The following is a 288,358-nucleotide window of genomic DNA, read 5'->3' on the forward strand; positions in this document are numbered from 1 at the left end:
GTACATTATATTTTATATGCTATGTTTTCCATTCTTACTCTCCCCACTCTCTATTCACCAGCCTGTGCCTTCTTTGTTATACTTCCTCCAATCCACTCTATTCATTGAGATCCTGATTTTTTTCAGTAATTTTCCTTTTGATTTAACCTTTCAATATTATTCTTGGGAAGAACGGTTTGTTTGTTGTCAGGTCAATATAAAACCCGGACTATAGACATCTGATAAGAAATTTTTTTTAAATAGGCTTTGTTTGCATGTCGCTAAGAGCAACAGCAAACACATCAAAGCAAATAGTTAATAATAATCAGCACCCTGGTTTTCCCGAATTACAAATTCATTGATCTGATAATCATAAGATTTAATACCAAACAAACCTGATATATTTTAGGTAGAGGAGGTTTCAAGTTAATAATCAACCCTGGAAAAAACCATTTCTAAAGAACAATTACATCAACTGAGCCCAAACAAACCTAGCATACTCTAGGTAGATGAGGTCTCAAGTTAATAGGAGCAATCCATATACAGCAAGTATCTGTACGATTAAAGTGTTCAGACAGCTTAATGATAGTGAGGAAACGTCTTGGCATAAAATTTGTTGAAAAGGGTAAACTAAATATAAAAATGTAATATTTAAAAAATACTGTACAGAGGTACTGTATAAATTGTTACACATATCACTAATTAATATCTTTAAAAAATTACCCTGTGATTAACTGCTTTAACAGAAGCTGGTTAATGACATAAAATAATGGATTGGACAAGGTTTGACAGCAGCATCATCAGCTGTGGACAAAGAATGTTGGCATGAAGTGACGACAACCGCACCCGCGCCACTGGACTAAGAGAGATATGTTACTATTACTATTTTGGATATACTTGCATGGTTAAAATGTAAGAGGGATTTTAATTTATGGTGTTAACTCTAACAAAACATTATCATTAAAACAAACATTAGTTTAAATATCTAATATAACACATTAAGGAAATTTACACACAACACAATCATTAGACAGACATGTACAAATAATTTTTTAAAGAAAAAACTGGGAAATTTGGAAAATATTAACCTCAATGCCGGTGGTTTTAAAATTGTGGATGTCGACTGTAGTATCATTACCATTTAACAAAACGGTATCACTGTGATAGCGCTAGTTGCAATCCGTCATGCGTGATTAATTAATGAATGACGTAATAAAAATGATTGAAAGCAGCATTGCCCATGATTGTTCATGTGGGCACTTGATAACATGCCGTCCGCCATGAGAGTTATTGAATAAATAGTTGAGTTGTGTTTTAGAAAATAAACTTGTTAGTGTAGTCTTTTGTCAAGTTACCCACGTACATTTGTACAAACTTAGTGAAAAAACTATTTCATTGTCTTGTTTACCCTGTGTACAGTAGTTACTTCTTCATACATAAGGGTGCTTAGAACATATATTTCATTCACCTTAGATAATAGTAGGCTTAATGAAGACAATGTTATAGAGAAATTACAAATATTAAAGGTCATGAATACAAAAATACAAGTTAGCTTGGGTACAGTACAAATTTTGGGGGAAAAAGTATAAGAACATTTTTTTTTGGTTTTTCTGCATTGTCTGTTTTTTATACCATATAGAATGTCAGAAAAAAAATCCCTGTCCCAGGCAAAATTGTTTACGGCACTTTTAAATGTTGGCCTATATAACACACACAAATGCCTATTAACACACACAAATACCTATATATAGGGGATAGGAAAAACCAATTCACGGTTTTTTTTACTTGGAGTTGTGTTATGATTAAAATTAGCTGAGGCTTACTTTAATAACACTTCTCATAGTAGTTGATAAATCGAGTCGATAACAATGACATTATCATGCCACAATCTAATATGGCGTCCAATTTAACGGGAAACCAACAGTTTTGAAAAATTCCATTTAACGTTAAAACGTACGAATACTACTGTATCTTAAAATTAAATGTATACACAAATCCAAACACGATTGTATTTTATTATACCTCCCAACATTAGAAAAATAGGTCGCAGATAATGCTGACTCAAATTCGCACTTCAGATGGAAAGGAACATTCACGGTAGAAGGTGTTGTTTTTGGTACCCATGTCACAATAGCAGATTCCGATCAGAGTGTTTAGAGTATGCATCAGTGTATGAGACATCCCTTTCGATAAGGAAATACCAATTATTCCTTACACAACACCAGAGATTCCCAGTTCAACCCAATACGTGAAACATTATTATCATCACGGTTCCACCTGCAGAATTATTTAAAATTACTCTGGAACTCCGCAAAAATGATTTTGACAACAGCTTCCCCAATATACAGATGGACAAACTGGTCTGGAATTATGCATTATGTATAAAAATGAGTAATAAAATTAGTTTTAATGTGTTACAATCATTGGCCTGAATCTGGAATTAGTCTACATTGTTGTATAAGACCAAGTTGCAAAACTAAACTATCGAATATATCTGTAACATTTCTTTGATCAACTGCTCTTCATTAAAGCTGTTAAAATCAACAACTTGCAATTTTATTTGGTGGGTTCCAAACCAATTAGTGCAATAGGAATCATAATTAAAGAAGCTTAACATTGTAAATTGTACAATGCTGCAAAAAAGAGATCTGAACAAATTAAAATCTTGCAAAATCTACGTCCTAGAGTTCGGTTAAGCAAAAAGACACTTCACATTGATCAGCGATTCCTTCTCAATCAGTGTTCAGAAATCTTTGTACAAATTGACAGGCAATATACATAATGGCATATAATAGGGCCAACTATCAGATAGTGGGACTCATCTATTCCTAATATGATTCATATGAATCCTATTGCACTCAAAAGTTTAAGAGTTTGTTTGTAGAGATTTTAACAACAGATTTTAATGAAGAGCAGTTGAACAAAGAAATAACTTAGTTAGTAACTTGGTTTTGTACCTATGACAATGAGTAAATGGGGGTTAAATCACTATAGGATTCAGGTAAAAGTTTGGACAATCTCTGGTGTTATGCAAGGAATAATTATCAAAAGTGATGTCTCTTTTAATATAATGATCCTTTCCAAAAGTTTAACACCCTGGTCGGTAATTTGCCGTCTATTTTTAGGTGGATAGCAAGAAACAACACCCATGAAATGTTCCGGTTCCGTCTGAGAAATGAATATAGGTGAATCTGCATTATCCATAGGCTGATCCAGAGAGAGATAAAAAAATTACGACATAGGCCTATGTTAAATTCAGCACTTCATTTTACAATTTTTAAGCCCTCACAAATCCTTCTCCGCTCCAACCCAAACCCGCTAATCAAAATCTTGGATCCGCCACCCTAATGTTGGGAAGACTGGGGGAGGGGGACAATTACTGTAAGTAAGTAGATGTACATTTATGTGGATTCGTGTTTTGTTTTAAGATAGTATGTCTATGGTACATTGTATGGACAAAAAATGTTTTTTTTTCCCGCCAAATTGGATTCTGGCATGATGATGTCATCGTATATCGACTCGATCCATCAACTACTATGAGAAGTAGTTATTAAAGTAAGCCTCTACTAATTTTAATCATTAAAAGAAAACAAGTAACAAAAACCGTTAAATGGTTTTTGCTATCCCCTATATATAGGTATTTGTGTGTGTTATAGGCCAAAAATTATCTGCGACCTATTTTTCTAATGTTGGGAGGTATAATAAAATACAATCGCCTTTGGATTTGTGTATACATTTAATTTTAAGATACAGTAGTATTCGTACATTTTAACGTTAAATGGAATTTTCAAAACTGTTGTTTTCCCGCCATATTGGATTCTGGCATGATAATGTCATTGTTATCGACTATATTTATCAACTACTATGAGAAGTGTTATTAAAGTAAGCCTCAGCTAATTTTAATCATCATAACAAAACTCCAAGTCAAAAAAACCGTGAATTGGTTTTCCCTATCCCCTATATATAGGTATTTGTGTGTGTTAATAGGCATTTGTGTGTGTTATATAGGCCAAAATTTAAAAGTTCCGTAAACAATTTTGCTTAAGACCCTGGAATGGGGATTTTTTTTGACATTCTATATGGTATACTCTATCCGCAAATGTGTATATTAACTGTTCTGCACCCAGGCTAAGTGTGTTAAAAAGATCTTATAAAAATATGAATAAACACCGAACATACAGTAGACAAAAATATTTAAAAAAATATATCGTGAACATATAAAAATATAAAAAATATATATATAGCAGTATATACAAAATTTAAAAATGCAGCGTTACATATAGGTTATGACAACTTACATTTCCAATCTATCTTTTAACATTTGTGTTATATAAATGGCAAGAATTTAGAACAAATGACTTTCGAAGACCATCATGATCTCTTCTTAGTGGACGTAGCCCGACACCGATCTGTTTAAAACATAGTACTTATTTAGTAGGTGTGTGTGGTCATTCATAATTTTTACTACTTTATGTAATACTCTTTACAGAAGAAGTAGTATACATACCTGAAAACTTATTTCTACAAACAGCAGCACTACAGTGTGAACAACTAACTGGTCAAACGAAAAGGTGTCTTCATAAATAATTACTGTGAAAAGTAAATCAAAGAGCTGAATTAGGCTGGACAGATAGAAAAAATAAAATTAAAATTGTTCAATATAAATATATAATAACACGACATGTTTCGGGCATAACCCATCGTCAAGTTAAGAGAACTGTAACAAAGGATAATACATATCAGTCACAATTTTGTGAAAAGGTGTTATCTTTATGTGTGTACTGCACATGCGTGAGGTCAGCTTTTTAACAAACCAATAAAAACGGGCTTGACTATATTTACAAAATGGTTTTATCAAGATTGGTGCGATAGCATTGTACTTTACACTTTGTGTGGGTGTACACAAAGTAGGTAGGTAAAGAAATAATATAATAGGTCTGTTTTACCGTACAAAGAAAATGACTGAAACTGAACATAAATTTGGGTCTCAATTGTACAAACTTTCAAGTTTCAAAGTTTATGACATCATTTTTAAACTTGTCAACAACAAAAGAGTGGTTGATCAGTACGAATCAAATACATGCGGTAGGCCTAAGTTTTCAATTTTAGTTAGCAAAATATATGGTGATACTTTCCCCATCCTTATCTGGGTTGCAGGGACTTGATGATATGCTGTGAGGAATATGCGTCTAATCATGATATCATATACAATTCAAAAAAATCTGTATGCATGTTATTTCAGCCAAAACGACGCAATTGTGATCCTGAAGTATTTTTATGTAATAATCAACTTGAATTTGTTACCTCAGTGAAGTACCTTGGACACACACATACCTTTAAAATGTCATAATTGTCAAAATTCATTATCTTTACATATATTCACATACACAAGTAACATAATCAAAGTTTTTGGCCTATATATTTTCTCTTTTAAAAAAAAAAACAGTTTTCTAGCATTAGACTATATTTATTTGTCTATTTTGAAACTGCTTTCTAGCATTTCTTACACATTTCTTTTCCCCATGTTTTTATTTATTTATTTATTTCAGTTGAGTTTTAGTATTTTAAATCTTCAGTTGGATATTGTGATTGTAAATTTGGATTTATTTATACAGAAAAATGTTATATATTGTTAATGTTTTATATTGTAGCATTTTACTGACTAAATATGGAAACAAAAGTTTATGTTATGATAAAAATAATATAATATAATATTGACAAATTCAAAAGATATATTTGTTAGAATTGTGTATTCTGAATCTAAATTAGCTGTTTATAGCTATACAGTAGTTGATGGTAAACAGTGTGACTGTCTGTTTATGATGGGATGTATTATTTTTGGTTCATTGTGTAATACAATGATGTAACAGATACTGTAATCAACTAATTACATGCCCTAAAATTGATGAAAGAGCACAAACATTTTGTGGTAGCAATCTTTTACCGTCAATAAATGTGGTCAAAGGTCACTCAACAAAGAGTTCAGTAAAGTACTTTTAGAATTCTTATGTAATCAATCAGGCCGTCAAACAGCAAAATTGGTATTCTTCATTGAATGTATACTCTCTAGTTGAGTTGTTATTTAATAATTGTGAATTTACCAAAAGGCACAAAAAAAGTTGGCTATTCAGTCTCCCACTATTTAGATTACAATAGGAGCATAACAATGTTTAATTACATTACAGTGTATTGACCGAATATGTTTAATATAGTGGCTATTCATTTTTAATTGGTAAGGAAATAATATAAAGTAAATTTCATACTTGAAAATTACTTAAATTGTTGCATCTACACCAAACTTGTTATGGGTCTGTTTTACCGTACAAAGAAAATGACTTATTAAACTGAACTTAAATTTGGATCTCAATGGTACAAACTTTTAAGTTTCTTTAGGCAATTCTATTTTATCGATTCTTTTATCTCCATCATCAAAATATATACAGTATCTATTTTGATGAATACATTTAGTCTTACTTTTCCTGTTCTATTTGTTGAGGTTTTGAACGAATGAATCAACTAAAATAACTGGAATCAATGGGTTAATTAAATTATTTTTACATTTTTAGAACATTAACTTGCTTTGAAAAATAACTTACCTTTTGGTTGGGTACATTTAATGCTAGATTTTCTTCTTCATTTTTTGTAGGACACTTTCTTGAAAGGAAAAGTTGACCACCCCTGTGATAATATACGTAAGAAGAAAAATAATTATTGATAATAAGAATTCTGTAATTGGTTCCCAACATATTTGCAATTATTTGATGTTTTATTATGTCAACACTGCATTTTCCCTCTTTATCTCTCTGGTTATTTTAATAAATACTGTATTATATTTATTTTATTTCCAATTTGTTGTTCCACTCAACTTTTGAGTATTCACATGGTGAAATAACACGCCTATTTCATTGTCTTCTTTACCCTGTGTAGTTACTACTTTCTGATATCATACACAAGGGTGCTTACAACCTATATTTCATTTATTTCTTTTTTCACAATATTTCTTTCATAAGTCGCTATTGATAGTGGTTTTAGCTTACCTTTGGCCATATCATTGTTAGGTGAGTTTTTCTTATCATTTACTATCTGGTTACTAGTTCCTATACAATATTTGTACAGTAATAAAGTACTTGAGTACAGTCACGCTATTCACCATCAACTACGGTCAACAACCATCAACAATCATTAACAATTATCAACTATTCTCTAAAATAATCATTACTATCATTTGTCAACTGCTATCCTGCCAACATTTCCACAACTAATTTAGATTTTAGATTGAGTATGTACAAACACGATAACACTACCTTTAAAATGTCAGGGAGCTAAGTTAATTGATCAGATATTTTCCCTCTTTGCCTAAATATCTATTGTCGGCATGCTTTAGGCCTACTATAATCTTAGAAAAAAAATTCAAACAAACTAATTTGTATGAAAAAGAAAAACAGGCAAAGTAAGCCCAGTATACTCTGCTTTGTTTTCATCGAGATTATAATTCGTTCGATAGACGGAGCAAAGTTTATGACGTCATTTTTAAACTTGTCAACAACAACAAAAGTGGTCGATCAGTACGAATCAAATACATGCGGTAGGCCTAAGTTTTCAATTTTAGTTGCAAAATTTAAAAACATCATATTTTTTGTGAATTATATAGTATGTGTAGACTGAATTCACTTCGATTCTTCTAGATTCATTAACAAAATATATATATACATTCTCGTATGCTTCTTGTAAGGCTTTATTTAGTTGTTTTTAGTTCATCCTTTGAACTTTGCTAACCTAAAACCTAACATGGCTAATGCAGAAACCTATCAAACATGCCCACCAAGTCCTTGTGTACCGGGTCTGTGAGCTATATCTCAAAATAATTGTCAAACTCTGTTAATTACCATCCCCTTCGTTTACCGTTCTGCTAAAGATTCCCTATTATAACTAATAACCTACAACCAGAAATATTAAATTAAGGTGGCTATTTGCACTGTGGTCAGTACTACTATTCTAGGTACTATAGCAGGTAGCAGGGCGATACCTTTCTTTCTATTTCCACAATATTTCTTTCATAAGTCGCTATTGATAGTGTTTTTATGATTTAAATAATAACTTGAATATGTCGGCTGTATTATCTCTGATGTTAAAATAAACAATCTCAGTTATGCTGAATATGATACTTTCCCCATCCTTATCTGGGTTGCAGGGGCTTGTTGATATGCTGTGAGGAATATGCGTCTAATCATGATATCATATACAATTCAAAAAAATCTGTATGCATGTTATTTTGTCCAAAACGACGCAATGGTGATCAAGTACCTTGGTCACACACATACCTTTAAAATGTCATAATTGTCAAAATTCATTATCTTTACATACATTCACATACACAAGTAACATAATCAAAGTTTTTGGCCTATATATTTTCTCTTTCTTTTAAAAAACAGTTTTCTAGCATTAGACTATATTTATTTTGAAACCGCTTTCTAGCATTTCTTTTCCCAAGTTTTTATTTATTTCATTTTTTTTTTCAGTTGAGTTTTAGCATTTTCAATCTTCAGTTGGATATTGTGATTGTAAATTTGGATTTATTTATACAGCAAAATGTTATATATTGTTAATGTTTTATATTGTAGAATTTTACTGACTAAATATGGAAACAAAAGTTTATGTTATGATAAAAATTAATATTGACAAATTCAAAAGATATATTTGTTATAATTGTGTATTCTGAATCTAAATTAGTTGTTGATAAACAGTGTGACTGTCTGTTTATGATGGGATGTATTATTTTTGGTTCATTGTGTAATACAATGATGTAATGATACTGTAATCAACTAATTACATGCCCTAACATTGATGAAAGAGCACAAACATATTTTGTGGTAGCAATCTTTTACTGTCAATAAATGTGGTCAAAGGTCACTCAACAAAGAGTTCAGTGAAGTACTTTTAGAATTCTTATGTAATCAATCAGGTCGTCAAACAGCAAAATTGGTATTCTTCATTCAATTTATACTCTCTAGTTGAGTTGTCATTTAATAATTGTGAATTTACCAAAAGGCACAAAAAAAGTTAGCTTGATTTTGTGAGTTCCTATATTGAGAAATTTCTATTCAAATTTTGTCACATATACACACTTGTAAAAGTAATTATTAATTGATGTAAAACAATTTGAAATAGTATCAATATGGGGGATTATGGGGATTGTTCTTACTTAAGAGGTAATTTTTTATTTAAAAAGTGAAAAGTTTATTCCGTAAAGTAATAGTAGTATTAGTCTATAGGGAATATAGGCGCACACTGACAATGAAATATAAAATGGTTCAGGACCCCAACAAACTACACATAATACCACTAGCCACTAGTAGCATATTTAGAATCAATTTCTTTTTCATTTAGAAACATTTATTAAACAACCAAACAGTTATTATCAACAGTAGAATAGGCACTGTGTTCATTCATGCATGGAATTCCCCCAAAATGTAGTGCCACAGGGGATTTTATTTTCCGTTCCGGAGTTCCTCCATCGGTTTGTTTCGGACACGATCGAATCTTCGGTAAAGCTGCTCATCAATGCGTGACAATGTATCCACAATCACAATTTATATTTTTTTTATTCCTACACACATCCATAGTCAATTGACCTGTGACGTCACAGCAATTTACGGCGATGGCTTTACGGCGAGCGTGTGCGGCAATATCTTTAATCTCGCGATTGTTCTGAAATCATATGTACATCCCTAATACGTTGTAAAAATATGGTCCTCATCAAGTTGTCCTTTAAAAAGTAGGGTAAAAACAAACACGTTTTTTTCATGTGCGACAAATTTTTTAAAACAAAAAACTCCTCAATCTAAGGTTTAGATACTAATATTTATGAATCAAGTAAAAACGAATTGGGGAAATTCTTTTGCGCTCCGTGCCAGAGCCACAAAGTTCTAAGAAATTCAAAGATCTTATTTATCCATGGCAAGATCAATAAGATGTACCTATTGTTCTCTATCTAGAGCTTTAAGCCAACCTTTTGCAACGAGAAACAAACTTTAAAGGTAAACTGAAAGGTCCTGAATATTTTTGAATTACATTTTATTATAAACACAAACTAAAAATAAATTGCTGGTCAAATTTAAAAAACTAACCCATATAAGAAATTAAGCGATTACTATCTGAGCTCAACATTATAACTTGCTTAGCTTCATCAAGCCTGTTATGTTTTCCAGTAGGTTAATTTTTTGAGTAAATTGAACATTTTCGCATATACGCATGTGCAGTTTCATTTTTATAAACAAAGTTTTCCATTATTGCATGTGCTGAGTATATGTGGAAATGTTCGATTTGCGTGAACAAATTCACCTAGTTGAAAACAGGCTTTATTTATTTATTAAACTTTGTAGCTCTAAGTAGCTCTAACAGCTGTACAGCTGACTTGAAGAGGCCCTCTAACCTTTCCCATATATTAAATTGTTATTTCAATTCAATTCAAAATTAACATTTATTTCCAAAATGGTGGCGTCAACAATAAAGCAAAAGCTTGTGTCAGGGACGCCAAAACAAAACAAAACAAAAGCAAACAAAACATATATATACAACACAGAAATGAAAATAACAATAAGACATTTTGTATGTTTTCAAATTATGCTACAATTCTCATCGAAACAGTTTTATTGCGCTTTATGGTTATATCTGTTGTGGTATCAAGTTCGAGAGAAGTACAAATTTCTTGCAACATTGGCAAAGAGAGTCTGGAGAGTTGTTCTTGACCTTTTAATTCACAAATTACTTTCAAATGTTACCCTTCCAGCTGTATATTTCCTGCCTTCCTTCAACTTTCACTTCACATACAGTATGTACTCTCCTGCATCTTCAGATCTAATGTTTCAGATCTTAAGATACACCTTATCCTTAATAATATATGCACATTGATAGGGATTGACTGAGAATGATTTTAAACTTTCATGTGAGGTTACCGATGTCAGGAACCTATTTGCTTCTCCTCCAGTATGCATATACCACTTGATATCATATATTATAGCTGAATCATCAAAATATGTTATATTTAAAAGCAATTCAACAAATTGTCGTCCCACATTAGTAGTAACATCAGCAAGCTCCATTTTGAGAGCAGCTATAAAAACAAGAACGGAAGACAAAATTTGTTTTATTACTTTCCTTTGGCATTGCTTACATGAGAATAATTTATCAGGCCTACAACAGCGTGTGTAGAGAAGTAAACAAGGTGTTTCTGCTATGTAATAAGGAAGGAGAGTGTCAGGCTGTCCAATGCCTAAGTAGTATTATATTATCCAGACTTCTGTAGAGTTTCTGAGAGAGATATGGTGGAATCTATAGGCCATTGCTCAGTTATGATGGTTTGGATGACTGCTTAATACAGTAGGCTCCTGGCACTCATATCTATTTCTCCTTTGTAGCTTTATAAAAATATTATCTGTAATTCATAATCCCAAGTCCTGTTTGGGCTTAACTCTACAGCAATTGGATTCCCTAACTATTGTAAATGTTATGTGTATCTAAAACATGGAAAATGATTGAAATTCTTCCAAGCACAAAACCTTGCTGTCAAATTTTGCAATCTTTCATATGAAGGATTCACAAAGGAATTGAATATAAAGTACAAAATTACCTTTCCTAACTGTTAGCTGTGTAGTATCTTCCAGCTTCTTTTCCCAAACAACTGGCTTCACTTCACATTGATACTTGCCAACATCACCAAGTACAACATTCTTTATCTTCAAAGATAACATAAAGAAAGTTGATTTATTTTAAAATGTTAAATGCATGTGCGCATGTAACTTTTTTTGAAACACACATGTTTACTCCACAGAAAGTTTACCCTTTATATGAATTCAGTTTTCACCAAGTGTCAATAAAATATGACTTTTGGTCAATTTAGTTTACTATCAGGTGCCTAAAACCTTGAAATAATTTCCTATTTGGATCATAATATTACAGAAGAGAAATGTTTCTTTATTTGTTGATCCAGACTGTAAAAAAGACCAACAGTCTACTTGAGAAAGCAAACTGAATGTTTGCCAAACGTTGTTGTAAGTACCATTTTAAGTACTTTGGATCTATTGTACAGTAACAACAAATAAGAAAAATAAAAGAAAAATTTCTCTTCTTATCAGCTGCCTATCTATAGATAGCTACATCATGTTTATTAGTAAACTTTTTCATGTTTGTTACTAAGGTCCTGTGTCTTTCTGCAAAAAAATAACCAGTTATTAACCATGTGAATAAATTTAACTCTAATTTCTTGGCAGTAGAAACAGAACAAATGTGTAATACCTGGTTAAATGGCAGCCTGAAAATAACGGTTAAAAACACTCAATTAATTTGTTGTTAGAACGCCATTGAACCGGTTAAACCCAAATGGAAAGTTCATGTCAAAAAAACATTTAAATGAAATATAAACATTTAATACATATAATTTTACAATGTATTTTAATATTACATAGCCTATGTAAATACGTGAACGTGATTGGTTGAAACTGCATCACATGACAACCACTGCGAGGATCGTAAATCGTATATATCCTCGAGAACGATGATATTGACTGAGTAATTTTCGCGTAATTATCGTGTCCCTGTCATTAATCATATAAATTCTCGAGTTCGATGATATTGACTGTGTAATTTTCGTGTGGCAACACTCACGTTAAACAAAAGTCATCTACTGGATCTTGAACCTGCGATGGAATGCGGTGGAATTGTCACCTCCATCAAGAGACAACGCTTCACGCACTGCGCCACGGAACTTGCTTGAAGAAAATCAACTAAAATATTTAAACTATGCATACATAGCGCCCTCATTTGTTATTAGTCCTCCCTAGATGTGATGAAAGATCATTTGTGATTGGTTAATACTCACAGTAGTAACCGGTACGCGCGCGACGCACGATACTCGCAACTGAACATCCGGTGATTCGGCTCGAAGGAAGAAGACGAATTGTTATTTATTCGGCCTATGATAATATTATTATTATTAATGTAGGCTTATTGATGGAAATTCTTCTGTTATTATTTAAACGACCTAGGCTAGTGAATATTTTATTGCCAAGGAATCATTAATTAGTAATTATCTGTATATTATTCTTCACAAGGTAAGGTGTCTAGGCAGCTTGTTTACATACAATACAACAAGGAGGCTTAGATAGCCTAGCCTAGCTTCACCCGACCCAGCAGACTTGTTCTTGGCTATGTAATATAACAGATATCGCCTTTTATATCGGTAAAATATAAGATTTAACATCCCCTCGGGATGATATTATGTTCTCGGGGAATTATATATATCCCTCAGCTGCCGCTTCGGGATATATATATTCCCTCGAACATAATATCATTCCCTCGGGGATGTCAAATCTTATATTTCACCTCTAAGCAGGCAATATCTGTATAATGTTGATTATTTATCTGATCACATGGCCTACAACATAATGATATGCTTATGAATAGAAATAATCTACAATAGGTAAATTGATAGAAAGTAAATTATTAAGTGTGATTTCATTCCAAATATGGAAATGTGTACAAATTCACAATATTTTAGCATACTTATATTGTAGATAGATCATCAAATTCCTATATGTGTCCATTTTGTTACAAAATTACTATTTATTTGTTACGATTTGAATAAAAGGCAGTTAGTGTAGAGTATAAGCTATAGAATATGCTATATGGTGAGTAGTTGTATATTAAAACAATACTTAACTAACTATAAATTGGTCAACTTCTTATTTCAGAAAACTAGATACAAAACTCATATTTAATAAACATACAACTTAAAAACCTAAAATTTATGACTGACCGACATATATCTATACATTGTATAGCCACCAACCCACTCTCATAATCAAAATGTTAGGTAGATATGGTACCTACCTCCGTTTTACGAGGCCAAGCTGCAAGCATTACAATGGATTCGTAATCAACGCCTCGCAATCTTCTTTCACTTGCTCAAATGACGGCCGATCTTTGCGTTGCGTCATCCAACAATTTTGCATTATGTTATACGCGTCGTTTGATATGTTATACGCTTCAGAATGATCACGGCGTGGCTGCGACTGCTTTAGTCTACCGCCACCCTCAAGAAAATCAACAATGATTTTGATCGACACGTATTTTCCTTGATCATCGATATACCTGGATGGAAAATCAAACAAAAACCAAATTTAGGCTTAGTTTTTTACTCAAAAAAATTTAAAAGGAAACAAAATTATTTATTTACTTACGTTGGGGCATTTCCATATGTAAACATCTCCCACATCAACACACCAAAGCTCCAAACGTCACCCTCACGACTAAACTTCCGATGTCTGATGCATTCTGGTGCATACCTGAAAAAACAATAATACTCTTACATCACACCAAAGATTTCTCGAAAGAATTCAACGATTTACAAGAAGTGCTGCTTAAGTATTCAGCTAAAAGAAGGAAAATTCTATATTTTTATAAAAAGTACATTATTTACAATGAGGAAGGATTCATGCTCATGATGTACAATAATGGTTCACCAAAAAGCCTCCCATGTCAGGGGGATTACCACCTATCTGATAAGACAGTGATTAATTTAATATTGGTAATCCTTGGTCATTTGCCTAAAGACTTATAAAAAATAAAAAGATAAATAAAAAATGTTTATATGTGCTCGTCAACGGTCAGCAAGGGAGCAATCTTGCATAAGACGTGGCATAATAAATACACACAAGTAGTGAAATGTATTATTAACAATGACACAAACTTACCATTTATAAGGCGTGTCTTCACTGCCTCTAACAACATAATAGTCACTATCTGACCCAAAACTCTTGGCTAGGCCAAAATCAGTGATTTTGACATGGTGTTCACTAGCCACTAGAATGTTGCTAGCAACTAGATCTCGATGCACAATACATGTGTCCTTGTGGTTGCCAAGGTAATGCATAGCCTAGAAAAATGAGTGATTATACAAATAATTATTTCATTTTGGCACATTGCCAAGGACTGTCAAAGGTTGATTTAACGTTTGTCCTTCGTCTATCATCCTCAAACGAAAGCTTGTTACATAGTGTATAAGTCCAGTATTAAACATTGGTTTGTTTAATTTGAATTTAATTGATAATTTGAAGTCCGGCCTTGATCTATCGATTCAAAAGTTACTTACTGCACAAATCTGAGTACAAAATAAATACAACACGTCATCAGACAGAATGGACTTTTTATCTTTTAGATAATGTTTCAATGCACCAAGTGGAAAAAATTCTAAAACTAATCTGAGACATCTTCCTGCAAAATAAAGGAAAAAGATAATTAAATAAACAAATTGTCTAAATTACCTTTTTTCCTACAGCGAGCAACTTACCAAAACTGTCATGGACCTGCCAAATGGCAGATGACAAGGTAGACAAGGTAGGTATTTAAAATAACAATAGATATCCAGATTCGAAAAGGGACAAAAAATGCATTAAAGTAAACAGTTTACCTTTTGAAACACCTAAAACTTTGACAATATTGTCGTGTTTTAAACAAGACATCAACTGAATTTCACGCTTGAACGCATCGAAGTACTTGTCATAATTCTTCTCTTTCAACATTTTAACAGCCACAATTTTCTGAGGTTCAGTCGTGAAACCAGAATCCACTTTCCAAATTGCTTTGTTAACTTTCCCATAAAAGCCCTTAAAAAATAGGAAATTAGATTAAACTATTTATTGCAATGACTGCCTCATACATTTATACATTAAAAAAAAAATCATACATTATTACAGTACAAAAATGTAATTACTGCAGTAATAATTTTGACATTACGTGTCAATAACATAACATATAGTTTAAAGGTTTACAAGGCAATTAAATATTTAAAATACTTTTAAAGTCAGGTTTGCAGTATACAAGCATCACAACTGAACTATCAACTATACTTTATACTTTTTACAGAACGCTCCAAATCATAGAGGGTTGTTTCTTTTACAAGTTAATAGAGTTTTTTTACAAAAGCAGACTATAAATGAAGCATACCACTCCAAGTAATTGTTTAATGTGGAGATTGCTGTCTGGTATGTAAGGCAAGTGAAACTCTTCATCTAAGGTAGGCATTGATTCCTCATCTATTTCATAGTCATCCTGCGAAAGCAAATACACAATACAATACAACTTTTGGAATAAAAAAAACAAACTTAAAAAGAGTAAATTTATCCTATAACATGGGTGTGAAAACATAGGCAAAATTTTCAACAGATTTGTGTATTTTACAAGAGCTATAAAAATACATATACAGTGAACACATCACTTAGGATACACCTATTTAGAGGACACTTTTGGGGTCCCAAAGGTGCCTTGTGAATAGAACAAGACCGTTAGGCACCAGTCATACAAATTAAGCACTGAATTTAACAAGCAAATATAGAATAATGTTCCTTATTCAAATATTCACAGGAAAAGTTGCGTTAAAGAGATTTGCATTCTGAGATGGCGGCAAAACTGGAAGGTCTGTTTAAAAAATAATGATACACAATATTAACTAGATTTAATTCGTCACTATGACAAATTATAGGTTATATGCATTTGATTGAAATAAAGATAATTGATTTGTAAAAGATATATTGATTGATTGATTTTCTCAGAATCTTTAATTATTTATAATATATGCTAAGATCTTGCTAATGCAAATACAATAGCCGGTATCGCAATCCGATCAAAGATCCCTCTGCGTATAATGTCATAAACCATATTTGTTACATAATAATAAAGACATAAGTTTCTTTTTATCTAGATTTCATTATAAATCATGTGTATAATCTATACACTAAGAAATAAAATTGAACAAACAATACAAATAATAAAAAAAAAAATTTATTTCGTCTCGTTACCCAAGGTGAGGCTCGATCTCGGTACCTTGAATGCCATAATCACGAGCACAGACCACCGAGCCATACACAACTTACTAAAACATGTAGAAAGATTCCTCCGTGTATTTACTATTCAGTAGCCACTTTGGTGCAGATAGATTATTACATACCGCAATGAATTATAATTTATTACTATGATGACATCTTTAAAAATTTAAAAAAATGATGCACTGTCAAACTATATACTTTTAACTTTAATATATGAACTTCTTAAGAAAGAAAGTTAATGTTAAGTTTGTTATTTCGGCCTAAGAAAATGTCAAAATTTGTTTGATTGTCGAAATAATTTTTTTTTAATTCAATATGCAATTAATGATGACTTAATCAACTTTTGTTCTCTTAATTTGATAATAAATCATACATATGATACATACACTTCAAGAAAATGAAATAAAAAATAGGTGTTCCCCAGCATTCTGACGATATATATTAATTTTAAAATTTAGCATATTTTCACTATTTTGTTAACTTATACGTGCGTAGCCTGTCACTTTTGACGTGCTCGTATAACGCAATTTCGAGTTGAAAAGTGAATCAAATATGATGATATTATTAAAGAAAGGTTGTAAAACAGAAATCGGGAAAAAATAGTGCGCATTAACGTTTAACGCGCAGTGCGCGTGCAAAATTCTGCGCACTCGTGGCAATTTTTTAAACGCTTAAAATTGCCTGAAACGTACTCTAATTTCATCGAAAATAAATTTTGACAATTTTAAAACTTTTAAGCGCGCGTACGCATGCGTTATATGCGCTACGCACGTAATTATATTGCCATATGATGAAATATGACCTGAAATTTATGAGTACCAAATTTTGTTTAAAAGTGATTCGTGCTTGTGAAGATATGATTACAAACGTGATTTCATTAAATCGCGCATAGACCGCGTAATTTATGATTGCGCACCGTGAAAACATGACCACATCGATTCCTGGCCATAAGGAATATACTCTGAAAAATTGACTTAGCTAGATGAAACTGATATCAAGATAATTCACGGACAAAATAGTGCTAAGGAAAGAATAAATAAATAAATAAATAAAGATCCTGACAGAATCAAGAGGTTATATGCATATCATGCATATAACCTAATTATGCATTTAGTAACATTCTAGGTACCATTATATAGTAATAGCAGAAGATTATGGGCCCGGTCAGGCTTAGTTATTTTAATTCGGTAAGTTGGTTCCTATCTACTAAATAATAATTGTGCCCATGAAACCAATGACCCAATTAAATAGCTAAGTTTACGTTTACTTCCAAATGATTTGAAATTTCTAAATATGCATAATATTTAATTACAAGGTACAAACATCTTAATCTTAAAAATTATTATTATTATCCAATAAATATTATCTATACAAAAAAAAATATTTTCAGTGTTGTAGTTTTTGTACAATACACTAGGCCTAGAGAATTAACACATATTCCAAAACCAAATTATAATAAAGTATTGTATTTACCAACTTCTGTTAACCTTTTTTCCACATTGACAGCATTATTGTCACCACCAGGAAATGGTCTTTCATCTGGCATCTATAAACATAAAATAAATTATTAGAGTTGTTATTTCATTTAAAAAAAGGGACAAAAAAAAGCGCAGATTGCTGAAATTGTAAATATTTCAGTTCCCCAAGATGACATTTTGATACATTTAGAATTAAAATTGTATCTCTGCATAAATGTCAGCTTCTGGTAATGGTCTGTCACCTAGTATTAAAGTACAACTTTACTCAGAACCATATTTTGACAACATATTTAAGGGATGTAATATGATTTCAGAACAATTGCGAGATTTACGATATCGCCACGTATATCATCATACTTAAGTGGGCTTAGCGAAATCTCCCACATGAGTTTTCACTTTTGTTAACATACAATACAAGATATAGTTACCCATCATTTCATTTGCTATTTTGACCCGCATTAGGCTTAAATTTGCCAAAATGTTTAGTCTAATTAGCATAATTGTCACCTTCTGGTGAGCGCAATGAGCAATGACTTTTGAAATGGTGCTATATACATCAACGATTGATAGTTTGATTGATATTGGTGTTGATGAAATGCGCTTTGGCCATTCATTGTGTGCTGATGATAAAACATAAAATAAGGAGCAATATCAACCATGTTTCATGTCCAGTCTCGACAGCCAACACACTAACCGACCGTGCCTATAGAAAACTTGAAACAAATTAACTTAATCCATTTGTACCTTAAACCCACAAAAACAGTTTTACTACTTTCTTTCAAAAACCCCAGGCACATTTGAGTAAAACATTATTGAGATTGGATTTAAGAACACACCTCTATAAAATCTTTGACTTCAACCTCCATTGTAATAGACAAGTCCTGCATGGTTTGCAGTATATCTAAAATACTTGGCCTTTTCATTCTGTCTGTCTCCCAACAACTATGCATCATATCCTTTAACTTAGAGGGCATTTCATCATTTAGTGGGTAATTACCATCCACCTTCTCAGTTTTATGTGGTTCACGTAAGGTCCTCATTTCCCATATCACAACACCATAAGAATATATGTCTGAACGCTTTGATACCATTATCCTTGACCCACGGCCTTTAAAAAATGCCTCAAAGTTTTCAGGAGCCATCCATGGAAGAGAACCAGTATATGTAGTAGTAACTGTCTCATCAGTTATGCAGGAAATTCCAAAGTCACAAACTTTCAAATTATATTTATCAGTAATTAAAAAATTTAACGATTTGATATCACGATGAATTATATCAAGTTCATGAAGATACTGTATTGCAAGAGCGCCTTGCCGTGTCCAGGTGAAAAATGTTTCATTCTCAAGAAGTTGCTCCTGTTCTCGTTTCTGGCTTAAATAATGATGTAATGATCCATTAGCTGCATATTCCATTATCATACAATCCATATGATCTTTCTTACTAACCCCTAGAATCTCTGTTATGAATTTTCTACCAATATGTTTTTGTTCTTCGTCAGCTTTAATTTTTCTTAATACAACAATTTCAATTTCTCGAAAATGGTTGAGACGTTTAATCGCAACAGGAAAATCTTTTTTAGTTTTCCAAACCCCTTTCAACACACTGCACGTTCCACCATGTCCAATAAGTTCTCCAAATTCAATATCATTACATGGTATTTCTAAAATCTCAGGATATGGTTTGATCACTGTTTTATTACTTGCCATTATTGTTGCTCAAAGTGGAGATCTGGAAAGACAAATAAATATGTACATTATTATTTATACGCTATGTTTTTTACTCTTACTATCTCCACTCTCTATTCACCAGCCTGTGCCTTCTTTGTTATACTTCCTCCAATCCACTCTACTCAGGTAGCTATATTCTTACTTATTTCCAAGTATTCTCAGTAGCACAGAAGAAGGATTAGTGCTATCTAAAAAGCTTCCGGCTGTTTTAATTTATCATTTTGATTTAGCTTTTTTCTAGGTAGAGGAGGTCTCAAGTTAATAGCTAAAACCATTCCTAAAGAAAAATTACATCAACTGAGCCCTAACAAACCTAGAATACTCTAGGTAGAAATCAATTTATTATTATTCATTTATTTATAAAGCACCTTTCCAAAGAAAGATCAAAGTTCTGTACATAAAATTAACAGTATTAGCAACAAACAAAATATAAATGTGCTACTGTACTTAGAAAACAAGTAAGTTTGGAGGTGTTTCTTAAAAACACTAGAACTAGAGCCTGGCCATCACCAAAGGGATGCTATTCAAAAGTTTAGGATAGAAAACGCACAGTCACCAAGCATTATGGTATAGATAATTACAAAGTTAAACCGTTTTGTTGTAAACATTTGTAAATTGATTTTCCAAATCTATTTGTGTTACCATCATTGTACCACCAGTTATAGTACAGTATAAGTATTCATATCGCCCATCATTAAAGTTCAGCTGTGTCAAGAAAAAACAAAATTATTAGTAATAGGACTTACTGTTTTGAAAATAGTCAAGTAGATCCTGATCAGATTGTACATCACTTTGTTGTGGCCTGTAACATATATAAGTCAAAATCGTTAATTAGCATAAATTAAAAATGGCTGCTATTTACTATACCATTTTGAAACCCTGTATCTTCTTAACGGTTGGTTTTAGACCACCTAAGTGCATTACGAGTAGATATAAATAAGATATTAAACTTTCCAATTATCATATTATTAAAATAGGAATTTACACAAGCCTAGGTAGGCCAGATCATAGAGGAATTATTTCCTTACGACAGCAGCCAGATGAAAAATAGCCAACCAAAGAAAAAGAAAGAGGTAGACAAGATATTATTATTATGTTTCAATCGTTACAATATAAACCTGAGCAGCACTGACGAGATCTAATAAGATCGAAACAGTACTGTCTGCAGATTGGATATATATTAAATATATTATATATTTAATTGAATAATTTAATTTTAACTTCTATATGAATTTTATATAATCATTGTAAATTTATTGGCCTATATTATGTCATTTGAATATTTAATATTTTATGTGTTGTACTGTATGTATGTTTTATCGAGGGCCCTAAATGATCATGTCTATTAGGAACTGGATATGCTACCCTCAGTAAAGATGGTAATAAATAAATAAATAAATAATTAAACCACATATTATCCTACAACTATTAGTAGTAGTATTACCAGGGAGTATTACCGAGTAGTAAAAAAAAATCAAAACAATACAAATATCAATTAATATAATAATTTATTCATTTGTTACACATTTGCCAGCTTATACATATACTGTAATACAGTATAAACTACAACTGATTAAATGATTTATTTCAATATATTTGAATATATTTATATTATTATTGCATTATTTTTTTTCCTATTAGGTTAAGTCAGAAACTATACAGGGCCTGAATCCACACATGAATATTCATGATATGACGGAAACCCTGGAAATAGTTTTCACTCGGTAATTGAATATGATCTCTCATCGTGATGCTAGGGTAACTGCTGCAAAAACACTCACCAACCATGTAGCCGCACCTATGTATGTATTGTATAGTATTAAAAATTCTGTGTAGTAAATGAAATTGATAAAGAATTTGACACTAAAATGACATACATGTTTCATGTTAGTCTTAACATTGTACTTTCAGACATAACATGAATTATTCCCTATATAGGCCTAGGCCTATACATGAGAAAATCTTTGGAACTGCTATGCAAAAACAAAATAAATAAAAACGTTATAATACATATCTTGCTTATGTTTTTGAAATATTAATTTTGTTGACATCCAACAATTATGTACGTATCAAACGATTTAATAAAAACTCACACATAACTTTAGAATCAATTGTTATTATACAGGTACACATAGCTAGGCCTACATATTAACGGATTCTGCCAAAAAAAAAGAGCAAGCCGGCTAGGAAATATACCATATATATTACCACCATATATTTGTAAGATCGGACCATATTTGGCGGCCAAAAACAGTCCTACTGCCCGGACCGATTTTATCCAGGCCAGACCAATTTTGGCCCGGACTGATTTTGGTGTGACAGGCCTACTACGGCACTCGTACGTATTTATTGTCGTCTTTGACTCGACGGACTCGCACAAAAAAAGTGTCGATAGATGAAGTCATTTCAATCATGTCGTTGGTTGATTATCGCACATTATTTTCACAAAATCGAATCCGTTTCTATACGAGTGGATTTCCGCACAAGCGCCTGTCCGCTCTGCGCAGGCATCATGAATATTCATGATATATATGCATGTCCTCTATAGTTTCAGCCTTAACCTAATAGGAAAACAATTAATGCTGCCCGGCCGTGTGCGCCTCTCCAACACAAAGCATTGCACAAAGCGTTGAGTGTGTTTTGCTGAATAAGGGCCTGGCCTAGCCTAGACAGGCGTACGTAATAAATAAGCTATTTATTTACTGTTTAATTTTTAGGCTAGACTATATTTTATTCAAATAATTAAGATATAGGTAGCCTGACGATAAATTTAAGTTACTAGCCTAGCTAGGCCTAGTCTCTAGCCATAGGCCTAGGTAGGCTAGGCCTAGGGGCCCTATTATTATGCGAAAATGTCCCTTTCGGCGCTTCCCCTCACAAGAAGTGAGGTTTCCATAGAAACCAGTTAACATAAGCTTGACGTTATAATGCTGCTTTTCAATTAGTGCAAAATAGTAAATTCAAGTGACTAATAATAGGTTAAAACTATGGAACGCCGGGAGTGCCACTTTCGGCGACCTTTTAATGCGGCGACTGCTATTTCTTTCGGCGACCTAAGCATTTCGGCGACTTTGGTACTTTAATAGCGGCGACTTTTCCATGCGGCGACTCGGCGACTTTACCATTCAGCTGCAACTTTTTATGCGGCGACTCGGCGACTTTACCATTCACCTGCAACTTTTTATGCGGCGACTCGGCGACTTTACCATTCACCTGCAACTTTTTTATGCGACGACCCGGCGACTTTACCATTCAGCTGCAACTTTTTCATGCGGTGACTCGGCGACTTTAACATTAATTTTTATGTGGCGACTTTGTTTCGGTTGAATAACTTTGTCGGCGACTTCTTTATTTGGCGACTTAAGGATTAGGCAGCTTTGTTGTATGCCGACTAATTGCGCAACGATAACAGCTTAACCTTGGAAGGTCACGAGACATTTTGCAACGTCTGGAATGAAAAGGCTAACCAACTTATCAGGATCAAATTACCTCTCTTATCTGTTGTTGCATGTAGCGCATGCCAGAGTGTTGATTCATTTAGTATTTTATTATTATTCATGTGTACATCTTTATGAAAGCACCTTCAAAATGAAAACTAATTTAGGACATCTTCATGTCAATTTTGAAAGAGAAAATGTAAGGATTTTTGTTTGTTTTTTATTTAGTAGAATAAGCTGGCCTCTATAGCCACCTATATCTCTACTAGGCTAGACCATGGAGTAAAGAATTCTTTACTCCATGGCTAGACCTAGCTAGATAGGGAGGCCCTATAATATTAATAGGCCTAAGCCTAGTAGGCCCCTATAACTTGTAAGGTGTAGGCCCGGCTAGACTCACATTGTCACAATAATTGAGAAATTTAGTAGTAGTTAATAGTAGTTTTATCCAAATAAATACATCATTAATATCATTACTGGTGCCATGATTCATGAAGGAAAGTTCCTCCATGTCCATGGTGGTAAAAACTATGTATTGTAGGCCTACAAAACAGAAAAGGTCCAGCTTTCTAGGTCTGATAACTGATTAATTAATGGGTAAAACAGACCAATGTAATAATAAATTTGTTTGCCTATTTAATATGAAACCTACACTCAATAAACAATCTTTTTTCATCAAATCAAAGCAAAAATGTTTATTTAAATCATTTGGAGAAGCTAATTTTTTAATTAGCCCTCATTAGTTTGCTTATTGCATGGTGCATGCAAGTATTTGCCATTGATCAATTTATAAAAGAGGTACTTTATTCTCTTGTCATTGTCCTTTGTCTGCCATTTTTAAAAAACTTTATTACATTTCTATGTTTATATATTTTATAATTATGTTTTTGATAGAAAATAAATATATATTTTGATTTGATATTTCAAATATTGTTTGAATTTGGGTAAGATAAACATTTTTTTTTAAATAAAAATTATTTAGATTGATACTGCAAACATTGGTTCACTAACCAACTCTGAACTTGACATGCTGGGTGTAGTGTCGATAGGAGATAAGCACAGACTTCGTAACAAATTCAGATTAAATGGTATGTTTTTACTGTTTCAATTAATTGCTAGCATACAGTACAGATAATAAATACTGCAACATTGGGACGCGTAGACTACGTTTCGTACGCGTGGCAACTTCGTAGGTTTCGCGTGGCGTAATCTACGCAAGCTAACATGCTACGCGTAGTCTACGCGTAGCCTACGAAGCGAGAGCTAGGAGGGGAAATCCCAATGTTCAGATTATTGTGTACTGTGCTGCATGCACCACACACGGAATTAGTTAACGAATTTGAATACTAGTTTTCATCAAATTTAAAATGCGAGTTAATTACTGTGAAGTAATAATAAATGTATTAATATTAGTATTAATTACTGTGTGTTGTGTTAAAATGGGACATTTATTTTTATGAAAGAAGAACAAGTGTACATCTATCACCGACCGGCCAACGTACGGACGGCGGTCGTCGTCTGTTTAAATTGTGTGAAATGGCCTCCGACTAGGCCTAGCTAGCTAGCTAAAAAGGAGGGTTACCGGCGTACCTACCGACAGTTTAATTTTAAAATATGTGGTACGCCTATAGTACTTATAGGCCTACTTAGTAGTAGTACTGTATGATAATCCATACTGTGTACATCGTCAAATACGATGTACATGGCGTGAAAATGTGAAATAATGTGGTATAGCCTAGGTGACAGAAGGATATTTCCTCGATACGACAGTTTTCGCCGTGAAGCTGCTGTTTACCCACGTGTGTGTATCGCGCAGTACTACTCTACTGTCTGAACTATGTTTGTTTACTAGGCTATATAATGAACAATGTTTCGTTTTAAAATTGCGTTTAAATGAAATATTACGCTTATTTAGTACTATGGGATAATATGGATTGTTTAAATACTGTAAATGTCAAAATAATAGAATACAAATACGATATTATTTTTGTTCCAACGGAAATCGAGACGGATCACTCCATTCGTAATTCATTCGCCCAGTGTGTTTATATATCCACGTGTATTTTGGCTTTATTTCTGTTATATATTTGAAGTAAATGAACAAAATTAAATACCACATACAATATAATTTTTTTAACATTATTATATACTAGATCTGATAGGCAAGAGTCTTTGACCATAGGAGGACCTTTAACATCAGCATCAACGTCAGCATCTTTCAGGTATATTTGTCTTATTTTTCAAGGCATAAATCAACTTTTTTATTTTTGGTGAAAAAATTATCAACTATATAGGGCATTGTCTCTAATGCTTACAACAAATATATTTTTTCAGCTCAATTTCTTATAAATACTGTAGTTACTGTAATTTTAACAGTTCTTTCCTATTTTTGTGTGTAAGCAAAGACTTTACTGGATAATCTGTATGGTTCTTATTTGTGTTATATTATTTTTTTCAGCCAGTATTGCTCTATTTTAGAGGAGTCAATTTATCTGTCTTCTGACTCTGCAGAAGATGATTATGATGATGAAGACATTTCAGTAGCAATCATGCGCAGCTTGATGGATGAGAAGTAATTTTTATTTTTATTTTCTGTATGTGTTTTTGTAAGTTTCCAGCAGTGTTAAATCACCGAATGGGTACAGTATTATGCTTTTTCACGATCATGATCATTCTACATTTACTATTTTCTACTCTAACTTTTGCACTGTTTAACAATATAAACATGTCCAATTATTATTATTATTGAAATTGTAAATTAAAAAAAATATTTTAATACATCTGCAGTTCCACTCTGCAGTTCCACTAAAGATTTTTTCTGTTTTCCAGACCTACTACATTGACTACTGCAGAGTTGTTTAACTCGTTGAATACAGCAAAATCAGACAGCACAACAATTAGTATTTTCAACATCTGCAGGACTAGAATTTGGGATGGAGCAGTAAGAGGCCTGAAACGGAAAACATTTGATCCAGCCAACCGGATTTCCGTCAAATTCACAGATTCAATTGGGCAGACAGAAGGTGCAATTGATGTTAATGGCCCTCGAAGAGAGTTTTTTTCATTAGTTCTTGACCACATTAAAAACAGCAATCTTTTTGAAGGACCACCTACCCAAAGAGTATTGGCAATGAATGGCACAGGTAAGATACTAGTATTGTTTTGTGTTGTAAAAAAAATAGCAAATTCAAACTGAAAAAAGCTTGCATACACAAAACCCTGCCCCTTAACACTAATGTGAATTCTCTGTAAATAAATACTGGCATGATGGGAAAGATTGTAAGTGTAAAGTAATGGCTGTATCATTGATTATAGTAAAGTAGGACTAATTACTGTTTTACTAGTACAACCATCCAATATGTTTTATGTATGAGACAGGTCCTTGCTGTGTGTTTAATGGTAAACGGTAAAGCTTCGTATCCATCTTTACACATATTATACCAGACTTCCGACCACCATGTAATTAACATTACATAAAAAACATACCTGGGGCAAAATAATAGTAAGTTGATATATATATTTGTTTTTTTCCAGCTATGGCCAATGACAATTACTTTTATGCTGGACAATTGATTGCTATGTCTCTTGTACATGGCGGTCCATCACCAACGTTTTTTTCCAACACTCTGTACGAGGCCATAGCCTATGGATACAACCGTTCAACTGCTGGACTTGATGATGTTGGCGACTTAGAAATACAGTCAAAATTGATGAAGGTAAACATTTATTATTGTAAAACATTACTTGCATAAACTATCATAAAATTAAATTGTTTGTTTATTTTATTTGTTTACTACACACATTGTATGCAAATAATATATAGTAAGAACACTACAAAGTTTTGGATGAGAGTTTGGTGTATTGGTTATGTATCCAGCCTCTCACAGTTGAGATCGCTGGTTAAGTTTTTTTTTCGTTTTTTTTTGTGGACCTTGATCTTTGACCCTGACCTTTCAAAATGTAACCACAATTATATAGAAGATACAAATCTTTCTTTATTCTGGATATTCATTCAATATTTGTACATTGTTCTTCCTTGAAGTCCAGTTAACACTTACAAATTACAAATATAAACAATAAAAATGGAAAATTATGAAAACGTTTTTAAAGACTACAATATCACAAGAAGCAAGAGAAAAATACAGTTAGATCAAATTTTTAAACGATTGCAAAGTTAATGAATTTATAGAGCTGCAAATATCTGGTGAAAGATTATTCCAGAGTTTGACTGAGTTTGTTGAGAATCGGATAAAAACTGTGGTCTCTAGGCTGTTCACAGACACACACCAACATACAGGGGTGAAAATATAACCATCTTGGCGGAGGTCAAATATAGCTATTAACCATCTTTGTGTAATCAAAGAATGCTCTCTTTTCTGTTATTATTCAACATTCTTATTTATAGAATTTATTTAATATCCAATATGCCACTGAGCATTTTAGATTTTCCAAAGTTCAAATGTACTTAATGTTCAATTCCAGTTTGATTCATGCTTAATGTTTTTATTTCTGTCTAGATTCAGTCATCCACTTCTGTTGAGTCACTACAATCAGCTGTGGATGAGGCTGAAGATTTTTTGAGTTTAGCGGGTGTGTTAACACACATAGACTCGCTAGATAAAAAAAAACAAAATTGTGTCCAATGCTGTAAGATTCTATGTCCTTGACAGGACACGATCAGCCTTTGAAAGGTTTGTAAATTTGTAAGAAATTGGTATATGTTAGATGTTATTGAGAATCGTTATGCAAAGGTCAAAACAATCTGTAGACAAAATGGAACAATTTATGTGATCATGAAATAGACCATGCATTTCAATTTCAACATCATCAAAATGAAGGTTAACGATATATATAATTTCAATTCAAATGGGCAAAAATTAAAATAACTGTAAAATCTGAAATATTGTGTCTACTTGAAAGGTCAAGCTCAGCATCCCGTTATTAGATTTCCTTGGCCTGACTTTCCTTAATTCATTCATTTTAAAATTATACGCAAATTCTTATTTATCCTTTTTTTGTAGAATGCTTTCCGGGCTTGAGACACTTTGTGTCCTGCAAATTGTCAGAGAAAATCCTGTAGCATGCAGGAAATGCTTCCTACATATTGAAGTTCCTGCAATAACAGCAGAAACGCTGAGAGACGTCTTTTTTGTTGCTTATAGCGAGAGAGGAAGCAACAAAAGAGCAAAGGAAGAGGTAACTGCCGCTTTCTGGTATGATTACCTGCTTGACATTGAAGGTACAGTGTGAACAATTTTTAAATTGAGCGTATGTATGTAATGCAATTAGTGTATTAATTGAACTACAGTATTATGTTATTGTCTATTGTATCTTTTATTTAAAAATACTTTGGTTGCATGGGCTTTTCTTAACATAATGAAAATTGTCCAACTACACCTGTTTCATTTTTTTTTTCAGAGGGAACAGTCCAATCTACTCTAGCTGATGTATTGGCTTTTTCCAGCGGAACCACCAGCATCCCAATAACGACCTTTTCAGAATTGCCCACAATAAACTTTTCGCACAGCGATGAAAAATTCCCAACAGCAAACACATGCAGTGTGGTGCTTAGACTTCCAACTAGCCACTCCGACTACATCAAATTTAAAGAAGCTATGGATTTTGGTATCCTAAATTCGCAGTCTTTCGGCACAGCATAGTATTTGTATAATTAGATGTAGCTGTAGTTTCTTTATAGTGTACGCCAAAAATTAAAGTGTGGAGCTCTATTACATCACCTACATCCCCTCTAAAAAATTTGTGCAAATCTTTGTTTTACTATTTCACATTTGTTTAAATAGTTCTTAGTTGCAATACATAGGTACCTTTCATTTTAAATTTCTATACCTAATGTTTGTTGTTGTTGTTCAAAATTTGAAATTGGTACAAGCTCCTTGTTTCAATTTGTTTGTATTTTTTTTCATTTTTAGACAAATGTAGATCTACAGTAGTATCTTTTATGTTGCTAAGTAGAGTGTAGCTTCCCCCATATGGATTTATTGCTGTCTTTTCCAAATCAAAATACTGTGTAACATATTGCATCAATATTTAATACTTTTTTACCATACATTTTTCCATTTATTACAAAGTTGTTGTTGTATTATATGTACAGTTTATAAATTAGTCTAGTCTCTGTACAACTATGCATCATATTTTCTTTGCAATAAAAACTTTTTACTAATATTTGTTGAAACTTATTTACAAACTTTCTAGTTAAGGTAATTACATAATACGTTATTCAATCAACAATACTTTCATTCCTGAATTTTGTATCTTTTAAGAGAAGCATAAACAGGGATAGCAAAATAGAAAGGAAGTTGAGGGGCACTGGCTATTGATGAGTTATTTCTAAAATATTTTTATTCACTAACTTTATTCACAAATTTTGTATGTCAGGGATACTGTACTACAGTATTTAAAAAAAACGATTTATTCATCAATAACATTATTACTGATGTACTGTAAGACATCACAATACACGTCTACACCATGCTGAGAGCTAGGTCTTAATGGGCTGATTTCTTCTTGTAGCTGATGATACACTTCATCCATCAGTAGATTTCGTGGCTCTTCAACTACTACATGCCCTCTTGCTCTTTCATCTAATTCCAGATCCGCTGCAACATGCTACCAAACAAAGAAATAATAAAAATCCATTATTTACCAAAATTTATTTATTTGGACCTTTTATTAATTTAGAAGAATTTCGAGGTTAATAATAAAGGGCAAAATGAGCTTTAGGATGTTTCGCCTCCAATTACATTTTCATCCAAAATAAAAATAAAATGTTGTCAATTACCTCTTGCAAAACATCATCAAAGCCAGTGTACTGTTCAACCTGCCCATCAACCCACAATTGCAAAGGAGTCTTTCTATTTTCCGTTCTTATTTTATGGTTGATCCAACCATTAAACCAATCTTGAAGTGATCTATTAATTCTCGGAGTGAATACATATTGTAATGCAAACAATTGGATCTCATCTAATGTATCCAAATCCCCAGAGTTTTCCAAGTGGGAAAATAACTGATAAAAATACTGTTAACATCCTTGGAAAACGTCTCCCCAAAGTCTTTCTATTCTCTGGTTGTGGGTGCTCTTCCCAACTATTAGACCTGGTTCACCTGTAAAATGCACATTGCCAAGTTGTTGTAATATATTCAATTTTACTACAATATACAGTGTTAACAAAAAATACCATAAACAATCAAGCATTCAAAATGTATAATTGCAAAAAAAAAAACCAAAACCGGAACTATAATGCTTCATTCCTATATTTACCTCTTTTTTGTGTTATGTACTGCCAAACTTTAACATTTTCTCCTCCAGCATCTGATCGGACACGTAATGGAAGCCCGTACATTTCAACTGCTTCTTGGAATGCTGTAAGCACAGTTGATGATCGATTGTTTGTAGAACATTTTAGGTATACTGGAAGACGACTATAACCATCAACGCCACCATGAACAACAAATCCCCATCTTAAAAAAAAAAACCAAATTTGAAAATTCATAATACCCCTTTTACACAATTTTATTGGATTTTAGATTTAATATAAAAGAAAATGCAAATAATAAATTCTGAATAAATTTCAATAGGGCTACCGTTTTACAAAATTACAATTAATTTATTTAAGCCTCTTTTGGTCAATAATGTGGCATGTAATTACTATTTTTCTTTTGAATTATTCTGTTATATTATGTTTCAAATTATATCAAATTAAATAAAACTCTTTTGGTTTGAATTGAAACGCCTTTCTTAGTCTATCTAATCATCTTGTTTAAACCAAACAAACCTTATTAATTTGTGGTTGCCATCAATATGCCAAAGGTGCTTAGGTCCTTCTACAGAGTAGACACGTCTGTGTAAACGTCTCCTCCTCCTAAAATCTGCCCCTCCACCATCAATCTGTCTTAATGATTTTCTCAGATCTTTTCTTGGTACAGTTATGTGTCTATGTTTTAAATAACCTTTCATCATGACTTCTCCAGTATTTGGGTGACTCATTAATATAGAATGAACATTATCATCTAGTGTAGCTTCATCAATGTCACTATACATTCGAGAAGAAATGCCCAAACTTTGTAATCTTCTAAACACAGTTCGGCGGCTTACAGACAAATGAATTGCAATTGAGTTGACATTGTACCCAGAGTCAAGTAACCTTTTAATAATTTGATTGTCTGAATCACTATCCTGTTGCAGATTTTCCTCCATTTCCATTACTCTTTGACATTCTTCTTTTAACTCTGAACATTGTTCTTCATCTTCAATTCCAAGTTGATGGAATTCCGCATCAGACAGTTCAGTAACTATTTCGATAGTAATCTACATAAATTCAGTAAATTGATTATTACCTAAATTAAAGTTGTCATGAAAAACTAGAAATGTATTAATATTAGCAATACTACAGGGCATTTAATAATTATTTTTCTATTTATAATGTTGTTTGTGGGTCATACTAATCTACACCAGTAGGACTTTTATGGTATAAAAAAACACATCAACTACATGTTTTTAACATGGTCAAAGGTAAATTTAATTTATATTTATTTATTACTATTGCTCTTAACCCCCGAAGCAAATCAGCCTCTACAAATTCCCATTTTCCTCACAATAAACATAACAATTAACATTATTATTATTATTACTTGTATAGTGCACATTACTGCCATGTATTTAAGTACACAACACAAACAGTTTAATTTAAAGAGATCAGATCCTAGGCCTAGTACACTATATAGTAGAGAGGGCCTAACTAAGGCTAGAGTACTAGGCCTCGCCTAGTAGGATGAGGGGCCTACTAGCCTAGGTTTACAGCCGAAACGGCCGCCAACTGAAACGGCCGCCAATTGAAACGCAATTAAATGTATGAAACGCCGCGTGTGCCGTTTGTCATACAAAACGACGTGTGGTTTAATACAATTGTTTTACTTTTTTTCAGATTGAAATGACTTTAGACGTATGTGACTTAATAAATATTAACAGATAGGCCTAGACGTTTTTTAATTATTTATGTATTATTATGTTTATCGTATAATAATGAATATTGTGTAAACATAATTGAGTTTTTTATATATTTTTTAAATGTAGGCCTATACAGTAAAAGTGTAAGGAAAAGAATTGGAATTGGACAAAATAAATGATAAATAATTACTATTATTATATTAAAATCTAAATTCTTCCTAGTACTAATACTGTAGTAAACCTATATAGTTAAGTTCAATAAATGTTTAAATATCCTTATTATTAAATTTTATTCTTTTTTTAAGAATTAGTTTTTTAAGATACATTACTTTTTTGTATTTACCGGTAACACTATTTCAAACAATTGTAGCGGTTTCGTTGCGGAAAATCATCATGTTCGCAATTAAATCATATAACATATAATTAATAACAATTACGTTAGATAAGAAGACAACTTAGGGCGTTGACATCACAAACTCAACACAATCGATTCAACGCAACAATAGCGACTTTATTTACAAACAATACACACACAGACACTAGCAAATGCTAAACAATACGCAACACGATTTTATTCAAAATACAAACGATGACATTTTATTCAGATTATTGTTATTTTAAATTGTTTACAATTAATGGTGGTCAAGGCTTTAATATTAAAAACAGATCATTATTTTTATTTCACATTACATTAAATATTATATTACAATTAGTAACCTTTATTAACAACTGATTTATTTATGTATTATGAATCAAAACGAACTTTATAATTAATTTATTTCATATATGTACAATAAAATAGATTTCAATAATCATTAATAATAATAATAAAATAATCAGATTGCTTAAATAAGTTAGTTTGCATACAGTAGATAGTAATTATAGAGAATTGATTTACACTTTATTTTTCAAAATATCTTAAATCAAATATGTTTGTACATTAGCAAAGTTAATTAAATATTACACTATTTGTATTAGTGAAGTCTTGATTTGTATTCTAAGGATTACGTGCGTTTCGGCTGATGACACGGCTTGATGCTAACAGCAACGATCTTGCAGTTCGTGCACCTCTTACGTACTCGTCCCAGTATCCGTTCAATCGTTGTGTTGCAATGACGGCATGTCGCGACTGTCTTCGGATCTCATCCTCTCTAAAAATGAGCTCTGCATTGATGGCGACCATCTCACTCTCCTCGTGAAGAAGCTTACACAGCAAGTAGAAGTGAAGGTTCGCTGTAAAAGAGAACAAAACAATGTTAAATAACAAACTATACTAAAAACAAATGATGTTCAAAGAACAGAAAAAAAACTAACTTACCTCGCTTAGCTCTGTGATTGAGGCGTTGGTGGTAACCTTCCAAATCGTTGTTGGTGCGAATTTGCTGTCGGAATATCACCCAATCCATTGGACTGTAGATGTCACCATTAATCCAGTAGTCGTCCATGTAAGTCAGAAGTTCCTGGAGTTGAGGCGATTGCCCGGCGTTGCGTCGCATCCGTCTGAAGACAGCCTCCACATGTTCCACTGGTAGCGTCGGGAGAGCCATAAGTTGTCTGATGAAAAGTCGTGTTGCTGCTTGTTGGCGGTACGCTCTCTGCAGACCGACATCCTGCACCTTCCGAAAGATTGCCTGTAAGAGAGAAAAATTAAATTGTTAGTTAAGAAAATTAAACGAAAAACGCCGAACAACGCATTTGTTGTACAAATAAAATCAATAAATAAAAGACATCACATACCTGTGTGTAATGAAAAAGACATCCAGCAATTTCAACATTTGGTAGTACTTGGCGAATAGACTGCCATATGGATGCCTCATAGTCTGCCACCACTTTCACCACGTTGTTTTCCGGCAACATCCGCATAACAGAGCGCAACACGGCCGTGTAGTCCACACTCCTCTTGCCTGACATCACAGCAAATAGTAGCGGTACTTGCTTCAACGATGTCCCCGTCCTGATAAAGCTGTGAATACTGAAGAGCTGGTAAAATGGATCTCTTATCAGCTTAAACGTACCGTCCAAGTACCTGTAAAGATAGTTTTAAAAATGTTATAAAACAAGTATGTACATTGTAATTTAAACAAAATGAAAGTGTACAGGGAAAAATTCTTACCACACTCTTGCTCTTCCCAGTATGAGGCCTAACAAAAAAAGCTCATTTACAATATATTAGGAAATTAAGTGTCGCCTGTGTAAATGGTGACTCCAAACGTTTTTTTAGTTATGTTAAGACAAGGCGTAAGACTGGACAAGTCAAAAACTTTGTTTTTAATGGTATACCCTTGGTTTCCGATATCGATGCGGTAAATGCATTTTCCACATTCTTTGCGTCAAACTTTAACGAACCTAATCGTAATTTCAATGTTAACCATGAGATCTGTAATTGTGTTCACCCAGATATTGTTCCCCTTAATAACATTAATATTACTGAAAAAACTATTTTCGAGGCTCTATTGTCATTGAAACCCAACAAATCCCCTGGACCAGACGGGATTACACCTAAAATGTTATCCATGTCAGCTCCAATTATTGCCCCAGTGTTGTGCAAAATGTTTAACAAGTTCTTAACGGATGGCTTTGTACCAAAAGATTGGAAACTCGCGAATGTCACTCCTATTTTTAAGTCAGGTAATCGTAACGATGTTAATAATTATCGACCCATATCGCTATGTTCTATTATAGGTAAGGTTTTTGAACGTATTATAGCAGATAACATTCTTTTTCATCTTCAATTTTTTGGATTTATAAGTCCCACGCAACACGGGTTTTATCCAGGTAGATCGTGTGTTACACAGGCCTCAGCGTTATATCATGATTGGTCACAAACAATGGATGTTAGACAACCTCCTGTAATTGATGCAATATTCCTTGATTGGGAGAAGGCCTTTGACCGTGTTCCCCATGATTTAGTAATCAAGAAACTGCACAACATGGGAGTATGTGGACCTCTCCTAAAGTGTCTTCACTCCTTTCTCAGTGACAGATTCCAACGTGTTGTTCTTAATAAGGAGCATTCTGATTGGGATAGAGTGGGCTCGGGTGTTCCTCAGGGATCAGTGTTAGGCCCGCTTCTATTTAATCTCTTTGTTTATGACCTACCTCTAAATACCTCTTCTGTTATGAAGCAGTATGCAGATGACACAGTAATTTATAAACCTGTATTCAGTCGTCATGATGCACTTACCTTACAACAGGATCTTTGTAAAATTTCCAAATGGTGTGAGGATAATAAAATGAAATTAAATGCAAAGAAGTGTAAAGTCATGCACATAACTAGGAAACGTAATTATATCCCTCATTTTATTTATACAATCGAATCCAATCCCCTTGAAGCTGTTAATTCACATAAATATCTTGGTATTAACTTCTCACGTGATTTAACATGGTCTGCTCACGTTAATGATGTATCGATGAAATCAATGAGAATGCTTGGGTTTATCAAACGGTTTGTAGGTTTCAATGACACCGAAATTTTACTACGACTTTTTAATGCACTATGTCGACCTGTTATTGAATATGGTGCTCCTGTGTGGGATCCACATCAAAAACAACATAATATAGCTATTAACAAGTCATTAAGACGGGTTACTAAATTGTGTGTTGAAGGCGATTTCACTGACAGGCTTAAGATACTAAATTTACCAGATATGGTTCAAAGAATGAAATTTCATAGTATAATTTTTGTAGTTAAGTGTTTGCATAATTTAATTGATTTTGATATATTTGAATACCTTACAATTAATTCTCGGTATCCAGAGTCGCTCACCTTTAAACACATGTATGCTAGAACTAATGCATTTAAATACTCCCTGTTTGTTAATTTTCCTCGAATATGGGAATGTATCCCGCATGAAGTTCGTAACAAAGTCCTGTTTAACTTTGGGGGGTTTAGAAGGGATTTGAAAAAATGTATTACTGATATCGAATTCATCTAGACTATCACTGTGTTTTTATGTCTTTTGCGTTTTTCGTACTATTAGTTGGGAAAGCCACTCGACAGTGCAGTTCTTTTGAACTGATCCACTTTTGGTTACCCGCAGGTGCTGATAGTACTTTGTTCTGTTTTGTTGAATGATGCCGTGCCTTGTTTATGATTTGTGTATGTTACCTGGAAATTGAATAAAATAAAATAAAATAAAATAAAAAAATGTCCATCATAGCATCAGTTGCAAATAAAACATGCCGTCCACCATCAATGACCACATCGTCTCGAAGAAAGCCTGGTGCTATGTTGGTTTTGGAGTTCGAATTGCAAGTTGGACGGATGCCTTGGTCTGGACAACTTTCGTCGTAGGTTGGCTTGTCTTGCGAGGCTGGAAGGTTTAGGCAGAGTAGGATGAAGAGCAATTTGACCAACACCGATGTCATCACGCATTATGGTGTCCACGATTTCAGCTGCTGAGTCGAAAGGTCGTTCCAGAGCTGTAGCTTTTATCTTACGACGGATCACGGCCACCTTACCACGTCCTGTAGAGTAAAGATGAAAGGGAAAAAGAAATACACACATTATTAATCAGTAATTCACGATCATTTTGAGTTAAAGCGCATGATTTGCAAACATGTTTTTTTAGTTTTATATTGATCGAAACGTCGAGAAACTCAACAGTTTTCGAGAAACTCAACAGTTTTCGGAACAGATATACGTGGTGTACTTTATCAAAAATTTGATTTTGCCATGCATAATATATTGCTGAATAAAAAAAAAATGTGGATGTGAGATGATAAAAACTATAAATGCACGTACCTGGCATCATCCCGCATATGTGCTCGTGGAGTCCTCTAGTATATACCCCATCTCTTTCTAAAACCGTTGCTTTACAGGTTAAGGCAGGAGTCCTACGGTAGCACCGCCAAGTTGTGTTCGCCCGCCTCCGATCAACCTTCTTTGTATATTGGTATCCTAGGCTATCTATCAAAGTTGCCTGTTAAATAAAAATGTCATATGATAATAAATCAAACGCAAAGAAAAGTTAGGCAAATCATGTTTCAACAGTTGGAACTTGCTTCAGAAGATCAACAAATAAAGTTTAAAATATTAATTTATAATTGGACCTGCCTCACTTCTTCCGGAGATTGCTTTATATTATTACATAAGAATAACATGTATAAGCACTGAAACAAATACTATCTAATACGGTATAATTATTTAAAATAACAATAAGAATGTAAATTAAATCAATTCCTTTTATATCCTAGACGGATCTACTTTTTTTTCCGAAATAAAAGATGAATGAATGAATAACAAAAATAAATTCTGAACTATGAAAAGAGCTATATAAAATACACCCTTACCTTTCCTTTCGCCGATGTGCCTTCCTCCACTACGTACTGGATTTCGTCACCCTCGTCGTCATTTCCTGCCACAGGATTCGGCTGTGGATAAGGATTCTCCATCTCGACTTCCTGATGTACTTCTGGCTCAACAAACTGTCCCAGGTCGGCGGCAAACACATCGATTTCATCTGGCATCGGTTGATCATTTTCAGAACATTGTCGGCAACTCCATTCAATATAACCATTCTCCACTCCTCTTAAATACTCTGCTCGCGTCACTCCACTATCACACTCGCGATGTTGCCATCTATCACACTCCTCACATAGCAGTCCTTCTTGATTCTCGATAACAGGTTGTTGGCATTCAATACAAGCGTTCATGTTGATAATTTGATAAAAAGTAATGTTCAATTGGAAAAAACTCCATTTTAAAGGAAAACGCAAGCACCAAAAAGTGCGTGGCATTTCTGTGCAAATAATAGATTATTGTCTTTATGTAATGTTAGATGACGCCGATACGCGGAGCTCCACAGATAATGTGACTAGGCGCGGTTAATGCGCTAACATCTAACATAAATTCAAAACAATTAGCCCCGCGAAGGTGTTGTTGATACACATAATAGTAAAACAATAGGACACAACTTCATTTAAAGTGCTTTATTTGCACGTTAGAATGTTTGAATATTATTCCACAATTTCATATGTTATTGAATTTAATATAGACCTAATAAGTAACAATATAAATAGCTTTACTACATAACATATATTAATATTATTACAGTACGTTTGTATTTGTTTTGCCTATTTCAACTTCAATAATTGATACAGTATTTGTTTGAATACGTTAAATAAATTTATATTGCGCTTAGAATGGTGAATTATTATAATAAACATTATTTTTATAAAAACTTAACTAAAAAATACGTTTATTCTTTGATTTTATTCTTAAACATATTGGTTGGTTTCATTTATTTTTTTTCTCCATCATGGTTTCATAGGCTTTACTGTACGTTTATAATACTGCATTGGCTTGTTGTAGCTGCGGCGGTATTGGCGTCCCATAGAAAATGTTGGCGGCCGTTTCAGTCGGCGGCCGTTTCGGTGTTGTTGATACACATAATAGTAAAACAATAGGACACAACTTCATTTAAAGTGCTTTATTTGCACGTTAGAATGTTTGAATATTATTCCACAATTTCATATGTTATTGAATTTAATATAGACCTAATAAGTAACAATATAAATAGCTTTACTACATAACATATATTAATATTATTACAGTACGTTTGTATTTGTTTTGCCTATTTCAACTTCAATAATTGATACAGTATTTGTTTGAATACGTTAAATAAATTTATATTGCGCTTAGAATGGTGAATTATTATAATAAACATTATTTTTATAAAAACTTAACTAAAAAATACGTTTATTCTTTGATTTTATTCTTAAACATATTGGTTGGTTTCATTTATTTTTTTTCTCCATCATGGTTTCATAGGCTTTACTGTACGTTTATAATACTGCATTGGCTTGTTGTAGCTGCGGCGGTATTGGCGTCCCATAGAAAATGTTGGCGGCCGTTTCAGTCGGCGGCCGTTTCGGTCACACACCCTAGTTAGTAGGCCTACTACCGGGATCGGAGTACAGTACTACTATTCTAGGCCTAGTTTGCTTTCAGGGTTTGTTTATATATATATTTAAGTCATATTTATTAAGTATTTGAGAAAACTCATTAAAAAAAACAAGGTAGAAAAGACCCAACAATATCTTTCAAAACACGATCGTTGCTGGTGGCCGAATGACGTACTTTCTGTACGCACCACGTTGTAGAGTTCATCCATTGAGTACACACAGTAATTGCTAGGCCAAATAATAACATAAAGGTTTTACCATTCCCCGTCGGGGAGGAAAACATTTATATAGTATTACAACGCCAGTATTGACATGCATGTATTTAGCGCGGTAACTAATGTACACCCCTGTTACGGACTGGACCATTAATCGCTCCACGAAACCACGTTGGAGCGATTCTCCTCCGCACACAGCCAGAGCGAGAGAGAAGCGAGGTCGAATAAATACAAGTTTTTACCATTTCCCGTCCAGGGGAAATCAGTTCTCTTATAATTACAGCCCCGATACCGTGCGCATATGTTTACGTTGATATTATTTAATTGCACACCTCATTTTGGACTGTACCATTTTCGGAACCTTGTTTTGTTTTCATTATAAACATGGGCTGATGTCAGACAAATATCTGCGCCAGTAAGGCAAAAGGCACACCACAATAAAGACGACCGGATACGTAAGACTCAAGTAGAATAAGATCTTTATTCGTCAAAACCAAATATCACAACAATAACATAACAACCAGCGGCCATGATATATATACCTAGATAGGGGGCGCTAGACTGGCGTAATCATTTTTTTTTTCTCTTCTCATAAAACACAAAAGTCAAAAACAAAACAAAGCAAGCAAAAGCACTCAAAATCTAAATTGAATGGTCGAAACTTAACTATATAATACGAATGAAACATTATAAATCAAGAACGTAGTCAGCGAGATGTCTAGGAAATCTGCGTGAACGTGTGGATGTGCGATGAGACAACTGTGCTGGAACTTCCATTGGTGATTCTTCCGGGGTCTGTATGGATGATGACTTGTCGTTCACCTCATCAGGAGAGGCAGAAAGAGTTGACGGTACCTCGGGTGGAGGAAATAGAGACGGATCAACTGTGAAATCAGGTTCTTCATCAGAGGTGTCGCAGTGGCGTTGTGAGGTTGGTGTGGGAGAATGATGAACGTCAGTCGGTACAGTAAAACACTCTGATTTCTTTACACGATAAGTAGCGCTTCTCAATTGTGAGTGCGTAAACTTTCGGACGTTGCACCACTTTCCATCTACAGAAACAACGAGATAGCGATCTCGTGCACAGGTCTTGCGACGATCTGTCCACAGGTAGACTAAATCACCAACCGTAATAGAAACGTCAGGTGCTGCACACGCGACGGATGCCTTAGACTTTTCGCTGTGCGCGTGATTAGAGGCTCTGAGGTGCTGTTGGCTGATAATCAACTTGCGGTCAGAAATAGGGATTTGGTCATGAGTGAACTGATCTCGCTGTGTCCACATTTCGCGAGACGACAATCCTCGTGTTCGGATACGGGAGTTAAGACGAGATGTGGCGACAGCAAGCACCGTCGGTGAGATGGGACCACCACCAGGCTCTTGCCGAAGTAACTCTTCTGACAATTCGCGTACAGCTTTCTCTCCAACCGGGTTTTTGTTGATGTTCTTAACTCTGCCAATTTCGATCGAAATCCTATGTTTCAGTAAGACGGGATCGTGGACGAGTGCCATGAAGCCCGGGGCAGGGTCTGTGCGGATGGTTGCTGAGGGGCCCTCCACGGGGCACATGCCAATGCATAAGCGAATCAAGGTATCGCGGCGGAGAGTATCGTGCTTCTCATCGCTGATTAAACACGAAAGGGTGTAAGACGTCACCGTCTCTCTGACAACAAGAATAAGTTGACGCTCGCGTTTTAGGACATCGGCGGCAAAGGTGACTCCGAGCTTCGACGGAGGATCATCAGTGGACTGCTCAATTGCAGTGGTGGGTACAGTACGGATCGAGCCACAGTGATGACACGATTCTGACACCTGTTCGATGGTTTTGTCCAAGTCAAGCGCAAAGAAGTGGCGGCGAACGGATAACTTAAGTTGGTGACTAGTTGGGTGATCTAGCCGGACGTGAAGTGATGTCAGCAGTCCGTTTAATACGGGGCGAGGGACAATAATACATTCATGCTTAAGTGAGAGTGGTTCAGTGCGGTTGACTACAAGGAGACCATCTCTTCCAATGGAACAACAGTTAAGGTACCGTTTAATGTCCCTGACATTGGTTAACTTTTTAGATGGGCGCGTTCCTTGAATAAGATGAGCTTTTACACGCCGAAGGTCAAGACACTCGGATTGGATGGCTAGCCGAGCTGGCCGACTGGTGAACGGGAGTTTGGCGTCTCCAGTAATGAAATCACGTATCGATGAACGTAGTACCGTTGACTCTATCGCGCCGTTGACAAATGAGCAAACCTGACAGTTGTCAACTGAGCATGGTGGAGCATTGCGACTAGCAAAGTCGGATGGGACGTTGGCTGAGCCTGCCAGGTGCCGAATAGAAATCTGGTACCTGCTAGCGGTGGACAGGAAGGTGGACACACGGGGACTGACTGAGAATTCTCCCCTGCATAGCTTTTCAAGCGCTTGGACGCATGGCTTACTGTCAGTTAGGACACATGTGTTATGTCGAGACTGGATAATAAAAGGACTAAAATGTTTAACGGCTGCCGCGATAGCCAAAGCTTCGATCTCGCAGGGTAGCCATGTGACCTGACGCGCACGGAGTTTGGCACTAAAAAAGCCGGCTAACTGTGGTTTGGATTCACGAGTAACGTATAAGGTTGCGCCTAGACCATGACTTTTAACAGCACCATCCGTAACGATCCACAGTTGGTCATCGGGATGAGGTAAAACTATGACCTTGTTTGAGTCAAGTGCGTTCTGTGCTACTTTAAATGCTTCATGTAAGGCATCGTACCAATGTATTGTTTCTTTGGACTGTAAGCCGGCTATGGCTTCTTCCAGTAAAGCGATGAGAGATGCGCACTGAGGTAAAACGCGTGCTAACACCTTATATGCCCCGATAAAGGAGCGTAAACCTTTTACCGTCGGTGGTGGAGTGCATGCCTTTAACGTTGAAATACGATGAGTATTTGCGCGAATAGAACCTAGGGACCAGGTCCACCCAAGAATGGTTGTAGTTTGTGGACAAATCACCGTTTTGCTAGCAGACAATCGCAGACCACACTTGTAAATGCATTGGAGTAGACGCCGCCAATTGTAAATTAACTCCTCTAAACTGTCCCCTCCACAATAAAGGTCATCCGCAAGCTTTGCTACTACTCCCTCCTTAATCAAATCCCCCAGTACCCGACAAGTCAGCTCTTCGAGGGCGGTCTCTGAACCAGGCATACCCATGGCACACCGGGCATAAACTCTCACACCTCGAAATGGTGTGGCAACGCCGCAGTACTTCATAGAAGCGCGAGACAAAGGAATCTGGTAAAAGGCCTTTGTGAGGTCAGTAGTGATTATGTGCTTCCATTTTGCGATGTTACGTAGAACGGAGTTGACATCCGGCATAAGGGAGGGTTGGGGTTTTGCATATCGTCCGACCTCGGCGAATGCTGTAACCAGACGGTAACCACCACTCTCTTTTTTGACAAGGAAAGATGGGTTAAGATATTCGACTTGGACACCGACGTCCTCGGGGCGAACAAATACTCCCACTTCCTCAAGCTCATCAAATTTGTCCTGTAGCTCAACCAGTTTATCTCTGGAGTACTGAGGAACTCGACCTTTCCTCTGAGGAGGCTGTACAGGTCCCATGTTAACAACAGCCTGGAATGGGCCAACAGAGCCGTTGTAGGCTTTAATCATAGGATCGAAAACAACATCGTATTCAGTAAGAATGGATTGGAATTGGGATTTCACATTCTGTGGGAGGATATGGTCTGGATCTAGCTTGACATAATCAGAAAACGCGACAGAGGAAGGAGGCTTACAGGGCTTAGATGGCGACTTTTGGGGAATAGCATTTTCGGCCGACAATGGCACAAAGGTGGGTCGGACTTGGCAAAAATGTTCGTGTCGTTTGATGACCTGAGGTGTGTCGGTGGAGTTTGGGATACGTACCCTTCCCGCAACACTAGAGACCAAGTCAAACTTTGGCCAGGTTCGAGGAAACGTACCCTTACTATGTGGTTCGAGAGCAAACACGTCATCTTGTTGGATGAAGTCAGACGGAATGGCTACCTCGATAAATTCTCCCGGCCATATAGTGGTCTCCTTTTCAGGAGCACGAAGCACACAAGCACGTCGAACCGTGTTATGGTGAAGGCCCTGTACCTGGGAACCATAGATGTACGTGGTACCGTCACCCAATTTGATTTCCCGCTTCGCAGGTCGGAGGGCGATATCATTTAGCTCCATAAAAGGAGTTCCGGCAAGAATGTCGACGTCAAGTTTTTCGACAACGAGACCCTCAAATTTGAATTCCCTGTCGTCCCTTGTGAGAATAATTGTGGTTTCGCCTACGACCGAAAGTGGGGAAGATCCGTCAGCCTGATGGGCAGACTGAGAGCTACTTTTAATGGTGGCGCCAAGGGCAGTGGCAGCAGTAAAGGCAATCATGTTTCCTGTAGCCCCACTGTCTAGTGTGATTCTGGCTGTGTGGTGTTGGTGAAATGTGTCAAGGTATGGGGACTGGCGAACTTGGACTCGTAAAGCTGTCGACGGTGCACTATTATCACCAGGTTCATCCGAGGTGTTATCATCATCGATGATGCCAACGATTTGTCGGGCTTAAGGCCATGTATTTCCTGTCTGACTCGGGCAAATGAGGGCATTCACTGAGGAAATGCTTGTCGTCCGATCGGCCGCTCTGTTTACAGATAGGACAGGACTTGTGTTGGGAAAACTGTGGTCGGGAGAATGACTGCCGAGCATTGGAATTTCGGCGTGAATCAGTAGAGCGGGGTGTGAAAGCTGAAGGAGAGCGAAATGTGGATGACCGAAAAACACGCGCATCATCCGCAGTTCGTAACTCTTCTAAGAGAGAGTCTAAAGCTTGAGAAATCTCCGGTTTCACTGACGCTAGAGTTCGAGTGCGGAGCTCAGTGCCATACCTTTGCTTAACCAACTTAGGAAGGCCTTTGTGGATGAGAGAGAGCCAAGTAAGAACTACCAAATTTTCCAACGAGGGTGAAAGTTCTTCGTCCTCCTGTATTTGGGCGTCATGGTGGGAAATGCCCCCGTCTTGACGTAGTAAATTATCATGGACGAAAGCAACTAAGCGCTGATAGAGATCTTCCGGCCTTTCATTATCTTGTAAAAGTATATCAGCAAAATCAATAAAATGGGCGCCGGTTGACTGGAATCCATAATGCAGTCGGATAGTTTGCCAAATTTGTGAAAGTGAGGAGGAGCTTTTAACAATGGTATTCCGGGAAATTATAGGGCAAAAATTAGCGATCTGACCGAGCATGAGTTCAAGGATAGTGAGTTTTTGTTGGGCGGTATGACGACGTGCAACAGGTACCTCCTCATTGTCGTCAGTTAAGCCGCGAAGGGGGGATGCCCTGGTTTTGGGACGCCAAACAGAACCATCTAGGAGAAATGGGGCAAAATTTGCATCAAGTGAGAGTGTGTAGATAAGGTTTTGCTTCCAGTTTTCGAATGTATTTATAGTTTCGTTCTTGGTTAAGCACCATTGCTTGGGTGCTCTAGTACCGGCCATGGTAAGAAATATATACAGAAGTCTAGGTGTTGTCAGTTGCACGTGTGAAGCAACAGCCGATCGGCGCCTGTGAAAGCGTAGAGTATGTGATGATATGCTAGCTCGATTTGTTGGGCTAGGCCTACTAGATTAGGTAGGCTACTCACCAGTACTAGTCGAATAATGGTGGGTGGGCTCGTAATCGTATAGCTGCCACCACGCCAGTAAGGCAAAAGGCACACCACAATAAAGACGACCGGACACGTAAGACTCAAGAAGAATAAGATCTTTATTCGTCAAAACCAAATATCACAACAATAACATAACAACCAGCGGCCATGATATATATACCTAGATAGGGGGCGCTAGACTGGCGCTGCTTTAAACGTCAATTTAGCAACTTATTAAGTCGTTTCATAAGCAGAGAATGTATAAAGCAAGTATACAATGCAGACATGTTAGATAGAAATATACTAAAAGACATGTAATAAACGTGTTAGAAGAACGTAATAATTGTACTTTCTACACCGAGCGGCGGAAAACCCATTCACAGTCACAGTTATTTGAGCGAATACTGTACTTGGCCTAAAACACTAGCGCTGTATTTTAATTTAAATATTTGGCTTACGGTTACGAAAATACAAGGAAACATCATTTTATAATTTTACTATTAATATTATTAGGCTATTTATTGACCTATTAAAGATCGCTAAATATGTTTTTTTTTGTGGGGGCTTAGGTACAGTAGCTCTCTATTCTAGCCTCCCTGTTGTACACTTCTCACTGTACGCCTCACATTATATAAAATAATACGACGTGAACTCTAAACAAAACCCCGATGAAAAACAATTTACATGAATTCTATAAACTTTCTTATTTATTGTTTGCCTAAACAATAGAGAAAAAATAAACTTTGTTACATACAGTAACAGGCGGGTTCAGATTACCTAAATATGATGGTAGAGGCCTAAACAATAGAAACAAAACAAACTGATACCCACGTGTGTGTTGTCGCGGGCGTCGTACCGGGAGTTCCATATTTTACCAGTAAAAAGCTACAAAGTGATGACGTCATGGTCCACACGGCAAATACAGGCACGCGGCAATTACACATATTTTACACGCGCGACAAACGCGGGTTATGGTACATGATTTGTAGTCAGTACTGTAGTGTGTATTCATCTGTTGCAGGAAAAACTGCAAAAATTCATTTTAATATGTTCTTAAAACAAGAAATTAATCAATTTATTTTTTGTAAACTTGAATCCAATGAATGGAAGAAAATTGCCGATAGTTTTACAGATTGTGGCAGATTTGAAGTTCAATATGATAATAAAAAGCAGACTGGTTTTCTGGAAATATCTAAAGTTGAAACTTCTGATGCTGGTGAATACCGTTGCCAATATATGCCTAAAGAAAATGAGAATTTTATTTATTCAGCAAAAAGCCAACTACAAGTTTGTAAAACGTGTAAGTATACTACAAATTGTAGTTTTGCCATATTTACATTATAAAGGACTGTTCAAATAAAATATTAAGATGCTGGAATGAAAACTATAAGTTAGGGAAAAATAAATTTGATTTTCTTTTTTTTTTTTTTTTATTTTTATCGTGTTTTGTTAGTACTTTACAAATCATTAGTGCGCACAAATCACAGATATTTTTGATACACTTTACAACACAGAATTTGACCTAAAATGTATTCATACTTTTAGATATGACACATCCGGAAACAGGATTCTTGTGTGTGCAATGTAAGTACATATTTTGACTCTTTTATTGTCTCTATGAAAAATAGATGTGATAATTAACTGTTTAAGAGCATACTTTCTACTTTCTATTAAGCTATTATCTCCTAAAAAAATTATTAAAAATTTCTCGAAATAATATTAGATAGGACGCATCGTAACATATACATTAAAGCTTGTCTACGACAATTGAATAATTGTACCAACGGCGTCGCCGTAGGCCTACTCAAGCTATAAGCATTTCAGTCGATCAATTTATACCGTTAACGGTATTATCATTGTAAACGGTTTATTTGACGGTTACTTTTATATTTTACGGAACTCACGTTTATTCAATGATTTAAATATGACGATTTTTTTAAATGATAAATAAGTCTGTCTGATATTGTTTGAGTAATAACATAATGAAAATTGTAGGAAATTTGGATACGCTCGATTGAATGTGATGAACTGTGAAGAAAGTGATAATCCAATTTTTAAATTTCAGATTGCCATAATGCCGTCATAACAGACTGGTCAAAATTTTACTTTAAATCATATCTAAAGTTCATTAGCTTTTATTATAAGTTTTAAAAAGTATAGGGGTCATCAACCATCCTTAAGAGCTATAATCGGTTTAAAAGTGGCATATTTTATACAAATTTGCATTAAATTACAAATTTTCAAGTGCACGATTTTTAGAGTTTGACGTGGACGTGAGATATATAATATTTTTTTTTCGTAATAAATTAAACAAGCACAAGCAAGTTATGGTATCTAGCCTATTGATTTTTATTTTTATAATGTAGGTGAGGTGTTTTCTACAGCTGATGGTAGTGAACCAGGTAACACATACAGGTAAATTGTGTTATTACTATTTTAACAATTCAGTAATATACTAATGATGTGAAAAATCAAAGGAAACTAATAAGTACTAGTATGTAACACCTAAAAAACTCTAGGTCTAGCTGCATTTATTAATGTATTTTTCACAATAAATGTCCTAATCCTTTGAAAGTGCACATGATGGGTTAAATAGTAGGTCTCGGCCACGGCAAATGTGAATTTAAAATAATTAATATGAATTTCAAAACATGGCAGCATTTTTAATATGTCACAGCACAGCAAATTTAAAAAGCCACATGGCTGCCACAGGTTTTCAATTTGTCTTGCCTTTTCAATTTGTCATCTTTGCCAACTCCAATGCATAATGTGAGTTTTGTCATGGTATTACACGATTATAATATAGTTTGGAGTACTGTATTAATTCAATATTAACTTGTAAGTGTTTACCATAACATGTGTTTACCTTAACATTATACCAGTAGGTTTTATAGGTTTTCATATTCGTCGAAACTATTGAAAACATTTTTATAGTTTCTATTTATCTCATTTTTGTATATTTTTTCAATAAGTATAAAAATGTTCCTTTGTTGTTTTTTAAGATATCCTGCTGTAGTCTTTATAAATTCCCATTTTCTTGTCTTTTGTGAGAAAAACGACTCAGATATAATAATGAGGAGAGGAAAGATGAACAGTAACGGTTTGATTGAATGGGAAAATCCAAAAGTGATTTTACAAGAAAATGGTACAAGGTATTAATTTATATAATGAGAACATTATTGATGCATGAGTAATAACAATTCTCATTTCAAATTGTACTTGTTAAAGTGTTCCTGATGTGTCTACCATTGTTGGTGCCAAAAATGTTTTTGAAACTTGTTCTTCACATGATTAAAACATGTCAATAATTTGTTCTTTATTTATTTTTTTACAGATTTCAGAACCTGGTGCCAATTGTGACAGATGTGAAAATGGGAAAGGTGATTCTCATGTGTGTTAGACAAAATAACAAGACAAAAGAGAGGAAGATAATAAAGATGAGAACAGATGATAATGGAGAGAATTGGAAAGGACCAAGTGATGTACAACTTGATTTGAAAGACATTCCAGTAGATAGTTTAAGTAAGTAGATTTTGATTTGTATTTGTAATGAGAGTATGGGTGGCGCATTTGGTTAAAACATTTGTACTCCAATCTTTATTTCTTTTTTAAAAATAGCACTGATGAATATTTTGTGACTATATACTTAAAAATGCTGGATTTGTGTAAATTTACATTTTTCAAGGAGGCATTTTTTGGTTGATTACATTTTATAGATGTCACTAGCGAGAAGAAGTATTATATAGGATATCTTTTTTCAGGGTTATTTTATTTATTATTAGGCTATCGCTCTCTATAGAGTGATAGCCTATTGTAATTGTCAAAAATTTCATTTTTTCTGCTCATTTTTTGTGTCTCGCAGATCTCTAAAACGGCGAAAGCTGTTCAGCTGTAACTCGGCCAGTAGGTGCACGTATATATGTAGTTGTGCACCTGACTTTGGCTTAATGAAAATATGGCCGCGTAGCGTAACTACGATTTTCTGAAATTCTTAAATTGACTATAACTTAAAAACTAACAGCCTTTTTTAAATGAAACTTGGACACACGTAAGCTTCATGTCAAGGGTCATCTTTCTGTATCATCAGCAAAATTTTGAAGATTATGTTTTTTTCGCGTACGCGCGCTTTGAAAGTTAAAAATGCTCTCTACACGTTTCAAGACATTTTAAGCATTTCTACGGTGGCCTATAAGTGTCACAGCAACTTTCAAAAAATATCACGGCAATTTTTTCAAAAAAATCCACGGCAATTTGAAAAAAGCCACGGCAATTTGAAAAAAGCCACGGCAAATTAAAAATAAAACATCGCGGCAAATTAAAAATAAAACATCGCGGCAATTTAACAAAAATACCACGGCAACTTAAAAATGAAACACCACGGCAAATTAGTATTGAAACACCACGGCAAATTAATAATGAAACACCACGGCAAATTACAGAATGCCACGGTGGAAGTGAAACCTTTGGAATCTTCGATTTTTTCTGAGGTAAGTCATTATTTGTGCATTGATGTAAATATTATTATTATTATTATTACTTGTATAGCGCACATGTATACAACATTAATTATAATCAGCGTCGCTTCACATCAATTAGTATCGTAAATATTATATTATATTAATATATTTAACTGCAGCAGTTTACGTCTTTATTGCACTCTTCTTGAACTTTCTAGGCCGGGCTAGACCATAGGCCTTATTACAAGGTAGGCCTAGGCCCTATAACATTCTACAATGTTTTAATATATTTACAGTATAAATCTGTTTTTTATATAACAAGTTTTTTTACAGTAGACCTAGCTACTACTGTAGGCCTAAGGCCTATGCCTTAGGCTAGTAGTAGGCATAGCTAGACCTAGTGCAATAAACACGTAAATGCTGCATTTAATTAAATTAATAATAATATAATAATTATTTATTTACTTCAATGCACAAATAATTACTTTACCTCAGAAAAAATCGAAGATTCCAAAGGTTTCACTTCCGCCGTGGCATTCTGTAATTTGCCGTGGTGTTTCATTACTAATTTGCCGTGGTGTTTCAATACTAATTTGCCGTGGTGTTTCATTTTTAAGTTGCCGTGGTATTTTTGTTAAATTGCCGCGATGTTTTATTTTTAATTTGCCGTGATGTTTTATTTTTAATTTGCCGTGGCTTTTTTCAAATTGCCGTGGCTTTTTTCAAATTGCCGTGGCTTTTTTCAAATTGCCGTGGCTTTTTTCAAATTGCCGTGACTTTTTTTTAATGTTGCCGTGATATTTTTTTTAAGTTGCAGTGACACTACCGTACATTTCACATTTTTCAAACAAATTTGCGTTGTGCACGTAGCCCATATGCAGCCTAGAAAGCCCGTTTTTGCGCTTGATTATTGTTCTATATATTTTTGTGATACATTTCTTTCATATTTGATGAATTATGAATGTAAAATAATGACACGCGTGCACGTCAAACTTTAAAAATCATGCTCTTGAAAATTGGTAATTTTATGCAAATTTGTGTAAAATTATGCCTATTTTGAATCTATTATAGTTCCTCAGGATCAACAGTGACCCCCGATATTTTTAACTTAATATGTAAGTAGATATGTTGTAGATATGAATCCATGCAGAATTTTTACCTCTCGGTGGTTGTAGACGTCATCGTATGGCCACAGGAATGTAAAATATAGGAATTTTTTCTCTTTCGGCACAGGTCGACACATTCAATAGAGCGCATACCACGTAAACGTTTTTCAATATTCTATTACTAAAACAATTCCTCTTTAGACTTATGAACTTTTTTTTTAATTTAAAAAGGTCATCATTTTCAAACAATTGAATAAACGTGAGTTGTGTAAAATAAAAAACAACCGTCAACTAAACCGTTTACAATGCTAATACCGTCAACTGTTGACGCTTATTGAACAATTTTGATCCAGCTGTTCGTTCGTTATAATCGTTTTAGTGTAGCCTACTGTAGACTGAGCATGATAAATAACATGTGCGTGTTACGATGCATTGGGCGATAGCCTAACTCGTCACCATGATGAGTTCAAATTTAGTTATTTTATTATTATTTTCGCTTTAAAAAAATAAATACAAATAACTTGTTTTCCAGGCCTTTGTGATGGTGTATGCTTAAGTTCTGGGAAATTGGTTGTTGCAGGAGTTTGGAATCTGGAAAGTAATGACAGTAAGAAATTACATACAGTAATAAACAATCTATAATAGAGGTGATAAAATAAGGAACCTTTAAACCTTAAACAATTAGTTTAATTTAAGGCATTTTTCTAAATAAAAACACTTGCATTGCCAAACCTATTTTTGTTCTTGCATCATCAATGCGCGAGATTATGAAAAAGGGATGCAATAACAATCATATTCTCCCATTTTATGATGATAATTATGTGATGTAGAATTTAATAAAATCATCTTAAAACAAGTTCCTTGATATACATAATTTACAACACATGTACGAAAGTGTTATTTGTAGATACAGTACTGAGAATCAAATATTATACTGTACTTTATTTGTATTTTTCAAATTTCAAATTATTGATTGTTTATTTTGCAGATAATTTAATTGTAATGACAAGTACTGATGATGGTGATATATGGAAAACTGTGCCTGTCTCTAAACCAGGAGGTGTTACATTAGGAACACACATACAAGTAAGTTTAAAGAACACAAAAGTTAATTTTAGATTGGTTTCTTTGATACACATTATCTATATATTTGTTAACAAGCATTTGCAGCCTTTGTGCTGCTGTTTGTATGTTTTTATACAACTTACCGAATTAAATAAATAAATCACTATCACACACAAATATGTTTTTCTGCATTATACCAATTAGTCCTATAATGTGATTTGTTAATTAGATTGCTGAAAATGCAAATAATCAAGTTTGTATTCTCTGTTCATTGGAAGACTGCAAGAAGTCTGTTAAAGTTTACAGCAATGATGGATGTGAAACTTTAAAGATTCAGGATGCATTGTTAGAAATAAACGTAGGATGTCAGGTACAGTACCACAATTTCACCTACTTTGTTTTACACATACTACGGTTTTATGTAGAGAACTAAAGTATATTAGCGTCATTCATTGTTTTCTATTTTATTAGTTTGACCTACACGTCATGTCGAAAAAAGCCTATTTCCCGAAATTTAATAAATATATTAATAAAACAACAATAATAAACACACAATTACGTAGTCTTAGTGTGATTTGTTAGTTTCGCAAAATAAGACAATTGGATTTTTAAAAAAAAGCTTAATACTATATCATAAAGTATGAAAAGAAGATACTGTAAATAAAATAAAGAAAGGCTATATTATTAAAATAGGCCTATAATTCCGTCTGTGTCATGTACGTAAGCTGTCACGTCCAAAATATAAGCTGGGAAGGGTTGGCGTCGCTACGTTGTATGAACAACTCAAAGTTTTTTACTTGATCTAATCAATTATTGTATAAAAGCTAAAAATTTTATAACAAATAATGAACAATGATGTACCGCTACATATTTAAAAAAAATTATTCTATTGATTAATATTGCTTCTTCATTCATCATTTCACAGTTACTTATATTAACTGGGTGGTTTAGGCTCAATTTTTCCTTTATGGACGGTAATAATATTTAATTTAATCATAATTAATTAATTATGTATTATTATCTAGGGTGGTATTGTACGCTTACCAACAAAGACAAATGTTTTGTTACATACAAATGGACGTACCTTGAAATCGGCATGCACTATATTGTTCAATAAAGACACTGGTCGGAAACAAGATTCTATCATTATACTGAGATTAGGTTCATGAGTTAATAAACTCATGTGGAAAAAACTTGCATATCAAAAACAGTTTTGTCTGGCTAATCGGCTAGACTTCTTCAGCATGAGGTGATGTTATTAACTGTTCCGTCATTATAGATTTTTTTGTAACCTCAGTCAGAGGGTGTTTAATAATTAACTGTTGTGTATTATAATTATACTTTAAGTAGTTTGTAGAATAAGGAGAGGATACTTTTTTTCGAATGAAAATATCTTCTATTATATTTGTTAAAACATCAAATTGCAGTAAATTGATTCAATTACCTCGTTAGTCTAATAAAAAATAATTTATATCACATTGTAATTCAATTCAAAATTATTTAATCATCCCACACGGGGCAATTCAAATAAAAAGGTCTGGATTAAAATGATCTTACAAAATATACAAAATATCACAATACACAGTACAAAACAAGTTTAATCAGCAAACGATTCGGTCAGACCTCCTAAGATAATGCAAACCTTCTCGATTTAATCAAACTTTTAAACCCCGGTTACGAGGCGGGTTTGTGAAAATGATTGGGTTTGTCCGTCTGATTATATTGAAATTGCTATTTCGCCGACATTCATTTTGTAGCGCACGTGGTTTTGCGAGTTTTAACGGATTGCGTTTATACCAGGACGAGGTCACTGCTTCCTTACTAACCAGATATTTCCGTAATCACTGCAGTGTATATCAGGAAAATCTTCCTTTGAATTATAGGTCTTCGTTACGAGATTCGACTTTAGACTTGCATAACTATTTATCCGTACTGTACATTGGGTTCTGCGTTACGGGCTTTCTGTGTGTGCACACTGTGCATTGCGTAGCGAGCTACCACAATGACGCACGCGGCATCGACAGTTTGCGAGCAAATATTTTTCTACGAGGCCCTTAATTGTTTATAGTCCACGAATGACAACGTAGTCAGAGACTACGACATGCTATCGTTCATAAGAAACGAAAGCAATCTTTTTCAACCAACGGTTGCCGTCCGTGGCCAATCATTAAGGACTTTACGTAATTTATGAAACACGACACGACGGGAAGCCACATGACGGTGCTCATGAATAATAATGTATGCACGAGCTTTAACAAAGTGGGCGGAGCTTAGAGTGAAATTCCGTCGTCTTTAACTTTTTGATAACGATAAAGTTGCCAATTTCCCGTTTACGGAGAACGACTAGAAATAATGTGTAAATATACAGTTCAAATTAACTTAAACGTGGAATTTTCTAACTCTAAATAATATTTGAACGAGGCCCTAACTAGGCCTATGCTGTATCACCAGAACCAAGCGATTCAGTAGAGCCCCGCGCCACGAAACAGGGGAGGGAGGAAGATCGTCGTCTCAGGGTTCGTTACTAATAAAACGGTTATGTTGGCTGTATACGAATTTACGCTCTAGCGAATACAGGTAATTCGTCTTCTCCCCTAACCGTCATGTTTTGTATGTCCCTATTATCATGGCTAGTCTGGCTTTTAGTTCAGTTCCGAACCTTTATGAGTAAACACCATGGTTATAACTTAATTGGCTCGTCTAATTAGGAGAGCCATTCATGTTTGATAACTATGGAAATTGCAAGAAGAGGTATATATGGATGGAAACAATTACCATCAATCAGTTTCGTATGTGAACGTCAAAGAAAGGCGGTACATATTTTATCGTCCGTTAAGTCGTACAACACCGTTGGCGACTTAGGTTAACGTAACTCTCAACCGTACATACATTTTATAGACATAACAGTGGAAATCGGTTATATCCGGGTAAACGTAATTTGGGTGTTGTGCGTTCTTAGCTATCCGCTGCGTAACGCACACCGTCCTGGTACGGATAAGGCGACGACGACAATTTCACGAGTGACAAAAGTATTCAGCCTACGACAGGCTATTTTTTTATAATATAAAAGGCTACGATCATATACGAAGCAGTGGAAGGATATCCTTTTACTTTATCGTGGACAATTATGTTTATTAAGCAGTAGGTCTACATTTAATGTATGGTCTATACGACGGCCACCAACTTAACTTTAATGGGCAACACACATCACTCACTACAACCATGGACCTATAAAGTATAGGTCCATGCTACCACAACACCCACTTGAGTTATACCAAATAATTATACTGGGAGAGAGTGATGTTCCATTCATCGCCAATCAATACGTTTGTATAAACGTATATTAAATAATATTAATTCTAGAAGTAGCGCACAATTCATATTACCGAATTTTGCCCTTGCGTAAATTTATATAGATTATTGTAGTAGCAATTCACAACATTGTCAGTAGTCATTTCGAAAAGTAAAAGAAGCCCATCTTAAAAAAAACCCACCCAAGAGTACTACAAAAGGCCATGGGCTTCTTTTCGAAGCTTATTAATTTGTCTGATGTTAAAAAAATCTTTAAGATTATATTTTTGTTCTGTACATCAGTAGGCCATGGAATTTGTTCTGAAATAAAAGTTATTATTAATTGATAAGCTGAATCAACTTGCCTACAGAAGGAAAATCCTCAAAACAATGATGTATTAAATACCCGATATGCCCTGCTTTATAATTAATTAGAGCATTTCATACTATATTTTACGTTACACTAAATGTTTACTAGGACTACTGAATGTTAAACAAATAAAATTGATAATAAATCATTCATTCTTAAATTATTAAATAGAATATCAATTTAAAAACACAATTTAATGAAGAAAGAACAATAATTAAAAATGTATATTCTGAATAAAATGGAGAAGCATAACTCACTTGTTTTGTGTGTAAAAATGATAATAAATACTATTAATTTATACATAAATTATAAAGGTAAACAAAACCTTATTTTGATCTATGTACACTTTTCTTTCTGTTACGACCATCAATACAGCCACCAGAGTTTCACATTATTTTTCTGTATATAAACTGTTCCCTACTATCACGTCTGCCGTCGCCTCTGTCACCAAATGAAGCTACTAGTCCTTGATACTGATGATTTTTGCATTCGATTTAAATTTCTTCCTTTTCCTATAAACATGATAACATTAAGATTAGTTAAAATAAGTGTTTCTGATTGTCTTTGGCCAGTTTAATAGTGATGTAAAGCAAGAATTTTATATGTTTACTTCTACTTTTGCAATGTATACTACTTTATTAGACGTAGGCTTGAAATATCCCTCATCATCTCTGTCGACATCAGAGCTTGCTGAAACTTGGAGTCCTTGACTTGATAGTGATGTTGTTGACGTTCGATTTCTCTTGCTTCTCGCTGTTAACAAATAAAATAATATATAGGTAAGTAAACGTGTATTGTTTATTTGGATAGCTTGTTATTCTATTATAGTTTTAGGTTGTTACTCTATGCTGAAATTTGAATTGGTTAGCCTAACTTAGCATTTTTATTCAAATTGCTTTTGATTGCAATTCAATATAAAACCTGTGCCTTGTTTAGCCGAAATTGAATATAGAACGCTAACAAAATGTTTACTTGTATTCTCGTTCTAGATCTTGCTTTATTTAACATCCTGGTATCACCAGACTTCACTTGTATTTCATTTCCATTCCCTTATTTTTCTAGGCGATGTGTTTACTGAACAAGTTAAAACACACAGGTAGAATGATTTTCTTTTTTTTGTCTTGTGTGAGTTCTTCTCACGTTTATTTAAATTCTCATTGATGAATATATTATATACATATAAGTACATTTGTGACAATTAAAAGTAAGTGTTTAGAGTAGTTAAAATACCGGTATATTTACATAATAAGATGCCAGAATTCATTATATTAACCATATATTTTCTCATTTAAAATTTTAGATACGATGTTAATTAAGTAGAAATGAAAAATGGCGGTAAAATACATGATTAAAATTGTCTTGTTAAACTATCTTATTTGTGATCTTATTTGTGTTCGAGTTTGTGTTCGAGTAGAGAGGCTATAAACTCAGGGGAGGAAAATGTAGTATCCTCCCTTTTCACCAAGATAAGATGGATGGTATGAAAAAAAGAGGAATGCAATAGGTTGAAAGTTAGTTATTTAGAATGATAGCATGAAATGGTATATTTAATGGAAACCGTAAGGTTAGAGTCCATACACGGTGCAAGTCCAAGATGCAATTTTGGCTCTGTGTGTATGTGAGACGCTTCATACCCGATGTCATCTTAGTACAACTACTACTTACAATTTGTATTTACGGTATAACATATTATAGTAGTATAGAAGTATATATATTGAACAAATACACATACCTATAGATTAAATTGACACGTATACGATATAAAATAATGCAAATATAGAAAGATATATATGTAAAACAAATACCAATACCTACAGATTATATTGACATGCTACATGTATTTGAACTATTGTCATCTTAAAAAGGTATACTGTATGTGATGCTTATAAACAGATTTTACGTTGATATGCAGGATTTGTGTCCATTATGATAAGGTAAGAAAGAAAAAGGAATCGATAAAATAATTAAATTATTAACATCAAGTCTTTAGATAGTTTTAATAATTTATCTTTTAGGTTATTCGTCCATTTCTTCTGAGCCTTATGTAAATTATTCATAAATTCATTTGTTAATAAATGCTTTAATTCATAGTAAAATAATCTCCAAATTATTTTTGATTCCTGATTTTGTTTCTTTTCTTTTCTTATTACTAAACACGATTTATAGATGCAAAAAGTAAATATTGAAATAAGTTCATTTACAGTTTTCGTTTCCGATCCTTTAACAATATTACGCCAGGTTATATCAATCTTTTGTACAAAACAGTTTGAGATCAAAAACTTAAATACAATCCATATGGGTTTAATCTTATTACATGAAAATAACAAATGTTTTTCATTTTCAATTTCACTATTACATCTTTCACATATGTCATTCATTGAAAGTTTCCAAATTTTTAACTTACTTTTACACGCAAGAATACGATGTAGTAGTTTGAAATTGAATTGCGCGACTTTTGTGATATGTGTCATAGAAAACACCTTGTTATACCATACGGTATCCCATGCAAAAGTGTAATTTTGAAATTCTATTTCCCATTTTTCTTGTGCTATAGGAGTTGATATTATATTTTCCACAAATAAATTATAAAATAGTTTTGCATTAAGTTGTTTTGTATGAAGCCAAAAGCAATCGGTGTTTGTTTGATTATTTACATTATTCACCATTCAAAATAATTTCCTTCCATGATTGTGGTATAGCATTCATTAGCCCTATATATTCAATTAATCCATTTTGTTTCTGTGATAGTAATGGTAACACTTCATTCATTGGTAATAATATATTCTCCTTAATTATGTCATTCATTGTTCTAAAGCCTGCATCAAGCCAAACTTTGAAATAGATTGACTTTCTATTTAACTGTATACATTTATTTTCCCACAATTGTTGGTTTTTAACGTCTTCAATGTTTTGTGGGTCAGACCAGTTAAAGTTGTTAATATTAACTATAGCAATTATCATTTCTCTATAGAAAACAGGCAATAATTTTAGATCAGGATGCTCTTCATTGTTAATTTGAGTGATATTAACAGTATACTTAATAGGGTGCATAAAATAACTCGGTATACATTTCCATTTTCCTGGATCTGGGCTAAGGAGTCGCTTAACCCAATTTAACTTCAATGCTTTGACTTTTGCATTCAAATTAATCATATTTAAACCACCTTTATCTGTTTTTCTATTGAGTGTGGTAAAATGATTTTCATTAAAAAAACACAAATCATTTTAAATGAAAAGGAAACAAGGTAATTAGTATTGTGTTGACCAACAAACATTGGCAAACATTGTTTGCTGGTTATTATGTTTCTTACATTTAAGCAATCAATTATTAAGTTTCATTTGCTATGTTATTACCAATGACATTAATATCAAAGAACATTTTGTAAATTGTATTTAGAAACAACTACGGTACAAAAGATGTCTCCAAAAAGTGGACAAGTTGATTCTAAAAATGTAAAACATGTTTTTAAAGTAATTCTACACATTTACTATACAGTTTTCAGAATCTAGTACCAATTGTGACAGATAAGGAAAATGGAAAAGTGATTCTAATGTGTGTTAGACAAAATAACAACAAAAAAGAAATGAAGATAATAAGGATGAAATCTGATGATAATGGAGTCAACTGGACAGAACCAGAAGATGTACAATTTGATTTGAAAGGCTTACCCATAGATTTTATAAGTTAGTATAAGTTTATTTATTTGTATTGAAGTTGATATTAAATATCTGAGTTGTACATCATGGTTTTGAATTATGAATTAGTCATCTTAAGAACCATGGTGTGTGCCTCTATCTTAGTTTTTTCTGTTATTTATATTTTTCTAATGTCAGTACAAGTATTATTATTAAGATTATAAACCCATTTACTGATACCATACACAAAAAGCAACAATTAAAACAACCAGTTTTACACAAATGTTTTATGTAATTACCAAAATACTGATTTGTTATAGGGGTTTTATTTGTTTAAAGTTTTTTAATAAACATTTGTATAAAGAAAATTTTTACTTTTATCTATCTTGTTACTTATTGAAAAATGTTAATATATATTTGTTTTACTTTATGTAGTAAACAGTATAAATGTACTACAGTAATTAATGTGCAATTATATGAAATATGTATAAATTGTTTTTCAGGCCTTGGTCATGGGAAAATTGGCTGTTGAAGGAGTATGTAAGCTGAGGATATTGAGAGAATTATAGAAATTAATTTAATTAAGAAATCTTTTTAAAATTAAGGAGGTGCTCAAACATTTATTATGTACATAAAGGTGGTTGTTGTTGAACTGTATAATTCAACAACAACCACCTTGGGAGGACACACACAAGTAAGAAACTTGGAAATGCCCAGGGTTTCATTTCTAATTACAACATTTTAGTGCCACTGTGTCAAAAACCAGTATATGATTTGCTTATTAGGTTGTTGAATATGCAAATGATGATGTTTACATCAGCTGTTCATTGGAGGGACTGTAAACAACGTTTCCATGTATACGGTGATGAAGGATTTTTAAAAAGCGTTTGATGTCAAGACTGAGGATGCACACCAGGTGTACTCAACAATTTTTTTTTATTTGTGTCCCTTTTATAGTTTCATTATATCAATCAACGAGGCAGAGCTGAAATATAAAAAAAAATATTTTATATTCAACGAATGCAAATTATTCATAAATTCATATTGAATCATTGCTGAAGTATATGCCAGGATGCTAGGCCATTAAAAATGGCAGGGCTCCAATGCAGCGTTCTGGAACCATTGCAACATGTAACTTGATAACAAACTGCTTATGTAATTTTTGTACACATTATAAGTTTAGATTTTATTTTCTATTCTAATATGAGATGTGGTTGTAATAATAAATCCTGATCAATTGTTTTTGTTATAATTGTGAAACTGCTACCCCCCATATTCATTAATAATCAATTCATCAACAAGCAAGAATTTGGTGAGCGATAGCACACAATAAACTCATTTTGCGATAAGATTTTCTTTTAGAGGTAATTTGATTTCCACGATGAAAATTCTGTTCTATTCTACACAAGTTACCTGCATTTATTAGCGTGTGGCCGGTATATAGTATCACACGTTTGCCTTGTGTGTAATAAAATCGGTTTTTTGGCTGAAATTTTTATTATAGAGGATATGCGAAACAAGCATACCCCATAGTTACTTTAACATTATTTAATGATAATATCATTTTATGTTATTTTGGATTATATTATTATCTAGGGTGGTATTGTACGCTTACCAACAAAGACAAATAAGTTCTACCAAATAGCAATGGCAAGTCATGGAAATGAAACAAATAAGGATCTTACACTTTACCTAAGTGAAGATGGTTGTAAAACCTGGTCTCAGTTTTACACGCTAGGTGCAGTGAATGCAGAAGAATCTGACCTAGCTTACTACAGTGTAAAAAAAAGGGAAAGAAGAAGCAAAAGGAATAGTGTGTGTTTACAGTTATGGTTCAGAAACAAAGGGGTATAATATTGGAATGCAGTTGATGTTTGGTAAATAATTAATTATGCCGGAAAAAAGAAATTCAGAAAAAGTTCAATGCCTTTCCAAACCATGGCCACATTTTATTATTTGACTCTTTTATGTTTTGCTATATTTTGTCTTTGAATAATTCAGAATTTCCATAAACTTTAAAAAAAAAATGTTGTTTTTCTGTGGGTTCATTTATTCAACAAATTCACAGCAAATTGGATTATTAGCATTACAAAAATTGCACATAGAATATAATACTTACTGCAAATAGTCTGGAAAGAATTATTTAATTAACTTAAATATAATATTTTTACCGTAGTATTACAGTGGTGGTTAGGAAGCAAGTGTACTAATTAAATTACTTAGAAGTTTAGAATATATATTTCAAATTCCAAATTGTGAGAAAAAAGTCATACAAACATTTTAGACTTTAGATTTTATTAGAATTGCTAATAAAGAGTTAGCTGTCATTCGCGAATCACTATATTATTATGGGGTTTGTCTTTGAATAATTCAGAATTATTATGTGGTTGGGATATAAAGTAACTACATTATTTTATATCCTTTTTTGTTATTAGATTTTACAATTTCCATATCTTTAGTAGGGGCCAACTTTTAACATTAATATCATATGTATTATGTATGTAATGTATTAAGTAGTATAAGTACTATATTATTATAGTTTTTGAACATTCCTTTTCTTTTAATTCTCCTGTGCTCTGTAGTCTTGTTTGCCGTGTTGTAAATATTGATGTTCATGTCCCATTTATAAATCTTCTCCACTGTTTTCATACTTTAATCATTTCCATGATAATAACAATAATAGTAATAATAACAATAGTTCATTCTTAACCCGGTCATTTTTGTGTGCCATACTATTTTGAACAAGATGTGCATAAACCGAACGTCATACGTTTTGCATAGTTCTTCAAAATAATTAATTTACTTATACAAAACATGAACTTCTATGTCACTGCAACAGTGATGAATGAATAATTTGTGATGAAGTCACAGAGACTACGTGAACATGAACCAAATAAAAAAAAACGCCGCGAAGAAACAGCAGTCAAAATAAGCTCCGCGCTGAAAGAAAATGTAATTATCATTTACAGAATTAAACACGGAGTAAAACAAGTGTTTTTTAATTGATTAAAATACCTGTATTGTGCTTCTTTTCATAGTGCATTACACCTACATTTTTATTCTATTATGGCGTATAATTACCGAATGGTAGAAAGAAGCAGCGGCGACGGTAATAGCGTGTGTTTACACCTACATTTGTATTCTATTATGGCGTATCACCAAATGGTAGAAAGAAGCAGCAGCACCGACGACGGGAATAGCGTGTGTTTACACCTACATTTGTATTCTATTATGGCGTATATCACCAAATGGTAGAAAGAAGCAGCAGCAGCGACGGAAATAGCGTGTCTTTACACCTACATTTGTATTCTATTATGGCGTATATCACCAAATGGTAGAAAGAAGCAGCAGCAGCGACGGAAATAGCGTGTGTTTACACCTACATTTGTATTCTATTATGGCGTATCACCAAATGGTAGAAAGAAGCAGCAGCACCGACGACGGGAATAGCGTGTGTTTACACCTACATTTGTATTCTATTATGGCGTATATCACCAAATGGTAGAAAGAAGCAGCAGCAGCAGCGACGGTAATAGCGTGTGTTTACACCTACATTTGTATTCTATTATGGCGTATCACCAAATGGTAGAAAGAAGCAGCAGCAGCAGCGACGGTAATAGCGTGTGTTTACACCTACATTTGTATTCTATTATGGCGTATCACCAAATGGTAGAAAGAAGCAGCAGTGGCGACGGTAATAGCGTGTGTTTACTGCTATTGCTCTGGAAAATTATGCAAAGAGGACAACACAGAAAAATTCTGAAAAAAGGGAACGTGATACGATGGGTCTTGTTTCCACAACATTGCATGTTGATTACATATGCATGTTTCAGCAGTGAGAGGGTTTAATGATTATGATGGTACTGTGTGTGGACGTGACTCTTTACCCTTCAGATATTTTAGAAAATGGTAGAGTTTGGTTCAATTGCTTATAATAGGAGGCCTATACTTAATGCCTATAATAACATTTCAATCCTAGTTCAAAGTTAAAAATCTGTTATTGCATTCAATTGTGATTGAATGTTACAAGTTAATAAAAATATTAAAACATTAAGATAAACATTTACACTAAAACAGTTTTAATTAATGTATAATAATATATAAAAGCTATAATACATGCAAACATTATAGTAAAATTTGTCGAAAATTCAAATACTAATGTAAGTGGAATATAAAATGTCTCCTTATTCTACAACTGTTTTGATCAATCATCACCTGATTTCATCAACAGCTATTAGTATAGGCTAGATGATAATAATAAGCAAGACTCTAAATACACATATAATTATAACGCCAATAAACCAACTTTTTGATAAATTACGTTTGCTCTCAATCAACACGCTCCTCCTTTACCCTCTTGAACATAATATAATGTATTTGTTTCGATTTCGTAAAAAGAAGTCATTTTATTCTCGCTTTTTAAACTAACTTCTGAGACAGGTAGTTAATAAGTTCGATTATATGCTCCTTGTTTTCCAGTTAAAATTATTATTTCTGCTACTCGGAAAAGTGTATTGTTTAATTATTCAAATAGTGTAGTAAGAAAGGTACTGGCCACAAATGTATTGTTGATTGTTGTTAATATCAGGCAACACTGTGATTTTACTCTGCAGCAGCTGTGTCAGTTATTTCTAGCCTTCTGATTATAAACATGTTGCTAATTTATGTTTTATATTTTATACGGCAATAATATGACTTATTACATGTCTTAAAATGCCTCTCTGTAAAATAATTGTATACAGAAATGGTATCTCACTGGGTAGTTTAAACAATCCCCTTACTGACGTGCTTATTTAAATACTAATCGTATAGCACAAAAAATAATCCTCAAAAATTGTGAAACACAAAGGAACTGTAGATTGATTATTAGAATATAATTAATATATTTTGTTGCTGTACATTTAAACTATGCGAGAAAAACAGTACAATTGAGAATAAACTATAATGAGCGTGTACATTTCTACCTATTTTACAATGCTCTAATTGTATTAGTAGGCCTAGTCCCCTAGATGACTATACATTGTTTTTTAGAATATAATTTTGTTGCTGTACATGGCCTTTAAACTACTACGCGAGAAAAAAGTACAATTGAGAATAAACTATGAGCGTGTACACAAATTTAAGTATAAACATTTCTACCTATTTTACAATGCTCTAGTTATATTAGTAGGAGGCCTACTCCCCTATAAATGATAATAACGAGAATAAACAAAACTTATTTTATACATAAATTACGCTTAAGCAGCTTTCGATTGTTATTGTACTGTATATGTTTGTTTTGTTATGACTCTCATATACTCACAGAAAACCATTTTGTATAAGACTTTCGCTTATATGTTTCCTCGTTTACCATCTACTTTATCTTTTATATTTATTTCCTTCCTTCAGAATTAAACAACATTTTATTTAGTTATAGAACTGTTGAGAATAATGTGGTTCTTGAGTCTTTCCTTTTTGTGACGTACTAGTAACACTATCACGTGACATATGTCCTTCGTACTGGGGATTTTGACATTCTATTTCAATCTTTCCTCCTCTTTTCTGAAAACAATAACATGGATTATTATTTTGATTAATTGATTTTAAAAAATTAAAACTAATAATTAATCATCTTTAATGGACCTTGGCAGTAGATAGAACATCAATTTCATTGACTTCTTCAAACCCAAAAAACTTTTACAATTACAATTAATTGATTATTAAATCAGTTAGTGCCACACTCCAATTATTGTAGTATAGTGATCATAAAAATGTTAACCTCTAGTTTGCGCACTTCTTTCTGTGACGCATTAACGTGTTTATCTTTTTTTCTGTGTTTATTAGAAACTCCCTGCAGTCCTTGGTATTGAGGATTTTTTATTTCTATTTCATAAAAAAATAAATAAGTTAACATTGGTTGAAATGAAATACATAATACCCCAATTTATTAATTTTTTAATACATACTACTTTATTAGACGTAGGCTTGGTATATCCATCGTCGTCCACGCAAGAGCTTGCTGACTCTTTCAGACCTTGGTACTGAGGATTTTTGCATTCGATTTCTATCACTTCTTAGTCGTTAGTTATAAGGGTATTGTTAAACGTCTTATGTGGCGATGCCCAGTGACATTATGGTTCGTTTAAAATGTTATAATTGTATTTTTGAAATACATACTATTTTAGACGTAGGCTTGACATATCCTTCGTCATCTATGTCAACATCAGGGACTGCTAAAACTTGCAGTCCTTGGTACTGATGATGTTGACTTTTGAATTCTCTTTCTCTCTGTTAAACAATAGATGGTCATGATCGTTAGGTCCAAACATAAATAATTTGTATATTTTGCTTTCAAAAGTGTATCACCTGTCTTAGAAATACGAAAATAACTAAACTAAATTTTAACTTGACTTGGTTAAAGTTAGGAACTCACTATTGACCTTAACTACGATTTTGATTTCAACTCACTTAACTACACATCAATTTGTAGCCAGGGAATGGTAACCATTTTTGTTGATCACCCATGTTTCTACTAGTGACTTTTCGATACATACTACCTTATTAGACGTGGGTCTGACATATCCCTCGTCATCTAAGTCGACATCATTGTTTGCCGAATTAACTTGCAGATCTTGGTAGTGATGACGTTCAGGCTCGCTTAATCCTCTCTGATAAATAAATGGTTTGTGTTAGTATTATTGATGTTTAGTTGTGGTATTTGATATATAATTATGAGAAAAAAAATTAAACTAGCACAATTGACTTTAAGATACGATAGTTTACATAGAAAGTTTACCTGTATTCTTGTCCTGGATCTTGCTTTATTTGACGTCCTGTTAGCACTAGCCTCCACTGTAGGACCTTTGTTGAGCTCTTTGTAATCTCCAGAATTTGAAGAAAATTGCAATGCTTGATTTTGTTGAGGAATTTTAGATTTTAAAAGGATGTCTTCTTTTATTCGTTTTAGCTATAAAAATATCGGTAAACGCAGATACTATCTAATTAAAGTTTATCTGTGCTTTCAATTATTATAAGTTTCAAGAAAGTTAATATTTCATAAAAATTTAAAAGTACTTACATAGATATATCGGGTTATTATAAACGTAGGAACAGAGCAAAGAATTGCAGTTATTGCTATAGTTATCAATATACTAATTGCATACGAACAACCACCTATAAATGTCAATGTAAAATTTTGAAATAATGTTATCTAACAAAACAATGTTATACTACAGAAACAATTACAAACGAAGTCACACAATTTCATACATGCAACGTGCATCAACGTGCACAATATTCATCTAAAGTAATTTAATATTAAATTAAAACATTATTCTTCAACGAAGCAAGTGGGAGTTAGAGTTTGTCATATTGTTATTACTTTCGTCGTGGTCGTCGGCGTGTTGTCATTAACAAAGAAATTACACTCGATAGGGTGTGTTGTAATTAAAATTACCTGCTGTGTTTTTTTCATTTTCTGCATAAAATGTAAAACTTGTTTGACATATTTTATTAGTTCCTAAAGATGATGAATTTTGTATTATCAGTACTGCTGGCGGTTTCGGATAGTCCTCTGCTGTACATGTTACAAGATCATCTTCAGGTTTAAATGTTACAATGATATCTAAACAAAACGAGTAATATAACCTTGAGTACTGTTAATATTCTTTATTCTTTATTTAGGGTCCCAAAAATATATTATTGAATTATTGTATATTTTATGAACTTTATATACCATATATATACAACTGTCTTCCTTCACTTGTTTTAGCATCATCTCCTTTAAACTGATCACTTTCTGCTTTACATGTATATCTGCCACCATCTTCTTCAGTAGCTGATTTAATCTTAAGAACTGACTCTGTACTGTTATTTGCAATATCATATCTAGAAGGGTTGTTGGTGTTGACTGTATGTCCATCTTTATACCAAGTAATGTAAGGAATAGGATCACCATCATGTTTAATACAGGTAAAGGTCACTGATTGACATTCATTGATGACATTTGCTGACGCAGAAAGAAGTGGTTGATCCAAGTCTGAGAAAAATTTAATAAAGTATCCATGTTACAAACTTGTTCTAAATGTTTGTAACAATATACTTACTTATTTGTTTCTAGTTTTACATATCTTCGATCTTACTCTTTACATACAATATATACCGTAATTTTAGAAATAAATACATGTATCTATATGATAATTTGGGTTTGTTATTGTAAAACTCGTTAGTGGGTGAATGGATGACGCCCTATAAATATCACAATGTGTATTAGATGTAGTTCCATGTAAACCTTTTGATTTCGTTTTTAAAGCGGTTTTAATTTTTCTATAAAATACATTTTACAAAATACAAATTAATGAATGAGCTCACGCTATTCCACCTGGTATAGTACATTCTTCCGGCAAGAGAGACACGTTCGACAATCATTCAACGTTCAGTCCGTAAGTACCACCATTGTTCAATGCTTATTTCTGATATCACAATTAACCCTACCCCTCCCCACCTCCTGTTTTATGTGTAACACTTTAAATAAGATTCATGCACGGTTTTATTAGGTTATAGAATTGTAATGTAGGCCTACTATAGGTAGTAGAAACTCTCGTTACAAGTTACATCGGCACGCCTTCTCCCCCTAATTGAATTTTGTGCCAATTTCTGATATACAACAAATCCGCAACGCTTGTTTAATGTTACAAACGATAGACCTAGATTCGCGTAGGCCTACTGTATTAATATTAGGCTTTTGGGTAACAAATGTCAGCACCCAAATCCAAGTATTCGAGTCATGTGAAAGTTACTGGTACTGGTAGCGAATTGTGTACATATTTCTTTAAGGTACACTTTTTATAACAACATTCATGTACTGCATACAGTATTCTTACTTTTACAACAGAAGCCATGGCCTAGGCTCAATCAGACACGATTGTCATTGCATCCAAATCCACTTTCAATTTGGGTAATTATACTGGCACTTCACCATATTCAACTTTGTGCATATTTTAAAAATATATATAACCCGCCTCATTTGTGTGTAACAATTTATTAACATTCATGTACAATAAAAGTATAAATATATAAATTATGTACTAAATTGTGTATTTTTTTCTATCATTAATCAGACAGAAATGACAAACGAAAATCAAGCTAGAATTGATAAGGCAATAAAGGATTTCGGAAATGTGTCGAGATACAACAACATGTACTAAACAAAATCTCATATAACCAAGAAAAAATGTTCCCTTTTTAAAACTCTTTATACTCTCTCCAATCCAATGATTCCTCTTAACTGATTGAAACATTGTAGGCCTAGATTCAGTACTGAATTACTTATAATAAATAATAAGTATATGTAGTTGGCATATTTGATTTGTGTTAATAAAAAACCATCATTATGTTTTTCATTGTACAATAATAATAAAAATACTGTATATATAATATATATATTTTTTTAATGTATATATTTATATGTAAAGAATTGATTATATTCTACTAAATTTATAATATAATAAGGATTGAGGGAGATACTCGTTGTGCATTATTCATATAAAGGAAGTTATGTGTTAACTTACAATATACAGTTAGTATAGATGGATTTGATCTTTTAATTTCACCATCTATTGTTTGTATCTCGCACTGAAATGTTCGTTGAGAATCATCTCTGATTGGTAGTGACATCACTAAGTCTGCTTTCCCAGGTTTTATGTTTAATTTAAAACGCCCATTTACTAGCTTCTTATCATTCACAAGGTTATATGTAGATCCATCTTCATCTAATGCATCCCATTGCATTGCAGCAGGTGTAGGAGTAACTCTTGAATGATTACAACTTAATACCACTTTAGTATCACCTTCTTTGGCTTCCTGGTTAGATGTCAGTTGACCATGTGATTCTAACAAAATAAATTGTGTTTATTATTGTTTTGGTCCGTTTATGCGAACTACAAACATACCACGATGGTATCATTTTAAGTTGAAATTCATTCTCATTCATTCGTTCGTTCTTGTCGTCTCACATTATAAGTGGTCAACGTAATGAAGATAACGTTTTCTGGCATATGCACAACTTTACCTACCAGTTTGTCATGGTTAAAATTAATTAATTACAATTAATAAATAGGCATATCAATACATTAATTAATTAATTACAATTAATAAATAGGCATATCAATACATTTAGCGTTTTATACTATAATTAATTTACCGTCAAATGAATGTATAACAATTAGCAGCGTCAACCATAATGTCATCTGAAAAAAATGACGATCTGAAAATCTGAAACGATGTCTACCCTCTTTTACCGCTGCCGTCATCTTTTTCTTATGCCGACAACATCACTGTGAAATTCAAATTGTCTTTATTAATCCTTTGGAAAATTCATTTATTATATATATTTCGACAACTAGGCGTAAGTTGAGTGGCCCAACCGAATTTGAACCACTCCTTCCAACCTTTTACTTAACACCCTCCTCATCTATTCTGTTTCCCAACTGAGCTCTTAAAAGCCCCCGCTAAACGTTATTTTTTCAAATTGGCTGCTTTGCCTACCAAACTTCCACCAATGCCGTTCCTGATAATATCAGTTGTATATTGTCAGAACTCAGCACGGAGGTGGTCTACGAAATACGCGATTTTCTACTAAAGGTAATTAGGACAATTAAATTATTTTGTTCCTCGACCTTTCTTTCAATTTTTAAACAATGTTATAGTTAGAAAGCGCCTACGTTATACTTTAACAAAATTCCCAATTACATAATATGTTATGTTGATATGTATAAACTCTTTTAAATTAAACTTCAACTCAAACGATTTATTGCTAGTAGATAGGCCTAAATAAGTTTTTTTTTACCATTTTAACGATTTTATTTTATTTTTTATTTGAACAATATTTAATTTATACACTTAACTTGTTCTGAATATTTCATATTTTATGTGTTTGTATTTATATGTTTTATGGAGGGTCCTTAATGATCAATTCCTTTACTAGAACTGGATAGGCTACCCTCATTAAAGATGGTAATAGATAAGTAAATTCAAATAATGAAAGGACGTGTGTGTAATAGTAATAATAAAAGAAATAGGCTAAACGAGACGAATGATGGCTTACATACCCTTTATAAAATAAGAATAAAAAACAACTTACATTCTTGGTCTAGGCGCAACCTATGTCTATAGCTATCATCAATTGCTTTATTATTCAACAGAGACTAACTTGATGTCGATCAGCTTTTCGGTGAAAACAAGTGGAAATTACTGAAATTTATAGAGGGCAGCAACCAAAAGTATGATCATTATTTGAGAGGTATATTCAAAGATAGTGTATTAGTCCATGGGATTTAGCTAAAAAATGACCATTTTCTCACACAAATTGCAAGAAAAGGTTTTTTTGATGAAATGTGTTCTTTAGACCCTACTGAACACATTTATCAACGTTAGGACATTTTTCGACAACGGGAAGTAGCCTAATTTGCATAATTAAAAATGGCCGCCATTTTTAATAACGTACTCTGTATCTTGGAAACCGCTAGTCACAGATACTTAATTATGGTGTCAAAATCGTTAAAATATATGTTTTTATATTCACTTTATTGAAAAAGTTTGTCCAAAAATGAATGGAAATGCTATTTCTAACATTATTGACCTTTGACCTTGAATTCTCATATCTCAGCAACCACTAATCGGAGATATACAAATTAGGGCTTAAATTGTTCAGAAACTACACATTTATATCCAGTCTAATGGCATGTTTTTGCAAAAAATGGCGGATTCTAACATTATTGACCTTTGACCTTGATTTATCATATCTCAGCAACCACTAATCGGAGATATACAACTTAGGGCTTAAATTGTTCAGAAACTACACATTTATATCCAGTCTAATGGCATGTTTTTGCAAAAAATGGCCGATTCTAACATTATTGACCTTTGAACTTTACACTACATAAAATCGCATAACTTTGAAAATATTGTACATATGAAATTATTTTTAGTGTCAAATTGTTCAGAACATACATGTTTCTATAGAGTCCAATGACACATTATGTCCAATAATGGCCTATTGTATGGTTATTAACATTTGAACTATATTTGAAAAGGATTTAAACCCGGAATCTTCTTCATGTGGACATCCATTAGAACATGCGATTTGGCACAAAATGTAAGAGTTGCAACGTTGACTTATTATGTTTAGTTTAAAGTAGGCCATTGGTACATTAAATTTATAAACTATTGCATTCATCCATAAACTGCCTACAAGTTTACACGTTTGTTTATTTTATTTCTTATCGTCTTCGCAGCTGAAGCTGAATTACAAGATATTTATATTAAAAGCATTAAAATTGATGGTTAAAAATGCTAAAAATTAAACCACATAGAAACATGGTACATACACAATACATTCACGTAAAAAAAGTACAAAAACAAATTATAAAAGGTTAAAAACTATACACCACTAGTAGTCATACTGTATATGGTTATTGAAATAATAAATAAATTCCATAAGAAACTGAGGTTTTTACTGTATACGGCGAAAATATTGCAAGTGGTGGTCAGCCTAATTATGAGTCTCGATAGCCAATTTAAACTAAACTAAATATGTTGCATTAATATCGATCTTTTAGAATTCCAGTTGTCAACAATGCGTCTAGTAGTAGAAAAGGCCTTCTTAATAAGACTATGTTTCAACCTAAAAGAATGCCCTCAAGAGTAAATATAAACTAGGGAGTTGTTATTAGACAACTCCCTGTATAAACTAAATAATCTTTAGAAATTTGTTTGTTGAATATGCCATTTAATGCCAATTTAATTTGATCGAAAAATAAATTACTAATTTGAAAAAAACTTTAATAAACCTGCAAAATGACATGGCCTATTTAAAGTATGTACAATATATCATTAAAAAAACGACATCTTTGTTGGCTCTGTTAATAGTGTGAACACCAACTTTCTCCTGAGTAAGATGTAAGACCTAATTTAAAATTTATTAATAATCCAAACCTATAATGTATGTATACATAGTCTAATATTTTTTTTTAAAGTGAATATTTTCAGTAACTAAATTAAATCAACTGGTTACATGCACTTTAAATTACCACCATATTCTAAACAACAAGTACGGTAGTGCCAAATCACATGTTCCAATGAATGCCTACATGAAGAAGATTCCGGGTTTAAATCCTTTTCAAATATAGTTCAAATGTTAATACCATACAATAGGCCATTATTGGACAAAATGTGTCATTGGACTCTATAGAAACATGTATGTTCTGAACAATTTGACACTAAAAATCATTTCATATGTACAATATTTTCAAAGTTATGCGATTTTATGTAGTGTAAAGTTCAAAGGTCAATAATGTTAGAATCGGCTATTTTTTGCAAAAACATGCCATTAGACTAAATATAAATGTGTTGTTTCTGAACATTTTGAGCCATATTTTGTGTCTCTCCTATTAGTGGTTGCTAAGATATGATAACTCAAGGTCAAAGGTCAATAATGTTAGAAATCCGCCATTTTTTGCAAAAACATGCCATTAGACTGGATATAAATGTGTAGTTTTTGAACAATTTAAGCCCTAATTTGTATATCTCCGATTAGTGGTTGCTGAGATATGAGAATTCAAGGTCAAAGGTCAATAATGTTAGAAATAGCATTTCCATTCATTTTTGGACAAACTTTTTCATTAAAGTGAATATAAATACATATATTATTCTAACGATTTTAACACCATAATTAAGTATCTGTGACTAGCGGTTTCCAAGATACATAGTACGTTATTAAAAATGGCCGCCATTTTTAATTATGCAAATTAGGCTACTTCCCGTTGTCGAAAAATGTCCTAACGTTGATAAATGTCTTCAGTAGGGTCTAAAGAACACATTTCATCAAAAAAACATTTTCTTGCAATTTGTGTGAGTTAAAAGTCTAAATCCCATGGACTATATTCAAAGCGTCATTTCGATGACACCGCCGCCACACCCCTTAGTTACGCTTCCCCCTCCCTGCACACAGCATTGTTTGTATGATTCAACAATGTCAGAAAGAATGTGAAAAAGGCATCTGCTAGCTAGGATATTATGGCAGTAATTGGTAGTAGTAGGAGGCAGCCTTGGTCTAGGTATAAAGTGAGTGGATTATTGAACATCATCATCATTTTATCTTTTTAGGGTGCTAGTAGGCCACTGCACTTTCGCAATCTCTCGAGCTTACCCATTTAAAAACAGGATCTCCTAAAAACATTCTGCGCGACGGCGGTGATGATGAGAGGCGACCATGCAGAACCTCTGTTTGATAGTAGGCCTAGTCTAGAATAGGCCTTCTACTAGTACTAGGGCTAGGCTTAGCTACGTACTAGCTAGGCTAATAGAGGGTGTGTGACCGAAACGGCCGCCGACTGCAACGGCCGCCAACATTTTCTATGGGACGCCAATACCGCCTGGCCTATACTGACTGTATGACCGGTTGGGCCGCTGACAGGTTGAGCCGCCGCTAGTTTCTATGAAACGCCCAACGCGTCTTTTACTATATGTTATGATTCAGATACAAACGTGCAAAAAAGTAACGTATAACATTTGGCGCCTAACATTTTATTGTTTTTCAAGGTTTTAACAGTTAATCTAATACAATCTAAATGTATAATTACATACTGTAGGCCTACTTCATTTTGTTGTTTTTATCAAAGTAAAGTATACAGGTTTATTGTTTTTACCAGTTAATCTAATACAATAAAATATATAAAATTATATAATTAATGTACAATTTCGTTTTTTTATCATAGCAAAGTATAGTATACAATTTACAAAAAGGTTCAAATAGTTAATCTACAATCAAATACATAACTACTTAACCTACAATTGTGTTGTTTTTATCATAGAATAATATAAATTTATTATAAATACTGTAATGATATATTATTTTTCACAATTTCTTATTTTCTAGCTACAGTACTTTAATCATACATACAAGTTTACACAGATACACAAGTTCAAGACCTGAAGATTTTTTGTGGTATCGGTGGTACTTTAACATGTTCCAACATTTCAATTTACAAAAGAATTGCTTTACCTGATTAGGGAACCCTAACCCTATATTGTATTTTATATATAAACATTATTTCAATTTTATTTCCACAATATAATAAAATACATAGATAAATGCAATGAAGTGATTATGTGGGGGAGAGTCATATAACAACTTTAAGTTTGACCCACCCCGAAATATAACATTGAATACGAAAAAGAAAAAAAATATACATAAACTAATAATAAATAAAAGAAAACAAAACTACAATTTCTATTTAAACCATATTATCCGATCTTAACTGGTCTTATAGCATTTATATATTTAACGTTCATCATATCTTAAAAGTAAATAGTTCTTGTATACTAATTTAAATCTAAACATATTATTATGTACTTATTAGGTGTTTTCAACAATATTACGATTTTAATAAAAAATAATTAGCACCAATTAGCCTAAGAAACCTAACTAAACATAACCAAATATATTTATTTTTTACCGTATAAAATGTTAATACGTAATATTTATTGTTTTCCGAGAACAATTTATAAAATATATGAATGAAAATAAATATATATAGGCCCTATATAAATTATCTATTATCTTATTTACAGAATTAAAATTAAATTTAATATTTATAAATATAATGAAACAATCACGATTTTTAATCTCGTTATTTAATTTTGGTTACACAGTATTATTTTTTTTTAAATATCTCTGTACTATACTGTATATACCGTAGTACAGTGATTTTTTTAAATTTATGTGACAAACATTAGTATTTCAATGACAAAAGTTTAAGAATATTTAATTTTAACAATTAGACAGACCTACTTTACATACAGTACTTTCACAATGTGTCGAACATCACTATTAAACTTGTTAGGTCGTAAATTATAATATAAAACAACGAGCACCGCCGATAGCGTGCAATTGGCGTTTCATAGAAAATAACGTTATTCTGGCGGCAGCTCAACTTGGTGGCGGCTCAACTTGGCCTAATCCGTCTGTAGGCCTTGGCCCTAAGGCCCACCCTAGAGTGTAATATACTGTAGGCCTGCACTACGGTACTACAAAATTACTACAAGGGCTGGCCTATAGAAACGTGTAAACTGACTGATTTTTGCAGATTAATAATTCAATAAAACTGTTCTATTTCAGTGTTTTGTAGCTGTGTATTATTTTGTAATCTATTTTGGTATGGTAAATGGTAAGTTGATTGATCATGATTGTTATTTAAAATTTTTTTTTTTTTTAAATTTTTTTTTATGTAGAAAAAAATGTGTATTATCTATTTATCGTCACCGTCCTATACTGTACTAGTGTAAATAGGCATTTACAAAGAATTTTGTTTCAAAATTGCTTGAAACAAATAGTTTATAGTCAACTCTATTATACACAGTAGTTAAAAAACATCCGTTAGGCAAAAACAGCTTGATGTCCGACAACCATTTTTAATGGATATAATATCTAAATTACAGACTTCTAAGGCATTTTTTCTTCAGGTTACAGTACGCCATTTATTAGTATATTTTTGTATTAAAAATAAGTGCAATTTCCATGAACCTAGCATGGTGGGTCTGAGGTAAACACCCCATCACACCTCCAAATATTTATGATACTTTCCAAAACTGCGTGATTCGTGAACAGATTTCTACTAGAATGTAATTTACAATAAAAAAAAACAAATACCGGTAGCTAAATTAAGTAAAAACTCATTTTTCACAAGCATTTTTTCATTTATTTTCAAAAAGTAAAAATGACTTTGCATGCATAATAAGTTAAAACAGGCCAACAAAACCCAACTACAGTAATAATTAATAGTGGGTGTGCAAAATGAGCGCAGTTTGAATGAGCATTTTTTTTACTCTAAATCATAATTCTTTGCTGTTCCTAACTGTATTTTCACTCTAATTATTATTTAACATACCATGTACAGTAGGCAAGCCCATCAACCATCTAGAAGTGTATTGTTAAATAAACTCATGATTTGGTATTTTCAGAAGCTCATGGTCAGTTGGTGACAACTTCTGACCAGATAGCCAAGGAAGGTGATGCTGAAGTAGTGATAACTTGTGATTATTCACAATTTACTTCTACTGCACCACTTGCAGTACAATGGGATGAACTAGATGAAAATGGAACAAGCACTAACATTGTAAATTATCTGAAGATAGAAAATGGCCGTTTTAAATTAAACAAAACACATGAGAAAGCCGAATTGCTGATCTCACAGCCAATGCGATCTGATTCTAAACGAATATTTAAGTGCGAAGTACAAGAAAAATATTGGAATATTGAACCATCAAATCCAGCAACTCTAACTGTATATTGTGAGTTTAACAGGTTAAATTTATATACTCGTACATTAATGACACCTATGCTTGTTTATTAATTGGTTGATTTTTTGTCTTTTTATTTTAATGTTAATTTTAGTTCCATTCTAATAGAAAAATTATCTTCAATACTTCTATCCAACATAAGCATAGAGAGCATACTCTTCATTGCTTTGTTCCATTGCCAAAATCTAAAATCTTTTGCATACATTAATTATGAGGAAATACCTCGAATAAATTTTCTTTATACATTTCATTCAGCACATACATACTGAATGTGAGTATTTAGCTGGTGTTAGAATCAAACTAAATCACTGTTAAAGTCACTGTAACAAAATAATGTATTATTTTAACTTGGTTGAAAGTTAAATAGCCTGTGAAAAACACTATATTCAGTCGGCCAAAAACAGTACATGGCATTTTGTTACTGTATGATATCTTGCAAGGGTGAATATGTTTTTTGCACGTTAATTTATGTACAATGTTTTTCTCAGACTTAGGGCGCGTTTATACAACACACTATTACACGCATATTCAACACGCCTACGAGAAGTGTGTTGTATAACACCGAAGAGATTCCGTGTAATGAGATTTTAATTGCAAAAAAGGCTACTTGGCTGAATCCTAAAATGTTGTGGATTCCCGGTTGCTGTTGGAAGTGTCCTCAGGGTATTGTTTTGACCTCTCGTTAAATATAAGTATGTGCTGTGAAAATGTTGACCAAATCTAGTAGATAATTGTGCTTTTTTTGCATATTTTAACTGATTTAGCACTTAACATTAACGCTAATTAATGTTGGCATAATTTGGAAAAATGTAGCATAGTTTTATCCTAATTCTAAAACATTATTTTTTTTATTTCAAAAGCAGATTTAAAAAATCAATAACTGAATAAACTAAATTTTAAACGAAATCATCCATTTTATTAAAATCCTTAATAAACTAATATTAATTCATAATGCATGCGAGTATATATACATTACAACTTAGGATTATGGTATAAATAACACGGTATTACGATTTAATGTATAACTGCAAGGTTTTTGTGGGGTTGATCTTGGCCCGTGCAACACGCTAAAAATTAAAGAAGTGTTCAACAAGCACTGTCTATGAAGGTCAATCAGTGACCTTTACCTGTAGTAAATCTGCATAAAAGAATAAATATATACATACAATGATTTAACAACATTTATGATTTTTACTCTGGAAAATCTATTCTTAAAATACAATTTATATTTTCTTCCTTTTAATAATCAGACTTGGATCAACCACTTCTTGATGCCTCAGCAAGTACTGTCTATGAAGGTCAATCAGTGACCTTTACCTGTAGTATACCTGATGGTGATCCTATTCCTCACATTACTTGGTATATAGATGGACAGACAGTCAACACCAACAACCCTTCTAGATATGAGATTACCAATAACCGTACAGGGTCAATTCTTAAGATTAAATCAGTTACTGGAGAGGATGATTCAGGGAGATATACATGTAAAGCAGAAAGTGATCAGTTTAAAGGAGATGCTAAGACAAGTGTTGGAAAACAGTTGAATATAATTGTATATTGTATGTACAAAGTTAACTTTGGAGAATAAATCAATAATTTATCAATATTAAATCAATATTATTTTCATATGAATGATACACACATGCATTATGTGGTCAATATTACTACAAAAAATGGTTTTATGAAACATTGTTATCATATCTTTGTCTGCTATAAAACAATGATTCAATTAATGTAAAATTGTTTTAATTTATGCCTTTTTTAGATATTAATGTTACATATGAATATAAAAGTGGTTTAGCAACATGTACAGCAGAGGGCCATCCTAAGCCATCATCAGTATTGATATTACAAGATGGAGAAGTGGTTAAGGAAGGAAACAACACAGCAACCATAGAAATTAATGATGAGATATGTCAAACAAATCTTATATGTTATACAGAGAATGAAAAGCTAAATAAAACAATGACACTACAGAACTGTACAGAAGGTATACCAAATGTTTTACAGATAGTTTTAGATATTTACTTTAATGTTCCTCAATTTAAAAACTAAGACAATTTTAAGATCAAGGTCTCTGACCCATACCATCTTTTAAATTCGTCTGCAAATAAGCTTCCGTCTAGAGGTTCAAATGTAGATCTAAGTAATATTTTCCACTGATAAAATCTCATAACATTTGAGCTTGACATAATGTGTAATTCTATTGATTCAAATATTTGTGTTAAATCATCAAATGTTAATAAGGGTAGACCCTTGCAATCTAACATGGTTGACAACAGTTTAGTTGGTAATATGGTAGCGTCAATAGTATTAGATACTTTTAGTAGTTTAAGTAAGGAATGTTAGCAATATTATTACCAAGCTTCCTAACAAGACCAGTCCCTTAGATCCCATCCCTACATGGATATGAAAGAGTTGTGCTGACGTTTTATTGCTTGCCATTTCCAAAATTTCTTTGTCGGGCTGTAATTACACCTTTGATTAAGAAATCAAAATTAAACCCAGATGTTTTAAAGAATTATCGTCCAGTCTCTGAGGCTGTGTTCGGACGTAAAATCAGTTAAATGTGTAACATTACATGTGTAGTCAGTGATCGTTCGGACGATGAACAATTTACATGCGTAAACTAACCCAGCAGGGTCATATTTCATGCATCTCTTTACACTATTAAGGTCAAATTGCTCCTTATCTTGCCGTTAATCAGCTTGTGGTTTAAGGTGTAAGTGAAAAATCCACCTCATGAAACAGCAAGTTTATCTCAAAATTTACACAACACGCGACCATTGCACATGTAAATTTGTTCCGTCCAAACGGGCTCCAACCTTCCTACCTTAGGTAAGATTATAGAGTATCCAGCCATTTCCTGCTTTAAGAGACGCATTAAAGATAATAACCTTAATGAAACATATCACAGGCCCGTAGCCAGGGGGGGGGGGGGTTTATGGTTCGGGCGAATCCCCCCTTTACAGCGAACCCCCCTTAACCAACTGCGAACCCCCATCCCCGACTGCGAACCCCCATCCCCGACATGCCCAATACCTCACCCTCATCTCCAAAAATCCTCCAAATACGTGCCCCACAGTACAAAAAGTTGTTTGTAAATTGAAAAATTCGTAAACTTGTTCGTGAACCTTCTTCTCTGTATGAGCGTCAACTAGTGATACGTGTCTGTAAATTTCGAAAAGCTGCAAATGAATTGCCGATTTTAACCTGAAAAATAAATGTTTGGTCCCTGCATGTAACATGATATTGACGCGTCTCATAGCGAGCTGGCGCACGAACGATTCGTACAAAGGACACCGCCAGACAACTGCGTACCTATAATTGTTTAGATCACTGGCAGTCAGGCAGCATGCATAAAGTATATAGCCTTCCGACGTACATCAGTATTTATGTGTGACTATGAAGTATAATGTATCATAGAGGATTATAGTGAATATTAATATTTTACACTATAATATCTATGGTATCAAGTACTGACGTAGTTCACATTATGGCATCCGATTATTTTTTTCTAGACCACCAGCCGATACGTACTAAAATGTATCACTATCACCTATTTACATATTTATATTCCTCAACAAATTGCTGTAAATAAATATTATAGATAGAGCTAGCAAATAGTATTTGCCTTCACCCAGTGTGCTTTTTTCGGGGCTGCTCCTAGATATACGTTCGCATTGAACTTGAACGCAAAACAAAATACGGAGTAAATGATCAAACAATCGGCGGTTCCGCACAGAGCACGCGCATCTAACATACGGCAACAAATAGTTAACGTCATTTAAATTATCGACGTGTTTGAGGAGGAGGAAAAAAGTATGATCTTTTTGCTCATTGGTTATATAGCATGCTGCACGAAAGTGTCTTTTCCGGCCATCTAGGGGTGTCATTTAACAAAATTCGCTTCGCATCAGGCTGGGTGAGGGGGGGGGGGTTGACCCAAATATTTAGTGTCCGAACCCCCCCTTGACAGATCCTGGCTACGGCCCTGTATCAGTCGGCATATAATCGTTTCATAGTACGGAAACTGCTCTATTACGCATTAAAAGTGACATGTTAATGGAGCTTTATAAAGGGAGATCTATTTATTAGTTTTGCTAGATTTATCCTCTGCATTTGACACGATAGATCACAACATCAGTTGTGTGCAGAGGGAATTTGGCATTACTGGTTCTCTGCTTTAGATTGAGTAACTAGCTGAAATAACATCAGGACCGTTATAAAATAGTTTGTTTACTTGGTGAATACTCTACAAACCATGATTTGCAGTACGGTGTTCCTCATGAGTCCATTGTTGGACCTTTAATTTTCACTGTGTATGCTTAACCTATCGCTGCACTGGTTGCCTGTCTAGCAGAGAATTGAGTAAGATATTAGTGCATGTGTGTACAATTCTCTCCATGACCTGGACCCTGACTGTGTAATTTGATCTCAAAATACCACTTTGGTATAGGATATTACTGTCTTACCATTCCTAAAACTATGGTGGTCTTTTGGTGATAAGTCATTTTCTGTTCTGGGTCTCGATTGTGGAATTTCCTACCTGATTGGGTTCGTGAGGCTTCTATTATGTGCAATATTTTAGGAAACAACTTAAAAACACATCTTTTTCCAAAACTTTTGTAATTTTGTATATTTTTATAGTATTTTCAATGCCAGTTGTAATATTTTTGATTATATTTAAAATGATTGTATATAAGATTTATATTTTTGTACAGCGCTTTGGTCTCTGGGAAAAGCGCTATATAAACAAGAAAGCCACTCCGAGAGTGCATATACCTCCGCCTACCTCCTACATAAGATTTCTCAGGGCGGTAATATATATTTGTGTGTCTAATGCTGTGTGTGATTTAGGCTAATTTCACTACAAGCATTTTTATGCGAATTTGGTGTAATGGTTATGTATCCAGCCTTTCAACTAACAATAGTATCAATTGACTAACAATAGAACAGCAACGGCAAAAACAAACGGGTGAATTTTTAAAAAAAAATAAATTAAATCAAATCAAGTTTTAAAATTACAAATCACAAATTATAACTCTTACCTACAAAAAGGAAGTTTTTAAAAGTAGTTCTCGAGAAAATGTAATTTAAGTCCTATCTTTTAACACTAGCAGGTGTGAAAATTATACTAAAAAGTGGTCCAGAATTGGGACTGTGGTCCCAAAATTTAATGGAATGGTCATTGACCACATATCTCTCTGTATTTTCATTTGGTAAAGATCTTGAAGTTGTAATTACTTTTTGAGTAAATAATAAAATCAACCAAAAACACATTGGCTGACAATCAATTTGACTATTTTTTGCTTTAAATTACACTTTTTGAAGGTAAATAAATTTGTTTTGATTCAATTTTTGGTCAAAGTTATTATGTGAAAAGCCATATTAAAAAAAAAATTGTTTTAAGAATTATTTTTTTAGGAGGAGAATAATGGCTGTTGAATGTGTTTCACAGGCCTGGTTTGTCAGCCAAATTTGCAATGCTAATGGGTTTTTTTTATGATTACTGGTGCAACCAACTGGCATTAAAATACATAAGTTATAATATTCTATCAAATGTATTCTTGTTCAGGACTAGTAGTATCTAGGAATTTTCTTTCCCAACAATTTTTTGTGAACTTTCGTACTATATTATAACACTTTCAATTTCTAGTAGTATAGATGTGCTTTGTCACATGCTCCACTACTGTATTACTATTAGACATTTCCAATTTGAGAAAATTTAGGAGAATAACCTATAATATTAAACCTCACTAACAATAGTGAAGTACATTACTTACTGTAAAAGACATTACATTACATGATTCAATCATTTGTATTTGATGTTATGGGGTTTTACTTTTCTTTACTTTTTCATGGAATTTTCTTTTTTTTTCTTCCCCACCCCCTTTTTTTGTTTGTAGTTTTTTGCATTAAAACCATATTTCCTTGTTAAAAAACCTGTATTTCCTGACTTCCTTATTCAATTTCTTATGAGGTGAATTTACAACGGAACCTTTCACATTGTTTACAGTACATCATAGTAGGCCTAGTGTATTATTACCTCCGCCAAGGAGGTTATGTTTTCACCCTTGTGTGTTTGTGTGTGTGTCTGTGAACAGTCTGGAGGCCACAGTTTTTATCCGATTCTTACTAAATTTGGCCACAATTATCTATGCCTCAAAAGCTCGGACGAGTTCGAATTTGAGGGGAAAAGGTCATAGGTCAAGGTCACAACTAACAAAAAACTATTTTACTGCCTAGAGACCACAGTTTTTATCCAATTCTCACCAAACTTAGCCACAATGATCAATGACTCATCATATAATTGTGGTTAAATTTTGAAGGGTCAGGGTCAAAGATCAAGGTCCACAAAAAACAAAAACAAAAAAGAAATAAAAAAAATAATAATAATAAAAAAACCTCAGTGGGACTTGAACCAGCAATCTCAACTGTGAGAGGCTGGATACATAACCATTACACCAAACTCTCATCCACAACTTTGTAGTGTGCAGTTAGCCTATTTACACTTAGAACTAATAAATAAAAAATATATATATATATAGTTCCGGGGACATTTTATGAATGGGAATTTTACAGTAGGCGGAGGTTTATACTCTCTAGTTTACAGATATTAGGCACACACTAGTAAAATACTTTTAACCAGTGTTTCAAATCATATAGTATGTATCATATAGTACGGCAGTATGTAAATTTTTCCTTTTTTAAAATTCAAGCAATAGTTTACTTCCAAAGAAAGTTTCTTATACAATTTTAATGAATATGGTAATTGAAATGCATATCATAATTTATTAGGTATTTCAGAAGGTTTAGGATCATTCTACATCATCCTGATTGTTTTGGTTTGTGTTGCCTTGTTGCTATGGTTACTGCTTCTTGTTTGTAAGTAAATACTGTAGTAATTATTATTTTAATAAATTTACATCCATTTGTATTTAATTTTCTTTTTTAAGTACAAATTTATTTAATATATATTTATAATAATTTTCATAATATTACTTTATTATAATGTTGTTAATAAGTTTTTATGATCAAAAAATAAGAATAGGTGTAGAATTATACAAATTGTACTTTTTATTTTAGATTTTATTCTTTACAAGAATATTGAGTGGAGCAATACAGATATTGATACAGTGACAGTTGAAGGTGGTAAACCAGTTGAGATGAGTTGGAAATACCGTCCAAGTATTGCAAGGTTCAAGACAGTTGAAATAAGGAAAGACAACAAGGTGCTTGGTTCAAATCAAAAGCAATTCAGTAGTTGGAAAACAGTCTGTCAGTTTGCCTGTTATTGCTGTCTTTACTTTTGTGGATTCTTTTGTATTGAATACTGTAAGAAATCATGTAAGTTATTACATATTTTTTGTTTATCCTAAAGTATATTAATATTTTTCATACCATTTTATTTGGTTTTTTTTTCAAATCATCAGTTGAATAATTTAATTATTTTTTATTGTATTTTTTTGGACAATAAAATGATATGTAAATATTGATTTCTATATTCAATTTTCAATTTATTTATTCATTTTCTTTTTTACTAAAATGTTTTAGGTACTGACTGTATTTGTCCGTTTCAATATATTGTATTAATGCATTAACTCTTTGTTTTATTTCATAGTTGAATACAACAATAAAGATAAAAAGAAACACAGGTGAGTTTAGGTTTTTTAACCATTGTAACATGATGATAAGAAGTTGGGTAGCCGAGTGGTTAGGACACTTGACTGTCATACAGAGAGACCTGGGTTCAATTCCCGAAAACTCCCAGTCTACTCAGCGGTAAATGAGTACCTGGTTGAAAATACTAGAGAGGATAAGGCGGCGTGGAAAGAAACTGGCCACCCTACCACATAATGCAGAGGCTTAGTAAAATGAGCTCCTAACAGCTCATTCCTGTACGTTCAGAACTGAATACTGAACTTACCTAACATGATTACATACATTATTTTTACTTTTTAAAATTTTAATCAAAGTATGAAAAACTAGTCTCACAATAAATTTTATTTCAATTTATAATAAAAAAGCTGTTTATTATGAGTGACAATAGAGGAGTGAAGAGTATCAGATGATTGTGAATGAAAGAGAATGTCCTGATGGTACAGATGGAGGTCCTTCTTGTTGTAGTTTAATATTATTATCTTGTATTATCTTAACCCTACAGCAATGGTGATAGAAGTGGTGAAGAGAGTCGCATGAACGGCAGTGAAAGAGAAGAACCTGATGGTGCAGATGTTCCTCTTGTTGTAATCAAATCCAGTTCACCAAACCAGTCTGCAGAAACTGAAGACACTGCTGCACTTCCTAAATCTGGAGAAACATCAAAGGTTGGTACTATGAGAATAGTATCAACTAACTTGAAAAGACCATATATGAATAATCATCTATTGTATATCATATTGGTATATCTGTCGTATATAAATATCTACTGCCAAACCTTACTCTTAAAATGCTATGTCAATAATTAATTCTACCATTATTTTGTGGCATTAAATTATGTCTAGTTATTTTGTATGTTGATATACAGTATATTGAATTTTTTTCACTTTCCTACAAATTCTAAAATAGATAAATAAATATAGCATATGCTTACAACGTTATGCCTAGCTATCTTGCTATTTATTTAAATTTTCTGAATTTTCTATCAATCTCAAAATCATCTTATTTTACAACTGTCAAGGCAAGAAATTACCTACCACATGAAACAACCAACAATTAATAATGTTAGAAAAGAATTGAATTATTCTACGTATTTTACTGTCAATGTGTCATATTGAAAAAAAAAAATTAAATAATTGTGTCAAACATTACAGTATTTTAAAACATTCCTAAATGTAAAATCTGTTTCCTTTTTTTTATTCAAAGACAAATCCTGTTGATGAAGATAGTGAACTTTTAGCAGAACATCATGAAACATCTGGTGGGTATAAACTTTGCTATTTATTTATTTTCTTGATTACTTGTTTTAGCTTCAGGTGGAACATGAATAGTTTATTTTTTACTTATTATTCATTCCAAAAAGTCCTGTTTCAAAAGAGTTGAATGTACTCTTACTTCAATCAATCAATCAATCAACTTAATTATTTTTTTTTGGCTTAAGGGAGTAGTTAATAGGGGGCCAAACTCAATCAAGCAAACTATTCTGTCTCAGAAATTAAATCATTGTATTGTTGAAATTGCTAATGAAGTACAGGTTTATTTATTTTTTTATTTTTTAGAAGTATTAATATTACAATATCTATGTTTGTTCTATCTTTATTTAAGGAGGACCCTTCAACATCGGTCATACAGTAAGAATCTTTGTTTAAAAACTTTAAAAGCGCAGTAGCATGCACAAAAAAATGTTTGAATATTGTTATAGCTAAGTTATGCAATCACAATTTCTATGACAATAATTGTGTAGAGATATGCATCAATTCTGAAGCATTTATAGAAAATATAATCTGTGTCTATCTAGATTCCAGTATTAAAATTAAGTTTTTTTTAAACATGTGAATATAATAATCCAAGCAATGTTGATTCAAGTGGTTATGGGCTGAGTGTAAGGCCGGTGTGCCGCAAAATAAAATATGTTCTTCATTGGTAAGAATTAGTCTTCTTGGACTGGATGTCCTGTTTACAAACCTGGTTTGTGAGAACCCAGTGCATCCCAGTAGTGGTTACCCCATTGTACTTGGCCATCTACCCCTGTTTCACTTGTACACAATTTAGCCCAGTTACGCTGCAAGCTGGTATTTAGCACTTAGAGGTTTCATGACATCAGGCGCTTTATTAGTCCAGGATATTATTAAAATTTATTAAAAAGTCTCCCCAACCAAGATTTGAACCCGGACTACTGGGGCTTTTATGGTATTGTTCAAACCCCATTGGATAGCGACTCTTTCACTCTTGGTGTGGTACAGCCGAACAGCACTAGTCCTTAAATTGTACTCACCAGAGATCAAATTGATATTCCCTCATCTTTCAGTATTTTAAAGCAGGAACAATTTTTCCATTTTTGTTCTATATAATTTTTGAGATCATGCTAATGTGTTTTCTCTTAATTTTCAGCTTTTTACTTTTAAACCTATTTATGTTGTGCAAGCTGGCTATAGTGATTCATACAGATGAACTAATATTGAATTTGTATTATTATATAGTCTGTTTTAATCATTTGTTTGTGATCAACACTTTCATGAAAACATTTACAGTAGTACTCTTTATGGTTCTATATTTTCTAAAGGTTGTTGATTGATTGATTGAACAAAAATGTAACGTTGGTATAGAAGAAGTATAAACATAAATTAATATATTTTTATTTATAAATTAAGATTACGTATGTATTAGGTATAGTTAAAACAAAGACAATGACCGCTCAAACTCCCAACTGTACAGTATAGTTTTGTTTTTTGCTATATACCATCATCACAGCTGTATTCTTTAAGTGTTGTATTATTTTTTATTTCATGTTCTAGCTAAAGACTTGAATGAAAGGTAATGTTTTCGGTATTTGATATTTATTTATTGGGATTCTTTTATGATAAAGATACACTTCCAGGAAAGCTTTTTTTTGTTCATATTTACCCATTTTTATTCAAAATTACACAAAATTAACCTTTCACTAACATATTCAACTTCATTCATTATATGAAGTACTTCATGCTATGACCAATGATTTACCACAGCCATTTCTATTTCTTTCACTGATTTAAAACCTATCTGCTAGTTACAGTATGTACAACACATCTACATTCATGCAAAGCTAGTGAAATGCTTATAGTTTTTTTGCTATATGAGAATTGCCAAAACCTTACCTTTTATAATTTACAAGCCATGAACAATGGAGGATTTCAGATTCTTCAGATCAGCAAAAAACAAAATAACATAATGTGAATAGGATTCCTTATGCTTAATTCATGCATGCTTTTTTACAAAACATTTGATGAGCGAATGTTGAAGAACAGCCAGTGAGCAATCTATTTTTTTTCTTCTTTGGCAAACAATTGTGTTTAGCTTTTTTGTTGTTTTTGTTTTTTGTGGCAATTTATCTTTATCGGTTTTATGGTTTGCCAGGCTAATTTGGTAGTTTACCTTTTTCCTTTCATTATCTGCTGTCCCTACTGTACTATAATAATTTACATACTTTGCATACATCATTTTGGTTGCTTTATTTACCATAGATTATATACTGTCCTTCATTGCCTGCCTGTGTTCACCTGTTTTGTTCGTACCTTGGTTGCAGTCTTCTACAAAATACACTTAAATACATAGATATGTAGTATATATTCTTGCCATTCACTTCTCGCTGCATCTGGCCATTTATATTATTTATAATATGACTATATTGACCATATTCAGTATCATGTATCATATACATAACCTTACCAGATTATTTCTTCAATAATTTGCCATTATTTGTATCTGTAATATTTGATTAAAAACTCATTACCATAAATTACATTGAATATTATTTTATACATTATATTACATTTTTTTTTTATAACTTCAATTGGGTATTTTTAGCTTTGTGCATCTTTATTTTTTGAGTATTTTAAACACAAGCTTGCTTTTATCGTTTATGAATGGGGAGAATGTTTCTTGTACCACATATTATACTAAATAGATAATGTTTAAAATATTAACTGTGTGTTTTGTAGAAAATAAATACTTAAATTTTATGTTTCACTTTATTCAATTTAACTTTTGTATGATTTCATCCATTAATTAAAGGAAACAATTTACATAGAGGAAAGTTGTTGAACGTGTATGTCAAAAGATCAGCTTATAGATTTTATTGTAATTTGCATAATAAAAATGCAATTTTGTTATATGAATTTACCACAACTTTTGATTATTAATTGATTAGTTGATTGATTGATAGTAGTCAAATTAGAATTTGTTTTGAAAAAAAAAGAGTTATATAGATCACATCACTACTTTCACTGTAAGTCCATATCTGGAATGCTACACAATTTTTTTTTTCATAAAATGTTAATATGGTACTAATATATTTATTATAAATTATTTATAATTATTACAAATATAAATAAATTACATTGTAGAGGGAAAGACCAATGAACTCTGATCATTTCAGCACCATTTGTAAATCCTATATTCTTTCTTAATTTTTTATAATATATGTATATTTTTTTGTTTTACAGATCTAAAACTTCTTACTCAAGTAAGTAACATGTTTTTTTTTGTGCAATTTTGTTTAACTATGTACAATAATTTATTTATCTTCTTCCTAGGACATTTATTTACATAACACATTTGCCCAAGGTATATTATTATTAAATACAAAACATTAGATGCAAAATGAATTATTTGTTTTTTAGAAAAAAAACTGTTAAAGTAATATTTCTGGAAGCCATTAAATTAATGAATTTAGTTTTAGAAGGAAAATTATAAAATGTCAGTGGTAAATGTAGTGATGCATTAGACAATGCCCATGGACAATGCACATTTTTATTTATTTTTACTTTCACAATTAAAAGTTGTAAAATAAAGAAATTAAATTTTAGATGATTTCATTTAATGTTATTTTGTGTGTTTTTAAGTGTCTACTAGTGGTAGAGGAAGAATTAGCCTAACGGTTTCAAATCCTGTGAGATATGATTCAGGAGAGTACAACTGCAGCATAGAGGACAATAGACAGCAGTATCCAGGTGTAAACAATTTATTTTTTTATTGTAAGTTTTATTTTCTATTTAAATTAAATCATTTATTAAGATGCTTAATTTTCAAATTTAAAATACTGTATCACTTCGGTAACTGTATATGTTGCTGAGTAGAATGTTTACACATATTTTAGGAAACAGAATAGGCCTACCTCATTTATTTCTTTATCGATAGAATTTGTTATATAATTTTAAATGATTGCATTCATTTGATTGATATTTGTACTATATTTAAATTTTTATATGAAGGGATTGAGATGATAGATCCCAAGTACTCGGCAGAACAAGGTATCAGTAATTTTGAAATGAAGTGCAGATATGAACCAGCAGATATGCCATTAACAGGTTACAAGTGGAAGAAGATTAAGGAAGATGGCACAACAGAGATTGAGGATTGTTCTAAAGATTCTAGATTTGAAGTAACAAGTGACCAATATAACATTCTGTCTTTGAAGATAAAGAAAGTAATACTTGGTAATGCTGGCAAGTATCAATGTGAAGTGAAGCCAATTGATGGAGACAAAATACTGAAAGATACTACACAGCTAACAGTTAAAAGATGTAATTTTTTTTACAATTTACCTTAGCCTCTGCCCAATTGTTGTGTGATTTAGTTTTTCTTCTTAAAATGTGAAGAACAACACATTTTTAAATAATCAATCACTGTGTAGAAGACTTTGCATGTGGGTGTCTCAGTCCACCTCCACACAAGGCAGTAAAACTGATCATTTTGTTAATCAATAGACAATTTTTTAGAATATTTATTTTGATTAATCAACTTTATGATAAGCAATTGCTTTACAGAATTATTATCTCTGTCTCTTTTCATAGATGCCATCAAAATTGATATTCCTGATGTTATTACTAATGAAAGTGTGAATGTTAAATTGTTCTTAAATCTAACATATGTTGATGATACTGCTAAAATATCCAATGTCAAGTGGTATAAGCAGGGTAAAGGTGAAACAAAGATGCTGCTGACATCATTACAACCACCATATTCAACACCAGGCTGTCAAAGCGCATATGAGGACAAGAGTAAGGTGTACCTTAAGATCAACAATGTTGAATCGAAAGATGCAGGAAAATACGCATGCGAAGTGCAAGTTGAAGGAAGACAGAAAATATACAGTTGTTTTGGGAGGTTAGAAGTTAAAGGTAATTTACTAGAATATTATGCCTATAGACTCCCGTAAAATGAATCAATTAGGCTGCTATAGAATGATAAAACTTACACTTCAATAATAACCAATAACCATTTGATATGGTGGGTCTAAAATCAACTTGGTTGGGCAGGTTTGTCCACCATGTGCCCTTTTTTTATGGCCAACGGGTGTCCCAAAGATTACACAATATGGCCAGTGAGCATTTGTGTCATTTTGTTTGTGGATGTCGTTAATGAATTATCTATTAATTTTTTATGGGGATGAAAGGTTTTTTTTTTATAGGAAAATTACCTGTTTATTTTTTTGTTTGAAACACATCCTTTGTTGACCATCTTTTATATGTTGAGATATTGTACACTATAATTTTCAGGTTTTTTTCTTATTACAGTTTTAACAATGGAAACGAGTGAATTGCACTGTGTCGTAGGAGGAACTGCTACAATTCCTTTTTATGTGTCACCAATACATAAACAAAATAAAGAATTTATCTTTTATAAATTTGAACTTGATAAATGGAAGAAAATTGCTGATAATAGACATACAATTATTAGCAGATTTAAAGTTAAATATAGTGAGGAAACGCTGACAGGTTTCCTTGAAATTTCTAAAGTTAAATCTTCTGATGCTGGTGACTACCGTTGCCAATGTGTGATAGAAGGAAAGGATGTTTACTCTACAACAAGCAGGTTGAAAGTTATCAAAGGCTGTAAGTATACAATATTAGGCCTAAAAATATATTTGTTAAAAGAGGAAAGGGAGTGTAAATTAAGTTACAGCCCCTCATGAAATGTCATAAAATAACAATAACAAATAATTCATCAGTTCAGTCTGTCGTTCTATGCACTCATGGGTAAGAGTGATGCAGCAATTGCAACCAACGTGTTTGGCGTTTCAGAATCTCAATGTCAGACGCATTACTGAAAATTTCTAATTATGCAATACTTTATAGACCTAATATTATTCTGGCCCTTGATTTTCTATTCTTCCTATGTGTGTGTGTTTTAATAGAAGTGGTTCCAAGGGAGTTATAATAAAGAATTAACATCGCTTGGCTTCATCTTGTCTTTAAATATTATTTCCAAAGTAACGCAAAGTATGAAATCTTTATTTCTGTACTAAAGAAACCAGAATGAGTATCCCTATATTTCCAAAATTCATAATCAGAAATTCAAAATATTATATACTATATCTTTATTGTTAGTTTGGTTAATTTATAGAACTAGCAGTGCTAAGTTTGTTGAAATGCTGTATTTTAAATAATTAAATACAACCGTGATACTGCGTGCAAGATGTACGGTACAAACAAAAATTATTGCCTGATAAACTTTTTTTTTGTCTGACAATAATATTAATCAATATATTTTAATCGCCAATAAGAAATACACATTCAAATATTACTTTTATATCAAGATATTTGTTTGTTTTATTTTTTTTTCTGATGAAATGGTACTGTTGTATATTATTATTGTGATAGTAATTTCATCCAAAATATACTATTTTTACTTTTACTAGATATGAAACTCAATGATTGTCTTGTGATAAACGGGGAAAAGGCAGTTTTAACTTGCAAGTATGGACTTGAGAATCAAGTGAAATATGTCAATTGGTATAAGAAGACAGGGGATGAATCTCAACAGAAGAAGATAGAGAAAGTACCAGAAAGATGTAAAGTAACTCATAATAGCCTTAATCAAACAAGCCTAGAGTTCCCGGAAGTGACATTGGCTGATGATGGGGAGTACATATGTGAACTTACAACTGCTACAGAAATAACCAAAAGCAAACTTTCAGAAATACATAGATCATCTGCACACTTGCATGTACAGTGTAAGTAAATTGTGTATTAAGCTGGTTATTTATCAATCAAATTGTGTAAAGGTAGTACAGTAGTTTGAAGAAATATCGTTTTACCTAATAATAGTGTAATAAGATAAGATAAGATAAGATAAGATAACTTTTATTGATCCTCAAAAAGGAAATTCATTGCTCGTCATAATAACAAAGAAAACACTATAAAAACAATAGCATAAAACCATTCATATAAAAACATCTAAAAAATTACAATATAAAATTATCTTCTTGACTTCCTGTTGTACTGGATGATACCGGAGGGAATAAAGGATTTAGCAAATCGATTTGTTTTCACACTGAGGAGCCTCAATCTACCACTTGGATTAAGTTGGTCTATGATCACTTTGTGGAGAGGATGAGAGGCATCCGACTCAATGCGTTCGAAATCTTTCTGGAGGTGTTCTAGGTGCACATCGGTAAAGGAAGGCAGTTCCAGACCAATCATTTTACCAGCCCGACGGATGAAAGTTTCAAGGCGTCCTTTATTCCCTCCGGTAACATTACCAGCCCAACAGGAGAGGCAATACGTCCAAACACTACATATAACGGATCTATAGAACGAAAGTAACATCAAATCACAGGAGTTAAATTTATATAAAGTTCTCATACAATACATTCTGGGACTTAATTTTTTGCTGATGAAGTCTATATGGTCTCCCCAACTCAGTTTATCATTGAAAACAATTCCTAGATACTTGTACTGGTCAACAATTTCAATTTCTTTACCTTTGATAGTGATTGGTTGAAAATTAAATTTATGTTTAGTCCTAAAATCAATGATCATCTCCTTTGTTTTTGATGCATTTATTTGGAGATAATTATCGTCACAAAATTTAACAAATCTTTGTATTTCGCTACGATAATTTTCATCATTGTTTGAAACTATGAGACCAATAGTACTAGTGTCATCAGCGAATTTAACAACGGGGCAAAGCTCATCATTTAAAGATCTGTAATCCGCCGTATACAAGGAATATAATTTAGGTGCGTTGACAGTACCCTGAGGAACACCGGTGTCAGAGGTTACGATTTCTGACTTAACACCATTAATATTAACAAATTGTTTTCTATCACAAATGAAATTTAAAACTAAACGAACAATCGGACGGGGAAACTCCATATTCAACATTTTGTCTGCTAAGATATGGGGTTGTATGGTATTAAACGCAGATTGAAAATCAAAATACATAATACGTGCCGAGTGGCCTTTCTTTACATTAACTAGATGTGAATACAATTTATGTAATTTAAAATAAATCGCATCACTGGTACTACGGAGTGATCGGTAAGCAAATTGCAACGGGTCTAACACTTTTTCAGCATAAGGTTGCATAATTTTTAAAATAATACGTTCCAATATTTTCATCGCGACAGACGTGAGTGCAACGGGTCTCAAATCATTCATGCTGTTAATCTTAGGTTTCTTAGGTACCGGTATTATGCATGAAAGTTTCCAAATATCCGGGAACGCATGATAAGAAAGACACATATTGAAAATAAATGTAAATATGCCATCAAGGTGAGGAGAGCAGACCTTAAGTACTCGTGGTAGGATTCTATCCGGCCCAGCAGCCTTCGATGAATTGAGTTTCATGAATTCGTTATGTACATCAGAAATGCTTATACTAAATTTGGGATCATCTTCAGTCACCCGACACAAGCTAAATAGAGCCTCTCTTTCTTTTTTAAAATCATGAACATTAAAACGGTTATAAAATTCATTTAACTCATTAACATATTGCACAGTAACATTCGGAATCGAGGTGGGTGTATTACCACCGTTTGTGTAACCACTCATAAGTTTCATACCCTGCCAAACTTGTTTCATATTATTAGACCTGAAGTTATGTTCAACTTTTTTCCTATAAATGTTCTTCTGTTTCATTATTTCAGATTTAATCTCTCTAGTCAATATTTTCATACGATTAGAGTCGCCCATCTTAAAGGCTTTACGTTTCTCACACAACAGTAATTTAACGCCTTTCGTGATCCATGGCTTGTTGTTAGGGTAGATTTTCACTTTTTTAACTGGAACGCATTTATCAATACAAAAGTTTATGTACGAGCTCACTGCATAAGTAATACTATTCAAATCTTCATCCTCCGTAAAAATATCCCAATCGGTAGATTCAAATTCCGCTATCAGGGCTTCCTCGGCTTCAGGAGACCATTTACGTACATTAATAATTTTTGGTTGGCATGTCTTATTTAACGGGCGATATTTAGGACTGATTGGCTTTTCTCTATGCTTTGGTAATATACAGTACTGTATATTCAATTTTCTTAAATACCCAAACAATGGTAGGCCTACAGGCACTATTTTGTTTGGATATTCCATAATATATATTGTCATATGATTTCAAACGGTTAATAAATTCATTAATATATGTTTATATTGTAAACTGATTTCATCAAAATACCTTTAGATATGAAAATGAGTGATTGCCTTGCAACACATGGTGATAAAGCTGTGTTAACTTGCAAGTATGGAAGTGAGAAACCAGTAAAAGCTGTCAATTGGTACAAGAAGACTGGTGATCAAGACATAATGATATTTACTTCTGATAAGTCTCAAGAGAAAAAGATAAAAAATGTGCCAGAAAGATGTAAAGCAAATTTTAAGGAAACTGAAACAAGCTTAGAGTTTGAGAAAGTGTCATTGACCAATGCTGGAGAGTACATGTGTAAAGTGAAGGAAGAACTTCCATCACATACAGCATCAGCACACTTGCATGTACAGTGTAAGTTGCTTTCTACATATTTCTTGTCTACATGAAAATTGATATTATAATACAATTGATTGACTTGAGGAATATAGTTAAAAATACCCATTTTGGTCTAAAGGCAATATGATACCTGTCAGATGAATTACTGTAATTGTGGGGTATTGTTTGATAAATTAAATGTTGTTTCCAACTTTGATGTACTGTACTGTATAATCCACAATTAATTGTAAAGACTTGAAAAAAGTTATCAACCTCCAGATCACTAACCCGGAACTCATACCTTTCGCTCACATAGCTTACACATAATATAATCATTGTTTATGAGTTATAACAATAATTTTCTTTATTCAAGTAGGGAGTTGTAATTACAATTTAATAATGATTTTTGAGATGTTTTCAAGAGGGGGTCGAACATGATTTAATTCCATGTTTCAAGGAAATACATACATTATTTTATTAGATTAAATTGTTATTCAATTAATGTTGAAGGCTAGGCTGATGCAACATTTGGTACTCCCTTTTGACTGGTGGAGCAGGAAAATTCAGAACTGGGTTAGTATTGGAATTCATAACAAATTATGACACCTAGCTTGTCATTAATTTCCATTCCCTTATTTTTATAGGCGATGTGTTTACTGAACAAGTTAAAACACACAGGTAAATTGATTTCCATTCAAAAAAATTATTTTCTAGTCTATTTTATTTTTGAAAGTCAACATCTAGGTTTGAATTTGACTTTAAAATAACTTCTTAATTTAAGAGAATTATCTTGAAATTGTACTAAAATTTATACATCTCTACATTTTTCTCCTTTTAGACACCCTGCAGTAGTCTTTATAAATTCTCATTTTATCATCTTTTGTGAGGAAAATAACTCAGATGTGATAATGAGAAGAGGAAAATTGAAAGGCAAGAGTTTGATTGAATGGGAAGAAACACAAATCATTTTAAATGAAAAGGAAACAAGGTAATTAGTATTGTGTTGACCGACATTGGCAAACATTGTTTGCTGGTCATTATATTTCATACATTTAAGAAATCAATTATTAAGTTTCATTTGCTATGTTATTACCAATGACATTAATATCTAAGAACATTTGTAAATTTTATTTAGAAACAACTACGGTACAAAAGATGTCTCCAAAAAGTGGACAATATTGATTCTAAAAATGTGAAACATTTTTTTTAATAATTCTACAAATTTACTATACAGTTTTCAGAATCTAGTACCAATTGTGACAGATAAGAAAAATGGAAAAATGATTCTAATGTGTGTTAGACAAAATAACAACACAAAAGAGAGGAAGATAATAAGGATGAAATCTGATGATAATGGAGAGAATTGGAAAGAACCAGAAGATGTACAATTGGATTTGAAAGGCTTACCCATAGATTTTATAAGTTAGTATAAATTTGTATTGAAGTTGATATTAAATATCTGAGCTGTACATCGTGGTTTTGAATATTAGTAATATTCAAAACCATGATTTGTGCCTCTATGTAGGTAAATTTTTTATACTTTTCTAATTTCAGTACTATTATTATTTAGATTATAAACCCATTTACTGATACCATACACAAGAAGCAACAATTGAAACAACCAGTTTTTCACAAATGTTTTATGTACTTACCAAAATACTGATTTGTTATAGGGGTTTTGTGTATGTTTTTTAAATAACATTGTATAAAGAAAATGTTTAATTTTATCTATCTTGTTGCTTGTTGAACAATTTTAATATATATTTTTTTTACTTTATGTAGTAAACAGTATAAATGTTTGCAATTATATGAAATATGTATAAATTGTTTTTCAGGCCTTGGTCATGGTGTATGCTTACATTCAGGAAAATTGGTTGTTGCAGGAGTATGGATGCTAAAGGATAATGAAAGCATAGAAAGTAATTTAATTAAATAATCTTATAAATTAAGGAGGTCCCCAAATATTTATTATGTACATTGGTGATCGTTGTTGAACTGTATAATTCCTTAAATGATTATATTTGTTTTAGATATGTCAAAGATCTTTAAACTCCTCCAGTCTGCTCGCTTGAATTGTGTCATCTGTGAACCATGCATTAATTCTTAATTTGAATTCAATAATAACTCATCACAATGACCCAAGAACAGCAGTTGATCTAAACATTTGTTTCTGTTTATAAAGTCCAGTACTATATCAACCTGCATGGAGAGATAATAGTTAACACAAATGTTGCTGAGGTTTTCATGTTTATGGTTTGCCTTTTTTTTATTGGAAATTGTTGTTTATTTTTCAGAAAAACTGTGTGTGATGACAAGTACTGATGATGGTGACACCTGGGATATTGTAACAGCTGTTAAACCACAAGATGCTACTTTAGGAGAACACACACAAGTAAGAAACTTGGAAATGCCTAGGGTTTCATTTCTAATGATCATGCCATTTTGTCATATACAGTAATATGTGTGGTGTTCCACAGGGATCCATCCTTGGTCCGCTTTTATTTCTGTTATTTATTAATGATTTAAATTATATTAGTGATTGTGCTGAAATTGTTATGTTTGCAGATGATACAAGTTTATTTATTAATCATAAGGACATCTACCAAGCTATTATTTTAATGAATCAAGAACTTACTAAAATTGCAAACTGGTTAAAATCAAATAAGCTTTCGTTAAATATTAAAAAAACCAAATTTATTATTTTTCGTTCAGTTAATAAACTAATCCCCCCCAACATTCCTAAATTATATTACGGCATCAGCGAAATTGAAAGAACTAAAGCAACAACATTTCTTGGCATTTTTATTGACGAATACTTATCTTTTATTTCTCATATTAATACAATTTCATTAAAACTATCAAGAGTGGTCGGTGTCCTCAATAAACTCAAACATGCCTTGCCTTCCTCCGTTTTACTATTAATTTATAAATCACTCTTTTTGCCACATTTAATTTATGGTATAACCGTTTGGGGTTTTACTTCAAAAATTAATTTAAACCGTATTTATATTTTGCAAAAAAGAGCTTTAAGATCAGTTTATAATGTTCATTACCTCCACCATTCTGCTCCTCTTTTTGTCTTATCTAATACACTTAATATTTACGACTTACTTACAAAAAATGTTGCTTTATTTATGTTTAAATTCAAACATAATCAACTGCCCAGAATTTTTGATACTTATTTTCAAACTTTTAGTTCAGTTCATAATTATAATACCAGAAATAAATTTGATTATGCTTATGATTGTTTTAATACGGAGGTTGGCAAGCATGATATAACTTTTCAAGGACCAAAAATTTGGAATTCTTTACCAGATGAAATTAAAATTATTAATTTTATATCTTCATTTAAGTTCAAACTACATGAATACCTTGTTTCTACTATTATTATTTAAGTTGATCATATATCTGTCTTAAGTCAAATAATAACTGCATTTGTTAAGTTAAATGTCTTTTTATGTTCATTATCATATATTATATTTATTTCTTACCTTACCTTACTTTTAATTATGTTGCCAGGACCCCACATTTTAAAGCTTAAGCTTCCTGTGGGGTACCCCTTTTTCTCATTTATTATCTATTATTTTTAGAAAATGTTAACTGTTTTTTTGTGTTTTTATTTGAGAAATAAAAATTATTGATTGATTGATTGATATGATTTGTTTATTAGGTTGTTGAATATGCAAATGATGATGTTTACATCAGTTGTTCATTGGAGGAATGTAAACAGCGTTTCCATGTATACAGTGAAGAAGGATTTAAAGCGTTTGATGTCAAGACTGAGGATGCACAATTAGAGGCAAATCCAGAGTGCCAGGTATACTCTACAATCTTGTTCTATTCTACCTAAGTTATTGCGTTCTACTGCATTTATTAGCGTGTGGACGACAGGTATATAGTATCACACGGTTTGCCTTGTGTGTAATTTAACATCGTTTTTATGCTGAAGTGGGAAATTAGTATTATAGAGGATACGCGAAACAAACATACCCCATAGTTATTTGAACATTATTTAAAGGATTTTTAAATTGCAATACTTGCAATTATTTGCTTTAACATTTATATGATGATAATATAATGTTATGTTATTTTGAATTATATTATTATCTAGGGTGGTATTGTACGCTTAACAACAAAGACTAATAAGTTCTACCAAGTAGCAGTGACAAGTCATGGAAACGAGACAAACAAGGAGCTTACACTTTACTTAAGTAAAGATGGTTGTAAAACCTGGTGTCAGTTTAACACACTAGGTGCAGTGAATGCAGAAGAATCTGACCTAGCTTACTACAGTGTAAAAGAAGGAGAAGAACAAGCAAAAGGAATAGTGTGTGTTTACAGTTATGGTTCAGAAACAAAGGGGTATAATATTGGAATGCAGTTGATTCCTAACAAAGAAATTATGTTAATGTAATTATGAATTAAGCTAATTTACATTGCTACACTCGGTTGATGGTTTAATAATTCTGATGTTTTATATATAATAATATGTTGCGCTTGTTATTTTTACTTTCACTTTTTCTATGTTTTTGCTTATACAATTTTAAAACACCAACTCAGTTGGAAATTGGCTGAATCATTTGGCAGAATACATAAGAATCGCAACATAAATTTTAAAAGATAAATTTACAGTTACATTACCTTTACAAAACCTTTATACACAATAAATTTGAATAAACATAATAATACCTTGATTTGGACAGTAAAATAAAATATTTTAAAGTAAAAGATTAAACAAAAAATTATTGTGTATGCAAAATACCAATTGTACGTGGTTCAGTGCAACAGAATAGCATATAAGATGATAGAAAATGTTTCACATTAAACACACCAATTAATATCTTGGATAGTATTAGATATTTATAGAATATCCCACATTACTATACGTCTTTTGCATTTTAGCCCAAATTTAACAAGAGCCAAATTGGTTTCTTTTATAGTTTTATAGCGCTGAATCTTCTAAGTATCGTTTTATTAAATCTATTAGTAAATAAGGTAGGATATACTAATAGACCATACAATCTGTATAATAAAGTTGCTTAGGTGATTGAATCAGGAATACTAATTAAATACTCGGACGTTTATAAAATAATATAGTTGTTAAAAGTCATAAAAAATATATGGGTGCATACTATGACATTTCTGATAGTACTGTTATTTTAGACTTTAGATCTACTACTTTTAAAACATTGCAACAAATTTAATTCTAAATAATACTAGTTTTGAAGTTTTACTGTTATTTTAGAAAAATTAGATATAATATTTTTAAAAGATTTTACCAAAAACTGGATAGAAAAAAAGTACTTAAATGAAAAAATGTAATTTAACACAAAAAATACTTAAATGACTGCCGGACAGTGGTATTTTTGTGTGTTTTTATATAAAGTGAAATAATTATTTTTTTAGAGTTTCCTCTGCTTGTCATACGCATTAACTGTATGTATTTAAAACAATCTTTCAAGTTCTTTATTATTGCAGTAATATAGACATTGTTTTATTTGAAATCAGCAATGTATAAAACATTTAAATCAATATACTATTGTAAAATTAGCAAACTATGATGTTATCGTTGTTTATAGTATTTAATAATATGTATAAAATTAAATGTGTTTCCTGCCTGCAAGTGGTGGATGGTAAATCATGTCCACAGTGGTTACAAACTGCAGGTAAATATAATATGTAAGGCCTATATACAGTAGTAGGATATATGGTGGATAATTTTTTCTATAGCATGATAAAAATAAAACTCTGAAGTCGAATAAAAATACTACAAACGTAAAATTCAAGTTTATTACCTATATTATAGTCATCTGATAACATTATTTACCACACTGTTTATTTTTCATAGTTTTTTAAAAATGGCTCTCAATACAACTTTTTTGTGTACAAAAGAATAGAGATTTACTGTGTAATTTGAACTATCCCCCACTGATAAGAAAGTGCTTATTTTCAAAACGCTCGTGTAACACAAATAAAATCCCAAACATTATGAAACATAGGGGAAACTATAGATCAATATTTATTGGAATGTATGATCAATAGAAATGTTTTGCCCGCACCTGACCTTTACCATATCGTATCAAAGCAGGGAGTTGTAACTCCCTGATCAAAGTATCTTCGATAATGGTACACACTATTAACGAAACTTAACTATTGCTATTGTATTGTTTGCATAATATTATTGTTTTCGTGTGACTCTCGTAAACAGTAAAAACTTTCTATTAGTTTACAGGTTTCTACAATTTTCTCTACCGATTTGCAAACATCTTTATTTGGAAATAAGAAATATTTCCTCTACGATTATTACATGATATATGTAATGTAATTGGCAGATCTAAAAACATTTCTCTGCATGTAAATCATCTATAGGCCTACCTAATTACTATGGCCAATTGATGTTTTCAACTGCTTTCGTTTTACTAGACCTATTTGATTTATCTTGTTGTCTTGCATAATGGATAACTTCACTAAGCATTGTACTACAATTAAACTTTTTGGACACCTCGTAATATAGACATTCTTCAAAGGGCACGTTAGTTCTTCCTATCTAATCAGTGCATTTGGTATCGCCGTGACCTCTCGTAAGCGGACATCTGCCAAAGCCTTTTAACTGCCATTTCCCTTTACTGTACAATTACATTTTTTGTTTGATTTACCTCACGTTGGCGGAAACATGGAAATATGTTCAACTGCTCGATGCATATCTGTTGACCATGACTATATGCCTATCTGTTTACAATAATGCGATTCTGCAACTTTTCCTTTATTGGACGTACTACTAACACCATAATGAGGCTCTTCGTAAAAGCCTACACTATTTGACGAAATCAGTCCTTGGTACTGGTGGTTTTGGGGTTCCATTTTAATTTCTTCTCTTGTTTCCTGACGAAACAATAATAATATGTATCATTGTTTATGAGCAAACTTTCTTTTTTCGATCACTTGATGAAATATTAAATTTAGGTATTCATACCTTAATTAGCCACTAGACTTCGGTTACCGGGCCTAAATAATTACCTCTCTATTGTGCATAGCTTTATTGTTATTACCAAAAACATCAATATTATTAGTCAAGTAAGTACAGTGCTGAAACCTCAACACATTGAATACGGAATGAATTAGAAATGATTCTCATTATCATGTCTTATCATCGCTTCACTAAACAGCTATATTCCTTTGGTACTGAACATTTTGGCATTCAATTTATAAGGCTGTATTAAAAGGAGTTAAAGCTAAAATTGGGCGTTGATGAATGTCTTTTGGTAACATGGACTTTCAATTATTTTGTTTAAAATATTTACCTCTACTTTTGCAATGCATTTTAATGTATTAAACGTAGGCTTGACATATCCGTCGTCACCATCAGAGCTTCCTGAAACTTGCAGATCTTGGTACTGATGATCTTGACGTTCGATTTTGTTTACTTCTCTCTGTACAATAATTTATGATTGACAGTTTTTATTATTATAATTTGATTTATCCGGTACTCTCTAGTAAATACCGAAACCATTTTAAACAAGCTAACGAAACCGTTCAATATAGGCCTACACATCTACTATAGCAACTGTTTATGTTATTCCATGTTGCAACTATGGCGAATTAGGTTAAACTTTTCCATGCTACAATTATTTGAATTAGTTTACAATTGTATAACAGAATATTTATTATTTTGAGTTGTATTATTAATCCGTGGCCATATAATGTTGTTGAGAAAGTGTACCTGTATTTTTGGCCTGTATCTTGCTTCATTTGAAGCCAGATAACCCTCTTTGTAATCTCCAGCTTTTGAAGGAAATTGCAATCCTTGATGGGGAATGTGAAATGTAAAATTGTTTTCTTTTATTCTTCTTACCTTAAAAAACAATAACGGAAAACATATCATATATGAAACGTTTATTTGTACTTCGAATATTTCATAATTATATCCAATAAAGTCATATACGAATTAAAAGTACTTACATATATATAACGGGCTATTATAAACGTCAAGACGGAGCCGAGAATAAGTGATAATGTTATCACTGTACCTTTAGGATATGACGGACCTATAGAAATATCAGTGTAAATAATATTGAGATAGGCCTATACATCTTTTTTTAGAAAAATCTACAAAGAAAATGTTTGCTTGACTGCTGGATAAATGGGTGCACTGTCGTGTTGTATTCATTTGTGTAAACCCGCATTGCTATTGTTATTGCAAGTGGGAGATCATGTGCTTTTCAACATTAATTTGTATTCCTTTTTTTCACCTCAGTTTTAGGTCTCTGTATAATATACAGGGTTTTAATATATAGCGATTGCATAATATTGAAATTAATAATGTTGCCTTATGAGAAACATAAGTCATCAAAATATATTATTATAATTATTGGGCGTAACATTTTTATACAGCATGTTCGATAGGTTATCTAAGCTATCTACAAAGGTTTAACAATAACAGAATGTTTTCATGGTCAGAAAATAACAATTATTATTAAAATAGGGTATACTGAAAAAAGACTAGGAGCTGGCCTACCTGCGTTACAGTTCTGCAGCGGGACTGTATTGTTGCACTTTTCATTCTCAGCATAACACGTAAGACTTGACTGGCATATCTTGTTGTTAGTCTCTAAAGTAACTGAATTGTAACCTTCTTCAATCACTTCTTCATCTTGCAATATCAATACTGATGATAGTTTGGGATAACCCTCTGCAGTACAGGTTGCAAAACCATGTTTAGGTTTGAATGTTACAATGATGTCTATATAAGAAAGTGCAATAGAAGCTACATTATTTACAGTAATTTTGGAAGACTTTATGCATTTTGGGATTGAAAACAAGTTCAGTATGTTTTTGTATTTATTACAAGACTGCTTATTTAAACCACAAAACACCAATCAATATATATCAATATTTTCCTCGACGATTTTGAAAGAAATTCATTGAATCCTCATCAAATGGAAACACATGTTTAAAAATGAAATTACTAAAAGTTGCAAAATTTTAAATACGATATATATTCAGTTGTCTTCCTTCACTTGTTTTAGCATCCTCTCCTTTAAACTGATCACTTTCTGCTTTACATGTATATCTCCCACCATCTTCTTCAGTAGCTGATTTAATCTTAAGAACTGACTCTGTACTGTTATTTGCAATCTTATATCTAGAAGGGTTGATATCTATTTTGCGCCCATCTTTATACCATGTTATGTAAGGAATAGGGTCTCCGCCAGGTTTGCTGCATGTAAATGTTACCGTTTCACCTTTGAATGTAGTGCTTGCTGAAGCTCCGAGAAGAGGTTGATCCAAGTCTGGGAAAACATAAGAGAATAAAATATCAAAATAGTGCAGTATATCAAAGCTAATAGACAATGACTTGGGGGCACCTCTATACTAAAGGAGAGAAATACACAAAATAGAAAATAATTACTGTATAGGCCTATTAATGTCAGATCATGTGTACTATATTATATTATTTTTTATATATTATTTTAATGTTAATAGCGTACTTTCCATAATTTTTACAAATTCGTATTTCATTATTGAAATCGACAACAAACTTTAAATGTAAATATATAAAAATAATAACTCTACCATGGTTGTACACAAGCAGTACTTGAATGGTCCCTTTAGAATCCCATTAAACAATGTTTTACATAGACAGGGAAATATTGTTAATTTCTAAATGAACGTGTAGGTGGTAGCTACAACAAGTCTATTGTAAATTCACTCAATTGAGTCACGGTGATATTGGATAATGGTCATTCATAACTTTTGTTTATGAAGTACTGTATACTCTAACGAAACGTTTTAGATTGTCAGGACAATCGCCAAAACAAACAATGGATAGAATTCATCGCGGGAATGGACTGTGAAGAACAGGCCAAGCAAGATAAAAAACAGATGGAAGGATGATGAGCATTTTCTGGAATGTTCTGGATGAGAGCTACTGCACAGGACAGGGAGGAGTTCCAATGCTGGAAATGTATTGAAATGATGATGTCAAAAGTCTAGGTTACTTACAATAAACAGTAAGAGTAGATGGATCTGATAATTTAACAGCTCCATTTGCCTGTTGTATCTGACATTGATAACATCTTTGAGAATCATTTCTCAATGGCTTTACCATTACCAGGTCAGCTCTCCCATGCGTTATCTTCAACCTGAAACGGCCGTTTTCTTTCTTTTTATAATTCACAAAACCAATTTCAATAACCACTCCATCTTCATTTAGTTCATTCCATTGTACTGCATTAGGTGTTGTAGAAGTAAATTGTGAATAATCACAAGTTATCACCACTTCAGCATCACCTTCTTTAGCTATCTGGTGAGATGATGAAGTTTCTGTAAATTAAACGTGCTTGGGTTTAACTCTTTTTTTTAAAATAATAACTTTATACTTGAAAGGCAAACGTGAAACCTTTACTTATTATCACCCGATGCCAATCCGCAGCAGTTTTCAGATACAAAACGTAATGACGTCATGAATCTGCATCCTAAAAACCACTAAAAACATTATAGGACTCGACGCTTGGCAGCACATTGATAAATATGTGCCTTGATACAATACATCCATACATTTTAGTACATTAATAAAATTAAACAAAAGTAGGCCCTATACACTGTAGGCAAAAGCTGACAGAATGTATTTACTCAGATAATGAATTTTAAATAAAGTTGCGCTTACCGACAAGACAATGTACAACAAATAGTAGGCCTAGTACCAAGTGTAAAGCCATTAATCTGAAAGACTTAAAGGGTATTAAGTCAATTATTATCTTTATCTAGCTACTGTGATACTTTCTGTAGTCATTATGGAATAAATACTTTCATAGCAACAATAACATTAGTTGTACGGTGTTTGTTTCGTTTTCGATTGAATTTGGTATCAAATAATAATAATTGTCGTTTTGGTATAGTGTGATATTAGGCCTATCTAAAAGAAATTGAAATGAGAAAATCACATTTGATCATTTTTATTTTTATACTGAGAATTAATTAATACAGCTAAACCATGAATTTATCAATGGGTGAATGAATAATATTAGAGATACAGTACACTAGATTACTATTTATTTTGGCATTTGTGGCGCAGCATATACGTCCCTGGGCATTGTGACGTAATGTTAAAGAGGCCCCTAGGAGGAGTTGAGCTGCTCTCTTCGCACATGGATTAAAGAATAGAAGGATATGCATCGACGGTGACATCAAACGATTTTACAACGCGCTTTCCTATACTAAAGCACTGCTGCCAATCAAACAAACACGCTCATTGAACTCCGTGTCTCTAACCGCGGCCCTCTCTAAAACGCTGCGAATCAACTGTTACATTTTTTTAGACCAAAACGTAACCATGTAGAAATCGTATGCGCAGTCTGAATGTTCTATTGACATGTCTACGTCGATGATTAATTGACAACAAAAATATATTGCTGAATAATTCTGTTTTAGTTTAATCACAATCGGACTATGAAAAGTTCACTTTCTTACGACTGGTAATTTTAAGTAGTTGGTAATATTAATAAAATATGCAATTTTTATATTTGAATTATCATTATTTGCCTGCCATCTTCTGTCATTAAAAATTGCGTTAATCTATAGAATATTAAATTATGCACTTGACCATGTATGTTGTTAGCGTGGCCGGTTTTCACCCATACAACAATCGTGTTTTTAATATATGGCTAAGCAGTGGTTTCTTCATAAATCTCCTTAATTATCGATGTGATTATATTTAAATTGTAGTGCCTGGTGATTGGCTAGTGGTTATGTCATCCACATCACATCCAATCACCGGGTCTAATTGAATGAAAACAGCGATCCCTGATCCGGGATTGGCTGGCTATGTATAGTTGCGATTCGTTACCTAGCGGTCGTTTTGAAAAGTACACGCAGGGCAAACTAATCACGAACAAACGAAGTACCTATTATTATTCACACAAGAAGTAAGACAACGGTGAGTATATAGATCATGATTACACGTATGGAACGCCTCCTCTGCCTTCAGTTCACAATGGTCATGCAGTACACACCAATCGTCATGCAGTACACTATGGAACGCCTCCTCTGCCTTCAGTTCACATTTATCATGCAGTACACACCAATCGTCATGCAGTACACACCAATCGTCATGCAGTACACACCAATGGTCATGCAGTACACACCAATCGTCATGCAGTACACACCAATCGTCATGCAGTACACACCAAACATCATGCAGTACACACCAATCGTCATGCAGTACACACCAATCGTCATGCAGTACACACCAATCGTCATGCAGTACACACCAATGGTCATGCAGTACACACCAATTGTCATGCAGTACACACCAATCGTCGTTCACATTTATCATGCAGTACACACCAATCGTCATGCAGTACACACCAATCGTCATGCAGTACACACCAATCATCATGCAGTACACACCAATTGTCATGCAGTACACACCAATCGTCATGCAGTACACACCAATCGTCATGCAGTCAAATATTGCGTAATTTATACCGCCACCTATCGACAAAATCGAATATCACGTGAGGTTTATTAGACGGCTGTAAAACTAAGACTATTTAAACTTCTTTTATGGAATTCAATAATTGCAATGGCCTCCTAGCCGCGCCTGTGTCTCGCATAATAAATTATTGTATATATAAAAAACAGAGCATTCACAGAGATGTGTAGCGGTTAAAATAAGTACAGTATGTCAAACATAAAAGAAATCTTAGAGTCGATGGCCTAGTTTTACAGCCGTCTAATAAAGGTCACGTGATATTCGATTTTGTCGATAGGTGGCGGTATAAATTAGGCAATATTTCACTGCATGACGATTGGTGTGTACTGCATGACAATTGATGTGTACTGCATGACCATTGGTGTGTACTGCATGATGTTTGGTGTGTACTGCATGACGATTGGTGTGTACTGCATGATGTTTGGTGTGTACTGCATGACGATTGATGTGTACTGCATGACCATTGGTGTGTACTGCATGACGATTGGTGTGTACTGCATGACGATTGGTGTGTACTGCATGACCATTGGTGTGTACTGCATGATAAATGTGAACGACGATTGGTGTGTACTGCATGACCATTGGTGTGTACTGCATGACCATTGGTGTGTACTGCATGATCATTGGTGTGTACTGCATGACGACTGGTGTGTACTGCATGACCATTGTGAACTGAAGGCAGAGGAGGCGTTCCATAAAGGCCTACCTAGGCAGTATCATATGGAACGCCTCCTCTGCCTTCAGTTCACAATGGTCATGCAGTACACACCAATCGTCATGCAGTACACACCAATGGTCATGCAGTACACACCAATGGTCATGCAGTACACACCAATCGTCGTTCACATTTATCATGCAGTACACACCAATGGTCATGCAGTACACACCAATGGTCATGCAGTACACACCAATAATCATGCAGTACACACCAAACATCATGCAGTACACACCAATCGTCATGCAGTACACACCAAACATCATGCAGTACACACCAATGGTCATGCAGTACACACCAATTGTCATGCAGTACACACCAATCGTCATGCAGTACACACCAATCGTCATGCAGTGAAATATTGCGTAATTTATACCGCCACCTATCGACAAAATCGAATATCACGTGACGTTTATTAGACGGCTGTAAAACTAGGCCATCGTCTCTAAGATTTCTTTTATGTTTGACATACTGTACTTATTTTAACCGCTACACATCTCTGTGAATGCTCTGTTTTTTATATATACAATAATTTATTATGCGAGACACAGGCGCGGCTAGGAGGTCATTGCAATTATTGAATTCCATAAAAGAAGTTTAAATAGTCTTAGTTTTACAGCCGTCTAATAAACCTCACGTGATATTCGATTTTGTCGATAGGTGGCGGTATAAATTACGCAATATTTGACTGCATGACGATTGGTGTGTACTGCATGACGATTGGTGTGTACTGCATGACAATTGGTGTGTACTGCATAATGTTTGGTGTGTACTGCATGACGATTGGTGTGTACTGCATGACGATTGGTGTGTACTGCATGATAAATGTGAACGACGATTGGTGTGTACTGCATGACAATTGGTGTGTACTGCATGACCATTGGTGTGTACTGCATGACGATTGGTGTGTACTGCATGACGATTGGTGTGTACTGCATGATGTTTGGTGTGTACTGCATGACGATTGGTGTGTACTGCATGACGATTGGTGTGTACTGCATGACCATTGGTGTGTACTGCATGACGATTGGTGTGTACTGCATGACGATTGGTGTGTACTGCATAATAAATGTGAACTGAAGGCAGAGGAGGCGTTCCATAGTATCAATGTCGGCAAATCATATGGTTTACTAGTAAGCCTAGAAGGCATAGGCCTAGTATCCTTGCTGATTTTGTAATTTTACATGTATGTAGGCTGAGACAATAAATAAATAGTTATTGTCTCAGATGTAGGGCTACTACAGGTCATAAAATGCTACTTTAATGTCATAAAAACATTAGCGTAGATCAATCGCGGCAGAAACATATACTAATTACAATTATAGCATCTACAATTCTAAGCCAATAACAATATAGTATTGTTTTTATTTGGTATATTGATGAAGTAGGCCTACACTAGGGTCTTCACAATAACATACAATGTAATTTAACAACTGTTTTCAATAAACATTATACTCAGTGGCGTGAGGCACAGGCCTGAAGCCACTTGTTTGTTTAGGAAACCTAAGTGGCCCTCCAAGTTTCAAAGATCGAGGCCTCGGACGTTTTTAGCATTTTCCACATATTTTATGCCTGTTCCTCTGGGCCCCAAGCTTCGGTTTAGCCAGTGAGCGCACATAGCCGTTACGCCGCGCCACTGATTATACTGTTCAAATATGTATGAATACATACAGTGCAACAAAGAACGCGCGAAAGAAGCGTAGTCAACAAGGTTAAATGTCGTTGCACATGTGCAGTAAACAATATATTAGGCACGCGACCGTTTCGTTGTTACCATGCAGTTAATTAAACTGTAACATTTTGGGCGGTCCGCGGTCTGTCGGCGAGAGTCAAGGAACCCTTGATCTCACGTCGATGCATATCCTTCTATTCTTTAATCCATGCTTCGCACCACCGCCAGAGTCGAGGCAAAGATTGTTTACTTGTTTACTTGTTTACTTGTTTACTTGTTTCCGGAGCTCAGCAATGCTGGTCCGGAGTCGAGGCTAGGCTATGCCTATAAGCCCCTCTTGATAATTACATCAACTCTTGAATATGGCGCAAATTTAAGAGGGTGGTTGGACCATGCCCGTTCAAGACCGGACTTAAATTGATTGGTTGATCTTGAAGCTACTACATCCTCCGATAACGAATTCCATAATATAATAGCTTTTCGACCAAATGAGTCCCTCATCCAATTTGTGCGTGAGAACTTAAATTTTAATTTAAAAGAATGACCACGTGTTCTAACATCTTCATCACGCTCAAAAAAAGAATCAGCAGAAATACTATCCACTCCATGTAAAATTTTCAAAATCTGTATCAAATGAGCTCTTTGCCTTCTGTATGCGAGAGTAGGTAGGTTGAGAATTTTCAGCCTTTCTGAATAAGGTAAATGACGAATGGAAAAAATAAGCTTGGTGGCACGTTCTTGGACTTTTTCCAATAGGTCTTCCTCCTTACAATGTAGCGAGTTAAAAACAACGTTGCAGTATTCCAAGGTCGGACGAATAATAGCTTTATATAAACGAAGAAACCCATCCATATTTAAAAACTTGAAAGCTCGATATACCATGCCCAACTTCCGATTTGCTCTCATTGCTACATCTGCCACATGTACATTAAAAACAAGTTTAGAGTCAATAGTAACACCGAGGTCTTTTTCATGATCAACTTCATTCAATAAGAAACCACGCATGGCATACAGATGTTTGTTGTTTTTCTTCCCAAAGTGCATTACTTTGCACTTACCCTCGTTAAAAGGTAATTGCCATTTGTCAGACCAGTCACATGCTTTCTCTAAATCTTCTTGTAGAACTTGAGCATCATTCACAGTGTTAACTACTCTATACAATTTAGTATCATCTGCAAACATGCGTACAGAGGAGGAAATAACAGAAGGTAAATCATTTATAAACATAATGAAAAGAACAGGTCCAACGACGCTTCCACTACGAACATCAGCCCAATCTGAAACACATCCATTGACACTAACCCGTTGTTGTCTATCGTTAAGAAATACTTGAAACCAGTTTAGAAGTTTACCTCTAATACCCAATGCACTCATTTTCAGAAGGAGTCTATGATGAGGCACACTATCGAAAGCCTTCTTGTAGTCAAGGTAGATACAATCAAAACAATCCTGATTATCAAAATAAGAAAACCAGTTTTCAAGAACATCAAGTAATTGTAAAGCACAGGAACGACCTTGCCGGAAACCAAATTGCTCATAACAAATAAGTGAGTGATGTTCAAGAAAGTCCAATAATTCCTTCCTGATAATTCTCTCCATAATTTTACCAACTACCGAAGTTAAACTCACAGGTCTATAGTTGCTTGGGTCAGACTTCACTCCTTTTTTAAAAATCGGTACCACTGTAGCCCGTTTCCAACTATTAGGGACGGCTCCTTCTTGAAACAATTTCGTAAAAATAATATGGAGGGGATAGCAAATGATATCCTTTAGTTCGACTAAGATGCGTGGGTGAATACCATCAGGTCCAGCTGTTTTAGTAATATTCAACGTTGATAAAATATTTAAGATTTCGTCACAAGGAAAGTCAACTTGAGATAAAAAATCCTCTGAAATGTCATCAATAGCCGGTACATTCGAAAAATTTTCATCGACAAATACACTACTAAAAAACGTGTTTAGCAACTCAGCCTTATCCTTGTCATCAGACACATGCCTTCCATTACTATCAGTTAAGTTGGGTATACCAGACTTTATATTGATCTGAGAACTGAGATACCTCCAAAAAGACTTTTCATTAGATTTGATCTCAATTGCTATTTTATTTTCGAAGTCAGATTTACTACATCGAATCAGATCTACTGTTTGATTTCTTACTTGGACAAACTTCGACCATTTTGCTGACACACATACTTTTTGTTTTCTCTTGGCCTTTACATACTGTTTCCAACATTTATTCTTTTTGGCAATCTGCTTTTCAATTTTTTTGTTCATCCAAAGAGGTTTTCTTCCGTGGCAAACCTTCCTCATCGGGATACACTCATCAATATTCTTCGCAAGAATATGCTCGAATTCGTCCCACGATTGAATACCTGATTTGTCATTGAAAACCACATCCCAATCTACCAAACCAATTTTCTCGCGCAGCAAATCATAGTTACCATGCCTGTAACTTCGAATATTTGGTTCAATTCTGTCATCTCTTACAAGATCCAATGAAAATTGTAACACCATATGGTCGCTTTTACCCAGTGGTGGAGACTGCATAATGCCATTTATAGTATTCTCTTTGTCTGTAAAAACCAGATCCAAAACATTGGGTGTTTCGCCTTCTCTGTATCTAGAGGTTCCATAACGTGTTGAATTAAAAATAGATCGTTGATGGTGTCAAAGAAACTTCTGCTGGAATCTCCATCTTCCGAAGACACACAATTTAATTCCCAGTTAATACTTTTATAGTTAAAATCGCCGACAACGATTAAATCAGAAAAAGATGATTTATATACTTCACGGAACAATGAGTTCAGCTTGATATTATTATCCATACTACAAGTCGGGCTACGGTAAACGCCGCGCCGCGCGCCACAAATGCCAAAAATAAATAGTAATCTAGTGTACTGTATCTCTAATATTATTCATTCACCATTCTTTGGTGGTCGAGGTGGTGTGTACGTACTTTAGTCCTTTTATCTTCAAATTAGTTTAGTGACAATATAATGATTGGAATAAATGGGAGTAAGCATAAAGTAAGCATTATTTTAATTTTATATATTATTGAAATAAAAAATCGCCAAAATAATATTATTCTCGCACAATTAAGCTAGGCCTAGGCGCGGCCTAGATAGTTAGTGATAGGGAGGCTAGTGAAGTAGGTGCAAGAAGTGTACTGTAGAGTAGTAGAGAGGGAGGAGGCCGGCTACTAACTTTACTAGCTAGGCCTACTACTGCTAGGCATAGGCCTAGGTTGTTGGGTAAGCCTACTAGAAGCCTACACTAGACTAGTAGTAGTAGGCCTAGCTGATCGTTTATAGTAGTACTTTAGTAGTAGGAGAAAGCCTGAGGAGGCAGAAAAGTCTAAAGTTCAGATTCACAGTGAATTAACAACGTATAATGTTAACTATATAGTCTATAGATAGGTTAGATAGGGTAGATATTAACTGACGGATAATAATTCAAAAGTATCATTCGTCGTGAGGTGGTTTCCCGAATGATCGTAAAATCAAAACGGTACTGCATGACCAACTAGCGTTCTTGTCACCAACTAGTCATCCATTCATAGAAGTACTGATGTAGTAGCCTATCTGTACGGTGACCATAGAATGTGACCCGAGACATGACTTATGTACTCCTATCGATCACCAAGATGTCTATAAAATTCAAATATGCTTAGGTCAATAGTTCAAAGGTCAGAAGGTTTCTAAAGGAATTGAGTATTTTTCTTTCATTAGAGTGAATAGAAAGTTGGGCATTCTGAATAATTTGGGACAATTTTGAACTCTCTACGGCCAGTCGTTGATGAGATATTGAGATAATCCAAATTTATGGTCAAAGGTCAAAACAGGCATTTCCGGTCATTTTTTTAAAAACTTCTCCATTACAGTGAATATAAATATTGGTCTTCTGAGTATTTTGACACCAAAATTGTTTACTTATGTTATGCGCGATTTGAACGATTTGCGCAATTTGAAATTGCGCAAAAAAATCCTTGCGCAATTTGAAATTGCGCAAAGAATTCTTGCGCAATTTAAAATTGCGCAAGGATTTTTTTGCGCAATTTCAAATTGCGCAATCAACTTGCGAAATTTCAAATTGCGCAAGAAAATCTTTGCGCAACTTTAAATTGCGCTGCACAATTTGTAAATTGCGCAAGATAGTTCTTGCGCAATATGACACCTTTGCGCAATTTGAAAACGAACTGTAAATTTTCAAATTGCGCAACAAAATTCTACCAGACAATCGGTATTATAATAATTTATTGGAAACTAAATAACTCAAAATAAAACATAATAAATGCGAAGATAACATGTGTATAATAAATACATAACATTTATTATTACAATTAAATAATATTATCACTGTAACTTGAAATAAATCAAAATAAATGTAAAAATTAAGTTTTTAATATTAGTTTAAGCTAGGCCATGTAACCTAGTCGGTATCAGTAGTCCAGACCCTAGCTAGGCTAGAGTAGTATAGCCGGCCGCCCGCGCCGCGCCCGCCTGGTGGAACACCACCGCTTCGTTTTCCTTCGTCGGTTCTTCGACGGTATGCTAACTTATAACAATATTTGCACTAATAAAATAAGGAAATGCGATATTTATCTTTAATTTTGAATCATTCTTAGAAATTACTATATAAATATGGGTGTGCATGATTTCACAATCTGTCGAAAAACCTTGCGCAGTTTGCAGATTACTTGCGCAATTTAATACGTTGCTTGCGCAATTTGAAACACATGTTTCAATTCAAATTGCGCAAGGATTTTTTTTGCGCAATTTCAAATTGCGCAAATTGTTCAAATCGCGCATAACACTTACACCTACTGGTTGTCAAAATATGGTAAATAATGTTAAGATGGCTGCCATTTTGAAAAATGGCCCAATCAGGTTGAAGCACAACGGGGAAACCATACTTTTAGTATGTTGTTCCAGACAACATTGGGGACCTATCCTGAAAAATTGAGCTTTAGCATATTTATTTCTACCTTTGGCCCTTTTTTTGTCTAATACTCCTGGACTACTAAGTATCGTAGTTTTAAATTATAAATTTTAGGCGATCTTGTCAAAGGTCAAGCGCCTATAGCCTGCCACGTTTCGATATTCAATATTGAACTTGACCTGACGTGGTTCCATGGTATCTTTATATGAAAATGGTAGAGTGGATATAAACAAATTTAGTTTAAAAGACTCTTATGTTCGATACTAGTACGTGTGCGTAATTACGCACACGTACTAATAGAATGAAATGCTTGCGTACGATGTGCGTGATGTAGAGTTGTGTGAATTATTTATAAACGTGAGGTATAAGATAACAAAGACGTATGCTAACTCAGTGTTAACTAGGTGCCGTGCCCGTGATGCAATAAAATTACTATGGATAACCAAATTATAATTATTAAAAACTTAACATTTTGCATAAGATAAAGTCATATGATTCATGGTTTTGTAGTGGAATTGCATGAAAATTACTGATAAAATGACAACAACTCAGCTTCACCATCGCGTTGCACATTTAGTCAGGTGGCTTAGCAATTTTAACGTTACCGGCCGGACAAAAGTACCAAAATTGGTATGGAGTTTCCTTTTGACCTATCTATTGATTTTATCCGTGGAACCCACTTGATCGGGTCCGATTTTCCAAGATGGCTGCCAAAATCCAAGATGGCCGCCAGAAAAAAGGAAATGCCATATATCTGGCTGTAAAACTCGTAAATCAACAAATGGGGTGTCAATTTAAGGGTTTCTGGGGTCAATGAAACAGATGCTGGTTATGCCATATTGCTCAGACCACCTATTTCCAAGATGGCGGCCAAATTTCAAAATGGCCGCCTAAAAAAGGAAATGTTGTGTATGTCACTCTAAAAATCGGAAATGAACAAATGAGGTATTAATTCAGGGGTTTCTGGGGTCACCGAAACAGATGCTGGTCAAGCCATTTTGCTCAGGTCACCCATTTCCAAAATGGCGGCCAAATTTCCAAATGGCTTCCAAAAAAACCCCAAAAACTTAGAAATTAACAAAAACAATGTATGAAAAAGGTTTACTTGGCTCGACTTGTTAATGGTTATTGGACTTATATAATAGCTACATTACAGTTTACAGTTAATTACAGTTGATTTACCCTATTTGTATGAACATGTGCACCGGCAAAGAGCATTTGCAGACTGTACAGGCCCTTTTGCAGCCACATTTCACAAAGTCTCTGCAAGCTTTAGATGCCACTGGAATGGTAGACCAGACAGGTTCCCATGAGTTCCCAACTTTCACTCATGCATAGTCGGTTGGACACGGATTTGTTTGTTGAGATAACATGCATGTTGTCCAGATGCCAGCTTGGTATACGGCCCTCCTAGTGTGCTGGAGTTATAGTGCATTCTGAGTAGGTGGTATCTTGTCAACAGCTTGCCGTTTCTGGCTGAACCAGTTCCATCCGAGCACTGTTAACATTCATGGCGTTACTTGTTTTGTCATAAACTACGACAACTAGTCTCTCAGAATGTAAGTGAAGATGCTCAAACGGATGTGCGGCAAGATGAAGAAAGGAGGCATCCGTAACTTCGTCATAAGCATTCCATGCCTGCCAAAACGATTTCTTCCCATTACCTCTAAACGCTGAGGTAGTATCACATCCTGACAGGGAGTGGAACATTGGCAGGGAACGTGATTTACGTTCACCGAGATGTGCACAAATGGCGTTGATACTGTAATGAGTGTAGTTCTTTCCAGTTCCAAATGCTATCCAGAGATCAAGATCAGCATTTATCTGAGAGAGGTCATGAAACACACCGATAAGAACAACGACAACATCTGTATCCACAGTTTGCACCTGGATGGATTTTGCTCCATTTTCCAACGCGTGTTTCACGTGAACCACAATCCTAGTGTCTGATTCCTCTTGACTACAGCTGGACATTTTGAACTGCGTTCTAACACATGTAACATGCTCTCCAGCTGTGATATATACCGAACACTCAGGAGGGATGCTGCAATCCGCAACTTTTGATGAAAGGAATTCAAAAAAGTTCTTTCTTGTTGATTGGATCACGGAGGAAGTCATTCCAGTTGCCCGGCAGCTTGGTATCACCTGATACTTGTCTACGCACACCTTTGCCTCGTTTCTCTCTGGTTCCCTCCTTAAGGCTATCTGGTCGGTATTCGTCCCACACAACATCCACTCGCTTTGTGTCACGTAGCTGACGTTTCAGATGGGGTATAAACACGTTGTCAGCATATTCTTGGAATGTTGAGACATTTATTACAGGTAATGCATGTACTGTCACCGCACCATCCAGAACTTTGCAGTCATATAATACAGGTGCCTCTGTGTGGTTTGATTCGATACATTGTAACAGATGACATTTGGTACCAGACAGATTAAGCTTTCCAAACTCAGACAGGGATGGAGGATACGACTGTACTTCGTGTGCAAAGAATTCACTGATGTCACCATCTCTATTTTGTAAGGAAATGTATAACTGGCCGAAGAGTGCCACATTGTTCTCAAGCACCTTTACTTTCTTGCAATCCTTTGATTTGACTTTGAGCTTTGTTGAGAGCAAGGGTGGTGAATTCTTTGAGATTGTATCATGTATGGTAACGACTACGATTCACGAGCACGGTCTTCACATACTCTTGATACTTCTTTGTGCCTGTATCTTCTAGTGTACGGATTGTATCCACTACTGCCTCATTCGTGCAGTTACGACTATCAAGAGTTACTAACTCAGGGAAGTCATCTAGGAAGGGATTTCCCATCTTGCGTATTGTGTTAGATAGACTATCAACCTGTCGCTGGAAGGTTTTCTGTGCTGCAAGTCCCTGTTCATGGTGTTCAAAGTTAGCTGGGTTTTCCGGATCATTGTCATGAATATATTCATTCTCATACTGTCTCAGAAGTCTGGCAATCTCGGGTCCAGCAGTCATCCAGCGTCTGAAGGCAACTGTTCTCTGTAAGTCCTACTACACCACCGGATGCTTTCACCACTTTATTCTCTTGCTCATGCACTTGGTCTATTGGAATCGCAGAGTATCTGTGTAACGACTTTGCGATTGTCCAGTGATTCCGAATTTCAAACTCATATTTGATCTCTTGTGGCAATGCCTTCATGTCTCTAATGTGTACAGGCAGCCACCGAGAATAGTTCACATGATCTAACGCAACGAACAATGGCACGAGTGCCTCCAATACAGAAATAGGAAGCAATAGGAAGTCTCTCCCGATGGGCTCTAACAAATATGAGAATCAGAATCTCATGGTGTGCGATCATGTTCCAGAACTTGAACGTGGGGGATTTCTTAGACAATTGTTCAAACTCTCATCAACATTAGATCTCTGGTTAAATGCTTCATTCAGTAGCCGCTGAAGAACAAGAACAGTGACTTGATGGGCATGTCGAGTTCTGGTAATGTGTGATACTTTCAGCAATGAATCAGCTGTTCCAGATGAAGCAACGTCAGATTCAGTGAGAGCCGTTGTCCAAACTGACTCATCTAATAAATCGCCAACAGTGTTCCATAGCTCCTTCTCAATGTGCAGTCCGCCCATCATAACTACGTAGACTTTCTCACCATAGAGATCTGGCCATTTCCATTTTTAAATTTGACCGTCATCTTGGAAATGAGTAACCTGAGCAAAATGGCTTGACCAGTATCTGTTTCAGTAACCTCAGATACCTCTGAATTGACACCTTATTTGTTCATTTATGATTTTTACAGCCTTATATAATATTTCCTTTTTTTGGCAGCCATTTTGAAATTTGGCCGCCATCTTGGAATTGGGTGACCTGAGCAAAATGGCTTGACCAGCATCTATTACAGTGACCTCAGAAACCCCTGAATTGACACCTCATTTGTTAATTTCTGATTTTTACAGTCTGATATATGACATTTGATTTTTTTGGCGGCCATTTTAAAATTTGACCGCCATCTTGGAAATTGGTGGTCTGAGGAACATGACATGACCAGCTTCTGTATCAGTGACCCCCAGAAACCCTGACATTGACACCCCATTTGTTGATTTATGAGTCTTACAGCCAGATATATGGCATTTCCTTTTTTCTGGCTGCCATCTTAGATTTTGGCCGCCATCTTGGAAAATTGGACCCGATCAAGTGGGTTCCACGGAAAAAATCAATAGATAGGTCGAAAGGAAACTCCATGCCAAATTTGGTACTTTTGTCCGGCCGGTAACGTTAATCCTGAAAATTGTTGCTAAGCCACCTGACTAATTGCACTACATACTGTATGGATAAATTGTGCAAATGTTAAAATACGATCCATAAATTGCAGTCCACCTATCTCATAAATTATGTGCCCTGACGACTGAGAATTAGACTCTTCCTGAGTAGGCAGCCTATTTATTAAATTAATAATGTTAAGGGCGGGCCAGGAGAAGTACAAGTTTAAATGCTTTTTTTTTTAATTAGCAAATTATGGTGCAGGATTTTAGTAAAAATAACACCAGGTAGTGGTAGGCCTATTTTAATAGTTATAATGGTACAAACACCCAACAACATATACTTAAGTGCGTGGCAACAAGCAAGCAATGCCTAGGTTAGGTAAGCGTTGGCCTGGGTAAGCGTAGTTAAGGGTTGGGTAGCAAGTCACCCCATACAAAGTCGCCGATTTTGCGATGGACCGACTTGTATAATAGACCAACTTTGCAATTTAAATACCATCTGTCTAGCACATGTTATGTTTTCTTAGTGTACCATAATTATCTAGGCCTCTAAATTTACTAGGAATGGGATTCATCCCATTTCTGTTCTTTTTCAGTACTTTGTATGGTGTGTAAATCTACTAGTACGAATCATATTTTTGAAAATTTTGAAAAATGGTAAGTTGCTTTTGGTCTTTTTTAAACGTACACACCTGTGGTTCAATTGTTTTCAAATCTTTATTACTGAAAGGAATAAATAATAAAATAAAATATTCCAATTTACTGAGGAATACAATTTGAAAGGCTATTTCAGAAAAAAATACGTAAATTAGTGCAAATCACATCAATTTTACACTAAAAGTGTTACGTAACAATTGTGTTGCTTAATTTGTATAGGAGTACATGGTGAATTAGTGACATCATTTGACCAGACAGCCAAGGAAGGTGATGCTGAAGTGGTGATAACTTGTGATTATTCACAATTTACTTCTGCACCTGATGCAATACTTTGGGATGAACTAAATGAAGATGGAGTAAGCATTGATCCTGGTTTTGTTAATTATAAGAGGATTGAAAATAGACGTTTTACATTAAATATAACACAGTTTGGGAGAGCTGATTTGGTGATGTCATGGCCAATGAAAAATGATTCTCAACGGATATTTCGGTGCCAGATACAAAAAACAAATGGAGATACTGAAATATCAAATCCATCTATTCTTACTGTTTATTGTGAGTAACAGATTAAATTTTAACTTTGTCATTAATGATTATTTAACTACTAAAACATAGATTCTGTCAGAGAGCTAGTAAGATGATCATAGGACACACGGATCTCCAATCCACAACCTCTGGATCACTAGCCAAGGCTTCTAGAGGTATATTATAGGTTCTAGCCCATTCTAGACTATAATGACCAACAGGTAGATATGCTACAAACAACTACAGTAATTCATGCACTGTATATTTTTTATTTTTCTCAGACTTAGATCAACCACTTCTTGAGGCCTCAGCAAGTACTGTCTACGAAGGTCAATCTGTGACCTTTACCTGTAGTAAACCTGGAGATCCTATTCCTCACATTACTTGGTATAGAGATGGACAGACAGTCAACACCAACAATCCTAGATATGAAATTGCAAATAACAGTACAGAGTCCGTTCTTAAGATTAAATCAGCTACTAAAGGAGATGATGGGAGATATACATGTAAATCAGAAAGTGATCAGTTTATAGGAGAGGATGCTAAAACAAGTGTAAAACAGTTGATTGTATTTTGTAAGTATAATTACTTCAATTTGCATTGCTATTAACAGTTAGGGTTTTTAGTTTAGCATTATCGCCTTATTTTTTTAATATTCATTTTTGATACTAGAAACGCATACCCTTCTAAGTACCCATCCTCAATTGTTCTTTCTGTTTCTGCAACAACATTTATTTCACCTACTACATGTTAGACTAATTTTGGATTTGTCAAGATTGCTTAAAAATCTGCATGAACACTACAGGTATTTTAGAAATGTAACCATTCAGTATTATTATGGGATGGTGTGTGGAAACCTCGTTGAAAAAAGAAGAAAATGTCCTGTGCTTACAAAATATCAGCTTTTCATTTATTTTATGTTAAAATATTATCAAATCAAGTTAAGATAAGTGTTATTGTGTTTGATTTGTTTGGGTCCAGGTCAAAGTACTCCCTTTTGTTTGTTGGTTGGTGTGGCAACTTCTGTTTAATTGATGGCTATGTTTACATGACATGTCTGTAAACACTACCAAACATTGTGGTAGCTAGAAAAATGTGTATGCCTCACTATTATTAGCAAACAGACAAGATTGTGTTTATCTGGGTTTAGATTTTAAGAACTGAAAACTCAGATAAAGAATATATTTAAAATTGTTCCTCTTTGTAACCATCCTCTTCCCCATCCCTCAACTCTAATGTTATATACAAAACACAAATTGGGTTTGTTTAAATGAGTCTAAATCAAAAACTTGGACTCATTTTGAGACAAGTTTCTCTTTTGGAAGTAATTCTCAGGGTGCTAATTTTAGTTGACTGCATAAATCATCATGTCTATTTATTCACATCTGTAAACAACAATGTATTATAGTCCTGCGGTACGTAAATTTAAAAAAAAAAACAGTTTTTTACGCTGAAATTACTGTGTATTCGAAAACCATATGTGGGCACGACCTAGATGGTACGCGTCTACTACAATTAATGAGTAAAATGTTTATAATTAATTTAAGAAGCAATTCAAGTTAAGTCAACCTAATGTTCTACAAACAAATTCTATTACGACAATAATGCTAAATTAATTTACATCTTCTTTAGATATTGCTGTTACATTTACATCAAAAGATAGTTTAGCAACATGTACAGCAGAGGGCCATCCCAAGCCATCATCAGTATTGATATTACAAAATGGAGAAGTGGTTAAGGAAGGAGAAAATACAGCAACTATAGAAATTAATGATGAGATGTGTCAATCAAATCTTACATGTTATGCAGAAAATGGAAAGCTTAATGGCACAACAACATTAGAGAAGTGTAATACAGGTAATACTGTACTAATTTTATTCACTGGTAGAAGAATGTAACACTCATGTACAGGATATTAGATTTCCAATTTAGCTGGAAAAGAATGACAATAAAAATCTTTCTTGCTAGTTTCTTTATCATTCCTATAAATCCCCAATTTCATTAATTGTGTAAATAAATGTTAATTTGTTTTATTTTATATTATCCATAATCAAGTACTGTATTACTTACATTTTAGACATGGTTGTATGTTTCAGTTAAATTTTATTTTTTAATGTAAGTCAGTTGTTGTCAATTCTTACTTTTTAGTAATAATGATGATAATAGAAATAATAACTTATTTTTTAGCTTTAGCGTCATTGTACATTGTTCTGATTGTTGTTGGTTTGTTGTTGACATGGTTACTGCTTCTTGTCTGTAAGTAAAATATCTTGGTCCAAAATTAAAATTACGTTTCTTAAATTCTCCAATTTACTTTTGTTTTATATGTATGAATAGGATGTTACAATGATTGTACAAATTAATTAATATTTTTAATGTATGGATTTTTTCATGTATGATTTTCTAATATATTTTTAATGTCTGCTTTTTTAGATTTTATTCTTTACAAGAATATTGAGTGGAGCAATACAGATATTGATACAGTGACAGTTGAAGGTGGTAAACCAGTTGAAATGGGTTTTAAATACCGTCCAAGTATTGCAAGGTTCAAGAGTTTTGAAATAAAGAAAGACAACAAAGTGCTTGGTTCAAATCAAAAGCAATTCAGTAGTTGTAAAACAGTCTGTCAGTTTGTCTGTTATTGCTGTTTTTACTTTTGTGGATTTTTTTGCATTGAATACTGCATCAAATCATGTAAGTAATATTTTTTCAGTCTAATGAAGTTACCATATAATTATTTTTGTATGTTGATTCTGTTTTCTTTATTATTTATACAAAGTTAAATTGCACTTTTTTATTTTATAGAAGACAAAAATTGCAAAAAAACAACAACAGCAAAGAGATAATAATAATACATTAGATGAATGTTTTTTTTTATTTAATAGATCATTATAACAAAATGAAACATGGACCAAGGTGAGTTTTATTTTGTAAAATTTGGTTAATATTAATAAAATAAGTATTTTTTTAAGGTATAGTAATTGATGACTGAAAGTTTACAAACTAGTTTACAGTAATATTATAATTTTTTTATCTTGAACACTACAGGTGTGTTGAAGAGAATCAGATGATGGTCAGAGAAAGAGAATGGCCCGATAGTTCAGATGATCGTTTTGTTATAATCAAATCAAATAAGGATGCAGAAACTGAAGACTGGCGAAAGGTTGTTTTTTGAGCATTTTTGTTCTCAATTCTCAAAATATATTTTTTAATTTTACTCATTACTAGTAAGAATTCAACGAAATCCAACATGCTTTAAATGTTGTTGGTAATGGATAAATGAAAATTAACTACAGTATATAATATGTGTGTCTTGCTTTATTTCAAAGATAAGTCCTGAGGATGAAGATATTAAACTTTTATCAGAACATCAAGGAACATCAGGTTAGAGCAATTTTAATATACTAAAAATAGAACAAAATACAAATTTTTGAATACCGTATAAGCCTAATATTTTAATGTTATGTTTGTTCAGATTGTTCTTCTGAAAGAATAAACAATTATCAGTTATGCAATCGGTTGTGTGTTGGTGGTTACATTGGATTATCCTCTAATTGTGAGGTTTAATTTCTTGCTTTCAAAGGTGTCCTACTGATATTTTTATTTATATCTTGAAGTCTAAATTTGTACTGTTTATGTGTTGTATTTTGTATGTTTATTGTTTTAGCAAAAGACTCAAATGAAAGGTAAAACATTTTAATATTTTATAATCAAGCTTTCAATTAATATGCAGTTCACTTCTTTCTTAAAATATTGACAACTATGCTTACGATTCTCTGTTGTGAACATTATCTACAAAGTACAAAAATATGTTAGAACCATGTACGATAAAAATTGGGAGTTGGATAGCCGAGTGGTTAGGAGAATTGACTGTCATACAGATAGACCCGGGTTCAATTCCCGACAACTCCCAGTCCACTCAGCTGTAAATGCTAGGGAGAAAAAAGGCGACGTGGAAAGAAACTGGCCACTCTACCACATAATGCCAAGGCTTAGTACAATGAGTTCCTAACAGCTCATTCCCCTACGTTCAGAGAACACGGGACTCACCTCACGATGAAAATTGAATTTCATTTCTAATTTGGGTCAGTGTTTAAATTACTTTAACTCGCAAAATCAGTTTCAGTGGCCCCAATGTAGTTTCGTACCCAACCCTTCAAATTACTCAAAATTGTTTCAATTATATAATCATCAAACCGTCTCACGGTCTACAACATCCTGCAAGCATACAATTGTAAAAAATTGATATTTAAAAAAAATTTATAACCCTTTTTAGTCAATAATTGAGCACCTTCATAAATCCATCGACAGCTTAGCTACGTGAAAATCATTGCTACGCTACAATATGGCGGCCGGATAACATGTACAGTGGCGTGGGCTCGTTCACCTAGTTGTATTGTGTGGAATAGTGTAAAATTTATTTTATCAAAAAAAATTAAACCGCTTTAAAATCTAAATCAAAAATATTCATTTACTACTACATGTAATACACTTAACAGTGATATTTATTAGGGCGTTTTACAACAACAACCCATTTTTCCCTTACTTAAATTACTCTATAGATAGAAATTAAGTTAAAATTTCATCTCACAGTATTGTTAGATACACTTGTGAAAAACGTAATATAACAATTCTTTGTGTGTCGGCTCATTGATCAGATATTTTGCCCCACTAAGAAAAGACACCATTTTACTAGATACTCTGTACATTATGGATACTTAATTCAAAATGAATTCTTAGTTGGGACTCAAAACCACAACCTGCAATTAGTTTGCCCTCCAGATCACTAGCTTGGCATACATCTAAACCATCAACAGTCAAATGTTGTAAGATCGAAACTGGCTCTACCAAACGCTGGGCCACATTCAAGCTTACAACATTTTACTGTTGATACTCGCGTCTTGCCTATGTTGGTTCTTGTTATCTTTTACAAAAAAATGTTATTATTTAATTGTGTGATGTTATTTTTTTTTCCTGTTCTTTTTAATTGCTATCTCTTACCATATAGGTATCTTCATGCTCTTACCATATATATTATATTGTTTTTAGAATCTCATATATTATACGATTATATTATTACATATTGATCATTACAGATGTATTTGAATTTATTCATCAACATCAGTGTGAGTTATTTCAGTGGTGAGACTATAGTACAATTACAAATATTTTGTTTTTTATGTAGTTTTAAACAGACAGACTTAATTGATATACTGTATGTAAGATATCATTTCAAAACTACTGTAGAAATCCACTCCAGGAGTGCATACCTCCACCTACTGTAAAATTCACCTACATAAGATTTCTCTGGGGAAAAAATATATATATATATTTGTGTGTCTTAATGCTGTGTGCGATTTAGGCTAATTTCACTACAAGAATGTGTATGCGAATTTGGTGTAAAGTTCAGTTGAGTATTAACAATAGAAGAGGAACGGCAAAGACAAACAGATGAATTTGAAAAGAAATAAAATTTAAAACTGCTCGTATCAAAAAAGCTGTAAATTAAATCAAATTATGTTTTAACATTACAAATCACAAATTATACTTGGTGCCTCTTGTACAAAAATGACGGTTTTTGGACAAGTAGTTCTTGAGAAAAGGCAAATTCAGTTTACTTATTACTTTAAGACTGCTCGCCAGCTTTTGAAAATTCTGTCCTATCTTTTAACACTAGCAGATCTGAAAATAATACAAAAAAGTGGTCCAGAATTGGGACTGTGGTCTTTGACTTAAATATTTTGCAATAACTTCTTGAGTAATCCTGCTAACAAACAAACAGACAAATGTGATCGATTACATATTCCTCCTTAGTGGAGGTAAATAACATTTATCTTTTTTATCTTTTAAATTAAATGTATAATCATAGAAAACACTTTTTTTTTAGCACTGTTTTTTAAATCCCAGATATTTCCCTGATACACTGTATTTATATAAAGTTTACTATTTTTATTTTTATTTTAGATCTAAAACTTCATACTCAAGTAAGTAATAACAGAAATATTTTCAATTTTGAATTACAGTTAATTAAGCATAATTCACACAACATACATGTTTTTTTTTTTTAATTGTGCGTTTAAGTGTCTACAAATGGTAGAGGAAGAGTCCTCCTAACAATTACAAATACTGTGAGATCTGATTCAGGGGAGTTCAACTGCAGTATAAAAGGCAGTAGACAACAGCATCCAGGTGTCAACAATATATTTGTTTGTTGTGAGTGTAATTTTTTCCTTACAGTATTGGAACATATTATTATATTATCACATTTTGTTTCTCTTTATACATTTTATAGTTCATTTTATTACTAAAATGTTTAATTTTTGTAATTCTATGTATAATCCCAAAAGTAAAAGTCTAATATAATTGTAAGAAGCAAATTCCATAAATTGCATAATATTTGTATATATCATTTTATTATTTAGGGATTGAGATGACAAAACCAAAGTACTCAACAGAACATGGTACCAGTAATTTTGAAATGAAGTGCAGATATGGACCATCAGATATGCCATTAACAGGTTACAAGTGGAAGAAGATTAAGGAAGATGGCACAACAGAGATTGTGGATTGTTCTAAAGATTCTAGATTTGAAGTAACAAGTTACCAAAAAGACAATATTCTGTCTTTGAAGATAAAGAATGTTGTACTTGGTGATGCTGGGATGTATCAATGTGAAGTGAAGCCAGTTGATGGAGAAAACATGCTGAAAGATACTAAACAGCTAACAGTGAAGATAGGTAATTGTTATATTACTATAAATTATGGCTTTAACATGATAATTATATTTTTAGAGTTGATGATTCACAAGATACAATAGCATCTGAATTTAATGGTTATTAATTTTGAACGAGCTTGATTGTACAACAAAAATATTTCACCAACAAAATAGAACATTATTGTTCTTTGAATAATCAACATGTTGTTTGTAAGCACCCTGTGGTACACATTTATAATTTAACATTTATTTGCATGGTAAAGAGAACCTGTTTTTTTAATGATGGTATAACAATTTATTTATAATTTAAGTCCAGTTGAATTAGCCTAGTAAAATATGGGAGATTATTATTTATTATTTTTTTTATTGACTTTACACATTTGTTCTGCTTGTTGGTGGACTATTTTCTCTGTGCAATAACCATTGCCATCTGTCATCTTTTTGCTAAGTGCATGATATTTATGTCACGTCTCCTCTTGCTGGAAAAGTTGGCTAGATGCACATGTGTATTCTCGTCTCATCATTCCAAACAAGCCACATTTTGAAGACTCTGAAAAAATATTTGTATAATATTTTTGGAACTTAAATCTATTTTTTCGATTTTTTTTCCATTCATCCTTTTTTTTTTTTTGCAATTTACATTAAAGTAAATAGAAAAGGTTTGTAATTATAGCTATCCCCCAGATGACTTTTTTTATGTTTTTCATAATAACCATAAAGCATACAGTAAGAAATTAAAAAAATACTTGAATATAGGTGAAAGTAATGTTTATTATGATCTGAATAAAATAAAAATGTAAGATGATGTTTTTTTTAGATCCTATCATAATGAATATTCCAGATGTTACTACCAATGAGGGTGTGAATTATGTTAAATTGTTCCTAAATCTCATGTCGTTTGATAATCCTATTAAAATATCCAATATCAAATGGTATAAGCATGAAGATGGAGCAAAGAAGCGGCTGACATCATTGCAGTCACCTGATCCAACATCACGCTATCATGTTGGAGATGTGGATGAAAGCACATGGTGTCTTGTAATTTCAAATGTTAAATCTGAAGATGAAGGAGAATACACATGTGAAGTAGAAATTGAAGGAAAACAGAAAATGTACAGTGTTTCTGGAAGTTTAATAGTTCAAAGTATTATGTTTAAAAGCATGATAATAATTCTTAGACCTATCAACTCTTTATCTTAAGATATTAGTGGAAGTCTGCCATTATGTTGTATATTGATATTATTTATTTTATTTATTTCTCCATGAAGTAAATTCTTGAATGATAGCAATCAAAAACTGCACAGAAGATTGAAATATTTGTTAGAGATAGAGTATACAATGTTTGATTATATTAGTGTAGATGTGTGTATGTTTAAATGATAGCATATAGTAGATAAGAATTAGGTGAAGGTGGTAGGTGGATGTAATGATCTTGTATATCAATTAGACTATCATGCAATAAATTGGTTAATCAATATTATATATATATTAATAAAAAATGATATTTGTTAGTATAAATTTCATAATATAAAATATTGATATAAGAATACTAAGTATCATAAGTTTAAATTTTAAAATTTTAGCCAATCTTGTCAAAGGTCGAGCGCCGCGTTTCGATATTTAATATTGAACTTGACCGGACGTGCTTTGACAATATCTTTATATGAAAATGGTAGAGTAGATAGAACATAATAAATAATTTAATATTTACCGTAAAGTGGGGTTCAACTGAATCGGTTAAAGTATGTTTGATAAAAGTGCGTATAGAATGGAAATGCTTGCGTTTCGATGTGCGTGTGTAACAAAGCGTGTAATACTATGTATATCGTATAATAGATTAAGAAGAAAATATGATAAGTATGATGGTCAAATATGAAAAAGTAGTTTAAGATGTAGAAATAGGACATTTGCTATATATAACGTTGTGAGGTAAATTCCCATATAATCGCAATCAAAAACGATATTAGGTTTGGTTTTTTCTTTTGTTTGGTTTTTTAAATGTGTCGTTTTTCCAAAAGGATTATTAGATTATTATACAATCGATTTTACATTTTTTCACATTATTAGGCGTATAGTAAATAAAAAAATCCAGGTGAAAATTAATTACAGTACGTTATTTAATTATTACATTTTTTCCGTTACAGTTCCAATCTTGAAAATGGAAGATAGTGTGAACTGTGTTGCAAGAGGAGATGCTATGATTCCTTTTTATGTGTCACAACCAGACCAATTTCAAAACTTTGTGTTTTATAAATATGAATCTGATGAATGGAAGAAACTTGCTGATAGTTTTACAATGTTTGGAAGATATCAAGTTAAATTTAGAAAGGAAGATCAGTCAGGTTATCTTGAAATTTCTAAAGTTAAAACTTCTGATGATGGTGAGTACCTTTGCCAATGTGTGACAGAGGAAAAGGATAGTGTAACTTACTCAGCAAGAAGCAAACTAAATGTTATTGAAGGCTGTAAGTCACTTCATGTTTTAATTCAATTCAACATTTATTTTGACCAAAACTATTGTTAATTTCTTTTCTACTGGATGGGATGAAGATTTAAACATCAAATGATGTCAAAATTTAGCCTCTATCTTGTAGATTGGAGATTGAGGTTTGTGTACGATTACGATTTTAAAATGTCATGTTTATTCATAGCCAAATTTGTGAATGTAAGAAAGAGGTGTTGAAATTTACATACATACTGTAACTTAGTAGAACATATGCATCACTTTTGTGAATTTTCTCAGATCTGTACCTTAAGTTGGCTTTGCTGTTCCACAGAACCTATTCTGATTTTTTGTTTTAGCATGACAAATTGAAGTGTTAGTAATCTTTCAATGTTTACACATGCTCATAAAACTTCTGGAATAACTGCTTTTCAACCACATGCTGCACTAACAATTGACATTGTAAACTGTAGTTCAATTTTATTGTTATGATGGTATAGGTGGGTTATTACTTGAATTTCTCCAAGGCTCAATTTTTACACCTTTCAAGAAATGTACTAAGGTATGCAAGTGACATACTTATATGTGTATTGTGAACTGTAATTTCATCAAATTTATTCATATTTCAGATATGAAACTGAATGATTGTCATGTGATACACAAAGATAAAGCTGTTTTAACTTGCAAGTATGAAATTAAGAATGTAGTGAAAGCTGTCCATTGGTATAAGAAGACTGCTGATGGAATGCCAATAGAAAAAATGCCAGAAAGATGTAAAGCAACTTGTAAGCCTAATGAAGCAAGCTTAGAGTTTGAAAAAGTGGAATTTACTGATGCAGGAGAGTACATGTGTGAACTAAAAACAAAGAGAGATAACCTCAAAGGAAAACTTAAAGAAACAATGGAATTTTTTTTATTTTCAGGATATAAATCACAAGCACACTTGAGTGTACAATGTAAGTAAATGTACATCTATTAGGAAAAACAGTATTGACAAAAGTTAAATGGGTTCAGCTTGTAACTAAAAACTATCAAATTTTGTAAATTGTGTAAACATGTGGTACAGAGTATAATTAAACAGTTTACACTGAAATAGTCATACAGTCTAGGTTATCATTCTTTGAACACCCGATTAAAGTTAATTATTTTGTGTATTTTGCATCTTTAACAAAATTCCAATTTTTTATCACATACATAATAGGGTATCAATTTTTCAAATTTTGTTATAGTTGATGTGTTTACTCAAACTAGTGATAATGAAAAATGCAGCTACAGGTATTCTTTTGTTTTTATTACCAGAATGTTTTTCAAAATCTATATACAGTATAGCCAATTCTTTGTAATGTATAATTTCATTTCATTATTTGAGTATATACATAACAAATAAAACTGAAATTGGGGAGACCAGGGTCAACCTAAGTGAACTTAATCACTGTAGCTGAGCCGGTTTACCCAACCCCAAAGTCAGTTTACACATAAAAGACAAAGACAAAATACAGTTACAGCGAATCAAAATGAATGTGAACTTTTTTAATGAAGGCTGATGGGCTTTCTAGGACTGCAGCATCTGTCAACGGTCTGGGAACCTGGTCCTGGTCCATCATTGTGATGGGTATTTATTAAAATACAGTCATGATTGCTGCAGTCCAGAACCTTAAAACAAAATATAATAAGAAATTTATGTCTTCTAACGGACAAAGATGAAACCAGTTTAACCAGTTATATGCACATTCTGTAGTACAGTGCAATGTATCACATGTGATGTCTGTTATAAGCCATTGAGAAACACATTCACCACATGTGATACTTGTGAAACTAACATATAGAATTTGTTTATGATACTGGCCATATGAAGAGACACAGTACAGATTATCTGGTATGGTGTAAATCCTTTTGTGTAGGAATGGTTTTATTTATGTGGTTTTGTTGTGCCTGTTTTTGCCATACAACTATTTTTTTTAAATAGATGCAAGGTTTGTCTTAGAAATAAATAATTTGAGATATAGTATATATTTAAAGCTATTTCAAGCATTAAATCTTTTTATACTGTAAGTTGTGTTAGAATGTGCAATTATTGTGTATAGATACTTTATAACTTTTTAAGTTTCACTCTGTGTAATCAAATCATATATTTTTATTTCATAGACATCCTGCAGTGATCTTCATAAATTCTCATTTTATCATATTTTGTGAGAAAAACAACTCAGATGTGATAATGAGAAGAGGAAAATTGAATGGAAAGAGTATGATTGAATGGGAAGAACCAAGAATGATTTTGCAAGAAAAGGATACAAGGTATGAATTAAAGATATAGCAATAGTAATCTAATCTGACCTCGATTATTAATCTGCAATGACGTCCACTAGTTTTACTATCAAAAAAATAAGAAAATGGGTAAACTAGAATTAAATTGTCACTTTCACGAGTTTAGATTAATCTCGCAAATGCAATGTGCACATACGTTGAAATATGAACACAAAAAGTAAATGTTTACAATGATGAATGTGTGTCTATTTTGTATCCTAGAGTATACATTATAAAATAGTATTTTATGTCTAAAGGGTTTAGTCGATTTTTAAGTTTGTTAATGTAAAAAATTCAGATTAAAAATTCAATTCAATACAATGTTTTAAAAAATGTATTTGTTTTCAAAGTGGAAAACATTTACAAATCTCACATAATAATAATAATTATTTTAAAACAATAATCATTATAATAATTACCATGACGGTTTTTGCACGTTTCTGTTTGCTTCTGTACAGCTATCATAATATAGTACCAATTGTAACAAATAATGGAAAGGTGATTCTAATGTGTGTTAAGCAAAACAACAAAACCAGTGAAAGGAAGATAATAAGGATGAAAACTTATGACAATGGAGACAATTGGATTGGACCATTTGACATACAACTTGATTTGACAGACTTTCAAATGGATAGTCTAAGTAAGTTAGTATAATCTGAATCTGACTGACTATTCATATTCCAATGTTACCTTCTGCGATTAACGTAACAATCAAACCATTACACAGGTATTTTTATTGAGTTGTAAATTTTTCTTTATCAGAGGGGGGAAATGGCAAAATCACTGTGGTCATGTTACAAAGATATCGAAATGATATAGACTATCTTAACCAAATAAAACTCTTAGAAAGTAGGAATCCTTTTAATTTGCCATTCTTCCCCTGACTGTTATCAAACTGAGTGTTGATTATTTTTTGTGCAACTTACAAAAATCAAAATTAATAATCTTATCTCTAAAATGCTATTTTAATATTCTTGCCCCTTTTTTTTTATTATAATAAAAAAAATAAATAAATTGTATTATTATTATTTGTAATTTTTAGTTTATAATATATTGTACTGCTGTAAATTTGTAACAATACAGTACCTTTTAAATACTAAAACATTACAATGTGTGCTTCCCAGGCATTGGTGATGGAAAATGCTTAAAAACAAAAAAATTGGTTGTTGCAGGAGTTTGCAAAATGGACAGTAATGCAAGTAAGAAAGTACCTTATAAACTTTCCTGTAATTAAGGTGCTCAAACAAAAGTACCGTAGTTACTTGCATTGAACTAATATTTGCATCACTTTGAACTTAATATGATAACTGTTTGTCATTGTACTTTTTGTCTGTTATCTTGTAATTATTTTTTTATTAGTCGCAATAATTATTTAAATGATCAATGGTGTTATTTTGCAGAAAAACTAATTGTAATTATAAGTGACAATGAAGACATTTGGAATATTTTACCCCCTGTTACACCACCAGATGCTACTTTAGGAGAGCATACACAAGTAAGATTTACTAGTGTTTACTTTTTAAGTACCTATTTTTATTTATAGTTTCTATGCTGTAAATGTCACTTTGTCATTATGGTAATTGTTTTAGATTATTGAATATGCAAATGACCAAGTTTACATCAGCTGTTCATTGGAGGGCTGTCATCAAGTTTACGTTTCCTGCAGCAATGATAGATGTGAAACATTTGATGGCTGGGTTCAGGACGCATTTTTAGAGACAAGCCCAGAATGCCAGGTACCCTAAAACATGCCTGTTTTTAGGATTGTTTCATTCATTCATTACCATTTAAAGGGTAGATAATATTTATATAATTTATTGTCATTTGCATTTTGTTCCATCTAGGGTGGTATTGTACGCTTACCAACAAAGTCAGGTAACTTCTACCAAATAGCAATGGCAAGTCATGGAAATGAAACAAACAAGGATCTTACACTTCACTTAAGCAAAGATGGTTGTAAAACTTGGTGTCAGTTTTACACACTAGGTGCAGTGAATGCAGAAGAATCTGACCTAGCTTACTACAGTGTAAAAGAAGGGAAAGAAGAAGCAGAGGGAATAGTGTGTGTTTACTGTTATAATTCCGAAACAGAGGGTTATAATATTGGAATGCAGTTGATTTCTACCAAAGAAATTAACTCAAATTATAAGTGGCATTACTACATATAGCAACATCAATGACAAATTTACTTTTTGTTATAGAATTGTTTAGTTATATTGTAGGAATAGGAACCTACTAAAATGTAGTTATAGTTTCTTTTATCATAGCTATGCTGTTGATTGGATTCAATCGCAGTCAGCGGATTTTGTGATTTCTATGTTGATATAAAGAGCTGTTAGTAATTGTCTTGTTGGTTTTTTTTTTTCATTTGCTTTAATACTACATTATCTATTGCATTGCTCAGTATTCATTATTTATATAAATGTCTTGACAGGTTATGTACAATAAAAAAAAATCAATAGATTTGTTACAGTTGGGAATTACATTGCCACAATAATACATGTCCTTCTATGATCTGGTGTATTATGCTGCCACTATACAGAATGTCATTCATTAGTACTGTAAAATAATTAAAATAATGTCTGTATACGTGAAATCAAAAGTAAATCTGAAATTCTTTGTATGTTTGAAACAATATTATATTTGCAGTACTTCTTATGTAATATTTTATAAATGTAAACACAGGTCTGTTCAGTAAACTCTACCTGGTTTGGGTCTGATGAACAATTTAAAATTGAATTGAATAACTAAAGAATTGATGTTTAGAAATGTCGCATGTTAAACGTTATAAATTGTCCAGTCTGTTTGAACATTCAAACTATTTACAACCGCAAGGCTTTCGTCGAACACTTTGCATCAGAAATCCATGTCTCTAGTAGTCGTTAAGTGAATTGTGTACTACTAGATGGCACGCTCGCTTCGCTCGCGTACCATCTAGGTCGTGCCCACAGATGGTTCTCGAATACACAGTATTTCCAGCGAGAAAAAAATGGAGATTTCAAATGTACGTACCGCAGGACTATAATACATTGTCGTTTACAGAAACGAGTAAATATACACAATGATTTATGTAGTCAACCAAAATTAGCACCCTGAGAATTACTTCCGAGAGAGAAACAAAATGAGTCAAATTTTTTTATTTGGACTCATTTAAACAAACCCAATTTGTGTTTTGTATGTAACATTAAGGGTTGAGGGATGGGGGAAGAAGATAGGTACAAAGAGGAAACATTTTAAAATATATTCTTATCCACTCAGTAACGAAATATTGTTTTTAATGTGTTATAGGCCTATAAATAATATACCCCTAAATACAGTAAAACATTAAAACATTCACTGTCATAGTCGATTGAAATAGTAAAGTACATGTAACGATACACCACTACGACGTTTATATATTTTTAAATTATTAATTAATACAAACGTTGAGAAGCAACTGTCAGTAATAACGTTTATTTATTTGTATATTATATGTTTATAATCTAACAGTAGGGCCTACCCACACTCACAGTAATAAAGTTTATTTGTATATATTTTTATATTACATCTAACAGTACCAACACTCACAGTAAGAAATTTGCGATTCAAATTGCGATCAAAAGTGGTTAATACCTTAACAGTATTGTACAGCATTGCAATACTATTTATGTTTATTCTCCAAGGGGGCCCATAAATCTAAATCTATACCTCTATGGTTAAACCAAATAATTTGGAATGTTCCATTCATCACAAATCAATACATTTGTAAAAACGTATATTACATGTATCAAAATAGCATTTTTTAAAGAAAATCGGCCTGTCTTCAACATCATGATGCTGTACTCGAACTGTTCAACCGGTTTTCAGCTATTAAAAACAATTATCGTAGGAGGAGATAGGAAAATGCGAAGCGTCCTCGTATTATTGTGTGCGGGTATTTTTCAAATTGACATCCATTAGACAGTGTATACCACGATCGGAAAACACCCCTATTTGGGGCAAATCTTTGAACCTAAATTCGTTTTAATCGTCAATAACTAATTATCGAACTCAATTTAATTAGTAAACAGGGTTACATCAGGTGGTTAAAATTAGTACCGAAAGTAAGAACCAACTTTATATACCATCGCGTAAAAATTCTAGAAATAACGCACGATTTACCGATTTTTGCCCTTACGTAAATTTATATATAGATTATACTATACTGTATTTGTTTTCATTTTGCATTAATAAATTATACTACACAGTCATTGTCTTGTTATTGTATTAGTTTATTTATCTGAAAGAATGTTTTACGTTGGTTTGTATGCCACAGTACTGTACACTAATGTAAAAAATGCTGCAGTTTAAAGTAATGCATTGCTTATAAAATTGAACAAGAAATATGAATAATTAACGACGAAATTGGATGTTCATTGAAGTTTTTTTTCCCATTTTTATATCAATATTTTTTTAATTGCGGATTGTTTTGTCAGATTTTTTCCGGGGCTCATTTTTGGTTAGCCTTTGACATTTTGTTTACACATATGATTCAGAAACAAAGAGTATAATAATGGAAAGCTATTGATTTCTAAAAAAAATTGATATACTAATAAAATTCCTGAAAAATACGGTACTTTTTATTACATTTAAACAACTCACCCTTTTTTGCCATTTGTTGCCTGTACAACAACACATACTTTTTCATACAGTTTATATTAAGAAAACAAGTATAGTTTTGTTTGCATAGTCGATCGTTTTCGGTGTGACTTTTCGTCGTTTGTTTCGTTTATTTGACCAGTATCAACATAATGCAATACCGTACAATATAACATAAAAAGGCCGGACACGAGCAGCTTTTCAAATTAGCCAGATGGGCCTATAAGTAGGTTAATCAATCAGTAACATTTTATTAAATTGCAATAATAGTTTCATGTGTCTACACATTTTATTAACAAAGTAAAATTAAGCATGTAAGATGCGAGAGAAAGTTTAAAGTTACTATCTACTCTACTTTCTATTATTTTACACTTTTCTAATCTTCCTCAACTTGTTTTATGTTGCAGCAGTAACGTAATTGCTATCAAAGCACCGTATTTGTCACAGAATGTTAAACCGCGCTGAAACCTTGGTAACTTGCAAGCAGCGTTCATCACTGTTTTACAGTATTTCAAATGTTATTGGTTGTTATATGTATTAACAACGAACTTTTAAATGAGTCGTCTGTACGACACAGAGTAGACCTCGTATCTTGTATCATCATTAAGGTACGATAAACAAAACAATGATTGTTTTCATTTGCATAAGATGTTTTCAGTGTGACTTTCTATACTGTTTGCAGTATACTTTCTATTTCTACTTTCTATTGTTTTACATTTACATAAGTTGTTTTAAACTTTATCAATTAACAGATCTTAATTTGAAAATTTGTTCTCATTAATTAACTACTTGTAAAAATAATGCAGTAATTATCGATAATAATCAGTCTGTTCGAAATAAACATAGGCCTAACAGATAAGATGGTATCGCTCACCTCTTCCAAATTACAAATTACAAATTATTTCTATGTGTACCAACCATACTTAATCATGGTTATCTTATCTTATCTTAGGCCCTAATTTTACTATTCATTACTTTATAACTTAAACACTAATTCGGGATGAACGTTTAGTCGTATAACTGTTCACAATAATGTGGTTCTGCAACCTTTTCTTTCTGTGACGTAATACAATCACGAGGCTCTTCATAAATGACCTCTTGACTTGAAGAAATAGGACTTTCAGGAGTTTGACATTCGATTTCAATCTCTTTTCTTTCCTAAAAAAACAAACAATAGCAATAATAATTGATTGTTTCTATTGAATATATTTTAACAAAATATTATTGTTAATGATGTGTTAAAATGTTATCAATGTATGTGCCATGTCGTAGAAAAGATGGTTTATTAGTCATTAACAAATTCATGGTACTTAAAAACAAGTTTCGATTGCTTATGATATAAATAAATATACTGGGTATATTTATTAATGTCAACACAATCTTTCCTACACTGAACGTTATTTTTTGTTAAGCTTAATTCCCTCTTGCATGCAACGTGTTGTTTTTTCCCGCTGTTCACTCCGTCAAATCGAAAAAAACTTCGGTGTAAGAGTACAACCATAGAGGAATTTATACAATAGAATATTGGAAAATTATGATTTCAGTCTCCCATTGATTCTGTTTTGTTGGAATACTTCAACAGCGTCAAACCACAGAGTTGTCAGAATTAATTGTAAATCTGTTCAGTATTAATTAATGTATTTAGGTTTTTTTACCTGTGTTCTTGTTCTGAATTGCCCTCTGTTGATTTTGCTGTAAACGTCAACATTGGATTGAGTTTTCACTTGGCCTTGACGATTTTGATATTTTGAATGGACTTCTCTTAATCGTCTTTGCTAAAGAAACAATTTCAATAAAAAGTATTAGTTTGTTCGTTGGGTGCTTAAAGGAATGTTTATTCATCACCTTGACTTAAAACTGTAAACAAAAAGTACTTACATCAATACAACGTGTAAGAACAGAACCAAGAATGAATGCAATGATGATAGCCACAGTTAGTAGGCCTACCGTACCCATTTGAAACGAATCATCTAAAACTGTAGAAAAGAATTAACCGTTAGTTAAGTTTGGTTGTGAAATTATTGCAAATATTTATTTTCAATACTGGTCTAAAGTGGTGAATGATTAACAAGTTGAAATGTAATCATTCAGACACTAACACATATTGGTAAATACAGTATGGTGACATACCTTTCAAATTTTCTGTAGGCCCATCTGTAGACATATCTGCTTTGGGCCTACAGTTCTCAAGTGATGTGGAGGCATTAAATTTTTCATTCTCTGCATAACATGTAAGATTTGATGAACATATCTCATCATTGATTTCTATAGTTGCTGTATTTTCTCCTTTCTTAACCACTTCTCCATCTTGTAATATCAATACTGATGATGGCTTGGGATGGCCCTCTGCTGTACAGGTTGCAAAACAATCTTCATGATTGAATGTTGCGATCATATCTAATGAGGGAAGATAAAGCTTAAAGCTTAAGAAAATGAATATTCATTTGGAATCGATATAGGCCTAACAGCAAGAAAATTAAGCTTGTTATTACAGATTCAGTTCATCACACCTTTATTTAGTTATGAATATATCTGGGCCCTTACAGAAGAGGACCCACCACAGGACTCTAAATGAAAGAAAAAGAAACGAAAGAAAGAAAACTTTTAATAAACAAAGCAAATTCAAAAAGTTATTTTTAATTATGGGACCCTTTCTAAAGTACAGTACAATATATGGTAAATGATGAACAAGAAAACTATTAATAAACAAAGCAAATTCTAAAAGTAAATGAAACATTCAGTAGGGTGGGGAGTAGGGGCAGAAAAAATAATAAGGATATTCAAAATTTAAGTATTCAGAATATAGATATAGAAAGTTTATTTTTACAAGAAAACAAAACAAAGGAAAACCAAATAGTGATATTTTTTCTAATTCAACTTATCGAAACTTCAGATTACTACAGTATATTACATAAAAACTATATTTTTGATCGGCTCATATCTTTAATAGTAGGCTATCATTAGATACAAACAAATGTACCACAACATTGTCTACGTACAAAATATTTCAAACTGTTTTCCGGCACTAATTTTAGCATCAAGTCCCTTAAAAGGATCACTTTCTGCTTTACATGTGTATATACCACTGTCTTCCATAGTGGCTGCTTCAATCTTAAGGGCATTGCCGTTGGTATTTATCTTCTGTCCATCTTTATACCAAGTAATGTAAGGAATAGGATCACCATCAGGTTTACTACAAGTAAATGTGACTGTTTCACCTTCATAGACAGTGCTTGCTGAGGCATTAAGACGTGGTTGATCCATGTCTGAGAAAAACAATACAAAAAAACAACGAAAATAATGGTATACAAATAAAACAATTTACAAATTAAAGAATGAAAGACATTTATAGAGTAGACATAGTATTAATGAGGCATTAAGACGTGGCTGATCCAAGTCTGAGAAAAAGTATAAAACAAATTAGACAGCAGACAAATAAAGATGTAGTCAACACAAATTACAACAAAAAGAAGTGTATATAGTATTATGCCTATTATTGATACTCAAGAAAATGTAGGCCTAACTCTAATTCCGGAGTTATACTATTGGCGTGACGTGGGAACATTTACAATTATAGGCCTACTATTTAGTAAACAAATATTAAGGATGTCGGTTTATGATGTGTTTATTTTTCAGGCTACATCATGATTATCTGTTATACTCACAATATACAGTTAGCATAGATGGACTTAATAATTTAACCAATCCATCTGCGGTTTGTATCTGGCATCTAAATATTCTCTGAGAATCGTTTCTTAAAGGATGTAAGATCACCAGGCTAGCTTCACCAGGAGCAGTGTGTAATCGGAAACGTCCATTTTCCATCTTTTTATCATTCACAATTCCTGGGTTGATGACTACTTCATCTTCATTTAGTTCATCCCATTGTAGTGAAGTAGGAGTAGAAGTAAATTGTGAATAATCACAAGTTATCACCACTTCTGCATCGCCTTCTTTAGCTGTCTGGTTAAAGGTCGTTTGACCATGTGCTTTAAAATATCAAGCATATCCTATTGTTTATATTTAACCAATGATAATTCAAAATTTAACTGTCTCAACCTAAAAATATATATATTCTACGAAGTCATGCAAACAAGTAAAAGAATAAAACTGCTCTCAATCAGCATCAGCTGTTTTTAGTTTTACGCGTTCGTAATCTGGTTATTGAAAAATAGTTCAATATTAACTGACTGACTAAAAAGTGTATGGTCGTTTAGTTGTTGATTATCATATTTAATTATATTTTAATTATCTTACCGACTAAGGATTGTATATATACAATAAATAAAATTCGCTTCAAACCCATCTGAAAAAAAAAATAGAGAAAAAAACTTTTTATTAATATTGGTTTACAGCATGGAGGAAATCTATGTTATTTCGTCCATGAATATATAAAGTTTATATTATCTATAATGAAATCCTCATCGTAAATAATCGTTAACAACTAACAAACTAGAACAGAAGGATAGTATATTTCAAAAGAATAAAAGCTATTTACATTCACGCTGGTTTCGTTTCACGGAACCGGAGACGGTGCCGTTCAATTCTGTATACATTTTCCATTGTTTTAATAACAATACGGCGCCGTGTTCCTTTCCCTGAAACGGAACAAGTGTGAATTTAGCTTTTTCATTGCCCAGCATAAAGTTATATATCTCTTACAAGATTCTTCTTCGATATCTGTAATCAGTCTATTATGAGTTTTGTTTTTGTCGCTGTCGGCCAGTTTCATTTAGTTATCTTTATTATCATAATAGTCATCTTCACAATCAATGAAAAAATTATATAATATTTGTTCAATCTTTCCTTCGTCTTCTTTTATATTTATAAGTAGTTATGGTTAAGCTACTTACCTTTGTCTTCTCTGTCAAGAATTTAACACTGTCAATTATTTGTATTCATTATTATTTTAATAAAATTGTACTTTTTTGTTTCATTTTCGATCGCATTCAAGGACGTAATCAACCATGACATTGATATTTAAACTGATGATTGGTTGATTTTTGATATAATACGCCTTTATTTATAGATTAATCAATTACATGTTCTGTTAATAATACCACCGGTATTACATGCCGCTGGTCACTACAGCGATCTTGTGTCAACTCATGTATTCAATTTAGGCTTACATTTGTCATCACTCTCGGCTTATTCTTTATTAAACTCAATTAATTATATTATTGCTATAGTAGGTTATAGATATAGATTACGTCGGCATAAACTGCAGGCCTAATTCCCGTTAAATGTTATAATACAAAATATCATCTTCTAGAAAATAGTGTACATCTTCATAGCGAACACCGTTAAAGATGTATTGTCTCCTTTTTTTTGTTGACTATGCCATTTTAATTTTAATGTTCCATAATACTTATTCACTTTGACCAAAAATTTGATCGGAAAAAAAAATTATTTACCTGCAGAGCTTGTTATTTAAAGCAAGAAAGTAGTGAATTTGGCTACCAGACAATAATAGGTTTTGAGTTGAATTTAACCGCGTTATGTCGTCTTTATATAATATAAGTGAAAACATTATTTGTTTCGTTTTTTTCATGCGGGTGACTAATTTATCAAAACTACAAAATGGCCTATTCAAAATTTGATTTTATTAATCTTAATTTGTCATGTTTTTTGGGGGACTATACATCTTATTATTACGGTGTATCCATTATTAATGATAAGAACAATCTACACTGTATATGCTAACAAATATATAAAAAACAAGAGTCACGTAATTACCCTTTTTGGCACTTCAGGCGTTCCATAACATTTTATTTTTGCAGTTCAGAGATGTTTAAAAAAAGTGGGCGTATCCGATTTCCCACATGAAGCTCCAGTTTATTTTAGCAGAAGGAATTGAACATGTTTGGAAGAGGAGGTAACTATAGCCCCATTCTACTTAATTTTAAGGAGATTAGATTTTGCCTTTACAACCAGCAGCTAACGAAATGGGGGCCAGTAGTGCTTTTTTGGCCTAGTTTTTAGTGGGTTTTATTTAGTTAGAGAGTTAGGCTACTGTAGCTAAGGCTAAGCGTCTACCACCCACGCTAATTTTGTCGGGGGAAAACCCAGAAACAGTGATTTTCATTTGTGTGGGGTTTATTATTGATTTGTCCAAAATTATTTTGTTTTGCAAATTGTGTTTAGCCAGACAGGGATTTCCCATAATTTTATTCTCAACTTGAAAAAATTAAATATCGGGAGGTTTAAAAAACTATAGAGGGCGCTAAAATAATATAGCAAACCATAGAGGGTGCTATGGAAAACCTAAAAATATTTGTCGTATTCGAGTGAACCGTTGAGTAGTTTTTCCATTGAGTACTTATTTAACGGAGATTTTGAGCGTTGAGATTGTTCTTAACGAAAAAGCTTTCGTTGTCAACGTTTTCTATTCCAATGACTTTCTGTTGAGCACAAATTTACAATTCGAATACTAAAAGTACTCAACGAATCTTTACGTTAACAACGAAAGTTCCCAATCGAATACGACAATTGTCATGTGCAATTGTTAATGTGTGTATTTCAGGCTTCTAGAAGGCGGAAAATAGGGTGCCAGCTCATTATTTCAATTCATATATATAAACTCATGAATGGATTAGGCTATATAAATATCTTATATCGAATGATAGTGATTAGTATCTTTTATATTCTTTTATCAATATCTAAAGTAATATAAATCATTGCTACATACATATCGGGAGAATTTTTTGGTTTATCCAAAATTTGAGAAAGACTACGAATTGCATTTTAACAGGAGACTTGAAATATATCGTGAGACTCCCATCATCCCTATTGGGAAAGTTGAGAGGTCATGCTAGTACTGTATAAATTATGTATATTTTTATATGATTGATACCGAATATATATTTATATCTTTAATTTCTGTAGTAATTAAGAATGTTTCATAGTACAAAACACTCTCATGTGCAATGTACACATTGTTTTTTTTTTTGGTAAAAAATATGCTACAATTATATACTGTAAAATGAAAAACAACTAGCAACTACACTGATTGCTTTTGAAATGTAAATCAAATTTCATTGCATTTTCACATGACTGAACACCAGTAGGCCTAACTAACTGTTCAAACAACAATCGTAGGAAGGCCTCTGTAGTTTGGAAGCTTAATAGTCAATTTACACAGACATGGGGTAATAGTAGGGAGTTGTTAATCGCTGGTAACAGTAAGCTGAAAACCATGTAGGTTGTCTCACGTAGAATCTTACTGAATCTATCCTGAAAACCGCCTGTTTGCTCTGTGTTGTGTGTAAGTGGTCATAAGTAATGACATAGATTCTATATTTGTATTACCGTTACCGCTCTTCTGTGTAAATTGGCCTGTAGTACTACAGTAGTGTGTTTACTATTGTGGAATTTAGTTTCGCTTTTCATTGACATTTTCATTCCAAAGAATAGAACAATACAGAGCAAAACTGGGAAAATGGAATGGGATACAATTAAAGCTTTGTTTGTCAATCAGAAAACCGTTTTTGTCAGTACAGTAAATGGGCCATTTCTAATCTCAAAGACAAAATATATTTTTAAGATCAGTTTTTCTTGCCAGCAGAAACATACTGTGAACCCTAACGAATAAATAACAGTTATAAAATCACAAGAATTTTGCCAATGTCAGAATACCCAGGGTACATAAATATGTATCTCTTGACATGATTAAATCAATTTTTTATATTATTTTAATACAGAGATGCATTTACTAGTAGGTGTAGTCATATTCCTGGTTTTTACTAATGGTAAGTACCTTGTATTTCATTTCAATACAGTTTTATACTTCATGCTTATTATGCGATTGAAAGTATCATTTTCTGTGATAGTTTCTAAGCAATATTCAAAATCCTGAAGGATGAAAGCCACACAAAAAGACAAATAAAAAAGCATAAATATATTTTCTTTACTTTAGACCTAATAATATATTCTTTCATTTCTAGAGGCCCATTGCCAGTTGGTGACAACATCTGACCAGGAAGCCAATGAAGGTGATGCTGAAGTGGGGATAACTTGTGATTATTCACAATTTACTTCAACTGCACCTTATGCAATACAATGGGATGAACTAAATGATGGTGGAGTAATTATCAACCCAGGAATTGTGAATACTAATAAGGTGCAAAGTGAACGTTTCAGGTTAGAAACTTCTCCTGGTAAAGCTAATCTGGTGATGTCACAACCGCTGAGAAAAGATTCTCAAAGAATATTTCAATGTCAGATAAAAACACTAAGTGGAGATATTCAGTTATCAAATCCATCTATTCTAACTGTATATTGTGAGTAAAGTAGATTTAATATTCTGTTGTTATACCACTATTTCTGATGTAATACAATATTGCACCTCTGTAGAAGTTAACCTTTTTAGTAGATAGAGTCCTGGAGCATCAGTTTGGTAGTAGGGGTGTGAGAGACTGAGGTGAACACATTTTAGACAATAGACCTTTAGCTGCACCTAGAAATTTCATTTAAACTTGGAATTTATTGACTTTATTTATTATTATTTTTCTGTTCTATCAATGTTTTATCTGAAAAATATAGAACACTAACAATGAAAGTGCTAAAAGTATAATGAATAAAAATATCCAATCTGCAGACAGTACTATTTTGATCTTAGATCTTGTCAGTGCAGCTCAGGTTTCACAATTATTATATAGCTTAAGCTAGTTATGTTGGACATGGTACACTGATTATGAACACAAAGAGTGCAGAAACTCAAGGAGCGAGCGTGCAATGAAAAATTCTATTAAATAATAAATTATTCTAACAAAAATGCATGGTGTGGATTTGAAGAGTGCTAGTCTAGAAAACAACATGCTTTTGTATAAAGCAGAATATAGAGAAGTGTAATATCTTATCTGCATAAAGAATAAATATAAATAAAAAAAATTATTTAACAACATTAATGATCTTTACTCTAGAAAATGTATTCTTAAAAAATACATTTATATTTTCTTTCTTTTGATAATCAGACTTAAATCAACCACTTCTTGATGCCTCAGCAAGTACTGTCTATGAAGGTCAATCAGTGACCTTTACCTGTAGTAAACCTGATGGTGATCCTATTCCTGACATTATTTGGTATAGAGATGGACAGACAGTCAACACCGACAACCCTTCTAGATATGAGATTGCAAATAGCAGTACAGAGTTAGTTCTTAAAATTAGATCAGCTACTGATGAAGATGGTGGGAGATATACATGTAAAGCAGAAAGTGATCAGTTTAAAGGAGATGATGCTAAGACAAGTGTTGAAAAACGGTTGATTGTAATTGGATATTGTATGTACACATTACTTTTAACATTACTATTAATAATTGTCTTGTTAAAAGTATGATTTATGTGATTTAAATTTGATTTTAGTTTTAGTTTAAATCTAGAGATAGACAGCATTAACATGAGCTAAATTTGTCTTTTTAGATATTTCCATTAATTTTACATCTGATGGTAGTTTTGCAACCTGTTCAGCAGATGGCTATCCCAGACCATTATCAGTATTGATATTACAAGATGGAGAAGTGGTTAAGAAAAGAGAAAATACAGCAACTATAGAAATTAATGATGAGATATGTCAATCAAGTCTTACCTGTGATGCAGAAAATGGAAAACTTAATCAAACAGCAGCATTAGAGAACTGTGGTCCAGGTCATACAGTATTCAGTAAATACAATTATTACAAAGCTATACATACAAGTTTTAAAACAATATTTTAAGAAATTTAAAAATGTTGTTATAAAATAGGTCTTCCTGGTTGATAGTATATACCATTCACCAGAAAGAATAATACATTGCTTGAATGTTAGACCTACAGATAAAATTAATTTACATTGACATCTGAGCTGATCTTGTACCCCTTTTTCAGATATCACTGTTGAGTTTACATCTGAAGATGGTTTTGCAACATGTACAGCGGAGGGCCATCCCAAGCCATCATCAGTATTGATATTAAAAGATGGAGAAGTGGTTGAGAAAGGAGAAAATACAGCAACTATAAAAATAGATGACGAGATATGTCAATCAAGTCTTACATGTTATGCAGAGAATGGAAACCTTAATGACACAGCCACACTGGAGAACTGTAGGCCCAAAGCAGGCAGGCCTACAGATGGGCCTACAGGCAATTTGAAAGGTATGTCACCATACTGTATTTACCAAGTTAGGTTAGTGACTGAGCAATACATGTTGGTGGTATTTAGTTTAATGTAAAATGCAACCAACCATTGTTAAAAGATGATTTAATCATCGTAGTGATGTCTCAAAAGAGAAAGAAAGTTAAGAGAAAAAACAAAATGATTAAACAAATGTGTCAATATGAGTTAACAAATTAGAAAATAGTATAAAACAATGTTAATGTGTAGAAGAAAATGAATGTTAAAAGAAAATTTTTTTTGATTTTATTTATTACGTGCAATGTATTTCAATATTTTAAAAGATGATAAAATAAAAGTGGGATATACCAAGTAGATCACCAAAATACATTGCTCTTTAAACACTCCTTTTTGTTAAAACACAATTTGAAACAATGCAACTGTCAGACATTAATAACATGATGATTAACATCGCATATTTGTATTGCTTTATTTCATGTTCATCAAGACAACAACTACTAAAGTAACTACCATATCACAACATATTCTGCCTTTTCCATCTTCCCCATGAAACATCCAACCTTCCTCATTAGCAGTTAACACAATATCGCAAAACAGAACACCAATAAGACTGGAAATTGGCACAGCCATTCTTCTTAACCAGAAATAGAAAACATTTTTATAAAATTGTGGTCAGTTGAAGAATTCACTAATTGCATTTTTAAAAATCACAGTAAATACTGCTGCAGGATATTTAACTGTAATGTATATTCATTTAAAACATTGATAGAGGTTTTTCAACGATAAGATGTATTTCCATTGAAATAACTTTGTTTTGATAATTGTTTATAATTGATAATAAATTTGTTGTTAACAGTTATTTCAGAAGATTCAGGATCATCATATGCCATAATTCTGATTATTTTGTTTGTTGGTTTATTGACATGGTTTCTTCTTCTTGTTTGTAAGTATCATGTACTGTATTACTTAATGTCACTTTGGAATATCATAAGCCCTTTTTATTTCAGTGAATTTTAATAACAGTATTCACAAATTTGAAACCCTCAACTATGTTAGGGTTACATGGAGTACTATTAGAATGTTTTTATTTAGAATTTTTTATTTAGAATTTTTTATTTTTGGGATTTTGATTATTAATTGTAGTTTGATGAGTAATGAAACGAAATAAATACTGCATGGACATAGATTACATAATATTTCATAATGATATTGATACAAAGATTGCTTTTACAGTATATTGGTAGACCAATAGGATTTATTTTAATTTAAAAAAATTTATTTTGTTTTAGATTTTATTTTTTACAAGAACATTGAGTGGAGCAATCAAGATAATGATATAGTGAGAGTTGAAGGTGGTAATCCAGTTGTGATGAGTTTTAAATACCGTCCAAGTATTGCAAGGTTCAAGACTTTTGAAATAAAGAAAGACAACAAGGTGCTTGGTTCAAATCAAAAGCAATTCATTAGTTGTAAAACAGTCTGTCAGTTTGTCTGTTATTGCTGTCTTTACTTTTTTGGATTTTTTTGTATTGAATACTGCATAAATAAAGGTAAGTTACATATTTTAATTTTGTTAGTAGGTCATTGTTTCTCAAGTCATCATTTCTGACAGTTCTAAAAGTTAGTAGTCTGATGTTGTTATTATTGATATATAAAAGTTTTTAAATACAGCACTTTTTTAGTTTATTCTGCTGGGAGAATGATACATTGTTTGTATATCATTTCTGTTCATTATACCTGTACATTAGATGAATATTTTCTTATTTTTATTTAATAGTTAAATACAACAATAAAGATAAAAAGAAACATGGAAGGAGGTGAGTTGAGTTTGTAACATTGGTGGGATTTATTTTGATTATTATATTTTAGCTAATTACAAATTTTATTGAAAGGTTATGGTTAATAAAAGAGAATGTCCTGGTGATGCATAGGTCTTCTTTGTAGTTTAATATTATTATCTTGTATTGTGTTCCTTATAGCAGTGGCAATAGAGGTGGTGAAGAGTATCAGATGATGGTCAATGAAAGACAAGGTCCTGATGGTGCAGAGTTACCTGCTGTTGTAATACAATTACCTAACAAGGATACAACAACTGACGAAACTGCTGTACAACAACCAACAGCAGCCACTGAATCTGAACAAAGTTCAGAGGTATTGTGAAAATACTAAATCCTTCATTCCTTGAATTGAAAGTACAAAGATACAAAAAGAAAAAAGACATGTTTGTTTAATAAAGTATTGTGTGTTTTGTGGTGTTTCAAAAAGGAAATTTTGACTCCTCCAATTTGATTCCTCTTTGGTACTTAAATTCTGTTTTTTACAATAAAATGTTATCCTTTTTTTTCTAATTAGAGTAAAACCTATTCTTTGGGACACCTCTATTCAAGGGCCACCCCAATTAAGGGGATACTTATCTGTGAAATGAATGAGACGCAATTTATTATATTGTAGCACTATGGCCAACCTTATTGTGAGCCAAATGTGACCCTTATGGGTTTTACTATATTAACAAAATATAATTGTTTTTTTCAAAGACAAATCCTGATGACGAAGATACTGAACTTTTAGCACAACATCAAGCAACATCTGATGTTAATACTGAAATTTCTGAAGAGGAAGGTAAACTTTTTTATTATTTTCTAGAATACTTTTTTAGTATTTGGTAGGGGAAATGTTAACATTTGTTGTCACTATAATGTATTCTCAAAGCTGAGGTTTCCATTTTGAAAAAGTAAATTCGATATTACCTGATACTTTTATTGTCAATATGAACAGATTGACTTTAGAATTCTTTTTCAGATGTAATAAAAACATGATGACATTAAAATGTTAAACACATGAGCAAATCAAAAGATATATAATCCTATTTGCACTATATATTGTGTACCGGTATATTGAATTATGGGTAGCATTTTAACAAACCTGACCACCTCCAACCTACAATACAAAATATATTAATTAGCTGTAGATGGCAAGATTTATTGAATATGAGTTCATGATGTGGGATGCGAAATGTTTCTGATATTAAAATTCAATTCTTTCTCTCTGCTCTATTTTTACAAGTCTGAAATCAAAATCATTATAATTATATTTTTTTAATCAATTTTGTTTACGTTTTGCTTGATAAATCTCAAACTCAATACTACTGATCAGTAAAGTACTTTTTATGTTTTTTGTTTAAAAGGATGACATTTCGGCAACAATCATACAGTAAGAATTTATTAACATAAAAGCTTTAGAATGAGGCCTCCTCATTTTTTAAAATAATTTCTCACTTCCAATTCTAATCCTATAAATCCTAACAATGCATAGGATATTATTTGATAATGTTTCTTGGGTTTTTAAATTCATTGGCTTTTAACAATCATCAAAAAATTAACACGTGAAAGATAATTACAGGCTCTTTTTAATTTATAGACAAACCCTTTTTGCAAATAGAATATTCTCTAGGTTTGCTCAAACAAACATAGAGCAGAGGGTATGCATGTAGCAGCATCTCAAAACAAGATTTTGTTTATTTGTTTTTAAAAAGTGGTATTCCAATTCAGTGGTTCTTTGTTATATACAGTTTATTTCTGGCTAAATATTTTAATGAAATGTTAGTTTCTAGGTTTATATATATATATTCAGGTTGAAATTTTCAGACCGTTTGGATAGCTGAGTGCTCAATACTGTACCAAGGTAGAGCATAAAACAAATTACTCAATTAAATGGAAAATTATAAAGAAATGCAAACCTTACTCAAATATTAACAAAAGATGTAATTTATGTATATATGAAAAGTATGTTATTATATGTCAACCAGAGCTATGCTCACTGAACCGTAAGAACGAGTTAGTCTCTACTTGTAGACATAGGAAAAAATTCTTACTAAATTGCAGATCCAAACAGTTTATCTAAAACAATAGGCTATTGTATACGACTTCCTGATGACTCACTTTTATTAAGCACTATGAGACAACTGTGTCACTTATGTTTTATATTTCACCTGAAGAGTGCGGCCAGCTACATGCTGGTCGTACGAAACAAATTTGTAGTGATTAAAACAATGAAGTAACCAAGTTTTCTGCTGTTATTTTATTTATATATATATATTTATATATATATATATATATATATATATATTACCTCTTACATTCTATAACATTTGCAACCATTAATTAAGTACTCTAACACTGCCTTTGATTTTTAAGATCTACCTTATTTTTTCCTTTGTTTCTTTGTACTTTTTCATGTAAAAGTTGGGGATACTCATTTCCATTGTATTACAATATTGTCTACTGTGTAACCTTTACTTATGAAAAAGTAGAATTAAAAATTACCGAACCTGACTAAAGCTGAAACCACAAGAAAAAAAGGCTAGAGGACATCTACATGCAATTTATATTAAGATTTTATTTATGTACAGTATTTGTTGCTACTACTCAATTGGATTTTATTTTTAAAAAGCATGTTTCTTAAATATTTTTGCCCTTCAACAGATTATGTATACTTTTTCTAAGACTAAGTTGTATTGTTGTTGTTTTTATTTTGTTTTAGCAAAAGACTCAAATGAAAGGTAACGGTTTGTGGTACTATAGCAATAAAAGCTTATTTAATGTTTTGCTTTAATTGCTTAGATTATTTATGTTGACAATTTAAAACACCAGAATATTATCTATCATCTTATTTACCTAATCATTTTCTACTTTTATTCTTCTGTTTGTTAGTTACTGTGTAGTACAGCTGTATCTGCCAATATTTGTTTGTTAACTGAAATCTAAATAAAATACACTATGTACATCAAGCACCTTTAAACCACAAGCTTCTATTTTGTGTGCTACATCTACAAACACCAACAATGTATTTTGGTTTATAAACATAACTGATTTTGATTTGAATTCTGATTCTTAACTTTTTTTTCCCTGCTCTAAAGTTACAATCTTCGTCGCATACTTTGTGATCTTCAATATGCTTAATTTAGTGAATCTTCACTATGTGTTTGTTGGAATATTTGCTGCGCTTATTTGTAAATCTTTGGTGAACTTACTTTTCGTAGTATATTGCTTTTTTTATACCACTGTATTTTATACTCCCACTTTGTGTGGTATAAGATGAATAAATTCCCTTACAATAACCTTTAAATTTTACATTCAATGGTTTAGTATTACCATGTGTTATTGTTTGTTTTAAATTCTAATTCTTTCTTCATTCTTTCTTTTTTTTTAGATCTGATAAGTACTCAAGTAAGTAACAACCATGATATTTTCTTTTAATATGACATTTACAAAGTGACATTACATTTATTTAAAGCTGATTCCTTCATAAAAATATGAAGTTTGTTTTAAGTAGAATAGAAACTTTCGTGTATATCAACATACCAGTATTTTATTCATTGATCTATATACTCCATGGAAATTCACAAAAGCCCATTTTTTTATTGAATGGTGGATATCAAATTAATATTTTACTTTCAACTTGAAGGTAAATCATCTGCAATTAATATATATTTACTTTTCAGTGTTTACAAATGGAAGAGGAAAAATCAGCCTAACGGTTTCAAATCTCGTGATATCTGATTCAGGAGAGTACAACTGCAACATAGAGGGCAATAGACAGCAAGATCAAGGTGTCAAAAATGTAACTGTTTATTGTGAGTTTTATAAATGATTCATTTTATTATTTTATTTTTTTTTAATCACTTCACTCTACCATGTCAGATAAGATTACAATTAAATAATGTATTAAATAATTGTTTAAGTTAAATCAGTTCCATCTTACTTGAATCTTCGGGCTCTTGATTAAGGCAAATGCCTTTTAAACGCCCTCCATTTCTTCTGTATTTATCTAGAATTGGTAGCAAAATTTATCTCCCATTGCTCTGTCTTTGTTTAGTTGATCCTTGAATGCATTTATGTTTTCTGCTTGTACTGTAGTGTGGTATAGATTGTTCCATGTGTTGACGATTCTACATGAAAAGGAGTGGCTTCTGATTTTCAGTCGGGCTCTTGGCTTTCTTAATTTGAATTGATGGCCCCTTGTTCTACTGTCCTCTCTAAAGTCAAAAAAGGTTTCGGCTTCAATATCATCCAAGCCCTTGATAATTTTAAACACTTGTATAATGTCCGCTCTCCTTCTTCTGTAATTCAGTGTAGGTAATCCAAGCTCTTTTAATCTCTGATCGTAAGATTTATCTCTTAACTTTTTGACAATTTTAGTGGCCCTACGCTGCACTCTTTCAAGCTTATCCAAATCACCTTTTAGGAGAGGGTACCATATACAGCTTGCGTATTCCAGATGAGGTCGAATTATACTTTTATAAAGGGGCAGGAACATATCCTTATCCATGTAAGCAAAAGATCGCCTTACCAATCCAATGAGTCTATTTGCTTTATTTACAGCTTCATTCGTATGTAGTGAAAATTTTAAAGACTGATCAAAAGTAACTCCAAGGTCCTTTTCAGTATTGGCATTTGGCAGATCCTCGTCACCTTCCTCTGTTGGCATAGTGAATTGCATTTGTGGATTTGAATTTCCATAATGTATTACTTTACATTTATTAATGTTAAATTTCAGCTGCCATCTTTTAGACCAATCGGATAATGCCTTGAGATCATTTTGAACAGTATCATTTCTGTTTTCATACACAACATTAAACATCTTAGTGTCATCTGCAAACATCCATACTTTAGATTTAACTGCATCAGGTAGGTCGTTTATGAAAATGATAAATAATAAAGGGCCTAACACGCTGCCTTGAGGGACTCCGCTTTTAACCGTAGACCATTCAGAAAATGCTGCGGCCACTCTAACTCTTTGTCTCCTCGCTGTCAAAAATTGATGTATCCATCTCAGTAGGTTTCCTTTTATTCCGTACGCTTCCAATTTTGTTATTAATCTCTGGTGGGGGATAGAATCGAATGCCTTACTAAAATCCAAATATACAGCATCAAAGTTTTCTCCCGCATCCAGCAATTTCGTCCATTCTTCCATCACCTCCAGCAATTGTGTGACGCAAGATCTACCTTTCCGAAACCCATGCTGTGCTTTTATAATAAGGTTTCTATCATTTAGAAACTGTATAATTTTGTCTCTCACAATTGATTCCAAAAGTTTGCATACGACAGATGTCAAACTTACTGGCCTGTAGTTTCCAACCTCCGTCTTGTCCCCTTTCTTAAAAATTGGTACTACATTTGCACATTTCCAGCACTCCGGTAACTTTCCAGTCGATAGTGATTTGTTGTATATTGACGTCAATGGAGTTGCAACAATTTCTTTAAGTTCCTTCAGTACTCTTGGATGCACGTCATCTGGTCCAGCTGATTTATTTGAGTTCATCTGCTGAAGGCATGTAAGCACTTCCTCCTTTGTCACTTCAATTGACTCCAAATGGTCATCCACGTCAACTCTTGGTGTAACTTCTGGCAATGACTCGAGGTCTTCATTCGTGAATACACTTGTGAAAAATGCGTTGAAAATTTCCGCTTTATGCTGATTGTCATCAGCCATATTACCCTTTCCATCCTTCACCAATCCAATAGATTGAGTTGTTTTGGTTTTCTCTCTTACATATTTCCAGAAACTTTTAGGATTTGTTTTTACTTCATTGCAAATTTTCCGCTCCAGTGCAATCTTTGCTGCCCTTTTTTCACCTGTTACTATATTTCTTGCCTTTTTGTAACTGTCATAATCCTTCTGTTGTCGAGACCTTGTAAACTTTTTCCATGCATTTTGTTTCATTTTAATTTTCCTCTGAACGTCACCAGTCATCCAGATAGGTTTATTTTCTTTTTTTATGTTTGACTTGGGAATACAGATCTGAACAGCATTTCTTATTGATTTATTTAAAGCTTCACAGGCCTCTTCAACATTTGTATTTTCAAATTGGTAGTCCACCTCAGTAATCAGTTCTTTCATTTTAATATAGTCACCCTTGTTGAAATTTAGCTTGTATTCCATTTTCTCTTGTATTTTAGTTACACAGTCATATGAAAACAAGATTGTTACGTGGTCGCTTTTTCCTAATGGTGGACCTATCTCAATTTCACTTATTTTGGTTTCATCCATGGTGATTACTAAGTCGAGTATGTTAGGTGTTTGACCATCTCGAAATCGTGTTGGTTGCTGTATACACTGGCATAGAAAATTATCTCTAAGGCATTCTATAAACCGATTACTTTTATGTGTTTCATTTTTATTTGTACTCCAAGAAATCCAATCAATTTCAGGAAAATTGAAATCTCCTAACATGATGAAATCAGAAATACCATTTAGTTCACTTGCTTTGTTGATAGCAGATAGTAACGCTTGATTTTTTTCGTCAATACTGTTAGGACTTCTGTAAATACATCCGCATAATAGTTGTTGCCTTTTATTTATTTCAATTTTGATCCATAGTGCTTCCACAAAATTTAAATTCAGTAATTCGTTACAGATACTGGCATTCAGCTCTTCCTTCGCAAAAATAACCACACCTCTACCACTTCTGCCAGAATCAAATTTTGTGTATCCCTTGATGCTTAACTCAACTTCCAATATGTCTGTACAAGTTTTGTTATTTACTTCAGTTATTGCAACCACATCAGGTTTCCTTTGATTTATAATATCACGTAACTCACCTATTTTATTTCTCAGGGCATCTGCGTTTGTGTAAAGAAATTTCAACGACTTCTCATGAAAATCAACAATATCATCGTTTCTTAAACTAGATTTCTTCTGCTTTAATCCTTCTATAAAAGTTTTAAATTTTTTCTTGTCCTCTGAACATTTTTTTTTTCTTATAAATTTTTGTTTCACTTTTCTTTCTAAGTTAAAATAATTTTCTTCAAAACAAAAAGATTCTATATTTGAAAATTCTTTATGATGATGAACTAGGGCCTCGAAAACGATCAAACGCCGGTTCGCTATCCCGCTTCATAATTTTACCTCTTCTTATAACAAGATCAATCTCGCCGTTATCTTTCCTTGATCTTAGTTCCTGTCTTAACTCATAGTTCATTTGCCTCTCTTTTTTTGATCTATCAGGATTAATATATATGTTCTTTAGAAATGCGTGATCCGTGCTTCTAAGTTTTTTTGCATTTACCATCACTTCCCTTTTACTTTTCAGGCTATCCAGAGAAACTCTTGCCATTCTACACCCGTCTTCCGTGTATTTCCCAAGCCTGATCACTTCTGTTATTTTAACTCCCTCTATCTCTAGACACTCATTGAATAATTTCTCAATAGCAACCCTGTCTTCCTTCAGTCTCTGCTGAGAACTTTGGTTATCAGATTCAGGTAGATTTTCGATCACAATATTTAATTTACGAGATTCTCTATCTCTATATTCTTCAATGCCTTCCTGAACACTCTCTTTAATTTTCCCATCCATTAGATCGTAGCTCTCTTTTAATTCTATCAAATTATTTCTTGTGTCGACCTGGATTTTTTCAATGACTTCAATGTTTTTATTGTTTAGTGATGCTCTAAGCGCCTGATCTTTTTGCGTTTTTTCCACAATATTTAATCTCGCATTCATATTTTCCATGTGTTACGTTCATAATTTTTATCTATCTAGTGGATAAGTAGTGGCCACCATTCCTTCATCTATGTAAAATGAATTATAACAATGTAACTTAGCTCTGTTTACACTATCAAACTAGTTTGAAAAAAAAGTGTGATGTTCCAAAATATGGTAGTGATGCTCAAATACGGTAGTGATATGACATCATCATGTCCATATATGGGCACATCACATTGTTTTGTAAAGTTTGATAGTGTAGACAAAGCTTAAGAGCAAATTTCATCAGCTTATATATTTTTTTAAAGGGATTGAGAGGAAAAATCATGAGTACTCAACAGAAGAAGGTATCAATAATTTTGAAATGAAGTGCAGATATGGACCAGCAGATATGCCATTAACAGGTTACAAGTGGAAGAAGATTAGGGAAGATGGCACAACAGAGATTGAGGATTGTTCTAAAGATTCTAGATTTGAAGTAACAAGTTACCAAAATAGCATTCTGTCTTTGAAGATAAAGAATGTTGTACTTGGTGATGCTGGGATGTATCAATGTGAAGTGAAGCCAGTTGATGGAGAACAAATACTGAAAGATACTACACATCTGACAGTGAAGGAAGGTAATTTTATAGAATTAAATGAGAACCTGTTTATTTTTTTTGTATGGTTTAGAAAATGTGTGTGATAGTAAAGTATATGGTACAGTTGAGAAAATGTTGATGTTTATAATGCCTGATAAAGTGAAGAGATTGCCTACTGTAGTATTTCCAGAAGTTTTTTCTTTAAAGGCCTATACATGGAATGTTTGTTTATCCTGTGTAATAATATACATATTGATAATCTATTATTTACTAGCAAAATATAATGTAAATTTTGTATTAAGCTGATGAATATATTTTTGTTTAAAAACATTTTTTCCTGGAAATGTCTTTTATAGATGTTATCAAAATGGAGATTTCTGATGTTACTATCTATGAGGGTATCAATAGTGCTACATTGTTGTTAAACATAAAATATGTTGATGATTCTGTTAACATATCAAAAATCACATGGTATAACCTTGTTGAAGGTGAAGAAATTATGTTGCTGACATCAGCTGATTCACGCTATGAATGTGAATATTTGGATTCAAAGAACAGTGTATGTTTTAATATCAACAATGTTGAACCTGAAGATGAAGGAGAGTACATATGTGAAGTAGAAGTTAAAGGAAGACAGAAAATATACAGATGTTCTGGAAGGCTAACGGTTAAAGGTAATGTATATGCTGCCAAATTAAAATACCTGGAATACCGGAGGTTGCAAATTCTTGAAATTTAATTGTGAATCCAAATCAAACATACTGTAAATTTGAAGATGTAAACAAAATTTTTCCACACACTTGCTTATAGCAATACTCATCAACAAATGCATTTCTTAGGTAGTTTTTTTGTTTGAATTCAAATATTTGGTTCAACAGAAATTTATAATTCCCAGCAATGTTTTAACTGTATATATGAACTGTTTTATAAGTTGTTTTGTGACTGTGTAATTTGGTAGTAGTCACTCTCATACTGTAGGCCTACATTTAAAAGTAACACATCCAAATGCCAACTTTAAGTCAATGGCTACCAGATGTCTCTGTGAGACGGTTATCTGAACCAGTACCAGTATTCTGTCATTAATATCTACTGTTTTGAAACTGTGTTCATATTATGGTATCATTACATGAGTTGATTCTTTTTTTATATATAGAAACATTAGGGGCCTATACTCCCAAAAAAAGTAAGCAACTCTTACAAGTTTCAGTTACTGTATAATAACAAAAATGTTTGTTTTTAATTAAATTTTGTTTGGACCATTTGTATTTGTAGGTCCTATAAAAATGGATATTCCTGATGTTATAACCAATAAAGGTGTGGAATGTGATAAGTTGTTGTTGAAACTTACATATTTTGATAAGTCTGCTGAAATATCTAATATCACATGGTATAAGCAGGTTGAAGGTGAAGCAAAAGAGCTGACATCATGGCAGTCACCTAATCCAACGTCTGCACAGTCACCTGATCCAAGATCCGCACAGTTACCTGATCCAAGTTCCATACAATCACCTGATCCAACATCAGTACAGTCACCTGATCCAACATCATCACAGTCACCTTATTTAACATCACACTATGAAATGGGATTTGTGGGTCAGAGCAATGTATATCTCAACATCAGGAATGTTGAATTTGAAGATGCAGGAAAGTACACATGTGAAGTGAAAATTGCAGGAAGACGGAAAACATACAGTTGTTCTGGAACTTTAACAGTTCAAGGTATATCTAAAAACATTTCTTGGCTGAAATTAAATACTACACTACTAATACAACCTTGGAAGTAATATGTTTAGAAATGGCAAATATGGTGTTTTCTACAAAAGATTAACAATAATAGTGAAAACTAATTGTATATTCCTACTTTCAGATATGACACTAAATGACTGTCTTGTGACAGTTGAAGATAAAGCTGTTTTAACTTGCAGGTATCAAATTAAGAATCCAGTAAAAGCTATCAATTGGTATAAGAAGACTTTTGGTGAATACAAGATGATATATACTTCTGATGCATTCAATCAAAAGATAGCAAATGTACCAGAAAGATATAAATCAACTTTTAAGGATAATGAAACAAGCTTAGAGTTTGAGCAAGTGTCGGTAACTGATGCTGGAGAGTACATGTGTAAACTTGAGACTGAGCACTGTACACCCATGACCAAATTAGCAAACTTATCTGTACAATGTAAGTAGATTTTGAAATATTTAATTTTCCATAAAAACTGATATATTAATGTTGACTGTATTGAGGGGCATTATAGGCTATTTTATACCTATAGACTGGCTATTATAATCAATCAAATAGTATGTAAACCATGTGATTTAAATGTATTTATAGTACTTGTTAATAATAAATTTCTCTTGTGCCATTTGGCCATTTATTCACAATATTATACAATCAGTTCAATACATAAAATTAAGAAGATAGATATTTTTCAAAATGTTTGCTCCATTTACGTTTAATTGCTTCTTTTTGTAATATAATTGAAATGTTATTAATAATGTTGATTTCAAATATACCCAATTAAAATGACAAATCAGTTTGAAATTTAATGGCTTGACTTGTTATTTTAAAGTAAGTAAGTCAAGTTTGCTGACACCTATACATTAATATGTTTTGTTTTGTAGTTGATGTGTTTACTGGAGTTGATGAACTAGGTAACACATACAGGTAATTGCCTTAATATTTATTACCATCATGATTCGAAAAATCAAGACATTTAAAACTGCATGATTGGTTTGTTGATATCCATTCAATTGTTAGGTTTTTTTTTGTTATACTTCACAAGACTTTTTATTTCCCATTTTCAATCTTTTTTTTCCCTTGTTTTATAGACACCCTGCGGTAGTCTTTTTGAATTCCCATTTACTTGTCTTTTGTGTGAAAAACAACTCGGATGTAATAATGAGAAGAGGAAAGATGAACAAGAAGAGTTTGATTGAATGGGAAGAATCAAGAGTTATTTTACGTGAAAAAGATACTAGGTATTAGATAATGAAAATATTAATCTAATTTTGTATTGCATAAAAAGATTATTAAAGTTTATTTTAAAAATTCACATTAAAAATTGATTCTAACTCTTGAGTACAATGCTTTAATGAAATGTATCTGCTTAAAAAAAGGGGATACAATTACAAATCTCAGTATTATTTTAAAGCACTAATTAATTATAAAATTACCATGACTATTTTTGCACTGTTGCATTGTTTAATATTTACTGTACAGCTATCATAATCTAGTACCAATTGTAACAAATAATGGAAAGGTGATTCTAATGTGTGGTAAAAAAGATAATAACAACACAAAAGAGAGGAAGATGATAAGGCTGAAATCTGATGATAATGGAGAGAATTGGATTGAAGCATGTAATGTAGAAAACTCTCCAGGCGATATTCTAAGTAAGTTATTTTTAAATATTAAAGCTGAGATTAATGCACTTTTCAGGGTTGGATCCATGATTTATTTTGTTTTATATATGGTTTTATGTGTCTTTTATCGGTTTTTATGTGAAATCTTTTGCCAACAACTTTTTATTTTTCAGGCCTAGGTCATGGTGTATGTTTAGATTCAGGGAAATTAGTTATTGCAGGAGTTGAAAATCTGGACAATAACGAGAGTAAGAAAAGTAACACAATTAATAAACTTTTGTAAAATTATGGATGTGCTTAATATTAATATTCAAACAATAATAAAAAAATGATTTATCTTTTGTAAGTTCAACATACTGTAATTTAACATAACATCACTAATTGTATTGTGTATCATTAAAAATAAATATAACAGTGACATTGTTTTTTTTTGTGGAATTTGAAGAATTGTGTTTGTGTTGTTTTTGCAGGAAAACTATTTGTAATGACCAGTACTGATGATGGTGACACTTGGAGTATTGTATATGCTGAAGAGAACACTGGTATGCATCTCATAAGTCTATATTTAAAGAAACATTGATTTTTCTTCCTTTCTAAACACCTTACAGATTTTATCTGACAAATGTTATTTTTAGAAAATTGTAAGAAAAGTATGAATTGTGCAAATAATTCAGCAAATCTTTTGTTTGTGTAGAAAATCTTTGGAGTACTGATAACCTTAACAGTTGGGAACTTCTAAATACTGTTAAACCACATGATGCTACCTTAGGAGAACACATACAAGTAAGATTAAAGAAGCTTTTCATAAAGAGACACTCTAGTAGTTTAATAGTATCTCTATGGTTTAGTTTGAGAATGGATTATTTTTGTCAAACACGAACTTTAGTTTACTGCTTTAAGTGCCATTTTGGCATAATATCTCATTTGTTCATTAGGTTGTTGAATATGCAAATGACCAAGTTTACATCAGCTGTTCTTTGGAGAACAGTAATCAACGTTTGACTGCATACAGCAATGATGGATGTGAAACATTTGAAATTGATAATGAATTATTGGAGGCAAATCCAGAATGTCAGGTAATCTACATGCAAGTCTTGTATATCTAATGTATTGTCAACTGTCTAGTCTCATCTATTGTGGTACTGAGTGTTGTCGTTGCTATGGTGTGAGAACGTATAATTGTTGTGTCCAATCAAATGACAAAGATCTACGTAACTGTAAAAAACTGCTTTGTCTCATATTAATATAATTAAAATGTTATTTAAATTGTATTATATCAAGGGTGGTATTGTACGTTTACCAACCAAGACAGATGAGTATTACCAAATAGCAATGGCAAGTCATGGAAATGAAACAAAGAAGGATCTTACACTTTACTTAAGTGAAGATGGTTGTAAAACCTGGTGTCAGTTTAACACACTAGGTGCAGTGAATGCAAGAGAATCTGACCTAGCTTACTACAGTGTAAAAGAAGGGAAAAAAGAAGCAGAAGGAATAGTGTGTGTTTACAGTTATGGTTCAGATACAGAGGGGTATAAGATTGGAATGCAGTTAAATTCTAACAAAGAAATTATGTAAAAAAAAAGAAAATGTCTTTATGCAGTAAATATCATCTACACTATTTATTGTCTTTTTTTTAGATTTAACAATGTTGTCTTATTTATACAGATAATAATGGATTTGATTGTTTTTGTAGGAAATCTGTATTAATGCTGTATAACAATATAATAGGTTTTAGTGTGAAATGGTAATTTGTTTTATGAGTATAAGTCGTTGTTATCTTTTATGTATTTCCACCTAGCTTAATGGCATAACCAAACGTTGCTACCTACTTTAAAATAGTATTAAAGATTGACATTTTTTTAAATAGTTAGATTTCAGAATATATAGTATGTAATTTGCATGGTAATGCCAGCAACAGCGGTAAAATTAAAATTAAATTAGGCCTGTTTAACTTTATTAATAACACGTTCAAGCTAATTTCTATCATTATTGTTATCATCTAGCATTTGTAATTGTGAATACAGTACTAAAATGTAAATACTCAATAATTAAGTTTTTAATATTACAATAACAAGAACAATGACGTGATTATTACATGATTGTGTATCTTTTCAATAGAGTATCGTACGATAAAATTTAACACATTTTCGGTGTAAACGTCTGCAATAATAAAGTATTTTCCTTTTTAAAACGTTAATTAAGCATTATAGAATGTGGTTATCGGTGATTTTTTGTTGTTGAAAATACTGCAATCGCCAAATGAAATGGTTAGTATACTGCTGTTGACCTAAAAATACCGTGAAGTTGTCCTTACTGATGTGTGGTGGTCGTAATACTCAATCCACCAATTTAATCTATTAACTGTACATATTTTTGTGAACTTTTGCATTGATTGATTGATATGATACCACAATCGTGTGCTATCGTTTACAATATAAAGCTCTATAGGTACCGATATTACTGACTTTAATACTACCATGTAGGCGCTAATGGCTGATCTAATCTAAACTTCCTCTCCAGTTGGCGCGCAATTTCAACTGCCCCTAACATCCCGTGAAATATAATATCTAATGTACAGAGTAGGCTGTTTCTACCGCAAAACTATTAAAAAGGTTTTTGTTTAATATTTTTTTTTTTAAACGAGCAATCAGCACCGCTTACTTTGAGTAACAAGCAAATGTTAAAATGTAAAAATACCATGGGAAAGTATTTCATTTTTAAATTCTCTAGAACTCATGCTACTTAATTTACTTTAAACTTGGTGATCATGAATATAGTTAGTCATAAAACTGTTTACAGTAATAAGGTTCTTCAACCTTTCCTTTTTGTGACGTACTACTAATTACAGCATCATTAGGTTCTGCATAAACTTCCAAATAACTTGCAGAAATAAGACCTTCGTACTCGGGATTTCGGCGTTCCATTTTAATTTCTCCTCTTTCCTAAAGAAGCAAAACAAATATTGGTATTAACCTCATTGAGTGTGAGCGAATATTTATTACTGTATTTAAGTTAGATTAAAAATCAATTATTGTTTGTCTTGGATGACGGTCCCATAAATGGTGTCACAGTGTGTAAATTTTAAATAGTTTTACCTCTACTTTGTCAATGCATTCTGTTTTCGACATAGGCTTGACATATCCCTCGTCATCTAGGCATTCTGTTTTCGACATAGGCTTGACATATCCCTCGTCATCTAGGCATTCTGTTTTCGACATAGGCTTGACATATCCCTCGTCATCTAGGCATTCTGTTTTCGACGTAGGCTTGACATATCCCTCGTCATCTAGGCATTCCGTTTTCGACATAGGCTTGACATATCCCTCGTCATCTAGGCATTCTGTTTTCGACATAGGCTTGACATATCCCTCGTCATCTAGGCATTCCGTTTTCGACATAGGCTTGACATATCCCTCGTCATCTAGGCATTCTGTTTTTGACATAGGCTTGACATATCCCTCGTCATCTAGGCATTCTGTTTCCGACATAGGCTTGACATATCCTTCGTCATCTAAGCATTCTCTTTTCGACATAGGCTTGACATATCCCTCGCCATCTATGTTTACATCTAAGCTTGTCGAAATTTGCAAACATTGATTCTTAGGATTTTTATGTTCCATTTCTGTTACTTCTCTCTGTAAAACAGCCAATATATAATTTAGGTTGTGAGTTTTCATCATACAATTTTGATGTTAAATCTTGTCACTTATTGACACATTTTCGGTATGCTCTTCTGGAAATAGATTGTAGCTAAACTAAATTTAAACATGACTGATCATTTTTAAAGTCAGACATAGTTAATGAATCAGAACTTAAATATAAAACTATTATCTTTAACTTGTTATGTCACAGTTTTGTATCTACAGAAATGTTTGTTTTATTACCGACTGGTAACCAATTGTTACTTTAGTAGGTGACGTAGGCTTGACATATCCCTCGTTATCTGTGTCGACATCAGAGGTTGCTGACACTTGGTTCTTAAGATTTTGATACTCCAATTGTATTACTTCTCTCTGTAAAACATACAATAGATTATTTTGGGAAGTTTTCGTGATAAGTTCAAAAAACATTTATTTATTCAACAATGGCATTATACAGTATAATATAATTATAGGTGTGTACATAAATGAAAACATAGTAATAAGCCATCATTTGGGGTCTTCTCTAGAAGAAAACAAGTGTCTTGTCTCGAGAAAGACCCCAGAAACAATACACATACATTTAATGTATCACTTATCTATCTGTTTAAAAATCTTGAGGTACCGGTACGCTCTGCTGGAAATATAACTAAAAGGTAGGATTTGAGTATTAAACTATGAATTGGTAAGACACAGTCTCTAAACTACAGAAGTGTTTTCTACTACCAAAACTTATAAACAATTGTTACTTTATTAGAAGTTGGCTTGACATATCCTTCGTCATCATAGCTAGTCGAAATTTGCAGACTACTAATTACAGCATCATTAGGTTCGTCATAAACTTCCAAATAACTTGCAGAAATAAGACCTTCGTACTCGGGACTTCGGCGTTCCATTTTAATTTCTCCTCTTTCCTAAAAGAGCAATACAAATATATTTATTATCATCATTGAGTGTGAGAAAATAATTTGTAAATTTTTCTGTTGAGTGAAAGTCTGTGGCTTTTTAGAAAATGTAATATATAATATTTCGTACGCCGGTGGCAAATAGCTGAGAGTGGAATGTACCCCAGATGTTCTTTTCGCTAAACCACAGGTACTAACAGTAAAAAAATTTAAAGAGCCATTAAAATTACACCTCTTTTCTGAGGCATATGAAATTAATGAATAAAAGAAATCGGATTCTCAATCAGCTACAGTATGTGGTTGCTAGGAGCACTTGTAGTGGATATGTGCGCTATATAAATTATTATTGTTATCGTTATTATTACAGTCGATCGAATCAACTTCGCCATACTTTTTCTATGTCTGATTTTTATGGTATAAAGTAGCAATTACAATGTAAAGTAAGAGGTACTTTAATTGTCAAATATGTACCGCACTGATACTTCCAACACGCTTGGTGGTCCTCGCGCTTCGTTGCTATGTTTTTGTCTGTCATCACTAGTCCTTTGTACTTAAAATGTTGCAATTCTATTTCTATTACTTCTCGACTTCCGATGGTGAACTGGTGTCGCAATGTAAAATGTATATTTTAAATTACCTCAACTTTTGCGATACATTCTGCTTCAGACATAGGCTTGGCATATCCCTCGTCATCTATATTTACATCAGAGTTTGTCGAAATTTGCAGACATTGGTTCTGGGGAATTGGAAGTGCCATTCGTGTTACTTCTCTCTGTAAAACATGCAATAAATCATTAATTATGTTTTGTATATTTTGTGTTGAATTTTGACAGCCAACTGGTAACTTGTCAATGAATAATAATTATGTTAAACTCCATTCTGTATCATTTTGAATCAGTTCGCATTTGTCGTAATGGGAAAATAACTGCTTTTGAGTGTCAAGTCCGACCATAAAGTTGAAATTTAGTTGAGTTTTAGTATTAAACAATATTTACCTGTATTCTTGTTCTAGGCCTTGCTTTATTTGTCGTCCTGGTATCACCGGCGTCCACGGTATGCTCTTTGTTTATCTCTTTGTAATCTCCAACATTTGAAGGAAATTTCAATGTTTGATATTGAGGATTTTGATAATCAAAATGGATTTCTTTTATTTGTCTTACCTTAAAGAAACAATACTGATAACAGTAGATATAATATCTATTAAAATTACATTTTAGGCCTACCTTTCTTTTTTAGTTAACCACTTTCGTTTTATATTGTATTAATATATTAATAAGTTTTAGTAAAAGTCAATATTTTATATTGATTTAAAAGTACTTACAAAAATATAACGGGTTATTAGAAACGTCGGGACGGAGCAAATAATTGAAGTTAGAGCTACAGTTATGACCACAGTTATCAAAGCATAACCTAAAAATGCAATGTAAATGTTGAACAGAACATAGGCCTAGTACTTAGTATAATTAATTATGGTTATAATATATTGGAAATCTCACTTTAGTAACAGAGGCACACTTTGTTGATAAAGGTGCGTTCAAATGATAAGTTAAATGAATGAAAATAAATGCAAACATGTGTATAATACAGCAGGCATACAAAAATAAAATTAATAACTTAAAATGAATAAAATGAATCAAAAAATGAAACTGTAATAACCTAATCCAAAATGTATACAAAAAAACCAATAAAGAACATTGAATGCAGATAATTTGAAATATTTTTTCTTTTTAGTCAACTTTACCTGTATTGCAGTTCTCTAGTGATGTTGTTTCATTAAATATTTCGTTCTGTACATAACATGTACAATTTGATTGATATATCTCATCATTGATTTCTATAGTTTCTGAATAGTTTTCTTTCTTAGTCACTTCTCCATTTTGCAATATCAATAGGCCTACTGATGATGTTTTTGGGTATCCCTCTACTGTAAATGTTGCAAGTCCATCTTCAGTTTTTAATGTTACAATGATATCTAAACAAAACAGAAGCTAAAAACGTAACTATTAAACTACTATTAAAACACTGCTTGGTTTAAACTAAAACACTCACTAACTGGTTTAATACTCTTTAACAATGTTGAATCAATGTAGGTATAACACATAATGTAGGCCTAGCATAATAATCAATTACGCAACAGCAGTTGAACATATTTTGAACTTTCTGTCATTTTTTCTAAAAAAAATAATTATTAACTGAAAAACTTTTAAAACATGTTTACATTTTTTCTACCTTAACTTGTTCTACTGTTAAGTTTTTTGTTTTACATTTTGTTACGTCGATTAAGCTTTTTTTTAGCGGTTGATTGTTACGTTTACATACAATAATATGCTCAACTGTATTTATTTTCAATACTGGTCTAAAGTGGTGAATGATTAACAAGTTGAAATGTAATCATTCAGACACTAACACATATTACTTGGTAAATACAGTATGGTGACATACCTTTCAAATTTTCTGTAGGCCCATCTGTAGGCATATCTGCTTTGGGCCTACAGTTCTCAAGTGATGTAGAGGCATTCAGTTTTTCATTCTCTGCATAACATGTAAGATTTGATGAACATATCTCATCATTAATTTCTATAGTTGCTGTATTTTCTCCTTTCTTAACCACTTCTCCATCTTGTAATATCAATACTGATGATGGCTTGGGATGGCCCTCTGCTGTACAGGTTGCAAAACAATCTTCATGATTGAATGTTGCGATCATATCTAATGAGGGAAGATAAAGCTTAAAGCTTAAGAAAATGAATATTCTTTTGGAATCGATATAGGCCTAACAGCAAGAAAATTAAGCTTGTTATTACAGATTCAGTTCATCACACCTTTATTTAGTTATGAATATATCTGGGCCCTTACAGAAAAGGACCCACCACAGGACTCTAAATGAAAGAAAAAGAAACGAAAGAAAGAAAACTTTTAATAAACAAAGCAAATTCAAAAAGTTATTTTTAATTATGGGACCCTTTCTAGAAGTACAGTACAATATATGGTAAATGATGAACAAGAAAACTATTTATAAACAAAGCAAATTCTAAAGGTAAATGAAACATTCAGTAGGTGGGGGAGTAGGGGCAGAAAAAATAATAAGGATATTCAAAATTTAAGTATTCAGAATATATATAGAAAGTTTATTTTTACAAGAAAACAAAACAAAGGAAAACAAAACAGTGATATTTTTTCTAATTCAACTTATCAAAATTACTACCGTATATTACATAAAAACTATATTTTTGATCGGCTCATATCATTAATAGTAGGCTATCATTAGATACAAACAAATGTACCACAACATATATTTTCTACGTACAAAATATTTCCAAATGTTTTCCGGCACTAATTTTAGCATCAAGTCCCTTAAAAGGATCACTTTCTGCTTTACATGTGTATATACCACTGTCTTCCATAGTGGCTGCTTCAATCTTAAGGGCATTGCCGTTGGTATTCATCTTCTGTCCATCTTTATACCAAGTAATGTAAGGAATAGGATCACCATCAGGTTTACTACAAGTAAATGTGACTGTTTCACCTTCATAAGCAGTGCTTGCTGAGGCATTAAGACGTGGTTGATCCAAGTCTGAGAAAAACAACGAAAATAATGGTATAAAAATTTACAAATGTAAGAATGAAAGACATTTATAGAGTAGACCTAGTATTAATGAGGCATTAAGACGTGGCTGATCCAAGTCTGAGAAAAAGTATAAAACAAATTAGACAGCAGACAAATAAAGATGTAGTCAACACAAATTACAACAAAAAGAAGTGTATATAGTACTATGCCTATTGATACTCAAGAAAATGTAACTCTAATTCCGGAGTTATACTATTGGCGTGACGTGGGAACATTTACAATTATAGGCCTACTATTTAGTAAAAAAATTATTAAGGATGTCGGTTTATGATAGCTTTTTTTTCAGGCTACATCATGATTATCTGGTATACTCACAATTTACAGTTAGCATAGATGGACTTAATAATGTAATCATTCCAGTTGCTGTTTGTATCTGGCATCTAAATATTCTTTGAGAATCATATCTCAAGGGCTGTAAGATCACCAGACTAGCTTCACCAGGAGCAGTGTGTAACAACCGGAAACGTCCATTTTCCATCTTTTTATCATTCACAATTCCTGGGTAGATCGTTACTTCATCTTCATTTAGTTCATCCCATTGTAGTGAAGTAGGAGTAGAAGTAAATTGTGAATAATCACAAGTTATCACCACTTCAGCATCTCCTTCTTTGGCTGTCTGGTTAAAGGTCGTTTGACCATGTGCTTTAAAATATCAAGCATATCCTATTGTTTATATTTAACCAATGATAATTCAAAATTTAACTGTCTCAACCTAAAAATATATATATTCTACGAAGTCATGCAAACAAGTAAAAGAATAAAACTGCTCTCAATCAGCATCAGCTGTTTTTAGTTTTACGCGTTCGTAATCTGGTTATTGAAAAATAGTTTAATATTAACTGACTGACTAAAAAGTGTATGGTCGTTTAGTTGTTGATTATCATATTTAATTATATTTTAATTATCTTACCGACTAAAGATTGTATATATACAATAAATAAAATTCGCTTCAAACCCATCTGAAAAAAAAAAATAGAGAAAAAAACTTTTTATTAATATTGGTTTACAGCATGGAGGAAATCTATGTTATTTCGTCCATGAATATATAAAGTTTATATTATCTATAATGAAATCCTCATCGTAAATAATCGTTAACAACTAACAAACTAGAACAGAAGGATAGTATATTTCAAAAGAATAAAAGCTATTATACATTCACGCTTGTTTCGTTTCACGGAACCGGAGACGGTGCCGTTCAATTCTGTATATGATTTTCCATTGTTTTAATAACAATACGGCGCCGTGTTCCTTTCCCTGAAACGGAACAAGTGTGAATTTAGCTTTTTCAATGCCCAGCATAAATACAAGTTATATATCTCTTACAAGATTCTTCTTCGATATCTCAGTAAGTTTTTTTTTATCGTCGCTGTCGGCTCGTTTCGTTTAGTTATCTTTATTATCATAATAGTCATCTTCACAATCAATGAAAACATTACTAATTTGTTCAATCTCTCATTCATCTTCTTTTTTTAATTTATAATTAGTTATGGTTAAGCTACTTACCTTTGTCTTCTCTGTCAAGAAATTAACACTGTGTCGATTATTAGTATTCGTTATTATTTTAATAAAATTGTACTTTTTTGTTTCATTTTCGATCGCATTCAAGGACGTAATCCACCATGACATTGATATTTAAACTGATGATTGGTTGATTTTTGATATAATGCAGTGCCATTATTTACAGATAATCAATTATATGTTCTGTTAATAATAGGGAAGAGTTAAATTGTTAACTCTTCCCTGCTACAACGATCTTGTGTCAACTCATGTATTCAAATTCAATTTAGGCTTAAATATGTTGTATTCTTATAGGCACCCATCACTCTCGGCTTATTCTTTATTGTTGCTACTATAGTAGGTTATAGAGGATTACGTCGGCATAAATAAACTATAGGCCTAATTCCCGTTAAATTTTATATACAAATATCATCTTCCAGAAAATAGTGTACATCTTCATAGCGAATACCGTTAAAGATGTATTGTCTCCCTTTTTTGTTGACTATGCCATTTTAATTTTAATGTTCCATAATACTTATTCACTTTGACCAAAAATTTGATCGGAAAAAACAATTATTTACCTGCAGAACCTGTTACCTGCTACAAGAAAGTAGTGACATTGGCTGCCAGACAATAATGGGTTTTGGGTTTAATTTAACCGCGTTATGTCGTCTTTATAAGTGAAAACATTATTTGTTTTAGTGTTTTTCATGCGGGTGACTTTATTAAACTAAAAAATGGCCTATTCAAAATCTGATTTTATTAATCTTAATTTTAAATGTTTTTTGGTGACTATACATCTTATTATTACGGTGTATCCATTATTAATGATAAGAACAATCTACACTGTATATGCTAACAAATATGAAAAACAAGATTCACGTAATTACCCTTTTTGGCACTTCAGGCGTTCCATAACATTTTATTTTTGCAGTTCAGGGATGTTTAAAAAAAGTGGGCGTATCCGATTTCCCACAAGTCGCGTACAAATTAAAAGAATTGAACATGCTCAGAAGAGGAGAGGTAACTATAGCCCCATTCTACTTAATTTTAAGGAGATTAGATTTAGCCTTTACAACCAGCAACTAACGAAATGGGGGCCAGTAGTGCTTAGGCCTAGTTAGTGGGTTTTATTTAGTTAGAGAGTTAGGCTACCTAAAGCGTCTACCACCCACGCTAATTTTGTCGGGGGAAAACCCAGAAACAGTGATTTTCATTTGTGTGGGGTTTATTATTGATTTGTCCAAAATTATTTTGTTTTGCAAATTGTGTTTAGCCAGACAGGGATTTCCCATAATTTTATTCTCAACTTGAAAAAATGAAATATCGGGAGGTTTAAAAAACTATAGAGGGCGCTAAAATAATATATCAAACCATAGAGGGTGCTATATGCACAACCTAAAAATATTTGTCGTATTCAAGTGGACCGTTCAGTAGTTTTTCCTTTGAGTACTTATTTAACGGAGTATTTTGAGCGTTGAGATTGTTCTTAACGAAAAAGCTTTCGTTGTCAACGTTTTCTATTCGAATGACTTTCTGTTGAGCACAAATTTACAATTCGAATACTAAAAGTACTCAACGAATCTTTACGTTACAACGAAAGTTCCCGATCGAATACGACAATTGTTAATGTGTGTATTTCAGGCGTCCAGAAGGCGGAAAATAGGGTGCCAGCTCATTATTTCAATTCAGAATCATATATATAAACTCATGAATGGATTAGGCTATATATCTTATATCGCGTGATAGTGATTAGTATCTTTTATATTCTCTTATCAATATCTAAAGTAATATAAATCATTGCTACATACATATCAGGAGAATTTTTTGGTTTATCCAAAATTTGAGAAAGACTAGAAATTGCATTTTAGCAGGAGACTTGAAGTATCGTGAGACTCCCATCATCCCTATTGGGAAAGTTGACAGGTCATGCTAGTACTGTATATATTTATGTATATTTTTATATGATTGATACCGAATATATATTTATATTTCCGTATATCTTTAATTTCTGTAGTAATTAAGAATGTTTCATAGTACAAAACACTCATGTGCAATGTACACATTGTTTTTTTTTTTGGTAAAAAATATGCTACAATTATATACTGTAAAATGAAAAACAACTAGCAACCACTGATTGCTTTTGAAATGTAAATCAAATTTCATTGCATTTTCACATGACTGAACACCAGTAGGCCTAACTAACTGTTCAAACAACAATCGTAGGTACTGTAATGGAAGCTTTATAGTCAATTTACACAGACATGGGGTAACAGTAAGTCGAAAACCATGTAGGTTGTCTCACATAGAATCTTGCATCTATCCTGAAAACCGCCTGTCTGCTCTGTGTTGTATGTAAATTGTCATAAGGAATAACATAGATTCTATATTTGTATTACCGTTACCGCTCGTCTGTGTAAATTGGCCTGTAGTACTACAGTAGTGTGTTTACTATTGTGGAATTTAGTTTCGCTTTTCATTGACATTTTCATTCCAAAGAATAGAACAATACAGAGCAAAATTGGGAAAATGGAATGGGATACAATTACTGTAAAGCTTTGTTTGTCAATCGGAAAACCGTTTTTGTCAGTAAATGCCATTTCTAATCTCAAAGACAAAATATATTTTTAAGATCAGTTTTTCTTGCCAGCAGAAACATACTGTGAACCCTAACGAATAAATAAAAGTTATAAACAAATTATATATCTTATGCATTTACTAGTAGGTGTAGTCATATTCCTGGTTTTTACTAATGGTAAGTACTTTGTATTTCATGTCAATACAGTTTTATACTTCATGCTTATTATGTGATTGAAAGTATCATTTTCTGTGATAGTTGGTGTATCCAGGGAGATTTATTTTACATCTCCCTGGTGTATCTAAGAAATATTCAAAATCATCACTAACATGAAGGATGAAAATAAGTAAGCCACATAAAAAGACAAATAAAAAAGCATAAAAATATTTTTTTTAACTTTAGACCTAATATATTCTTTCATTTCTAGAGGCCAATTGCCAGTTGGTGACATCATCTGACCAGGAAGCAAATGAAGGCAATGCTAAAGTATTGATAACTTGTGATTATTCACAATTTACTTCAACTACACCTTATGCAATACAATGGGATGAACTAAATGCTGGTGACGTAAATATTAACCCAGGAATTGTAAATACTAATAGGGTACAAAATGGACGTTTCAGGTTAGACACTGCTGCTGGTAAAGCTAGTCTGGTGATGTCACAACCGCTGAGAAACGATTCTCAAAGACCATTTCAATGTCAGATAAAAACACTAAGTGGAGATATTCAGTTATCAAATCCATCTATTGTAAACTGTATATTGTGAGTAAAGTAGATTTAATATTCTGTTATAATACCACTATTGCTGATGTAATACAATATTGCACCTCAGTAGAAGTTAACCTTTTACTAGATAGAGTCCTGGGGCATCAATTTGGTAGTAGGGGTGTGAGAGACTGAGGTGAACACATTTTAGACAATGGACCTTTAGCTGCACCTAGAAATTTCATTTAAACTTGGAATTTACTGACTTTATTTATTATTATTTTTCTGTTCTATCAATTTTTTATCTGAAAAATATAGTACACTAATAATGAAAGTGCTAAAAGTATAAAGAATAAAAATATCCAATCTGCAGACAGTAGTATTTCGATCTTAGATCTTGTCAGTGCAGCTCAGGTTTCACAATTATTATATAGCTTAAGCTAGTTATGTTGGACATGGTACAATGATTATGAACACAAAGAGTGCACAAACTCAACGAGCGTGAAATGAAAAATTCTATTAAATAATTAATTATTCTAACAAAAATGCATGGTTTCGATTGGAAGAGTGCTAGTCTACAAAACAACATGCTTTTTTATATAGCAGAATGTAGAGAAGCGTAATATCTTATCTGCATAACGAACAAATATATAAACAAAATTATTTAACAACACTGATGATCTTTAATCTTTAAATGTATTCTTAAAATACAATTTATATTTTCTTTCTATTGATAATCAGACTTAAATCAACCACTTCTTGATGCCTCAGCAAGTACTGTCTACGAAGGTCAATCATTGACCTTTACCTGTAGTAAACCTGATGGTGATCCTATTCCTGACATTATTTGGTATAGAGATGGACAGACAGTCAACACCGACAACCCTTCTAGATATGAGATTGCAAATAGCAGTACAGAGTCAGTTCTTAAGATTAAATCAGCTACTGAAGAAGATGGTGGGGGATATACATGTAAAGCAGAAAGTGATCAGTTTAAAGGAGATGATGCTAAAACAAGTGAAGGAAAACAGTTGACTGTAATTGGATATTGTATGTACACATTACTTTTAACATTACTAATAATAATTGTCTTGGTAAAAGTACGATTTATGTGATTTAGTTCAGATCTATAGACAGCATTAACATGAGCTAAATTTGTCTTTTTAGATATTGCTGTTACTTTTAAACCTGAAGCTGGTTTAGCAACATGTACAGCAGAGGGCCATCCCAAGCCATCATCAGTATTGATATTACAAGATGGAGAAGAGGTTAAGAAAGGAGAAAATACATCAAGTATAGAAATAGAAGATGATGAGATATGTCAATTAAATCTTACATGTTATGCAGAGAATGGAAAGCTTAATAAAACAGCAGCATTAGAGAACTGTAGTTCAGGTAATCATACAGTATTCAGTAAATACAATTATTACAACAAGTTTAAAAACAATACAACTTATTTAAAAAAATTTTGTTAGAAAAATAATCTTCCAGGTTTATAAATATACCATTCACCAGAAAGAATAATACATTGCTTGAATGTTAGACCTACAGATAAAATTAATTTACATTGACATCTGAGCTGATCTTGTACCCCTTTTCAGATATCACGGTTAAGTTTACATCTGAAGATGGTTTAGCGACATGTACAGCAGAGGGCCATCCCAAACCATCATCTGTATTGATATTAATAGATGAAGAAGTGGTTGAGAAAGGAGAAAATACAGCAACTATAAAAATAGATGACGAGATATGTCAATCAAGTCTTACATGTTATGCAGAGAATGGAAACCTTAATGACACAGCCGCACTAGAGAACTGTAGGCCCAAAGCAGGTAGACCTACAGATGGGCCTACAGGCAATTTGAAAGGTATGTCACCATACTGTATTTACCAAGTTAGGTTAGTGACTGAGTGATACATGTTGGTGGGATTTAGTTTAATGTAAAATGCAACCAACCATTGTTAAAAGATGATTTATAATCGTGGTGATGTCTCAAAAGAGAAAGAAAGTTAAGAGAAAAAAACAAAATGATTAAAGACCCCTTCCCTGCAATTTTGGACGTTTTTTGGAAAATAATACATATATATCACTTTAAAAACATGTCATTCCTTGTCTTAAATGTACGTTTTATGGTAAATTATGATAAAAAGTGAGAAACAATGCACTACCTAAGTAGCTCGCGGCGATCGACCTCTCGTGGATGGTCTTAGGCCTAGCCTAGCTAGGCTTTATTTTGTAGGCCTAGCTGGTAAACATCGGTAACGTACGAACATCGTACACTAGCTATATACCTAGCCTGACGTTGTATAGTTGCTGCATTAATTGTCTTTCTATTTTTGCCAGACTCCGTTGATACAAAATTGGGGAAAACCCGGTATTTTCACTGAAAAGTTAGGAGTCTTCCATTTGTTTTGGCCTCACGATCGATCGAAAAGTGGGCGAATTACAGGTGAAAAACAAAAATATCAATCCGCGCGCAATGCATTTTGGGATTTATAGCGGGCCGCTATAATTATTAGAATCGACTTATTTTTCACATTTTTAACCGTTTGAAGACGAAAAAAGTTATCGCAATAAGACCATATAGTATTATTTTTACATTAAATATAGTTTGTGATCTTAAATTCGATCTAAAAAACGTAGGGAAGGGGGCTTTAAGAAAATGTGTCAATATGAGTTAACAAATTAGAAAATAGTATAAAAAAACAATGTTAATGTGTAGAAGAAAAAAAAATGGGTTGAAAAATAATGTTAGTTCTATTGTATAGCACTATAAAATATTTTATAGATATTTATATTTATTGATTTTATTTTTTACGTGCAATGTATTTTAATATTTTAAAAGAACATGAAAAAAAAGTGGGACAAACCCACATAAGACAAAAAAATCTAGCAAGTAGATCACCTACTGTATCACCAAAATACATTGCTCTTTGGGTCATTCTTCAGTAAGTGTCTAAAATCGTGTCCCGATACTTTGGTGGGATAGAGACTGAAAATTCATCATTAAAATATAAAAATTCTTGACTTAAATCATAATCAACATTATTGTAAATATAATTAATTACATAAAATAAAGATAATTACATTGATATTGTTAATTTTTATAAAAATGTTTCAGGCAACCCCCTAAAATCCTATGTCCCGATCGTACATCTTCAATTTTATGATCGCCGTATATATTTGATAACAGGACCTTTGTTATCGAAAATATTGTAAAAAGTTAGTTAATCATGATTTCATGCGATTATATTCTTCGAAATACATCTCTACATACATTAAATCTCAAACTTTAAAGTTTTTGTTTGGAAAAAGCTTGTCCCGCAGTTTTGTGTCATTTCCGTCTACAGTTTAATGAACGGCGGTGAAAAAAATTGACTGTGCGTTGTAAACATACGAAGATATTGAAATTAAACTAGCCACACATCATTTTCAATAAAAGAGGAAAAAAGCTAAAAAAACGAGGTTTTAGAAAAATTACAGCTGCGTACCTTTATTGAATGTCATATCCGAACGGTATAGAACTCATTAAATAATTATAATTTCTGGTTTTTTTCAACTGGAAGTACAAGTTATTCACGGTATCTAGAAGTATGCAATCCGTCTCCGCTGTCAGACATGCCTACGATGTGATCCTAGGCTGTCCAATGCTAAATACATCATCTCCGTCACGGTCAGCTCCGTCACATTTCCCAATGTTTCGTTGTGACGGAGATGACGGCCCGTGACGGATATGACTTTTTGTTATTGCCAGGGCCTTTTTTTGTTGTACATTTTGTTTTGTATATCTTTATTATGTTATTACATTGTATATCTATGTGACTCTGGTCAATAAACATAATCAAATCATATCTTAAAGTCATCTCCGTCACATGATTTTTTAGGTTCGTCATATCCTTCACGGTTTCATCTCCGTCACATGGATATTTTATCCTTTTAAATCCTAAAATATTTAAATAATGAACGCAATATATATTGAAATATAAACAATATTCTTCTACTATGTCAATGGATAGTAATATTAGTTCAACAGAATTTTGTAAAACATCAGTGACAGTCATACTATTTTCTGAAAATTATTATTTTTTGGAATAGTAAATGGTTTTGAACGTATAACATCATACTTATAAATGTTAAAACAATCATTTTTTGATTAATAGAGACAAAAATAATATATAGTATCAAAGAATTAATAATGGAAATAATTTTATAATTCCTGAACCGTTATTTTTTCTATCTTTGTATATCCCATAAATGTGACGGAAATGACAGTAACATAGAACCATGTATTTATAAATACGAATAAAACATGAAATATATAATAAAGATTGCGCCAAACATACGCTTGCCATGTAATACATGTTCATTTATCTGAATAAACTTTTAAAATTTAAAAAATGCAAATTTTAAAATTGATTTTTTATAAACCTGAAATTAGACACTTACTGAAGAATGACCCCTTTACACACTCCTTTTTTGTTGACACAATTGGAATCAATGCAACTGTCAGACATTAATAACATGATTTACATCTCAAAGTATTGCTTTATTTCACGTTCATCCAGACAAAAACTTTTAATTACCGTCCATCACAACAGGCTTCTGCCATTTCCATCTTTCGTATGGAACGCACAACCTTCCTACAGTTAACACAACATCGCAAAACAGAGCACCAATAAGACTGGAAATTGGTACAGCCATTCTTCTTAACCAGAAATAGAAAACATTTCTATAAAATTGTGGTCTGTTGAAGAATCCACTAATTGCATTTTTAAAAATCACAGTAAATGCTGCTGCAGGATATTTAACTGTAATGTGTATTCATTAAAACATTGATAGAGGTTTTTAAATAATAAACAATAAGATGTATTTCCATTGAAATGACTTTGTTTTGATAATCGTTTATGATTGAAAATAAATTTGTTGTTAACAGTTATTTCAGAAGATTCAGGATCATCATACGCCATCATTCTGATTATTGTGGTTATTTTTGGTTTGTTGGCGTGGTTTCTTCTTCTTGTTTGTAAGTATCATGTACTGTATTACTTAATGCCTCTTTTGGCATAAGCCCTTTTTATTTCAGTGAATTTTAATAACAGTATTCACAAATTAGAAACCCTCAACTATTTTAGGGTTATTTACATTGAGTACTTCTAATATTTTATACAAATTATTATAAATGATATACTATATTTATTAGAATGTTTTTATTTAGAATTTTTAATTTTTGGGATTTTGATTATTAATTGTAGTTTAATGAGTAATGAAACGAAATAAATACTGCATGGACATAGATTGCATAATATTTCATAATTATATTGATACAAAGATTGCTTTTACAGTATATTGGTAGACCAATAGAATTTATTTTAATTTTTAAAAATTTATTTTGTTTTAGATTTTATTTTTTACAAGAACATTGAGTGGAGCAATCAAGATAATGATATAGTAACAGTAGAAGGTGGTGAATCAATTATGATGAGTTTTAAATACCGTCCAAGTATTGCAAGGATCAAGACACTTGAAATAAAGAAAGAACACAAGGTGCTTGGTTCAAATCAACAGCAATTCACTAGTTGTAAAACAGTCTGTCAGTTTCTCTGTTATTGCTGTGCTTACTTTTGTGGATTTTTTTGTATTGAATACTGCATAAATAAAGGTAAGTTACATATTTTAATTTTGTTAGTAGGTCATTGTTTCTCAAGTCATCATTTCTGACAGTTCTAAAAGTTAGGAGTCTGATGATGTTGTTGTTATTGATATATAAAAGTTTTTAAATACAGCACTTTTTTACTTTATTCTGCTGGGAGAATGATACATTGTTTGTATATCATTGTTAATGGCTTACTGTCGATTTCTGTTCATTATACCTGTACATTAGATGAATATTTTCTTATTTTTATTTAATAGTTAAATACAACAATAAAGATAAAAAGAAACATGGAAGGAGGTGAGTTGAGTTTTTAACATTGGTGGGATTTATTTTGATTATTATATTTTAGCTAATTACAAATTTTATTGAAAGGTTATGGTTAATAAAAGAGAATGTCCTGGTGATGCATAGGTCTTCTTTGTAGTTTAATATTATTATCTTGTATTGTGTTCCTTATAGCAGTGGCAATAGAGGTGGTGAAGAGTATCAGATGATGGTCAATGATGGTGCAGAGGTACCTGCTGTTGTAATACAATCACCTAACAAGGATACAACAATTGACGAAACTGCTGTACAACAACCAACAGCAGCCTCTGTTGAATCTGAACAAAATTCAGAGGTATTGTGAAAATACTAAATCCTTCATTCCTTGAATTGAAAGTACAAAGATACAAAAATAAAAAAGAAAAAAGACATGTTTGTTAAAGTATTGTGTGTTTTGTGGTGTTTCGAAAAGGAAATTTTGATTGACAATTTGATTCATCTTTGGTACTTAAATTCTGTTTTTTACAATAAAATGTTATCCTTTTTTTCTAATTAGAGTAAAACCTATTCTTTGGGACACCTCTATTCAAGGGCCACCCCAATTAAGGGGATACTTATCTGTGAAATGAATGAGACGCAATTTATTATATTGTAGCACTATGGCCAACCTTATTGTGAGCCAAATGTGACCCTTATGGGTTTTACTATATTAAAGACCCCTTCCCTGCAATTTTGGACGTTTTTTGGAAAATAATACATATATATCACTTTAAAAACATTAAACCATGTCATTCCTTGTCTTAAATGTACGTTTTATGGTAAATTATGATAAAAAGTGAGAAACAATGCACTACCTAAGTAGCTCGCGGCGATCGACCTCTCGTGGACGGTCTTAGGCCTAGCCTAGCTAGGCTTAGTTTTGTAGGCCTAGCTGGTAAACATCGGTAACGTACGAACATCGTACGCGAGCTATATACCTAGCCTGACGTTGTATAGTTGCTGCATTAATTGTCTTTCTAATTTTGCCAGACTCCGTTGATACAAATTGGGGAAAACCCGGTATTTTTGCTGAAAAGTTAAGAGTCTTCCATTTGTTTTGGCCTCTCGATCGATCGAAAAGTGGGCGAATTACAGGTGAAAAACAAAAATATCAATCCGCGCGCAATGCATTTTGGGATTTATAGCGGGCCGCTATAATTATTAGAATCGACTTATTTTTCACATTTTTAGCCGTTTAAAGACGAAAAAAGTTATCGCAATAGGACCATATAGTATTATTTTTACATTAAATATAGTTTGTGATCTTAAATTAGATCTAAAAAACGTAGGGAATGGGGCTTTAACAAAATATAATTGTTTTTTTCAAAGACAAATCCTGATGATGAAGATACTGAACTTTTAGCACAACATCAAGCAACATCTGGTGGAAATTCTGAAATTTCTGAAGAGAAAGGTAAACTTTTTTATTATTTTCTAGAATACTTTTTTAGTATTTGGTAGGGGAAATGTTACACATTTGTTGTTACTATAATGTATTCTCAAAGCTGAGGTTTCCATTTTGATAAAGTAAATTCGATATTACCTGATACTTTTATTGTCAATATGAACAGATTGACTTTAGAATTCTTTTTCAGATGTAATAAAAACATGATGACATATTAAAATGTTAAACACATAAGCAAATCAAAAGATATATAATCCTATTTGCACTATATATTGTGTATATTGAATTATGGGTAGAATTTTAACAAACTTGACCACCTTCAACCGACAATACAAAATAGATTAATTAGCTGTAGATGGCAAGATTTATTGAATATGAGTTCATGATGTGGGATGGTAAATGTTTCTGATATTAAAATTCAATTCTTTCTCTCTGCTCTATTTTTAAAAGTCTGAAATCAAAATCCTATATCTGTAATTATATTTTATTAATCAATTAATCAATTTTGTTTACGTTTTGCTTGATAAATCTCCAACTCAATACTACTGATCAGTAAAGTATTTGTTATGTTCTTTGTTTAGAAGGATGACATTTCGGCAACAATCATACAGTAAGAATTTATTAACATAAAAGCTTTAGAATGAGGCCTCAATTTTGAAAATCATTTCTCACTACTTCCAATTCTAATCCTATAAATCCTAACGATGCATAGGATATTATTTGATAATGTTTCTTGGGTTTTTAAATTCATTGGCTTTTAACAATCATCAAAAAATTAACACGTGAAAGATAAGTACAGGCTCTTTTTAATTTATAGACAAACCCTTTTTGCAAATAGAATATTCTCTAGGTTTGCTCAATTGAATAAACAAACAAACATAGAGCAGAGGGTATGCATGTAGCAGCATCTCTCAACAAGATTTTGTTTGTTATTTGTTTTTAAAAACTGGTATTCCAATTCAGTGGTTCTTTGTTATATACAGTTTATTTCTGGCTAAATATTTTAATGAAATGTTAGTTTCTAGGTTTATATATATATATATATATATATATATATATATAATTTGCCTTTGGATATATATCCATATCCAAAGGCAAATTACTGAAAAAAATGACAATGCTGTGGGTATCAGTGGCTGGATCTCAATGGAGATACAAAAATAAAAAGCGAAAAGCTAAATCAAAACGATAAAGTAAACAGCCAGAAAAGTTAGCAGAGCTTTCGGGCAACACTAGCCCTTCATCAGTGCAAGTGAAGGAATTTGGATAAGGTCATAGTATAAAGCTGGCAAGTGCTGCCTGGGTGGACAGGAATAAAAGAAATATAACAAAGGGAGCCAGGGTGGAGTCTGAATAAGAGTAGAAAACAAAGAAGGTAGCTTGGTAGAGATATAAACAATTTTGGAATGAGACTAAAAAACAGCTAAAATGGTGGTTAATATTGAAACTTAAATTTTGGTAGTCAATGGAATAATTTTACCGATCTGGGAGTATGTTATATATATATATATATTACCTCTTACATTCTATAACATTTGCAACCATTAATTAAGTACTCTAACACTGCCTTTGATTTTTAAGATCTACCTTATTTTTTTCCTTTGTTTCTTTGTACTTTTTCATGTAAAAGTTGGGGATACTCATTTCCATTGTATTACAATATTGTCTACTGTGTAACCTTTACTTATGAAAAAGTAGAAATAAAGATTACCGAACCTGACTAAAGCTGAAACCACAAGAAAAAAAGGCTAGAGGACATCTACATGCAATTTATATTAAGATTTTATTTATGTACAGTATTTGTTGCTACTACTCAATTGGATTTTATTTTTAAAAAGCATGTTTCTTAAATATTTTTGCCCTTCAACAGATTCTTTATAATTTTTCTAAGACTAAGTTGTATTGTTGTTGTTTTTATGTTGTTTTAGCAAAAGACTCAAATGAAAGGTAACGGTTTGTGGTACTATAGCAATAAAAGCTTATTTAATTTTTTGCTTTAATTGCTTAGATTATTTATGTTGACAATTTAAAACATCAGATTATTATCTATCATCTTATTTACCTAATCATTTTCTACTTTTATTGTTCTGTTTGTTAGTTACTGTGTAGTACAGCTGTATCTGCCAATATTTGTTGTTAACTGAAATCTAAATAAAATACACTATGTACATCAAGCACCTTTAAACCACAAGCTTCTATTTTGTGTGCTACATCTACAAACACCAACAATGTATTTTGGTTTATAAACATAACTGATTTTGATCTGAATTCGGATTCTTAACTTTTTTTTTCCCTGTTCTAAAGTTACAATCTTCGTCGCATACTTTGTGATCTTCAATATGCTTAATTTAGTGAATATCACTACCTGTATGTGTTTGTTGGAATCTTTGCTGCGCTTATTTGTAAATCTTTGGTGAACTTACTTTTCGTGGTATATTGCTTTTTTTATACCACTGTATTTTATACTCCCACTTTGTGTGGGATAAGATGAATAAATTCCCTTACAATAACCTTTAAATTTTACATTCAATGGTTTAGTAAATTACCTTGTGTTATTGTTTGTTTTAAATTCTAATTCTTTCTTCATTCTTTCTTTTTTTTTAGATCTGATAAGTACTCAAGTAAGTAACAACCATGATATTTTCTTTTAATATGACATTTACAAAGTGACATTACATTTATTTAAAGCTGATTCCTTCATAAAAAGATGAAGTTTGTTTTAAGTAGAATAGGAACTTTCGTGTATATCAACATACCAGTATTTTATTCATTGATCTATATACTCCATGGAAATTCACAAAAGCCCATTTTATTATTGAATGGTGGATATCAAATTAATATCTTACTTTCAACTTGAAGGTAAATCATCTGCAATTAATATATATTTACTTTTCAGTGTTTACAAATGGAAGAGGAAAAATCAGCCTAACGGTTTCAAATCTTGTGATATCTGATTCAGGAGAGTACAACTGCAACATAGAGGGCAATAGACAGCAAGGTCAAAGTGTCAACAATGTAACTGTTTATTGTGAGTTTTATAAATGATTTATTTTATTATTTTTTTAATCACCATGTCAGATAAGATTACAATTAAATAATGTATTAAATAATTGTTTAAATCAGTTCCATGTGTTAAGTTCATAATTTTTATCTATCTAGTGGATAAGTAGTGGCCACCATTCCTTCATCTATGTAAAATGAATTATAACATCATGTCCATATATGGGCACATCACATTATTTTGTAAAGTTTGATAGTGTAGACAAAAATTAAGAGCAAATTTCATCAGCTTATATATTTTTTGAAGGGATTGAGAGGAAAAATCACAAGTACTCATCAGAAGAAGGTATCAATAATTTTGAAATGAAGTGCAGATATGGACCAGCAGATATGCCATTAACAGGTTACAAGTGGAAGAAGATTAGGGAAGATGGCACAACAGAGATTGAGGATTGTTCTAAAGATTCTAGATTTGAAGTAACAAGTTACCAAAATAGCATTCTGTCTTTGAAGATAAAGAATGTTATACTTGGTGATGCTGGGATGTATCAATGTGAAGTGAAGCCAGTTGATGGAGAACAAATACTGAAAGATACTACACATCTGACAGTGAAGGAAGGTAATTTTATAGAATTAAATGAGAACCTGTTTATTTTTTTTGTATGGTTTAGAAAATGTGTGTGATAGTAAAGTATATGGTACAGTTGAGAAAATGTTGATGTTTATAATGCCTGATAAAGTGAAGAGATTGCCTACTGTAGTATTTCCAGAAGTTTTTTCTTTAAAAGGCCTATAACATGGAATGTTTGTTTATCCTGTGTAATAATATACATATTGATAATCTATTATTTACTAGCAAAGTATAATGTAAATTTTGTATTAAGCTGATGAATATATTTTTGTTTAAAAACATTTTTTCCTGGAAATGTCTTTTATAGATGTTATCAAAATGGAGATTTCTGATGTTACTATCTATGAGGGTTTCAAGAGTGCTACATTGTTGTTAAACATAAAATATGTTGATGATTCTGCTAACATATCAAAAATCACATGGTATAAGCTTGTTGAAGGTGAAGAAATTATGTTGCTGACATCAGCTGATTCACGCTATGAATGTGAATATTTGGATTCAAAGAACAGTGTATGTTTTAATATCAACAATGTTGAACCTGAAGATGAAGGAGAGTACATATGTGAAGTAGAAGTTAAAGGAAGACAGAAAATATACAGATGTTCTGGAAGGCTAACGGTTAAAGGTAATGTATATGCTGCCAAATTAAAATACCTGGAATACCCGAGGTTGCAAATTCTTGAAATTTAATTGTGAATCCAAATCAAACATACTGTAAATTTGAAGATGTAAACAACATTTTCCCACACACTTGCTTATAGCAATACTCATCAACAAAAGCATTTCTTAGGTAGTTTTTTTGTTGTTTGAATTCCAATATTTGGTTCATTCTGTCATTAATATCTACTGTTTTGAAACTGTGTTCATATTATGGTATCATTACATGAGTTGATTCTTTTTTTATATATAGAAACATTAGGGGCCTACTCCCAAAAAAAGTAAGCAACTCTTACAAGTTGCAGTTACTGTATAATGGTGACAAAAATGTTTGTTTTTAATTAAATTTTGTTTGAACCATTTGTATTTGTAGGTCCTATAAAAATGGATATTCCTGATGTTATAACCAATAAAGGTGTGGAATGTGATAAGTTGTTGTTGAAACTTACATATTTTGATAAGTCTGCTGAAATATCTAATATCACATGGTATAAGCAGGTTGAAGGTGAAGCAAAAGAGCTGACATCATGGCAGTCACCTAATCCAACATCCGTACAGTCACCTGATCCAACATCCATACAGTCACCTGATCCAACATCTGTACAGTCACCTGATCCAACATCCGTACAGTCACCTGATCCAACATCCGTACAGTCAGCTGATCCAACATCCGTACAGTCACCTGATCCAACATCCGTACAGTCACCTGATCCAACATCATCACAGTCACCTGAGCCAACATCACGCTATGAAATGGGATTTGTGGGTCAGAGCAATGTATATCTCAACATCAGCAATGTTGAATTTGAAGATGCAGGAGAGTACATATGTGAAGTGAAAATTGCAGGAAGACAGAAAACATACAGTTGTTCTGGAACTTTAACAGTTCAAGGTAATATATCTAAAAACATTTCTTTGCTGGAATTAAATACTACACTACTAATACAACCTTGGAAGTAATATGTTTAGAAATGGCAAATGTGGTGATTTCTACAAGATTAACAATAATAGTGAAAAATAATTGTATATTCCTACTTTCAGATATGACACTAAATGACTGTCTTGTGACAGTTGAAGATAAAGCTGTTTTAACTTGCAGGTATCAAATTAAGAATCCAGTAAAAGCTATCAATTGGTATAAGAAGACTTTTGGTGAATACAAGATGATATTTACTTCTGATACATTCAATCAGAAGATAGCAAATGTACCAGAAAGATATAAAGCAACTTTTAAGGATAATGAAACAAGCTTAGAGTTTGAGCAAGTGTCGGTAACTGATGCTGGAGAGTACATGTGTAAACTTGAGATTGAGCGCTGTACACCAATGACCAAATTAGCAAACTTGTCTGTACAATGTAAGTAGATTTTAAAATATTTAATTTTCCATAAAAACTGATATTAATGTTGACTGTATTGATTGTATTATTTTATACCTATAGACTGGCTATTATAATCAATCAAATAGTATGTAAACCATGTGATTTAAATGTATTTATAGTACTTGTTAATAATAAATTTCTCTTGTGCCATTTGGCCATTTATTCACAATATTATACAATCAGTTCAATACATAAAATTAAGAGGATACATATTTTTCAAAATGTTTGCTCCATTTACGTTTAGTTGCTTCTTTTTGTAATATAATTGAATTATTATTAATAACGTTTATTTCAAATATACCCAATTAAAAGGATAAATCAGTTTGAAATTTAATGGTTTGACTTGTTATTTTAAAGTAAGTAAGTAAGTAAAGTTTGGTGACACCTATACATTAATATGTTTTGTTTTTGTAGTTGATGTGTTTACTGGAGTTGATGAACTAGGTAACACATACAGGTAATTGCCTTAATATCTATTACCACCATGGTTCTAAAAATCAAAACATTTAAAACTGCATGACTGGTTTGTTGATATTCATTCATAATTGTAAATTGTTTTTTTTCTCGTTATACTTTACAAGACTTTTTTTATTTCCCATTTTCAATCTTTTTTTTTTTCTTGGTTTATACTTTATAGACACCCTGCGGTAGTCTTTCTGAATTCCAATTTACTTGTCTTTTGTGTGAAAAACAACTCGGATGTAATAATTAGAAGAGGAAAGATGAACAAGAAGAGTTTGATTGAATGGGAAGAATCAAGAGTTATTTTACATAAAAAAGATACTAGGTATTAGATAATGAAAATATTAATCTAATTTTGTATTGCATAAAAAGATTATTAAAGTTTATTTTAAAAATTCACATTAAAAATTGATTCTAACTCTTGAGTACAATGCTTTAATGAAATGTATCTGCTTAAAAAAAGGGGATACAATTACAAATCTCAGTATTATTTTAAAGCACTAATTAATTATAAAATTACCATGACCATTACCTATCTTTGCACTGCTGCATTGTTTAATATTTACTGTACAGCTATCATAATCTAGTACCAATTGTAACAAATAATGGAAAGGTGATTCTAATGTGTGGTAAAAAAGATAATAACAACACAAAAGAGAGGAAGATGATAAGGCTGAAATCTGATGATAATGGAGAGAATTGGATTGAAGCATGTAATGTAGAAAACTCTCCAGGCGATATTCTAAGTAAGTTATTTTCAAATATTAAAGCTGAGATTAATGCACTTTTCAGGGTTGGATCCATGATTTATTTTGTTTTATATATGGTTTTATGTGTCTTTTATCGGTTTTTATGTGAAATCTTTTGCCAACAACTTTTTATTTTTCAGGCCTAGGTCATGGTGTATGTTTAGATTCAGGGAAATTAGTTATTGCAGGAGTTGAAAATCTGGACAATAACGAGAGTAAGAAAAGTAACACAATTAATAAACTTTTGTAAAATTATGGATGTGCTTAATATTAATATTCAAACAATAATAAAAAAATGATTTATCTTTTGTAAGTTCAACATACTGTAATTTAACATAACATCACTAATTGTATTGTGTATCATTAAAAATAAATATAACAGTGACATTGTTTTTTTTGTGGAATTTGAAGAATTGTGTTTGTGTTGTTTTTGCAGGAAAACTATTTGTAATGACCAGTACTGATGATGGTGACACTTGGAGTATTGTATATGCTGAAGAGAACACTGGTATGCATCTCATAAGTCTATATTTAAAGAAACATTGATTTTTCTTCCTTTCTAAACACCTTACAGATTTTATCTGACAAATGTTATTTTTAGAAAATTGTAAGAAAAGTATGAATTCTGCAAATAATTCAGCAAATCTTTTGTTTGTGTAGAAAATCTTTGGAGTACTGATAACCTTAACAGTTGGGAACTTCTAAATACTGTTAAACCACAAGATGCTACCTTAGGAGAACACATACAAGTAAGATTAAAGAAGCTTTTCATTAAGAGACACTCTAGTAGTTTAATAGTATCTCTATGGTTTAGTTTGAGAATGGATTATTTTTGTCAAACACGAACTTTAGTTTACTGCTTTAAGTGCCATTTTGGCATAATATCTCATTTGTTCATTAGGTTGTTGAATATGCAAATGACCAAGTTTACATCAGCTGTTCTTTGGAGAACAGTAATCAACGTTTGACTGCATACAGCAATGATGGATGTGAAACATTTGAAATTGATAATGAATTATTGGAGGCAAATCCAGAATGTCAGGTAATCTACATGCAAGTCTTGTATATCTAATGTATTGTCAACTGTCTAGTCTCATCTATTGTGGTACTGAGTGTTGTCGTTGCTATGGTGTGAGAACTTATAATTGTTGTGTCCAATCAAATGACAAAGATCTACGTAACTGTAAAAAACTGCTTTGTCTCATATTAATATAATTAAAATGTTATATAAATTGTATTATTACCTAGGGTGGTATTGTACGTTTACCAATCAAGACAGATGAGTTCTACCAAATAGCAATGGCAAGTCATGGAAATGAAACAGATAAGGATCTTACACTTTACTTAAGTGAAGATGGTTGTAAAACCTGGTCTCAGTTTAATACACTAGGTGCAGCGAATGCAGAAGAATCTGACCTAGCTTATTACAGTGTAAAAGAAGGGAAAGAAGAAGCAAAAGGAATAGTGTGTGTTTACAGTTATGGTTCAGAAACAAAGGGTTATAAGATTGGAATTCAGTTAAATTCTAACAAAGAAATTATGTAAAAAAGAGAAAAATTTTTTATGCATTAAATATCATCTACACTATTTATTGTCTTTTTTTTAGATTTAACAATGTTGTCTTATTTATACAGATAATTGTTTGTTTTGTAGGTAGGAAATCTGTATTAATGCTTTATAACAATATAATAGGTTGTAGTATGAAATGGTAATTTGTTTTATTAGTATAAGTCGTTATTATCTTTTATGTATTTCTACCTAGCTTAATGGCATAACCAAACGTTGCTACCTACTTTAAAATAGTATTAAAGATTGACATTTTTTTAAATAGTTAGATTTCAGAATATATAGTATGTAATTTGCATGGTAATGCCAGCAACAGCGGTAAAATTAAAATTAAATTAGGCCTGTTTAACTTTATTAATAACACGTTCAAGCTAATTTCTATCATTATTGTAATCATCTAGCATTTGTAATTGTGAATACAGTACTAAAAATAATGTAAATACTCAATAATTAAGTTTTTAATATTACAATAACAAGAACAACGACGTGATTATTACATGATTGTGTATCTTTTCAATAGAGTATCGTACGATAAAATTTAACACATTTTCGGTGTAAACGTCTGCAATAATAAAGTATTTTCCTTTTTAAAACGTTAATTTAGTGTTATAGAATGTGGTTATCGGTGAATTTTTGTTGTTGAAAATACTACAATCGCCAAATGAAATGGTTAGTATACTGCTGTTGACCTACAAATACCGTAAAGTTGTCCTTACTGATGTGTGGTGGTCGTAATACTCAATCCACCCATTTAATCTATTAACTGTACATATTTTTGTGAACTTTTGCATTGATTGATTGATATGATACCACAATCGTGTGCTATCGTTCACAATAAAGTTCTATCAGTATCGAAATTACTGACTTTAATACTACCATGTAGGCGCTTATGGCTGATCTAATCTAAACTTCCTCTCCAGTTGGCGCGCAATTTCAACTGCCCCTAACATCCCGTGAAATATAATATGTAATGTACATAGTAGGCTGTTTCTAGCGCAAAACTATTAAAAAGGTTTTTGTTTAATAATTAGTTTTTTTTAAACGAGCAATCAGCACCGCTTACTTTGAGTAACAAGCACATGTTAAAATGTAAAAATACCATGGCAAAGTATTTCATTTTTAAATTCTCTAAAACTCATGCTACTTAATTTACTTTAATCTTGGTGATCATGAATATTGTTAGTCATAAAACTGTTTACAGTAATAAGGTTCTTCAACCTTTCCTTTTTGTGACGTACTACTAATTACAGCATCATTAGGTTCTGCATAAACTTCCAAATAACTTGCAGAAATAAGACCTTCGTACTCGGGACTTCGGCGTTCCATTTTAATTTCTCCTCTTTCCTAAAGGAGCAATACAAATATCGGTATTAACCTCATTGAGTGTGAGCGAATATTTTTAGATTATTTAAGTTAGATTAAAAATCAATTACTGTTTGTCTTGGATGACGGTTCAATAAATGGTGTCACAATGTGTAAATTTTAAATAGTTTTACCTCTACTTTGTCAATGCATTCCGTTTTCGACATAGGCTTGACATATCCCTCGTCATCTAGGCATTCTGTTTTCGACATAGGCTTGACATATCCCTCGTCATCTAGGCATTCCGTTTTCGACATAGGCTTGACATATCCCTCGTCATCTAGGCATTCTGTTTTCGACATAGGCTTGACATATCCCTCGTCATCTAGGCATTCTGTTTTCGACATAGGCTTGACATATCCTTCGTCATCTAAGCATTCTCTTTTCGACATAGGCTTGATATATCCCTCGTCATCTTTGTTTACATCTAAGCTTGTCGAAATTTGCAAACATTGATTCTTAGGATTTTCATGTTCCATTTCTGTTACTTCTCTCTGTAAAACAGCCAATATATAATTTAGTTTGTGAGTTTTCATGATACAATTTTGATGTTAAATCTTGTCACTTATTGACACATTTCGGTATGCTCTTCTGGAAATAGATTGTACCTAAACTAAATTTAAACATTACTGATCATTTTTAAAGTCAGACATAGTTAATAAATCAGAACTTAAATATAAAACTATTATCTTTAACTTGTTATGTCACAGTTTTCTAACTACAGAAATGTTTGTTTTACTACCGACTGGTAACCAATTGTTACTTTAGTAGGTGACGTAGGCTTGACATATCCCTCGTTATCTATGTCGACATCAGATGTTGCTGACACTTGGTTCTTAAGATTTCTATACTCCAATTGTATTACTTCTCTCTGTAAAACATACAATAGATATTTTGGGAAGTTTTCGTGATAAGTTCAAAAAACATTTATTTATTCAACAATGGCATTATACAGTATAATATAATTATAGGTGTGTACATAAATGAAAACATAGTAATAAGCCATCATTTGGGGTCTTCTCTAGAAGAAAACAAGTTTCTTGTCTCGAGAAAGACCCCAGAAACAATACACATACATTTAATGTATCACTTATCTATTTAAAAATCTTGAGGTACCGGTACGCTCTGCTGGAAATATAACTAAAAGGTAGGATTTGAGTATTAAACTATGAATTGGTAAGACACAGTCTCTAAACTACAGTGTTTTCTACTACCAAAACTTATAAACAATTGTTACTTTATTAGAAGTTGGCTTGACATATCCTTCGTCATCATAGCTAGTCGAAATGTGCAGACTACTAATTACAGCATCATTAAATTCTTCATAAACTTCTAAATAACTTGCAGAAATCGGACCTTCGTACTCGGGACTTCGGCGTTCCATTTTAATTTCTCCTCTTTCCTAAAAGAGCAATACAAATATATTTATTATCATCATTGAGTGTGAGAAAATAATTTGTTAATTTTTCTGTTGAGTGAAAGTCTGTGACTTTTTAGAAAATGTAATATATAATATTTCGTACGCCAGTGGCAAATAGCTGAGAGTGGAATGTACCCCAGATGTTCTTTTCGCTAAACCACAGGTACTAACAGTAAAAAAATTTAAAGAGCCATTAAAATCACACCTCTTTTCTGAGGAATATAAAATTAATGGATAAATAAAATGAATCGGATTCTAAATCAGCTACAGTATGTGGTTGTTAGCACCTTGAGCACTTTTAGTGGATATGTGCGCTATAAAAATTATTATTGTTATCGTTATTATTACAGTCGATCGAATAAACTCCGCCATACTTTTTCTCTGTTTGGTAAATTAAGAAGTACTACTGTAGTCTTTTGTACTTAAAATGTTGAAATTCTATTTCTATTATTATTATATCAATATTTATAAAGCGTCAATTCAAAGACCGAGGTACAAAATCAAAGGCGCTGGGCATGTTAGTGGTCGAAAAAATGAGTTTTGAGCAATTTTTTATATAAGGCAACAGAAGAGCAGTGTTTAATTTGGGGGGGGGGGGGAGTGAATTCCAGAGTGTGGGTGCTGCAAAAGAAAACGATCTATGACCAAAGGTTTTAGTGGCTATGCGTGGAACAGAGAGTAAAAAATCATCAGATGATCTAAGAGTCCGTCCAGGAACATAAAAGGTAATTAATTGACGGATGTAAGCAGGTTGGTTGCAAAGAAGTGCTTTGATACTTCTCGACTTCCGATGGTGAACTGGTATCGCAATGTCAAATGTATATTTTAAATTACCTCAACTTTTGCGATACATTCTGCTTCAGACATAGGCTTGGCATATCCCTCGTCATCTATATTTACATCAGAGTTTGTCGAAATTTGCAGACATTGGTTCTGGGGAATTGGAAGTGCCATTCGTGTTACTTCTCTCTGCAAAACATGCAATAAATCATTAATTATGTTTTGTATATTTTGTGTTGAATTTTGACAGCCAACTGGTAACTTGTCAATGAATAATAATTATTTTAAACTCCATTCTGTATCATTTTGAATCAGTTCGCATTTGTCGTAATGGGAAAATAACTGCTTTTGAGTGTCAAGTCCGACCATAAAGTTGAAATTTAGTTGAGTTTTAGTATTAAACAATATTTACCTGTATTCTTGTTCTAGGCCTTTCTTTATTTGTCGTCCTGGTATCACCGGCGTCCACGGTATGCTCTTTGTTTATCTCTTTGTAATCTCCAACATTTGAAGGAAATTTCAATGTTTGATATTGAGGATTTTGATAATCAAAATGGATTTCTTTTATTTTTCTTACCTTAAAGAAACAATACGGATAACAGTAGATATAATATCGATTAAAATTGCATTTTAGGCCTAATTTTCTTTTGTAGTTAACTAACTGTCGTTCTATATTGTATTAATATATTAATAAGTTTTATTGATTTAAAATTACTTACAAAAATATAACGGGTTATTAGAAACGTCGGGACGGAGCAAAGAATTGCAGTTAGGGCTACAGTTATCACCACAGTTATCATCGTGCCTATTGTATATAAAGCATAACCTAAAAAATGCAATGTGAATGTTGAAATTGGCCTATACACAATTGAACAGAACGTACAATATGTTAATTAATTATTATTATAATATATTGGAAATCTCACTCTAGTAACAGTGGTACACTTTGTTGATAAAGTTGCGTCCAAATGATAAGTTAAATGAATGAAAATAAATGAAAAAATGTGTAAAATACAGCATAGGCATACAAAAATAAGATTAATAACTTAAAATGAATAAAAATGATTCAAAGTAAATATGTTATTAAAAAAATGAACTGTAATAACATAATCTAACACAATTTATACAAAAAAACAATAAAGAATACTGTGAATGCAGGTAATTTATTTATTTTTTTAAAATTTATTTATTCGACTTCTCACTAACTCAGTTAGTGAAGGATCTGGACCAACAGGTGGTAAACACCTCTAAAACGGTCCAGTCCCAATTTGCACAGTGGCTGTGAGTGACAGTGGCTGTGTTTGTGTGGACTAGTACACCGGGGTAACCCCCTACTCGTCTCGAAAGATGTACTAGGTTCTTTAAAGTGCGCATGAGCTATGTGTACACTGGACCTACGGTTTATAGTCCTTATCCGAGAAGACTCGTTCTACCACCAGAACCATGGAGCGAGTGAGCCTCGAACCCTTGCCGATGTTATGGCTACTTAATTACGGTTCCACTGTCTTAACCGCTCGGCCACTCACTCACTCAATTTGAAATATTTTCCTTTTTAGTCAACTTTACCTGTATTGCAGTTCTCTAGTAATGTTGTTTCATTAAATATTTCGTTCTCTACATAACATGTACAATTTGATTGATATATCTCATCATTGATTTCTATAGTTTCTGAATAGTTTTCTTTCTTAGTCACTTCTCCATTTTGCAATATCAATAGGCCTACTGATGATGTTTTTGGGTATCCCTCTACTGTAAATGTTGCAAGTCCATCTTCAGTTTTTAATGTTACAATGATATCTAAACAAAACAGAAGCTAAAAACGTAACTATTAAACTACTATTAAAACACTGCTTGTTAAATCTAAAACACTGACTAAAGAACTTTTTAAAATGTTTAAATTTCTTCTACCTTAACATGCTCTACTGGTTTTTTTTTACATTTTGTTACGTCGATTAAGCTTTGTTACGTTAGTGGTTAATGTTAAATTAGCGGTTGATTGTTACGTTTACATACAATATATGCTCAACTGTTTTCCTTCACTTGTTTTAGCATCTTCTCCTTTAAACTGATCACTTTCTGCTTTGCATGTGTAATCCCCATCATCTTCTTTAGTAGCTGACGTAATCTTAAAAACTGACTCTGTACTGTTGTCTGTGATATTAGATCTAGAAGTATTAACTGTCTGTCCATCCTTATACCATGTAATGTGAGGAATAGGATAACCATCAGGTTTTCTACATGTAAAGGTTACTGATTGACTTTTAAAGACAGTGCTTTCTGTTGCACGAAGACGTGGTTGATCCAAATCTAATAATAAAAAGTATCGTCTACTCAAAACACTTACGTTACAAAGAGTAAAGAGAATTATGTAACTTAACTTTCTGTTTAATTGTTATTAAAATAGTTATTACATCAAGTGTAACTGGAATTTCCATAGATGTGATATTTAATGTGTAAAAGGATGCCATTTTATTTCCATTTAAACGCAAATATTTGAATTACTAATTCTAGGGAATTATTTACATAGCTGGATGTTGTTACTCACAATATACAGTTAGTATAGATGTGTTTGATCTTTCAATATCTCCATCTGTTGTCGTTACCTCACACTGAAATCTTCGTTGAGAGTCATATCTCATTGGCTCTAAGATCACCAAGTCACCTTTCCCGGGTGATGTGATTAATTTAAAACGGTCATTTTCTGGCTTATTATCATTTACAAGGTTTATGGTAGATCCATCTTCATTTATTTCATCCCATTGTATTCCAGCAAATGTAGAAGTAACTTTTAAATAATCACAAGTTATCACCACTTGGGCATCACCTTCCTTGGATTCCTGGTCAGATGTTGTCACCAATTGACCACGTGATTCTAACAAATGAGAATACAAAACGTTAGCCTCATTAGGTAGTAAAATGACTAATTAGAACTATTTAAATATACTATTTTCATTGTTAGTTTAGCAACACAACTGAAATGTGAACTGCATTATTCAAAGTCATTTTCATTTTCAAAATCATTTTCATTTTCAATTGCTCTAGTACATAAACACGCAAGTTGGAAAGGTTGTTGAAAAACATCAAATGACGTAGGCCTACCGTTAGCCTACTTCCATTATTCGTCGAATAATGACTGACTACTTAGAAACATAGTAAATATCTAACCTTATATTATTTCATTATAAACAATAATAAAGATATTTATTATAATTACCAATTAAATAATTTGTAACAATTAGCACCGCCAACCATATCTGAGAAATACAAAATAGTTAAGCCATTTATTGAATAAAAAAAGTAATATTCAACTTCACTATAGTATTTTAGAGTTTACATAGACATAATGATATATTGCTACTCCCCCGGAACGACCTTCTTCATCCTCATCTTATGTATAATCAGAATGAATTTTGGTTTAACATCTAACATCCTCATACAAATGCAATTGTATCGACTTCGTATAGCAGTTGCAATAAGAGACCAGTACTTCAAAATAATGCAAGATCATTCGTAACACATAATAGAAATGTCATCTTGCTGGTATCATTGTTCACCATGATACATCATAGACCAATCAGCATTAAAAATCAAGATTGTCATCAAAATCAAATGACACATTTGTAGATGCCTTTGTCATTATCGATATTTATTTCATTATGATCATTGTTAATTCACATCAGTAGGCCTACCCCACCGATCATAATAAAAAGATTAACTTATAAATGATTAACTTACCGCCATCTCTACAGTTAGGCCTATAATATACCACCCGCAACACGCTTGTTAAAATTATAATTATGCGATAAGATTTACATGGCAGTCTTATAAACTGTGTAATTGTTTATTTCGCTTTCGTGGAAAGACATCCTACTAGTAACAGTCGTAAAGTAATTACGTTGTTGAATTAAATTGTTATTACTAATTATATCGTTTAATTTGATTCAATTATACCATGAGACAATAAAGACAGTTATAGACCTATTAGTATTATTATTATTAAAAAAAATCATGTCCTTAAAAAAAACAATAAAGCAATAGTAGCCTAATATTAATAATTGTATTTAATATACTTTATTCAAACACTTACTAACTATCCTACGCAACTAGAGGGCGGGCAGCCTCCAAAGATCGAATCGAACTTCGCTCTCTCCACCTCCTGCACCACCCAACCCACACCTACACCACTACAAAACAAAAAAGATGGGAGTGTTTGGTAGGCGTAACCTACATAACGTAAGCAGATTGATCTTTTATTTTAAACGGGAGCTACAGAAAATCCATTTGTTTGTAACTGTACCTCAAAGCTAGGTCTGGTTAAGTCGGCCCAATAATTTTATTTTTAAATCATTGTGATTGATTTTGTGCCGATATGGTGAAACTGAAAGTGAAGGTTCAAAGTCCCATTCCCAGCGAGACTGGGTGTGGTAGGCCGGGTGGGCTAGCTAGGATTAGGATAAGTTTTTAAGAATGTGCCATTTGGCATCTGCTGTCTGGTATTTAGGCCTACTGTAGGCCTACTTCCACACCTTGAAAACTCAATTTAAAACATTCACCAACTGTACAATGATGGTTTTCACGCAGCTGCTGCTCTAGCCCGCTACGTCACAAGAGATGACGTAATCCGATATAAAGCAAGCAGCAGTAGTACTGAAGCCTGGTTTCCAGTCGACGTAAGAAATTAGAATTTCTTACGATTGCGTCGTTTTTACATTGGAAATTGAAAATCGACAGGAAACCGGTTGAAAAAAGCTAAATGTCAAAACGACGTAACGCAAGTAGAAATCGTCGTAGTACAAGTGTTTGACAGGAAACCGGTGACTGAAGCTTCCGTCTGTTACGTCGATATTCGACGGTTCGACAGGAAACCGGTGAATTTCTGGATGAACATGCCTTACGATTCGATTTTTTACCCTTCCGCTTACGCTTACGAAAGTTGACTTGAAGTCAACTTTCGTAAGCGTAAGCGCAATGATCGTAAGAACCAGCCAATCAGTGACGAGGATTATGTGACGTTGGCAAGAAGGTCAAAGCTTCGAAAGGTGATAGAAAGTAGAAAGTACCGTATATATTAAGAATTGTTGACAATAATGATACGTAAATAAACATGAACCACTTTTTTTTTTTCAATTCGTGATAGAATGTAATAATTTAGGTGGATGAAATACGAAATAGATGTAAGAAATATACAAAATTGTCTTGCTTGTTACTTATTATAATTATATAAACATTATAAAAATACGATATAATGGGTAAAAATAATACACACAGACGGACTAAATTAAAAACGTTATGGCAATACCATTTCATAAAATGTCAGAGAACAGTGTCATCATCAGGATCATCAGTATAACAATACGTTCACCTGGCATAGTTTGCGTTCAAAAGCAGGTGAGGAAAAGTTACGTAATGATTTTGTTTTAATTGTATGATGAAGGTAGGTTGGGAAATAAATTAATGATATATATTTATTAAATTCACCGAAGTGTTTGCTTGAATCATGGATTAAAGAATAGATTCTTTAATCCATGCTTGAATCTAAACACAATTTATAGGCATATGATAATTCATTTGATAATGAAAATAAATAATTATAATTAGCCTACATCATTTGAATTTATTTATAAAAAAGGAAATAAAAACCGGGTAAAAAAATCCAATAGATGAACTGTAGGCCTATATGTAAATAACATCGCTGGGTAAAAAAATCCAATAGATGTAAAGAAGTCCGTGTGTTTGACGCTATTCAAGCTTATCTTTGTCTATATGACAAAAATACCAAAGAATACAAAAGTGGAAAACGGGGAAAAAAAATGCGTGGGAAGCTGTTTCTAAAGATGTTAACGTCGCAGTAGAAGAGTGCCAACAAATTTATAACACTCGAAGAACAGCATTTTCCAGGTAGAGTGTAAGGCCTAGGCTAGGCCCTTATTATTATTATTATAATCATAATTATAGTTATTATAATAATCGTTATTATTATTATTGTAATAATAATTATAATTATTATTACTTTTGTAGACATCTAAAGAAGGTTAGGGCTAGTGTCCGTAGTGGTGCAGGCAGGGATGACATCCTCCCAATTGGCCATGAGTGGGAACACATGAGATGGTTGATTAAACATATAAATCATAGGAAGACACTAGAGTCCGAAGAAATGTCGATTTCATTAACCGAGTCGGAAGCTTCATCTGAATGCACACGGCTTTTTTTCCGAAACTCAACAAGTGTTGGAGCTGGACTTTGACGACTCAGGTAAATAATTGTATTTATCAACCACCACACACTAAATTTTTTATCACACTATTTGAAATGAGGATAAACAAATAAAAGTAATTTTACATCTCAATATCTCATTAACAACATTTAATAACATCTTCAAGTAGCAATCAAATATAAATATTTGTTAACGTTCTGCAACATCAGCAATATATTTAAATAATTTTTGCTCATGTGAAATCGATTTTTATTTGGAATGTTTGGAAATGTAAACCATAGTACAAGGACAAGACAACAAAAAATAATTATGAATGCAAGTTATAGCAAGCATAAACTACAACATTGTTATTTTTTTCTTCAATAAACAAGATTTGTCAATATTAAAAATTACTCAGAACATATTTGAAAATAGATTTAAAAAAATGTCATATAGATTATTTACAAAACAGGAAGATTACAAATACATATTTTAAACAATTTACTAACAACACTTTTAAGATGCCAAAGGACCGCAATTGTGTACCACATCATACTGCCAAGGAACAGCACCTTCCTGGCTGTTAAAGTAGTCTCGAAACCTATCTCTTGTTTCTTTGGCAGTAGCCGTATAATTGTTTGACCCCACACTTCTTATATTTTGAAGGCCAGTTTCATCATCTTACACAACACTGCGCCATTCCTCTTCTTTAAATTCTGCATTGCTCCAGCTGTCAACAAACCCGCTGGGTATGTAGTGTGCGTTATCAGTTTGCATTAGGTAATTGTGTAGGCAGATTACAGCTTTTGTAATCTGGTCAACAGTTTCAATATTTGCTCTTATAGGACGCCTAAATATGCGCCACCTTGCAGCCATTACACCAAAGGTGTTTTCGATGGTTGGGCGTCCTCTCGATGTCCTATAATTTGCCACTTCCTCTTCATCAGTCAAATTGTTGCCACCATATGGTTTTATTAACCAAGTTTTAAGAGGAAATATATCATCCCCTAATAAAACATAAGGCAATTGTTGACCACCCACAACCGATGGTGGTGGCAGCTTTAGCGTTCCAAAATCAGCTCTTTTGAAAAATGATGACGCACCAAAAATAGCGGAATCATTGTCCCGCCCATATGAGCCAATGCTTGTCCATACAAATGAGTAACTGGCATCACAAATTGCCATTAATACTGTACTATGAAAGCCTTTATAGTTATAGTACATCGAGCCGCCAAATTTGGGACACTCGATAGCAATGTGCTTACCGTCTACTGCACCAATCGCATGAGGAACATTCCAATCATTTTCAAATTTTTCTGCAATTGTCATCCATTCACTCTCACTTGAGGGTAGCCTTAGGTATTTCTTATTTAAAGCTGTCCAAATTGAATCACAAATTTCCCGGATTATGTTAGAAACTGTTGCACGACCAACCCGAAAGTTAAATGTTTGTGATGCCATCGAATCACCCGTAGCCAGATAACGCAAAGTTATCACAAGCCTTTCTTCTGCTGAAATTGCAGTACGACCTCTGTCTTGTCTTATCTTTAGATAGGGCTCAACCGCAGACAGAAGATGACTAAATCTTTCCGGCGTCATCCTTAAATACCTGAAGACAATAAACAAAATTATAAATAACAAAAAATAATATTTTACATTTACATTACTACAAAATAGTTTGTACCAACACTACATACTTTCAAGGCTTAAAAATAAAAAAAAAACATTATTTATTGTCATTTTAGGAGAAGGTACTGAGTTGCAAAATGAAACAGAAGAAGCCGACTTATTGGGTAATGTCTCGGACGACTTGGAAGACAAGGAAGATATGGAACTACAAATTATGCAATTGTTCCGTGACTATTTTAAGAAGTAATAACAGAATTGATTTGCCAAATGTCAAAGTTAATTCATGATTAGTAAATGTATTATTTGTGATTATGTTATGTATTCAATCTTCTACGGCAATAAATGCACTTTTGTTTGGGATATTTTATTTAGACTACAATTGTTCATTGTGTACTGCATGCACTATTTAATCAATTTAGATTTTAATTTTTCAACATAATAATAACAGTAGGAGTAATACATACTTCCTATCCGTTTAGTACTTCTCTAGGCTACCACTGTAGATGGGTGTACAGTAGTAGTAGTAGTGTAGACCATGTGTGGACTGGATTCTAGTTGTAGTAACCTACCTACTTTACTAGCCTAGAATAAAGATCTGTCTAGGAGTGTCTTGATCATAGCATATAGGCCTAAATACTGTAAGCCTATATAGGCCTATCCTAGCCTAGGCCTATTTTACTCACCATCGTCTTTATATAGACGCCAGCTCGGCGGCTGAAATGAACTGTGACCTTCATCTTTATTTAGCCAGGTCCATGTATGATGGCCATGTACTCTACTAGGCCTAGGCCTAGGGCCTTTATAATTATAAATGCAAATTACAATTAAACATCTAGGCCTAGGCCTAAAAGTAAAAAGATATTAATAATAATTAAATGTTATTAATATATATAGGCCTAGGCCTACCTAAAAAACCATTCTCTGTCGTTTTTTATCAGGGTCTTAAATAATGTATGGTACTGCCCGAACTCTATTCTTTCTTTTAGCACTTTCCTCTCCCAGAACTTGTGGATTCTTGGTTCTTTGTTCAACTCCTTTCTCCTCTAATCCTTCTCGTTAATATTCTTAAATATAGTATCTTTTTGGCCAACTCACGTCCTCTCCTACGAATAACCATATTGAAATCGCACTGCACTGTTTATGTTTTGGAAAATGGCCTCCTCTCTTTTCGCGAGGAGGAATTGTGTGAGCCATGTGTTGTCGGAAGGAAAAAATTCAACTCGACGTAAGCGCAAGCTCTTTTCGCGAGGAGGAATTGTGTGAGCCATGTGTTGTCGGAAGGAAAAAATTCAACTCGACGTAAGCGCAAGAAGGACAGACTTGCGATAAATTCAACTTTCGTAACGACGGAATCAGCACATGTAATAATCTAAATTTTTGCGGTCCAACGCGATTATGACAATTTTGTGTCGACGTTAGTTTTTTGTCTACTGATCGGAACGCAAGCGTAATCGTAAGAAAACGACGCAATCGTAAGCGGAAGCAAGTCTTACGTCGACTGGAAACCAGGCTTGAGAGACTGACATTTTTGTGAAAATGGAAACTCCACTATAATTTATAGGTCCCAGCTGCTAGACCCAAAAAACGTCTGGGAAAAGAGTCTAATGGTTGAATGACAAATCCCAAAGCATTTCTGGTATTTATGAGTCCCATGATATTATATAATACTGTAAATCAAAACAGTCCATGGAAGTTTTTGTTTGTACCATAGAACTATAATTATAGTTCCATGTTTGTACTAAAGTGACAGAAATTGAGTCTGTATTAGTCATATCAAAGTTATTCACTTCTGTAACAAAAAAACAATATTTATTCACATATAAAGAGAAAGAAACGTTTAATTATAACTAAAAAACCATTGTCTGACAGACAATTTAAGTATTTTTTGCTTTAAATTACATTTTTTCAGGTTAACTAACTATTATGTGACAATAAAATGACACATTCAAAAACAAATTTGAAATATATATATCTTTAAAAGCGATCAGCATTTTTTGTAAGAAATATTTCTTGTTTATCTGTCAACAATGAACATATCCACATCAGTAGTAGTAGTAGTATAAACAGCGAAGTTTTACTGTCCAAGCCTTCATTTTTCTTAAACTGGAAGGTCAAATTGTTTTTATTTTTCACATTTCACATGAAGTAAGCATTTTACACAAAAGTGTTATTACAGTTGTGTTCTTTTCAGTTGTGTGTTTACTTTCTAGTAGTACTATTGCAGCTGGGTATTGCCAAAATGGGTAAGTTCCTGTTTAATGTTTTTAAAAATATGTCACAGTTGGTGCTGAAAAAAAAAGAATTATCAGCTTATTATCATTTCAGTCTTAATATTTGTTGTTTGTACTTACAAGCCCTATCATTCACATCATTTTCACTGTCTAAACTCAAGCCTATGGTAGATATACTGTAGTTCATTCTTAACTTACTTTCTTTAATTTTAAGGAGTACATGGTCAATCTGTGACAACATCTGACCAGACAGCCAAGGAAGGTGATGCTGAAGTGGTGATAACTTGTGATTATTCACAATTTACAGCTGATGTTCCGGATGAAATACAATGGGATGAACTAGATCAAGATGGAGTAAACATTAATCCTGGTTTTGTTAATAATAGAAAAAAAGAAAATGGTCGTTTTAAATTACTCATAACACCTGGGAAGGCTGACTTGGTGATGTCACAGCCAATGAAAAATGATTCTCAACGAACATTTCAGTGTGAGATACAAACAACAGATGGAGATATTGAAAGATCAAATCCATCTATTCTAACTGTATATTGTGAGTTAACAAGTTAAATCAACCTTTAAATAGAAACATAATTTTGCACCTTTAATTTATCATCTGCTGGAGTGGAAATTGTTATTAAATTAGAAAATAGCAACTAACTTTAAAAATGTAAAAATTAATAAAAAGCTGAAAAAGACAGATGTAAATTGCCCATAACCCCTTAATTCCAATGGTGTCCTCTTAAGGGAAAAAATACAAATAACAAGCGAAAGCAAAACACATCTAAATACACTAATACATTTTATACACAGTAATCTGAACACGAGTTAAAGATTTAAAGTAGTTGGCCATAAGTCACAGATAACCATAGAATGTGCAGGGTTTCGTGTAACGCAGTGAAGGTTCAGACCTAACTTTTGGGTTTTTTTTTTCAGATTTAGATCAACCATTTCTTTCTGCCTCTGGAAGTGCTGTCTATGAAGGTCAATCAGTGACCTTTACCTGTAGTAAACCTGATGGTGATCCTATTCCTGACATTACTTGGTATAAAGATGGACAGACAGTCAACACCAACAACCCTTCTAGATATGAGATTGCAAATACCAGTACAGAGTCAGTTCTTAAGATTAAATCAGCTACTGAAGAAGATGGTGGGAGATATACATGTAAAGCAGAAAGTGATCAGTTTAAAGGAGATGATGCTAAAACAAGTGTTGGAATACAGTTGACTGTATATTGTATGTAAACAGCAAATATTTAAAACACATAGAAATATTTACAAATCACTATCACAATTAAAGACATTAATAAGGAATATATAAAAAATATAAAAAGATAGACAAAATGTAGGCTTAACTAGGCTTTAATGGACTAATTATTGCACTAAATCATTTTTTCTAATTTATAGGCCTACTAACCTAATATAAATACAACTATCTATTAATGAATATTTATTAATTCATAATTAATGAAAAAATATTTTAAGTGAAATATGAGTAGGCCTATAAGTTTTTTTTTTTCTGTTTCATTTCTTTTGTTTTACTTGCTTACTATTAATTTTTGTAAACAATTGTTGTTTATATTAGATATTAATGTTACATTTATACCTGAAGATGGTATTGCAACATGTACAGCAGAGGGCCATCCCAAGCCATTATCAATATTGATATTACAAGATGGAGAAGTGGTTGAGGAAGGAGAAAATACAGCAACTATAGACATTAATGAGGAGATATGTCAATCAAATCTTACATGTTATGCAGAGAATGGAAAGCTTAATAAAACAATGACACTAGAGAACTGTACAGAAGGTAATATAGTATATTGTTATAAGTAGCTTAACTTATATATAACATTGAAATACTTGTTGGTGAGGCTTGTAATTAATAGAATACTAAGAAATGACAAAAACTAGGGATCCACTGCTATTACCTTTTACCTTTTTAATTTTAAAATTGTGGCCTCTAGTTACAGTAGATGGTGCTAATTCAAAAAAGACACCCGGATTAACATTATCATACTTTTGTATCATTCTAAAAATCTGTAAACAGCAAGACCTTTTTCTTCGAAATGCTAATGATGGTAGTTTCATAAAGTTCATGCGGTCACTGTATGGTTGAGATTTAATTTCAAGAGCAAGTTTTGTGGCTTTTGAATCACCAGCAGACTAGCAGACTAAAGTATGAATAATAATTGTAAAAACGGCAACCAGATATGTTACTGTTATACCTGTTTCACATCCGCAAAAAGTAACGTGTTCATGTAGTGTGAATGCAATTTTGAAAAAATTAGGCATTTTTAAAGGGAATTTTTTTACACATTTTTTAAATAATTGATGATAATGAAAAGACATTTGTTTACAGCTATTCCAGCAGATTCATACGTTATCTTGATTGTGATGTTGGTTGTTGTTGGTTTGGTTATTGTGTGGATAATGCTTCTTGTTTGTAAGTAAACCATATTCTTTATATTACTGTATTCTTTAGAATGGCATGCACATAATATGTTAGTTGGTCTTCTCATATTCATCAATATATAAATTTTTCAGATATTATAATTACCTATTATAACACATCTGATTGTATTTTTGATTGGCCAATTATGTATCATTTTAAATTAGCCCTATCTTGTAAAAAAGTGATATCTGATGGTGATAATAAACCCGCTCTAATGCACTTTCAGCTTTTTGTATATCATTTGTCAATGATTTACAATGAATAAATTGAATAAAAGTAGTAGTATAAATGTATACAAATTTTATACTACTACAACAAATACCTCAGTGTATCCTACTAAATGGTAAAGTGATATTTGATAATGAATGCTACAAATTGTTGTTCAGGTTTTGTAAACTCGAGTTCTGTATACAATTTTCAAAAATCAGTTTTTAGCCTAATTTTTAATATGAATAGTTATTAGGTTTCTTTTATAAACATTCTTATCTAAACGTTGTTGTTTTGTAATTTTATTTACATACATACAGTATTAGATAAATATTTGCTACCATGGCTAATTGTTTTTTATAGATTTTATGTATTGCAAGAATATTGAGTGGAGCAATCAAGATATTGATACAGAGACAGTTGAAGGTGGTAATCCAATTATGATGAGTTGGAAATACCGTCCAAGTATTGCAAGGTTCAAGACAGTTGAAATAAAAAAAGACGACAAGGTGGTTGGTTTAAATCAACAGCAATTCAGTAGTTGTAAAACAGTCTGTCAGTATGTCTGTTATTGCTGTCGTTACTTTTGTGGATTTTGTTGTAGTGAATACTTTGACAAATCGTGTAAGTAATTTTAAGTTTATTAGATTATCATTTTATTATTCTAAGACATTTTATGTTAGTGATTTAGGCTTTACTGTCAGAACAGTTTATATTTGCTGTAGTAACCTGTACATACATTCAGTAAATTAAATAATCATTCAATTTAAATCAAATCATTTTTATTTCATAGTTGAAAACCAACCGAATGCAAGCAGGTGAGTTATTTCTATACTGTTTTTTGATTAATATAAATGAGTACATCACTACGACACTAATAACATTGAAATTGAAGATTGATGATAAATGTGGTGGTATATCAATGATCAAAAGTTAAAAAAAAACATTTGATTGTGTTAACTACAGAAGTGGAGGAAAAGTTCCTGATGGTACAGAGGTTCCTTTTGATGTAATCAAATCAAGTTCACCAAACCAGGTTGGCTATAAAGAGTATTTACAACTTAATTAAAAGTTTTACACAATTTTACAGATGCGGTTCCGCATAGCTTCATATAACCATCGACTTTTCTATGTAACGCAAAACAAAAGACTGTCGACTCCATTTTAAGAACGATCAACAATTGGCAATTCCCACAGAACACGCAAAAACAAAATTGTGTCACTTGTATTTTTACTGGTGGAAAATTTGATTTCTGATTTGTTGGTAATACATGGAAGTTTCATTTCATTTCGGGCCAATTAGAGGTTCCATGCATCATGAATTTTATGTGTGAGTACCAGGTGGGGCTGTGGCTCATGTGCTTAGTGTCTGGTCTGGCCCCCTATCCCCTATTTCAACATCATGGACCCACCCCTGATTTTTAAACAAGCTGATTGTTGTGTGTTTTTGGGTTTCACATTAAAAGTAAATATGCAAAAATACGGTTTTGGGTGTAATTTCTGTGGTCCACAATACTTGTTAAAGCTTATTAAATTCCATTGGTTTTACTTTTAACCAGTTACATCCAGACGGTAACAAAGCACTGCAGCATAGAATTTGTGAAAGTGTTTACATTATTTGAAAACAATGTTCTTAATAAATTCTTTTTTTCAGACAACTTCTGATGATTGTGAAGACAGCAAACTTTTAGCAGAACATCAAGAAGAACAAGGTAAACTTTGACATTATTCTCTATACTTTCAATGTCAACATTCTATGAGAATGCATTCAAACAATAAAAAACAACTTGTGCGTTTAGTTTTGGCTTATTGAGTGTACTATATTTTTTAGTTTGTCTTTTATAAACATTTTCAATTTAATGAGAGAAGTCTGTGTTTTATTGAGCCAATTATTTTACTATTATTGGAAGTACAATTGAATTTTCCTATGTATACATAACTACAGTAAGAATTTATATAAGAAAACATAGGAAAGCTTTTAAATGGTTAAACCTGAACTAAAATGTATATAGTATAGAATAATAGTATATTATAAAGAAATATATGCTATGTCATGTCATTTTTTTAATTGATAGTATTTTTTAGTGTAGACTTTATTAATTTGTTTGTTTTTGTTATAGCAAAAGGCTTGAATGAAAGGTATATAGTTTTTCGATAAAGATACACATATTGCTTACACTTAACGCAATGCTAAAATTACTACCGTACCTTTATAATGTGCAGTATCACATAAATTACATAATGTTTTTTTCAGTATCACAAAAGACCATTGCTACCAGCCAATCAAATTAATGTATAAATACATGATCCAAATAAAAAAGCCGAACTATAGGTTTACTATCACACAAAATAATCTCCAAATATAAAATTCAATCTCAAACTCAGTGTTCACTATTTATAAACACAAAAATACAGAAATACTGATTTTTATTCTCAGTATCTTCTACGAAATACATCATATGTGTCATTACGTTTTTTACTGTGAGCATTAATATTTACACGCACTTAACACAAGCCATTAAGGTGTTGTTGGTTAAAACTGTTACTCTGCATCCAAGTTGGAGCTCTTTCTTTATTAACAGTTTTAGCCTTTAAAAATCATGTATTTTTAAATTCCATGATACAACTATCAAAATAGAACACTTATCACGCTCATGAAATATTCTTGCCATTCAACTCATAGGTAGTAGTCAAAACGTATATTGTTGTTTATAAATTGTTTCTCTGTACTCCCTCCTGATATTAATAATCACCACTGATTCATTGCAAAGCATACATACAGTACTCATGGCAACATTTTTGCAACCACTTCATAAATTTATTTTATTAGTTATTTTTCTGAATAATAATTTTATGTTTATTTTTTTTCTCTAGATCTGAAATGTCATACTCAAGTAAGTAACACCAATACTATTTCGTTTCAATTTGTTATATTTACAAAGTGAAAATTGTTAGACCGTAAATTATAAATCTGTAAAAAGTCTTGGTTGATTAATTATGTATTATGTGCGGGTGTGTATAGTTTAACTTAACGAAAAGTTTAAAATTGTACTGTGGACGTCCAGCTGTTTGTAAACATTTGGAAAATAGAGGCTGGAGATTTGCGGATCTAACCAACCTGTAGTGTTCTCCGTCTATAACTTTTCTCATCTTCTTCCAAAATTAAAGTGCTGTCTTTTTAAATAACCTTGTTTAATAAAACAGTCAACTCATAAACATTCACTACTCTTGGTTTAGGTTATCAATATATGTCCTTGAGCAGTAAGCATAAAGTGTATAGCAATATAAGCATTTAGTGAATTGCATAGAAACAAAATACATCAAATTTACAAATATTTATTTAACTTAAAATGTTTATTTGTACTTAGTTAGTAGAGGAAGAATCAACCTAAAATTTACAAAGCCTGAGAAATCAGATTCAGGGAAGTACAACTGTAGCATACAGGGCAGTAGACAACAGGGTTCAGATGTCAACAAGTTGTCTGTTCGTGGTGAGTTTTAAATAAATGGTACTTTTTGTTCATTTTTTCCTAGGTACAAAAAAATGTTTTTCTTGCGTACGAACAATTTTTCGAGACCATTACTGTGATTCTAAACGTGAAATCTAATAGCGCCGCCTATTTTTAAACGACAACAACAATGAATACTACTGTATTAATTTAGACTAAAAAAGCATTTAAATTAGCATGAGATCACTAGTATGATTTTGATTAATTAATAGGAACAACTCTACAACAGTTGGAATTGTTGAAAAATTAGCCTAGATTAGTTTCAGTTGGCTGGCAAAGTTTTGTCATGGTATCGATGCCTTTCTAGCCTAGTAAGCCTAGGCAATATGGCTTAGGATTTGCCTCGTGGAAATATTTGTACCGTTCCACTAATTAACATTCATTATTTGTATAATAATTTGTGCTCTGGGAAAATAATTCGTCAAGAAAAATATCATTCCCTCAGGGATGTCAATTGTTTCATCTCTATAGCAGGCAATATTTGTATATTATAACACATGTGGGTGAGTATTCTTGCAATTTGATTGGTTAATTACGCATCACATGCCATTCGTTATTAGTTCTACCCAATGGAAAAGTGATATCCAATGGTAATAATGGTTTGAATGCATGTTAACGAACAAAAAATTGTTCTTGCGTACGTACTGTATTTCAGCTCAAAAGTTGCGGTTCTTCAATTTGTTTTGCTTGATCAATCAAAAATGGGTGCATCACAGAACATAAAATGCAGTTTGTGACCTTAAATTAGATCGAAAAAACGTAGGGAATGTGTCTTTAAAAATGTTTTTTTTTATTAGGTCCATTGTACTATGATTCTTTGTCTTCTATCATTTCCTTTTTACTTGTTGTTTTTTCTTTTATTTTTTTACTTTTGTTCATATCATTTTTTCATTTCTTTACTTTTATTTTAAAATGTTTGATGAGTAGATCAGAAGTTTCATACAGAGAAAAAAAAAATTAAAAAAAGACGTGTCTATAATAGCAGTAAAAAAGATTAATATTACAATAAATTAATAAAGTCTATCCCATTGTTTCTCAAAATCATATGATTCTCCATTTTGCCTTGAAATATACCTTAACATCATTAAATAATTTCGTAAATAAATATTTAAAGCCTTAATACATGGCAGAGTTTTACCAATTCTACATTTATAAATTAAATACTTTGTAAGAATAATAATTGTAATAACAGAAAAACATTGTGAAATATCTCCAAACAAAATCGAATCAATTGTAAAAGTTATTTTTTTAAAGGAAATACTAATTTTTTGTTCTATATTTGACCATAGTGGTTTTACATATTTGCAGCTTACAAACAGATGAGGAAGTGTTTCAAGTACAATGTCACAGAAAGTACATGCTTCATTTTGTCGAATACCAAATCTTGTCAAAAAAACATTTGTTGCAATTATTCTATTATTTTTCTATATTGGAACCATTGTAGGTTTGTTTGTCTGACACATTTAAAAGGAAGTTTGTACATTTGTTTCAGTTCATCTGTTTTAATGACATTAATTTTCTCTTCCAATTTTCTCATACTTTTCGGTCTGACAAAAACATTTTCTTTAAATTTGTTGTAAAAAGCTTTACACCCTGTTGGATTTTTAATAAAAATATCTAAATGAAAAGGAATTATTGGTGTTTGCAGTTTAGTCAAATTACTTATATTGTAACTATGTTTTATTGAATTAATTATACCTTGGTACAGTAAAAAATTATATTGAATATTATAATGTTTTCTGAAATGTTCCCAAGACATAAAAGAATTTTTTTCTGAACGTAATACATCGTTGATATAAACTATTCCCCTTTCATACCAATTTTTTAAAAACACTGGCCTTGGCAACTTTTATTTCGTTATTTCCCCACAAAAATATTCTTGGGTAGTAGATGGATGTTGTTGGATGCATTATAGCCTATGTTTTATAGAAATATATATAGAAATTATCTTACACATTTTTCTTTGTATATGAACGTTGTAAAACAATACATTTTGCTATTTCATAAAATGAGGTGAACTTTTGTTTAAAGGATTATTGTTTCTCTGTTGTTTTTATAGATGCTCTCAAATTGGAGATTACAGATGCTACTACATATGGGGGAAGAGATGTTAAAATGGTCTTAAACATAACATATGTTGATGATTCAGTTGAAATATCCAATATCGAGTGGTATAAGCAAGGTGACGATGGAGAAAAAGTCCTGTTGACAACACCGTCAGAGAAGTATGAATATGAAAATGAGGACAAGTACAATGGATATCTTAAAATAAAAAATGTCCAGTTTTGTGATAGAGCAGAATACATATGTAAAGTTCATGTTAAAGGAAGACCAAGAATATATGAATGTTCTGGAAGTTTAACAACTAAAAGTAAATAAACCATCCTTGAAATGGGTGTCATGTAAACTCAGATTTTAGTTTCATTAAAAAAATAATTTGTTCTAATCAGAGGGATTTCAAAAAGACTGTATCTTTTTATAAATATTTCATTAAATATATTATTACTGTGATAATATAATAATTTTAGTTTAGATACTCTAAAGTAATAGTATTCCACATAACCTACCCTCTGATTATAGAGCAATCCATTTTAGTTATATGAGTTTTTTAATAGCAGGATGAAACTAGAATCCTTAACCTTGAAATCTGACTTTTCTAGATCTAGAAAAGTCAGATTTCTGCAAACTATATATGAGATCTGAGTTTTCTAGACACCCATTTGAAAGATTTTATTTCAGTCAAATCTAAAGTGAGTAAGTATGTAACATGATTCATTGAATAGGAACGTTCTGACAGTTCAAGGTAATAATCCATTACATTCATTAATGAATCGTATTCATGATTTTTATGTTTGGCCATGTAGAGGCTCTTTAGTTTGTGTCATTATATACTTTGTATTTAGCCTACTTCTCATTATTTACTAGAAATGTACAACCAGAATACTGATTGAGAGTCAATTGCAAAATAATAACATAATTAATAAAAGTTCAATTTAAAAAAAATGCAGGGTGCCTCTAAGCACTAAACAATCAACAGAAAAGAACAAAGATTTTGAGGAAAATTAAAAAGGTGGGATTTAAAAAGTTTTTTTTAAAGTGGTGAGAGATTCAGCTTTCCAGATTGATGGGCGTTCCAAAGAAAACCAGCTGACCAGGAAAAGGCACATTGTCCATAATATTTTGTTGACGGCTGTGTAGATATAGGCCTGAGTAAAGCCTCTGATGATCACCTCAGTTTTTGTTTTTTTTGTGTTATAGCATATGTAAGTAGTGGCACCGTAGCTTCATTGCTTAATACTTTGAAAGTAATGTATAATATGGTTCATATAATTCATTTTGCAAAAAAAAAACAATGTGAATCAATTATTGTCTTTGTTTTGTTTCTATAGATGGTTTGGAAATGAATATTCCTGATGTTACTGTTACTGAATTTGCAAGTCATGCTAAGTTATTGCTAAACCTAAAAATTGACAAGTCCGCTAAAATTATCAAAGTCGAGTGGGATAAGTTTCGTGAAAATGGAATGCCTATCCCGCTGATAGCATGGCCTTCACCTAATCAAAAGTCAGATTATGAATGTGGATTTGAGGATTATGATAATAGCAAGATATATCTTAGGTTCAGAAATGTTATATCTAGAGATGCAGGAAAATATTTATGTGAAGTGAAACTTGAAAACAATCTGGATGTATCCATTTGTCATGGAACATTAACAGTTCAAGGTAATTATAAAAAGATTTAAATAATATAGTAATTATTGCACAGTACTGTCGTAGTATAGTAAAAATTGCATTAATTATTGCAAACAAAAATGAACTATCAAACATAATGTTATGTGCAAAGTTGTTATTTAACAGACGATTAGGTGTAAAAGGTGTCTTATCTAGTCACCTAATTTATAGGTTCCATAAAGTGTGTATGTACACAGAATTAAATTTATTTGAGCATATTCTGTGCTAAAAATTTAAACATTTTGTTTGTTAATTAGTTTCAAGTAGATTTGGATGATAAAAGGAACGCTAGTCAATCAAACCAAGTCTCAGTACCCTTTTGATTTTACAAACATTTGGAAAATTATTTGGTGTATTATTTTCTGTGGAAATAAACATAGGATAAAATAATACATTTTGCTAAAAATCATAAAATGAGGTGATGAACTTTTGTTTTATTTTTTATTTATTGATGAGTAGGTAAGAATTTGTTGGATGCATTATAGCCTATGTTTTATAGAAATATATATATAGAAATTACCTTACACATTTTTCTTTGTATATGAACGTTGTAAAACAATACATTTTGCTATGTCATAAATTGAGGTGAACTTTTGTTTTAAAAGATTATTGTTTCTCTGTTGTTTTTATAGATGCTCTCAAATTAGAAATCAAAGATACTACTGTCGATGAGCGAGGCGATGCTAAATTGCTCTTAAACATAACATATGTTGATAATTCAGTTAAAATATCCAATACTGAGTGGTATAAGCAAGGTGAAGAAAAGATGTTGACATCAACAGGATCGAAATCAAAGAAATATAAATGTGGAAATAAGGATAAGTACAATGGATATCTTAACATAGACGATGTTCAGTTTACAGATGGAGGAACATACATATGTAAAGTTAAAGTTAAAGTTAAATTTAATGATGAAGAAAGAACATATGAATGTTCTGGAAATTTAAAAGTTCAAGGTAATAATAATAATAATCTCTTTATTGTCAACAAACAAAAATAATTTACAAATGGTGATACGGTATAGCCATCCTTTTATTTCAGTCAAAACTAAAGTGGCTAATTACTGTACTGTACGAAATGAAATGATAAATCATATTCATGATTTTTATGTTTGGCTCTCTGATCTGTGTCAATATATACTTTGTATATTTACTATTAGCCAACTTCTCATTATTTACTAGAAATATACAACCAAAATATCTTTTGAGAGTCAATGGCAAATTAATTATTTAAATGAATTTCATAATAATTGGTTTTCTTACATTAATTGATCTGTACTATTCAAATTTCCTAAGATCTAGTTTTTGTAATTCTAGATTTTAAAAATGTATCTGTGATTTTGAAATAACGTGCAGATATGGACCAGCAGAAAGATTAAATGCATCATTAAGATGTGTGTTGTGATTTGTAATGAGCCTAATTATTATATGTATAATTTGTATATATAGTAATGAAAAACAATGTTGATGTGCAAATTATAATTAGGTGTGCATTTTCCACTCATTTCTTCCCCCAGTCCTCTGGCACACCTCTCACCAAAGCCACCAGCAGTTATTTTTTTATGATAAAAAGAAAAGGGATGTTTAAACATAACTGTTCTAAAATTGTCTTTGTTTTTTTGCTGTTGAAGGTTGTAAATTCTGTTTATGAACAATAATATTTTGTGTCCTTACCTGTTAATGTTAACATGCATGATGAATCTAAATGAAATTCTTTAGATCATTTTGAATAGAAATCATCCATACTTTTCTTGTTTTACATTCAAAACTCAACAATTATTTTTTCTTTTCTCTTTTTTATTTCTACCAGGTACATCTATATTTGGCGAAGATGAAATAAGGCAAATAATATAATAATAGTATACGGCAGAGTGTCATCATTATTGTCTGAATATAGTTCAACTCTTCTCTGACAAGAGAGGTCAATGCACATTTCCCTTACAGTTACAAACAGTTACAACTATCAAACATACAGTAGTACATTGTTTGAGATGAGTTGAGGTTTGGTACTCTGTCTCTGTGGAGTGTCGTTAGAAAATAGGTGACTGTATATGGCTGTCAAGAGGAAAAGAATGTTATTGAAAAGTTGTTCCATTGCGATAACATTGAGCTTTAAAATATCTTTTTAATATCACATTAAGTGTAGTAGTCAGAAATTGTGTGTACGCTTGTATTTTAGTCAATCTGATGATTGAAACGGCACCTATAAATAATGTAATAGTATAATGTAACAAGAAGCAAGAATAATAATAATTATTATAATTATGCAATAATAATTTTAAATTCAAAAGTAAAATAAAGGGGGTCATTGATTTTTATCCAAAACCACAACTCTTTAATAAATAATTTACTTAAAATGTCAATACAATTTTAATTTTACTGATTTACATATATGCTCTATGAAAGAAAAAAAAGTAAGTGTACAGTAGATATGTAGGAATAAGGAATTTAGTTCACTCAGTGTGTAGTTAAGGAAGTTATTTAGAATAAATTTAATTTGTTTATGATAAAAGAAAAATAATTGTGAGACAAAATCTGCAATATTATTCCAGTGGGCCAAAAATGTTATAATTATAACTTTACAAGGTCACACACTAGAACGGATCTAACGGCAGTATACTGCTATTTATGGTCATGCATTATTCACAATTAGTATTTAGTATTTGAAATAATTATAGGCCTTGGCTACATCATACCATTAATATACCATAATAACAGTGAAACCTACAAAGTGTTATTACCGGGTGGTCTGTAATTGAATTGTCGGCTTAGGCCTATAGGCCTACATGTAATATTTTGTTATTCTTAACACCTTGGGAAACAATGTTTACGAATTGCGTTTTTAACATCTTTTATTGCTTTTTACGATTCGCGGCTCTACACAATTTGAAGTACATTATTTCGTTAAAAAAAAAATAACGAGTTGCGTTTTTGTTGATTTGTTCGTTTTAATTTTACGATTTGCGACTCTATACCAGCAACAAACGTTTTACATTCTGATAGAAATCGTGACACTGGTTTGGGACGTTGTAGTATTGATTTCTAATGTTTATAGTTTTATTTCTATACCATTTTTCAATTTTGCAGTTTTTAAATTACACTACAAGTAATTTGGCTTTACTTTAACCCGCAGTTTGTAATGGTTTGGAATTTTTCATTTTTTTTTCTTTTCAGTATATTTAACACCACTGGCGCCAAACATAAATTTTAAAAGGCCCAGGTAATATTCTGAAAATTAATTATATAATATACATATATTTCTTTATATATTACTTTATTATCTTCTTAATTACAATTCATCATCAAAATAATGTTGTTTTTAATGGAAACAAACAACTCAACTACATTTGGATTATAGACTTTTGCACATTACTTGTATTTTCTTTAGTAACTATCTTTTTTTCTATTTTAAAATTTAAAGTTTGCATCATTTACTTCATTTTACTTAATAATAAGTAATCACATACAGTTATTTTATTAATCAATTTACACTGCTGAAACCCCGATATTGTTTACCGTTGTATCTAGGCCTAGTCGAATGTTATCGTGTGAGACAAACGCATACCGATAATATGTGTTTTCGGTTGTTTGCAAAATGCTTTTATTAACATCAAACTTTGTACAGAAACTACACAGAGCAAGCTTCTATCTGCTTTTTTACCAAAGGTACGGGTAATACAAATATTTTTCTAAAGCTTCTGAGAGTGGGAAGTATTGAAATACAATTAAAAATACAACCATTATTGTTATCTTACCTTGTATATCAAAATACAATTTGTCTCGGGAAGCATTTCCCATCATTAGGGTTAAAAGCTAATTACAAGGTGCGTTATACTAATTTGCACCGGTACTTAAATGAAGTTATTATTTAACTAATACGTTTTCAGTGTGACTTTCTATTACTACTTTCTATTATCTTGCATAACAATTTTCTAAACTTTTGCAATAAGCAAATGTTTATTTTAAAAAGTATAAATAATGCAGTTATAACTATCGTATAATAATAATGTTAGAATGTATTATGTACTGTGCATTATTACATTATCTATCTATCTACTTCTTCCTGGATTCTTATTTAAAAACTACGTTGTTTGTATATCCTACATCAATATGTATTAAGTTTTAATACCAAGTGCATTTTTCATTTCATTTCAAAACATATACAAAACGACAAGACAACTAAAAAAAAAAGTAAGCAAGCAAGTGCATAATTTATCTGACTAATTTCACTAATCATGTTTAGGTCTGTATACTATTAACATTAAACACAATTATTCAGGATTTTTTAGTCATAGAACTGTCCACAATAATGTGCTTCTGTAACCTTTCCTTTGTTTAACGTACTAGTAACAACATGAGGTTCTTCGTAAAGCACCTCAGCATTTTGACATTGTATCTCAATTTCTTCTCTTTCCTAAAAAACAATAGTTAATTGATTATTATCACCAAATGTGAGCAAAACTGAATGTTTTTAGTTTAATTCAAATCAATACATGTGGCATGTGATAGACAAAAATGGTTAATGATTATTCATTTTTGTACCGTCGCCGTACTGAATAAAAACATTTTTAATTATAAAATTACCCAGAACAATAATTAATAATTGTAGACCTACAATTGAGTTATTTTACTTATGAATTTGGGGATTGCTGCATGAGCCTATGGATAATCGCTGATTTTGTTTTGTTCACTGATTTTTGTGATCGATTTTTTTTTATTTCTTTTAAAATTGTAAGAAATGTTGACTGTTAGTAAACTATTTTCTATTATGTTGTTTTGTTGCTGTTCATGTTTTCAAAACTTCATCAATCATTCCACAATGTACATCATTTGTTAGTATATTAAAACATATTACGTTACCATTGGGATTGGCCTGTATGTATTTTGTCTTGACTTAGGGTCTACCATATGGCCTAGTGTGTTGAGCTCATTGGAAACTCCAGAATGGGATGGAAATGTGAGTTCTTGATATTGAAGATTTTGACAATTTGACCTGATTTCCCTTAATCGTCTTTGCTAAAAAAAAAAATTATAGGAGTAAACCAAATGAAACATCTAACATAATATTTACTGTGTGAGTAGCTGATTCCCGGTGCTGTATATCCACATACTATAATATTTGCCCAGTATCATAGAAGCTTTGGTGATACAGCGTATCTTTTGTAGCACATGGTGCTATTTTATGTAAGGTTGGTTAAAAATTATGTTATAGTATATGTTACTAGGAGATAATGTGAAGAACATTTGATGTTTTATTACCAAATATTCATATGATTATGGAGAAATCCAGATACTCTTTGAGAATCGGTTGTGTTAGTGAATTCTTGTTAGTATTTTATTGAATGAATCTTCTGACATACTCAAAACAAAAATACTCACATAAATATAACGTGAAGTTAACCAAGTAGGAACAGAACCAAGAATTAATGCAATGATGATAGCTACAGTTAGAACTGTACTATCTATTGGAAACAAACCATCTAGAAAAGAAGTTGTATATAAATTATTAATAGGCTACCATCCAGATAAAAAAATTATGTTGCAATATGTTCTAGCATTGCAGGACTAGAATACAGTTAACGTTTATGATCGTGTTGTTACTCAAATGTAATGTTTATTTTAATACTAACGGCATTTCAAAACGTGCAAAAATTATTAGTAACGTTGATTATGTGGCTTAGTAAGCAAGAAGTCATATCTAATCCACAAAAATGCAAGGTGTAATAATGATTATAACATTATAAATTTTTCAATTAAATAGTGCGGCATATTATGTGGATCGTGAGAAAAAATAATGACATGGCCTTACCTTTCAAATTACCTGTAGGCGTATCTGAAGGCCTACCTATAGGCCTATCTGTAGGCAAAGCTTTAGGCTTACAGTTCTTTAGTGTTGTTGTGTCATTAAGTTTTCCATTCTCTACATAACATGTTATATTTGATTGACATATCTCATCATTAATTTCTATAGTTGCTGTATTTTCTCCTTTCTTAACCATTTCTCCATCTTGTAATATCAATACTGATGATGGCTTGGGATGGCCCTCTGCTGTACAGGTTGCAAAACAATCTTCAGGATTGAATGTTGCGATAATATCTGGAAAATTAGAGAATTAGAGAGAGAATTGATATAGACCTGGCGGCAAACCAGTCGCTCCATTCATGTTCACGTTATTTTTCAATTGGCTATCGATAGTTCATATTGTATTTAAAACGTTTCCTGAATTTGTGATGTGTTTTTATGATGAAAAAATAAATATTGGTGAAAAAGAAAGATTATATTATAGATTGAGAAAAGTATCATCAACTGCTAACAATGTACCACGTGATATGAAAAAGTTGATTTTTACATACAATATATATTTAACTGGTTTTCGGCACTAGTTTTGCCATTATCTCCTTCAAACTGATCACTTTCTGCTTTACATGTATATCGTCCACTGTCGTCTGCAGTGGCTTCTTCAATCTTAAGAACATATTTAGAATTGTCGTTGATTATCTTCTGTCCATCTTTATACCAAGTGATGTAAGGAGTTGGATCTCCACCATGATTACTACAAGTAAATGTGATTGTTTCTCCTTCGTAGATAGTGCCTGTTGAGGCATGAAGAAGTGGTTGATCCAAAACTAAAAAAAGGGAAAACAAATCAACAAAAACACTAGACTAACACACATAAGACAATTTACAAAATGAATAACAGAAAGAAATGTAGGTCTATGCAGGTTTTTCTACATTCATAACCGTTTTTAGTGCCTACTTTAGCTATAAAAAAACTGTTTTACGAATACTCACAATATACAGTTAATATAGATACATTTGATAAAATATGTAATCCATCTGCGGTTTGTATCTGGCATCTAAATCTTCTATGAGAATCGTTTCTCAGAGGCTGTAAGATCACCAGGCTAGCTTTACCAGGAGCAGTGTGTAACCGGAAACGTCCATTATCCATCTTTTTATTATTCACAATTCCCGGGTTAATATTTACTCCATCTTCACTTAGTTCATCCCATTGTATTGTTTCAGGCGTAGATGTAACTTGTAAATAGTCACAAGTTATCACCACTTCAGCATCGCCTTCTTTTGTTGTCTGGTTATAAGTCGTCACCAATTGACTATGGGCTTTTAAATTAGGAACATTAGAGTTATTAAAACATAACCACAGTTTGTTTTCAAACCACTGAATTGATGATAATCAAATCAAGTCATAACGTACTTTTACAGTACAAGTATCAGTATACTGTAGAATCGGACCCAATGAACTATACTAAGTAAATAATGATAATATGCCTTTGAGTAACCGGTAAGTGCATTAACATTGTTTTATTAACATTTAATATCAATTCAATAAACTCTTACCGACTAAAAAGTGTAGACATTGAATAAATAGGAGTATCACCTTCAAACCCATACCTAACTGATGAGAAAATATTTATACTATATTAATGTTTTTGTCGATAATGATACCGTCATGAACCATTAGGAATTACGAACTAAACTAAAAGTAAAGGACGTCTATTTCAAATTAGTTGTTATCGAGACATTTTATCAAGCTAATAACAAAAATCCATATTGTTTTTCCGATTTATGACTTATGACTTTACCGATATTTTAATTTATGCTATACCACAATCATCTTCTTCGTTTATGAACATTTTATAGTAATTTCTATTCATTACTTTAATAGGCCTATCATTCAATTATTCTAAATTAACAATTAATACTTACGCTACCTTTATCGCATCTGAAATAAATAAATAAAATGTTGACAATATATGTTATTTTATATGTAATTTCCTGTCAACAATCAGATGTACTTTCAACTTTTTTGTTTCATTTTCGATAGATTTCAACGACAGTTTAAATCAGCACAGATATTGATGTAAACTGATGATTGATTTATATCGGTATCGACGTACCTCTCTATTGATTCACAAACAATTGTCTAATGAAATTTGTTTAGGCCTACATTTTTTATTATTTTTATTTTTGGTCACAAAGATTTACATTTCTTATTTTTAGACCCTACTTTTACTTTAGAGTTTTTCCTTCCGTTATAATAGTAAAGTGAGAGTAATAAATATACAAAATAACTATTAAATCATGGAGGTATAAAAATAGTTACCTCCTCATGATTAAATCTACATTTCCATACCGAATGCCGTTAAATTAAAACTGTTCGATTCGATGCATTGTCGAAATTTTCTCACACCGATGTCAACTACTTCATCTATTTATAAACCACTACTTATTGATTTTAAATGTTTATTTTCTTATGTTTAACTTCATACTTAAATTTTTTAATTTTTACAAATGCTAAGTTTGGTTTATTTTAGGCCTTTCATATTAATTATTTTATCACAACACTTCAGTTATGGAGGTTTCTTCTTAAACATTTATATTCATTATAACTCTTATAATAATAATAATGAATAAATATACTTATATACAGTAGGCCTATACTCCATCAAAAGTTAAGTGTTGTACTTTTTCACTTTTGTATAATTCATTTCCTTTCCTTTTTTTTCTTTCTTTAAACTTATGAACGCACCGTCATAAAACGTGTGCCGCTGTTCTAAAAGCGTCTGTTCAATAAAGTTATTATTCTTATTATTATGGCACTTCGGGCGTTCCATACTAATTTATTTTCATTCTGGAAAAAGGGCGTAGCCTAGGCCTATTCAGTTCTCTTCCTCTTCCTTCAATTCAAGCCCTCTTCTTTTGCGCAGGTACGGTAGTCTAATTAGGCTAGGCCTAGGCCCAAGTCTAGGCGTTTAAAAAAAACAGTTTGTGTTTAATTTTCATATGAGAGTGAAGTAAATAGGCTGTCGGCCAATGTTTAAGTAGCCTAAATAAAGGCCGGCCGGCCGCCTAGGGCGTCCTAAGGGCCTAGCTAGCCTAGGCCTAATACTATCTACTAAACTATCTATTACAAGCCTAGGCAGGCTATATGTATGGCTTTGAATCAAGCCAGCGTACTATCTAGGCCTAGTCTAGTAAAACTAAAGTAAAATATTTTGTATTACTGGTTGGGGATAATTAAAAGAAAGGTAACCACAAACTTTACTAGCCTAGGCTAGTACTAGTAGGGCTAGCCTAGGCCTAGGGCCTAAATAATTAAATATACAACAATAGTCAATACATTAGTTAGTCATTACAGAGCTTTGGATAAATTTACAGCTAGGCACTAACAACATTTTATCATTAATCTAATCATTTTTAATTTATTATTATTAACCTGAATTGTATAACAACCTGCGAATGTGATATAAGACAAACAATTATGCCTGTTGATTGAAAAACAACTAAATTCAGTCTTTGAAATTCAATCATATTTCACAAGACTAAAAACATCAGCAAAGGCATAGTACTGTAGTTGATAGCCTACACCAGTACCAAGTTGGACCTAGGTCCTAGTGTGATGTTCTTTAATTCCACTATATATAAGTATAGTTATTACTGCATATTATATTTAACAATTTTTCATAATACATACTGTAAATGAATAAATTTTAACAATCATCATTTTTGTTGTTTTATGTTATTTATACAGAGATGCATTTGCTAGTAGGTGTAGTCATATTCCTTTGTCTGATTAAATATGGTAAGTATTTTTTTCATAATTGTTTTAATTATTTATTTGTCTAACTATACAGTACAGTTTATATACTTTAATTTTTATTTTTTTAAATTATGTAGTAGCTGACTACAGCAAATACATGAAACATCTCTGGTGTATAAAAATGGACTGAACAGTAAAAATTAATTACTTTGCCTCATGTATTCTTTAATTTCTAGAGGCCCAAGGTCAGTTGGTGACAGCATCTGACCAGTCAGCCAATGAAGGTGATGAAGTGGTGATAACTTGTGATTATTATTTATTAGTCATTAATACTACACTTCATGCAATACAATGGGATGAAGTAAATGAAAATGGAGGAACTCTCAACGCAGGAATTGTGAATAGTAACAAATTGTATAATAGACGTTTCAGTTTAGACACTGATCCTGATCGTTCTACAGCTAGCCTGGTGATTGCACACGTTTTCAGAAATGATTCTCAAAGAAGATTTCAATGTCAGATAACAACAAAAAGTGGAGAAATTGAATTATCAAAACCTCCATCTATTCTAACAGTTTACTGTAAGTAAATTAAAAAAATTGTTCTTTAACATACCTCCTATTCTTGCCATTTGATTGGTTAATTACGCATCATGTGTCATTCAACGACAAAGTGCTACCTAATGAGAATAATTTGTAAACATTGTGCGAATTTGCCATGCACGGTTGTTGACTGATCAACTTGTGCACGCCATCTAGAATTGTTAAAACTCCGCACCAAAAATTGATGCATTGCTTCCTGGCCCTATGTAGCCTTCCAGCATAACCTAGATAAATTGAATAAAAGTTTATTTTAAGCATGTGTGTATTATAAAACAAATAATGAATGTTTTTATTCATTGAAAGGTGAGAATATTTCTAACTACACATAAACATTCCTTATTTGTATACTATATCACTGGAATCTTTTTAGGTGATATCTAGTATAGTTAGTATACCCAGTGTGATACACTGCAGTTTTTATTTTTCTGTGAAATTTAGTCTTTAAAGGCCAGAGGAGATAATGGTTGTTGTCAGCATTCTAAATATTTCTGTGTGCGATTTTGGTAAACTTTAAACTTTCATTCAGGGTGTAAGAGCAACCAACAATTGAAACTCTTGACAATAGGCATATTTTCATTTATTCTGTTGACATATTTTCAAAATATGATTTGTTGTACAGTATGTTATATTAGTAGGTCTAGACCCAGGGCCAATTCAATTTCAATTTTTCCCATCCTGCTTCATATATATTTTTTGAAAAAACAAAGATGAAAGAAAATATTTTTGGATACAGGACAAAATTCCACAAGTAATCTATTACGATGGCTTATAGTAAATAAAGAAAATTATTTTTCGTAGACTTGAACCAACCACTTCTTAAAGCAACAGCAAACACTGTCTACGAAGGTCAATCAGTGACCTTTATCTGTAGTAAACCTGATGGTGATCCTACGCCTGACATTACTTGGTATAAAGGTGGCCAGATAGTCAACACAGACAACCCTTCTAGATATGAGATTGTAAATAACAGTACAGAGTCAGTTCTTAAGATTAAATCAGCTACTAAAGAAGATGGTGGGAGATATACATGTAAAGCAGAAAGTGATCAGTTTAAAGGAGAGGATGCTGAGACAAGTGTTGGAAAACAGTTGGATATATATTGTATGAAAACAAACATCTTTGAAATGTTTTATTATAACTACTCTTATAGACTTTTTTTAATGAAGTATTGAGTAATTAGCATGTGCTGTTTTTATATCAAATCACAACTACAAATAACCAGTTTTATTTTAATCAAATTCTATATTAAAAAATGAAATAAACAAACTGCAGTCCTTAAATTGTTTTCAAGCTATAAATAAGGAAGTAATAACCAGTTAATTGGTATTTAAAAATAAATGTTAACTTTTTTGTTAAGTTAATTTGTGTTTTGACCAGTCATTTGAAATTTCTGTTGAATGAATTGTAGATGTACAGTACCGTAGATCAATTTTGATGAGATTGACAATAACTGCTGTCCCTTTTTAGATATCATTGTTACTTTTACATCTGAAGATGGTATTGCAACATGTACAGCAGAGGGCTATCCCAAGCCATCATCAGTATTGATATTACAAGATGGAAAAGTGGTTAAGAAAGGAGAAAATACAGCAACTATTGAAATTACTGCAGAGATATGTCAATCAGATCTCACATGTTATGCAGAAAATGGACATCTTAATAAAACAAAAGGAATCAAGAACTGTGATGCAGGTATAATACATAGCAATTTTGTTATGCTTAATTAGCAATGGAACTTGGTTACCTTTATTAATTTTTATTTTTTTTTGCACATAAAATTCTTTGAATTATTTGTTTGTTGCTTAATTGTTCTCTCTATCAGTGACCACAAACAGTTGAGGCATGTAGTATGCAAATGTTTAGCAAACCAAAGACTTGCCCCTGTTTGTGGTGAAGGTGATGATATAAGAAAATCAACCAAATGTACAGTTGTTTTTAATTATAGTAATGGTTGTATTGCAAAAATCTAAATCTTAAATCAGTTTTATTCTTTGTGATATTGATTTATATTTTTTATGATACATTAATTTTGTTTTATTGATTGTAATATTAATTGTTACATTTACAATGCTTTCAGTTTTGTATCTGTTTTGGAGAGAGTTGAATTTTTGAATGGATAGAATAATAAAACACCTACTGTATGTAAATTGGATTAACTCATACCAGGAGAGTTAACTCTTCCCTGCTCATACCAAGGTTTATATGTTATGGTAAATACTATATTTTTTAAAATGTTTTTTTATAAATTTTTAATAAAAATAAATAATTTTTCTTATACCTGTTGCAGGCAGTTCAGGATCATCAAACACCGTCTGGATTATTTTTGTGGTGATTGTTGTATTCATCCCTTTCTGGTTTCTGTTACTTCTTGTTTGTAAGTAATATCTTAATTTTTTACTTCTCATAGCAGTTGCACAATGTAAACATTATTCCTGATTACAATCTTTCTTTCATATTAGCATAAAAACGGCTTGTTCAGACCTAAAAGAAGTTTGCACTTCTTGCTATAATTCCTAGTCATATGAACTTAATTAAATTACTTTTATTTCATATTATATAAGAGATAATTCATTTTTTTTTCATTTCATATTCATTTCATTTTCATTAAAAGATAAAAAGAAATTTGGAAGCTGGTGAGTTTAGTCTGATAACTTTAAATTACTGTATTTTGATTAGGATTTACAATACTGTAGTATCACTGCAGTACAAACACTTTTATTGCAATCCATAATGTAATTTTGCACAAACATTCAATGCTCTCAGAATCGCCTGCCCCACATCCTGATTTCTCATTTTATAGATAAATAGCAGGCTACCAATCCAAAGGCCTTTGGTTCGTCAAATCCTGTCATGTCAGTACTTATGGTTATCCTTGGCAATTGGCCTAATGAACAAAACGATAAACATTATTATTTTGTATTGTACCCTAAATCACTTGTTAGTGGTGGTGGTCAACGAAGAAGACCCTTGTATGGTGCACAGCTTCTTTTAGTTATATTATTGTTTTCTATTTTATTAATCCTACAGCATTGGTACTAATTGCAGTGGTGGAGTTACCCATGTGGCTTTAGAGGTTGGCTATGAATATTTGTGATTTCTATTAAAGTCTAGTTTGAGGAGAAGATGGGGATTTTTTGTTGGGCTAGTAGGCTATCAAATTGACCAGATTTGTAGTAGGAAATTGTTAAATATTTTAATTATCCCTGGGAAGGGTTTTAGTTTAGTGTGGGGTTGTACTGCTATCAACCTCTGTGGCGCAGTGGTTAGAGCATTAGACTTGCAATCGAGAGGTTGCCGGTTCAAGCCCCGGCCCCGACCAGCACTCAACATTTCCGACCAGGATTTACAGGCTGCCGACCACCACTATTATTTATTAATCATTACGATATTTATATTTAGGCCTAGGCCTAACTAAAATTCGTACTAAAACATTTTACCTAGCACATCGTTAATAACAGACAAGCTAGCCTCATATAGATAAGACAAAAGACTACAGCAAATGTTTCCGTGGTTACGTACGTTACTTTATTTGTAACACAATACCAGGCCTACCCTGCCCTGGTATTCATTGTTACAGCTTGTGAGTCATGGCGAACAACGTGCTACACAGCACAGTGTACAAGTTTAAAGTTCACATAGCGACCATTCAAGCGTTTTATTTTGCACAGATTAAAAATACAAACAACTAGAAAGCCACTCCGAGAGTGCATACCTCCGCCTACTGTAAAATTCTCCTACATATTGGGGTGATGAAGTACAACATGATTAGAATTATACTTGGAAAATTTACTACATTTGAATTATCCTGGGATGGCCTGGGAGAGGAAAAAGAAGGCTGGGGCAGAGGTAATTCAGTCGTATCAAAATTAGATATTTTAATCATTAGCCAATATGACACCTATCCATTTACACAGTTGCAAGGAACTTTAAACTATCATACAGTAGTTATGTATCGCCCTCTCATTATGAAGCTAAAGTTTTTGAATTGAGATTTGTACTGGGTAGTGAGGGGCGTGATTGTAGAGGGTGGAGGTGGGTGAGTATAGGGAGATACTGGCGTCCAGGGGTTATGAGGTATCAACATATGGGAATTGTACTGAGAAGGTTTTAAACTAAATTTGTAACCTGCCCTGTGTGGGTATATTTGGTAGTTTATGATAAGTAGTTGTGAGCAATTTTGTTTTATAATTAATAATTACTTTACTTTTTGAACCTTGTACCTGGAAAAATTTGAAAATCAGTACTAAAGTATTTTCTGGAAATGCAATCAAAGAAATAAACTAACTAACTTTAGAACAGCAGTCTAAACACTCCACATATTGTGTGTCCTTGGGAAATTTAGATAATGATTAAAAGAATAACATACCTTACATTTTGGTAAAAGAGATACTGGATGCTATGTAAGCTCTGCTATCTTTTCTGGCTGTTTTACTTTATCGTTTTCATTTAGCTTTTCGCTTTTTTTTTTGTATCTCCATTGCGATCCAGCCACTGATACCCACAGCATTGTCATTTTTTCAATAATTTGCCTTTGAATTTGTATATATGCTATGTAATATAAGGTTTACTATCAATCAACTATAACAGTTATTCTATGCAAAACTAATTTTGTATTATGCTTTCAAAGACAAGTCGTATTGATGATCCTGAGGTTGCAACATCATTCATGGTACGTCCAGAAAATGAAGGTAAACTTTGCCATTAATATCCCTGAATAATAAAAGACATATGGCTATAAAGGTCTCAGAGAAAAAAGATAGTATATGCATTATAATTTATTATAAATGGCATTAACTTTTGATTAGAAATTTAAAAGGAAAGGAACATGTGGTTGCTTTAAAAAGGCTATTATTTTCAGTAATGTTCCCATGCAGTATGCTATTAATTTTTGCCCTTGCACAGCAATTGTTTATGTGTTGTCTTTGTTATTATTCTATCTAGAAACAGATTCGATTGAAAGGTAAATTGTGGTATTTAAAATTGTCTATTTCAAGCTTTGGAAGTGTACTTCACTTTTCTCTTCTAAAATTGACTGAAAAAAAAAAAACAACTATGCGTAAAGTAGAATTATTAATGACATTTTTATTGCCAAGGAATCATTAATTAGTAATTAATTGCCTTTATTCTTCGCAAGGTAAGGTGGACGTGACGCCTTACTAGGCAACCATATTTAAAAATATTCTACTGATATTTGGCTAAATAATATAACAGATATCACCTTTTATATCAGTGAAATATAAGATTTGAAATCCCCTTGGGAATGATATTTTTCTTTTGAGGATATGTATTTCTCTTTGCTTTGCTTCGGAAAATATATATTCCCACGAGAAAAATATCATTTCCTCTGGGGATGTCAAATCTTTTATTCATCTTTAAGCATAGTACTGTATCTCCATTTTCCACTTTCTCTGGGAAAAATTTAGAAAAGTTTTTCTCAACTAATTTGTGTCATATGGGGTCTTGAAAAACCAAAAGGTGACCATTTAGTAAACTTAAAAATGTTGTATTTGGATTCCTTGACCCTTAAAACATATACTTTTCCACTAAAATCATATCCATACATGACGTAGAAGCTGATACTGTATGAGCAAAAATCTGTATTTTATGGTGACCATTTTAAAAAACCAAAATGGTTTTTTTTGGTGGATAAATAGTGTACACCCTTTATTGGCCCATTTTAGACATTTATAAAATTTAGACTAGGATATTGGCAGGCAATATCTATATAATACCAATTTACTATTGCTAACCTAAAGTTGGTTACTGTCTTTTTCCATGCATATTATAATGTTCCTTCACTGCTACCTATTGTCATATTTATAATGGTTTTCTTCATTGTTGGTATACTGTTTACTGTGATATACTATATATTAACATTACTCATTACTCATACCTATGACAAATTTATTGTAACTGTATACTATTGAAATATTTGTACTACAGTATATAAGTACTATCTAAATTAGTGCCAATTTGTACCAAACATTAAATTACAAGTGTATTTATCTTTGACTTGACATTTTCCCATATAATAACATGCACCCCTGCCTTCCCTTTCAGCACTGTTTTTTTCCTGATATTTACTTTTTTTCCATTAGACCTCTTAGACATGAAACTGCTTATGAGGGTCAGAAGGATTTTAAGTTACTCCTAGACCTACCAAATCTGGACATTTCTGCTGCAATATCCAATATTGCATGGTATAAGCAAAATGGAGCAGAGAAATTGCTGACATCTTTCCCATCACATAATACAATGTCATGCTATCAATGTGGATTTGTGGATAAGTCGAGTAAAGTGTACCTTAAGATCAGTGATGTTGAATCTAAAGATGCAGGAAAATACATATGTAAAGTGGAAGTTAAAGGAAAACCGGATATATATGAGTGTTCTGGAATGTTGACAGTTACGGGTAATACTGTATATCTATACATTAAATCATCCTTGAAACATTTTATTTATTCAGGATTAAAGGGGGTAAACAAAACAATTGAAGAAGGGCTTGTCATTTCATGGGTAGGTGCTGATACTGTACTCCCAAATTGCCTGGGAAATGCTTTACTTCAATACACTACTAAAAAATGATCCGAATTATGAAATTAAAGGCACAGTACCAAAGTCAAAATTTACCATGTCCATTTCAGCCTCCAGAAATAAACTTTCAAGTTTTTTTTATGTTTAAAAAAAAGAATGATGTTTTAATACAAATGTTCTGAATTTTTCTATCTTGTTTTGTTTTTATAGATGTTGTCGAAATGAAGATTGTCAGTGTTTCTACTTATGAGGGAAGAAATGCTGCTCAATTGTTTTTAGACCTAGAATGGTTTGATAATGCTGCTAAAATATCCAGTACAGAGTGGTATAAGCAAGTTGAAGGTAAAGATATCCCACTTATGGAAATGCAGTCACATAAGAAACGCTATAAATTTGGATATGTTACTAAAAACAAAGGATATCTTAACATTAAAAAGGTGAATTGTAAAGATTCAGGAATATACACATGTAAAGTGCAAGTTAGAAGAAGAGAGAAACCATATACATGTTCTGGAGAGTTAACAGTTGAAGGTAATAAATCTATACGTATCTTTGAAACTTTTTCAATTCAGTTGCAACACATTTGCTTTAATTGATTTGTCTAATATATCCAAGTTTCTTAAAACTAGATTAAACAATTTTTATAATGCATGGTAGACAATCTTTTAAAGAAAATTAATGAAAAATCTCATAAAAATATTATTTAAGTAAAGTACTCAAGAGAACATTTTATTGGTGATTTTAAAATAAAACTAGAGGGTACTCCGAGAGTACAAACCTCCGCCTACTGTAAAATTCCTCTACATAAAATGCCCCCTGAATATTTTTTTTTAACATTTTTTTTTATTAGTTCTAAGTGTAAATATGTTAACTGCACACTACAAAGTTGTGGATGACAGTGTGGTGAAATGGTTATGTATCCAGCCTCTCACAGTTGAGGTCGCTGGTTCCAGCCCCACTGATGGTTTTTTTTTTTTTAATTATTTTTTTATTTATTTTTTTTTTGGTGGACCTTGATCTTTGACCCTGACCCTTCAAAATGTAACCACAATTATATGATGTGTCATTGATCATTGTGGCTAAGTTTGGTGAGAATCGGATCAAAACTGTGGTCTCTAGACAGTAAAATAGTTTTTTGTTAGTTGTGACCTTGACCTATGACCTTTCCCCCTCAAATTCGAACTCGTCCGAGCTTTTTGGGCATAGATCATTGTGTCCAAATTTGGTTAGAATCGGATAAAAACTGTGGCCTCCAGGCTGTTCACAGACACACACACAAACACACAAACACACACACAAACACACACACAAACATACAGGGGTGAAAACATAACCTCCTTGGCGGAGGTAATAACATGAAATCTTACTATATAGGATGATGAATATTAAGAGCCATTGTCTGTAAGGATCAAAGAAATATCAAAAAGAGTGGCAGACTCAAAAAAGTGGATTTCTTTCAAATTTTGCACATGGCTATATATGTGTTGAGAGAAATCAAATATGAAGTATTTTTTATTTCACACGTATATTTCTATGGCAACAGCCAAATTTGTGTTTTTGACAAATTTTGTCCTTTTTTAAGGTTTTTTAAAATGGATATTGGTACTACTTTGATGAACGATATTTTTGTTTTGTTCATTTAATTGTGTACCTGTTTCATATTTTTTTATTTTTTTGGATTTCATACTTTGGGAGATACCATTTATTTAAAAAGGGGTGTTTTTCACTTTTTTTAAATTGTTCAATGCAACTAAACTTTACTTCACCATAATGCCCAAAGTGGTGTATTTTTTTAGCTGATTTATTACAAATTTGGTAGGTAGTTCTAATGTTTAATAATTGATTTCTAAAATAAAATACTGGGGTAATTCTAAAATCTACAAGCAGTGTTGCGAGAAACATAGGCATTTTTATAAGAAAAAAAACATGGTATATTAGTAAAAACTTTTTATTTTCTTTGATTATTTGATTTGAAATTCATTGGTCAGAAAAATCCTCAATGTTTTATATAGTTCTAGTTGTGTTGTGAGAAAAAAAAAATTTTAATTATAGATTCTGTAATTCCCAGTTTTAATGTCATTTTATAGGTTATCCTCTGGAAATTTGAATAAATTATCAGATCGTTGTGAATTTTAATCTTTGCAACAGATTACTCCTCTCTTATTTTGAAGCTCCTCTTTCATTTGTTTACTTCTTTTATTTGCTAACCTAAGCAGATCCCACATGCCCATCCACCACCACTTTCGACTACCCCCCCCCCCCCCCCCCCCCGACAATAACCACAAAAAGATAAACTGCAACACTTTGGTCGATCATCCACTATCCACGATCAAATGCATGCATTCAAGCACCACCCACACTGCCGCTACCATCGCCCCAATGAATAGACGGATTCAAACTCCTCCATCCCACCCCTTCCCCCTTTCTCCAAGCCCCCACCCACCCCAATTTAAAAATTGCAATGCAAAAGATAGGACATAAAGTTAAGTTTTTAGACCCTCGCCTTCAACACTCTAACTATTTCAAAGTCCTGGATCCACCACTTTCTCCTCCCCAAAATAGAACCAATCAAAAGTCAATGATATACTCAGGTATGTTAATGCTGGGTCATTCTTCAGTAAGTGTCTAATTTCAGGTTTATAAAAAATCGATTTTAAAATTTGCATTTTTTAAATTTTAAAAGTTTATTCAGATAAATGAACATGTGTATTACATGGCAAGCGTATGTTTGGCGCAATCTTATTATATATTATATATTTCGTATTTTATTCGTATTTATAAATACATGGTTCTATATTACTGTCATTTCCGTCACCTTTATGGAATATACAAAGATAGAAAAAATAACGGTTTAGGAATTATAAAATTATTTCCATTCCATTATTAATTCTTTGATACTATATATTATTTTTGTCTCTATTCATCAAAAAATGATTGTTTTAACATTTATTAGTATGATGTTATACGTTCAAAACCATTTACTATTCCAAAAAATAATAATTTTCAGAAAATAGTATGACTGTCACTGATGTTTTACAAAATTCTGTTGAACTAATATTACTATCCATTGACATAGTAGAAGAATATTGTTTATATTTCAATATACCACATAATTGCGTTCATTACTTAAATATTTTAGGATTTAAAAGGATAAAATATCCATGTGACGGAGATGAAACCGTGACGGATATGACGAACTTTAAAAATCATGTGACGGAGATGACTTTAAAATATGATTTGATTATGTTTATTGACCAGAGTCACATAGATACAATGTAATAACATAATAAAGATATACAAAACAAAATGTACAACAAAAAAAGGCCCTGGCAAAAGCAAAAAGTCATATCCGTCACGGGCCGTCATCTCCGTCACAACGAAACATTGGGAAATGTGACGGAGCTGACCGTGACGGAGATGATGTATTTAGCATTGGACAGCCTAGGATCACATCGTAGGCATGTCTGACAGCGGAGACGGATTGCATACTTCTAGATACCATGAATAACTTGTACTTCCAGTTGAAAAAAAAACAGAAATTATAATTATTTAATGAGTTCTATACTGTTCGGATATGACATTCAATAAAGGTACGCAACTGTAATTTTTCTAAAACCTCGTTTTATTAGCTTTTTTCCTCTTTTATTGAAAATGATGTGCGGCTAGTTTTATTTCAATATCTTCGCATGTTTACAACGCACAGTCAATTTCTTTCCCCGCCGTTCATTAAACTGTAGACGGCACATTTAAATTATGTGACGGAAATGACACAAAACTGCGGGACAAGCTTTTTCCAAACAAAAACTTTAAAGTTTGAGATTTAATGTATGTAGAGATGTATTTCGAAGAATATAATCGCATGAAATCATGATTAACTAACTTTTTACAATATTTTCGATAACAAAAGTCCTGTTATCAAATATATACGGCGATCATAAAATTGAAGATGTACGATCGGGACATAGGATTTTAGGGGGTTGCCTGAAAAATTTTTATAAAAATTAACAATATCAATGTTATTATCTTTGTTTTATGTAATTAATTATATTTACAATAATGTTGATTATGATTTAAGTCAAGAATTTTTATTTTTTAATGATGAATTTTCAGTCTCTATCCCACCAAAGTATCGGGACACGATTTTAGACACTTACTGAAGAATGACCCTGCTACTTAACAAATATTGAAGCCCTGATGTGAAATTTCATTTCATTTAAAGATGTACAGTATTGTCCCTTTGACTAATTCCCAACAAATTTTTTGTTAAATTTCGAAAAAAAGTGGGTCATTTTGAAGTATCATAATAGTTATTAACTTTCATCAAAAATCAGTCGAAAAAAAAAATAATTTAACCGAAATACAGATGTTTTTTTGTTCAAAAAATAACTTTGACTTCCAGTCAAAGTTTTCAATCAAAACATATCTCATAATGCAACGCGCTTGTTTGGCTACTCTGTATGCATAATCATAAAACTTCCTCGCGATCTGTGTGAAAACACCTTCTCAACCGTGACGAGTTGTAAACAATCCTAATTAGCATCATGCATAATGCATACTCATGGTTTGAAATCTTTGTTTACTTTCGCTTGTGACGATTTCCCAGACGAAATGTAATCAAATTAATTTACCTGTTAATTATGTAAACTTGTTGTTTTTGGCTCGAATTTTCGACTTAAAGTGAATAACTTTAATATTACTTTGATATGGCCAATTGAAATTTAGAATATCTTTTTTTTTCATTTTTTGTGTTTCAAGGGACAATACATCTTTAAGGTCAGCATGTAAATATCACACTTTTTTTTATTAAATATTTGTTGTAAATTCTATATTTTTTTTACTGTGATGGTTGGATTCAGTATTAATTATTAATTAATAATTATCTGATAATTATTTAATTTCCCTTAGTTATGCATAGCAACAGTTACTATGGTAACTAAAATTGAAATATTCTTTAGATTTTGCATATTTATCTTATACAAATTTAAATTTGTAGATTATTAGCAGGCATGCCTTATTTGCATTTTCAAATTACCGTTTCACAAGGTCATACTCGTAAGCACTTTCTTCTGTGATTATTTTTATTCATGAAAACCCCATATTTTATTTACAGCGGGCACTTCCCCCGTAAGCGGCCACCTCCCTTAACGGACGCACTTTGAAAAGCCTGTTTGTTCTTCCTATCTAATTAGTGCATTTGATGCTTACCGTAAGCAGCTGAGGGCACCTTTTTATACTAAAAATGAGATTTTTTGTAAGCGGCCAATCGAAAAATGGGATACTTATTGCATGGACCTATGAATTAGAAGTCCATGTTTATTGTATTTCTTTATATATTAGCTTTATTTTGAAGAGGTTTTAAAAACATTACTGTGAAGAGATGAGAAAACTACACAGATTTTCATATGATAAAAGCTTTTAAAATGTGTCTGAAAATGCTAAAAAATACTAAACCACCTGATCATAAATAATAATAGGCCTACAATTAGCTGGAAAATTGAGAGGCTCGTTTCATTAAGAATATCGTATATAGCCATAATACATGATTTTGGCCCTTTATCGGCAGAACCTCCCGTAAGGGGTCACCGCCCGTAAGGCGTCATGAAACCCCATATTAAAAATATTGTACTTGGTTACGTATAGAAACAGTTGCTACAATACACTATAGGTAAAATGTTGATGTCATTTGACCTCAATATGTAAAATATTTTTTTTTTTCATGAAAACTCCATATTTAATTAAAAAAAAAATATCCTTAGTTACGTAAACAGGCTTAAGATAACACTAAAGGTCAATGTTTTACCTTTATTCAGATTTGTCAAGGCTTTCTTTCTGAGATTATTAGGATTCAGTATTTAAAGTAAATTTGGCAAAAAGTAGAAATGTAAAACTATGTAGAAAACATGTTTTGTATTTATGAAAAACCCCTTATTTTTTTGAAATTTACGCATAGAAACAGTTACTATGGTAAATGTTGACCTCATTTGACCTCAAAATGAATGAATTTACAGGGTCAAGTTTGTCATTAATAGAATGCAGTAGAAGTAAAATTGAGAAAAATTACAAATGCAATCAATTATTTGTATTTATAAAAACGCCATTTTTACGTTTAAAAAAAAATTACTTTCCTTAGTTACACATAGAAATGGTTGCTAAGGTAACACTATAGGTAAAAAATGAAAATTGTTGAGAATTTTTATAAACTATCTTGTAAATTTTGATCAAACATTAATAGTTGTAGTAAAGTGGGGACCTGTCCTGTTTGCGTGTTTTTTTTTTCCAGGACGAACGTGGGCAGAAATCATGAATAATTCATTACCTTAATTATTTTCTATTATAAAAAATTGCAAGATAGCTGATCTACTCCCTAAATATACTAAACCTAACCCTCTAAATAATCTCTCTCAATTATAAAAAAAAACATGTTCATAAAGGACCTCGAACCCAGAGCTCCAGTGTAATAGGTTAAAGCCTTTACCACTAGACTAAACATTTCGGTTGGCAAACGCTGTTTACACTAATTATTTAATCTCTCTGCATGCTTATAAAGCGCCCTCTATAATGTTCTTTATTATGTCATAATTATTCATGAATTATTCATGATTTCTGCCCACGTTCGTCCTGGAAAAAAAAATTACGCGTCCCGTTTTGCATTCTGACCTCTTTTGACCTCAAATGACCTATTTACAAGGTCAGATTTTTTGGGAGGTCTTTCTGTATCTCTTTACACAAAATAGATTAAAAAATTTATAAAAACCATTGACGCAATTATTTCAAAGTTTAACAATATTTTCCATCAACTAAATATTTCAATGCAAAATACTGTTTTTCTGGCAATTAATTGAAATAAACCTGGCAACACATTCTCCTATTTTATCTAAACTATTCGTATGACTCTAGAGTAGCATTATGACATTTGATTAGCCATATTTAAATTGTGTTTCATGTGTTTTGTTTGTTGATATTTTGTTTGTATTTTTTTGTATTTTTCGTATTTTCCTGGCAACACAAAACATATGTACGAAATTTACCCCAGTGTTTTTTTCGTGATTATTGTTGACAAACCTATTGACTATCAAATTAAAAAACCTCTTTGATTTAAAAACACCACTTTGGAAGTTATAAGTACGTTTATGAGGTATACTTTTATAAAAAAAAATATTTTTTAAAAACACCCCTTTTTAAAATAGTGGTATCAACCAATACATGTTGTTTACACTGCTATAATCTGTGAAAAATGGCAAAAACATCAAAATTTGGATAATTGACCGTTGTCATGGCAACGGATGCTAAAAATTAAAATGAATGTTGTAGATATGCTTGTTATTGAAATGTCTATTCATGGTAAAAATTTGAGAGAAATCCATTTTTTTACATCTGCCACCAAATCTTTGATTTTTACAGACAATGGCTCTTAATGTCTCTGTTTTTTTATAGCTCCTATTGAAATGAAGATTGATAATGTTACCACCAATGCAGGGAATGATGTTCAATTTACATTGGAAATAAGATTTCTTGATAATTCTGCTGAAATATCCAATATCCAGTGGTATAAATGTGTTGAAAATAAACCAGATATTCCACTAAGGCATCGAGGATCACGGTATCATTGTGAGTCTACGAATAAATACATGAAGTATCTTACAATCACAAACGTTAATTCTAGAGATGCAGGAGAATACGTATGTGAAGTGCAAGTTAAAGGAGTACAGCAAAAATATGAGTGTTCTGGAAAGTTGACAGTTACAGGTAATATATCTATACATAAGCCATTGTAAGGACGTCTTGTCATTTTCGGTGAAAAGAGGATGGATATTGTTACTACTACTGTCAATATAGGGAATGGGTAGTTGTCCTAGGTGGTAGTTGTCCTGGAGGTAGTTGTCCTAAGGGGTAGTTGTCCTAGAGGAGTATTTGTTTTAAGAGGTAGTTGTTTTAAGGGGTTCTTGTCCAAGGACCTAGGAGGAGCTAATTGTCCTAGTGGGTAGTTGTCCTAGAGAGGTAGTTGTCCTAGCGGGTAAATTCAGAATGTAAACTATTTTTCTAAAAAATTATTTAAACAAAACACAAAGTACACATTTTGTCATATTTTATTCTTTATGATAATATGGAATGTCTGTTCTGTGTAATATTATACAGATATTACCTGCTTAGAAGTAAAATATAAGATTCTACATCCCGAGGGAATGGTATTTTTCCCGAAGCGCTAGTTGAGGGAAATATAATCCTTGAGCATAATATCTTTCCAGAGTGAATGTAAAATAAAAGGCAATATCTATTACATTATTTAGCCAACAAGTAGAATATCTACTGGGTTGGGTAGCTAGGCCTCCTTTATGTAATAAGCCTGCCTAGTTAGGCGTTGCATTCACCTTACCTTGCGAACAATAATATACAGATAAGTACTAATTAATGATTCCTTGGCAATAAAATATTCACTTAGGTCTACGTCTTATCCATCAATAATCCATTAATAATAATAGTATTATTATCAGGTAGGCTGAATAAATAATTCTTCTTCGAGCCGGACCACCGGATATTCAGCGCGACGCGTGTACCAGGTTACTACCGTGAGTATTGACGAATCACAAACAGTCTGTCGTCACATCTGTAGAGGGTGAATAACAAATGAGGACGCTATGTATGCATAGTTTAAATAGTTTAGTTGATTAATTACTTCAAGCAAGTTACGTGGTACAGCAGGTAAAACATTGTATTGTGATGATGTGGACTACTTGACGAGTTCGAGTCTCAGTAGATGACTTTTGTTTATTTATCGCCCAACGCGAGTGTTGCCACACGAAAATTACACAGTCAATATCATCGTACTTGAGAATTTACTGAATTTATATGTTTAATGATAGGGACACAATGATCACAAGAAAATTACTCGGTCAATATCATCGTACTCGAGGAAATATACGATGTACGATCCTCGCAGCAGTAGTCATGGGATGCAGTTTCAACCAATCACGTTCACGTATTTACATAGGCTATTTAATATATATGCATACAGTATTTATAATCTGTAATTTATTTACTAACAAATTGTGATGTCAAATACTGTATTAAGGCAGATGAAAATGTTTTATTGAATGAAATTTTATCCTGACGATTTTTTTTTAGGTCTCATCAGAATGGATATTCCTGATGTTATTACCAATGAGGGTGTGAATTATGTTAAAGTAATGTTATTTTTAACATGGCGTGATGATTCTGCTATAATATCCAATATCAAATGGTATAAGCAAGATAAAGATGGAGCAAAGAAGCTGCTGACATCATTGCAGTCACCTGATCCAACCTCACGCTATCAATGTGAATATTTGGATTCAAAGTACAATGTGTGTTTTGAGGTCAAAAATGTTGTCTCTGAAGATGAAGGAGAATACATATGTGAAGTGCAAGTTGAAGGAATACAGAAAGCATACAGTTGTTCTGTAAGATTAACAGTTGAAGGTAATATAAAATTAACTAGAAAGCAACTCCGAGAGTGCATACTGTACCTCCGCCTACTGTAAAGTTCTCCTACATAAGATTTCTCTGGGAAAATATATATATATTTGTGTGTGTCTTATGGTGTTTGTGATTTAGGCTAATTTCATTACAAGCATATGCGAGTTTGGTGTAATGGTTATGTAACAAGCCTTTTAATTAACAATAGCTTCCGTTGACTAACAATAGAACAGCAACGCGAAAATAAAACAAGGGAATTTGAAAAGAAATAGGTTTTTTAAACTACTCGCATCAAAAAACCTGTACATTAAATCAAATTATCTATTATCTGTACATTCATTTTGGTAAAGATCTTAATTACTTTTTGAGTAATCCTGCTAACAAACACACGCGACCGATTACATATACCTCCTTGGCGGAGGTAAATAAGTTCAAGAAGATGTAAATGTTGTGATTTGTAGTGAGCAATGTAAATAAAGGAAAAATGCATAATTATAAAGCCACTTTACCTATGTTTTTTTCCGATCTAATTTAAGGTCACAAACTACATAAATACCAGTACTATTATGGACCTATTATATTGCGATAATTTTGTTTGTCATTTAAAAATGTGAAGAACAAGTTGATTTTAATAATTAAAGCGGCCCCCCTATAAATACCAGAATGCATCTCGCGCTGATTAATATTTTCATATTGCTTATGTGACGCACTGACTTTCAACTTTTCTAAATTGATAATTGATTTCTTTTTATTTTAGAAAATTTCTTTTGTTTATTGAAAAACATTCTCAGCAATCTCTAGAAAATTATACTTTGAAATTATTTTTATTGTTAGCTCAAGAGTCTGAATTGGATCAAATGACACCAAGTGGTCAAGCAGCAGCAGCAGGAGGTACTACTGAAAGAGAATCTGAAAAGTAACCAACATCAATGTATGCAACTACCACAACTACTGGATTGTCAACAATGTAAGCCTTCTTTCAAAGTGAAAGTATAACATTCTCTAGAATTATTGAATGTAACATTTAATGCTCTACTGCTCTATTCAACAATGCTGAGCTGAGTCAATTTATCTATTTTCACTTTTTTTTGTTTGGTATGTAATATTTATGAAATTTGGTATCTATACGTATACAGATGTATAACTGCATTCATACGAGAATTATGTAGATAATGCCAGATAATCTAAAACACAATCAAAACCTCTTTGTATTTATCATTAATATCCAAATTATACCAATTATTTCAATACCTTCTACTAATGTAAAAAACATATCTCAAAATTAATTATTAATATTTATACTTGTATTTTTGAATTTTAAAGTGGTTAAACAATTTTACTGTAGTGAGTCCTCAAACAGGTAGTGGCCTAATAATGTTATCTATACACTATTCATTTAATTCACTGGCTTCGGACACTCTTTGTTTTCAGGACTTCAAACAATTACATCTGAACCATCATCACAAGCAACCTCATTCACAAGTAGATTTACTCTAGCTGTCTATTATTTTTATAGAGTATAATAATTTATTATTAGAATTGTTGTTTCTTATTTAATTAATTTAGACAATATTCTATTCTTATTGTGATAATTGTTATTCATTATATGCTACATGTATCCATTATTCCTTTATCTCTAGAATATGATACAAGAAATATTAATTCACTGATTACGGAAGTTGATAAATTCTGGCAACATCGTGGAAATTTTAAGCTCTTGAAATTGTTTCTATATTAGTTTAAAAGTAATATAGCATTTAAATTGAAATACAGAATGGTAAAGATGCACATGATCTGTTCAGACTACTTATTGGCCCAGGGATTATCAGCGATTCTGATGTAACTGTTCTTATTGGGTACATCTGGTCAGTAATTGTATATGGTATCTACTCTATAAACAAGGTGTTAGAAAGAAACAAATATGTTTTATTTATTGTAAGTTCATTTAGGAATTTATCATTGAAGTAATGTTTATGTTAGTAAAATATCTTGATGCATAATGCAGAACAGATACCAGATACATTCGTCCCCTTTTCTATCCGATCTTTCAATGACAACTATTGACTCCTCTTTTGTTTTTTTGTAAATTTTATATTCAATTTATAATTTAATATTAAATAATATATATTTCATATCATTCAGTTTACTGAAACTGAAACTGAAGTTTAAAAAAATCAAAAAAGTTAATTGGAAAAAAAAAAATATTACTAATCTATTCACCGAGAGTACATCTTGGATTCTTTGAACTTGCCATAACATTAATGTACAATATAACTACAGAGTATTGCTACTTGAAGCAGCATGGTGAATTCCAAACAGGTTTTCTGTCCCTATCAAGCCTCTAACAGTCTTGCCAGCATGTCTAAACAGCAATTTTTCAGAGACCTCATGTGGACTTTTTAAACTTAATTAAAAAAAAAAGAAAATGTTGGTAAATCGCGCGTAACTAGATGGTAAATGGTACTAAGTTGGTACATACACTTGGTTCTAATTTTTACCACCTAATGAAAACCAGTACACTAGTTAAGGTAATAATTATCTATTATTATTGTTGTTGTCGTTTTTAAGCGTTGATTTCAGACAGAAGAAACGACAAAAAGATAGAAACTGTTAAAAGAACATAAATATTTAGGAACAGTAGATTGTGAATTAAACTGGAACGCTAATACTGTAAATATTGTTAAATGATCTAATCAACGACTGTACGTTCTCAGAAAGCTGAACTCTTTTAAAATGAATAATAGGCCCACTTTTTTTGTTTTACAAGAGTGTTATTCTTAGTGTTGTATTTTTTAATTGTGTTGTCTGGTACAATAGCAAAAATAATTAAAAGAAACCTGACCATATAATGAAAACTGAAAGTAAAGTAATATGTAGAAATGTCAATGTTATTGACGTAATATACAGGCGTGATGTTATTAGCCAAGTTAAGAAAAAAATGGATAGCTCACACCCGTTAAATGATAAATATTTAGTTAATAATTCAGGTAGAATCATTTGTCCATAACTTAATACATGTCTCCAGCTCAACATTTCAAAGGGATTGATAGTTGTTTTGGTATGTCATGTTTTCATTTGATTTGGTTTTATTTATTTTAAAGGATGCACCTTTGAACTACTGTATAAGTGTGCCACCGGTGTAAATCCAAATAAATAAATAGTTAGCATTGTAACAATGTGTTTCCACAAAACAATTGCTTAATTTCTTAGGTTTTTATCTTTATGGTTTATTCTATTTGAAAATTGTGATACCATAGTAACATGGTAAGATTAAATTCCAGCATTTAGTGCACTTAACATGGCGTATACATGCTGTCAACTGAGTAGTTTGGATTGTTTGCTGTATGACGTGAATTCTCATCTCGTTTCTCATCCAGTTTCTGTAAACGTTTCTTCTTGGACTGTTTGTATGCATTCCAAATGCGTATTGTCTTATCCCATGAGGCTGATATATACTGTGTTGAAAGAAAGAAATACTATGTATGTTAAGCTCTGTCTACACTATCAAACATGTTCTCACTTCTGAGGACGATCAAAGCATATGATTGAAACGGCAACTCAAACTTTCAGAACTAAATATACGTGGTTATCAACATTTGATTTCGCCATGACCTTCAAACAATATACTGTACTTATCAAACTAGTCCATGTATGGGCACATAACATTTTTTTGTCATATAAAGTTTGATAGTGTGTGATCCTGCATGACCCTTAGACATAATCGTAAAGTGGAAAACTATAGTTATAAAACAAAACGTTTCCAAACTAGTCCTGTCCCTTTTATGGTTGAACTTTTGAACAAACTGTAACTTTTTTATTTTTTTTTGCTTGTATTATTTGAGGTAACTGCAGTCTAATTTATTCGTTTTTATATATGTATGTATTGTTGATAGTGATTATAGTTTAAATAGTTTTTATAATGTAATACATATGCAATTCAGCCATGTGCTGCCATGTATGTAATTTGTATGTGAATTTTGAATAAATATACCGATATATATATATAAGTGTAGACAGAGTTTAGGTTTATTTAAAATACGATTCATTGTTTATAAAAAAAAAGACATGTAAATATTTGATAATACTGTTTACAATATTAAAGTAAAATTTATTAAAATAAACATTCATGAATTATTATTATAGATTATAATATATATTAGAAAGCTTGTTTTTGACGCTACATTAAAAATAATTAATGTTTATTTATATGCTATGTGTAACTCCTTTGTAACAAGGAGTAATATATTTTTTAGACTCATTTAAATAAATTACCTGATTTCTATCTGGGATGTGGATGATGCTACGCACTGAGTCACTGTGTCCGATATTGAACATTAGTTTAAATGTTTGAGAGTGGTAAACTCTGAAATTTAAATTGTTATGTAAAGAACAGAAATTTTTTTTTTTAAGGTAGTAGTAAAAGAATGTTAAGGTTTTCATTTAATATATTTTAGAAATGTAGTTTATATTATATTTTAAAATTAGAAAGTAAAATTAAAATTAAACTCTTCCATTATTTCAGTTTCCTATTCTAATTAACAATTGCATTAAAGTATAGTAGAAATAATGTATTGCATTTATTATAAACAAAACTGTTGTGTTAAATGTTTTTGGATAAAAGTTGCATCTGCAAAATATAATTTTACATACAGTATCACCAATCATTGGTGAGCTTCGGCTCATTGCATACCCGTTTTGTATCAAATAAGTTTATAGAAATATTCTTGTGAAAGAAATACTGTATTATTTTGTTGTTGATACAAATAAATGGTACGTATATAGTACCGCGAATGATGATGAAGATCTGATGAAACATAACAGTAGGCGTAACGTACTGTATACTTAAAGTTTATTGTGGCTTACTGTACTTTAATTCAATTTCTACATCCACAGTTAATAGTATAGAGAGTTTGTTTCTTTTATTTTGTGTTTGTTATGAATAATATTTCTGAAATAAATGTTAATGAATGGTTGGTTTAATACTAGTAATACTAACTTAATTGTGTTCTGCACTCCAGCCACTATGCTGCCATTCTTCAAGTCAATACTGTACACAGTGCCAACACTGCTCCATGAGTTGCTAAAATCTGATCACATAACATGCCATCCTCACTCTTTATATGAAAAATATAAAGTAAATTAAAAAATTGTTTTAACATACTGTACCAATTAATACATGCACGCTATTTTTCATAGCATTATAGTACAGTAGTTGGAGATGATGGCATACAAAAGCTTCATAGTGAAAAGTATTAAAGATTTATTGTCCCTTAAAATGTTTTTAATATGCCATTTTAATTTAACATAATAGTTATCCACTTTGACCAAAAATTGGATCCAAAAAAAAAATGTATTTTACTTGAAAAAACTGTAATGTAAAGCAAAAAATGATTAAATTGGCTGCCAGCCAATGGTTTTTAGTTGAATTTAACCATTTATTTTGTCATTTTATACATGAAAACAGTAATATTTTTTTCCTACATTAGTGATTAACTTGATTAAAACTACAAAACATACTGTATTCAAGGCCTGATTTATTTAATCTTCATTTTTCATGTTTTTGGGCGACAATACATCTTTAAAGTATACCTGTCACCCAATCACCCTTGAGTTTCCACTCCATGTACAGATAAGATCATGTTCTATTTGTAAAGTTAATATAAATTACTGTACAGTAGGTAATAATATTCAATTTGACAAAATGTATTGGGTGTATTTTTACCCAAATCCTAATACTGTAGTGCCATCTTCAGAGCCTGTGATCCACTTATCCGTGACTTTATTCCATCTAACTTGAGTGATTTCTGCATAATGACCTTGAAGGGTGTTGCACAAGGTCATGTCACTGCCAACTTCACTGAGTGTCTACTTTTCCGTCTCGTGTAATTGTGTACTGTACATCAGAAATTGATGAGATTTGTGTTCGTGAAACAATTAAAATTACCTTATTGCTTTAGAAAAAGAAAGCTGATCACCCATCGTTAATAATTGAATAAGATTCCAATATACACTTCTTTGATGTATAATATTATCTTTATTTTAAAAGTAGTCGATTTGTCCATAACGGTTCAAAACATAAAGGTAGCTTATTTTTTGTATAAAGGAGTTGTGAAACTAGCCAATATATCTTTTACTCCATGTAGTACGGCATTTCAGATTATTCGTTTATACAATAGTGACAGTACTATCACATCACAAGTGAACAATAAATGAATGAGTGATAAACATATATTCTTTATTTTTAGGTTGTTATCTTAAAGTTTTTTCTATTAAAAATTGTTAATTATACCATAGTAAAATATTAATTAATTATTATTAATTAAATTCCACTGTTTAGTGTAATATCAACCCTTAACATGGTGTATACATGCTGTCAACTGAATAATTAGGATTGTTTGCTGTATGACGTGAATTCTCGTCTCGTTTTTCATCAAGTTTCTGTAAGCGTTTCTTCTTTGACTGTTTGTAAGCATTCCAAATGCGTATTGTCTTGTCCCATGAGGCTGTACTGTGTTGAAAGAAGAAAAAACAGTGGTTTCCAAAGGTAATATACGTTTAATGCATATAATTTTGGGAACACTATGTATGTTTTTGTGTGTTTATCAAAAAATAATTGATAAAGCTGTTTTACCTGGTTTCTATCTGGGATGTGGATGATGCTACGGACGGAGTCACTGTGTCCAATATTGGTCTGCATTAGTTTTAACGTTTGTGAGTCATAAACTCTGAAAAGGAGTATATAACAAGTTAAATTTATTTGAATGGTATAAACAGAAAAATAACTCTATAACTCTATCTTACCTATAGTAAACAGAGAGCCTAAGCACATACATAGCATGAAAATGTTATTCCACTGTATTCAAGTTTCTCATTTCTTTTCTCAATTACAGTAGTAAAAAGTTTTGGTTTTAGGTCAGTGAATACATATTCTATTCAAATTGTGAACAAAAATGCTTTAAAATGTTTTTTTTTTGTCTACATAGTTTTTGTTAGTTAATAGTAAGATACAAAATATTGTGTTTGCTGTGTTTTTAACTTGCTTATATTCTATGAACACTATTTTGAAATAAAAATGAATTAATGAAATGGAGTATATTATTATATCTCGATTAGTGTGTTCTTACATCAATGAATACACTCTGTTTGAATTGTAAACAAAAAAAAATACATTATCAATCAAGTGTAGGCCTACTAACTTGATTGTGTTCTGCACTCCAGCCACTATGCTACCATTCTTCAATACAAAGTGCCAACACTGCTCCATGAGTTGCTAAAATCTGATCACATGACGTGCCATCCTCTAGTCTGGGCTCCAGACGGAGTTTTTTCTTAATATTAGTAAAAATATAAATATTTTCTTTTCATAACATACTATATACTACTTTATATATATATATTTTATTTTTCTTAGGTGACCATCTGTTACGAGCTATGCTCTTATTGGTCTTCCTTTCGTTCACAATGCTTCTTATTTTATCACCGTCCTGTTTTATATTTTGTGTTCGATAAATAAACTGAAACTGAAAATAAAGTGGTTGGAGATGATGGCATACAAAATCTCAGAACAAAACAATCATCCTTGGTTTAATTGTAGTGTCCATTCCATGCGTATAAATAAGATCATGTTGTAATTGTACAGTTAATATTGTTAATTATTGATTTAAATACAGTACCGTAAATATAAATTACTGTAGAGTGAATAATAATATTCAATTTGACAAGTTATAGGGACTATTTTAAAACTGCATGTATTGAAATTAATGTTTACCCAAATCCTAATAGAGCCATCTTCAGAGCCTGTGATCCATTTCTATTCCATCTAACTCTATAGTGATCTCTGCATCACAAGGTCATTTCACTGATACGGTAATTATACAATATCTCACAATACAGCACTACTATAATACTGTATATACTGTATTTATAAAGGTGTTCATTCCAAAACGTTAAAGTTACTGGGAATTATGAGTAGCTAACATTATCCAGCATTGTATTATTATATTGTTTTTATTATGAATGTGTTGATAATTGACGATGCTTTAAAACTTTTCTCTGTCGGCAAATTAAACGATCCTCTTTCTGGATTTCAAACTGCCATTAATTATTTTAAGCTTCGTTTCTTTTGAAGTCATGATTACTTGTGCTAATAGCAAACAAAATGATTAAACCAACACAGTGTACATCGTTATATAACATTAAAAAAGCTTTTATTGTGTTTGCATACTATTGTTTTCCGCGTGACTTTCATATACAAATTTCTTTATTACTTATAGTTACTTATTATTACTTTACAGTTAACATTATGAGTTATACAGTTTTCTATTGAAATATACGGTAATTACATACATTTAAAGCTCGGCTATAGGCATGATTTTATTATTTTATTTGGTTAATCTTTGACCAGGTCCATGAAAATGTAGGACTACATAAATTAAAAGCGTTTAACAAAAATCTGAAATATTACATTGCATTTGTTTATTGTTATTTTTATTTTAACCATCTTTAAAAAGTGTAACCCTTCCAGTTTAGCACAGTGGGTTAACTGATATTCAGGGGGCCTCTTTAATAAAATTAAAATGTATTGTAACCATTAACAATAACACGTAATTACCATAAACATTAAATTATGAATATCAGAATCAATATAACATAACATAACATACATTTCTTTCTATGATCTCAGTGTATTATGCTGCCACTTAATGTCATTCATTAGTACTGTAATTTAAAATAATTAAATAATATTAATGTCAAGTATAACATTAACGTCTGTATACGTGAAATCAAAAGAACATGTGAAAGTCTCTGTATTTTATTATTTTTTTATTTATTCTTTCTTTTGACTGGATTGCATTTTCAGTAAACGCAGTACTGCTTTCCAAAATGGTCCAGTTATACGTTTAAAAGTAAATAAAATTGATAACATATATAAATACAAAGTAGGCCTAATTTAAAAGATATACAGAACAGTTAAAAACAAATATTTAAAAAAATGTAGGATCACTTAGATGACAATAGAGTTGCTATATTTTTTAGTTTATAAATATTTTTCCCAGTTACTTTTGTTCCAGTTGTATGCATTTTGAAACACTTGTCACAATATATTTGCAGTACTTTCTTATGATGTATATTATATATTATAAAAATGAGAACGCATGTCTTTTAACGTTATCAATTGTCCACAGTGAAATTATACCTCCATGTTTATACAGTACACTTTATCTTAGTACTCTAGGCTGTATGTATTTTAAAGTGTCTGTTTTTGATATATTATTTTATGTATATCTAATTTTATATCTAAACCAATGTTTTTCCATAATTATACTGTTTTTTAAAATTACAATTAAGTAATTTAGCTTTATTTTAGCAGCAGTTTGTAATGCTTTTGGATGTTTTTTTTTAAATAATAAGTAATCATTTTAAGTTATTTCATTAATGAATGCATGAAATTTACACTTAATAGTCTATAGTACACATTTTATGTTTCATCGACCTATGTCGGATTTTTTTTTTTCTAGGCTTGTTCTCGGTTAACTTTGTTCAGAAATTGATTTCTAAAACGATTTAATGTGGAAATAAATAATCTGTTTATTGCATGTCACTAATCATACAATACAAACTACTAGAATTGAACAGGGAACAATTACGAAACAATTATAATTTTGTTTGCTTAGTTGATCATTTTCTGTGTGACTTTCTGTTTCGTTTCGTTATTTGATCAGCATATCAACATAATAACATACATTTATTTAACAACATATAAAGCGGCTGGACACGGGCAGCTATACGGCTGAATAATACACCACTGTATATTAACTCAAATGAGCCAGCTATATACAAGTAAATAAGTAAAATTTAAATAAATTGCAATAAAATGTATGAAGTTACTACTTTCTATTATATAAAATAACAATTTTCTCAACTTCCTTACTTATTTATTTATGGATGTATGTTGCAGTAACAACATTAAAAACAAAATACTGTAACAAACAAACTGCAGAATTATGAACCGTCCTGAAACATAATATATTGTGTAAGCATTGTTGACTATTTTACACTATTCGAATGTTCTCTGTGTTAAGGTAAATAACATGAGTAGGGTTTTTGAAATTGGTTGACTGTATCGGCAACTACACACAACAGACCTCTATCTAATATACAGGCCAAAAGGTACGATTAATCAAAATAAATATTGCGTTTTGCTTATATTTAGACGTTTTGGTGTACTATCTATGCAGTTTAAATTACTTTATATTATCTTACATAACCAAAAATGCAGTTATAATTGTCGTATAAGTATTGTTAGATAATGTTTTTTTTTGGGGAATGTAGGCCTACTGTACATTATTACCTTCCATATCTACCTCTTCCTAACCTGTAATTTGTAATTATCGTTTTTTATTTGTTTACATAATTTCTTATTTTCACTAATCATTAATATTATGTAGTCATTTGTATGCCTATATTGAATTAAACACAATTATCCAGGGTTGTTTAATCATAGAACTGTCCACAATAATGTGCTTCTCCAACCTTTCCCTTTTTAAACGTACTAGTAACAACATCACGAGGCTCATCATAAAAGACCTCAGTATTCTCAATTTCTTCTCTTTCCTCCTAAAAAGAACAACACATTGATTATTATCACAGAGTGTGAGCAAAGTTAATAATAATTGTAGGCCTACAATTGAGTTATCCTTACTTCTGATTTGACTTGGGATTTTGCTAAATGTGTCACGAGTATCAGATCGGTAATCGTTGGTTGTACTTACTTTTGTAATGCTTACCATGTTATCAGAAATAGGTCTAACATATCCATCGTAATCAGTGTCGTCATCATCAGAACTTGCTAAAACTTGCATACCTTGGTACTGATTTTTACGTTCGATTTCTTTTGCTTCTTCCTTCTAAAATAAGATATTAATTAATACTAATGTAAAACTCTGTCTACACTACCGTACCAAACTAGTTTGACAAAAAAGGTGTGATATGTCCAAATATGGTAGTGATATGCCCAAACCTGTGTTTTTGCTTTTGATACACCTTTACTTGACGTAACACTACGGTCTACCGCCGTGTGGTCTGTGTGGAGTTCGTTGTAAAAATAAACGCCAGATTGAAGTGTTAGTGATTGATATTGAAGATTTTGCAATGTTGACTTTATTTTTCTTAATCGTCTTTTCTAAAGAAAAAATTAAAAACTAAACAGTTCTTTAATCTAATATATTCATGGGTAAAAGCATTTTAGTTGAAACTAACAATTTCATTATACGAAATGTTGAATAATATTGGAACAAATACTTACATAAATAAAACGTGATGCTAACCAAGTAGGAATAGACCCAAGAATTAATGAAATGATGATAGCTACAGTTAGAACTGTACTACCAATTGAAAATGAGCCATCTAGAAAAGAAATTGTATATAAATACCAACCAGATAAGAAATAATTCGGTTGCTATGTTGTATAGGGTCAACTATTTTTGACTGTACTAAAAACAGAGTTGCGTTTATTTTACTAGAATTCAAAACGCATTAAAATTACTAACGTTAAAATTACTAAATCACAAAATAATCGTTTAGTAATTATATATTATAATTTAATGTTTTTCAAATTAAAATGTCAACAAATCCTGAGCATTCGTTAAGTTGTGAAATCATTGCAAAATAGTGTCTAGGCCTACAGAAAGTGCCAGTAAGTAACTAATCCCACACACTCTAACCATGGAGAAATAAGTTATTTCTCCATGCTCTAACTAATAACAGTATTGGTAACATGAGCTTACCTTTCAAATTACATGCGTTACAGTCCTTTAATGTTGTTGTGTCATTAAACCTTTCATTCTCTGCATAACATACTAAATTTGATTGGCATATCTCATTATTAGTCCCTATAGTTACTGTTATGTCTCCTTTCTTAACTACTTTTCCATCTTGTAGTACCAATAGTGATGATGGCCTGGGATAACCCTCGGCAACACATGTCACAAAACAATCTTCTTGTTTGAATGCTGCGATGAGATCTATAATGAGTAGAGAGAAGTAATGCCTGTTTAAGAAGGAGATTACAAAATGGTTTTTGGAATTGAAAACAGTTGTAAGGAAACAATGTAACATAAGACATGTTCTACATACAAAATATGTTTAGTTGTTTTCCGGCACTTGTTTTGGAATCCTTTCCATTAAACTGGTCACTTTCTGCCTGACATGTATATCGGCCACTGTCTTCTATAGCGGCAGCTTCAATCTTAAGAACATATTTAGCCTTTACGTTTATCTTCTGTCCATCTTTATACCAAGTAATGTAAGGAATTGGATCTCCATCAGGTTTAATACATGTAAATGTGACTGTTTCTCCTTCGTAAATAGTTATTGGTGAAGCATAAAGAAGTGGTTGATCCAAAACTGAGAAAAGGTACAATAGCGGTAACAATTTACACAAAAGGAAGAACAACGAAATTTATAGACTATGGTCGTGCATATTACCGTGAAAGATATGTATGGGTCTACTGGTGTTTGAATTATGATTGGAGGCTAGGTTAAGAATATTTTTAAAATACTATTACTATTTAATTAAAAATAATTCGATTAATGTTAAATGAACAAATCTTTCTTTATTGCATAAGATGTTGCTCTTGGTAGCTGAAGTGAAACTAAAGTTTCAGTTTCGAATGTTACTCACAATATACCGTTAGGATGGATGGACTTGATAATTTATTCAATCCATTAGGCGTTTGTATCTGGCATTGAAATATTCGTTGAGAATCATTTCTTAAAGGATGCGAGATCACCAGGCTAGCTTTACCAGGAGCAGTAAGTAACTTGAAGCGTCCACTTCTTACTTTGTTTTTATTCACAATTCCAGGTTTAATATTGACTCCATTTTCATCTAGTTCATCCCATTGTATTACATCAGGTGTAGATGTAACTTGTGAATAATCACAAGTTATCACCACTTCAGCATCACCTTCGTTGGCTGTCTGGTTAGATGTTGTCACCGATTGACCACATGCTTTTAAATATTAATATTAAGTTAAGAGTTTTTACATAACATGTTTTTTACATCACTGAAATATAACTGGAAGTACTTTCAGTATTTTTTGAAGTATTTTCAAATGTTGATAATGCCACTATTTTACACTAAACTAATGATCTACGACACAAATATTAAAAAGAGTACGCTACCTAAACTATAATAGCCACTTTTGAGTTTCTCGCATTCCAAAACTGAATATTAGAGATAATTCAATACAGTAAGCGGCCAGCTGAAAAATGTACTTGTTTTACTCTTAATTCATTAACTATATATTTCAATGTTGTGTTTTAATTGTGATCCTAATTTATAGAACAAGCTCTCAGATAATTTGTAAAATTAAACATTCGTTATAGGCTTTAAATAATCTATGGTCTGTGCCGGGACCTACATTTCTTAAGATACTAGTTTGCATTAACGTTATAATAAATATAAGCTTCTGCTAAATTCACTTATGATGTGTTAAATATTATTTTAAGTTATACAGTAATTTAGATAGCCCTTATTTTGGTTTACAGTATATGTTTAGAATTTATATTTATTCATGTACTATTGGATTGTATTGGAAAATTAATGCTATTACATTATTACATTAAAATAAAATTTAAAAAAAATAAAATAAAAACATTACATTCACCAAATAAATCAACTCTTACCGACTAAAGATTGAAGACATATCCCTACAATAAATACAAGTCTCCGCTTCAAACCCATACCTGAAGATAAAGTTAGTTAACATAAGTTTATTATGCCTAAATTAATTTAGACTCATCACCATTATCTTCATCATTAGGCCTAAAAACGTAACCAACAAACTAAACTAGAAGATATCTATTTCAAGTAAGTTAGTGAACAACATAGGGTTTATCGACACATCAAGCTATGGAAAAAGAATCCATTATATCTGATGCCACAACCATTGCTCATGAACTTTTCATTGCTATCTTCAATTAGGTATCTTCATCATACTTATCTTTTAATATTTTCTTTTTTCTATATGTTAGGCCTATATAACTATAATATTTTAAGCTTCTTACCTTAATATCCTATTTGTGAAAATAGCATGCCGATGAAGTAGGCCTACTCGTTATTTTATAAGCACTTCCTGTCAATCACAAAATTAATTATTGTATAGAATATGTTTCATTTTTGATATGTTTGATTGATAATAATCATTGATTCATCGATATTATTATTTATTCTTTCTTTTTACTGGATTGTATTTTCAGTAACGTAGTATAGGCATAGCTTTTCAAAATGGTCAAGTAGGTTTAAAAAGTAGGCCTATAGGCCCTAAGTAAAGCTATAGTTAACATACATAGCATTATACAGAAAAGTTACACGACTAGTCTTACAAATTTGTTTTTGATGAAACAATACATATACCAAATAATATATACAAAGATTAAAAGTTAAATGAAATAAGTAAAAGTTAAACGAAAGTTAAGTAGTTTTTATTTTATCACGATAATTATAATTGTTTTAGTCACTCTCAAGTTTACTTGTGTTAATTTATTATAGGCCTACTTTTGAAAAACCTCGTCCATTGGCCAAATCTGGCATACTGGCATAATTTGTCCCGTCTGACATCTAGCATTTATTATTTTAGAAAATCTGGCATAATTTGAAAAACGCAGTTCTACAGCATATTCACCACGATTTAGCTTATTATCTGGCATATTTTCGAAAAAATCTGGCATAATTTGTACGCAATCTAGCATAATTTGACCGAAAACCTGAAGACATTTTTGTGGTATAGGCTATACATAAAACATTCACTTACATCGCCCTCTAATACATTTTTTTTTTGGTGCTATTTTGGGCCGTAATTATTAATTTGCCATTTTGTGCTGCCACCTAGCATAATTTAATAACTTAGCAGAGTTCCTCGCGTCCAAAGAAAAAACGGCGTGTCCACGACAGGTAACTAAAATTGTTTAATGCATTTCCCCACAATTTGCATATTAGGCCTAGTGTACTGTTTTCTAATCAGTGGGTTAATTTGTATAGCGCCATCGTGCGGGTCTTTTTGGACAGATGAGAACGTGATAATTAATTGTTTGTTTAGAGGACATATTAATAAACCAAAGTTGTTATGTTGAATTTGAGCTATGTCGTGTATCGTCGTAGACAAATTAATAAGTACGTTGAGATGAGTATAATAATGAACGTATTTAATGAAACCAACTAGTAGTCATGAACAATAGTATAGAACGTTTTGTAGGCTAACCTCGTCAGAGCATATGCGCAGTACGCATATATATATGTGCGCGTGCATATACTACACTCCTCCTTTCTTATTTTAACGTTAACATTATATCAATAAGCACAATAAACTTTCGTTAATTATTTTGTTAATCAAATAGGTTAATCATCGTGATTAAATTACTGCTTCTATAGTTCCAGATAGTTCTTATTTGGTTCCTCATAATAATTAACAAATGTGAGTAATTCTCACCATTATAATTTTGTGTAAAAACATGAACAACATAACTTTAACGTTCATAATAATAACATTGTTCACAAGTTCTATATCTCTTCGATAAGTCGTGTTGGCTTCCTTCGAAGTCGCGTGGAGCGTCGTGGAATAACCTCAGGCGATGAAGACAATCTATGTTCCTCTTCAACCGGTTGGTTGGTGGATGTTTGCTCTTTGTTCGCAATCGTTTCGCTCGCAATCGTTATTGGTACTGTCTGTTTAATCTTGTGTTCCAACTCGCTATGTGAAGTAGGGGTTTTACTCGCGTAAGCGTCCGCGTCTGTCGCTTTCAACTGGTCAATGTGTCTTTTCCACACTCGGCCATCCTCAACACTAATTACGTATGATTTTGGAGCGGTACGTTCTATCACGGTACCTGGCCACCACTTTCCCTCTTGTCGGAAATCTTTCACTAATACCATTTCACCTGGGTAAAATTCTCGTAGATCTTTCGTTTTGTCGTGATGAAGCTTCTGATCACTCTGCTTGTTAAGTACCTTGTTTTCTGTACTGGGATGTAAAAGTGATACTCGCGTTCTCAACTCACGGCCCATGAATAACTTCGCTGGCGTTTGTCCCGTAGTTGCGTGTTTTGTTGTGCGATACGATAAAAGAAATCTGTCCAAACATTGTTGGAAATCCTTCCCATTAGCTCGGCTTGCCGCTAACGATCTTTTGAAAGATTGAACCATTCGTTCTGCTGCTCCGTTGCTTGCGGCGTGATAAGGTGCAACCTTTACATGTTTCACCCCGTTTTGCTTTAAGAAGAATTCAAATTCGTCGCTAACAAATTGAGGTCCATTATCGCTTACAAGTTGAACAGGCAATCCGTATCTACTGAACAACTCTCTCATCGCTTTGATGGTCGCTGCACTCGTCGTACTGTTCATCTGAACGACTTCTGGCCATTTCGAATATGAGTCAACCACTACTAGATAATCTCGTTTATCTTTCTGCGCATAGTCAATATGTATTCGTGTCCAAGGCTGATTTGGCCAGATCCAGGGCATCATTGGTGCTACGCTTGGTCGACTTCGTGTTTGGTGACATGCTTGACATTGCTTCACCAATCGTTCAATGTCGGAATCTATCTGGGGCCACCAGACATGACTTCGCGCAATCTCTTTCATACGCACGATTCTGGGGTGAGCACAATGAAGCTCCTCCAGAACTGCCCCTCTGAGTTTCGGTGGAATCACTACCCTGTATCCCCACAGCAAACAGTCCTGTTCTACACTCAATTCGTCTCTTCGGTGTAGGAATGGTTTTAGATCGTCGTCGTTTTCTGACTGCCATAAACCTGTCTGTACCATGTATAACACTTTGCTCAATAGCGGGTCTTTCCTGGTATGCTGTTGTACGTTCGTACTCGTGACTGGCAAATTGTCTAATGTATGCCCCGCTATGTTATATACTGCATCGTCTTCCCGTCCTTCGTATGGCATTGGGAGACGTGAGAGTGCGTCGGCAATTACGTTCTGTTTTCCAGGAATGAACTTTAAATCGTATTCGAACGCTGACAGCACGATTGCCCATCGCTGTAATCTCTGTGCGGCCAGTGTCGGAATAGCTGATTTAGGTCCTAGAATGCGTTCGAGTGGCTTATGATCAGTTCTTATCGTGAATTTCCGTCCGTATAAGTATGTTCTAAACCTTTGAAGTCCAAACATGATGCTTAGGGCTTCCTTGTCTAGTTGTGCATAACCCTTTTCGTGTTTATGCAGGCTTCGCGATGCGTACGCGATCGGTGTTTTGATATTGTTCTCGTTTACGTGGCAAATGACTGCGCCAACTCCGTATAGTGATGCGTCCGTGTATAGTTCCAGTGGTTTTAATGGGTCATAATGCGTCAACATCATGTCTTCGCTAATAATTCGCTTTACCGCGTTAAACGCTTTACTACAGTCGACAGTCCATGACCATGGTTTGCTTCCCAACAGCTCATTCAAAGGATGTATCATCGTCGATAATCGTGGAATAAATGACGCGTGATAGTTAACTAGTCCTAGCCAGGATCTCAGTTCTGTTGCATTCTGTGGTGCTCGTGCATCCTTGATGGCTTTCACTTTATCGTTTGTCGGTTGAATTCCTGCTGCTGATAGCTTACGTCCCATGTAGACTACTTCCTTTTGTACAAACGCGCATTTCTCAGCTTTCACTCTGAGACCATGCTTGTTAAATCTCTCAAATAGTTTCTCAAGATTACTAATATGCTCTTTATCAGACGCACCTGTAACAAGAACATCGTCCATGATCGCACATGTTCCTTTAAGTCCTGCTATCACCTGTTCTATGAATCGCTGCCATATGGCTGGACTGGACGAAATACCAAACGGTAACCTCGTGTATCGATATAATCCGCGGTGCGTGTTGATCGTTACCAACTCTTGCGCCTCGTCTTCCAGTACTAACTGCTGGTACGCACATTTCAAATCAATCTTAGAGAATCGCTTTCCACCTCCCAACTTGGTGAAAACTTCCTCTGGGGTCGGAATTGGATATTGGTCGCAATTTAAACTCGGGTTGACTGTTACTTTATAATCTCCGCAGACACGTACCCTGCCATCGGCCTTTGGAATACATACCAATGGGGTTGCCCACTGACTAAAGTCTACCGGATAAATAACTCCTTCGTTTTGCATTCTGTCTAACTCTACCTCAACTGCGGAGCGTAGCGCAAATGGAACATTTCGAGCTTTGCAGAATTTTGGGATTGCGTTCACTTTTAGATGTAATGTCGCTTTGTGTCCCTGAACCGTACCTAATTCCGTTCGGAAAACTTCTGGGAACTTCCGTTTGAATGACTGACCGACATCGTTATCTATTTCTACCGAATTCTGAGCAAGCGATGGTGGAAATAATGACTTCCAGTCCAACTTAATCACTTCTAACCAGGTTCTTCCAAGCAAGGGTGGTGAGTTTCGTCGCTGTGTCCTCACTACTATCAGTGTGAGAACGTTACTCTGGCCCCTATAGTTCACGGTGACTTTAATTTCTCCTGCTATATCGAGCTTAGTACCTGTGTATGCGTGAAGTGTACGTTTTACTGACTTTAATGGTAGATGGCTAAGCTTGCTTTCGTAATCGTCAAAGCTAATTATCGATACTGCTGCGCCCGTATCTACTTCAAAATCAATATCTATATCATCAACTCGCATCTGTACCGTTATTGGTGGTACCGAATTGTCCTGCTTAATGCCTACGCAAAACATTGTATCTACAAAATCGTCATTACCTTCGTCGTAATCCGGTGCTTCTACTTGCTTGATGGATTTAGGTTTATATTGTTTTGTTGATTTACTCGACTGCCTGCATTCTGATTTTAGGTGTCCTTGTTTGTTGCATTTAAAGCATGTAGCGTTTTTGTATTTACACGTATCTCTTGTATGATTGTTCATACCACAGCGGTCACATTTCTGCGTTCGTGTTTGTTTTGACGCTTGATACGTTTTCGTAGACTTCCTGCTGTTAGACGTAACGTGGTTGATTGGCTTGTCCACATCGTGCGACATACTTTTCATATTCGCTGTTGCTGCCTCCGAGGCTATGGCTATGTCTCCATCCTGGACGTTGAATTCCTCGAATAGAATTCTGGTATTAGCCGCTGCCATTACCGCGCTTCGCTCTGTACGTTCAGGGCGCTCAGAATCGTTATTAGCCTGTGCGGTTCCTTGGTTACGGTTGCCGTTGTTGGAAAATCAAAAACTGCTAGCCTAGGCCTAGTTTTATAATATTATTATACTTCCGTTTCTCTCTATGTAAATGTGCCTGTATCCTCGTCGCCAGTGTCGTGTATCGTCGTAGACAAATTAATAAGTACGTTGAGATGAGTATAATAATGAACGTATTTAATGAAACCAACTAGTAGTCATGAACAATAGTATAGAACGTTTTGTAGGCTAACCTCGTCAGAGCATATGCGCAGTACGCATATATATATGTGCGCGTGCATATACTACAAGCTACGATACCGGAACCGGTAATGCTTTGTTATAGATGTTTTTAGCTTTAGTTATGATACATTTAATATTCGTGACTCCTTCTTGCTTAGTCAGATTGGAATTATTTATAAGGCGAGGTTGTTTAGACTCGTCGCTTAGAGCACGGAGGGTTGGAGAGTGGCATGCATGCAGGGGCTCAGCCAGCAAAGAATTAAAGGGGGGGGGGGGGTCAACCAATATGTGAGTATTTTGCGAGCGAAGCGAGAAACCATGGGCTGGGGGGACAGGGGGCCGCCAAGGGCCCCCGGTTGGGGTCCAGGGGGCGAAGCCTCCTGGAAGCTTTGGCGGTCTAGGGCAATCTAGATCATTTGAATCGGTTTACGCACACACAAATATGACTAATAAACTGAAACAAAGAAAACAAAAAACAACTCTCATTTTCATTACAGAACATTTTTATATTCCAGGCTGCCACAGACAAACACTTTTTTTCTTGCTTGTTTGTTGATTTGTGTAGAGAGGCTGTAAACTCAGAGGAGGAATTATTTGAATTCCTCCCTTTTCACCAATACAAAAGTTGCATGAAATAAACGTAGAGATGCAAAAGTTTGAAAAAAGAAATTAGAATGATAGCATGGAGGGAGTGATATTATTAAATGAGAACCGTAAGGTTAGAGTTCATACACTGTGCAAGTCCAAGAAGCTATCTTGGCTCCATGTGTATGTGAGACGCTTATCATACCCAGTACATACAATATTTTGTTTAAAAATATACCTATTTTGTTCGAATGTATAGTATAGGTGATAGCTTATTTTATTTTATTTTATTTTATTCAATCAAAACCAACAGCGATAAATACCGCCACTAACAGGTTTGAAACATAAAACAATACAACATCAAAAACGGTTAACAATAAAATACAGATAAAATATATATATATATATATAAAACATAGATTGGCATGCCATAAACAATTTCAATTAAAACAGGTTATGCAGGCTGTTCAAGAAGTGAACACATCATCGTCCTCTTAAAATAACCAAGTCTATCATTAAAAATATCGATATAGTAATACATAATTGTAATAACTAACTTCTAAATTATTATCATACATTTTACGTTAGTTACTATAACGGCGCTCTTGACATCGCGTGATGCATCTTTAAACATAAGTTTGGAACATTCTTCTTGGCTTGGAGACAGAATTCGCGAATGACATTCTCTGTATTAATGTTCATGTTAAAGTGTATGTTCATGAGGCACAATCCCGAAAGCTGCTCATAAGACATGTGATTTCCCAAACAGGTTTTCGTTCTCCATAAAGTCGAAAAACTCCGCTCAGCTTCAGCAGACGTTACGGGCATAGGCAAATGCGATTAGAAGAAGTGCACGCACAGATCGGGAACACATCTGGATCCGCTAATTTTACACAGTCGCTTCCATCACTGAAGCTCGGAATGAAGATGTTCGTGTCTTGGCAGATCATCGTACCAAATTCAAGTTCCTTGAAGACTTCTTCAACATTACACTTCACTATAGACTCGGGTGCTACGCCAAATATTTTAAAGCATGGCCTGTTATCGGCAGAAAAACGGGTTTTTAACTTGGTTTGTAATCAAGAAGTTGATTTGGTAATACTGCTCGGTAGTAATCTTCCACAGTATCTCCAGGATGATTTGATCTGTATTGTTGTCTCATGTTTTTATTTATTTTTTCTAAAAAAAAAGGGGGGGGTCAGGACCCCCGTGACCCCCCCACTGGCTGCACCCCTGGCATGGCCGGAGCATGTTGTCATAGGTGTCGCTGTTCTGTGGAGCTAATTAATAAGCTATGCTAGTTAATATACCCTCAGTTTGTTTGTTTACATTGTTTATTAGTTATCCGCTTAGTAGCGGATAACTCCTTGTAATCGTCCTGTTTCATCATATTTTTTTTTCTGTATATACTTCTTTCCTTCTGTCATTTTTGTGCGTCGCGTTTCTCTAAATCGTGTAAACAGAACATATCGTAACTTTGTCAACATTTACGTGAACTTGTGCACCTCCTATTTTTGAATGACGTCAGAGTTGCGCAACGTGACTTACGCGCGATTTTATGAATTTCAATGATTGATCATAGACTAAAAACCAAACAATTTTGTTTTGACACTTTGTGAAAATTATCAAGCGCAAACTTTCTATGGATTAAAAATAGCACGCGCGTTTAAAATTTTAGTATACGAAAAATCAACTTCTATCTAATCAACTTTCTATGCGTTTCATGTCATTTTGAGCATGTCAAAAATTCCCATGCGCGCGAAACTTTTTACGCACGTGGTGCACACGTAGTGTTAAAAACATATTTTTTTCGCGTGATTTATGTTTTTTCAGCCTTTTCTAGTAATGTTACCAACTTTTAAACAATTTCGACTTAAAATTACGTCATACGAGCACGTCGAATTAGATAATTTGAACGCGTTTTTGGTGAAAAAGTTCAAAAATTCGTCAAAATTATGCCTATTTTTAAACAGTCATAGATTCTAAACTACATGGAGAACTTTTTTTTAATTACATATTCTGGAAGTTGATGAGTTGTAGATATCGGATCATGCATTAATATGGCTAACCGGACATTGTGACGTCATCGTATGGCCACGCAAATATAAAATATAGGATTTTTGTCTCTTTCGACATAGCTCATCACATTTAATAGAGCGCATCTCCACTTATTCGTTGTCCATTTTCACCCCGATTTTAATATATTCTAGGTCAATCAACTATCTTTTGCATGAATTAAACATTTTTTCATTTTTTTAACGTCATCATGCCTAAAAATTTTAATTACCTTGGTCATTAATTTCATCTTTACAGTAAATTTTAATCTGTTATACCTCGTAAGAATAAAATGTGATAATCACGATTAAAACGTTTTCAGGAAGCTATTGTATTGCAGATACAAAATCATGTGTAAATTGTGCCAATCGAATGTTGTGACGTCATCATATGGCCAGTGGTATTTTCATCTTTTGCATTATATTTCATTACATTTAAAAGAGCGCGCATCAATATTTCACGTATTCAAATTTCTTCTACACGTTAATATGTTGTTGCTGAGATAATTTCATTCTGAAATTTCTACTTTTGCATTTCATTTTGAAACCGTCAAGATGTTAAAAATTACAATAAAATACGGGTCCCGTAAATTCACCTATTTTACACTGTTTGTGATATGTATACAGATTCCACTGTGTATACTATACATGACACAAAATAACAGAATTCAGAAATAACAACATATCATATTCTTCAGTTCAGGTCATAATGCCTTAATATTTTTCTGTGTGCAATATTCTAACGTATGACGTGCACGTGGCGTTTGTCGAGCGGATAACTAACTCGTCAAAGTGACGAGTTTCATGTCTAGTTTAAATTGTTATTTACTGATTATATCATTACGTTTACTGATAGTAGAAAGATTGTAGAGGTTATGACGTGAACTTTAAGATTACTTTATAGTTATTTAATTCGCCTATTTAAGACATGCAGATTTGCATCATGTATCACACAGTTCGCTTCACGTCACATGGTGTGTTGTGCACATCTGAGCGGTCGTTCCGCTTGACGAAGCATAGATTACGTCATATACAGTATGGTTGAGATACGTCATTGTTCTCTTCCTAAGATTTAATGTTGTATTTACCTCAGTTTGAGGTTCAATTTGCTGATTACTATACTTGTTTGTTTTCAGTAATTTACAGCTAGAGGCTAGAGATTAGAGGTTAGAGATATATGAAGAAATAAAGGCTGTAATACAGCATAAATGAGCCAGTAAATTCGTTGGTAGCGTTTCATTCTTAAGTATGTGTACTTACACCTAGGCTAGGCCTATCTTTGGCGTACCTAATATTTAATAAGCCTAGCTAGCTAGGTAGATCTCTAACTAACCCAACATGTAGCTCGGACCGGTAGGCACCGCTAGAGGGACAACAACAAGCCTCATAACTTCGATTCTCAAATGAAAACGTCATTGTTATATGGAAAAACATTGGTTTAAGATATATATCTTAAACCAATGTTTTTCCATAATTTTACTGTTTTTTAAAATTACAATTAAGTAATTTAACTTTATTTTTAGCAGCAGTTTGTAATGGTTTTGGATGTTTTTTTAAAAATAATAAGTAATCATTTTAAGTTATTTCATTAATTAATGCATGGAATCATGGAGGTGCAGTACATGGAATTTACACTTAATCGTCTATATAGTACCAAAGAATATATATCACAAGAATGAGTAATCCGTGATTTTCCCTGTAACAGTAATATTGTCCATGTGGTAGGGTGCCGCCATAAGTGAGGATGTATACAACTTTTTGTGACGGTTACACTAATCTACTAATCTAAGCCTGGACCACCGGTAGTATTTTCATGATAAAAAATGTTATCAACTACATGCCAACATCATGTTAAATGCTGTTTGGATATTTAATTGTCCATTTCATGCAATTTATTTAGTAAACACTGCCGAATAAACAGTCGCTTCATCAACCGGGCGTGTTGTTGTTTACGCGTTTTCACGAAGGCTAGTTTAATAATATTTCTATATTTAACTTGTTTCTGGTAAAACAAATAAATATTAATGAAATTTAACATTGTACCCTATTAATAACATGTATTTTATACTAATTTATATCATAAAAACAATACTTAATTTACCGGGCGTTGATTAGTACGCGGCAATGGCAAAGAATAGGCCGTGCTGAGTAATTCTTGGTTGATTTTTGGTGTTGCTGTTCGGCCTTTCTTTGTGAACTAATTTAGCATGGTAGTAAATAATTGTCTGTAGAAGTGAATGTACACTAGTTTGTTATTAATATGTTGTATAAAATGTTTTACAACTGCAAAATATATTATCATAATTCTATTTGTGACATGTGAATATCTATTAAATCAAGTCTTATTTAGTCTGTATACATCCGCCCTTATGAGGGCATCACTCTCTGTTACAAATTTCTCATGCAAAAATTGCGGAATACTCATTCTATGTCAGATTTTTTTTTCTAGGCTCGTTCTCGGTTAACTTTGTTCAGCAATTGATTTCTAAAACGATTTAATGTGGAAATAAATAATCTGTTTATTGCATTTCACTAATCATACAAAACAAACTACTAGAGTTGAACAGGGAACAATTACGAAACAATTATAATTTTGTTTGCATAGTCGACCATTTTCTGTGTGACTTTCTGTTTCGTTTCGTTATTTGATCAGCATATAATTAACATACATTTATTTAACAACATATAAAGCGGCTGGACACGGGAAGAAAATAGGCAGAATTATACACCACTGTATATTAACTCAAATGAGCCAGCTATAATATAGCTGGCTCATTTGAGTTAATATACAGTGGTGTATAATTCTTGTATATTATACAAGTAAATAAGTAAAATTTAAATAAATTGCAATAAAATGTATAAAGTTACTATTGAATTGTAATATAATGTGTGGAGGTTTTACTGTATTAAAGACTCTACTCGCTTGGTTGATTGAATATCACAGTTGTTTATTCAATAATACATTATAATACACAATATAATACAATATAATTATAAAGAAACAGGAACAAAGTATTAGTATAAGAGTGATGCTGTAAGTGAGGTGTGGCTGTAGATGTGCTTCTGAAGAAGTGTCGGTAAGGTGTCGTGTCTTCCAAGAAGTGTCTATGAGGTGTGTTATTGGCTTCTGTTTATTGGCATATGTCATTACATCATCTGTGAGTTTAATGATTGGTCCTAAGTCTGTCCAGGTACTTTGGATGGGAGTGATTGATTGTATTTGTATATTAACTCAAATGAGCCAGCTATATACAAGTAAATAAGTAAAATTTAAATAAATTGCAATACAATGTATAAAGTTACTATATCTACTACTTTCTATTATATAAAATAACAATTTTCTCAACTTCCCCAACAGATATTTATTCATGGATGTATGTTGCAGTAACAACATTAAAATCAAAATACTTTAACAAACAAAGCCCAGAATTATGAACGGTCCTGAAACATAATATATTGTGTAAGCATTGTTGACTATTTTACACTATTCGAATGTTCTCTGTGTTAAGGTAAATAATATGAGTAGGGTTTTTTAAATTGGTTGACTGTATCGGCAACTACACTTGAAGTATTTTCAAATGTTGATAATGCCACTATTTTACACTATACTAAATGATCTCTTCATAACTTCGATTCTCAAATGAAAACGTCATTTTTACATCTAAACCAATGTTTTTCCATAATTATACTGTTTTTTTAAAAATTACAATTAAGCAATTTGGCTTTATTTTTAGCAGCAGTTTGTAATGGTTTTGGATGTTTTTTTTAAAATAATAAGTAATCATTTTAAGTTATTTCATTAATGAATGCATGGAATTTACACTTAATCGTCTATAGTACACATTTTATGTTTCATCAACCTATGTCGGATTATTTTTTCTAGGTTCGTTCTCGGTCAACTTTGTTCAGCAATTGATATCTAAAATGATTTAATCTTGAAATAAATAATCTGTTTATTGCATGTCACTAATCATACAATACAAACTACTAGAGTTGAACAGGGAACAATTACGAAACAATTATAATTTTGTTTGCATAGTCGATCATTGATACAAGCTTTAAAACCATAACAGATGTGATGGGTTTCCTACTGTATGTTGGAAAGGCGAGAACATGCGATTGAAAAATAGGGTAGATTTTTGGCCGTTTACGACTGAAATCGTCAGAATTCCACACAAAACCTTACAACATTGTCTATAAAAACATCAAAATTTATGTATTTTGGAACAAAATTAAGTTTTAATAATTAAGGACAAGTAAACTATAACAGTTGAATATGTCGAATATGTAAAAATAAAATATATATTTTAGGCCAAATTGACTATTCCAACTCTCAAAGCTATTTATAGCAATATACTGTAGCTTTTGCGACACAAGGCTCCTTTCGTGGTGACGCGACCCATATATACTGTACAAAGATTACCAGTAAAAGTTAAATGAAATAAGTAAAAGTTAAACGAAAGTAAGTAGTTTTTATTTTATCATGATAATTATAATTTTTTAGTCACTCAAGTTTACTTTTGTTAATTTATTATCTAGGCCACCTAGCATAATTTAATAACTAGCAGAGTTCCTCATCCAAAAAAAAAGGGCGTGTCCACGAAGTACAACTTTGTTCAGTAATTTTGTTTTTGTACCTACTGTATATGGCCAAATATTGCCCCCAAAACCAACCATATTTTGCCTGCAGAAATTGGACTTTTAAGGGGGAGGACAGGTAACTAAAATTGTTTAATGCATTTCCCCACAATTTGCCTATGGCCTAACTTTGGCGTACCTAATATTTAATAAGCCTAGGCGTGTAGGTCTCTAACTTTTTTCTGTCAATTTCTTTTCTTTACTTATAAAAACTTGTAATTAGTATAGTAATATAAATTAAAAAAAAGACCTTAAAAAAGCTTGACCAGGGAAGTATTTTTATACATCCCTGGTTTGACAATGAAAGGATGAAACTCAATTTGGTATCATTGTTAAGAATGCATAATAATGAAACACTGTGGTAGGGTTCCGGCAGCAGTAAAAAACAATAGTGAATTAAAAAAAAAAAAGGAATTTGTCTGCATATCGAATATCAAACTAATAAAATTACTAGATCGAGAGCCACCACACCACTACGACCAACCAGTTGATCAAATCCATAGTATGAGTTTATGAAAATGGGCATGCATGAGTGATTTTAAATTGACAAATCAATTGCATTACGCTGCCGTACACCCTTACACAGCGATCATGATGAATGAACTGTTTTACCATTTCCTTTGGATGGAACATAGTTTTTTATAACATGTGACACCATGTTTAATTCTAGGAAAAGCATTTATTTTTTATGAACTAATTAAGTTCTGCTACTGTAACTCATGTAGGCTAGTACTAGACAGGCCTAAATCTTTTTGCGCGGACCCTGCATGCCCTGCGGCTAGTGGTATTCTAAGTACAGTTTACAAAAAATCAACTAATGGATTGGAAAGCCTTGGAAAAATTTTTCAAAATAACCATTAGAGTACCGCAAACCTAATTTATATAGGTCTAACAGTACTGTAGCTATACATTTGTAGTTTAACCGATTCCACTCGAGAAAAATTACCGATAATTATCTCATTTAAATTGGATAATTATTCATTTATTTATTATTTATTCAACCATATTTCAAGAGGGTTATCTGATATAATTATAAGATAAAAATGTGATAATTTTTAACCTTTAAACTGGAGAAAAAATGTTTGCGTTGTGATTGGGCATCTGCTTGTAATGTCTGTGAAGTTGGTTACTTATAGTTCCTACCCTTACCAAAGGAGAATGCTTAAATAGCCTTCGCTAACCATTCACTAGGCATTCGAATGCTAATTTACAGGTAATTTTTAGAATTTAGGCATTCATGGTTAAAACCACTTAATCGGAATGCTAAGAAAAGTTTCCAAGCATTCTTTAGGAATGCTTACAAGAGTCAATAAGCATTCAGAAGCTATCCCGAATGGTAGTGTGAATGCTAAGTTCATTGGTAGCATTCAGGGAGATATTTTGAATGGTAGTGTGAATGCTAAGATCATTGGTAGTATTCAGGAAGAGATTTTGAATGGTAGTGTGAATGCCAAGATCATTGGTAGCATTCAGGGAGAGTATTTTGAATGGTATTGTGAATGCTAAGAACATTGGTAGCATTCAGGGAGATATTTTGAATGGTAGTGTGAATGCTAAGAACATTGGTAGCATTCAGGGAGATATGTTGAATGGTAGTGTGAATGCTAAGATCATTGGTAGCATTCAGGAAGAGATTTTGAATGGTAAACAGGGAAATAATTGAATGCTCAACCAATCAGATCAATCCTCACCAACTGCCAAAAAAACAACCACCAATTCAAATTCAAGAGACCAAATGGCTAGAGAAAGGCTGAGTTGAGTGAGTGAGGATGCCTACAGTAGACTGCAGCCTTCCTTCTTTTTACAGCTTACCTGCTGGCAAACCTGACACAGATTTTGCTGATATAAAAGGTATTGTAGCTAGTAGCTATACTTGTTCTTTTATCATTCTGTATTTGACTACTAACTAGCTAGGCCTAATAATAATAGGAGGATCAGTATAGCCACACACAGCCTACTAAGTTGAGTTCAGCAGAGAGGGACCAGGGCTAGGCTACAGTAGATGGTAAGTGGTTTGGGATTCAGTGGTGGTGGTACTATCAAAAAGTCCTATCAAAAGTCGAATCCCCTAAGTCACTCCCTGGTTATATTGTGTAGCTGGCCTAGGCTAGTTATAGTATACTCTAGAACCACATTGTATCACTTATCAAAAAGAAGGGCTAACTAAACTATAAAAGCAATTTTAAATAAAAGCAGTTTTCACTCCATCGTTTATTTTATTATAAGACAATGGGATGGTGGAGGCATTTTTATGCCATGGCAGATTATTTCCTTAATTCAAACATTTGAAATGAATAAAAACAGTAACACAACATGTATTTATTTTAAAAAGGGTAAATATTAAATAAAATCTTTTTTATTAAACCTGAATGATACTAATATAATAGTCCTTCTACAGACTACTGAGAATATAGTGCATAATTCAGTTTTATCTGCTATATACTGACTGTTCATAAAGGAACATAGAAAACAAAATAAAGAGTCCAACAGGAGTGCATTGGACAAATCATCTGTTGATGCCATTAGAGGTATTTAACTATAAATTTTAAATCTATTTTAACATGTTCATGTCTTATAAACATGCCTTCAATGATCAATTAAATATGAGGGAAAATTGAATCCCACCATTTCTCTTTGTTTTAATTGCTTAATCATTCTTTTTATCTTTAATTTCTTTTCACAGGGTGTCGGTTTTTTATTTCATTAACATATTTCAATATTTTTTTTTGCAGAGTATATCAAGGTCGTGGCAGTAAAAAATGATTGGACTCCTGTTAGCCTGGTAGAATTTAACAAGAAGTTTGTGTCTAAATGCACCAATGCACGCAGGAGTCTATATAAATAGATAAATATTTTATATATAATTTTTATTTTCATTTATCATATCTTTATATTCTCAATTTTGTTCAAGTATTCTCACTTGCACAGATAAAGTGCTAGTGTTGCCAATAGCTCTGCTAATTGATAATTTTTTAGCTTTTTGCTTACTTTAGTTTGTATCTCCATTGAGATCCACAGCATTGTCATTTTTTTCAGTAATTTGCCTTTTATATATAGTGTATATATATATTTCTTTGAAGATGCCTCCATAAGGAAATTCATGGTGTCAATTGAAGTTTTAAATTAAATATTTTAAAGTAGTTAATTTTGATAATTGTTCATTTGTATATGGCCTTTTTGTCATACAGTATAAGTATTACACTCTCTTGCTGTTTATACGTTTGATAGCTTTTTGATACTTTATTTCTGTTTGGGAATGTTAAATATCGAGTATTGACGAAAATATATTAATTAAATTTGATTTTTTAATAATTAAAGTAAGACATCTTTTATTTTAATGTCTCTTATTGTATATTTGAAGAATTTTTTCGCTTTTCATTTTAGATTCTTCATAAAAAAAGTGAGAAATCTGGATCACAACATTTCCCACTGTAGAATTTGAATGCTTTAGCATTCAATTCGCTCACTAGCATTCACAGTGTAACAGTGTACCAATATTTGAATGTGTAGTTTTGAATGCTAGACCACGCCCACTAAAAAAGCTCACTAGCACATTCATCTACTAGCATTCGAATGCTAGGCTAGCATTCGAATGCTAGCCTAGCATTCCCCTACTAGCATTCGAATGCTAGGCTAAGCCTTCCAGATTTAGCATTCGAATGCTAGTATAGCATTCAACTAGTAGCATTCGAATGCTACTTTTAGCATTCGAATGCTAGTGCTACCATTCATGCTTAGCTCATTTACATAATTCGGCTCCCTGGAAGGCTTAGCGAAGGCTTAGCGAAGGCTTAGTGAATGCTAAGAAGCATTCAAAGGAAGGCTTAGCGAAGGCTTAGTGAAGGCTTAGCGAAGGCTTAGTGAATGCTAAGAAGCATTCGAATGCTAAATTCAGTCATTGAATGCTTATATACCACTAGTATTCGAATGCTAAGTATTAGCCCTTCGAATGCCAATAATAGCATTCCAAGAGTAGCATTTGAATGCTTTGTGAATGGTAAGCGAAGGCATTCAGCTTTGGTAAGGGTAGTTCCTTATTCAAATTCAATTAAAGGCATAGTCTGGGCTCCAGACGGAGTTTTGTCTTAATATTAGTAAAAATATAAATATTTTTGCACATATGGCGTTTCATATGTGTATTACTTGAGTTTGGATACTTTCAGACAAAATTCGTGGTCGAAATAAAAACAAATATAAAAAAAAGACAATAAAACAGACTTGGGGGCAAGTCTATTAAAGGGACAGTCACAGATTAAAAGAAAATAAGATTTGAATACGTAATAACTGTCTAATTGAGTTGTTATTGCATCAACATGTTAGCCTTGACCTCCTCTACTTCTTCCGGTCAAAGTTCAATAACATTTTATGCATTTACGCCCTCTACGGCGAATAAGTAACTAGCTTTTACGAACGTTATAACACTTGACCTACTTAATATTTTCAAAATATTTTGGTATAGATCGATGACCCTTGACCTACTCTACCATTTTCCACCCTAGTTCCGCAAACTTTTTTGCATCTACGCCCTCTACGGCGAATAAGTAACTGGCTTTTACGAACGTTATAACACTTGACCTACTTAATTTTTTCAAAATATTTTGGTATGGATCGATGACCCTTGACCTACTTTACCATTGCCACCCCAGTTCCGCGAACTTTTTTGCATCTACGCCCTCTACGTTCGTAAAAGCTAGTTACTTATTCACCGTAGAGGGCGTAAATGCATAAAATGTTACTGAACGTTGACCGGAAGAGAAGTAGAGGAGGTCAAGGCTAACATGTTGATGCAATAACAACTCAATTAGACAGTTATTACGTATTAAAATCTGTTTTTTTTAAATTGTTGTGACTGTCCCTTTAATTGAATTTGAATAAGGAACTAGGAACTAGTAACCAACTTCACAGACATTAATAATTACTGATCATGCACACTTTATTGGTTAAAAATACATAGCCTAAATTACACCTAGATTCTTTCCCAAAAAGACACTCTGCTTTTACAGTACCATTTTTTGCTTTTCTTTAATACTATGTACAATTAACATGCTTTGGTATTGAAAAGCAGAGTGCACTCGACTGTTTGCTTGTTTTTCTTTTTCTTTTATTGCCAACCAACCAATGTACGTCAATATAAAACATGAAATAATTTGTCAATCTCTTTAGATCAACATTATTCAAGTGTCACTGTAGTATACTGTAGCTCCATGTAATGATATTTGCTAAAAGATAGTTAAAATATAGGGTCTGAAGGTACGTGTTGTATACAATAGCAACAATGAACTTTAAAAACGTTTTAACAATTCCACTGTCTGGTTTTTTTCTCAATTCCTTAGAAAATACAGTATTATCTTTGCTTACTCATTAAATATATTGCTCATCAATCAATTTCAACAATTATTAATTATTGTTCTATGATTATATTATACAGATGCATTTGCTAGGGTTAGTAGTATTGCTGAACCTTATTAATATCAATTGTAAGTAGTGTTTCTTTTAATTGATAACATTTTACGAAATAAAACATTTTATACAATATTTTTTGTGATTCAATCAAAGTATAATTTACAGTTCTGTGAGTGCTCTCATTTTAACTTTAGTATGCATAGCAATATAAAAATAATTCAGATCACCTGGATATATTAAATCCAAAGGCAAAATACTGAAAAAATGACAATGCTGTGGGTATCAGTGGCTGGATCTCAATGGAGATACAAAAAAAAAGCGAAAAGCTAAATCAAAACAGCCAGAAAGTTAGCGCAGCTTTCGGGCAACACTAGCCAATTTTTTTGAAAAGGCAAGAAATATGCCCACTTAGAATTTTTTCAATGTCACTTTTCACTTTTTTTGCTCTTTTAGTTTCTATTCCGTTTTGTTTATTTTTTTTATTTCCATATTTCAAATTGCATGTTTGACAAAGTAGTTAATAAAAAAGCCCAAGGAAAATAATTTTAAGATTTAAAAAATGGAATTGTAAGTGATTTAAAGTAAAAGGTGGTTTCCAATTAATGAAGCAGAGAAATTAAGCATTATATCATTATATTCTTTTAATGTTTAGATTTTCAAGCTAATTTGGTGACAGGATTTAACCAGATATCCAAAGAGGGTGATGCTGAAGTGGTGATAACTTGTGATTATTCACAATTTACTTCTACTGAACCAGATGGCATAAAATGGGATGAGCTAGATGAAGATGGAGTAAATATTAACCCAGGAATTGTGAATGACAAAAACAAAGAAAGTGGACGTTTCAGTTTACACACTGATTCTGCTCATTTTAAAGCTAGCCTGGTGATCTCGCAACCTTTGAGAAATGATTCTCAGCGACGATTTCGATGTCAGATAACAACAAAAAGTGGCAATATTCAACATTCAAATCCTTCAATTCTAACTGTGTATTGTGAGTAGATTGTTAAGTTTTGTTCTAATATCAAAACAGTGATATCCATCGTGCAACTGTACTGTACCTCAATACTGCAAATAGAAATCTTTTTAGCATGTACTCCACTATATTTTAATATAGTTTTAGGAAGGTTCAATGTGGAACTCAATACACAAAATAGAAAAAGAAACAAAAAGTAAGAAACAAAACTATACCAGGTTTCATGATTTTTACACTGAAAATGCATTCTTATTTATATATTTTTTTCCTTTTGATAATCAGACTTGGATAGACCACTTGTCAATGCCTCAGAGAGTGCGGTCTACGAAGGTCAATCAGTGACCTTTACTTGTAGTAAACCTGATGGTGATCCTATTCCTCACATTGCCTGGTATAAAGATGGACAGACAGTCAACACCAACAACACTTCTAGATATGAGATTGCAAATAACAGTTCAGAGACAGTTCTTAAGATTAAATCTGCTACTGAAGAAGATGGTGGGAGGTATACATGTAAAGCAGAAAATGATCAGTTTAAAGGAGATGATGCTAAAACAAGTGAAGGAAGACAGTTGACTGTAATTGTATATTGTATGTAAACAATAATATTGTTACAAAATAATAAAATTACACATTGCCATACAATGTCACATACTCACCACACATATCAATAAAAATATGTTATCAGGGAAAAAAGACAAATAATTTTTCCCCCACACACAAAAATAGTTTGTCCTGCATTTCAAATCTCTCAGTTTGGTAACTATGATGTCAGCATGTTAAGATGTGAAATTCATGTACATTTAGGGGGAAAATGGATGTTGTCAAAACAATATAGTTTATAGACTATATCTGATAACTTAACCAAATACAACTTCTACAAAGAAGCCTTTTGCCTTACTGTGTAAGATCTTCCTTCTTAAATGAAATCTGATTACCAAAAGTTTTATAGCAATCCACCCCAGAACATGCACAGTGGGCAAGAAGATTAATATAGATTTATAAAATAGTTCTGATAGATGTATTAGTGATGTAATTTTCCCCAAAAACATGAAAAACGAAGATTAATAAAAAAAGACTTTGAATACTATTTCATAGTTTCAATCAAGTTAATCACTTCCGTTAAAAAAACTAATATTTTCACTTATAAGACAAAATACACAGTTAAAATCAACCAAAAATTTGACTATTTTTTGCTTTAAATTACTTTTTTTCAGGTAAATAATCTTTTTTTCAATCTACTTTTTGCTCAAAGTGTATCATTGAACTATTATGCATATTTAACAAAAACATTTAAGAAAATTATTTGTTCAGGGGGACAATATATCTTTAAATTCAACAAATTTTTCTAAAAAACTAAAACTAGTTAAGTTAATATAACCACTTGTTGGCGGATAAACAATTAATCCAAACGCACTGTACATGCATGTCACGTTTGTGCAGATAGCCTTGTCCAAAGTGATGATGAGTTCAAATCTAGTTTACATTGACATTAGCTGATCTTGTCTTTTTTTTTAGATATTTCTTTTACATCTAAAGATGGCATTGCAACATGTACAGCAGAGGGCTATCCTAAGCCATTATCAGTATTGATATTGCAAGATGGAGAAGTGGTTAAGAAAGGAGAAAATACAGCAACAATAGAAATTAATGATGAGATATGTCAATCAACTTTTACATGTCATGCAGAGAATGGAAAATTTAATGACACAATAACACTAAAGAACTGTAATGCAGGTAAATTTATTCATACAGTGTACTGGTTTTATTAGGTGATCCGATCTACCAAGTGGATAACCTATTGTATTTGTAAGCAATCCTTTCTTATTAATTTTTTCACTCTCTTCACACATCATTATCTCAACACATCATGTGTGTTTTGAATTTAGTATTCACTTGTTTCATTAGATGAATATAAAGTATTGTAGATCAGATTAATTTACATTTAGCTGATATTATCTCTTTTTTAGATATCACTGTTACTTTTACATCTGAAGATGGTATTGCAACCTGTACAGCAGAGGGCCATCCCAAGCCATCATTTGTATTGATATTACAAGATGGAGAAGTCGTTAAGAAAGGAGAAAATACAGCAACTATTGAACTTTCTATTAAGATGTGTCAATCACATCTTACATGTTTTGCAGAGAATGGAAAACTTAATGAAACAACAACACTGGAGAACTGTAACACAGGTAATACTGTATAACAAATTTGTTAAACTTATATTATTAAGTGGTTTAAAATTGAATAAAATTATCATATCAGGTCTGGAAAAACAAAGCACTTTATAACATGTTGCATGTGAGAGTCGACATACGCAAACTATTGCTACGTAAATATCTTTGATTTTGAGATTTTTCTGTGTTAAAATAAACCCTTTTTTTTTCACTATAAAGCAAACAATCTGACTGCATGCATCCCATATGTTGTTGCCTTAATTTAAACATAAATGGTAAACATTGTTAAATGCTGGTTGTACAATATTACTGTTTAGTTCTCATTATTACTCAGTATGGTATCACAGTTATTTCATGGTGTATAACAATACAGTACTAACTTTACTGTAGCAATAACAATATTTTTTACATATAATTTCTAAGTAACCTTGTGCTAATACCCATTCACTTTGGCAGAATTTACTGGAATTGATTGAGTATTTCTTTAAAATCACTTTAAAACTATTAAACCACATACTACACTACACATACACACTTTTATTGGAAACAAATGAATATAATTGTGTGTAAAATTTACATAACATTTTACAAATCTTTTTAAATGCTATCGTGTGGAAATAAAATTGTTATTTTTTTAAACATTATTGGCACATATTTATATTAGTTTTTATATATCCACTGTACAATACAAATCTTTACACAGTGTCAGATGTTATAAACTTACACAATGATATAAAATAAAATTAAGAAACAAAATCATTTAACCAGATTTCAATATTAGACATCTAATACAAATTTATTATAAAAAACATTCCTAATACTGTACAAGAGCAATTAGAGAGTTGTAACCTCCACCTAGAGTAAAAAGAAACTGTGGTTTAAATGTGGTAAAGATCCGTCTTGTAGTTTTGCCTATGTAAAATAATAAATGTCATCCAAAATTGAGATCTTGGTCTGGATTGCCTCCAAAATTTAATGGAGTCATCCATGACCAATATCTATCTGTGGTTTAAATTTGGTCTTTTATTTACACACACACAGATATTGAAAATATAACCGCCTAGTAGGCGAAGGTAATAATAATGTTTTCCTGTTGATAATTAGACTTGGATCCACTTCTTGATGCCTCAGCAAGCACTGTCAACGAAGGTCAATCAGTGACCTTTACCTGTAGTATACCTGGTTATCCTATTCCTTACATTACTTGGTATAAAGATGGACAGACAGTCAACACCGACAACCCTTCTAGATATGAGTTTGTAAATAACAGTACAGAGTCAATTCTTAAGATTAAATCAGCTACTGAAGAAGATGGTGGGAGATATACATGTAAAGCAGAAAGTGATCAGTTTAAAGGAAAGGATGCTAAAACAAGTGAAGGAAAACAGTTGACTGTAATTGAATATGGTATATGTATTATTATTATTGTTTTAAAAAATAATATAAAATTACACATTGTCATACAATGTCAGCATCATTCATGATGGATATCTTCCTTGGTATATAAAATCCGATAACCAAATGTTTGAAAATAATAGGATCAGATTTATTTCTTCTGTGTGTGAATCTCTTATTAAAACCAAAAACACTTTTTTTCTAAAATGTTTATAACTTTGCTCAACTTACGTCGTGAGGTGTTTTCCCGAATGATCGCACCATTAAAATGGGTATCATCAACTACTGTAGCATTCATTTTCCCAACAATCATCCATTTGTAGCAGGCCTACAGTACCACATAGCTTTTTAATTGCATTTTACCATTTACTTTTAATTTGATTATTTATACATCTTCTATAAAATCTTTTTATTTAACCTCACCCTGACTTTACTTTCTTTTTTTAAGAATGTTAATTAACAGCAAACCACAGTAATTCTATTAATCCTAATTGGTCAGATAAGATGGGCCCAGCCTAATATTACTATTCACTGACCATAACAAACATTCCTTTCTCAACTAGCATCTTAGCATCTTTATCAAATATCGTATATTGTATAATATTATCTATTTATAGAGAATCCTCACTGATTCGCTTGGAATAAATTACATATCTTACTTTATACATTTAGTTTATTTTACCATTGCGCTAACAATCATATACTAAAGTGGTGACCCTCAACTTTCTTTTACTGAACTTAACTTATTTATTAACTTAATTCATAGAAGTACTGATGAAGAAGTCAATCTGTGGCGACCATAGAATGGACCGGAGACCTGACTTTCTTCGACTTTTAAATAATAGAAAGTTTTGAATAGTTTGTTAGGATTTTATGTAAGATTGATAATTTCAAAACTAATAGACATTTTTCAATGAAAATGAAAGTTTACTTCATATCAAAAGTACAGTGATAATACTATACTACTTTCAATTTTTAATTAGTTTGAGGAAATGACTTTAATTGAGGTTTATACCTCTTAAAAATAAATTTGTTTCTGCCAACTTACAAATTTAAAACAGCTGCGGATTGATGGCAGATAAACACCAAATAAACTAGATGCATGATAGATTTTCTGGTTGTATAATATGCTATTTAATCAAACCTTTTGAAATAATAAAAAAAGAGTAAACACCATAATTAACCAAGGTGTAATCAATTGCATGTCCCTATTATTTCAATCAACATTCATTTCTCAATTGAGAACATTTTGAAAAGAAATATTTCTGGCACATTGCTTTTGAAAAAAAAAAAACAATTCATACACAGGCATATAAGCGTATCTTTATAGAGATAGATTAATTTACTTGACATTAGCTTAACTTATTTTTTTTTTAGATATTGCTGTTACTTTTACATCTGACGGTAGTTTAGCAACATGTACATCAGAGGGTTATCTCAAGCTATCATCAGTATTGATATTACAAGATGGAGAAGTGGTTAAGAAAGGAGAAAATGCAGCTACTATAGAAATAGATGATGAGATATGTCAATCAAATCTTACATGTTACGCAGAGAATGGACATCTTAATAAAACAACAACACTAGAGAACTGTAATGCTGGTAAATATACTAAATTTATTATTGGTATTCGCTCAACCAAATGGGTTCTTCTTTCAGTGGGATTCATGGTGTCAAGTATAGTTTACTCAACATTTGTGTTTACACAATATCTCGAAACGAGAGTAATAGCATTGTTACAACCATTCTCATTTCGAGCTCATGTCTCATGGACGTCGCTTTCGATGCCCAGCATGTAGAACAAACCGGAAAAGAAATTCATTTTTGCCAGTGGCCATCCAACTCTTAAATTCTTTAACTTTGACTCTTGTTATATTGTACTGTGTATTGTGTATTGTGATATTTTTGTATATTTTGTAAGATCATTTTAATCCAGACCTTTTTATTTGAATTGCCCCGTGTGGGATGATTAACGAATTTTGAATTGAAATTCACTAATATCATCATTTTAAATGATATATGCTTCTACAGGTTATTTCAATGAAAAGTGATTCATTAAACCTTGATGGAGGTTTTAAATTGTTTTTTAATCATAAATGTATTTCCATAGAAATGGTGTTACTGTATATCATAGGCCTATATATAATTTATAGGTCTATGGTAATATCAATTCTGATAATATATTTTTTATTGATAATTAATAGAAACAAGTACAGTTACACAAGAAGATTCAGGATCACTGTTCATCATCCTGATTGTTGTTGTGATTTTTGTTTGTCTGTTCATATGGTTACTGATTCTTGTTTGTAAGTAAAATGTACCCCTGAATTATTACTTTCTTAAGGTCACTTCTGATTGTATTGTAAATATTATTCACAAATTCCCTAATACTATATTTTAATGGATTATTATTATTATTACTATTAATGTTTTATAAATATTATTATACTATTGATAATAATAATAATGGTTCTCATTAAAAGTGACAAGTTTACAATAAAATAAACAGAAAAATAGATGAAAAAGTAAAACTGAAAGTATTAACATATTTAATACCAGGGAAAGTGAAATTTCAATTTAATTTCACTCCTCCCTTTTGGTTTCTATTCATTTTATATCTGCTGTAGTTTTTTAGATTAATAAAGAGAATTACATATAGACATGATTAAATAATGTATTTATAAGATCTAGTTCACTTCTTTTTCATATGTAAAATCTCAAATATATAAATCAGCTGCATAGGCAGGACATCAATATCAAATAAGTTAAAACTGCCTCAATATATGTTTATTTGTACGACATTTTTCGGGCATAGCCCATCATCAGGTGAAGAGAATTGTAACAAGGGATGACATATATAAGTCACAAAATTACATAATAAAACAAATCAGCCAATCAAAGATGTTAACCGTAAACAAAAGGCATAGTTATAAAGGCACGCCTCCAAAAGCTTTGGGGTATAAACCATGAAGTTTGGCAGTCAGCAAGCATAAAGTGTATATACGTAAAAAATGGAACGCCGTGGTTACCTACTGTATGTGTGGCTAGTATAGTGTATCATCATCATAGTAGAGGATATGTTGATAATAATATAGTACACTATGTGTACTGTAGTGTACATTATAGCAACCTATTTTTTTTTCTAGGCCACATACCCACCCAACTGTATCAATACCTATTTATATTTATATATTTAATTTCCTCAACAAATTGATGTAAATAAATATTGAGCTATAATAAGCATTACATTTTGCGCTTTTTCCGGGCTTAAACCCTAGATGTATGTTCGCATTGAACTAAATAATGAAATTGGCAACAAAATGTTATATCGTCCTTCAATTAGTCACATGTTTATTGGAGGGAAAAAGTATGATCGTTTTGCTCATTGGTAGCATGCCACATTTGAGAGTGTCTTTTCCTGCAAATTAGAGGTGCCATTTATCATGAATTTTATGTGCGAGAGTACCATTTCCGGCCATCTGGTGCGTCATTTAACAAAGTTTGCTTCGCCACATGTCCTGTCGACGGCCCGGGAAAAGCACCTTTTTCCACAAACACTGAATTGCGCGAAGCGCTCTGTTGTGACGCTACTCAAAAAAGGCCTATGTGGAAAATGTCACCATTTATTAGGCTAGTACCTCAATTTTCATATTTAAAATATCAATTTTTAATACATTTATAATAACATGAGAGTGCCATTTCCGACCATCTAGAGGTGTTATATTTTAAAATTGTCTCAACTCACCCCCAATCATGGTGGGTCTAAGTTGGTGTGGACTCTCTACAGTTGCCCTTTCACAAAATCATAGATCTGCCCATGGTTTAATAGACCATTTAAAAATGTCCTACAAACATATCACCCAACCTGCCAATATAAAGCATATTACATTTAGTACTCAAAATACAATAGACTAGATTTCTAGTGGTACAAGTACAGTAATATGATCTGTGATAACATAATTACCAGAAGGTCCTACTATTTTGTTTGAAACGTAATTACATCTATTTCTATTACATTTGAATGTTCCTGTTGATTCATTAGTTTTGTTTTGTAATTTAGATTTAACTAAAGTGTCTTTAATGCTTTGATCACGTCTGTAAATCATATGTGGTTCTTAAAAAAAATATCCTTTGTAGCGGATTTATCTTCAGTCAAAATCGAAAAGTTATTGCGGACAATGTTAATAACCTTCTTATTCATAGGATGATACGTGAGGACTAGAGGTATGCGGTCACAATGTGTCCTGCGTTTACTGGCAAACTTTTCTTTGAGAGTTCACGGTAATGTCAAATGGATATTCGTGTGCTTAAAAAAAATCGATCATCTCAGATGCTTTTACGTTAAAGTCATCATCACTACATAAACGTCGAAGTCTAACAAGTTGCGAATACGGTATAGCATTCTTACAAGCTGGAGGATGCGAAGAGTTGTAATTTAGATAAGTGTGCGCGTCAGTCTTTGTAGTGAACGGATGTAGAAAGACCAGGTTTATCAATAGATAAACTAATATCAAGGAAAGACACACACTTGTCAGAAATTTTATTGCAGTATGAAAATTATTCACGAAGTTAATGAAATCATTAAGTTCATTTAAAGTTCCCGACATAACATCAACACAATCATCAATATACCGTTTAAATAAATCTGGTTTATTTCCCTTAAAATCTCGTAACACATTCTGTTAAAAATAACCCATAAAGAGGCAAGCAAAATTAGGTCCCATTTTTGTACCCATGCTTTATCTCAGAAACTTGCCGAAAAAAGTTTCCATTGAAGTTGAAGGCTGTAGTATTAAGTACAAGTTCAGCAAGACGTAGTATTGTCGATGCGGGATATTAATTGAAGTACTGTATATAGTTCAATAAAATGTCTCATTGCGTTAAGTCCATCTTGAATAGGAATTGATGTGTATAAGGTCGTAACATCCATGTGAATTTATAATCCTTAAACAAAATTTACAGCTTCTTTTGATGTAAGTTGGCAGATTTTGTACAATTGGTTTCAAGATTCCATCCAAGAACTCGCTAATAACAACTGTAGGCGCGTTACAAGCGGATACAATAGGTCTACCAGGACTGTTAGTCTTGTGTATTTTAGGTAACATGTAAAAGTTAGGACAAGTGGCATCAGAATTACTCATACTATTTACAGTATTCTTAACAATAACAATGTCTGAATCAGTAGGGTCGGCATCAAGGGGCTGATATACGTCAAGATTAGAAAGTTGTCTTTCTCCCTCTGTAATATATAGGTCCCTTCTCCAAACTACAGTAGCACCACCTTTATCTGCTCATTTAATAACGTACTCATGATTACATTTAAGAGTTTTTCATACACATTTTCCGTTCTAAGACATGGATAAAGGGCAATTAAAAGGGCACTAGTATCGGACTTGTGGTTTAGGAGGAGATAGAGGAAAACATTTTGGCTTGTGCTATTATAATACAGATATACAAATAATTTATAATTTATTTAATATCATTCCTTTAATGAGTTATTTAATATCATTTACAATTTTTATTTCAGATTTTATGTATTACAAGAATATTGAGTGGAGCAATACAGATATTGATACAGTAACAGTTGAAGGTGGTGAACCAGTTGTGATGAGTTTTAAATACCGTCCAAGTATTGCAAGGATCAAGACAGTTGAAATAAAGAAAGAAGACAAGGTGATTGGTTCAAATCAACAGCAATTCAGTAGTTGGAAAAAAGTCTGTCAGTTTGTCTGTTATTGCTGTGCTTACTTTTGTGGATTTTTTTGTATTGAATACTGTAACAAATCATGTAGGTTGTATTGGTTTTTGTTATTAAATATTTTAAAATTTATTTTGTAAATCTAATAGTTATTATGTGAGTTTTTGCTTCATGTTAATTTAGTATATAATGATAATATTAAATAATGGTAATATTGCTAAAAGTACAGTGAGCAAGTAACAGACATAAACCCCAACAGAATCACTGCTCTTACTCCATCATTAATACCATTAAAATATACAAGATAATTAGTCAATATTTTTATTTCAATTTCATAGTTGCACCCCGCAATGCAAATGACCGCAGGTGAGTTTAGTTACATTGTATTTTGATTTATATGGAAATTTCAGTTTTAATGAATAATGAAACCTTTATTGAAAATCATAATATATTTATTTGGGATTGAAATTATGGAATTAGTTTTATTAGTTTAAAATGGTATATTATACAAATAATGAATGGCTATGAGTGAAATTATTTTTTACATTTCATGAATATGAAGAGGCAGCGCTTCAATTATAGATGCGGAGTAGAATAATTATAGACTGTGCACACTACAGGTTGATCGAACGTGGTCAGTTAACAACAGCCTAGCATGCTCGTCACTCACTTGTGTAACAAAAATTAACATGCAGAACAAAATTGCAGACTTACTCGATTTACATAACAATAATATATATACTGTATATATTTATCTTGAATACAAAAGTATACAGTAATATTAAAGAGGGGGAAAATAAATAATTTCAGGTCAACAAATCATTATTGTGTTAACCCTACAGCGTTGGAAGTGGGGAAGAGTATAGTGCAGAGGTCCCTGTTCTTGTAGTTTAATATTATTATCTTGTATTGTGTTAACCCTACAGCAGTGGAAGTGGGGAAGAGTGTCAGATGATGGTGAATAAAAGTACTAAACAACAAGCAGCAGTCTCTGAATCAAAACAGGTTGGTTTAATAAAACTTATCAACTAATTTCAATTAAAATCCTGTTTTTCTTGAATTAAAAGTAAAACAATAAATTTTGAGTTGACAAAGATAAAGAAAAAAAGCGACCTGTTTTACATAAACAAATTTCAATTATATATTTTTATTCACAACTTATTTAAACTTATGTTAAGTAATTTATTTCCAATGTTTAGTTAAAGATTTATGTTTGCTTGCCATATCTTGGGCACAAAAGGATAACAATTGGTTTTCAACTTAGTTGGTTAAACAAGAAATGAATGAATAAAATAAAAATCAGTAGGTCTGTTGGTATATCTGATAAAAAGTTAAAAAAATCAGAAACAACAACTTCTTATTGACGATGTTGTGCACACGCACAAAAACAGATTAAAGCAAGTATTTTAGTATTTGAAGTCCTCATTTCCATTGGTCTTATTTATATGTTGTTTGTTTAGAGTCGCTATCCAATCGAGTTTGAACAATACCGTGAAAGCCCCAGTGGTCTAACGGTTAGGACATCTGCATATCAAGTAGGCGGTCCGAGTTCGAGTCTCGGTTGGGGCGACTTTTTCTCATTCTCACAGATTTCCTCATCTTTATCGTTTCAAATTAATTAATTAAATTTCAGTATATTACCGGGCGGTTTAGAATTAATGTTCTATGCCTGATTTGTTTATATATATATATATATATATTTGTCTATTATTACCACCAAATGTCTGTTCTTGAATTGATTCAGTTGTATTTATACTATTTGTATGTTTGTATTAACTACAAATAAATAGAGTTGTAAAAGTATATTTGTTTATTTATTCACAGAGAAGTCCTGATGGTGATGATGAAGATAGTAATCTTTTAGCAGAACGTCAAGGAACATCTGGTGTTAATGTGAAGGTAAACTTTGTTATTATTTTCTAGTATACTTATAAAGCTTCTGGTAGAAGAAATATTCTCTCTTTAATACTATTTATACATTTCCAAAAATGAGTTAAAAAAAAAGAGAAAAGAAGTGTACATTAAATTATCATTATTAATTATTTTGCCATATAGTTCTATATATTCTAATAGATTTTATTTGTTTATTTTTATTAATTGAACACATAGGATTGTTTTGTTAAAGCATTTTGTGGCTATTCGACTATATTTGCCCTTATGTTTTTTATGTATTATGTTATTTTTTGTTTAATATAGCAAATGACTCAAGCAGGTAATGGTTAAATGTGTTTTTATATACAACAAAGCTTATATTGTATACATTGCTTACTCCTTCTGTACTCGCATGGACTTTTTCAATCTCATCAATTTGACAAATGTCACTAGGTTTTTCTTTTCTTCTTTCTCTGATTGTTGGCTGGGTTGAGTTCTATCTCATAAACGTTTTGAGGTTTAGAGTCTTTACTAACGGTAATTGACTAGCTCTCTGGCATTTCATTGTCTGGCATTGTAATTTTCACATGCTTACTTATTTTTCTGTCTTTGTAAAATTGAAAAAAAAACACCATTAATAGCTGATAGTTACCTGAATTTGGTCAACTTCTACTACAATATGTTATTTAATGCAAAATTAGTTTGTTTCTGTAGATAGTTGCATTTATACTGTATCATTAACTTATACTTCAAAGCAGTGATTTGTAATAGCCAGGCTGGATGGCAATCTATAGTGTTATCCATGGAGAATTGATTCTCCATGGAGAGGGAACCAACAAGATGGCGGCTGCAATCGACCAATCAGATATGCCCTACGCAGTACGCACTACTACGCCTGTGTTGAGCCTATCTGTGTGAGAACGATATGCAACGCAGCACGTTAAGCGTATAAACGCAAACGCATTCTATATGATCCTCGTATACAAAAAATGCTAGATTACCAAGAAATTATTAATTCTCATTATTGCGATTAACAATAATTATATTTAATTTTATAAAAACTTCACGGTGCTTTTGCAAGAATATGTGTTGTAATTTATGTGGTCATAATGTATTATATTAGATTATTATTTTTTATATTAAATAATGTTTTTGAACACATTTACGGCTGCCATCTTGTTGGTTCCCCTCCTGTTGGAATCACTTTTTAGTCTGGAGTACGCCCTCTAGTGTTCTATTACATCTCTCTGACTTCAAGTCATTGTTTAAAGGTGTCAATAGTTACTATACATTTCATTTATATTATTATATTTTAACACACTAAATGTATTAGCCATACCACTGATTCCATCACAAACACTTGTACCTCCTTCTGCAATTAAAATATTTCCTTTGATAATGTAAAGTAATATTGTGTACCTACCAGCTTTGTGAAGAGTGGAGAGCTTTATTACTTATTCTTGAGTGAATGTTATTCTAGTCTGTGATTTTTTGTCATCACTTTTTTTAACCACTGTTACCATACTTTGTATGGTATCAGAAAATGTTACTGTGTAAATGTGCATAATGAAAGATCATGGAATTTGACTATATTTAATGTTTTAAACATAAATTAAATAAATCCGTTCCCTGACTATAATATTTATTTATTTATAGATTTCAAAGGCCATACACAAATAAGTAATAAATATCATATTTTTGTTATAATATAAAATTATTATTACCAACCATTATTACATAAACTGATTTTATATTGATGTTAACTTATGCCAGTAGTATAGATAGATTTATGTGAAAATCCAGGGACAATCACATAAGCCCAATTCCAGATGTGGTGTACTAGAAAATTTATCTAATACTATCTCACATTAGATACCAAATTTATTCGAATAAATGTCCATCCACCCATCCCACTTTCAATATTAATCTTACTCGGAATTAAGGAGCATAAAAGGCACTTTCTGTGGAAACATAATAAAGTGAGTATAAACACTGGTTGTAAGGCATATTTTAATGTCAACATTGTCAAAATGAAGGTTAACAGTAAGTATAATTTCAATTCACGGAACAAAAATGAAAAACTTAAAAAACTGTTAATACTGAAACATTATGTCTACTTCGATCAAATCAATTGAAAAAATTAGTTGCCTATTTAAACTTCATATTCATAAAAATCAGACACATAGGACCTTTTAAATTACCAAAATACAGTTAAATAGCAATAAAAACAATTCAATGTATGGTGTACAGTAGCCTAGAATTCTATGACGTCGTATGAGTTCGTCAAAGCCTAACCGCAGATCTAACAAAGTCTGTTACGATAGCCTATCTTGGCAAGTTGAGCTCAGCGATTTTACTTTCGAATTGATTATGTTAGGAAATTAAATTTACATGTCTGGATTCAAATTACATTTCCTTAGCAAATGGTAGAATCAGCCTAACAATTTCAAATCCTGTGAGAGCTGATTCTGGCGAGTACAACTGCAGTATAGAGGGCAGTAGACAGCAGCGTCCAGGTGTCAACAATTTGACTGTTTATTGTAAGTTTTATTTCTGAAAATGAACTTGTATAATTCTATATAAATACAGAAAAGAATCATAAAGATAATCTAAAAAATCTATACAGCAAAAATGAAAAAAAAGTTATTTTTTATCCTGTTTTATAAACAACATTTAATATACTTAGATCAATTATACAGTAAATCATGCTTTTAACAACAATTTTCATATTCTTACTTAGTTTTCTGTCTTTGTAAAATTGAAAAAAACACCATTGACTCAGCAGAACAAGGTATACGGGAGACACTTTTATGTATGCCAAATGGTCGATTTAGACCTCTAATAATTTTCTTTTTAGATCACAAAAACAAAATAAACATTTTTTTATGGATCTTCATAATAGTTATGATACTTTCTTTGGCTTTGTACAATGCATGACAGATTTTATTTTAGATAAGCCAACTTGAATTTGTTCTATAAATATCATTGAATCCATTGTTTGTGTAATATTTTAAAACTATATATATATATATATTTATAAGTATTGTACAATCCAATTACTGTGGTATATGACTGTCCGGGAAACAGTGACGGATCCAGGTTATTAAATATAGATAGGGCATCATAAAAATTATAATTTGTAAACATTTAAAATACTGAAAGATACTACACAGCTGTAATTTTTATATTTCATTTATAATTTTAAAATTGTGTACTTCAAAATATGCAAATTTATATGTTTGAAGGGATTGAGATGGAAAATCCAGAGTACTCAATCAAAGAAGGTATCAGTAATTTTGAAATGAAGTGCAGATATAGACCATCAGATATGCCATTAACAGGTTACAAGTGGAAGAAGATTAAGGAAGATGGCACAACAGACATTGAGGATTGTTCTGAAGATGGCAGATTTGAAGTAACAAAACAAAATAGCATTCTGTCTTTGAAGATAAAAAATGTTATACTTGGTGATTCTGGCAAATATCAATGTGAAGTGAAGCCAGTTGATGGAGAAAAGAAGCTGGAAGATACTACACAGCTAACAGTTAAGAAACGTAATATTTTTACAGTATTTCATCTACATTTATTTTGAGAATTACTAAACAGTTCTATGCTAGCTATTAGAAACTAAACTAAACTAAACTACAATAAAAATCCAGTTATAACAAAATAACTTATAAATCCTGTAACCTACAGAGAAACAAATCAAATTAGAGCATGGTTCAGAATTTTTGAGCATTTTAAAATTGTTGTTTGCTGCTCACATTTGGTATGCCTAGAATAAAAATGTAGCATAAAGTTAGTAATGATCACCTAAAAACTAATAATTCGCTGAGAATTATTCCCATCGTCGATGTACGATTTTGTACACAGCCTAAGAATGAAAGAAAATCATACGTAGGGCCTACAAATTTTAGGAAGATACAACAATATAGTATAGCCTATATACATCATCCGTTAAATGTCTATTGTTACAAATGGAAGTGAATTGTAGTAATCCATTACCACGTAGCTTTTCTTTTACTTGAAATATGTGCCTTTCAACCTATATCAGGGCCGTATGCAGGGGGGGGGGGGGGGGGTGCGTACGCACAACCCCCCACCCCAAATTGCAAAAGGTCCACATTTTATAGGGTGTTAAAATAAATAAGTACTCAATATTATGAAAATGGTCCAAAATATATTAAAAAAATAAAATCCTGCGTACGGCCTTGTATATCGACTCACCTCTCAATGATGTACAGTTTCAGCTTTTATAATCTTGAATGACGCCCTCTTCCATATTTGATAGCCTTTTGATCCAGAGATAATTTTTTTATTATAATAAGTCATAATTCAGTAAATATTTAGTTTAAAACTTTACATATAGCCCATGACCATCTCCGTAGCAAAATGGATGTTGGGTGTAAAATTCAGACGAATCGGATGTCGCACGGCAGCGTACATAGCGGATACACTTTTTGTGTTTGCCTTTTATAGATAGATACCGTAGATATATTCTATATGAGACATAATAGGCAAAGATCAGCACTATAAAGCGTTTGCATCAGGTTATAGATATGGCATATATCGACTGCACTCAAATTCAATACTAATTGTAGTGTAACAAAGATAATGCTACATTTTTTTTATTCATTGACATTTTTGGTGATAAAATAAAATTGTTCTGTTAGTATTAGTAATATCTATTTATATTTTTCATTTATTTGCAACCAGATGATGTGCAAGTACTGTTTTGAGGTGCGATAAAATTGTTTTGTTATAAATTGTTTATGATATTTGTAGGTCCTATTACTGCCATTATCGGTGAACATGGGGTTAGATTGCCGTTCAGCTTTAATGTTGATGATGGTTCTGCTGAATTATCCAATATCACATTGTATAAAAAGCCTGTTGAAGGTGATAAAAAGGAGAAGCTGGCATCATTGCAGTCACCTGATCCAAAATCACGCTATCAATGTGGATTTGAGGATAAGAACAATGCGTACCTTGAGATCAGAAATGTTGTGCCTGGAGATGCAGGAGAATACATATGTGAACAGGAAGTTGAAGGAAGACAGAAAAACAGTCAATCTGCAACTTTAATAATTAAAGGTACAGTGATATCTAAATAGATTTCAGTGCTGGAATTAAATACTTAATTTTTGTTAAAAATACAAAAAAATCTGTTATAGTGGAGTCTGTTTTTGTTCATTAAGTTTTGTATATAGGTTGCCCACCATCTACGAATTCAATTTTTGATGGGCGCCAAGCAAAATTACCCCTTGGGTCACCTAATTTGCATTTTCGTTTAAACACTCTATATCTCTGAAACTACTGGTCATAGAGAGTTGATGTTCAGAACATTCCTATTTACTCTAATGAAGAATTTTTGAAAAAAAATGACCGGAAGTACCAGTTTTAACCTTTGACCCATATTTTAAGGCATTGCCATATCTCAGTAAATGTTGTCACAGACAGGTTATTTTGGTGTCAAATTATTCAAAATATATATGTTACTATTTAGTTTAATGAAAAATGTCATCCAAAAATGCCCGGAAGTACGTAGTTTTGCATTTGACCTTTGACCTGTTTTTTTCAGGCAGATTGCCATATCTCATTATTGGGTTGGCGTGGAAGTTTTAGTGTCAGTTTGTTCAGAATATACAGTATATGTTTCTATTCTGCTTAATAGAAGATTTATCAAAAAAATGTCAGGAAGTACAGTTACTGTATTGCCTGTTACATACATAAAATTCTAAATTTGCTCAAGTTAACTGTATATTTATATTATTTTGCAATCCATTTTTGAGCACTTGTCGAAGATGGCTACTTGCATGTGCAATTGAACGAGGTATACTGAATGAAGTTGAATAGATTGTCCTACCGTATTTGTAGTGAGTCTAGAGTAACGCAAATGAGAGAAAATTGTATAGACAAAATATACCCAATCTCATTCTCATCTAATCGAGTACTTAAATGAAGTCTTCTAGC

At 32.3% G+C, this 288,358-nt stretch overlaps 17 protein-coding genes and 8 long non-coding RNA genes across 25 annotated transcripts; 18 read left to right on the forward strand and 7 right to left on the reverse strand.

The window, feature by feature from the left end:
- Positions 1 to 12,658: 12,658 nt before the first annotated feature.
- LOC140057179 (tyrosine-protein kinase ZAP-70-like) lies at positions 12,659 to 15,557 on the reverse strand. The gene is made up of 6 exons (XM_072102735.1): positions 15,446 to 15,557; positions 15,128 to 15,249; positions 14,730 to 14,911; positions 14,217 to 14,321; positions 13,900 to 14,127; positions 12,659 to 12,746 (listed from the first exon to the last, which is right to left on the reverse strand). The coding sequence occupies exons 1-6, from the start codon at positions 15,555 to 15,557 to the stop codon at positions 12,659 to 12,661; spliced, it is 837 nt and encodes a 278-aa protein (XP_071958836.1).
- Positions 15,558 to 18,309: 2,752 nt separating this feature from the next.
- LOC140057181 (mitogen-activated protein kinase kinase kinase 20-like) lies at positions 18,310 to 20,043 on the reverse strand. Its single transcript, XM_072102737.1, has 2 exons — positions 19,174 to 20,043; positions 18,310 to 18,405 (listed from the first exon to the last, which is right to left on the reverse strand). The coding sequence occupies exons 1-2, from the start codon at positions 20,041 to 20,043 to the stop codon at positions 18,310 to 18,312; spliced, it is 966 nt and encodes a 321-aa protein (XP_071958838.1).
- A 1,755-nt stretch (positions 20,044 to 21,798) lies between these two features.
- LOC140057182 (G2/M phase-specific E3 ubiquitin-protein ligase-like) lies at positions 21,799 to 29,161 on the forward strand. Its single transcript, XM_072102739.1, has 8 exons — positions 21,799 to 21,866; positions 25,655 to 25,723; positions 25,960 to 26,073; positions 26,331 to 26,644; positions 27,036 to 27,217; positions 28,019 to 28,095; positions 28,523 to 28,740; positions 28,920 to 29,161. The coding sequence occupies exons 1-8, from the start codon at positions 21,799 to 21,801 to the stop codon at positions 29,159 to 29,161; spliced, it is 1,284 nt and encodes a 427-aa protein (XP_071958840.1).
- A 37,269-nt stretch (positions 29,162 to 66,430) lies between these two features.
- On the reverse strand, positions 66,431 to 73,434 carry LOC140057184 (lachesin-like). The gene is made up of 7 exons (XM_072102740.1): positions 73,356 to 73,434; positions 70,290 to 70,399; positions 69,351 to 69,483; positions 68,719 to 69,039; positions 66,885 to 67,187; positions 66,606 to 66,773; positions 66,431 to 66,450 (listed from the first exon to the last, which is right to left on the reverse strand). Exons 3-7 carry the CDS (start codon positions 69,457 to 69,459, stop codon positions 66,431 to 66,433), a joined length of 921 nt encoding a protein of 306 aa, XP_071958841.1. The 5' UTR covers positions 69,460 to 69,483; positions 70,290 to 70,399; positions 73,356 to 73,434.
- A 1,931-nt stretch (positions 73,435 to 75,365) lies between these two features.
- On the forward strand, positions 75,366 to 100,651 carry LOC140057186 (uncharacterized). Its single transcript, XM_072102743.1, has 24 exons — positions 75,366 to 75,375; positions 76,169 to 76,498; positions 77,758 to 78,066; positions 78,273 to 78,497; positions 83,309 to 83,395; positions 83,597 to 83,857; positions 84,132 to 84,165; positions 84,675 to 84,837; positions 85,376 to 85,430; positions 86,965 to 86,983; positions 88,651 to 88,670; positions 89,050 to 89,181; positions 89,419 to 89,730; positions 90,001 to 90,327; positions 90,724 to 91,041; positions 91,848 to 92,162; positions 94,613 to 94,927; positions 95,536 to 95,569; positions 95,730 to 95,879; positions 96,126 to 96,313; positions 96,727 to 96,810; positions 97,186 to 97,283; positions 98,562 to 98,708; positions 99,003 to 100,651. Exons 1-24 carry the CDS (start codon positions 75,366 to 75,368, stop codon positions 99,303 to 99,305), a joined length of 4,236 nt encoding a protein of 1,411 aa, XP_071958844.1. The 3' UTR covers positions 99,306 to 100,651.
- Positions 100,652 to 101,608: 957 nt separating this feature from the next.
- On the reverse strand, positions 101,609 to 105,603 carry LOC140057190 (uncharacterized). Its single transcript, XM_072102746.1, has 8 exons — positions 105,558 to 105,603; positions 104,894 to 105,194; positions 103,882 to 104,181; positions 103,407 to 103,631; positions 102,851 to 102,936; positions 102,612 to 102,743; positions 102,193 to 102,321; positions 101,609 to 101,773 (listed from the first exon to the last, which is right to left on the reverse strand). The coding sequence occupies exons 2-8, from the start codon at positions 104,997 to 104,999 to the stop codon at positions 101,609 to 101,611; spliced, it is 1,143 nt and encodes a 380-aa protein (XP_071958847.1). The 5' UTR covers positions 105,000 to 105,194; positions 105,558 to 105,603.
- A 7,103-nt stretch (positions 105,604 to 112,706) lies between these two features.
- On the forward strand, positions 112,707 to 119,959 carry LOC140057112 (uncharacterized). The gene is made up of 3 exons (XR_011846871.1): positions 112,707 to 112,797; positions 119,545 to 119,605; positions 119,825 to 119,959. It is a non-coding gene; the product is annotated as an uncharacterized lncRNA (long non-coding RNA).
- Positions 119,960 to 122,316: 2,357 nt separating this feature from the next.
- LOC140056659 (uncharacterized) lies at positions 122,317 to 123,195 on the forward strand. Its single transcript, XR_011846797.1, has 4 exons — positions 122,317 to 122,386; positions 122,564 to 122,824; positions 123,016 to 123,046; positions 123,179 to 123,195. It is a non-coding gene; the product is annotated as an uncharacterized lncRNA (long non-coding RNA).
- A 272-nt stretch (positions 123,196 to 123,467) lies between these two features.
- LOC140057475 (uncharacterized) lies at positions 123,468 to 126,275 on the forward strand. Its single transcript, XR_011846947.1, has 4 exons — positions 123,468 to 123,514; positions 123,798 to 123,816; positions 126,095 to 126,114; positions 126,212 to 126,275. It is a non-coding gene; the product is annotated as an uncharacterized lncRNA (long non-coding RNA).
- Positions 126,276 to 126,560: 285 nt separating this feature from the next.
- LOC140057191 (uncharacterized) lies at positions 126,561 to 133,860 on the forward strand. The gene is made up of 10 exons (XM_072102747.1): positions 126,561 to 126,867; positions 128,990 to 129,310; positions 129,918 to 130,244; positions 130,518 to 130,563; positions 131,434 to 131,583; positions 132,051 to 132,232; positions 132,717 to 132,791; positions 132,993 to 133,087; positions 133,182 to 133,328; positions 133,437 to 133,860. The coding sequence occupies exons 1-10, from the start codon at positions 126,561 to 126,563 to the stop codon at positions 133,758 to 133,760; spliced, it is 1,974 nt and encodes a 657-aa protein (XP_071958848.1). The 3' UTR covers positions 133,761 to 133,860.
- Positions 133,861 to 137,018: 3,158 nt separating this feature from the next.
- Positions 137,019 to 138,461, reverse strand: LOC140057508 (uncharacterized). The gene is made up of 4 exons (XM_072103202.1): positions 138,340 to 138,461; positions 138,088 to 138,185; positions 137,865 to 137,984; positions 137,019 to 137,367 (listed from the first exon to the last, which is right to left on the reverse strand). Exons 1-4 carry the CDS (start codon positions 138,371 to 138,373, stop codon positions 137,218 to 137,220), a joined length of 402 nt encoding a protein of 133 aa, XP_071959303.1. The 5' UTR covers positions 138,374 to 138,461; the 3' UTR covers positions 137,019 to 137,217.
- Positions 138,462 to 143,910: 5,449 nt separating this feature from the next.
- On the forward strand, positions 143,911 to 147,466 carry LOC140057192 (junctional adhesion molecule C-like). Its single transcript, XM_072102749.1, has 7 exons — positions 143,911 to 143,957; positions 144,153 to 144,488; positions 145,182 to 145,490; positions 145,630 to 145,869; positions 146,072 to 146,338; positions 147,175 to 147,261; positions 147,462 to 147,466. Exons 1-7 carry the CDS (start codon positions 143,912 to 143,914, stop codon positions 147,464 to 147,466), a joined length of 1,290 nt encoding a protein of 429 aa, XP_071958850.1. The 5' UTR covers position 143,911.
- Positions 147,467 to 147,601: 135 nt separating this feature from the next.
- Positions 147,602 to 148,327, forward strand: LOC140056256 (uncharacterized). Its single transcript, XR_011846744.1, has 3 exons — positions 147,602 to 147,868; positions 148,096 to 148,135; positions 148,298 to 148,327. It is a non-coding gene; the product is annotated as an uncharacterized lncRNA (long non-coding RNA).
- A 541-nt stretch (positions 148,328 to 148,868) lies between these two features.
- LOC140056768 (uncharacterized) lies at positions 148,869 to 151,905 on the forward strand. The gene is made up of 4 exons (XR_011846818.1): positions 148,869 to 148,937; positions 150,858 to 150,876; positions 151,527 to 151,543; positions 151,819 to 151,905. It is a non-coding gene; the product is annotated as an uncharacterized lncRNA (long non-coding RNA).
- A 6,058-nt stretch (positions 151,906 to 157,963) lies between these two features.
- LOC140057195 (junctional adhesion molecule A-like) lies at positions 157,964 to 159,055 on the forward strand. The gene is made up of 3 exons (XM_072102750.1): positions 157,964 to 158,102; positions 158,251 to 158,565; positions 159,009 to 159,055. The coding sequence occupies exons 1-3, from the start codon at positions 157,964 to 157,966 to the stop codon at positions 159,053 to 159,055; spliced, it is 501 nt and encodes a 166-aa protein (XP_071958851.1).
- A 229-nt stretch (positions 159,056 to 159,284) lies between these two features.
- Positions 159,285 to 161,938, forward strand: LOC140057236 (uncharacterized). Its single transcript, XM_072102806.1, has 7 exons — positions 159,285 to 159,365; positions 159,607 to 159,779; positions 159,923 to 159,997; positions 160,220 to 160,291; positions 160,444 to 160,532; positions 160,685 to 160,825; positions 161,031 to 161,938. The coding sequence occupies exons 1-7, from the start codon at positions 159,286 to 159,288 to the stop codon at positions 161,325 to 161,327; spliced, it is 927 nt and encodes a 308-aa protein (XP_071958907.1). The 5' UTR covers position 159,285; the 3' UTR covers positions 161,328 to 161,938.
- A 10,396-nt stretch (positions 161,939 to 172,334) lies between these two features.
- On the forward strand, positions 172,335 to 189,897 carry LOC140057196 (uncharacterized). Its single transcript, XM_072102751.1, has 25 exons — positions 172,335 to 172,344; positions 172,426 to 172,755; positions 173,447 to 173,755; positions 173,873 to 174,100; positions 174,307 to 174,573; positions 177,640 to 177,729; positions 178,105 to 178,296; positions 178,635 to 178,656; positions 178,819 to 178,978; positions 179,992 to 180,076; positions 181,996 to 182,014; positions 182,672 to 182,688; positions 182,964 to 183,095; positions 183,375 to 183,686; positions 184,006 to 184,323; positions 184,729 to 185,247; positions 185,397 to 185,711; positions 186,150 to 186,192; positions 186,373 to 186,522; positions 186,771 to 186,943; positions 187,087 to 187,161; positions 187,383 to 187,454; positions 187,607 to 187,695; positions 187,848 to 187,988; positions 188,195 to 189,897. The coding sequence occupies exons 1-25, from the start codon at positions 172,335 to 172,337 to the stop codon at positions 188,489 to 188,491; spliced, it is 4,365 nt and encodes a 1,454-aa protein (XP_071958852.1). The 3' UTR covers positions 188,492 to 189,897.
- A 6,351-nt stretch (positions 189,898 to 196,248) lies between these two features.
- On the forward strand, positions 196,249 to 203,371 carry LOC140057197 (junctional adhesion molecule A-like). Its single transcript, XM_072102752.1, has 4 exons — positions 196,249 to 196,307; positions 202,088 to 202,139; positions 202,342 to 202,677; positions 203,061 to 203,371. The coding sequence occupies exons 1-4, from the start codon at positions 196,275 to 196,277 to the stop codon at positions 203,369 to 203,371; spliced, it is 732 nt and encodes a 243-aa protein (XP_071958853.1). The 5' UTR covers positions 196,249 to 196,274.
- LOC140056425 (uncharacterized) lies at positions 198,487 to 201,085 on the reverse strand. The gene is made up of 2 exons (XM_072101793.1): positions 200,803 to 201,085; positions 198,487 to 199,876 (listed from the first exon to the last, which is right to left on the reverse strand). Exon 2 carries the CDS (start codon positions 199,864 to 199,866, stop codon positions 198,949 to 198,951), a length of 918 nt encoding a protein of 305 aa, XP_071957894.1. The 5' UTR covers positions 199,867 to 199,876; positions 200,803 to 201,085; the 3' UTR covers positions 198,487 to 198,948.
- Positions 203,372 to 203,682: 311 nt separating the features above from the next.
- LOC140056949 (uncharacterized) lies at positions 203,683 to 205,183 on the forward strand. Its single transcript, XR_011846849.1, has 3 exons — positions 203,683 to 203,936; positions 204,489 to 204,572; positions 205,152 to 205,183. It is a non-coding gene; the product is annotated as an uncharacterized lncRNA (long non-coding RNA).
- A 111-nt stretch (positions 205,184 to 205,294) lies between these two features.
- LOC140056081 (uncharacterized) lies at positions 205,295 to 206,500 on the forward strand. The gene is made up of 4 exons (XR_011846720.1): positions 205,295 to 205,412; positions 205,582 to 205,606; positions 205,755 to 205,824; positions 206,443 to 206,500. It is a non-coding gene; the product is annotated as an uncharacterized lncRNA (long non-coding RNA).
- A 3,116-nt stretch (positions 206,501 to 209,616) lies between these two features.
- Positions 209,617 to 214,386, forward strand: LOC140057199 (uncharacterized). Its single transcript, XM_072102753.1, has 5 exons — positions 209,617 to 209,650; positions 210,357 to 210,668; positions 211,687 to 212,019; positions 212,661 to 212,984; positions 213,838 to 214,386. The coding sequence occupies exons 1-5, from the start codon at positions 209,617 to 209,619 to the stop codon at positions 213,879 to 213,881; spliced, it is 1,047 nt and encodes a 348-aa protein (XP_071958854.1). The 3' UTR covers positions 213,882 to 214,386.
- Positions 214,387 to 216,312: 1,926 nt separating this feature from the next.
- On the reverse strand, positions 216,313 to 218,504 carry LOC140057200 (uncharacterized). The gene is made up of 5 exons (XM_072102754.1): positions 218,435 to 218,504; positions 217,837 to 218,124; positions 217,407 to 217,507; positions 216,888 to 217,043; positions 216,313 to 216,441 (listed from the first exon to the last, which is right to left on the reverse strand). Exons 1-5 carry the CDS (start codon positions 218,502 to 218,504, stop codon positions 216,313 to 216,315), a joined length of 744 nt encoding a protein of 247 aa, XP_071958855.1.
- Positions 218,505 to 220,691: 2,187 nt separating this feature from the next.
- LOC140057217 (uncharacterized) lies at positions 220,692 to 221,972 on the forward strand. The gene is made up of 3 exons (XR_011846886.1): positions 220,692 to 220,757; positions 221,582 to 221,632; positions 221,827 to 221,972. It is a non-coding gene; the product is annotated as an uncharacterized lncRNA (long non-coding RNA).
- A 1,231-nt stretch (positions 221,973 to 223,203) lies between these two features.
- On the forward strand, positions 223,204 to 239,165 carry LOC140057201 (titin-like). Its single transcript, XM_072102755.1, has 12 exons — positions 223,204 to 223,279; positions 223,660 to 223,884; positions 224,480 to 224,566; positions 224,804 to 224,825; positions 225,220 to 225,265; positions 226,820 to 226,880; positions 227,134 to 227,152; positions 228,291 to 228,604; positions 228,937 to 229,257; positions 236,161 to 236,472; positions 237,850 to 238,182; positions 239,014 to 239,165. Exons 1-12 carry the CDS (start codon positions 223,204 to 223,206, stop codon positions 239,097 to 239,099), a joined length of 1,902 nt encoding a protein of 633 aa, XP_071958856.1. The 3' UTR covers positions 239,100 to 239,165.
- The last annotated feature ends 49,193 nt before the right edge of the window (positions 239,166 to 288,358 follow it).

Source organism: Antedon mediterranea, chromosome 8 (genome assembly GCF_964355755.1).
Source record: "Antedon mediterranea chromosome 8, ecAntMedi1.1, whole genome shotgun sequence".
Taxonomy (NCBI): Eukaryota; Metazoa; Echinodermata; class Crinoidea; order Comatulida; family Antedonidae; genus Antedon; species Antedon mediterranea.

What these genes read in the sequence shown, in the direction of transcription:
- LOC140057199 (XM_072102753.1), top strand. Translation starts at nt 209,617, where the DNA reads ATGAGGAAGTGTTTCAAGTACAATGTCACAGAAA. An exon ending in TGGAAGTTTAACAACTAAAA is followed by an intron (nt 210,669 to 211,686) that starts GTAAATAAACCA and finishes TTGTTTCTATAG; the next exon opens with ATGGTTTGGAAATGAATATT. An exon ending in TGGAAATTTAAAAGTTCAAG is followed by an intron (nt 212,985 to 213,837) that starts GTAATAATAATA and finishes TATTTCTACCAG; the next exon opens with GTACATCTATATTTGGCGAA.
- LOC140057182 (XM_072102739.1), top strand. Translation starts at nt 21,799, where the DNA reads ATGATCTCTCATCGTGATGCTAGGGTAACTGCTGCAAAAACACTCACC. An exon ending in AACCATGTAGCCGCACCTAT is followed by an intron (nt 21,867 to 25,654) that starts GTATGTATTGTA and finishes ATTATATACTAG; the next exon opens with ATCTGATAGGCAAGAGTCTT. An exon ending in ATTGGCAATGAATGGCACAG is followed by an intron (nt 26,645 to 27,035) that starts GTAAGATACTAG and finishes GTTTTTTTCCAG; the next exon opens with CTATGGCCAATGACAATTAC.
- LOC140057201 (XM_072102755.1), top strand. Translation starts at nt 223,204, where the DNA reads ATGGTGGGAGATATACATGTAAAGCAGAAAGTGATCAGTTTAAAGGAG. An exon ending in TGGAGAGTTAACAGTTGAAG is followed by an intron (nt 229,258 to 236,160) that starts GTAATAAATCTA and finishes GTTTTTTTATAG; the next exon opens with CTCCTATTGAAATGAAGATT. An exon ending in TGGAAAGTTGACAGTTACAG is followed by an intron (nt 236,473 to 237,849) that starts GTAATATATCTA and finishes ATTTTTTTTTAG; the next exon opens with GTCTCATCAGAATGGATATT.
- LOC140057236 (XM_072102806.1), top strand. Translation starts at nt 159,286, where the DNA reads ATGAGAAGAGGAAAGATGAACAAGAAGAGTTTGATTGAATGGGAAGAA. An exon ending in CTCTCCAGGCGATATTCTAA is followed by an intron (nt 159,780 to 159,922) that starts GTAAGTTATTTT and finishes TTTATTTTTCAG; the next exon opens with GCCTAGGTCATGGTGTATGT. An exon ending in ATATGCTGAAGAGAACACTG is followed by an intron (nt 160,292 to 160,443) that starts GTATGCATCTCA and finishes TTGTTTGTGTAG; the next exon opens with AAAATCTTTGGAGTACTGAT.
- LOC140057200 (XM_072102754.1), bottom strand. Translation starts at nt 218,504, where the DNA reads ATGTTCTTAAGATTGAAGAAGCCACTGCAGACGACAGTGGACGATATA. An exon ending in TGTAAAGCAGAAAGTGATCA is followed by an intron (nt 218,125 to 218,434) that starts GTTTGAAGGAGA and finishes CTAATTTTCCAG; the next exon opens with ATATTATCGCAACATTCAAT. An exon ending in CATACAGGCCAATCCCAATG is followed by an intron (nt 216,442 to 216,887) that starts GTAACGTAATAT and finishes ATTGTTTTTTAG; the next exon opens with GAAAGAGAAGAAATTGAGAT.
- LOC140056425 (XM_072101793.1), bottom strand. Translation starts at nt 199,866, where the DNA reads ATGACGCCGGAAAGATTTAGTCATCTTCTGTCTGCGGTTGAGCCCTAT.
- LOC140057179 (XM_072102735.1), bottom strand. Translation starts at nt 15,557, where the DNA reads ATGTTGAAAGAGAAGAATTATGACAAGTACTTCGATGCGTTCAAGCGT. An exon ending in AGTTTTAGGTGTTTCAAAAG is followed by an intron (nt 15,250 to 15,445) that starts GTAAACTGTTTA and finishes TTTATTTTGCAG; the next exon opens with GAAGATGTCTCAGATTAGTT. An exon ending in GCGTTGATTACGAATCCATT is followed by an intron (nt 12,747 to 13,899) that starts GTAATGCTTGCA and finishes ATTTTCTTCAAG; the next exon opens with CAAGTTCCGTGGCGCAGTGC.
- LOC140057192 (XM_072102749.1), top strand. Translation starts at nt 143,912, where the DNA reads ATGCATTTACTAGTAGGTGTAGTCATATTCCTGGTTTTTACTAATG. An exon ending in ATTCCTGGTTTTTACTAATG is followed by an intron (nt 143,958 to 144,152) that starts GTAAGTACCTTG and finishes TTTCATTTCTAG; the next exon opens with AGGCCCATTGCCAGTTGGTG. An exon ending in GTTGATTGTAATTGGATATT is followed by an intron (nt 145,491 to 145,629) that starts GTATGTACACAT and finishes TTGTCTTTTTAG; the next exon opens with ATATTTCCATTAATTTTACA.
- LOC140057186 (XM_072102743.1), top strand. An exon ending in ATGGTTACTGCTTCTTGTTT is followed by an intron (nt 83,396 to 83,596) that starts GTAAGTAAATAC and finishes TTTTTATTTTAG; the next exon opens with ATTTTATTCTTTACAAGAAT. An exon ending in AGCACACTTGCATGTACAGT is followed by an intron (nt 94,928 to 95,535) that starts GTAAGTTGCTTT and finishes TTATTTTTATAG; the next exon opens with GCGATGTGTTTACTGAACAA.
- LOC140057181 (XM_072102737.1), bottom strand. Translation starts at nt 20,043, where the DNA reads ATGGCAAGTAATAAAACAGTGATCAAACCATATCCTGAGATTTTAGAA. An exon ending in AAGTCAAAGATTTTATAGAG is followed by an intron (nt 18,406 to 19,173) that starts GTGTGTTCTTAA and finishes TTATGTTTATAG; the next exon opens with ATGCCAGATGAAAGACCATT.
- LOC140057184 (XM_072102740.1), bottom strand. Translation starts at nt 69,459, where the DNA reads ATGACGGCAGCGGTAAAAGAGGGTAGACATCGTTTCAGATTTTCAGAT. An exon ending in AAGACAGTTGTATATATATG is followed by an intron (nt 66,774 to 66,884) that starts GTATATAAAGTT and finishes CGTTTTGTTTAG; the next exon opens with ATATCATTGTAACATTTAAA. An exon ending in AAATGAAAAAAACACAGCAG is followed by an intron (nt 66,451 to 66,605) that starts GTAATTTTAATT and finishes AAATTACTTTAG; the next exon opens with ATGAATATTGTGCACGTTGA.
- LOC140057197 (XM_072102752.1), top strand. Translation starts at nt 196,275, where the DNA reads ATGGGAGTGTTTGGTAGGCGTAACCTACATAAC. An exon ending in GTAGGCGTAACCTACATAAC is followed by an intron (nt 196,308 to 202,087) that starts GTAAGCAGATTG and finishes TGTTCTTTTCAG; the next exon opens with TTGTGTGTTTACTTTCTAGT. An exon ending in ATCTATTCTAACTGTATATT is followed by an intron (nt 202,678 to 203,060) that starts GTGAGTTAACAA and finishes TTTTTTTTTCAG; the next exon opens with ATTTAGATCAACCATTTCTT.
- LOC140057191 (XM_072102747.1), top strand. Translation starts at nt 126,561, where the DNA reads ATGACAAAACCAAAGTACTCAACAGAACATGGTACCAGTAATTTTGAA. An exon ending in TTGCAAGAAAAGGATACAAG is followed by an intron (nt 131,584 to 132,050) that starts GTATGAATTAAA and finishes GCTTCTGTACAG; the next exon opens with CTATCATAATATAGTACCAA. An exon ending in CTTTCAAATGGATAGTCTAA is followed by an intron (nt 132,233 to 132,716) that starts GTAAGTTAGTAT and finishes TGTGCTTCCCAG; the next exon opens with GCATTGGTGATGGAAAATGC.
- LOC140057195 (XM_072102750.1), top strand. Translation starts at nt 157,964, where the DNA reads ATGGGATTTGTGGGTCAGAGCAATGTATATCTCAACATCAGGAATGTT. An exon ending in TGGAACTTTAACAGTTCAAG is followed by an intron (nt 158,103 to 158,250) that starts GTATATCTAAAA and finishes TCCTACTTTCAG; the next exon opens with ATATGACACTAAATGACTGT. An exon ending in AGCAAACTTATCTGTACAAT is followed by an intron (nt 158,566 to 159,008) that starts GTAAGTAGATTT and finishes TTTGTTTTGTAG; the next exon opens with TTGATGTGTTTACTGGAGTT.
- LOC140057508 (XM_072103202.1), bottom strand. Translation starts at nt 138,373, where the DNA reads ATGTCTACAGATGGGCCTACAGAAAATTTGAAAG. An exon ending in GCCTACAGAAAATTTGAAAG is followed by an intron (nt 138,186 to 138,339) that starts GTATGTCACCAT and finishes TCTTTTCTACAG; the next exon opens with TTTTAGATGATTCGTTTCAA. An exon ending in TTCTTACACGTTGTATTGAT is followed by an intron (nt 137,985 to 138,087) that starts GTAAGTACTTTT and finishes TTGTTTCTTTAG; the next exon opens with CAAAGACGATTAAGAGAAGT.
- LOC140057196 (XM_072102751.1), top strand. An exon ending in AAAAAGAAACATGGAAGGAG is followed by an intron (nt 178,657 to 178,818) that starts GTGAGTTGAGTT and finishes TGTTCCTTATAG; the next exon opens with CAGTGGCAATAGAGGTGGTG. An exon ending in CAACAATGTAACTGTTTATT is followed by an intron (nt 183,096 to 183,374) that starts GTGAGTTTTATA and finishes TATTTTTTGAAG; the next exon opens with GGATTGAGAGGAAAAATCAC.
- LOC140057190 (XM_072102746.1), bottom strand. Translation starts at nt 104,999, where the DNA reads ATGGTAAAGCCATTGAGAAATGATTCTCAAAGATGTTATCAATGTCAG. An exon ending in ATCTACTCTTACTGTTTATT is followed by an intron (nt 104,182 to 104,893) that starts GTAAGTAACCTA and finishes ATGTTTTCCCAG; the next exon opens with ACTTGGATCAACCTCTTCTC. An exon ending in GCTGCAGAACTGTAACGCAG is followed by an intron (nt 102,937 to 103,406) that starts GTAGGCCAGCTC and finishes ATATTTCTATAG; the next exon opens with GTCCGTCATATCCTAAAGGT.